The following is a 288,358-nucleotide window of genomic DNA, read 5'->3' on the forward strand; positions in this document are numbered from 1 at the left end:
TGGGGGGCTGCCCTCTTGCCAAGCCCTTTTCTGTGCCATCCCAGGCTTTGGGATGGTGAGTGGTCTGTATGATTCCACAGGCAATTCTCTGACAACGGAGAGGCTGTTTCATAATCTCCAAAGGTTGAAGACGTTCCAGGCAGGGAGATCAAAGCTGGCCTGCTTCAGAGGGCTTCAGAGAGGGACATTCCCAGACCTCTCCAGATGCAGGACGAGCTGCCACCTTCAGGCCAAGTGTGGATGACATGCCAGCATACTTGGCCACCAATTCGGTCCTTGTGGGAACTGACTCTCCCAAACCTGTGCCCACTAGTCAGGGGGCTTCTAGGGGCAAACCAGAGCCTATATCCTGACGACTGCCCCTGGGGCCTCACTCCTGGGCATGTGTGGATAAACCCTCTGTCCCCATCAAGGCACATCGCGGGCTGGGAGAACGCCAGCTGTTTGAGTTCCTCTGCATTTTCCTAACTTGCTTTGGGGCAAGTTGCCAGCTGCCAACGTTAGCAGCTGCCGCACAGTGTAGACATGTCAACTGGAAGCCTGTGGTCACTCCAGGGGTCCAGGCCACACTTGGCTGTCAGTAAACTGGATGAGGTCCAGCCACCCCCAGGCATGTGGATCTCCCAATGACTGGCCTTGGGCCACAGAGGTGGACAGACCTCTGCGTCGCAGTCTGCAACCCTACCCATCCTCCAGCCACTCATGCCCCGGACTCCCCCCTCCAAAAGCCCAGGCTCCTGATTGCGCGCGTGACGCTCTGCTCAGACTCTGGTAATATTGCCTGGAGAGTGGCTGTTTTGGGCTGAATTTCCCTGGATCAAGGGCGTGCCAGCATTGTCCCTGGAAGACAAGGTAGCCCGAGGCTGATTTGAGAAGTTGACAGAGTTTGTCTTTGATGTCGGTCACTTCCAAGCCACAAGCTCCTCAAGTCCTGGCTTTCCTGTAATCCCTGCCTGCAGTTTCGTCATGGGGCAAGGCTGCAGTCAAAGGGGAGAGCTGGGCCCCCACATCATGTCACTCTCCTGCGGGTCTGCCGTGGCGCCTGAACTGACCTTGTTGGAGGGCCATCTTTCTCAGGCCCCTTTGCAAGGGTGGCTGCCCCCAGGAGGGGGAGGCATCTCTGCCGGAGCTCAGTTTTGGGGGTCAGATCTGGGCTGCAGAACTTGGGTGCTGTGTGGCTGGGCAAAAGCTAACTGTCTCCTCAGGGTGGTCTCTGTGCCTTCTTTAACCATCACTATGTGAACTAGCGATGCTCCTGGACCCCTTTAGCAGAGGACGCTGCACACACTCAGCGTTCAGTAACCACTTGCTAAGTTATTACCCTTAAGCCCCTGTCACCCATGCTGCTTGCCCAGCAGGGCAGCGGGCTGGCTGTGAGGCTCTGCTGAAAGGCGGCTGAATTTATTTGGAGCTGGGGAGGAGGGAAGCCATTTGCCTCAGTTCAGGCTCCACTTGAAAAAGACAGCAACGAAGTCCAGAACTTCCCAGAGCAGAAGAGGTAAGTTCTCAAGAATCTTTCAGGAAGAAGGTGGAGAGGATAGGGCCAGACACCCAAACCAACATGCCTGTTTGACCGTTTTGTTTAAAGATGGCCCATCCTCAGGAAAAGTCCAGATTGTGGAAGTTTCCCTCCCACCTACCCTCTTCAGCTCTGGCCCTCCAGCCTGCCGCCCACTCACAGATCATCTCACAGCCTTGCTGTTAGCCAGGGACAACGGATTCTATAAGGCTTGGAACATGTGTCCTTCTATGTGCTGGGGGCGGGGGGCGGGGTGCGGTTGGGCAGAAAGTCATGTATTCAGGTTTCTCTGGAGGACCTAAGGGTTGGGAAGAATCGGGGTTGGGGAGTACAGAGCGTTCAGCCAACCTGCCACTGGAAGCGCCTTGGAATCCCACCACAGGCCACGTCTGCTGATGCAGAGGACAGTCACACACGAGATGTGTGTGACTAAAGGAACCAGCTGTTGCATGCAGAGTGCCTCACTCTTGGATCCTGGAAGTTCTGCCGATGGAAAGGAACTGGTCCCACCGAAGAGCCTGGTCTGCCACATGTCCATCGGGCTCTGAGGCCATGCTGCCTCCCTCAGGGCCACCTCCAGAGGGGGCAGGGAAGGTCCTTGTAAACAAGATGTGTGCGCTGGGTGGGCAGCCGCGGGGGCAAAGCCAGCTGCAGAGCTGGGCTCCTTTCTGCCCTGGGGTAGCCTCACAGGGAACCCGCAGCCCCTCCCCCAATTCGGCCTCCTGAGAACACAAATAAAGTCTTAGTAGAGGTGTGTTTGTGTGGCATCAGTGCTGCGGACATAAATAAGACGATTTCCCTGATACCTCAATGCCCCACATGCCATTTGACTTTCTAATTTACAATCACCATCAGTAATGAAAGAAGCTGCCCAGGACTCTGCTGAGGAGGTGAAAGGGCATGTCCCTCCCCAGTGGAGACCACCCAGCGCTGACAGGGGCCACTGCCCCCTTTGGCAGTCCAAGCACAATTCCCCTCCCATCAGTCATTTCTGGCCTTATCTTATCGATCCTTTAAATAGCAGGCAGTAACCATTTATTAGCAATTTTCCAGAGTCTCTGCCTCCTGGCTAGATATTTTTCCATCCAGAGAACCAAAGTAATATTTCTTCTAAACCTGGCAAGATACTAAAGATCCCATGATGCCCACAGAAGAGAAACAATTAAATGAGGACATTAATATTGTTTTCATTTTTTTTTCCTGCTTTTTTAAATTGTAAAAAAAATAATTTGGGGGGTCAAATCAAGTGAACAATTATTGGAGGGAAAAAACAAAGACTAAATGAAAGAACAAGTAATCTTTTATTTCAAAATACTCCCCTTATACAATCTGACTTTTAAAGTGAGGCCTCGGGGAGAAAGTGAGAGGGCCAAGGCTGCAGGCGCCTCTGGGTGGCAGAGGGGACCCGCAGCCTCCCCGGCAGGCTCTAAGGTCCTGCACATGTCACTCGGCATTTTGCTATCTCTGTTTTACCCAAGATAAAAACTAGGAGAAGAATCAGTCATTTCCCTATTTCATGAACCACGATTTCTTTCAGGACCAATCCTCAGTCCTGAAAATAAAGAGCTGGCAGGAGAAGGCCTGGGGGAGGGCTAACCACGTGACCACGCCCCACCCGGAACCCTACAATTAGTGAGAAATGAAAAACCCCGCCTCGTCCAAGGGGCCTAAGCAGCTCTTTTGGCTTCTTAATTATAGGTCTGAGCCAGGAGGCCCTTAGAGACTCAGCCAGGGCAGGCGCCCGGAGCTGTATAAATTCAAAGAGTTTATCCTGTTAATAGTCAAAAGGAACAGAGGCTGAGATAAGGCCAGGGATTAAGAAATCCCGAGAGCGGGAGAAACTCTGCAGGCTTTCTGACCAGTTGCAAAACTGCCTCCAATTTTGGATCCAGGAACGGCTGCTTTCCAAAGGAGGGAATCAAGTACCTGATCCAGGAAGGCCCTGCTCTGTTACCCTCTTGTCCTTTGCCTCAGGTCTACAGCTCCTGCAAAGAAATAGCCACACTGAGGGCTGCATGGCTGTTGGACCCATCTGCATCCTACTATTCCAAAGCTGATAAATAAACCAGTCACCCGGCTTTGTGGTTCTCTGGTTTAATCTGTACAATAATGGATGTTATTTTGCTCAGAGTGTAACAGAGGCCCAGAAAGGTTAAGTGACTTGTTCAAGGCCACAAGAGCTAGTAATGGTTTCAAATGCAGGTTCATCTGCTTCATTATTTTTATTATTGTTCTTGGGATTTTTGCATTATTTATTTATTGACTAGGCAGTATTTCATGTGATTCAAAATATATAAAAAGGAATGCAGTGAAAACACCCCATCTTCAACCTCATTCTTCAGTCTCCCAGCTCCCTCCTCAGACATTCTGTATCTTTTCACAGACAGCTGTATATACACAAATAATAGTCTCTTTTACTCCTTTTTGTATAAATAGGGCATACAATATACGTCATTCTGCTTTTCACTTTTTCTGCTTAGTATTTCTTGGAGATCGTTCCATTACAGTATGAAAGAGTTGCCTCATTCCTATTTATGACTTAATGGTACCTTGTTAAATCACATTTTAATCTCAATAGGCAAACACTTCACACTCCCCTGTTTTGTGCATCTATTTTTAAACTCCCATCTTCTAGCTAACTGAACTTTGTGCTTTGATCCCAGGTCTTCGGGTTCTGGAGTGAATTTCCCATACTGGGCAGTGAACTGGGTCTCCCTGGAGAATAACCCGTGATGGGGTGGTGGGCCCTGGGCTGATCTTGTGTGACTTGCTAACTGGCAACTCTCTGGCCAGCCTGTCCACAACCTACAGACCAACTTTCTGCAGTTCCAGCTACTCTGCCCACTTTCCCAATGTGATTAAGCATTTTCGGGATTAACGTGCCATCTTCAGAGCCCATGTTTTCAGAAGTTAAATGAGATTTGAGATCGTGTGCCATATGAGTTGAGGGAGAGGTTAGGAAATGCTGTAACTCTTGGTGTAACTCAGAGCCACATATTTGATGTTGTTACAGTAATAGGGATCAATATAAGAGAATTTTAAAGCTAGAGATAGCTCATCAGGTCATCTGGTCTTACCCTGGCATATTGCAAATGAAAAACAGAAAGCTCAGAGCAGTTAAGTGACTTCTTGGGAACACACAGCTTGACAGTTGTGGCAGAGGTGTCTGTGATGACTAGGAAAATGATTACATTTCCTGTCCTACTGCTAGGCATTTTGCCACCAGGCAGCTCATGTGGCTGAGGAAACAAATGCCTGACAGCCTCTGAATGTGAGCTCAAGGTGTTTGCAGTAATTTTACAAACAATTCCTGTAAGATATCATTACAGACCATCTAATGCTGGTAAGGACACTCTGCAATTTGAACAGATTCAGCTATTTGATAAAATGAATAGCACCATGGTTCTTAATGAATGCTAACATAATAGAAACATCAAGCAAAATAAACCAGTATGTGACTCTAGTGGGTGAGCCAAAACACATCTCTGACCTGACAACTATCTTCTCTGTACTAAAATTCTCATTTTGCATGTTTGTGTTCTCCACCATACTGGGAATGTCTCAAAGTCAGGGATGATGGCTTATTCCCTCAATAGCCCTAGTAACTAGCTTAACATCTGGTACATCATTTGTTCTCAACAAATATTTGTCAAGCTGAAGCTGGGAAGCATCTAAATGTAGCTCATTTTCTTCACAGAGTGCAATGTGGCATCCTTGGTAGAACATCTCATTAGATCATGTTCTTTCATTTTGGCATCCCTTTGGACGATGGTGCTCTTACACAGTTGTGTCATCTGCAGGTCATACATAACTCATGACCATGGCTGGAACACAATGGAACCCTCAGACGTGGCAGGCAATGAGGCTGAGAAGAGAGGCAGGAGAAGGCTGTGGAGGTCTTGAAAGTCATGAGAAGGAGTTTCCGTTGTAACCCACCACAATGGAGAGCAGATGTGCATTTTAGAAGGTTTATTCTACCTATCAAGGAACAGAAGAGAAAGTTCTGGAATCAATATATGTCTCATATGAAGCTCACATTTCAAATCAGTGGAGAAACTATGGATTGATCATTCACTAAATAATATTGGGCCAACTGATGGACCATTTGGATAAAAAACAATATTAGATCCTGTGGTAGGCAAGAGGGAATTTGTGCAGGGAATTAAGTTAAGGATCTTGTGATGGCAAGATTATCCTAGATTACACAGGTAGGCCCAATGTAGTCACAGTGTCCTAATAAGATTACACAGGTAGGCCCAGTGCAGTCACAGTGTCCTAATAAGATTACACAGGTAGGCCCAATATAGTCACAGTGTCCTCATAAGTGAAACAGGGAGGCAGGAGCATCAAATCAGAGAAGAAGATGCTGTGATGGAAGCAGAGGTTGGAGTGAATTGATTGCTGGCTTGGCAGATGGAAGGGGCCATGAGCCAAGGAATATGGGCAACCTCTAGAAGCTGGAAAAGCAAGTAAACAGATTCTCCGCTAAAAGCTACAGAAGAAACACAGCTGCACCAACTTTCATTTTAGCCAGTGGGTCTTAATTAAGACCCATTTTGAACTCATGACCTCCAGAACTATAAGATGATATATTCTTATTGTTTTAAGCTACTAAGTTTGTGGTTATTTTTTAAGCATCAATAGAACTCTATTACAGATCCCTAGTTCATAGTTCATAATTTAAAAAGTAAGTATTAGGTGATTAAATCCTTTAATGGGAATAACCCACCGTGGAGAGAGTTGCTGTAGAGTACATCATGGGAACACAGGCTCAGGCACAGCAGAAACTTTTAGCGAGTGACTGATTTATTACTTTACAGTACAATGGGTCCCGAAGAGCAGGAGAAGAGGTCCCGTAGTGGGAGGCCACTGCAAGGGTCAGTCAGTGGATGGCGGCTTGAACGCCCCACTTTGTGTAGGAAAGGAGAGACCCTGTGCTGTTTGGTGGTGAGTATTTGTACCCCCAGGTGGAGGGGGCCCTGCCACAGAGCGTTCCCACCCTGATAAGCAGCTGCAGCTGCTTTTTCTCAGTGTCTACAGAACACTGGAAGGCTTCAATATTGAAATAGCAGAATTGATCAATATCCATAATTGCAAAGGATATAACCTTGATGGTCCCAGAAAAAACAGACCTGGAGATAAAGTACCCTGCTACCAAAAGGAGAGACTTTTAGGGAAGAGACAGTACAACTAGACTCACATTGTTCATTCAACATGTGAAACTTGTTACCCCTAATAGGTTGTTCAAGAAAGATTATAGCATTTTTTTTAAGGAGTTAAAAGCTATTAAATGGGCCAAGTGAAAGCCTTGTCTGTGCCAAACCTTGCAGCCTCACAAAATACTTTCCCCCTACCTTGGCTTTCAAAAAGGATTCCTTGGCTGGATGGATCACGAGTCTGAAAATGAGCCTTGGATTTCCTATATTTCTGTGACTCATGAAATCTAAAATCAGTGCTGGAGGACAGAGATTGTTTGATGGCAGGAGAAAGAAAGGAAGCTGCCTCTGACCCTGGGATCGCACATTAATTTCAGCTGTGACTGCTCCTTGCCTGCCACCTCAAGGCAGAGCCCTAGAGACACTTGGAAGTTTAAGTCCAACCTCAGCTGCAGTTAGCAAGGTTCCTGTATCAGACCATTTAGGCCTGTTCTGGGGCTATTTATCTGGGATCATATACTCTCAAAGAGTCCAGCTCACTAACTGCTTGCTTTCAAAGTCATTAAGGAGCATTTGAGCTGAATCAGGTTAAAATTCCCAGCTGAATATAGCTTTTCTATTCTCTATTCTATTCACTTGAAGCCCAGGAAAGAAATCTTGCAGCAACTACTGAATTTTATCTGCTTGCATCCTCAACCCTCCACCTTAAGCTGCACCCCCTTAACCGGGCTTCCAGGCCTCAACCCAATGGGCTGTTTCCTCCGACTTCAAAGCACTGGCTTCCCTGGGATGCTCTCAGAACCATCACTGGTTCCACTTCAGGTCTCTGGGGGGGGGGGGGGGGGGGTGCTGCTGGGTCATCAGTTTCCTTATCCCAGTGATTTCTTCTGGCTGCTGTTCCCAGACATGCTCACTGCTAATCAGCAACTCTGCCTCCCTCTCTCTGAGCAAAAGGCTCCATCATCTCCTTCCTGAACAGGGTGGAGACCATCCTCAGTTTTCCTCCCATCTCCCTCAAAGAGCACCAACAACCTTCCTCTTGTCCTCACTCTCCTTTGCAAGGCTGACATGCTAAATCTTCTCCATTCTTCTAAAAACCAAAATCACTGCATCTCCATTGCTGTCTGCCTCTGTTTCCATCCCCAACATCACTGCTTAGTAACCCAGTTGACTTGTTCCTGCTCCTGCCTGTTCCTCTTCCTCTCCCTCTCCTGCACTTCACCCCTAGCCCACTGCAGGCTACTCCTGCCCACACGCATCTATTGCAATCCCTTGCCCAGGACATCCGTTGGCTCTTTCTCACCAAGGTCTCCAATCTGCCTCTTCTTCTCCATTCCCTTGACCACTTCCTTTCTTGAGGCCACCAGCTTTGTTTCTAGATGAGACAATCAGACATCCACCCTCTGTCTAGGTCTTCTTGTTCATGGGAAAACATCTTGCTTCAGTGGTTCTTGAGTCACAAGATTAAGTCTGCTCCCCCTTTCCATGAAGGGCTTCAAGGACATGGCTCTGGGGGCTTGCCGCCAGCACCTTATACCTCGTGCACAACCAGTTTTTTTGCAGCTCCCTCAAGATCTCCACACATTTGCACTTGCCACTTCCTTTGACTGGAATGCCTGACCACCCCCTCTCCCCTTTCCAGGGCTGAGACACACCCTCTGACTCATTGGAGTCAGCCAGCTCCGGAAGCTCGTTCCCGGAATTTCTATGAGCCTGAAGATGCAGCAACTTGAGCCTTTTGAGTCCAGGGAGGGCACAACAAGCCCAGGTCTGCAGTCTGCCTGGATGTCTCTCCTTTAGGCACCCCTTTGGCTAATTCTCAGCTCTCTATCTTCAAGCCTCACTCTGTCTCTAAGCCCACGCCTGCGTTCCTGGATGTTCATAGCATCGATGTTTCCTTCCAGACATTGAGCCAGGACTTTGTTTCCCTAGCCCTGTTCCCTATCAACCAGAGCCTCCAAGCTCGGCATGGTGCAGGCTGAAAGTTCTGGGTCATCGCAGATGCCTGTCCTTTCTCTCTCTCAAATTCTGTCAGTTCTCTCTCCCTAGCCTGAGCAAACAAATGGCCCTGTGTTTCGTCTTTCTACCCCACTATCTCCGATCTGATCTTGCCTCCAGCTCAGCACCCTGACCCTGGGCTCACCCCACGATGCTCACTGATGTGCTCACAGCTGATGTGCTCACAGCATTCACTGGATCCTGAGGGCCTGTCGGCTGATTGTAATACCTCCCAAATAGCAGACACTTATGCATCTTCACTATGAGCTTTGACAGGATTTTTCAGTGTCCCAGCCAAGTGATTATTTAAGTTCCTTTATAGTAAAACTTTTTTAAACTTAAAAACTATCATAAAAGGATCTTATCATTATTGCCACCAACAGCCATTGCCATGAAGAGAAAGTTACCTGAAGAACTAATTCATTTCTAGTATTTTTTCAACTTATGTACCGACTAAAATCAACTTACCCACCAACTTACCCTTTGGGAACCCTGGGCCAAATGATCGAGGCCAATCACCTCTGAGAGAGAGGACATGCCAGGCCCCTTTCCTCTGACTCCCGCCCCCACCACCATTCCCCTGGTGTTCCAGCCCACCCTCCACCTTTCCGAACCCTTCTCGCTGTCCACTGCCTCGGGGCTACTGCACATGTCCTGCCATCTGCTTGAAATCCCCCCTGCTATTCCATCAGTTTAAATTGGGTTCAGCCTTCAAGGCCAGGCTTCAGCACCACCTTCTCCATCAAGCCTTCCCCAAACCACTGTTTGAAATGCTTTCTCCCCGCCCAGGCATTTCAATACACCTCTCTTTATACTTGCAGCCTATCTTGCCTCTAATAAATTGTGAGCTCCTTAAAAATTAGTAAATGAGTTTCTATTAAGTTTTACGTCCCCCACTACCTGAAATAATTGCTGGCACTAATTAGATTCTCAATAAATGTCTATTGATTTGGATATGATTAAATTGAATTGAATCACATTGAATTGGATTGAATCAAATGATCCTTTCAAAACTGCAGGGAAAGAGGCCAAATGTGCTTTTCTACATGTTTGAACCTGTTTGCAATGTTGAAAATATTGGGTTATATCTGTGAAATAGATAAAGGAAAAGGAATAGGGAGAAGGGTAGCAAACAAGGCACTGGTCAAAAGACAAGTTGTAAAATATCGCTGGTGATATCTCTATGTATTGGTGTGTCTTTTTAAAAGATTATTATATTTGCAGATTTATAGGAGTAACAGTTTTAAAAACACTGTTTGATATATTTTGAAATTTCCACTACCTTCACTCAGTCATTAAACCAAAATTGTTATCAGTAATAACATTCGAAGCGATACCCTTCCCGAGGACATTTGCATTTCAGCAGGAATCTCTGAATTTTAAGATAAAAGGTCTTGTAGTCATATCATGGGCCTCAGCAAAGGGAAAGGGCAATTATGTGGAAGGATTTTGAGGCTTTCCTAATTCCCTGAAACTATATCAACTCATCCTCTTGAAATCTAGAGTTCTAGGATGGAGAGTCCCTCACAAGATGGAGAAGCATGCCAAATAATATTATGCCTGTCCTGGGTCATGAGTGCAGCGGTGGCTCCTTCATGCCATCTGCCCACTCCACTGCGGACCAGCCGTCACCGAATGCTCGTCATTTTCCCTTTGCAGGTGAGGTGTGAGTGCGGGGAGTGGCAGAGTGAGGGGAAAGAGGGGGTGAGAGAGACTCCCCTGTGTTTAAAACCACCCTGTTGCTTTATTTTCTAGAACTGATTTCTGAAAAATCTCTTTCTGAGGAAAATGCTAGAAGGAAATGTGTAGCTCCTTCTCTGAGTTATCCCCTCTGTTGAAATTTAATGACTCAGTCACTGCATAGGGGAAATAAAGAGATTGATTCATGGCGACGTGACCCCCTTGTCACTTGTGGTTCCTTTTTCCCTGTTCTATATTAAGACTCACAGCTACAGGCAGGGCACATTTTTGCACCCAAAGAAGGACCTAAGAGAAAACCTGTAAGTAAACTTTCAAAATAATCTTGTATCTGAAATTGCTTTTTTGAAATATCAGGTATTCGTAAATTAGAATGAACAGGTGAGGTAAGGTTACTTTAAGCCCCTCCTCCATCCCTAACCATCTACCTTTATGTAGAAACATCAGAAAGAAAGCCTTACTTTTTTCCATGTCACCTTGGGTTTCTGAGTACTTTAAGCTCAGGAAAGACCGCTGAGTGCATATTCTTTTCACGGAGCAGCTTGTGTCGACTTGTGCCATTTCCCAGCTTTGGAAGAGTTGATCTGCAGTGGCCGAGCCTCGTGGCAAGGGTGAGGTGTGAGGGCTCGCGGGGTCCTGCTGAAGCAAAGCTGCCCGCTGGGCGCCTCTCACAGGGCAGCACTGATGGGCCGAATTGCTCCCTAAATGCCGTTCTGCTCACCCGGTAGCTTTCATTAATCTTCCCTTTCTTGTGTGACGGCTGCTTTCACAGCGTCAGGCATTTGCTGGCCTTCCCAAGGCCCAAAGTTATGAGGAATTCATTCCACCTCGAACGGAGGCCCCGGCTCCTGCTTGAGCTCTTTTGGCAGGCTGAGAGAACACCATGTACAGAACCAAATTGTACTTTGCAAGAATTTATTTAGAAAAAGAAAAAGAAGAGGAGAAAAAAAAAAACGCTCCATTTTTCTTTTGTCCCACTTACAGGCGCAGGCCTTTGATACTCTGTCTCAGAAGTTACTGCAAAATGCCCATGTCAGAGCCAGCCTCAGCCACGCTGTGTCACCTTTTATTTCAGACTACTGGGCTAGCAGGCACCTTAGAACGTATCTAACCCACGGGAACTAGGGTCCCGAGGGGTAAAGGGACCTACCCACACTCACCTAGCTCATTTTGGGTAGAAGCAGGTTAAATCCCCTGCCTGCCATCTCTCCATTCTATTTCTTTTTCCTATTTCACTCAGCCTTTATCCAAATTTCCTTTAAAATAAGATTCAAATCGAGTCATAGGGACCACGAGCAAGGTGGTGAGTTCAGACCAGGTTTCCGCAGGGGATTAGCAGAGGGTTGGAGGAGCACAGAGATCTGGAGAGTCATCATTTGGGACTCTTTTTCCTCCAGCACATCTGCAGTGTCTACCTGGCCTGCACTCATAAGTCACTGGCCGCTGCTCGGGGGGGGCAGGAGCCACAGGGCTGGTCCCGCCTGAGGGGATCGCAGGATCTCAGACAAGCCAGGGGCACCCCCAGTCAGGAGGGGGAGCAAGAGGAAAGCCCCGAGGCCGTTGTCTCTAGTTATATCCCCAAAGAAGGCCACAATGATTCCTCCCTTCCTCCGTTAGCAGGGAGCCCGGGGGTTTCTGTCTGCCAGCTCTGGGGTGCCATCCGTGGTGCACATCTTCACCCCCACCCCCACCCCCACCCCCGGAAAGCTCCTGCAGTAGGCCATTCATGTGGAGGCTCTAATTGTGAAATTGTGATGTCCCCGCAACACTGGTTGTGGCTGCTGACGGAGCCTGGAGAGCTGACCCAAGCTCAAAGGACAGTGCTGGGGGCGAGCTGGTCTCCTTGACTCTCCCAAAGCAGGCTGAGCAGGGCTCCAGGTGGCACTGAGGGCTGGGAGCCCCTTGCCTGCCAAGCCAAGGCTCGCTAATGCACCCCCCCCCACCCTGGCCCCCGCCCGGGAAAACAACCCAGGCCACTGCGCCTGGCAGCCCCTGTTTGCTAGCAGGCTGGTGTCAACGCCTGGCTGCTCCTGTTTCCTATGGCAACAGCTCATCCCCGCAGGCAAGCAGGTAAGTCTGTGGTCAGACTGGACAGTGCCTCTCACGCAGGCCAGAGGCCCCTTGTCATCGTCCCAGTTCCTGGCTTTCTTCCCTCCCGCACAGTCTCACAAACACTGCTTTAAGCCCCATGAAAGAGAAGTGGGGCCCTAAGTGGCCTTTGCCAGCGGTCCCTGGCTACTGGCCAGGGGGTAGAGGGCGGGGATAGAGACAGGGAAGTGGCCGTTTTCTCGGCCTGTCGCCGCTGGATGGGCACACGGCAGGCGCTCTCTCCTGAGGACGCTGAGTCAGACAGCAAACGTTATTGATCACAGAGGCAAAATAAAGAGAAGTCGCAGGTTAGAGGGATCAGGTAAGCCTCTTAGAGCCTGCTGGAAGAAACGCTGGTGAGTGTGGGGAAGGACCCAGTCCAGCAAGCACAAAAGACGGGAGTTAGAGAGCTTGGGTAAAAATAAATATTCCCGCGGCGCAGAGAGCAATCCGTATGCATGAGACTGGGAAGTAGCTTACAGCACGCTGTTTTGTTTTGTTGGGTTTTTTTCTTTTCTGTTCCTTTTTCAGGAGATAAGGATTTACTCAATTTAACCGGAATTTATTAAACTTATATTGTTGGACATTTAGGTCCTTCCCACATTTTCTTAACAGTTTGCTTTTGTTACCAGTGTTGTCATAAACATTCTTCACATACAGAACTTTTTTTTTTTTTTTTTTTTTTTTTTTTTTTTTTTTTTAAAGACAGAGAGAAGGAAGGAAGGATAGAAGGAAGGAAGGAAGGAAGAAAGGGAAACATTTTTAAACATTTTCTTGTTTTATTGTATTCTGTTTCTCCGTTTTTGTTACATGGGCTGGGGCCGGGAATCGAACCGAGGTCCTCCGGCATAGCAGGCAAGCACTTTGCCCGCTGAGCCACCGCGGCCCACCCCAACATACAGAACTTTTTATAAATGTGTGTGGTGGTAACTCATGTGCTACATCCAATGTCCCACTTCAAGCACTTCCAAGGATACACTTGGGTGGAATAAACTGCCCCCGTTACAGCATGCTTTTAAAGTGTGCCCGGGAATCAAGAGTCCAAGATAATCCAGGGGAGCAAAGAAGAGGGAGGAGAAGGTACAAAGGGAGGCGGGACGGAGGGAAGGAGGCAGGGATGAAAGTATCACCCTAAGTCCGAGGATGCAAACTGACAACCCGTAGCCAACATCACCCAGTCAGAGTGTTTAAAAATAATTTGAGTCAACCTGTTTTAAAATCAGGAGATGTCACCTGCCAGAAAATCTAAACGTCTGGTTTCTCTCGAAAACATAAAAAAATCTGGCAACACTGGGCCTACATTCAGTCATAAAGAAAATCTTCTCGGGCTGGGTCACTGCTAGCCTGCAACCTAAAGCAGAGCGTGGGCTCTCCAGCCCCCCAGAGACCCTGTCACCCCACACCACCCCTAAGGAGCATCTGTACCTCCGTTTTTCTTTTTTGTATACTATATGGTGGGAATCACATTTTCTTCTCTTTCTGTGTGAGTATCCCGTTATTGCAGCACCATTTGTTGATTTTGGGTCGGGGGAGTGCATGGACCGGAAATCGGGCCCAGGTCCCCCGCCGCACCTCCTTTCTCCCTTCACTCCTCATGGTGTCTGTCTGGCCCCTTTGGACGTTTGAAATGCCGTCTGCTGCCCTCACTGTCCTGATTCCCCAGCACAGGTAAAGCACCCAATCATGACCTCAGCTCATCAGACAGGACGGAGGTGCCCAACAATGAACACACTTCGGCTCCCCCTGAGAGAGATCACCTCACTGGAAGGGAGAGCTCTGCGGTCTGGGCCTCACACCAGGGGTGAGCAGGTGAGGACCTAACACTGGCTGAAACAGTCTCTAAGTGAGACATGGGTGCTCACGGGTGGTGCACACAGCTGAGCAAAAGGGCTCTCCAGGAAAAGGCGGTCTGCAGCTGGCGCTGGAGCGTTCTCTTTACAGTAGTCGAGGGCCTGGAGGACCCCGGAGTCCACTGCTAACACAAGAAGGGCTTCCAAGAGCGTCACTGAAGCCATACTCCAGCATGCATGTATGACGGGTATCCTGGGGATACATTTCAACCAAATTTAGATCTGCCTTGAAGATCAGGTTAAAGTAGGGCTGAGAAGCTGCCTGGTTTTTACCCCCTCCTGACGCTCATCTAAAATAATATGGATGTAATAGTTCAGGTTTGCTGTGCAGATTAGAAATAATTGTGGTCAGGCACCAAGGAACAACTCGATAACTAGCATCGAGGATTATTTTGCTAAGTCTCAGAATGAGGCTATAGTTCATCCACTTCTTCAGTTCCGTACTTCGTGGTTTCTGAAGGTGCATTGTGCATGTGGGAAATTTGAACTCTACTTCTAGGAAACTTCGTAGGATTTTTAAATGGAGTTCAGGAAAAGTCGGAGGTGAGCTGTTGATGTGATGGACAATGTGTCCGAATGTTGGAGAACTGAGGCCTCGCGCCTTAGCTTTGCCTCCAGCTACCAGGATGACCCAGATGAGTCCAATTAGCCTCAGAACTTGAGTTTCTTCATCCGTATGAATCAGCTGGGTAGACATGAACGGTCTGGAGCTACCCTGTCCAATACACATATGCCAGGCACATGTGGCCATTTAAATTTCAATTAAATCAAAGCATCAGTTCCTACTTCAAGTGTTCGATAGCCACATGAGGTGAGTGACTGCCATGTCGGGCAGTGCAGATGCAGAGTGTTTCCATCAGTGCGGAAGGTTCTGGAACAGCTGAATTCCAGAGCTTGCTGCCTGCTCCCTGGCCCTCAGATCAGCAGCAACTGTACAACATGGGTACTTGCTAAAAATGCAGAATCTCAGGCTCTATCCTAGACCTCCAGACCCAAACTCTGTATTCTAACAAGATTCCCTTAGTGATTGCATACTAAAATTTAAGAAGCTCTTATCTATTCAATTCCTTCCAGCTTGTAAAAATAAAGTTTTTCAATCATCTGATAAAGTCTTTTGGAAAGAAACGAGCAGCCAACCTATCAAATCCTGATTTGCCTATAAGGAAAGAATTGGGGATATCTGAAGGAAGAACAGAATGGCTGCACCTCCCCAATAGAGCACATGGAAAGAAATCAGCAGACGTCTAAAGGAGAAGTGTATAGAATGGTGCTGGGAAGTGATACAATCCAGCTCCTCTCTCTAAGCCTCCCACCCACTTAGGGCATTCAATCTTCACCTAAAGGTCTTCAGAGAAGGAAAGTTCTCAGAACTCTGAGAAAGCCAAGAAATAAGAAGAAGCAGGTTGCATTTAATAAGCACCTCATTTCCAGGGAGACTTACGCTGTTTTTGTTCAAGTTCCCCCCATTAAACTTCACCAGAAAGGAGCTCAGGCAGGAAAAGTGAGGAACAGAGACTAGGGGGGGATCAAGGCCCCACTCCACACTGACGGCTCGGCCAGCCTTGAGCTCCAGCCCCTGGGCTTGTGGTCCAAAGCTCTGCTCTGTGGATTGAGCCATAAAACAGAAGAGAAAGCATTCAGTTCCCTCTCTGCAGAAATTTTTGGAGCCTTTTGTGACATGCTGTTTTCAGCACAAAAACAAAGAGGGTAATATTAGAGATGTTGCTTGTTAAGAAAACATGTGCCTATTACAGGCAAAATTGCAGTCATATATCTTATTTAATTGATATTAGATTTTATTGCAGAATGTTAAAATTTTAATGTGTGCATAAATCTGTTTCATACTTTCAGAGAAATGTCTGTGTTAAGAACACACTGTACAAGGATGAAGGCAAGAGGAGGAAAAATAGATTCAGAATATACATTATTAATTTTTCAGCAAACAAGCAAAATGGTGCCTCATAAAAGAAATTATAAAAAAATAAAACAGCTGAGATTTCTGATTTGTTTTAGAGAAAAATCTGCTGATTTGAGACATGCGCTCATAGGATCAACTGATGCAGGAAATAAAAAGAGCAGATAGTGAAAATGAGTCTTGTCATAGTCACTGGCGAAGGTGTGATATGCTGCCAGCTGAGACAGTGGGCCGAGAGGCCCGCCACACAACCCAGGGTCTGGTATCAGGGAAGAGTGCAGGAGTCCCAGGGGCCTCGTCCCAATCTGACCTGGCCACCGATTCTCTGTGATGATCCCTGACAAGTTTCCTTAAGTACTCTGAGCCTCAGCTTTACTGAGTAAAATGCAAAAGGCATCTTTTTCCAAGGCTTCAAGAGAGATGCTTTATGAAAAGTGATTAGAATATAATAGGCAATTAATACCTAATAGCCTATCGATTAGTCAAGCAGCATTTCCGGGTGAAGTCCAAAGCAATGGCAAAGAAAGCAGCGAATGAGGACGGGCCTGGGAGTAGAGGCAGGACCTCCTGACGTCCTCCCCACTGCCCACCTGCACACGGTTGAGTCTTTGGCTCCGGCTGACCATGCGATGAAGCAGGTGTGGCTCTGGGGTTGGCAGTGCTGGGGAAGGCCCAGGAGCACAGGACTTAGCAGTGATGGTTGTCTCTATCTTCCGTGGGGTCAGAGCAAGGTGGAGAAGGGGTTGTATATGTAGGCGCTGTTGACCTTCAAGCTGACCACCATCTCTGAAAGGGAGCGAGCGCGCAGGAGTAGAGAATGAAGCATGCCTACTTGCTGGTCCTCAAACATCAATGAGGCTGAATGGACCGTTCTAATGGTCTTTCCTCCCGATAGCGAGAAAAACAGCCTCTTATGCGGGATCTTGAATCTCTGCTCAGGCCAGTCCCGCATGGTCACAACCCGTCTTGACACTCAGGTTCTCCTCATTTCTTTTTCTGCCTTGAGCATTTCTTCTCAAATTGAGGCAGGAACTGCATGCCCTCCATATTACTCCTGGAGAAAGTGGCATGTGTTTATTCCTAACCTGGCTATTTCCCCACCTCATTTCCACCCTTCATTAGCCTCATTCAGCATGAACACAGAAAGAGAATCACTTCCTCATTTCTGGTTGCTCCATTCATGCCTCTGGCTGATATCTATATACCTCTCTCCCGCTATGAATGTAATACTGGTTCTAATATTATTAGGTTATTCCATAAAGCCAGCTCCCTCTCATTTGTTATGAGAAAGGAATACACTTACAAGTGTTTAAAAATTGATCAATGCCCTCATTAAAACCCTGTGGATGTGGGCACGTGGTAAATAATTCCCATTAGATATTTTTACGTCAGTCAAGAGAGAATAATCTCAGATTTGGTGGTTCATCACAGGCCTAGGTCTGCATGACTGACAGGACAGCAGCAGTCCCGTAGCACTTTCACTTTAACTACTCCAGATCTAGGAAAAAGGAAAAGATTATTAATTCTGCGACAAAAATCTTCTTATCTTCCTTGTAAGATTCTTAAGGGGGAACAGTGCTTGGAGGAGAGGGGCAGGAGAGTGAGGAAGCAATGTTTGCAGAGTACAGATATAATGGCCTCAGTTCAATTCCATGTTCGAATTTGGATGCCCTAGGTATGCTTTCTGGTCTGTAAAATTAGGGCACAAGAAAATAAATGGCTATCAAAGAGTGCTGTTACATAATGCAGCTCAATGAAATGTCAGTCTTATCAGCAGTCTAGAGTGCATTTCAACTATTAAGACCCATGAGATGTTATTGATTCCTTTATCACTTAACAATTGTTCCCTAACAAACCACTGCCAGACTCTGCAATTTAAAACAATAAGCATTTATGATAACTCACATATCTGTTAGCAAGTGGTGGCCTGGCTAGGGACTGGTTGGTCTAGGATGGTCTCTCTCACATGCCTGGCAATTTGCTGAGTGGATGGGTGGACTGTCATGTGCCTCTCATCATCCAGCAGGCTAATCTGGTATGGTGGGCTGAATAGTGTTCCCTCAAAGATGTCAATGCCCTCATCCCTGGAACCATGGTTAAAAGGGATTTAACAGACATGATTAAGATAATGATCTTAAAAGGGAAAGATTATTCTGGATTGTCCTGGTAGATCCAACGTAACCACAAGTTTCCTTATAAAAGAGAGGCAGGAACATCAGAGTTGTAGGGAGAAGATGTAAGGAGAGACACAAAGGTCATAGAAGAGAGAAAATGCAACATTGCAGGCTTTGCAGATGGAGAAAGGGGCCAAGGAATGTAGGCAGCCTCTAATAGCTGGAAAAGGCAAGGAAATGAATTCTCTCCTAAAACCTCCATAAGGAAAGCAGTTCTGCAAACCCACATAAAATTTCTGACCTCTAGAATTGTAAGAGAAGAAGATTGTGTTCCTTTAAGCTACTAAATTAGTGGCTACTTGTTACATCAGCAGTAGGAGACATCACAGTATGCCTGGACTTGTTAACACAGTAGAAATGGGTAGTAATGAGGTTCCAAGAGAGCAGGCAGAAGTGAGTCACAGGCTGAAAATTGGCACATTCTTGCTTCTGCCACTATCTGTTGACCAAAGAAGTCAAAAGGTCAGCCCAGATTCAAAAGATCAAGAAGTAAGCCCATCTCTGGATGGAATCTACTTATCTCACCTCTTGATGGGAGAAATTATAAAATTCACATGCCAAGGGATAGGGATACAAGGAGGGGTAAAGAATTTTGGCCACTTTTTTTGCAATGAGTCTACCATAGTGCCCTCTACAAAATAACAGAGGATATTCAAAAGCAATGTTTGATCTTGGTTTCTTTTTAATTTGCAGGGATAGAGGGAGTATGCGTGCCTGGACCTCAGGCTCTGATATCTTCCTAAATCTCTGGAGAATTTTTATGTCCCCAAGGAGCACAAGATGGATGCATTTCATCCAACATTTGGGAGTTTGCTGTTGGGTTGCTCTCATTTCAACGGGCCTCTTCTCTGTGGCTTTCTACTGGCTTTTGCCATCACCCATAGTGTTCACCACCTCCTGGATCATGATGTGTGCTCTGCTGTGTTGGTCCAAGCACGTGAGATGTTTTATTCTTCTCTTCTTTCTCTCTTGTGGCCTGCGTGAAGGCAGGAATGCTTTGATTGCGGCTGGCACGGGGATAGTGATCTTTGGACATGTCGACAATATCCTTCACAACTTTAAAGGTCTCCTAGACAGTATGACTTGCAACCTAAGGGCAAAGAGCTTTTCTATACATTTGCCGCTTTTGAAAAAGTACATTGAAGCAATTCAGTGGCTATATGGCCTTGCCTCTCAACTCCATCTATTCGATGACCTGGTTTCTTGGAACCAGACCCTGGCGGTCTCTCTTTTCAGCCCCAATGAAACCCTGGAGGCTCAGCTAAATGGCACCAAAGGTGAAATCCTGGGTGCAATGTACGAAATGATGGCCACAGCCCAGATGTGGTCTTCCCTGGGTCAGAAGCTACTCGCCATTGCAGGCCTTGTGATGGTCCTGCTCAGCACCGGCCTCTTTATGAAGCGATTTTTGGGCCCTGGTGGAAGGAAGTTTGAAAATATCTATATCACCAGACAATTTATTCGGTTTGATGAAAGGGAGAAGCATCAACAGAGGCCCTGTGTCCTCCCACTGAATAAGAAGGAAAGGAAGAAGTATGTCGTCATCCCATCTTTCTGGCTGACCCCTAAAGAAAGGAAAAACCTGGGGCTATTTTTCCTTCCTATCCTTACCCATCTCAGCATCTGGGTCCTGTTTGCAGCCATAGATTATCTGCTGTATCAGCTCATCTTCTCTGTGAGCAATCAATTCCAGAGTTTGCCAGGGCTTGAGGTTCACTTGAAACTGCACCCAGAGGTAGGTGCCCACAGGCTGCTTCTCACTGTGCATTGTGGTGATTTGCATCCCAAGGCAGGGGCTGTGACTTAGTCACCTTTGAATCTCCAGTGCTTGGCATGGTGTCTGCATATAGAAGGAGCCCGGTAAAAGGATGTTAAATGGAATTGAAGTAACGACATTAGAGTAGGACATTGATCTGAGATCCTTTGGTCACTGTATGAGATTCCTGTGGCTGCTGTAACAAGTTACCACAAACTGGGTGGAGAGCTTAACACAAAAGAAACCTACTCTTCTGAAGTCCTAGAGGCCAAAAGTCTGCAGGGCTGAAATGAAGGTGTCATCTGGGTCGCACTCCCTGCGGGGCCTCTTTTCCCCCCACCAGCTTCAGGTGGCTGCCCTCATTCCTTGGCTTGTGCCCACATCACTCCAGTCTCTGCATCCTCAGTGGCAGGACCAGCTCCTCTTCTCTCTGTGTGTGACTGTCCCTCTGCCTCTCTGTCTTAAAAGAACACCTGTGATGGCACCAACATATACCCAGAAAATCCAGGTTAATCTGCCCCCCATACCAAGATCCTTAACTTAATCACATCTGCAAAGAGCCTTTTTCTTCAAATAAGGCAACATTCACAGGATCTAGAGATTAGGGGATTATTTCAAGCCTACTCTAGTCACCAAATACTGAAATGTGGGCATAGGAGTCTCCAATGTTGAATACAAAGTTGATTTCCAAGCATGAAGGAGACCATGATGCATGGTCTGGTTTCCTCTCAACTTTGTACTTGTTGTACCGGTCAATCTTGAGTCAGATACCTACTCTAAATGAGACCTTATTTTCTGAGTCCTTAGTACACATAGCAAGGCTCCCATTGCATCAGCATAGTGTTTAAAGGAATGATCATTGAGAAAGGAGACTTAAGCTACCAAATAACAAGGCTGGCACTAGTCCCTGGTGACACCCATGGAAGAAAAAGTGTGTGTGTGTGTGTGTGTGTGTGTGTGTGTGTGTGTGAGTGTGCATGTGCGAGTGCGCGCGTGCGTGTGATTGAATGACGGCCGGGGAGTGTTCCAGCCACAGTTTGCTCTCTCTTTTCGGTTTTAAAATGAGAGCCCTACTTCTGCTAAAATGATATCCTGCTACACTTTGGAATTTTAAATAATTTAAGTCAATAGTTTTCAATCTTAAGTGTGTGTTAAGAATCTCCTGGGCTGGATACAGAATCCTAGGCTTCAATTTACAGATTTTTTGTTTTTAAGTGGGGAGTAGTTTTAGCTGGGGGTTAAGAGTGGGGGGTAAGAGGATTCGGGAATCAAACCCAGGTCTCCCGCATGGAGAGTGAGCATTCTACCGCTGAACCACCTGTGCACCCAGTTTAAGCATTTTTAATAAGCAATCGAAGTCATCCCAAAGCAGGTGGCTAAGGATCACACTTTGAGAAACACTGCATTGCGGGCCAGAAAGCAAGGACGTTCCACACAGGTGGTCCCCTACCTCGGCTGCACGACACCATCACTGTGGAGCTGAACAAGCAAATAAACAAACCCAGTGATTTGCTCGGGCCTCCAAGGATTCTGATTTAATAGGACTTAACAAGGGTAGGGGTATAGGGATTTTTAAAAGCTCCCCGACTAATTCTAGTCTGCAGCCAAGATCATCAACCACTGATGTAAACCCACCGCCCAAAGAATGGAGCCAGCGGTTTAACCTCTGAAGGCCACCGATGGATCTATGAATATGTCAATTGGCCAAGACAGTCTCTTGCTCTGAGCTGGTGGTGCCTTCTATGTCTGCAGGAATCTGGCTTTATCTCCTCGGTTCTCCTTCCTGCTCCTCTCTGTAGCAGGTGCCAAGAGAGAGGCCCATGAGCTTGGGTATCCCACACTTTATTTTTCCTTTTCCATTTTTCCCCGTGGAAATTTTGTGATTGCATTAACATTTTAGAGGCCCTGGATATTGATAGATGCTTTTTTTAAAAAACGTAGAGATAGTGAAGCTGAACCAGGAGGGTCTGTGCGTCTCTGTGGGAGATTCTGTGTCTGTCTGTGTGTCTGTCTGTATGATACCTGCATGCTGTGGGGGCCTGCGTCAGGGTCAGCAGGTGAAACAGTACCAGCTGTGCCCACGTTTCTAATTTTCCCTCCTCTTTATCAAGCAGCAATAAGTCGTGCTGGGGGGCTGGGGAAAGAGAGGGGAAACTGTAGAAATGGTACTTGTAAACCCTCCTTTGAAACCCTGCTGCGGGGGGTAGGGGGGTGGGGGCGTGGGGAGGCTCACTCGTTATCACTCAATGCCTGGAGTCCTCCTGCTGCCCCCACACCTTCCCGCCCTCCTTTTGGCTCAGCAGGTCGGGTCCCCAGGCTCCTGTCCCTCCTAATCCTGGGCTTCCTCTCAGAGTCGATTACTCTCAACACTGCATGCCCTGGCGACTTCAGTTCATTAGAAGACAACAGTGCTCTAGATATTTGGAGCGGGTTGGATAATGGAAGCAGTGCTTCCCAGGAAAACCAAACAAGAATCTCAAACATGCTCAACTTTGAGGGGTGGGGCAGCCAGTGAGAAGACCTCTCTCCTTCTTCTCATCCCCGCCCCCATACTTTCCTTTCTTGTCTCCCCATTTTGCTTCTCCTTCTCCTTTCTTTTCTTTTTGCTTCTCTCTCATTTATTTTTCTCTCAGCCAATCCTCATGCCGATTTTGTGAATTCTCACTGTTTTAGAAGGAACACTTTTTAAAAAGAGCAAGTTCTGCCTCCCTTAGAAAGTCCCAAAGCTTTCCAAAGACAATGTTCTGACAAGTTCATTGTTGGACCCTGATGGATGCCATGGTGGCTGCCATCAGGACCTGGGAACAGGGCACTGAGGGATGGCCATGCACGCACATGACGACAGCAGGGTGGGGGGCACTGGAGCAGGCGTGACTGTGGTGGGAGCTGTTCCCAAGTTCAACCCCTTCCACGTGACGGCCATGCCCGGCCCTTATCCCAGGATGCCCTAGGAGGCTTCTGGTCCTCTCCCTTGCTACAGATTTGCAAAGGAGAAGTCAAGTAGGAAGACAAGCATTGACTCAGGTTTTTGCCAATATTTCTCTCCCACTTTCACAGGATTTAAAATAAATATTTTTAATAAAGAAGAAAGATTGGAAATGTTCCAAGGTTAGCTAGCTGAATGGATGAGCACTGTAGGTAAAAATAACCGTAGTTGCCACTTATTGAGCACCTACTGTGTGCGTGGTGCTTGGCTGTATTAACGTTACAGGCATCTACAGGGACGCAGGGTAGCAGAGGGACGAGTGGGTAGGCTGAGGCATCCACTGTGTGCTTCCTTCCCACCTTCCAGGCTTACCAGCCATGTGACCAGCCGTGTGAGTGTAGCAAGTGAGACTCAGATTACTCATCTGGGTATTCAACATGAAGATTATACCTACATTATGGAATCGTTGTGAGGATTGAATAAAGTGCCTCATACGAAATGTTGCCAGGATGTAGCTGGGCTTCAGAAAGGTCCCATAAGCTGGCCAAGGTCACCCAGCTGTAATTATGATGGAGCAGTGATTCAAATCCAGGACTCACATTCAATTCGGTCTCAGCAAATTGTTCCCTGAAAAGAGGTAAACACACTTTAAAACGTCAGGGTACCGTTTAGTATCGTGTTCTGCATTTTGAAAAAATTAATTTGCCTTTCGCTTTACCCTCAACAAATCTCATGCAAAATTGTTGACTCAACCTTTATAAAACCCTGACTCCCAGCTGCAAAATCCCCGGGTAGACTCCTAGACTTAATGACTTCTTCCCAGACCGAACACCCGCTGCTTTCTTATTGCAGGATTTTTCATCACTGACTCAATCAATGTGTTTGTTTCTTCAATAGTATTAAATAGAGTGTATGCCTTTGCTCTGGGGACCTAAATCGCTCTATTTAATTGTGGGCAGGCTGTCTTTTTCATATGAGAAAATGAGAGGCAACACAAATGCTTTCCATGGCTTCGGCACAGCGCTGGTGAAATTACAGCTTTGCTTTGACACCTAGATAAAGGTCCCAGGTTAGTGGTTTCCAGATTCTTTGTAGTTGCTGGAGTAGATCCAACAGGCGCAGTGTTCTCTGGACGTGGTTGGGTTCTTCTGGAGAAGTCATTTACCTCTTCCCGGCCCCAGGGCTCTGCGGAGCTGGGGTGATAATAACTTACTAAGAACTCCAGTTCTAGAAGGTTAATGCTTCATCCCAAGCTGCTTAATTTACACTGGGAGTAGCTTATTCACGAGCAGGATCTGGCCCATTAATTCCTGTTTTACCAAATTAGAAAACAAATCCACCGAGAGAGTAAATGACTTTCCCAGGTCAGGAAAAAGAAAGAGCTGAATCAACACACACTTCTCTTTCTGGTATCTTGGCTGGGTGGCTCAATGTCATCCACTGCCCTCTGTGTCAGTCCTGCTGAGGACAACCAGTTTGTTCTCTTGCCTTCAAACAGGAAGGAATGCACCCCGCCTGAGCATGCAAGAGAGATGGGAAAATGCCTTATCTGAAAGACCTTCACAAGTAGGATGTCTAGTCTCTTAGCAAAGTGTGTTCTAGGGTAAACATGTCAACCTGAAAAAGGCTATCTTAACATTAAATAAAATAATACTACTCTAACCTCTAGAAGGTTGAGCTAGAAGACAATTTGGCACCTCAATAGCTTTGTGACCTTGTGATTTGCTGAGGGGTGTTTGTCAAGACTGGTTGCATATGACTAGCCCTTTAGGGGCTACATATCAAGACAATCACCTCCCTGAGTTGAGCTAAAGATCACCTTTCATTAGCTCCATGTGTCCTAACATGTAGAAGCAGATGTTCCATGAAAATGGGCTATATGGCCAAAACTTTTAGGAAAATCCTTGACCAAAGGTAAACAGATGTCTTTTCGGTGGGACTTCTCAGAGCCCGCAATAGTCTCTTGGGCATTGTGACTCTCCAAAGGGACGTAATGTGAACAAACTCATATGTTATCTTTCTCTCAAAGGAATCTATATTTCCACAAATCCATTTTGGAAAACACAGTATTAGACACAGAGAAGACTCAACCCATTGCCTTGGCTCTAATCATAGCACACAAAAGGAGTAGCAATAGCTCCTTTAGTCAAAGCTCCCTGAATATTTTAAGGTAAATGCTAAAAACCGCAGGGTAATACTGAGAAGGACAGGGACTGAAAACATATATGGCATGAGTTATTTTGTTGGTTCTTTTTAGGTACAAAGAACTCAAGACACAATCCATGATTCTGCCTTTAATATATGTCTGTTTGAACCAAACTGCATTCCAAAACCGAAGCTCCTCCTGTCTAAGACCTGGGTTCCTCTCAGTATTATTCTTGTGATATTAGTGGTGCTAGCACTCTTGTCCTCCACTCTGATGCAGCTTAAAATCCTGGTGTTGACGTCCTTTTACCCCAGCGTGGAGAGAGAGCGCATCCAATACCTACATGCAAAGCTACTGAAAAAAAGGTCAAAGCAGCCACTGGGAGAAGTCAAAAGTAAACTGAGGCTGTACTTTACAAAGGTAAGCCAAGGCAGGGTCCAACCCCTAATTAAGGAAATTTTGAGTTTGAAAGACAAATGGAAAGGGGATTTCAGAGCACACCCCAACCTTATGTCATAAAATTCCCCAGCAGTAGATGAGACGCTAGGAAGAAATTAACAAGTACATGGTTAGGGCTCTTGGCTTTGGGATTTTGAGTACTTGTGCAAAGGACTCTATTACATACCCTTTGAAATACTGGCTTCAACTGAGTGTGTTCACTTCTCGTAGAGAGGCTGCAGGGAAGACGCACACTATTGGTTATTAGAGCACATGCCCAATAAGATTATCTGTCCAGTTTAAGGATAAAGACAATAACAGAGAGGAAAATATACACTATAGCTTGGTAAACACCAAACAATTTGCTCATTCTCCAGTGTTAAAATATTTTTTAAAGGTGATGTCATGACACTCATACAAACATAAAATGAATGCCCATCAAATATTTTATTTAACTTATTGATTAACAAGGGAACAGTAAGAAATTAAAACCAATTCAAAGAAGAATATAAACACATACACATGCATATACAGGCCATTAGGAATGCCAAAATGAATTTGCTTAATAGATTAAAAAACTGGCTTCTATCACAGGGGCATGGGGGGGGTGATTATACTCCACTGAGCAAAACTCACTTTTGTGTCCTCAGACAGAATAATTTGGATGGCGGCCCTTGATTATAAACAACGGACAGAATAGGAAAATAACTAAAAGACAATGCAGGGATAAGATAATCCAGATGAATAAGAGGACTCTCAGTCATCTTTTTTTTTTTTTCTCACCGTTTTCAAAGCCTTCACAGTATTTCCCAACATTAGTAACCCCGTGATGAATAGTTTATGTTAGAGGCAGTTGAAAAGACTCTAATCCTTATTCATCTACCTTTTTGTCTCTTCAGATTCATTTCTGGCTTCCAGTCCTGAAAATGATTAGGAAAAAACAGAAGGACATTGTAAGTGAAAATGATCCATGAGAAACCCCAAGTAGCATCTCAGGTTCTCCACAGGTATGTTGGTGGTGGTCAAGATTTGAACTCAGCAATGGCGAACTATGTGGCATGGTCCTGCTAAGGGTTGGAATTTGCAGGGCCACCTTCCATCACCTGGGTATGCCTCCCAACTTTTTTTCTCTGTGAGGCCGCAGCGCTACAGGTCAATGGTTGTGTGGTCTGTCTTCCAAACAAGGCAGTTGATCTTGACCATGTCATGGTGTAACTAGGCTCTTGATAATGACTCTCAGCATAGAGTGATATTCAGAGAAAAAGAAAAAAATAGAAAAGACCCCCAGATTAGACATTATACGTGTGTAATGCCAGCAAAACATCTCTAAACTCTCTGTCCTTTCTCTCCCCTTCTGAACATATATATATATGTTCATTTCATAGCTATGAAATCATAGCTAGTCCCTTTTTCCACAACTTTCTCTTTTCTTCTCTCTGTCCCCTTGTTCAACACCAAGAACTCTTTCTAAAATCTATCTCTATCAGCTCCTAATTTCCTCTCATCGCCACCTCTGCTCCTTCTCCCTACTTTCCCTGATCAATTTTGTTTTTTCCTTTTCTAGCAGATCCCCAGGCCCAGTATTCCTGAAAGTGTGTTCCAGGGATCACACATATCAACGTGATAACAAACACTTATTAAAACTAATATTCTTAGGCCCCTTTTCCCCTTCCACTGCTGTCAAAATATATAGGAGGGAGAAAAACATTTTTGAATAATGATTTTATTATATCTCCAAAGTCATTGAAGAAGAGGCAAACATTTGAAAAAAAATTTTTTTAATTTTGTAACTATTCACTTTGAAATAATTTCAGACCTTCAAAAAGGCTGCAAAAATAGTACAGAGTTCCATTTACCCTTCGCCCATCATCCTCCAATATTAACGTTTTATCTAACCACAGTCCCGTTATCAAAACTAGGAAAGTCCCAACATAATACATATTGTGCAGAGTTAATCCAGTGTTCATTGATGGTCGCACTAGTATCCCTTTTCTGGTCCTAAATTCAATGCAGGATTCCCCATTGCATTTAGTTGCCATGTTAACTTAGGCTCCAATCAAGCTCAGTTCCACAGCCCACACCCGCCCATCCTTCATGGTCTCAACACTTTTGAAGAATACTGTCCAGTTATTTTGTGGTGTTTTCTCATGACTAAATTCAGATGTCGCATTTTTGGCAAGAATCCCAAGAAATGATGTTGTACCCTTCTGGTCACTCATACCAAGAGGCATTTGAGCTGCTGTTCTCCTTGCTGGCCAGGCCACCACTGGTTAAGGTGGTGTCAGATGGATTCTTCTGCAAGGTTGACTATTTTTCACTTTGTGATTAATAAGTGTCTTTTTTTCTTTTAATGAGTTGTGGGCTTACAGAATAAGCATACATAAAATTTGGGACTCCCATCTATCATTCTATTATAACACCTTGCATTGATGTGGTACATGTGTTACAGTTGATGAAAGCACACTTTGTAATTGCACTATGTCTGTGGTTTAACTGTGGATTCACTGTTTGTGTTGTGCAGTTCCATGAATTTGTTTAAAAAAAATTTTATCCTAGTAACATATATACAATCTAAAACCTCCCCTTTTAACCACATTCAAATATATAAATCAGTGCTGTTAATTATGTTCCCAAGTTTGTGGTACCACCTCCACCATCCTTCACCAAAGCCTTTCCTCATCTAAAATAGAAGCTCTGTACATTTTAAACCTTGACTCCTGTAATGGTCAGCTTCATGTGTCAACTTGTCCAGGTGGTGGTGCCCGTTGCCTGGTTGGGTAAGTGCTAGCCTGTCTGTTGCTATGAGGACATTTCATGGAATTAAATCATGATCACATCAGCTGCATCCACAGCTGATTGCATTTGTAATCAGCCAAGGGGAGTGTCTCCTGGAATGAGTGACACTTAGTCTAATCACTGGAAGGCTTTTAAGGAGGATTCAGAAGAGACAGTCTCTCTTCCTGCTTCAACCGGCAAGCTTCTCCTGTGGAGTTCATCCATACCCTTCTTTAGAGTCGTCAGCTTCATGGCCTGCCCTACGGATTTTGGCCTCTATGTTCCCATGGTTATGTGAGACACTTTTTAAATTTTATATCTACAGATATTTCCTGCTGATTCTGTTTCTATAAAGAACCCTAGCTAATACAAATCCCCATTCCCTTACCCCCTTCCCATCCCCTGGTAACCTATTTTCTAAATTTTGACTCTTGGAGGATTGCTTTGAGACTATGTAAATATCTTTTTTCTCATCATGTTTTTAATTCTAAGATTTTAAATGGGTGCCAATTTTAGCACCCATTTAGCACACATATTTAGCACCATGCCAAAAGTGATTTAGTGGTTTCCTATTTCCATATTTTCTACATTTATTAGTTGGAATTCTACTATAAGGAAAATCTGTCCCCAAAAAAGAAACTTTTTGTTTTTTGAAAGTGCAAACTTTGTTTCAGACACTGACATGGCAATTTACACAACAGATCTCATTCATGTTTCATACCACCGTGTAAAGTAGGTTTGATTATTTTCATTTTATAGGTCAGGAGACTTTAGGGAGAAAACAACAAACGGCAAGACAGGGACTGAACATTTATGCTGCCTTTGACTTCTTTTGAGCAATTCTAACCTACCCTTGCAGAGGATTTGCAGACACTTTCCTCTCTTGTCCCTGACACTTTGCCCGTGAAGGGGATGGGGCCAGCTCAGCAGTACTCAGCTGTTCTCAGAGTGCTCCAGGGGATTCAAAGATCTTGGAGCCTGAGAGGCAATTAGTCATACCAGTTGGTACTTTCAAAGAAGGGGACAGGGCATGGCCAGGGTCTCCTCCCAGTCAGGGTCTTGGCCTCAGCTTCCTTGCCACCTTTGTACCAAGCTCAGTGCTTGCCACCATATACCCTTATATCTAACTCTTTCAACAACTTTGCAAAACAGGTATTAGCCCTGTTTCACCGATATGAAAATGAAATTTAGAAAGACCAAATAAGTCAATAAAGCTTGATATTGCTAGTAAGTGACAGAACTTGAAAGCAGATTCATTGAAGTCCTCTGACTTTGTGTAAGTCAGTGAAGGATGAAGAACTGAACCTGCTCAGCCACTGGTTCCCATTCTCACCACAAGTCATAACTCCCCAGGAAGCTTTAAAAATCACTGGTGCCCAGCCTCACCCTAGAAACGCTGACTTAGTCCCTCTGGGGCAGGATTTGGCACTAGCGTTGTTTAAAGCTCTTCTGGTGACCCTACTAAGCTGCCAAGATTGAGAACCACCAATCCAGGGATTTTTTACAGGATTGCAGATCTTTCAATTCAGATCTTCAATAGCGAAATTTCTCTAACAAAAGGAAATGTGCCTGATTCAGCATTTCCCACTGTTCCTTTTAGACTCTCCATACAAAGTGTTCAGTAGGGAACATTACGTAGAAAATCCACATTATCCACTTTCCAACCTTGAAGATTCATAAAGCTTGTTGGCATCATTCAAAAAGTTTGAGAAATCTTATAATAAATTTCATTTAACTTTCTTACATCTACAATTCCCCCAACATACTACACCATGGAACAATTTCACCTGCAGTGACTAACTTCCTGTAGGACCAGTTCCATAGCAGTGCTCTGGTAAGTGCTAATAAAATTGGGATATAACTGATGAGAATTTCAGTCAAAAAAGGATTAAAGTAAGTGAAGATGCATTTGTAGTTTTGGCTTTTTAAACCATGCTGGTGATTTTATACTTTGTATATTCTAAATAAACAAATGCGTTTATTAATAAATTGGTACAATGTGTGAATTTGCATACTCATGTTGCATTTATTCCTCCAACAGAGGAGGTTTTTATCGCTCATTAAATAAGGCAAAGGATTTGTATTAATTACAGTAACAGGTCAGTGTTTGCTTGACCAAACAACTTGGCCAAAGAACTGGACACCTGTGCCAATTTGAAGCTATTATGCACCCCAGAAAAGGTATATCCTTTAATCTTCATTCAGTATTGCTGGGTGGAATCATTTTTATTGTTTCCATGAAGATGTGATCCACCCAATTGTGGTGGTAACTTTTGATTAAATAGTTTCCATGGACATGTGTCTGCACCCATTCAAGGCGGGGTTGCTAGTGGAACCCTTTAAGAGGGAACCTTTTTGGAAAAAGCTCAGAGCAACCAAAACAACCAGAACCAATGGAGTCCACAGAGCCAGAGACCTTTGGAGATGACAAAGGATAACGCCCCTGGGGGAGTCTCATGAAACAAGGAGCTGGGAGAGAAAGCTAGCAGATGTTGCCATGTGCCTTTCCAGATGACAAAGTATTTTAGACCCATCAGCCTTTCTTGAATCAAGGTATCTTGCCCTGGATGCCTCAGTTGAGACATTTTCATGGCCTTAGAACTGCAAACTTGCAACTTAATAAATTTCCTTTTTAAAAGCCATTCCATTTTTGGTATATAGCATTCTGGCAGCTTTTGCCAACTAAAACAACACCTAACCTGCCCAAGCAGACATATGCACTTAACCATCACTAAATCAGCTACTCAATTTTCAGAGGGACCTAGATGCTTTAGAGCTTCTAAATTCCACTAATTAGCTAATTTGCTCATCTATGTAACAATATCACCAACATCCACAGCAAACATTTGAATGTAGAAGATACTGGTGATGCTCAGTTGGCTTTGGTCCCTACCCTTAGGACACTTCCGGGGCAATCAGGGAGATGGATGCTTAGATAACACATAACAACTTGGGGAGGAGTTAAGCTCCCCCTGTCTCCTCTATTGTGATAGCTCTCTAGTCTCTTCTTTTTTCTCTCTTCTCTATTGCATAGAATTTTGAATAAAACATCTTCACCTGTTTAAAATAAAGCAAAACAAAACAATACATCGTAGTCTTTGGTAATCACCAATGGCATGGTGTCCTGTTACAAATGCTCAATCTGTCTTCTTCTCTAGAAGAAAGACACTAAAAGGATTTGCAAAGTGGTCTTAATTTCCTTGAGTTGAAAACTGACTTTCTGAAGCAGCATAATCTTCTTTCCAATGACTTTTAACTACTTCCAGGACTTCCAATGAGTGTCTTGCTGTCTTATATGTTAAGCCTGATTGTCCGGAGGCTGCAATGCTCTTCCCTGCTGGAAGGTCAGACTGGAAAAGCGATGCTGCCTCAAAAGGCAATTCTGATCTTGAAGTCAGCATGTAGACTTGTTTATCTGGGCTCACCTAACTTGGGGCATAAAACCCTTATTTAATTACAGTCTATCCACTTTAGAGTTAAACAAAGGGCTAGTTAAATTTCATGAGACATCTACTAAGAGGTGCTCTACTTACATTATAGAAGCAGAAAACTGCTGCCCAAAGTAATCTAATAGAACTTTCTTTTTCACCTCTGATTTTAATGGCTTATAAAAAGTATATTGCATGATAGCCTACGGCACTATTTCTCATCTCATATATCCCAATCTTGTGGCCCTATTTTTAATTGGGTCATTCAATGTCATCTGATGTCCTCCTTGACTCTGTATCTGGGTCAGTTGACTTTCTGATGACAATGAAACTTGTAAACACCTTCAAAGTAATAGATCTCTTTTATCATTCTACTTGGGCTGTTAAACACTGTCTCCCTTCTTAGATTTTATATCTGCTGCCTTTCCGTTAGGCCCTAATCAACCATAATTATAATATGAGCATGTTAGAGTCTTCATATATCATGTATTTATGTATTATAGCCTAAGGGAACAAGAACTAACCTTCTCTTTCAAAGTCAGTAATAGTGATCCCCTTCAAGTAACTAAGACTATTGAAGTCAATCACTTTATTTAAATTATGCTGTGGAAGAGAAAGGAATTGATTTAAAAAAATGAATGTGAATTGAGTGTAGTTATTTATCTATATTTAAAAGACTGTTATATTAGACTAAAATCATCCTTATACAGTGGGAAGGAAAGATTTAAATTAATGGGTAGCTGAAATTCCCAAATTTTTAAAGACACAAAAACCTTTTTTGGTTTTATTCTTTAGTGGATTTTTTTTGAAGGAGTGGAAAGGGTGATGAATAAGAGGGTACTGAGGACCAGAGCCTTTTTTCATCATCTAAATTCTGAGTGTCTATGAGCCTCACTTTCATAGTCAAAGGACAGAAGAAGAAACCAGAGTTAGATTTCTCATTTGAGGAATTTGTGCAAAAGCAAATGGAAAGAGAAAATGGCAATGACAGAAAAAAAGGCCCACTTAGCCACAGCAAGTGCAATGAAGGCAGGAAGTGTTTGCACTCTTTACTGGATGCTGAGGGAACACATGGCGAGTCTGGGCAGATCCACCTCTAATCTCATCTAGCAAAGACCACAACGTGTGGCGCAGGAAGTGGACAGGTTTAGAGGACATAAGGGAGGACCATGAAGGATTGAGACGAAGGTGGAACTTTGCCTCCACATTCTAGGGCAGTGGTTCCCAAAGCTGGCTGATGCTGAAAATGGTTTAAGAAAGTTCAACAATGCAACACTAACAGAGAACCCTGTTGTAATGATGGACAGCAGTCAATGGTGCAGTAATACAAATGTTCTTTCATGAATCGTGACAGGTACCACACTGATGGAAGTGTGGTATAAGGGATAAGGTATAGGTTGGTATAAGGGAACTCTGTATTTTTTGCCTAATTTTTAAGAAAACCTACAACTTCTCTAATTAAAAAATCATAGATTCCCAAACCCAATAAATCCAGTTTCCTCAATCATGCAAAATTCTAATTGTTTGCCAGGAAACATGTTTTTCTTATCTTCTGTAATCTGACTCACCTACTTGTGTAAATAAACACTCAAACAAAGCTAAAATTGATGGCATTGTGAATTAGATCATTTTAACCCTAAAGTCAACCATTTACCAAATGTGATTTGGTATCAAATATTACTTTTTCACCATTCATTAAATTAAACTATTTCAATTTAAGGACTGGGATATCCTTTTGTTTTTTTTTTTTCCTAATGGAAGGTAATGGGCTACAACAAGCATATAGTAGAATAGAAAGAAGAGAAATTTTTAGAATGGGAAATGTGGGATTCAAATCCTGGTTCTGCTAATTAGTGACATAAATTTAGGTGATGTAATTTTTACCTCTCTCTTAACCTCATTTTTCTGAGGTTATAAAATGTGGGTTAAAATATCAAATTTATAGCACCTTCTGAGAATTAAATGAGATGGCATATATAAAGAACACTTCCTAGCCCAAATTAGATAAATGTTAGTGCTTTCCTTTCGCTTTCTCCTTTCTCTTTTTCCTGTTCTATCCCACTTTCTTTCACTGTTGAAAATAGGGTCTGATACAAACTAGGAAGAACAAAAGAGAGAATGATCAGCACAACTTTTCTGTGAAGGATCAGATAGCAAATAATTGAGTCTTTGCAACTATGCAATCTCTTTTGCAAGTACTCAAGCCTGTCATTTTAATGCAAAAGCAGGCAAAGAAAATGTGTAGATATGTGAACCTGGCCTGGCTCCCTTAAAACTTTATTTGCATAAACAAACAATTTGGCCCATAGACTACAGCTTGCTGACCCTTGACGTACAAGAATACTTTTCTGAAACCTATGAGTTGATGCAGGAGGTGATGAAATAAGGACTCAATGTCAGAAAAAAAAAAGGACTCATATCCTTCTTTGCTCATAAGTAGCTGGATGACTTGGCAAAAGTCACTTCACCTCTCTGAACTCAATTTTCTCATCTGTATAGATAAAGGAGCTGGGCTGAAGAATCTCTGAGGAGGCTGCCACTGCTAAAAGCCTATGATTCTTTGGGAGACAGCAGTTTCCACAAGAGAACAACCAATGAACTGTATGTAACTGAAGATTCAGCATTTGATTTGTTTGTTCTTTCATGGTTGATCAATGAATCATAAAGAACAACAGAAGCTCTCTGGTCATAAGTATGATTTATTTGATGAAAAGGGAAAATATAACATTTGGTCAAAATAAATGTTATTTTCTCCACAGACACAAAGCAGCAATCAAAATAGTTATTACATTCTAAATGTCATATGTCATTTCACATAGTTTAAATTCAGGCTACAATGTTTGTCAGTAACTGAAGACTTGAAAATTGAAAGTCTTGTTTTTTCAAAGCAAGTACTGCTCGCACCCTAAACATGATATATTAATTAGGATGTGAAATAAATCAATCTGAGTTGCTTTTCCAAAAGGAAATGGTCGTGGAAGTTTTGTTTGTACTGAAACAATGGGGGAGGGGTGTGTTTTGAAAGTGGAAATGCTAATACACACAAGATAATGAATAATATGCTGTTTAAAAACATGATGTAATGAAAAAAAAGTGTTCAGTTGGAAACTCAAAGAATTTGATTCTGCTACCAATTAGCTTCGTCAAGGCTCTTCTTTCTTGATTCAATTCAGTCCTTTGTAGGAAACATTGTAACAGCTATTATTTATTGAGTCTCCACTCGCGACTCTACAGACTCTTCAGTGTATTATTTCCTTTAATCCTGACCCAAACCCCAGGAGGAAAGTTCTAATGCTATGGCTGTTTTGTAGATAAGGAAGTTGGGGCACAGAGGGGCTAAGTAATTTGTCCACAGTGTGTTCCAGAATCAAGATTTGAGCGGTTAGCTCAATGCTGCCTTCTAAAGAATGGCTTTTCAGTGTCATTTCCCAGCCCAGAGATCTAGTGAGTTAACCGCCTTCTACCAGACCTTTAAAGCCCTCCAATTGGATCCCAGCCCATCTCCCCACCTTATCCCACACTCTCTGCCTGAATCCTCCATTTGTCAAAAGCCTCTGCCCAACTGGCCTCTGAAGAGTCCCCGCCATTCCATTTCATGCCTCTGCCTTCCTGGCTGTCCCGTTCAATCCCTCATGTCCCCGTACCCAAACCCTGCCTCCTGAGGTCAGGCGCAGTGAGGAGCACGGCTGCAGAGTGGGGTCTTATCGCGGCTCTGTCACAAACTCTGCTTGGGAACTAGGAAATGCCTTTTAACCTCTCTGAGCCTCAGTTTCTCCAACTGAAAATCAACGGTGTTATACTCGATTAGACATTTTCAAAGCTTTTATTGATTATTGTTCCTTTAAGCCATGGGCCATTTTCTCTAAAGAACTCTTGGGAATACCAGTTAATAGCCCAGCAAAGGCAGAGGGGCCTGCTTAAAATAGAGGCTGACAGTGGAGCTGCAGCACACAGCAGGAAGACACCAGATGAGGGCAGCTCTGGGATTCTTTACATCTAAACGCAAATGAATTAAATTTCCTGTGACACCCTAACTTACAATAACTGCTCACTCCTCTGGATTCATAGCTCTTCATGTCGTGTAGTTCTTACAATACATTGCATATAGGAAATTAATTTATGTTGGCTTACTAACCAGAGTCTGTATTTCTTATGAACAGGAATTGTGTATTTTACTTCGTTTGCATCCACCACAGCCATAAGTATAGTCATAGACCCTTAAGAAATATGCAGCACAACAACTTCAATAAGTATACAACAGAAAATCTATAATAAATGCATGTAGAATGAGAAAATGAATGAATGACCTGGACTAGAAAATTTTTCTAAGACTAATACATACAGCACATGAAGAGAATAAGGTCGTCAAATGGCTTTATCGTTAACATATAATTTAAGTCTGCTCTGCAGTGAGCTCAACACACTCCTTATTATTTCTGGACATGAGGTTGCCTCAACTCCAACGTCATTAGTTCTCCTGTAATGTCAGGGTTCCTCAAACTTCAGTCATCCCTGCACAACCTCCTGAAGTTTATTTTATCGTATTGGCATAGATCAGGTCCTGATATGCATTTTTGCTTAAATGTTCTTTAAATCAATGCACTATTTTTATTTGAAGAAGTCCATTCTAAAAGAAAACCTTATAATGCCACTGTAAATGTAAAAACAGTGTTGTGCCAATTTGAATCAATTGTGTACCCTAGAGAAGCCAAGTTTTTAATCCCAATTCAATAGCATAGGTTGGAATCTTTTGATTAGATTATCTCCACAGAGATGTGACATGGCCAGTTGTGGATATTTACATTGATCACATGGCGATGTGCCTCCACCCACTCCAGGTGGGTCTTGCTTAGCTTACTAGAATCCTTTAAAGAAGGAAACATTTAGGTAAGAGAACCAGAAACGACAGAAGCCTCAGAGCTGACAGAAAGTTCACAGCAGAGCTGACACAGATGCGGGCACGTGGAGAACAGAGACACGGATATATGGAGATGCTTAGAAGCCGGCAGGCATGCCGTTAGAGGTTAAGCAAGCCAGAACCTGGAGAGAGCCAAGGGAAGCCAAGAGATGAAAACCAGCCCCGGAGAAGCACAATGAGGAACCCCCACAGGAACAGAGGCTGAAAGCAACGGAGCCCAGGAGCAAGGGACCAGCAGAGCCCAGCCATGTGACTACCCAGCTGACAGAGGTGTTCCTAACCCATCGGCCTTTCTTGAGTGAAGATAACCTCTTATTGGTGCCTTAATTTGGACACTTTCATTTCCTTAGAACTGTAAACTTGTAACTTATTAAATTCTTCTTTATAAAAGCCGTTCCTGTTCTGGTAGCTCACATTCTGGCAGCTAGCAAATTGCACAAGTATCATCTTCCATAAGTAGAAAGTCACTGATATATATATATATATATATGGAGGGGGCTTATATATATTTGTATACCCACATATGCACAGACCAGCATATACGCATGTATCATATACATATTATTTATTATACACACACTGTCCATATATCGATATATGCATACATATATAAAATACTATGTATATAGTATCTATCTTATAAACACATAAGATATACACACACATTTACATACATGCACATAGAAAACAAATATTATTAGCTTCTAACAAGATATTAGCCAGTCAAAGTCCATAGTCTACCTCCTCTTTCTCTGTGCAAAGCCTGCAGAACCCTTGCCCTGGGGTTATTCCAACAGAGGGGAGAGGGACTGGGCTGTTTATACCTAATCCCTGCCAGTACTGCTTGCAGGCTGCCACGGCTGCTGGGTGGCACTCCTTCCCTGGCATTCCTGCTGCAAGGGCAGAGTGGCTGTCCTTGGTTATGAAAAAAATGTTGCACAAAAAGATACAGCCACTGTGGCAGTTGAAAGTCTGGAGTGCACTCAAGTAACAAGGCCCAGGAGTCTGTGCTCGGGCCTGGCAGCCTCAGAAAATGAGAAGGGCTCCAAGGTCACAGATGACTCTAAAGACCTATCACTCTCATGACATGGTTCATGCTTACAAAGTACTAAGAACCCTTACTCTCATTCCGGATCCCTTTTCTCCAGTTAAATGCCTATTCCAGGGGAAGCTTCTATGGCTGGAACCAGGACACAGGGTTGTGCAAATCATGGCCCATATTTATAAACTGAGAAACTGTTTGCTGAAAAACCAGCATGATTCTCCGTGTCATCTACATAGGAAAATAGCATTCATTTTATTTTGAAGCACACAAATCCCAGGATCATTAATTCCACTTAAATGAATGAATGACTCCTCTTTGCATATCTGCAGCATCCAACCCGTGACACCCTGGACACCTTCCAGGAAGCTGTGGCCCAGAACACTATTTATAGGAATGCCTTGTGGGCAGTAGTCTTTAGAGGTTTTTCTTCTCGAATGTTCTTTAGGCTGCGTAGATGCCTATTATGCAATTCAGAGAAAGAAGCCTGGACAGGATTAGTCAGCAGCAAGCCCTCTGACGCAGCTTCTGTGATCTAGTTAAAAATAGGAAAGAGGATGCTTTGCATAAGTCGTCACCATTGTGTGGTACCAGAGAATCGACCACTTCTTTGGGTTCCTACATCCTGTTGCTTTATCCAAAAACAGACGAAAATTCCATCTTTGAATCTTTGGGCAAAACCTTTTACTTCTGTGACCCAGGCTTCCTGGTCCTTGTGGTCGGTGCTCCTTTGCTCATTCCCCTCCACCCCGGGTCCTTTATCATCTGCATCTGCCGGCAGCAGCCCAAGGTCTCTGCTTTTCTTTCCCTCTCCCAGGGGCTGCGAACTCAAGGGTCTGTGGGGGCCAGGCAGGTAATATAAATTAATTGCGCGGCCCAGGGGTACGGAGCAGAGGGACCGTGCATGCCCCGTCCAAAAATAGGATGGAGACCGCTCTTACTCAGCTTCTGACAGATGAACTGAGGTTTACAAAAGCAGCCGGAAGTCAAGATTGTTATGGGAACTCTCCAGTGTTTAAGTGTATTTTAATTTTCAAAAACAGAATAGAGACCAAACTTGCTTGCAGCCTCTGCCTGCCATGGAAACGTAATTGTCATCACAGACCTAAAGCATGTCAAGTTGAAAGCAGATTCAGCACTTGACAGCAGATTTGACAGGGCGATAGTTTGCATGCTCGATGCAATTTATTTGCTGGCTGAATTGCAAGCTGCCAACACAAACAATATGGAATAACCAAGGTCAAGGGCTCACCACACATGTAAATGTGGTAGATACCAGAGTCTCTAAAATCCATTGGCTCAAGGACCAGCAGAAGGCAGGCTAGTACCTTTAATGAGAGATTTGTGATTTGGGTCTGATGTGTCTCTATCAGTGGAAGTTCCCAGGCTGATAGCGGGGGGTGCTGGTTGAGGGGTGCAGTGAGAGTGGTGGCACACCTCGCACCACAGCATGGGCAGTGGAGCCGGGAGTGACCGGGTGACAGCCTGACTCCACAGATGCTCACTGGAGTGGCACCTGCACTGGCTTTTTAAAGCCTCAGAGGTCTGGTCACCAATATTTTTATAGAAGAATTGTCCCTCATGGCTGGCATGAAGCCAGCCCATTTCATCCTTGCTCAAACGTCTGATTATCTATCATGTGGTACAAAACACATTTTTATCAATTTGTTTGCTTTCTATTTGTTGTCAACATGCAGATAGTATTTGAGGAATTCAAGGTCATTCAGATCCTTTCAATACACATTTCCCCATCTACTCTCCCATGGGGACCATGTCTGTTGCCATGGCTATAAGCGGGATCCTAAGCAATCTACGTCCTTAGGACTAATGCCTCACGTGTGTTTCCATTCTTGGTTTCTAATTTGGAAAGAGTACAGGGTTATGATGGAAATAGTGGGTTCTGTTTGAGGGCCCTGCCATTGGCTAGTCAAGGAGCTTTGGTTGAGTAGCTTCACCTCTCAGGGCCTCAGTTTCCTCAGCTCTTAAATGTGCCACTCAGAGGTAATGGCCTCAGGAGCGCTGCCAGCTTCTAGTAGCCTGCGAGTCTGATAGATCCCATCTTCTCCCCCCTTTCTTCCCTCTCCTAGTCTCAAAGATCAATTTCCCACCACATGTAGTGATCTAAATATATCCTGATTTTTTTGGCTTAGGGGTCAGCTTTCATTTGTAACTGTGCTTCAACCCAATACCCAGAAAATTCTATCACTGCAGCATCCCTTAATCTCTTACTTGTCCTATTTGTCAGCTGCCACCATCATCTCCTTACCAAACCATTGCATTTGCTCCCATCCCAACTCCAGCTTTCCTATCACCAACCAACTCCAGAACGCTCTCTCCAAAAAAACCAAACAATTAAAAAAATAAAACAATTTTAAAAGCACTTTGTGTATAGCCTTTCCCTAGAAGAGAGTTTACAGTGACTCCCCATCATTTATCCATGCATCCCCAAATTGCCTGCTGCCCTTACCATTAATCAATTAATTCAGCCAATCATGCTTAAGTCACTAGCTGGCATGAAGGGAGAGTCAAAGATGATTGGCATGGTCAGCTGTGGCTCTCAAGTAGCTCCTCATCAGGACTTCAGGTATTCATACCCTAAGAATAAATATCTAGGTAGCGTTTCCAATATATAATGTGGTATGGACAGTGATGTTACCCTAAATACAGAAAGGGCACTCATCTAAGAAACAAATTGAGCAAATCCCTACTTATCCTCAGGGGAGTTCAACCTTGGAGGCAGGACAAAATTCCAGAATCAAACCTCTCTCTCGCGTTTATCTAGTTTTCCAGTTGGCAAACAACCAGTAAATTTCCCCTACGAGAATGACCCTACATGCACTGTACAGAACCAGCTCTATGGAAAAACCAACTTTATAGAAAATATCTTTTACAAGCCATTCATAATATAGCAGCACGGATAGAATGAAACTTACTTAGGTTCCAGTGCAGTTTAGTTTTAAATGTAAGCCCAAAGGATGCAGGAGTAATCAAAATTATATTTTTGATGCACATGCAGATGAAAGTTGCTTTAGGGGACTTGGATTTATACCTTTGCCACAGTAAATGGCCTGCAGTTTAGAGGCTGACTGAACGTTGGGGAAAGGTTTGAGACAGAAGACCTCAACAATGCCTTCCTTATAAGTGAGACACCAATCGTGGGAATCAATATGGCACTTCCTTATGGAAAGGCAAGGAAGGCGTCAGGTGAGAAACAGCCCCACTTTCAGGACCTAGAACAAGGTTACACCCACCTGCTGAGAGGGGTAAATGTGCCTCAGACAGTTCTGTGGCTAGGTGTGAAATTCCACCTTGAAAAGAGAAGATAAGAGGATGACCAATTGACAATCATGGGCCCCAGCTGATTGTTTTTTAGAAGTCTTACAATTTCACGGCTGAAAAGAGACCATGGTCAAGAACACACTTTCTGAGTGGAGAAGATGAATCCTATGACTGTGTCGGAGAGATATTCCCTCAATAGAGTAATGAAAACGTTTGGAGCTTTAAAAAACAGAACAGGCCCAGTCTAATAAAAATGAGACAGTGAAATACAATTAAATGCACATTGTGACTCTGGCTCCTACATTTGCTTAGAGGGGCTTCTGGTCTTCTTCAGGCTTGGGGTAGGGCCTGCTGTGGTCTGACTGTGGTGGTGTCCAGGAGGGGGTAGAGCCCACACATGAGAGGGAAAGTCTGAGAGCTGGACAGTACTTTTGGAACCAATTGCTTCTCCTGTAGACCCTGATCAAGGCTGGCTTACAATGTGCATGGAGGAAAAGGTGTTGAAAAGAGTCAATGAGAATGGCTGACAGGAGAAGTTGTTTCTCGGCATGGAAGTTGTGAAGAAATTTCATATTTCCAGTTAGAAATAATAATGACATAATGTACCTAAATACATTTGTAAAGTTAATTTCTGAGAAGACGGTGTTCCTTTAATTTAAGACATTCTGTATCAGGACATGATTAAACATGGCTGGGAACTGCTGTGATTAGAAATCTGAAGAGGGTACAGCAATGCCTAGCAACTAGAGGCAGGGTGAGTATGGGGTGATGTCAAAGCAGGTTGCCATGGAAACAAGCCACTAAGTGCAATGCAACCAAGCCGAGACAGCACACCACCTGAAGAGAGGGGAAGGAAACAAGAGACATGCTAGATGACCAGGAGTTCTCAGAAAGGACAGAAAGGGTAGAATTCACGTTGACTATATGGCACTAGAAAGAATGCCAAGGGCTGCCAAGAACCACCAAAAAGAGGAATGAAAGTTAGAGCTTGTTGGGTGTCTAGAGCTTGATCTTATTAATTTGTCATTCATCTGTTGGGCCAAGCCAACAAAACCTGATTGAGTTCTTTCTGGGGGACCAGGCACTGGGCTAGGCACTAAGGCTAGAGAGAGGATGAGAAGTGACTCCATGCATCCCCAATAGGGACGGTACAGTGAGTCACAAAAAATGTTCACGTCACAAGCTGTTACCCGTCTCTTTCACTCTGCACATGGGAAACGAAGCCTCCAGCTCCGTTCAGTGGGATTCAGCCCACCCACCCCTCTTGCCGCCACCGCCGCTGCTAACTTCTTGTTCAGTCCCCAGGCAGTTTTCCCATTTCTTGGCACCCTCATCTTGAAAGTGCTCTTCTGTTATTACTGTGATCTCACCAAGCTATTTTTAATCTCCCATGGCCTTTACAATCTCTCTCATGCTGCATCTTTTTTCACGGCAAATCAACTTTCCAGACTTACCAAATTTTAGAACATCACACTCATATTGTAATCATCTGGCACTCATGTTACACCCATTACACTCATCCTGCTTTATTGCTCTCATTAGGTTCTTTTACCGATGCAGTAAAGTAAGTAGGGCAGGCATTACCATCTCTATTCTGGGATCAAGAAACTGAGGTTCCAGGAGGCAAAGTAGCTTTCCCCAGGCCTCCCACTAAGGGTTGACAGTCACCGTAGGCCCCAGGCTCCTTGCCTACCTCCTGGTGCAGACTCTGGTGCTTGAAGCACTGCTTTGAGGCCTGAGTCTCGCCCGCACGATCTCCCACTCTTATTTTGAGAGTCCTTCCTCTTAGCATGAAGCCAGTGTCCTCAGAGAATTACAATAACAGAAGCACAGCTCATACCTTCTTTTTCTTATTAGACCCAGTGGCCGACGTGTAGATTCTAGGATCCTACAACTAAGATTCAGGAAGCTCCATTTGCCTTTTGTTGCCTACAACAAAATGAAACCAAGCAAAGCCACCACAACAGGAAAATACTCAGAGGCCTCCCTCCTTGCAGGAACTCCCTTGGAACCCAGCACTGTTTGTCTTGTGTCCTCCCTCCCCACCCCACCCCCGCAACTCCCAGGTTGCCTAGCGCTTTAGCATCCTCTTCTTGTAGTGTTTGTACTTAGAGCTCCCTGAGGGCTGTGTCCACCTCTCCCCAATGTGCTGCAAACCTCTGTCTCTCTCAGCAGAACTGGGCAGAGCCAGGGAGTATTGATTTGCAGAGGAGCGCCTATTCTCTCAGAAAGGGGAAAGCAAGCTGTCTTGTTACTAGAATTGCCAAGACAAAGAGAATTATTTATAATGAAACTGCCTGAAAGGTGTAAAGCGACCCAATGTATTGTAAACTGCCTAAGAAAACAGAAGTGGGGGTGGGGGGTGAGATACCTGACTCCCAACATGCCTGTCTGCTGTGAGAGAAGCCTAGAAAGTTCCTGGCCTTGGATCAGTAGAGAAGTGAGCAGAGGCCTGCTGTGCGCAATGCCCAGCGGAATTAGGGGGGCCTGTGAGCTCCCCAGGGACTGCACCCACAAAGGATGAGTCAGCCACAGGCCCAGGCAGGATATTGCTGGGTAATGAGCCGGTTAAGAACGAACACGGGGTATGTGGAAAGCTGCGTGGATTGGCTTACTTTCCCGCAGTCTCCTTCCAGGGACCTGCAGTAACTCAGGGAGATGGCACCAGCTACAAAATTTACAGGTGTCATTATTTGCCAACATTGCGCAGTCTTTCCAGCTCTGTACAGGCTGCTCTGTGCACACCATCTCATTTAATTCTCACAATAAACCTCTGGTGTTGCCACTACTGCCTCCATTTTCCATTGGAGAACCTGAGACTCAGCGTGGTTAAGTCTCTGGTCCAAGGTCTCCCATCTGGTGAACCTGTTTGACTGCAAAGCCTGTGCTTTCCAGCACTGTGAAAATGTCACTCTCCCTTACCTGGATCTGGCATTTTGTAGGTTTCCAATCAATTTCACAGACTTTTTCATATGTGTGCCTCATAACAACCTTGTGTGATAGACCAGGTAGAATGGATTATCACCTTCATTTGAGGAAATTAAAGCTCAGAGATGTTAGGTGACTTGCCTGAGGCCACACAGCTAGAAAGTAGTGGAGTTGGGCATAGAGCAAAGGCCTTTGGGCACTAACCCCAGGAGCCCATCCATGGCACAATTAACTCTGTGGTCATGTCTCACGACCATGAGCAGTGTCAGTTCGTGGAGGCCCTTTCAATGGGGTTTCAGAGACAGTAGGACAAAGTGTGCAGGGTCCAATACCTAGCACAGAGAGATGATACAGAGGCACTTGAATTAATGAATGAATGTGTTCTAGGAAAGTACTCAGTTATGATAGCCTCAGCCTACAGAACTGTTTCTATAACCAGTCTGTCCCTAACCATATTTTCACAGTGCCTATTGCTGAGTCCTAGCCTCCAGTCATAGCCAGAGTCATAGCTTCTGATTAGATCAGAGTCAGAGTCTAATCATGTCACAGCCCTTTTCTGATCATCTTAGTTTTTAAACCTGTGAAAACAGCTGAGGGGCAGTGCAGATAAGCTACTTAAAGCCTTCTCTTGTCATTAGGAGATATTTACTTTTCAACTCCCCTGTCTCCATCTTTCCCTCAAATTTTCCAACCACCTAAACTCCCAAATCTGTCACTTACATGAGTCAATTTATTTTATAATGGAGATGTGTACCTATTCTTTGCCTGGTAGCATGTTAGTTACTTGGGATGCAAAGATGAATAAGACATGGTCGCTGCCCTGGGAATGCACAGTCCATTGGGAGATGGACACTCGGTTGGGACAGTAATGGCATTGTGTAGCCATTGACTCTGTTTGCTCAGAACAAACCATTCAGAGGATCTATGAACATAAAGACTCTGAATGGGACCCTGCCACGGGATAGTAGAACTCCAAACTCTCCCCAAATAGTCATGGTTGATGGTTGTGTGCCACAGAAGCTCAGAGCACAGACTGGGAATGTCAAGAAAAGGAAATTTACAGCAGAAGTAAATTTGCTTTGGGGCTTGGCATAGACATAGAAAGAGGGAAGAAAGGTAACACAGTTTATTTACTGCCACTCCTTTCCCCCACTACGCCACACATATCATCTCTCCACACAAAAAACACAACAAAGTATAAGAGGACTCAACCTCGGAGAAAGGTTGATTCTATCCTTCAGAAGTCTCCAAATATTCTGTTGATTACACCAATTCTGTTTCATTATGATTCATTGTCGATGTGCATTTATCTCTCAAGCATTTACTGATCTCGTACTGTTTACCAGGTGCTGTGCTAAACCCTTGGGAACGGTGATGAATTGACCGTCATGGTGCTGGTTGCAATGATGGATAAAAAAGAAATCAAAAGATACGGCTCTTGGCAATAGGATATTCTATTGGAGGAGAGAACCCCAACATGTGGAAAATAATCACTGCTAAACAGGTACGAAGCGTCCTCCTGGGGGTGGGGCCACTATGACTGCAAGAGATATGAGAGTTGCAAGAGCTGGGGGAAGCTTTAGGAGGAAGAGCAGAATTGGAGAGGGGGGTAAAAACCGAGAAGGGTTTGCTGAAGATACAGAGGACTCTGACTGGTGCTATGTTCCCCTCTCTAGCACCCTGTCACTGCCACAGTACTTACCCATCATCCTGATTTGCTCACTTGTCTGGTCTTAGGTACCGTCTTGTAGCCATTCATTGTTATATCTCTAACACCTAGCTCAGTACCTGACACAGGGCACACAAATAATGTTTATTGAATTGATTAAGAAATGAGTACAGTGTCATTGAAGTCAAAGGAAATATTGAGTTCCAGCAAAAGAGAATTTAACAGTGTGGACCGATAGAGAGGGTGAGGAGGCTGCAACCCGCACAGTCACTGGATGTTGCATCTGATGGGCATCATGTGACAAGTCTTAGTCCAGCTGTTGTGGGTGGATCCAAGAATGCAAGGTTTTGAGTTGTGTGTGGCTAGTTAGGAGGTAAATACAAGCTATTCCTCAAAATGGAGTTGGGAAGGAAAGACAATTTGACTGTAGCTTGAGTCAAAAATAGGATCAAGGAATTCTTTTAGGATAAGAAAAAGTGTGAAGGTAGAAGGGAGGAGGTCACAAGTAATAGTAATTGCTAATGTTTACTGAATGCTTATCATATGCCTGTTGCTGTTCTAAATGCTTTCACTTCATTAGCCTCCTAAAAATCCAGTGTTGCATAGACAAAATACTATTAACATTTTAGACACATTTGAAGCACAGAGGTTAAGTGACTTGTTCAAGGTCACAAGGTTGGGGGGTCAGAAACTGGAGCAGATTGAATGGGGGAGAAGGTATAAGGAGAAGAGAGAAGCAGATGGGCATGGCTGCAGAGAAAATTTAACTGACTTAACCCCGATAGGGGTCTGGAGGTTCACTTATTACCTGAAGCTGGACTGTTAGTTTTGTGATCATTTTGTGATCATATTATGGAATATAACTTCTAATGTAAAAACAAGGCTCCTAAAAATAAAAAAAATAAAAAAAAACAAGGCTCCTGCTCACCTCATAGCTCAGCATGATCATCAAAGCTATGGGATCTGCCAAAGATTTAACTCAAAGGAGAGGAGAACATCACGTATCTAGAAAGTGGAGTTGAAAGGACCACAGGAGAAAGAATAAAATTGTCCTACACAAAGCCCAGTGCATTCATAAAAAGGTAATTTCATATTCTCAGAGCCTACTGTATGAGCTGGAGGAAAGTACAAGTCAGTGAACATTTGCCAAGAAATGAATGAATGATGCACTACGTATGTGAGGGTACAGGTACATCACAGGGAAATGTTAGATCCCATGTCAGGACCTCATGCCCACTACTTCCCGTTTTAGAAACATATTTAATGATTTACACCCATCTCATTTCAGAAAAGTTTTGAAGAAATGCTATCTCACTTCATCCTCACAACACTGGTTGGATACCAATATCATTATTATCTCTGTTTCTAACTCACAAAACAGAGGCTCACTCAGTAGCTCAGTTCATCAGATCATAATGAGGACATGGTGAATTGGAATCTTTTACATGGGTCATATTTTACAGGGGATAATACTGCAAACCAGTATTTTCTAGTCCAGAAGAATGAATCTTTGTTTCTCATTACTTCAGTGGGTTAGAAGTTTGCCCCATTTAAAAGCCACAGTTGAGTTGTTGACTTGTATGATTATCTATAGGGCCACTAGTTTCAGGTGACAGACCAGCCATGGGCTTTAGGAAATAAGTTCCAGATGATAATAATGAAAGCTGAATTTTACTGAGCACTTACTGTGTGCTGCCACTATGCTAAATGATTTATTTCAGCTATTTCACTCAATTCTGAGGTGGATGCTATGATGATCCTAATTTACACGTGTCTGTGCTCTCCATTTGGAGCAGACTCACACATTTATATCCTGGACCCAGTTTTCTCCTCTGGTATTCTGTCCAATATATTTAATGCCCTCCTCGATCTCTCCAGTTGGATAAATCTCAAAAGTATCTCAAATATAACACATCCAAATCCCAGCCTTTGAGCTGTCCCCCAAACTGGTCCTTTTTTTTGGTCTCACAATAGCAGCAGTACCCACTCAGTTTCAAAGGTCAGAATAGAGGGGTCTTCCTTGATGTGTTCTTCTCAATGGGTAAATCCATTCACAATTTCTTATCAAGTTAACCAACAAAATAACCCTTGGCATCAGTGGCTGAAAGAGTTCAAATAGAGTCAAGAGGTTACCGTGGAGGTCACTCTTACTCAGCTTCAGTTAGACATTGCTACCTATCACAGCAACCAAAACCATTCCAGCCAATTCTAAAGAACACCTAGGGCATTATATAAGATTCTACAAATGCTCCATAAACTAGGAGTAACTTTCCAGAAACCTACAACCTCCAGATGGGTCCCTAGACTAGATAAGTTTTGAAATGCAGAAGGGCCAGCCTCTCCAGAACATCAACTAGTTCCATCCCCCTATTCCATATTATCAACAGCCCTTTCAACATGAAAAAGTTAGAATGGGTATAGCCCAAATAACCCTGAAGAGTGGGAGAAAGATTAAAGGTGATGGTGGAGTTATACAGAGAAGGTAGGGTTTAACAAGTGAATATGATTGCTGAATCATTAAATTGATATTTCTTTTAGTCTCCAGTATCTTAGAGCAGCTAGAAGTAAAAACGTAAAATTATGGAAGTGTAACCCACACCAAACACTGAAATCTGTTCCACAACCAATTGTTATACTGTACTTTGAAATTTATTGCTTTTTTGTATATGTTATTTTTCACAAAAAAGAAAAATTCGGTTGTGATGATAAATGCACAGCTATATGATGATATGTGAACCATTGGTTGTACACTTTGGATAATATCAAGAAAAAAGAAAAAAATGTCCTTTGATTCTGCACTTTATTCCACCTTGACTACCACCACTGTTACCCTTGTCCAAATTATTGCCATCTCTGGCTTAAGATACCTGCGCTAGCCTCCTTTCTCATCTTAGGTTTCCATTCTGGTCTCCTCCAATCCATCCCTTGTGCTATAGCTCCGGAGCTCTCCACAAAAATGCACATCTGATTGGGTCACACCTCTACTTAAAACCCTTCAATGGCTTCCCGCCACTCTTAGGATGAAGAAAAACTGCCCAGCTTCCTACTTACCTCTCCAGCCATGCGCTCTCTCTCTCTCTCTCTCTCTCTCTCTCTCTGTCACAGTTTGGCCTTATTTCCTTTACTCATACTTAAGTTCTTGCAGCCCCCATAATGAGCTTCAGGGCATCTGCACGTGGGGCTCCCTGCAGGGAGGCTTTTCCTATTTCCCCAGCCAGGTTGTGTCCTACTCATTCTTCAGGTCTCAGCTCAGACAGAAACTTCTCCCGGAAGCCCTCCTTGATTGCCCCCCAAATGGTCAAATCCCTTCTTTCAGGTTCTCATTCTCTGTGATCCCTTTTTTGTACCGCATGTCAATGATAAGTTTAGGCTTGTTTGTGATGATTTGATCCAGGTCTGTTTTTCCACTGAGATGTAAAGATCGTGAGGGCCAGCATCATGTCTGCTTTTGTTCACAATTGTATCTCTGGTACCAACACCTGGCACATAATTAACACAATAAGTATTAGTTGCTCAGGGCATGGATTAGTAGTCAACAGAGCAGCCAGGACTGGAATCCACAGCAATACCGCCCCGGGCCTCCCTCTCTTCATCTCTAAGATGTGGGGCTAAAAGGCCTTTCTAACCTTAAATCTCTTTGATACTCTGATTTCCTTTCTGAATAAAGTTTAAGTCTGATCCATGTTTAAATATAATGAAGACTTCAGCAAAGCAGCTCTTACTCTGCCCCTGCCCTTGCACACAAATTTTCAGGCATAGATACCCTCAGTTTGTTTGGTTTCCGTGAAAACATTTCAAAACATTTAGCTTCTTGTAAGAAATTAGTTGCAGAAATGCTCTAATTCCAATTATTGTTCATGCCTCATTCCAGTAATTAACTCAAATAATATGTTTTATGAGACTGAAAGACTTCCCCTTAATTGGTACATGAGAAAATTTGAAAAGAAAACTCCAAGGCCTATTCTTGACTCAAGTGGTTTAGTAAATTACTGGGGCAAGCATTATGCTCATGGTTAATACACGTAACCCTTTCAAATCAGGGAACCAACAAAACTAAATAGAAAAATGTCAGTCAATCTATCGGTAAGGAACCTCTTTGCAGAAGGGTTTTATTTTCTCAGTTTTACTTTTAGTTTCTTAACTTTACCATTGAGCAACAATGAACATAAACTGTGACTTAGAGGAGATAAAGGTCTCTAAGATGGCGAGGCGGCATGGGTGGCTTCACCCTGACATGAGGTAGAACGATAAAGCAAGTCAAGCTTAAAGAAGTACTATGAGCTAACATTGGTTGAGGGCCTACTCAGTACTTATTCCTTATCTCATTTAATTCTGCCCCAAACCCTAAGAGGTAAGTACTATTGCTCCCTCAATTTAGAGATGAGTTGTGAGGCTGAGAGTTTAAGTAACTGGCCAACTTTAGATAACTGGTAAGTGACCAAGGTAAGTTTTGAACCCATGCAATTTGATTTAGAGCTCATGCTCTTGAGAACTTCTCTCTACAGCAGGGCTAATGAGGACATGGAGGCTTAGAGCAGAGCTATAACTGGCTCAAGCCACACAAGTAAATGGTGCAGAGCTAGACTGGCCCCAGGGAGAGGCCCAGGTGAGTAGGAGAGAGCCCAGCATGGCAGGACTAGATGGACACTTCTCCACCTGTAGTTCCCTGTTGGGCAGGAGAGCTAGCCACCGCCAGGCTGCCACTAATCCATGGCCCTTGTTCAGCTACAGAGTGACCCTGTCTTAAAGAAGCAGCCCACTCAGAGGCCACTGGCACCAAGTCACTCCCACCCATCATTTGCGCACCTGTGCTTCCCACCTATGTCCTTTCTTGACTTTGGAAAAACAAATCTGGATGTAATTCTCTTAAATAAAATGTATCAAAGGAAGAAAACTCAACTTTCAGACTGCCCCAAGAGAAACTTACTTACCTGAATTCTAGGTCTCCTAGAAGAAATCGAGTCTAATCCCATAATCACCAAAGATTTCAGAAAAACATGTATTATGCTCTTCTTGCTTTATTTAGTGGAAAAAATATCCAACAAGACTATAGAGATGACATACTTTCATCAGTGTTGTCTTGGGTGGTAGGGGAGAATTCTGTTTCCTGGAAAGACTTAATACTCCTTGGAAACCCCCTTCCAGGTCATCCTGTGGCAATATCTGGGGTCTTAGAAGTTATACTTAATGTACCTGTAGCTCAGGTCTCCACATGTGTGAAAAGGGGATGGCCACAGTCCCCACCTGTCAGTGGTGTTGGGAGGGTAACATGACCTAATACTTGTAGAGCACTTACAGCTTCAGTTGGTAATAGCCCTGAGCTGCTATTATTATTATTATTTTTAGCACTAATGATGTTCAGGCACTGTACATCATTCAGGAGTGGGATCTTTTGAAAGTCTTGACTAAGGAGCTACAGTAACGTGGTCAAATGGAGTCCAGAGGACAAGGGTTCAAATCCCAAGTCCTCCAAACCACAAGCTGAGTGAGTGCCTCTGGACAATTATTTAACCTCTCTCTGCCTTTGTTTTCACATCCGTTAATTGAGACTAATAGATGTGGCCTCTCTCTCTAAACCAACACAGCAAATAAACTCACTGCCCTCCCCCCATACGTGGGACATGACTCCCAGGGGTATAAATCTCCCTGGCAATGCGGCACTTGACTCCCAGGAATGAGCCTGGCCCTGGCATCATGGAACTGAGAATGCCTTCTTGACCAAAAGGAGGAAGATAAATGAAACAAAATAAAGTTTCAGTGGCTATGAGATTTCAAATAGAGTTAAGGGGCCATTCTGGAGGTTACTCTTATGCAAGCTTCAGCCAGAAATTGCAAATTGCCACAGTATGCCAAGCCCCAACCAACAGTACTCCTGAAAACCCTAAAGAATACCTTACACTCTATCTAAGACTATATAAATGTTTTACCTAGTAAGTTCATTTTTTCCCCCAGAAACTTAAGGCCTCTAGATTGTTCCTATGCCAGATAAGCCCTGAAACCCAGAGATACCAGGCTCTCCAAGAACATTACCCAGTTTCACACCTTTACCACATAAGGTCAACACCCCTTCCCAGCATGAAGAAGTTAAAATGGACATTGCCCAGAAGTCTCTCAACAGTGATAGCATGATTAAATGGAAGGGATGAGGTGGAACGGAGACATTTGGATTTAAACCAATGATGATGACCACTGACTCATTATATAGATATTTCTTTTTAGTTCCTGGTGTACTAAAATAGCTAGAAACAAATACTGGAATTTGTTGAGCTGTAATCAAGTAGCCCTGATCTCTGATGATACCTGTATAGCTATATAGAAAAAAAAGTTAGTTGTCTCTCTTTGCATGGATCTATTTCTGGATGTTTTATTCTATTCCGCTGATCTATGTATCTATCTCTGACAATACTACACTGTCTTAGTTAACTTATCTTTATTGTATGTCTTTAAATTGGGTAGAATACGATACTAGGGGTCAATAAGAGGGGGAATAAGGGGTATGGGATGTTCGGGGGTTTTCTTTTTTCTTTTTCTTTGTTTTTTCTGGAGTAATGCAAATGTTCTACAATTGCTCCTGGTGATGAATGCACAACCATGTGATAATACTGTGAACCACTGATTGTATGCTTTGGATGGATTGTATGGTGTATGAATATATCTCAATAAAATTACATTTAAAAAATGAGAATAATAGTATCCACGTCACACAGCTACAAGGGGAATTCAACAATAGAGTCTTACAGAGGTTAGCACTGGGTCTTGCTCCAAATAAGGATCTAATTAATGTTACTAAGAATCTATTGGGCACATCTATGGGTTTCATGAAAGAAAAAGCCAAAGGTCCTGTATGCCCATGGAAACTACATCTACTAGAAGGCAAAAACCAATGCTGAAAAAAGCCCTGTAAATGTTTCTGTACTCCCCCAGCTTTACTTCTTGGCCTAAAGACCCCCAGAACACCCCACCCACACCCCCACCATCCCCAGCCAGTCCCAGTGCACCCCCATGGCTGATGGCCCCTTGCCCGCTGACCTGAGCGCCAGCTGGTGCCACTTGCCTGGTGCTGACACTTGGCCTTTGCTGTACTGTTCCCCTTCCTAAAATGCACTTCTCTTGCCCCTCCCCTCTGCCAAGCAATGGATATCTTCATAAAACAAGATTTTAAATCATTTTCCTTCAGAAAGTCCTTCAAAACTCAGATGTGTTTTTCTCTAAATTCCCTCAACTATGAAATATTAAATTCCATTCAGCAAGGCGAGTAAATCTTTGTGCTGGCACTGTTTGGGGGTACAGGCTGTTAATTAAGAAGGTGTCCCGCCCTCAAAGAATTTATTATGCACATAATTTGCAAAATAAGTAGTGTATAGTTATTGTATTTCATTAGATTATTGTGTCCTGAGATACAACATGGGATAAATATATTGCAAAGCTGGCCATTTACTTACCCTTGTGACGCTTATGTCAGTAGCGGAGAAGCTTAGACTACCTATAGGCATGCCTAAGAGTTACTTTTGGAGGCCCTCTTTTGTTGCTCAGTTGTGGCTTCAGTCTCTCTAAGCCTAACTTTACAAGTGAAATCATTGCCCTGCCCCCACATGGGACATGACAGCCAGGGGTGAAAGTCTCCCTGGCAACATGGGTGATGACTCCCAGGGACGAATCCAGACCTGACACCATGGGATCAACAATTACATCCTGACCAAAAGGGGGAAAACAAGTGTAATTAATAAAGTTTCAGTGGCAGAGAAAGTTCAAATAGAGTCAAAAGGCTACTCTGGAGGTTGCTCTTATGCAAGCTTCAGGTAGACCTTGCTACCTATCATAACATGCCAACCCCCAACCAGGACCATTCCAGCCAAACCTAAAGAACACCTAGAGCAATATATAAGATTCCACAAGGGTTCCAGGCACTAGAGTAACTTTCCAGAACCCTACAACCTCCAGATGGGTCCCTGGTCCAGATAAGTCCTGAAACCTAGCCCAGCCTCTCCAGAACATCACATAGTCCCATCTCCCTACCCCATTTTAGTGACAGACCCTGCCAATATCAAAGATTTAGAATTGCTATAGCCTGAACAACCCCAAAGAGAGGTATGGAAAGATCAAAGGTGATGGTGGAATTATACATGGAAGATAGGACTTAACAAATGAATATGCATGCTGAATCATTTAATTGATATCTCTTTTAGCTGCCAGCATTTAAGAGCAGCTAGAAATAAAACCTAAAATTGTGAAATTGTAACCCATGTCAAAGTCTGAAATATGTTCTACAACTACTTTTGGTACTGTGCTTTGAAATTTATACTTTTTTGTATATATGTTGTTCACAAAAAAAAAAGAAAAAAGTTGATTGTGATGATAAAAAAGTATTTAAGCCTTCTAGCCTCCTATATTCTGGAGCAACTAGAAGGAAAAATATAAGAGGATCATATGGTAGCCCATAACAAACTCTGGGATCTGTCCTGTAACCACTTGTTGAAGAGTGCTTTGAAAATTACTGCTTTTTTTTATCTCTTTGCTTTGTATATATGTTATACTATACAATAAAAAACATTAAACACACACACACATAAGATCAATCTAACTGTACAATGAAAAGGAGCTCAGCCTCATTTAACACTCAGGGAAATGTAAATTTATGTTTTTGTAAACTTCACTAACATAGTATGGCTAGTTCTTAAGATAAATGCCATCTGACATCCGAATGCAACTAATGATTTGCTGTGGTCTTAATTTTGTTTAATGGATTGTTTTTCTTCTCCTCTTTCTCCTTTACCGTCCTCTTCCTCTTCTTATATTCCCAAGATTAATTCCTTCATCCTGCGAGGATTAATTGAGGTTGTCTCTGTGCCACTCACTGTGCAAGGCATTCGAGGGGCAGTGGCAGCCAACTAAGGGTATAGGTCAGTGTTCTGTAAATGTAGATGTTTAACAAATGACAGACTGGCTGCTCTTTTTAAAACCTGTTCACAGCTATTCTCCAAAAAGAGAGTGGGTTTGACAAAAACAAATGTAATTATTTTTAATGTATTTGTAACTTCCAAGGGCTTAACATTAGGGAAATGGGAAAGAAGGAGGAGAAAGGAGTAAAGCTGGTGTGGGGGGAGGGCAAGCAAGAAGAGGACAATTCTACCTATCATTTGGGGAAAGCTGGGGTTTTACTTTTGTCAACTCTACTAATTCTTTCAGCCACCCTGCAAGGGTTGTATTAATTATTCCCACTTCTGAGGCTCAGAAAGTTGAAGTATCTTGCTGAATTTCTTCAAATCCAGGTTTGGTGACTTTAAAGTGATAAACCCACAACCTTTCTCCTACAGGAAATTTGATGCCTCCTGGTACAATGGGCAGACAGAGGGAGAATAAAATATTGAGAGAAAAGGGTTGTAGTTGTAGCTGGCTTCACATTGATGCATTTGGGACCTACTAGACCAGCAGGTGTCACTTGAGAGCCAGACTCCACCCCTCTCCCATTTTTCACTCTGTGCCCCTGCAGACTGCTCACGTGGCACCAGGGCCCCTCTCCAGACACATTATATGGTCTCATCCAGTGCCCAGGCTCACCTCTGCTCTCTCGGTCTTGGCTTCCATGCATCTGTAGCTACCACAAGTGTGGTGAACTTCCCCACAGAAAGAGAACAGTCAAGACTTTTGTGGACTCTGGGTAGCAAATCATTCACTAATCCATCATATTGGTGCTAACGGTAATCATAGCTAGTGTTTGCTGACCATCAGTATGGGTTTTGTGATCCTTACCGCATTCTCATGTATTAGATACTATCATCAGCCCCATTTATTAAGAAACTGAGGCTTAGAAAGATCAATCTAACTGTACAATGAAAAGGAGCTCAGCCTCCTTTACACTCAGGGAAATGCAAATTTAAAAACTCCAATAAGATAACTTTAAAGCTACTTGATCAGCAAATTTAATAAATTGGGCAATAGGTAATGTGGGTGAGAATGTGGAGTTCATATTCTGCTATTGAACACATAATTTACCACTTTGTATAACAATTAGTTGGTACCTAAGAAAGGTGAGAAAGTGAACCCCTCAGGCTCTATCGGTTCCACTCTTTTACACTGAGGGGACTTATCCTAGACAAACTACCTAAAGAAACCTGTATAAAAATGCTGATAGTAGCGTATTGGTGATAGCAAGATAATGGAAGCAAGTTAAATGTAGGAGAATGGGTAAATAAATCGTGGTAGAGTCATACACCATAATACTATATGTAGCAATAAAATAAATAACTAGTGCTAGACCCATCAAAACGAGTAACTCCCAAATGTTTTGATTGCATAAAAGCAAGATACAAAACAATACAAACCATATAATATTTTAAACTATGTAATCACATGCAAAGCAATGCTATGTTTGTTTAGAGATATGTGCATACATACACAGGTATAAACCATGCACATGGGAAAGCAACACCAGTCTCAGGATACTGCTTACCTTGGCGGAAGAAGAGGGCAAGAACCGGGAGAGGATTTAGTTGAATTGGTCAATATGCATATAGGTGTCATTATATCAATTTTTATGCTTTTTGTATGTTTTAATAATCTCATAATATATCGCAATTTTAAAATTTTGCTCAAGGCTTCACCACTAGTAAGCAGAGGAGCCACGTTTAGAGCGGGCTCTTTGCTGCCTCCCAATACATAACGCTTCCCCCGAGGAAGGAGGCAATACAGGGTGAACGTTGAGTCTTTGTACAGACCTTGAAAGTGTCACTGTTTAGTGACAATGGATGCTAGTTTGCATACCAGAGGTAATCTTGAAAATATGGCATTAAAATTAATAGTTTGGATCATGTTTTCCCATTTAATTATATTAGTATTTAGAACCATGTTTCTATAAAACGTTTGCTGGAAAGCCTAATAAAGACAACAAAGGGATCCCTACATCCTTTTCAAATGACTTTGTTGATGCAGAATTCTATAGATATTTCATTCTCCTAAATGGATCTATCAAACAGATAATAAACCTGGACTCTCCATTTAAAGCACCCTTATACTAAGATATCCCCACAAAGTTCATCTCTAGTTTGTTGCGAGTTCTCACTAACTTCATCTCTATCAATTTATTTAAAATTCACAACATTCACTGAATGCCTACCAACCGCCAGACACTCTGCTAGATGCTGGAGAAATAAAGGTGAAAAAGTCAGGCCATGCCCTTAAAGAGCTTTCAGATTCCTGGAGGAGATGGACAAATAAGCAGGTAATTATGATGCATTGAGATGAGGCGGTGTGATGGGGGCCCTCCTAGAGAGGAGCCAGAAAAGGGCCCTAGTCCGGTTACCCTGGGTCTGGGAGTCTCTGAGAGAGGATGACTTTTACGCTGAATAAGAAAGGATGTTTGGAAATCGGCTGCTAGACAAGGAAGCAATTTAATTATTTCTTTTCCGAGGATTCTGTAGTCCGATTTTGGAGTTGGCATTTTCAAGCAAAGGGGAGGAGAAAAATAATAAAGTATTTTAAGGTATCTCATAGCTGAAAAAAAAAAAACCTGTGGTTTGACTGAACTAGAAGGTTCTTCTCCAGTACAGCTCACTGCCCTTTCTTCTGTGTGCATAAAGGAGTGGGTAAATAGGATTCTTACAACCTCTTATCAAGGTGCAAATACACCCCTGACCTAAGTGAATATATCAGGAGTAGATTAGATGTATCTGGAATGAGACCATAAATGCCCTGATTTTACAACATGTTTTTAAAGCCTCTCGACCTAGTTACTTAAGAGAAGAAATATAAGCTCAGCTTCTCTGCACTCACGGTAGGGTCACAGTACAGGGTGGGAAGGGCAGGGAGGAGGGGGAAGGAATCAATGCAGCATCTTTTAGTCCTGCTGATTCCATTAATTCCCTCAAATCCTGCATTTATCAGTGTGATTGGATAATTTGCCTCTGTTATTTTAACATTGAGTATCCAATTTGTCGGCTGTAAACCTGCATCTCCAGTTGCTGATGAAGCAGGTGCCGCATGAAAAATCAGGCTTCCGAATCAAAACCAAATCCCCACTCCTGATCCCGCTACTTAAAAGGAGAAACACATAATTCAGGGAAGAGGATATAAAATGAAGATCTGAATGTTTATTAATTACAATAGCATGTAAAATCACAGCCTTAAAAATTTTAAATCCATGGAACCATTTCTAATCAAACTTTATCCAAGAAAGCAATTTTTAAAAATTCAAAGTAAGAAATCTGGTACAAGCAAAGATGCTATTTTAAAAGTATCATCAATGAATTTTCATGCAGACTTTCCATCACAATAATATTCTTTTATATCCTCAGTGTTACACAGCAACAAAATCACAGCTAGAAAGACAGCTATTGCTTCTGAGGGAAAATGAAAGGGTCCTGCAGCGATTATTTTGTCAGAAAAGGATCAAGGGGAGTTGAAATCAGGCCTGTTTCTTGATGAGCTGGGAACATCGAGCAGTGATGGGAACAGCAGCATTCTTTCCTCTGATTTTACCTTTGAAGAGAATAAGAGGAACTCAGTGTAACATCTTCTCTCACAAAGAGATGTAGAGCGCCTCGCCCTCGAGAAATGCTATCATTGAGGTAAACACGCATCCCAGTCCTACAAATTCTGTTAGTAGCATTGAATAACGTTTCTCCCACTTGTGAATCTTCCTCTGAATTTTTAACACAGTATTCCTCAACTGGAAGAATAATTCCAGGTCTCTGCAAATGACCTACAGGCTGAAACGCTTGGCGTGGCTGAAGATTCAACACATCTGATCATGAAAAGGAACCCAGCGCAGGATGCAGGGGGCCTCGGAGCTGGTACTTAAGGACTCATTACCCAAATCTCTGCAGCCCCAAGGTTTAGGTGAGGAAGGTTAGGAATTCATAATGCGAAAATGTGCGGTACCTAGCTGAGCATTTATAACACTAGTCCTTTGTCAGATGGTCCATTTAGCTAATGCAAACTGTCTAGCCCCGTCCATCGTGTCAACTTCTTGTGTAAGTCTTTTGCAGATTGTTCCATGTGGGAACATTTGAAAATATATCACTTGTTTAAAAAAAATTTAGAGCATAGTGAATTTGCAAAACTGGCAAAATACGTAAAATTTCATGAAGTCCATGGAAGTGATGATAGAGAGATGTTTAAATCACAGCAAAGCTGCTGGCTGAGCTGGACCAGAAAGCAATTGAAAAAAGAAAGATATGAATGTCAAAGAACTAAGAAAAACAAGATAGAGCACTCAAATATTTTGGCAAATATGACCATCTCTACAATATTACTCCAAAGTTCAATATGAAATAAAGGACGCCAAATATTACCAAGTAATTTTTCTAAAAAATGATACCCAAAAAAAGCGAAGTCAGTTCATTTCTCATTCATTCTAAGTTCTAGCACATAGGTGCAATTACAATACAGAGGCTTTTTTTTCCAGATAAGTCCTAATCAAACACTTAATAAATCTTGACCAGGAAATTGTACTCCCTGCTTTAAGAAGTGCCATAAAGAGCATAATGTGTCTTTATGCTACCAGACAACTGCCTTTGCTCATACTTGATTTTCCATGGCTCTGTTAAATGTTTCCTAACATTTCAGAGAATGAATTTCAAACTAGCCCAAGGTCTCCTTCCTCAACCTGGAAGGTTCACCTACATTTTCTGTAGGGAGGTCTTTGGCTCAACTACCTTTCATTCTTAGACAACTCTGGTGCTTTCAACCGTGACTCTTCAAATGCTTATGAAGAAAGAGACATTAGTTTCAAATGTTGTTATGCAGGAATACTTTCTTTGCCTGCTGTCTCTTACCTGACAGTGCCCAGGCCAGGGATGGACCTAGTCCCTGGTCCCAGTGGTGAAGTCCTCTTTTGTCCCTCTGGATTTCGGTGTGATGACTTCTCCCTTATAGGGTGCACGCTCCACAGGAGTAGGTGTGCAAGTCTGAAACAGAACATTTCATTTTTCTCTTGAGGTTTATTGGCTTCTTGCACTCAAAGCTAAATACAGTTCCCGTTATGAATTGTGAGAGCAAAACAGATTCTTGTGAATTTATCAAGAGCCTCCTGTCCATGGCCCTTCCACAGAAATTCCTACAACCTTCTGGTGTCTACGTTGGCTCACTCTTCGTGTTAGTCTTTGATTGGGACCTCTGCCACATCCCCACACCCTTCCAAGTCCTATAATCATCTCTTACAGTCCTTTCAAGCATTCTACTTTTTCTTCAAGTTTCAACCCTAGACATCTGTATTTCCAGAGTACTTGGCTGTGTCTCTCCTAAGACTCTCAGAACATTTTGCTCCAGATTATAGCTATTGTGTGTGTTTTATTTTATTTCATTTTCCAAATTGCCTCTGTGGGTAACAGGCTTCCCACAGAATATCAATGCCCTAAACGTCCTTCTTCAATGACCAACTGCGCAGGGGAAATCACTGCCGTATTCAGCTAGAGGTAATTAAGAACTCAGGCCGAGTTTTAAAACTTGAACTTCATTGACAAAGGAATTCATGAGACGTCATTAAACTACACTCTGTAAACTTGCACACAAATTCACTGGCAAGTCAAAAGGCTGCAAACCACAGTCATTAGGAGTGTTGACTTGGGAACCAGACTACTTGGGCAAATTATTTAACACTCTGTGCTTCAGTTCCCTTATTGCAAACTGGGGATGAGGGCAGCACTTACTTTAAAAGGTGGCTGGGAGGATTAAATGTTGAGAGGAATAAATACAAGTAAGCGTTTAGAACGATCCCTAGCATATAAAAATCTCCTAATAAATACATATATAGATACCATAGAGATATATATATATATGCATACACACACAACAGCTAATAACAGATTATCGGATGTCTCATTTTGACCACCAAAACTAATACGTTGTAGTGATCGACAATGTGAGCCAGGTTTGAATTCTAGTTTTGCCATTTGCTAGTTGTAGGGAACGAGCACATTAGCCCCACCAATGTGACTTCCTCAGATTGGGGGGAATAAAACCTATCTCCCAGACCCATGAGATTTCCCAGATACAAAGAATTCCCTTCACTCATTCGCTAGATTTTTACTGAACACACATGGCCCCCGGTGATTTTCAGGCGCTGAGGATACAGCTATGAACAAGAGAGCGGCTGTCGCGGGAGCCGGGGAACCAGAAGCAGCGCCTGCAGGCACCAAGCCCTGGGGAACGGGAGGGGCTCTCCTCTCACCAGTCCAAGCCTCCATTCATTTTCTGTGCCTCGTTACCTGCTTTACTGGGCTTGAATTTGGGCTCATTTTCTAAAGAATCCTTTTCTTCTCCCCGGGTCCTGTCACCATCCCGAGGATCACTAACAGCGGGAGAGGAGCGCCAGCCCGCCGTTTCCGCCACCCAGCCCCGGACACTGTGAGAACCTGGATTCACCCAGCACCCCTCAAGTCCCGTGGTGTCCCCCTCCGTGACCACATCCTCCCACCCTTCTAGTCCACTCCCAGCTGTGCTTTCCAAGCCAGACTGCATGCTGTTTCCTTAAACCCAGGGTAACCACAACCATATAATTTATCATCCAAACCGGGACGTGTCAGAGAGTGAAATGGGTAAGTAGCGTAACAGGCAGGAACCAGGACTATCGCAGCTAATCAAGATTTATTTACACCCTTTTTCATTTTCCCACAGTCTAGAGGGTCTTGCCTTTCTTTCTTTCCCTTTTGGCTCAGCAAAACGGGGGCCTGTTTCAGATCAATCACCAGCCTTTTGTGCAGCTGAGAGCCCCTGAAAAATAAGGGGCAGATATTTGTGTTTTGTGTCACCCCACCTTCTTACTGCATGTCCCTCATCGGCTCCCACCCCCTCTCCCTCTTCCCACAACAGTTCCTTCGAACCTTTATTATTTGTGTTTTACAGCTGTTGTTTGGTCTATCCCGGACTCCTGTGGGGAACGGCTGACCACACCAGTGATTCAGGTGGGGCCCCAGCCTCCTCACTCGGGCTGGGCTTGCTCCACAAGCCGGTGGGCACTCAGGGGATCCCCTCTTCCAGCCCAGCAGCAGCTTCAGGAATAGCACATGACCCAAACCAGGTGAATCAGAGATCTTAGTATTTCTCTGCTGGAATCATCAGGAACACTCTTTCCTCTGGGGTAGCTGAGCTGGGAGGTTCGCACTTGGGCTGCTGGGAGCAATCATGCCCCTGAGCAGAAACCTACCAACAAATAGCACCCAGGACGCTGTTTGAGGCCTGGCAACCAGCCGAGCCGGAGGTCGGAGGGCCCCTGGACTTTATAGCTGCAGAGCCAATGAATGTCCTTTCGTGACTTCAGTTGGTTGGAGTTGAGCTTTGTGCATTCTCAAGGGATTTATCCCTGTCCCAAACCGTGCACTCTTAATCTTGACAGAAAATAGTCCTTCCTATTTCATTTCCTAGATCATAAAAGACAGTGGCTTCCCATCTCAGACCAATGAGCTTACTGCACCCTCCTTAAACTCCTTCTTTCCACCACAGTGGAAGGAAGAGCCTTTTCTCCCATGAGCTGGGGCACCACCCCCCCACCCCCCACAAACCTTCTCTTCCCACCTTTTCAGTCATCCAATTCCAACATCTACCCTAACTCCTCTCCAAATCCCCACAGCTTGCCTGTCTCACTCAGCAACGTTTTACTCATCCAGGTCAACCAAACCACCCTGAGTGCCCCAGACATCCCTGCAGGCTCGGTTCAACCTGCCCTACTCCTCTAGTGCCAGGGAACCTGGCTGTTCTCCCTGGCCCCAGCCTTCCCTTCTCTTCCAGGACCATTATCCACCAATCATCTTCTCTGCTTACATAAGCTTTCTCCTTGGCATAAAAACAAATTCTTAAAAAAAAAAATTCTTGTCTCTCTCTTTTTGAAAGAACTTCCACAAGTCTACTCTATGTACTCTTCTGAGTTCTTGCTGCTTTCTCCATTTTCCTTTCGGGCCAAGCTACTTGAAAGATTGTTTACATTCCTTATCTCCAATTCTTCACTTTTATCCACTTCTCAGTCTATTCCAATATAGCTTCTCCCACCCTTCAGGGCAGGATATTTTACTAAACTCACCCATGACCAACAAGTTGTCAAAATGAGCTCTTTTGGCACTTCTAGGTCTTCTCATAGGCAATTTCGGTGTTAACTGCTCCCACCATCTTGGCATCTCCTCTCCTGCCTGGTTTCTGTAACACCATGATCTCTTTGTTTCCTTTCTATTTCCTTCTTGGTCTCCTCTAAAGCTCTGCCATCACCAGCCTCTGCCCCCAGCCCATATGCATATGCAAATACATATACATAAATATACACACACTGGATGATATTCCACGGTTTAGTCTTCAGCAAACTCATTTCTCGTTCTACACACTCTTATTGATCAATCTTGCCTTTTCCAAATTTCAACAATGATCCCCAAGTCCAGGTTTCTTTCCTGAGCATGCCATCTATATATCCAGCTCCTCTTAGTCAAATTCACATAGATACACCAAAACTGCCTCCAATTATACTTCCATACTAGGCTCTGCTCACCTCCTTCCCCCAGTCAAATAAGCATTCCTCCTAACAAGGGCACAAGCTATAATTCTTCTGAGAACTCTTTTCAGTGAATGACAACAAAATGTACCTACTTGCCCAGGTCTAAAGCCTAGAAGTTATGTTAGCTGCCTTCTTCTTTTTCACATTTGCATCCCATGCTTCACCAATTGCTGATGATTCTATCTTCTAACTCATTCTTAAATCCATCCCTTCTTTCCATCAAAATGGTCATTTTTTACTACAGAAACTTATCATTCTGTACCAGGATTACTGCAAAAGTCTCTTTACTTGTATCTGCTGTCTCAGGCTCAGCTCCCCTTCAATCTGCCAGAACGGGAGCTTTCTAAAACTTGTTGAGGTCTCTTAAAGCCCCTGGGATAAGAACCAAATTTCTTTACATGTCACACAAGGACTTCACGGTTCCTGTCACTGTCACCAAATACCAAACAGCATGTTGGCTCTACGTCTTCACGCATAGTAAAATGCCCATTCTCCTTTTTTGGCAAAATACTTCTGACTTACCTTGTAAGACTCAGGCATCCATCACTCCAAGAATCTTCAACCCCCACTGCCACACCAACTCCGGTTTCTCCCTCTCCACCCTTCCTGTGAATTTAGCACTCAGGACACTGTTCTACTATTGTGCTTACCACATGTTCTGTAATTGTCTATTACTTTTCCATCTCCTATGGCAGACTGAGAGCCACTGTACCCCTCTGGTTCTCAATAACAAGTCCTTGATAAATATTTAATGAATTCCTATCAAGGCTGGAAGGGGAGGGCTCCCTTACTAAGCTTTATTTTCTCTTGTGATGGCTTGTCTTGGCCTGGACAACTTAGTTTCCCTCATATTCCATTTTTGTGCTTCACCTTTTATCTGTTTTCCAGGTTGCACCTCCTCCTTGGCTGGGAGCCTCCCGTAGGCAGGTCTTGGATCACCTGGTTTCTGAGGGCCCGTCTCTGGCTGCACCACTGGCTGGTGACACTGACATAAATAACACCCTTAGGCAGCACTCATTAGCCACTCTTGTTATACTATCACATGGCATATGTCTTTGACCTGACTGAGCAAACATGGCTGTCTCTAGGTCTAATCTGCATGCATATTTATCTAGTTATTTCTCTGCTTCTGAGACTCAGAGTGGGCAGGGACTGGTTTCCTGCTGGAATGGCCTTGGGAAGTTAACACTCTTACCCACACTGCCACTAGAAATAAACCATTCTTCTCCTCGGGGTCTTTTTCTGTCTCACAATGCAAAATCTTCCTATTTGACGGATAAGTTGTCAGGAACCAAAGACAACTTAAGTTCTCTTCTCAAACCTTCCAATACTTTTAACCTTTTAATATTTTCTTGTCCTTAGAGTTAGGTTACATAAGTTTTCTAAGTAGACCTAACCTACAACTCTTAGGAAAACCAGTCTTTTCCCTGGTCTCTAGTGACAATGGCAAATCGCCTTCTGGCAAGTGAAATTCCCAGCCCTAATATGGGCTTTGGCATCTGCTAAGACCAGTGTTCAGTGCTGGTAGGTTATCCTAATGATTGAGCCCCAAATAAAGTATGCTTCTTTCCCTGGTATCCCAGGAGAGTGTAGGGATAACATGGACTCCAACCCGATTCTCCCAACTAAACCCACACTTTATTCTTAGAGGACATTAATGTAGTATAGAGCCCACAGAAAGACCAGGATGAAAAAATCAGAGGGTTCTAGATTTAACAAAGTAAGTGTGTTTCTTTTCTTGCCTCTCAGACTCCATCTTCCCCTGGTCTTCTTATCTCATTGTATAACTTTCTCAGGCTACTTTGTTGAGAATGTTGGAGGCACCAGAGGTTTATTCTAAGTCCCCTTTCTTCTCTATCTCATGGTCTCCTTGGTGGACTTAGATTCATGGTTTCAAATACATCTATATGCTATAATTCCCAAATTTTAATCTCCAGCCTTAATCACCCCAGATTTCCAGACTCCTTTATCCAGGTGATTCCTTGTCTTAGAATTGGACAGCAAAGAGAACTAGAATTAAAGCACTATGACCGTGGTTAAAACAGAACTGGATTTTAAGTTCTTTGAGAGCAGGGACTGCTGTCTTATTTATACCTGTGCCCCCAGCACTAGAACAATGTCTAGTCCTCAACAAACATTGGTCAAATGAAGGGAGATTTCTTTACTGTGGGACTTCTTAGAACTTTTAATATGATATTGAGCAACAGAATCACCTGAGGGTAGCATCTTCTAAAATCATTTAACAGCTTTCTTAAGGAGCATCTCAAGAGATCTGTGTCCTAAGAAACACAACTTAGAAAGATTGACCTGAGTTGTGGCATCTTTTGTTCCTCCAGAGCAGGCTGGTCAAAATTGGATGATTGTACCAAGTCGATCTCTATCTTGACTGTATCACAATCAAATGAAATGGTCTGAGGGTAAAACTGTGAAAGACTGTGCTCTGTAATACAAGAAATATAGATGGCACCTTGCCTAACAAGATAAGGTTTGCTTTGGTAGGTAGAAGTTCAACTTGAGTTCATACTATTTAATGATGATTGTCTATTAAGTTAATGGAAAGATAAAAATGATAATTATATCACAATATACAGTACTGTGAATAAACATTAATTGCAATCATCATTATACCTGTGTAATTGCAGAAATGCCCTTTAGTTAACTGATCAGGAGAAAGAGGAAATTGCAGGTTGACAGAAAATTTAATAGTATTATCTGCAGAGAATGGAGTGCTGGGGTCCTAAGTTTTCTGAGACTAGCAAGAACCAAAAGAGAAAAATCCCTGGACCTCAAAGGAGTTATTGATACAATGCCACTTGCAGAGGCTAAGACACTAAAATACCACCAGAAAAGCAGAAATTCTAAACACCAACAGCAGTCACTGGTCCAACACCAAACAGTCCAAATGAATATGACACAAACTCCTTGAGAATGAAATCCATGTCTCGCTTGGTGAATTTGGAGGGCTCTCAATAAACATTGAACTGTGCAAACCAGGGGACTGTGAATCACCAGAACATGACATGTTCCCTGTGAGCTCTTTCTCAAGGAAACTGACTCAAAGCTAGGTCCTCTCATTTCAGGGCTGGCTCCTCCAGCAACTCTGCTGGTCTGAGAGTAACTGAACCCTATGTGTAAGAGGGAACAGTGGGGGGATGATACTTCTGAGGATGGAGGCTGCAAGGTGGCTATGTATGTGGATGGGATCTACACTTTGTGGTTAATAAACTTCAGTGAGAGAGGTTAAAGGGATTAGCTTTGAAGGTAGTCAAACTTGGGTTTGAGTTCTGACTCTGCCAATTAATAACTGTGTGACCTTCCTGAGCCTCATCTTCTTAATCTATAAAAGCTGTGGTAAGGATTAAGTAATGCCTAGCACATAACTGGTGATCAATAATATTTACTGGATGAACGTTGAATGAGTCAATAAGCACAAAAAGAGAACATTTAGAAAGTGCCCTGTAGGTAGTGGTTTGTTGGTAAATACTAACAGCTTGCTACCCTCCCCGTCCCCGCTCTGACCTCTATCTCAAAAGCCCTGGTATATATTGCCTATTTTTGTGGTGTAAACATAACTTCCATGGCTGATTCTATGCTACCAATGTGGCATCACCAAATATGGATCCGGGAAGAGATATGCACAAATATCTCTCACAAGCCAGCATGAGTCTGCCTCAGCAGAAGCATTAACAATCATATTATTATTGCTAATTATTGTCTTATTATTATTAGCAATCAACCTGTGAAAATTAGGATTATATGACAGTTGATGGTGCTTCTTCAATTATTTTCTCCAAGCTACCACATGAAAAAGACCTTGACAAACTGATTTCAGAAATGGAGAATACCCATTTTAGGGACCAAGAGCAGCCATGTGCTCAATTTTATCTTGTCTAAAGGGCAAAATATGCTTATAGTTGCAAAGATACAACCCTGTTCAGAAGCTCTGACAGTAGTATTCTGAAACTGTAATTATTCCATGAAGCTATTCCTGTTTCCCTATAAAATGCAATGTGAATCTCATTTTCCAGAATAGGTTGGGGTTGCTTACTATTGAAAAAAAAAAAAAAAGAAATGACTGAAAGAATGTCTGGACTTCCAAATGTTAGAGGAAATTATAACACTGTAAATACACAAAAAATTCTTGAAATAATAATCCATTTGAGCTTGAAAGGTGTATTTTTTAGTAAAAAAATTTATAGCATATAAATTGATTTGTGTTATTTTAGAAATGTCTTCAACACCTAAGTTTCTGTTGCCTCCCCTTCCCCATTTTTTTTTGGGGGGGTGCATGGTCCGGGAATCGAACCTGGGTCTCCCGCATGGAAGGGGGGTATTCTAACCACTGAACTACCTGTGCACCCTCCCCCTCCCCTTTTATTTCTCTTTCTTGAATTTCTCAACATTCTTTCTGTAGTGATTTTTATATAGAATTGAAATATATGCTTTATTATATTATATTTACTAAATAGTGTTGATGTTTCATCTTCTGATTTAAATTTTTTCCCTTAAGATCAGTTGTTTAAATTAAAAAAAAATAAATTAGCAACTCCTCAAAGCTGCCAAATTGAATAAAACTGTCTTTTCTTTCCTTTGAAATTCCTTCTGAAACAGGCTTAGCTGCATGGCATGATGCTGATCAGTTGTATTAAGTGATAAATCTTGGACAGGAATGAAACTCATGATTTGGGATGGGACAAGAGGCAATCTTCTAGGTTAATTTATTTAAACTTCATTATATGCACGTTGACTTTACAGTTTATTTATTTTTTTATCAAATGCCTACTATGTACAAAGTACTGAGCATAAATGGAATAAGATGCTGCCCTCAAGGAACTAATACCTTAGCTGGGAGACCAGCAAAGTTTGGGAGCCAGCAAACACGGATGTGTCTCTATAATCTGTGCTTTGGAAGTCCACAATAGGAAGTGATTAATCTTCTTGAGAACGATAACAGGTGAGCAGGAGAAATGGTATAGGTGACCTCCAAAAATTATCCTCACTCACAAAGATATCTGAGTGTTTTCAAGGAAAACCAAAGCCCATGTGCGTTCGGGGAGAACATTATGGAAAGAAAGGTAATTTCTTAGAGCAACATCAATCTTTCTGTACTCTAATAAATTCATGTGAGTTTAAAATGTAGAGTACTTCACAAGTCTTTTCCTTAATCTTATTTTTATTTAATGTTATCTTTCTTAAAATTAATGATATTTTTATTCTATAAATTACCTTTGCCTAGTTGGCAAAAAATGAAAAAAGTCTCTGGATAATCACCACATCTCACTTTATCCATTTTATTTGATGCTTTTTCCACATCAAAAAAAGTTTAACAGTGCATTTCATGATGATTTAACTTTCACAATCATTTCTTTCTCATCTGTCTCTCTATATAGAGGGCACATGATATACTGGAAATCAGAATGGCCTTATCGCAAATCTTAGCTCTTATGTTTACTTATTGCTTAGCCCAGGGAAAGTTATTTAATCTCACAGAGACTCACCTTCCCATTCTGTAAAATGGGGATGATAATATCTAACACATGACTTGCTGTGCAGATTAAATGAAATAATGAATATAAACCATACAGTAAAATCCTTGGTCAATGGTAAGTGCTCAGAACAACATATAATAACAATGATAATAGCAATTGGTATTACTGGCATTCTAATAACAATAATGCATTAGAATGCCTAACAACTTAATTTCAGAAGAAAATATTAAGAAACAAATTCACAAAATCGATAGTCAACACTTAAACTATGAAGTTACTATTATTTCTGCCAATGGAATGCAAAACAACAATTTGAAAATGAGAACTGATGACGTCAGTCATTTCATAACCTCTGCTTCCCAAAATACCTTCCCTACAAGAGGAAGACTCAGGCAAAGTAAATCACTTAGTCTATCAGTGGTTCTTTGTTGGTCTAGTGCCCCTGGTGGTGAACAACTGGAACTGACTGCTGGAAACCTTGGCTCCACTTCTAGGACCACATAATCTATCATCCAATTCTATTTAATTTATCTCCTTATGATTATTAAACTCACCCCTTCCTGTTCATCTCCTATATTAATACTATAGCCTTCCAAATGAACTAACTAGCTGTCATCGATGCCACCAATTTAGATGAATTTTTTTAGAGACTATTGTTTTCCAAACCTAGTACTGAGTAATTCATCACTCATTACTTCATTTAACTCAATCTTTATTATTTACAGTATATTTTATTTCTTAAGTACATGGTTGTTTTTGTTTGTTTGTTTGTTTTGTGTCAGATAATCAGTTTATTTTCTGGCCCTGCCATATAAGAGCTATATGACTTGGACAGGTTTCTTAATTTCTTGATGCTTCAGCTCCCTAATCTTTAAAATGGGGAAAATAATACTCCCTCCCTCACAGGGTTGTTGCACTGGCTGAGCCCTTAGGACCATGACTTGCATTCAGGAAATATTCAGTAAATATCAGTCTCACTATTATTTACTGCATAACTGCTCAGAAACACATATGACTCCACTGGGCACTACCTATGTGTCAACATCTACAAATTAACCCTAGCAAAATGAATTATCACCTAAATATAATCTATTTTGACTGAAACATAGTATGTAAATAACTGTAGCATTTCTAAGAATTTAAATCCTTCTAGAACATTTGTTTACTTAACCAAAGCTTTAGGAAGTGCTAAAATATGATGGATGAATCTTGTGCTAAGAACTCTGTAAAAAATTTTCAAAAGATATTAGAGGAGAAATCAAAGTGACTACCAGACTCAAATAAAATGATTCTAAAAAGCAACCAGAGAACTCTGGAAAAAGAGAAGTATATTTGAAAATGAAAAGGAAAGAGAGAAGCCTTAGAACATCCAAGAGCTGCAGACTCTAATATCCACATGGCCACATGACCAAACAAGTGATATAAATGAGTGAAGCCTGTTGGGTAAAACCAGAACGTACATCCTCTGGAGGGGCTCAGCTCTTCAGCTCTGGCCTATTTTTGCCATGTGGGATTGAGAGTATAGGGTTGCCTCCCCCACCCAAACAGAAAACAGAAATTCAGATTTTTAAACCTGAAATCTTCTGATATTTTAGTGTAAAAGATGAATTTTAAAAACCCTTTAACACTGGATGTGCTAAGCAAAACATTTTTGAGAACCCAAAATATATTAAGAACAAATACCTCTTTTATAATAAGTTATTATAAATAAGGACTCAGACTTTTATAATAGATTTGGTCACCTAAAGGGAAAAGTGCTGGGACAAATGGATAACCACAGGAAAAAGAATGAAGTTGGACCCCTACCTTACTCCATATACCAAAATTAAAACGGATCAATGATCTAAATATTAGAGCCAAAACTATTAGAAGAAAATACAGGGGTAAATCTTCATGACTTTGAATTTGGCAGTGAAATTCTTAGATTTGATACCAAAAGCACAAGCAACAAAAGAAAGAAATAGATAAACTGGACTTCATTAAAAAAAAAAAAAAATGTGCATCCAAGAACATTATGAAGAGAGAGAAAAAAACAACCTACAGAATGGGAGAAAGTATTTGCCGATCACATATCTAATAAGGGTGTAGTTCCAGAATATATATGTGTAAACTCTTACTTCTCAACAATTAAAAGGGCCTGCCTTCCGCAGCTGCTCCCAGCCAATGACTGAGCTTGCAGGGATACCAGGACAGAAAGAGTGGACTCGAAGGAGAAGCTTCCTTCCAATTTTTCTCCCTCTCTTCTTTACTGGGCACAGACTTGCATGGCACTCTGAGGGTTCTCCCAGCTATTCCCAGCTCCCACTTCATCTTATTTCACAGCTGTCTACCCTAATAAAAACGTTGCATCTTTATCCATCTTGGCGTCTACTTCTCAGAGACATAATTGTCAAAAAGCCTCCAAAGACCCTGAACAATGGGGAGGAAACTTCAACTTGGTTCATAATGAAATACAGAATCAACAACAGTCTGCAAGAGAAAATGTCTCCATCCAACAATGATTCTTCCTTTGAGAACGGGCGTTTGTAATCTTTCATTAATCCTGACCTCCCAGGAATGTGTTTGACAGAGGGTGATACAACAACAAAGCAGACATCCAGGACTGGGTGACAGTCCAGCCCGTAATCATCGCACACTACGGCACACTCACCTGGTCTCGCTGCTTGATTCGCTTGTAAATGTATTCGGCAAATGGTTTGCGAGGAATGAACTTCCCATCTCCTGCCATGACGTTGAAAACTCCAGCTTCATATACCACTTTGCCTCTCGAAATAGTCACAAGGGGCACCCCATGGCAAACCATGCCCTCAAAGATGTTGAAGTTCACAGCCTGATGATGAGTCTTTGCAGAAATAGTCCTGTGTTTGTAAAAACAAAAAAGCTCCAGATCATCACCACCTCCTCTGACAAATATAAAATACTGTAAGAAGAATGGCTTAGAAGAAAATTTAGCAACTCCATTAAGCCATAGCTTTATCACTGTAACAAGTGACTTTAAGAATAGAAACAGCATTAACATTTCATTACAAAGTAATTACATTTTCTAAGAAAAGAACTAATAGATAACTTTTAAAGGCAATTAGCAAGGTTAGGGTAGAAGGAAGGCATTGTCTCTCTCTCATGTTAGAATTTTAAAATTATTTTTATTTACTGTTTTTAAAGATCAACACAGTCTTTTTACATTTTTAATTATAAAACATTTCCAACACAGATGAGTCTAATGAACACATATTGACCTAATACCCAGCTCTACAGAATTCCAACTTTTTGCAGATACACTTAGGTTTCCTCTACAAACTCTCCAAAGCCCATTCCTGTCCCTCTCTTCCAGAGGTAGTTACCACCCTGAATCTGATAGTTGTTATTAAGTGTTTTCCCTTATCAGTAGCATAATAACCAAATAAGTTAGAATATAATCCCTTGGCATAGTCGGTGTCATGCCTCTGCATATTCATCACCACTCTCTGAAATTTATTAATGCTTTTCAATTTTGTACAATATGACTGGTGACTTCCAGGTAAATGGCTGGGTATTTGGAAATACTGGATGCTTCCTTTCCCTGCATCTCACTAAAAGAAAAGAAAAAATAAATATCCAAGTACAGGGAATATGAGTATAGTCTGGATTCTTGTAGAAGTTTTTAAAATTCCCCTCAGGAATGGATTAGAGAGAAGAACTCTACAAAAAACCTTATGACTGGTTCAAAGGAAGAGCAGCTAGAGGCTCCCTCAACCTTAATCTGGTGGGGGGGGGGTGGGGGGGGTGATGCTGGTAGGCTCACGAGGCCACCTCCAGCTGTTGAGTGCTGCAAGCCTAGAAATGGAGGAGCCAATGCCTGTTCCTTGGCTCCAGGCTCCTACACCCAACTGCCTAAGATTGATTTCTAATCTTAAATTACTCAGAGCAGAATTCTTAATTTTCAATGCCTACCCCTACCTGATCTACTCAAATTTGCTCCTCCTTTGGATTTCTTCATTTCAGTAAATGACACCACTATCTGACATCTGAAGTCTAAAACCTAGGAGTCAACTTGGATTTTTCTTCTCTCCTCACCCTTCCACACACCATCAAGGCTTGTTAGTTCTACCTCCAAAAAAATAACTCCTAAACTGGTCCAGTTCTATCATCTCCACTGCTCCCCCCGGAGTCCAGGCCACCATTGCCTCTTATGTGAACTAGCCCCACGCCTCCTAACCAGCCTCTGTTTCAACTCTTAACCTCCTACAATTCATTCTCCACAAAGCTGCTCACACAATCTTTTGAAAATAAGCATCAGATACTTTCCTGCTTAAAGTCTGCAATGGCTCCAGTCTGTTCCCCCCAAACTTAGGTAAATAACTGTAAAAAGCACAAATACAAATAATAACAATAAAAAAATCTGTCCCCTATAAGATATATCCATCATGTACAATTATCTTTGCTGAGATTCTTCTGTATATTAGGTAGACTTCATATTTTATTTAATCTTTACAACACCTCTTCAAAGCAGAAAGTATTTTCCTCAATTCACAGATAAATAAACTAAAAGTTAGAGAGCTTAAGCAACTTGTCAAAGCGTACATGACCAGTTTGATGAAACTAGAATTTATTTTATTTTTTAAATTAACATACAATAAAATGGCTTAATTTTTTTTAATTTTGTGAATTTTAGCACATGAACAGATTCGTGTTACCATCACCACAGTAAGGATAGAGAACAGCTCTATCATCTCCCCAAACTCTAATACTGTCCCCTTGTACTCACACCTTTTCCTACCCCTCACTTCTGTTCTCCATTACCAGTTCGTCTTTTTTAAAATGTCATCTAAATGCAATTATACAATATGGAGCCTTTTCAGACAGACTTCTTTCATTCAACACAACGTCTTTGAGATTCATCCAAGTTGTTGTGTGTATCAATAGTTTGTTCCTTTTTACTGTTGAGTTGTGTTCCATTGTGTGGATGTGTCATGGTGTGCTTATCCACTCCCAAAGTGAAAGGCATTGACAATGATGAATAGGGCTCTTATAAGCATGTGTGTACATGGTTTTGCATGAACATTTCTCTTGTGTAAACACCCAGAGTGGAATTGTTGCATCATATGGTCAGTGTGTGTTGCAAGGAAAAGAGCTTCCAGTGGCCTTAGGAACCAACTTACTGATAAAAAGAAAAGTTTAAAAGATGACTAAGTAGGAGGTAGGAACAAATGCAACAATCAGAATTTCAAAACTAAAGTGGACGATAGAGTATTGATCAAACTGTTAGTAATATTACTATAAGCATTTTCAAAAGGACACTAAGATAGAGTAAGCTATAATGGAATGAGCTATGAGTTAGTGATAAAAGATGCAAACTCAAAGAAAATACATCTAGAAAACAATATAGTGGGATTTCAGACTTTTAGTTAAAGTAAGTCTTCATGGCCATCACAGTCTCTGCCATAATATTTCCAATGTCAGGCTGCTACTTTCCTACACATCAGTTATATTGATGGTAAAAACTCCTGGGCTTGCACTGCAGGATGCTACATAAACATTCCTGTACTGATACATTTGTAAGGCTACAGGAGGAAAATAAAATGCACTAAAATCCATGCCGAAATAGTTACTGAAATATAAGAATAGGAGAGGGGAAAGGGGACATACTAAATCACAAAACTATTTTTACCAATAAAAGTTAACAGTTACTTAAGCTGTTAGGAAAATAACCTAATAGAAGAAATAAGCTCTATTCACAAAGATTGCCATTACGATATTGCCTAAACTATTGAAAAATTAAAGCATAACACTTTTCCAATGACCATCAATGGGATATTAGACATTAATGGAAAACTAGAATTATGACTACTCTGGAAAAGCAAAGAAAACAATAATGATGTAATATTAAATGGGAAAAGCAGGCTATAGGAAGTATGCACACCATGCCTACAAGTGAAATACATATGCATGTGGATAAAGACAAATGGAAATACCAAAAATAAAGTTTTTTGGTGAGTTAGAGAAAAGTGAATGTGAGGAATTTGAATTCTCTTAGTTCTTGTTAAGCCATTTCTGTAATCTAAATCGTGTTATTAAAATGAGGTTGACATAGCAAAATTATCAAATTTGATTTCTCAGCCTCTTGCCAAATGAAGGTCACAACCTTGACTTACTTGGCCTTCCGGTGCGCAAGAAAAAAGAGGACAATTAGGCAACATCAAAGTGATTCTTTACAATAAGACATTATGAAAAAGAGGTTAATTAATACAAAATGTAAATTTTAGGCATTATCACCAACAGCAAAAAGAATGTGCTTCCACTTTCACATTCAAAAGTGTCTGGCAGGGTGTCATTCCTCACCCCCCCCTTTTTTTTTTTAACTTCCAGCCAAAGCCCTAATTCTCCAACACTTTAGGAAGTTCACAGCTCTAAATCTTAGCACCCACAGTTCCCTTTGCCCAGAAGGCCCCCTCACTTCTGCTTCCCTCCGTTTTTAAGACTTGACTCAAGAACTCTCCACCCTGGAAGCAGATCTTGATGACCAGGAGAGAACTGAGCATCTTCCCTCTAGCTTAGCATTTTCTCCGTGCATTGTAATCAGCTCTCCACAAGTCCCTCTTTTCCCTGCTTGGAGCACTTTATGGCAGAGGCCGTGTTGCTTTGTTGCTATCACTCAGTAGGTGCTTAATAAATATTTATGAAGTGAACAAATAAAAGAATTGCACAATTTTCCTCCTGTACTGTCAGGAGGAAAATCATGCAATTTCCAGCCTCCACTGTCCTCTGGGACATACTGTGTTTTGGAAACAGTACATTGAACTAAATGGGATGTAAAGTTCCAAAGTTCTTTCTGGTACCTAACATTTCTGACAAGCTGTACAGGTTAAACACTTGTTCATCAATATGTACCAATACTTCACACGAATTATGAACCCTAATAAGTTTGCAGCTAAGCATTATTACTCTGTTTTGCAGATGAAGCTGAAATAGAGCTGTGTAAGAGCTTGCCCAAGAGACCCAAACCACTTCCACTTTTTGAAAATACTTTTTGAGATTATTTGCAACTCTTCCACAAGAAGGATGAAAAATATGTGCTACATTTTCAATGTTTTAATTAATCAACACTTTTAAATATAAACATGTAAGGCAATATCACTGTAAATTTATAAAATAATTGCAAATTTGTTTAAAATCTATTAACTCATAGTGCAGTATGAGAGATGTCCACTAATGAAACCCAAGTTCAAAACTGCTCCCTTGCTTTTCTAATGGACACCTGTCATCCCTTGAACACTCCTCCTCTGGGGGATTTTCCCCAAGGCAGAAGCCAAGAATGTACTTCCCCAGCCTCTTTTGCAGCTATGTAACTGAGAAATTAGGATTTAAGGGATAATTTTGATTACTGAAACATGATACAGATATTCTTTTTTGCTTTCTGGTATATTCGAGCAAACAGGGCCTGGCCTGCTAGACTTCCTGGAAAGTCTATGAGCTATCCAGTATCCTTGAATATATGCCTTTTCTGCATAGCAACTTAAAGTGAATTTCTCTTGGTTGCAGCTAAGAACTCTGCCTGATACATCTTTTTTTTTTTTTTTCTTTTTTTCCAGTGTCTCTCTGGAAGGTTTAGAAAAATATCCTTTTTTGATAATCTCACAGATATGAATTTGAATCCATTCTTGAGTGTGAAGCCTGAGCTCACATGTCCTCAGGCCTTGCCCCTAGGAGTGGCTCCTACCTGAGCTGAGTGGTCAGCATTGTCTCCTGACTTCCTGTCTAGAGCTGTGGCCACTACAGCACACTGTGTCTCAAAGGAGCCTCAGTCCTTCTAGGACTTTATGGAAAGACTCTCTCTGTGCTTTTATGTCACTGTAATAAAACATGGTCCAGGATTTTCTAAGTTGCCCAAAGGGGCTCCTCCTGATTCAGCCCACATCTGGGGGTAAAGACAAAAGTCATACCCATATAACCTTCCCTGCAGAGCTGGGGGGCTCATATCATCTGGGCAGTGCTGGGAGACTGTGCTGGAAGAAAATATGAACACACATGCCCAGGCTCCAACTGAAAAGGAGAACTGGCCAGTGGAATAACACATCATCACAATGTTCAGTGATACTGTGAAATAAAGTGGACCGAAGTATCGTGTATCTTTGCAGCACATTTCAGTTGTTAAGTGGTCCACACCCATGATTCCAACCCGAGAAATACAATGTTAGCAGTCATCATAGTCTGTCCCTTGGCATGCACTCTTCCTTCTTCTATTGTCAACTTCCTAACAGTCTCCCTTTTGGGAGATAATCTGGCAAGACTGTTAGGTACAATTGCCATCTGTTTCCTAACTAAGAAATGGGCAGTTAAATGCACACTCTTTCTGGGAATTTGAGTAGTTTGCTACAGGTTGTCTGGGACTTCCCTGGTCCTTGCCCTTCCAAAGCCTGGAATACTGACGGTTCTCTGAGTTCTCTGAGCTCCCCCATGGCTTTCTCAGGGAGTATACTTTGCTTACGTACACTGGAGTTGGTTATTATGGTTTGCAGCCTAAGACCCCAACTGATAAACACCATGTCCTTTGCAGAGTCAGTTACCTAATGAAAGAGCCCATGGATGTCTCTGAGGCAGAGTTCAAAATGCCTGTGACTCAAAAAGAACCTGGAAGATATTTTCAAGCAAATCTGTCTGCAGAACAGATGCTCACATGGGGCCATGCTCATATTCCATTTGTCAGTAAAACTGAAGAGCTGCGAGATTCATTATCTAATATTTTTCAGATATGGCAACATACAAATCAGCTCAGAAGACGAGCACTGATGAGAGATACTTGATCTCTACTGATTGGATGGCTAGGTTATTGGCCTGCCCTGGTGGTAACAGGAAGTCTATGGAAAGGATTAAAAAACCTTTCCACCCTTCCCTGAATCAGGCTGGAGTTCCTGGGCCATTGACTTTTCATTAGCAGATTTGCAAGAAGGCTGTTCTCCATGGTTACTCAGCCCCAGGGAAAAACTGCTGTTTGTCAAGCTCACTTTGAGCCTTTATCAAAGGAGTTCATCCCCCTGCAGGCAGGTGTTAAGGTGTCTTACTGAATCCCAATTACACACGTCTCCAAGGCTGCAGCCGACAGGGAGGCAGAAGCCCTGGGTATCACATTGAGCTATTTTCCAACTAGTCAATAACTTTGATACCACTCACGTCAGAGCTGCAGGAAAACATTCTGTCCCTCTGCAAATAGCTTTCTATCAAACAGCTGCGTGCTCCTGTAGATGAGAAAATCACCGAAGCAGAGTCTGCAGGAGACTGCATCCCTGCCCAGTCTTCATTCAGAGACAGTGCCATGGAGAGGGAGAGAATTTGTTAGAGCAACATGGGTCTCTCTCACCCCAGAGAAGTGACTGGGTTAAGTATTTTGGAATATTGTCTCTAACTCAGTCACTTTGTCCACGGCACAGATGGATTCTTACCAGGTTGCCATGTGAACCCGAAAAAATTAATAGAATTATGTCGGAGCTATTAGTGGCATCTTTAAAAATATATCTCATTTCTCTACATTGCGTTATAGGACACCTTATATATTCAACGTGAAAGGATAATAGGCCATGATTAAATCTTCCCAACAACCCTATGAGGTACGTACTATTATTATCCCCATGTAACAGATGAGTAAGATGAGGACTTTTACTAACTTTCCCCACGTCACACTGTTACTAAGTGCACACAACTGAGGTGAGAGAGGAAGCTGAGGCTTCTAGCTTCAGAGGCTAGCCCTTAACTTCTAGGCAATACCCCTGGAATGCTCTCTGGTAGCTCCCTGCAAAGCACTCAGTAAAGAAAACATTCTTTATCCACCAGAAAACAAAGGGCAAGCAGCTTCTTCCATTCTTCCTGAGGCTTCTTGGTTCTGTTTTCTGTTAAGCAGCAAGGATGTAGGATGCTATTTAAGAATTCCTTAAACCAGATTTGACTGGTCATTCGCAATGTGATCAAGATAGGGGTTGGTTTTTTTTTTTTTTTTTTTTTTTTGCTGTGTATTCCAACTGCCTGTTTCAAGCTACTTCTTCTGTCAATTTCTTGGACGTGACAAGTTATATAAATGGAAGCAGAGCCATCGCATCTCTGGAAATGCTAAATAGTGCTACTTCAAGTACATTGTCATTATTAAGCAAAGTTGCTGCTCACTGCACTCATCAATCTTCCACCCTCCGTCCAGGCTTTTACCATCGCCTCCAACAGAAGACAAAATGGGAATTGCTTCAGCCACATTATTAAATCTGAATTGGACGATAACTTGGAACTCTATTGGTGCTCGATGGATGACAAAACATTTAATGCAGGTTCATAAAAATGCTGCCTAAACATTGCCTTAGAAGAACAAACCGGTCAGGTAACCTTGCTATTTGTCCTTGGAGCTGTGTAATACAGATCCTGGCATGCAGACCATGGCTAGATAAGTTGAATTTAGACACTAGAAAGATGATCTTGGCAGTAAGTGCCATGTCTTTTACCCCCTGCCTCATGCATTACTGAGCAAATAGAAATCATTTAATATACATATTTATTTTCCTGAAAAAAGTTATTGGCAAATTTCTAGATTATTACTTAACATAAATATTGTATGTTCCATATACCAGTGTTCTGAAAGTGGAGAACTAAAAATAATTTAGTGTCTTGAAGGAACAGAAACTGAACGTGAATCAGCAAAAGCTAGCATGATACTGGGATGTATGTTCCCTGAATATTAAGCAGATATCTGCTTATACAAGGTATGATTATTAGCTTTCGGAAGGTTAGGCTTTGGGCCTGACATAATGGTAAGAGTCAGAAATAAGTTTCCCAGACTTTTTGTGGACTGGGTCTTATTTTTTTATTTTTTTGTCACCCTTCCTGGGGAGCCTTGCCCTGGGCTAGATGACATTACTCAACAAACTTTTTACCTATGGGTACAACTTGGGCAGAAAAATGATGTCAGTTGTTTAAATGGAATACAGTAGGTAAAACCCATACAGCTTCTTCCCAGAAATTTCAGAATAGGATAGATGCACGTTGTTATGTTCAGTTTAATTCCACACTTTAGGAAGCAAAAGAAATGAGTGGAATACGAAGAGAGGACAGTAGGACTTTCAACTAAAGGAATGGAAAACAGAAATTGTATAACAGAAATATCTTGCGGGGGGGACTTCGAAACAGTACTCTTTCTTTGAAAGGAAAAAGATGACCTATTTTCCCCCCATCCCTACTGAGGGAATAAAAAGGGTTTGTAAGCACAAACTCTGCAGACGAAATGGAGTTTGACACTGGAAAATCAATTCTTGACAACTAAGGAGTGAAGTATGTTAGTGAGAGAGGGAAGACAAGTCTGTGGCCAGGTCAGACAACTGTGAAACCCGTAATCCTAGAGAAATAGGTGAAATCCACAAAAATGGATGGCAGGGACCCCTTCAGAAGTCAGAGAAAACGTCTGGCTCTGCAGACCTAAGAGACAAAGCTTGGTCTCCAGCATTCCTGAGAAGATGACAAGGCAAACACAACACTGTACAGTTCTAGTCTCAAGTCACTGAAAATGGCTTTCAGAAACCCCCAAATCATCAAAAACACTTTCTTATAATAATGAGTATCTATAGCCTGCTTGCTCTGTGAGAGGGCAGTCTTAGATATTAAAAAGATTATCTCTCTGGAAGATGGCGGCTTAGTAAGACGCGCGGATCTTAGTTTCTTCTCCAGGACACCTACTAGGGGAGTAGAAACGATACAGAAAGCGCCCAAAGCCACAACAGAGATAAAAAAAGACAGCGTACCCCATCCTGGAATGGCTGGCTGGCTGAGAGAAGCAGCTCGGGTGAGATCGCCGAGGCGCGCGGGCCTTACCGGGCGGGGTGGCAAGCGGCCGGAGTTACTCCCTTCCCCCTTCCCGGGCCAGCTGGGAGAATTGGAGAGGCGGTCCCCTGAAACCAAGGCGGCTGGCACCCACACCACGCGCAGCCCCCGGACCAACTGAGAGAATTGGATCGGAAACCCCCAGGCCGCGGAGAACGGTGACGGGTGGGGGAGGCCCCTTCCAAACCCGTGACTCCCGGGGAACGTGCACTCTCTCGGGCGGGCCGCTGCCGCTGGCGCCCTCCCGCCACGCTTGTTGCCCAGGGCCAACTAGGAAATTCGGACGGGCTCTTTCCCTGGCTGCGGCGACCAGCAACCCTCCCTGCGTTCGGACCCCGGGCCGGCTCAAGCCGCTTCGGCTAGCGAACCCCCAGGACGGCGAGAGTTTTCCAAAGTTTAAGGTCCCACAGCACCTTTTACTGGTGGGACCCACAGACAAACGTGTGCCACGAGCGCCACCTACTGGGCAGGATAAGAAAAACAGAACCCAGAGATTTCACAGAAAAATCTTCCAAACTTTTGGATCCAATACCCAGGGAAATCTGTCTAAATGCGCAGACGCCAACAGAAGATAACGGATCACGCTCAAATAATTGAAAATATGGCCCAGTCAAAGGAACAAACCAATAGTTCAAATGAGATACAGGAGCTGAGACAACTAATGCTAAATATACGAACAGAAATGGAAAACCTCTTCAAAAACGAAATCGATAAATTGAGGGAGGACATGAAGAAGACATGGGCTGAACATAAAGAAGAAATAGAAAAACTGAAAAAGCAAATCACAGAACTTATGGAAGTGAAGGACAAAGTAGAAAAGATAGAAAAAACAATGGATACCTACAATGATAGATTCAAAGAGACAGAAGATAGAATTAGTGATTTGGAGGATGGAACATCTGAATTCCAAAAAGAAACAGAAACTATCGGGAAAAGAATGGAAAAATATGAACAGGGTATCAGGGAACTCAAGGACAATATGAACCGCACAAATATACGTGTTGTGGGTGTCCCAGAAGGAGAAGAGAAGGGAAAAGGAGGAGAAAAACTAATGGAAGAAATTTTCACTGAAAATTTCCCAACTCTTATGAAAGACCTAAAATTACAGATCCAAGAAGTGCAGCGCACCCCAAAGAGATTAGACCCAAATAGGCGTTCTCCAAGACACTTACTAGTTAGAATGTCAGAGGTCAAAGAGAAAGAGAGGATCTTGAAAGCAGCAAGAGAAAAACAATCCATCACATACAAGGGAAACCCAATAAGACTATGTGTAGATTTCTCAGCAGAAACCATGGAGGCTAGAAGACAGTGGGATGATATATTTAAATTACTAAAAGAGAAAAACTGCCAACCAAGACTCCTATATCCAGCAAAATTGTCCTTCAAAAATGAGGGAGAAATTAAAACATTCTCAGACAAAAAGTCACTGAGAGAATTTGTGACCAAGAGACCAGCTCTGCAAGAAATACTAAAGGGAGCACTAGAGTCAGAACCAAAAAGACAGAAGAGAGAGGTATGGAGAAGAGTGTAGAAAGAAGGAAAGTCAGATATGATATATATATAATACAAAAGGCAAAATGGCAGAGGAAAATATTATCCAAACAGTAATAACACTAAATGTTAATGGACTGAATTCCCCAATCAAAAGACATAGATTGGCAGAATGGATTAAAAAACAGGATCCTGTGGAGAGCCGCCTCCCGGGTCAGGCCTAGTGGACGCGCTGCAGCCTGCTCTAGAGTTCCCCCCGCCCATCGAGTGAGCCAGGATGGCGCCCGCATCCTGTTTCCGCGTATGACGTACGCGCCCACCAACCCTATCTTCCAATCACCTCTGTATACGTGGCACTAACCTATTGGGTTTGGGCACAGTATATAAGAGGTTACCCGGACAGGGTGGGTGGAGACGACCCACAGGGAGCCGTACCTGACGGCCGCACAGAGGTTGTCTCCCCGCGGGGTGCTTAGGCCCGCGTGGAACCTGTAACAGAGAATGCAAGCTTAACTCCAGTAAAGGTCTGTGCTCACAACCGTTGCGTGCCTCGAACCCGTGTTTATCACTCGAGTCGGTTTGCCTGCGCCTGTCTCTTTCTCCCCTCCTGTTCCCTTCGCCGGCCGGGGATCAGAAGCCGAACGAGACGGCTGCAGACAAGTGGTGGCCCGTACGGGGACTCCTCCTCTCTCGACACCTCTTCTGCAAGGAGAGCCGTACTGTCTCTTCTTGAACTGAGAAGGACGTGCATCCTGAGCTCGCAGCGGACTTCCCGCGCCTGATCACCGCGAGAAGGTGAGTACTTCTTATTACGTGAGAGTTAAGGCCCGCGGGCTTTCAGGTAGCCCCGGGGACTCGGAAGAGCTCTCCGAGTGATTAAAGTACAGTGCCGACTGCAAGCATGGGGCAGTCAGGAAGTTCACCCTTGTTACCTCCCTTAAAAACCCTTTTGAAGCAGCGGGGCATCTCGGTTAGGAAGAGTTCCCTCCTGCGGTTCTTAGACGATGTTGCTGCTTTTGCACCTTGGTTCGCCCACTCCGGGAGCCTTAGTCTGCCTTCTTGGTTAAAACTTGGTAATGACATAGAACGGGCGCGCCGGACGGGCCTTTGTATGGACCCGATCCTGGTCCCTATCTGGGAAACCGTCCGTGCTTGCCCTGAGGCAGAGTCTACTTCAGGCCTCAGTCCGTCTTCCGCCCTGCTGCAGGCACGGCACGCGCTCCAAGAAACTCAGTCAGTTTCGTCTGCGGACGGCTCCCGTAAAGGCAAGCCGCCAGAGTCAAGCGATAGTTCAGACAGCTCTGACTCAGAGTCAGATGGTGATGAGACCGAGGGTGCAGACGCGCCTCCGCTGATCGATTGGGGGAGGCCCCCTGTCTCACCCACGCAGCCTTCCGCCCCGCCAGCGCCTGCTGCAGGGGCGCGGCGGCTTCCGGTGAATGGTTTTGGTGATCTCGCCAAAAACCCTCACCACGGGCTCCCTCTGGTGGCCGAATCAGGTAATTACAGTGGCTGCTCTCCAACTTCTAAGCGCTTGTTAAAAGGAATGGGATATGTCCCCGGCAAAGGCTTAGGAGCCTCATTGCACGGGCGCGCAAGGCCTATACAAGCTGTCTCCAATTCTGACAGACGAGGCCTGGGTTTTTCCTAGGGGCCACTGAGGGGAGACTCCCACCCACACCTATAAAACTAAAGTGGAAGACCAGTACCCCGGTGTGGGTGCCTCAGTGGCCCTTACCAAAAGAAAAGCTGTCAGCATTGCATACTCTAGTGTCTATACAGCTAAAAGAGAGCCATATCATTCCCTCCACATCGCCTTGGAACACACCCGTATTTGTCATAAAGAAAAAATCAGGCAGATGGAGATTGTTACATGATTTAAGAGCCGTTAATAATTGCATGGAGTCCTTAGGACCTGTTCAGATGGGGTTGCCCCTTCTCTCAGCTCTGCCAGAGCATTGGTCTATTTTCATCTTAGACATCAAAGACTTACTAAAGAAACAGAAAGGGGGAATAGGTCACGGCCTGTCCCCAAAGGCTCAACTGTCCATAGCCTTATTTACATATAATTTTTTAAATGAAAATTCACTAGGAATGACACCTGCCCTTCAACACACCACTCCGAGTCCTCCACATAGAGGTCTAGTTCGTTGGAAGGATGTCCTGTCGGGGCAATGGCAAGGCCCTGACCCAGTGCTCAGCTGGGCCAGAGGCTCTGTTTGTGTTTTTCCCCAGGAGCCAGGACGTCAACCAGTGTGGGTTCCGGAAAGACTGGTGAGAACCGTGACATCGCCCGAGGAGGCCACGGAGCTGTTGCCCAAAAAACCAACAAGCCTTCAACCTGAACCATCAGATCAGGCCTCCAACTCTGCTGATGACGGCGGCGACTGACGAGATGGCAACGAAAACGCCGGTCACCCTTCGATTGTTTAGAAGGGGGACCAGTTTTAATACCCCCCGCTCTCCCAACAGGTGGAATCAGACCTTAAAGTGCTTGGGAAGATCAAGTTAACCCCCGTTGCCTTCGACCTTTCCAAACTGGGCGAGACTGTACAAAGTCTGTGGAACCGAGTCACCTCATGGTTCTCTTGGCCCAATTTGACTACTTGGATTCTCGTAGCGGTGGGACTATTAGTGGGATTAGTCACTGTTAAATGCTTGTTAGAACGCTTGTTCCAGACACAGCAGCAATTGCGTGTTACTACCATGTTGGCTATGTCACTCGCCCCTGGTGCTCCTGACAACGACCGCCCTGCTGCCCAGTCCCCCATTTCACCGTATGACCCATCCCGGCCACTCAGGGCGGGACGCTCGAAAGCAAAAGCTGCAGCGAAGCCCATGGCTGTGTCCCGGGTATAAAAGGCGGCACCAGATGTCATAATTTTGGTCTAAAGGATGATCTCTAAGGCAGAGTCACGGTCCTGGCCAGACTAGACTCCGGCCATTGCACAGAGACATCTAGTGACACCCTCGACTCTGGTTGCCGCTCTCCTGAGCCCCGCTTAGCCCAGTTGCGAGGCGAAGCACTGCAGGGAGAGTCACGTTGTTTCCAGTTCACGGGCTCTCCGGTCTCTATATGAGGAGGCATTCTGGTTGGTGCCTAGCAAGCCTAGTCCAGACTCCCCAAAGCACCAAAACAAGTAGTGGGCTAATCAAGCTCACGGGAGCTCACTCATCAATGGAGACACTGGGTCTAAGAAAGGGTCTACGGACCAAAAATAATAAAAAAGGGGGAGATGTGGAGAGCCGCCTCCCGGGTCAGGCCTAGTGGACGCGCTGCAGCCTGCTCTAGAGTTCCCCCCGCCCATCGAGTGAGCCAGGATGGCACCCGCATCCTGTTTCCGCGTATGACGTACGCGCCCACCAACCCTATCTTCCAATCACCTCTGTATACGTGGCACTAACCTATTGGGTTTGGGCACAGTATATAAGAGGTTACCCGGACAGGGTGGGTGGAGACGACCCACAGGGAGCCGTACCTGACGGCCGCACAGAGGTTGTCTCCCCGCGGGGTGCTTAGGCCCGCGTGGAACCTGTAACAGAGAATGCAAGCTTAACTCCAGTAAAGGTCTGTGCTCACAACCGTTGCGTGCCTCGAACCCGTGTTTATCACTCGAGTCGGTTTGCCTGCGCCTGTCTCTTTCTCCCCTCCTGTTCCCTTCGCCGGCCGGGGATCAGAAGCCGAACGAGACGGCTGCGGACAGGATCCTTCTATATGCTGTCTACAGGAAACACATCTTAGACCCAAAGATAAACATAGGTTGAAAGTGAAAGGTTGGGAAAAGATATTTCATGCAAATAACAACCAGAAAATAGCAGGAGTGGCTATACTAATATCCAACAAGTTAGACTTCAAATGTAAAACAGTTAAAAGAGACAAAGAAGGACACTATATACTAATAAAAGGAACAATTAAACAAGAAGACATAACAATCATAAATATTTATGCACCGAACCAGAATGCCCCAAAATACGTGAGGAATACACTGCAAACACTGAAAAGGGAAATAGACACAAATACCATAATAGTTGGAGACTTCAATTCCCCACTCTCATCAATGGACAGAACATCTAGACAGAGGATCAATAAAGAAATAGAGAATCTGAATATTACCATAAATGAGCTAGACTTAATAGACATTTATAGGACATTACATCCCACAACAGCAGGATACACCTTTTTCTCAAGTGCTCATGGATCATTCTCAAAGATAGACCATATGCTGGGTCACAAAGCAAGTCTTAACAAATTTAAAAAGATTGAAATCATACACAACACATTCTCGGATCATAAAGGAATGAAGTTGGAAATCAATAATGGGCAGAATGCCAGAAAATTCACAAATACCTGGAGGCTCAACAACACACTCTTAAACGAGTGGGTCAAAGAAGAAATTGCAAGAGAAATTAGTAAATACCTCGAGGCAAATGAAAATGAAAACACAACATATCAAAACTTATGGGATGCAGCAAAGGCAGTGCTAAGAGGGAAATTTATTGCCCTAAATGCCTATATCAGAAAAGAAGAAAAGGCAAAAATGCAGGAATTAACTGTTCAATTGGAAGAACTGGAGAAAGAACAGCAAACTAATCCCAAAGCAAGCAAAAGGAAAGAAATAACAAAGATTAGAGCACAAATAAATGAAATTGAAAACATGAAAACAATAGAGAAAATCAATAAGGCCAGAAGTTGGTTCTATGAGAAAATCAATAAGATTGATGGGCCCTTAGCAAGATTGAAAAAAGAAGAAGAGAGAGGATGCAAATAAATAAGATCAGAAATGGAAGAGGAGACATAACTACTGACCTCACAGAAATAAAGGAGGTAATAACAGGATACTATGAACAACTTTACGCTAATAAATACAACAATTTAGAGGAAATGGACGGGTTCCTGGAAAGACATGAACAACCAACTTTGACTCAAGAAGACATAGATGAGCTCAACAAACCAATCACAAGTAAAGAAATTGAATTAGTCATTCAAAAGCTTCCTAAAAAGAAAAGTCCAGGACCAGATGGCTTCACATGTGAATTCTACCAAACGTTCCAGAAAGAATTAGTACCAATTCTCTTCAAACTCTTCAAAAAAATCGAAGTGGAGGGAAAACTACCTAATTCATTCTATGAAGCCAACATCACCCTCATACCAAAACCAGGCAAAGATATTACAAAAAAAGAAAACTACAGACCAATCTCTCTAATGAATACAGATGCAAAAATCCTCAATAAAATTCTAGCAAATCGTATCCAACAACACATTAAAAGAATTATACATCATGACCAAGTAGGATTCATCCCAGGTATGCAAGGATGGTTCAACATAAGAAAATCAATTAATGTAATACACCATATCAACAAATCAAAGCAGAAAAATCACATGATCATCTCAATTGATGCAGAGAAGGCATTTGACAAGATTCAACATCCTTTCCTGTTGAAAACACTTCAAAAGATAGGAATACAAGGGAACTTCCTTAAAATGATAGAGGGAATATATGAAAAACCCACAGCTAATATCATCCTCAATGGGGAAAAATTGAAAACTTTCCCCCTAAGATCAGGAACAAGACAAGGATGTCCACTATCACCACTATTATTCAACATTGTGTTGGAGGTTCTAGCCAGAGCAATTAGACAAGAAAAAGAAATACAAGGCATCAAAATTGGAAAGGAAGAAGTAAAACTATCACTGTTTGCAGACGATATGATACTATACGTCGAAAACCCGGAAAAATCCACAACAAAACTACTAGAGCTAATAAATGAGTACAGCAAAGTAGCAGGTTACAAGATCAACATTCAAAAATCTGTAGCATTTCTATACACTAGTAATGAACAAGCAGAGGGGGAAATCAAGAAACGAATCCCATTTACAATTGCAACTAAAAGAATAAAATACCTAGGAATAAATTTAACTAAAGAGACAAAAAACCTATATAAAGAAAACTACAAAAAACTGCTAAAAGAAATCACAGAAGACCTAAATAGATGGAAGGGCATACCATGTTCATGGATTGGAAGACTAAATATAGTTAAGATGTCAATCCTACCTAAATTGATTTACAGATTCAATGCAATACCAATCAAAATCCCAACAACTTATTTTTCAGAAATAGAAAAACCAATAAGCAAATTTATCTGGAAGGGCAGGGTGCCCCGAATTGCTAAAAACATCTTGAGGAAAAAAAACGAAGCTGGAGGTCTCGCGCTGCCTGACTTTAAGGCATATTATGAAGCCACAGTGGTCAAAACAGCATGGTATTGGCATAAAGATAGATATATCGACCAATGGAATCGAATAGAGTGCTCAGATATAGACCCTCTCATCTATGGACATTTGATTTTTGATAAGGCAGTCAAGCCAACTCACCTGGGACAGAGCAGTCTCTTCAATAAATGGTGCCTAGAGAACTGGATATCCATATGCAAAAGAATGAAAGAAGACCCATCTCTCACACCCTATACAAAAGTTAACTCAAAATGGATCAAAAATCTAAACATTAGGTCTAAGACCATAAAACAGTTAGAGGAAAATGTTGGGAGATATCTTATGGATCTTACAACTGGAGGCGGTTTTATGGACCTTAAACCTAAAGCAAGAGCACTGAAGAAGGAAATAAATAAATGGGAACTCCTCAAAATTAAACACTTTTGTGCATCAAAGAACTTCATCAAGAAAGTAGAAAGACAGCCTTCACAATGGGAGACAATATTTGGAAATGATATATCAGATAAAGGTCTAGTATCCAGAATTTATAAAGAGATTGTTCATCTCAACAACAAAAAGACAGCCAACCCAATTACAAAATGGGAAAAAGACTTGAACAGACACCTCTCAGAAGAGGAAATACGGATGGCCAAGAGGCACATGAAGAGATGCTCAATGTCCCTGGCCATTAGAGAAATGCAAATCAAAACCACAATGAGATATCATCTCACACCCACCAGAATGGCCATTATCAACAAAACAGAAAATGACAAGTGCTGGACAGGATGCGGAGAAAGAGGCACACTTATCCACTGTTGGTGGGAATGTCAAAGGGTGCAACCACTGTGGAAGGCAGTTTGGCGGTTCCTCAAAAAGCTGAATATAGAATTGCCATACGACCCAGCAATACCATTGCTAGGTATCTACTCAAAGGACTTAAGGGCAAAGACACAAATGGACATTTGCACACCAATGTTTATAGCAGCATTATTTACAATTGCAAAGAGATGGAAACAGCCAAAATCTCCATCAACAGAAGAGTGGCTAAACAAACTGTGGTATATACATACGATGGAATATTATGCAGCTTTAAGACAAGATAAACTTATGAACCATGTAATAACATGGATGGACCTAGAGAATATTATGCTGAGTGAATCCAGCCAAAAACTAAAGGACAAATACTGTATGGTCCCACTGATGTGAACGGACATTCGAGAATAAACTTGAAATATGTCATTGGTAACAGAGTTCAGCAGGAGTTAGAAACAGGGTAAGACAATGGGTAATTGAAGCTGAAGGGATACAGACTGTGCAACAGGACTAGATACAAAAACTCAAAAATGGACAGCACAATAATACCTAATTGTAAAGTAATCATGTTAAAACACTGAATGAAGCTGCATCTGAGCTATAGGTTTTTGTCTTGTTTTGTTTTGTTTTGTTTTGATTTTACTATCATTACTTTTATTTTTTTCTCTATATTAACATTCGATATCTTTTTCGGTTATGTTGCTAGTTCTTCTAAACCCATGCAAATGTACTAAGAAATGATGATCATGCATCTATGTGATGATGTTAAGAATTAATGATTGCATATGTAGAATGGTATGATCTCTAAATGTCGGGTTAATTTCTTTTTTCCGTTAATTAAAAAAAAAAAAAAAAGAGAAGGGATAATTGGAGCTGAAGGGATACAGACTGTACAATGGGACTGGATATAAAAACTCAGAAATGGACAGCACAATACTACCCAATTGTAATGCAATTATGTTAAAACACTGAATGAAGCTGCATGTGAGGTATAGGTTTTTTGTTTTTGTTTTTTTTTCTTTCTATTATTGTTTTAATTCTTATTCTGTTGTCTTTTTATTTCTTTTTCTAAATCGATGCAAATGTACTAAGAAATGATGAATATGCAACTATGTGATGTTATTAAGAATTACTGATTGTACATGTAGATTGGAATGATTTCTAATTGTTTTGTTAATTCTTTTTTTAATTAATAAAAAAAAAAAAGATTATCTCATTCAATCCTCAAACTAAGCCCTTAATATTATTTTTATGCTTAGCCTTATTTTATGGATGAGAAAACAGGATGAAGGAGGTTAAGTTGCTTGGGACAAAGCTGGCACCTAGCAGAGGTATATCTTGAACTCAGGTCTGCCCTGTGAGGTCAAAGCTCTCCCTTTAATGATGAAAAGCAGTTCATATTAAAGACAATGCAGGATCTACTCACTCTTTGGAGGCAGCCTGAGACAATCAGGCAAAGTGATGCTTATATATTTCTGCCATGGCTAAGAAGTTGACTGCTGAAACTTAAAATCATCAGTTTTTAAGAGACGCAGCCATTTATGATCCAAGCATCCAAACAGAATTGCTTTAGAATCTTCTAAACTTGAATGGCATTCCATCATGAATAATATGGTAATCTTCAAATCACAACTGATTCAGTTCCAAAGACTGGGCTGTGGGAAATACAGACCAAGAAATGCCAAAGCTGCCAAAGCCTACTGAGGCCATCAAGGTGCAAGGACTTCCTCGGTGACTTGGTGTGAAATGGAGACCCAGGATGTCCATCAGAGCAACTGTTCTTGGATGTTCAGAGAGAGAAGACTCTAATCTCCAAAAGTCTACATCAGGAGTTGGCAAAATATGACCTACAGGCCAAATTCGGCCTGCAGCCCACTGTTGTAAATGAAGTTTTATTGGAACACAGCTACACCCATTCATTTATATATCGCCTGCATTTATTTTGGTTACTACAATGTTAAAATTGAATAGTGGCGGCAGAGATCCTATGGTCCTCCAGGCCTAAAATATTTACTTTCTGGCCCCTTACAAAAAGAGTTTGCTGACCCCTGCTTTAAATGCCTCCAATGGGGAATAAACAAGGCTCTTGAGAGAGTACTTGGAAAACTCAAAACCTTGGCATGGAAGAGGCAAGAGAAGATGGGAGGAAAAAAGAGAAAAGGAGAAAGAAAAATGGGAAGTGTAAAGAAAAGCAAGAAAATAATAAAAAGAACACAAAGGAGAAGCAAGGAAGGTGACCAAAGAGTTCTGAAGGGCAGAGGAACCCAGTAATTGTCCCATTAAGCTCCAGGGACTATCAATGTCCTTTAAGTCTTTTATAGTCCAGGTACTTTCATGTACGTTGTCTCATTTAATCTTCCAATAATCCATATTACCTGTATTTAACAGAGTAGGAAAGAAGAAAGTCAAATGACTTTCCCTGAGTTATCCAGTGAGAGGTAGAGTCAGAAATGAGATGCGGGCAGGCTGCCCGCACCCTGACCTCCTCCCACCACAGTCCAGCGGCCATCACCATGCTCAAAGGTTGAAGGCATTTCATTACTTGTTGTTAAAAAGATTACCAGAACACTTGGAAGTTTAATGGTAATTATCTGCTTTCCATCTGGATGAGAACGCAGTGACAGCTAATCATCTATTTCAGCCATGGTGCAGTCTAGCATTTCATCAACCCTCCAAAAATAGAGCAGTTTGGAGACTGTTTCAGAGCTAGAAGCACAGCTCCTGAGTCCCAATTCGCAATGAAGTTGTAGAACTCAAGTTTGATCCAACCCAAAAGGCACCTGCTTCTAGGAAGCTGGGTTCCCCTTGGGGGGTCACGGAGGCATGGGGGCTAATGTAGTCATGGTGAACATCACCTCCACGTGGAGTCAGGAACAGGCTCAGAATCCAAGAAGGTGATGGTAGGATGCTGCAGAAATGCAAACCATGAAGCTGACTCAGCTTCACCACAAAGCACGCTTAAGGCAAACTCACCCATAATGGAGGCAGGGAAAGGAAACGACACCAAAGGAGGCCCAACAAGCTATTCTGCCATAGACATCTCAAATCCACTGACTTGAACAAATGGGGTAGGGGTGAGGGGTAATAACAGTCAACATTCATAGGGTGCTTCAAGTACCGGGCACTGGGGCAAAAAATTCACTTCTATTAACCCAGTGACTCTACACACAGCAGCCTTTGCAATGGTTTTATAATCATCCACATTTGACACATGAGGAAATCGAGGTAAAGAAAGGTTAAATAACTCATCCCAGTGCCAGTGAATGGAGGTACCATACTGCAGACCCCAGCGGGTTGGCTCTAGGGACCAAGTCTTAACCTCTCTGCTATATGTGCTGTAAGTGCCCCCTTCCTTCCCTGCCCTTTTGGGAGGCAGTATACTTTGCCCCTGCTAGTTGTGCTATTTGGGGTAAATGACTTAACCTCTCTGGACCTCAGTCTCTTTACCTTCAAAACAGATACCCACATTGATAATAGGAGCTACATCTGGGGGGTGAAGGGGAGGAGCCATTTAGGAGCTCCCTCTCATTGTCACTCATCTGCTGGCTCACCCCCTTGGTGTGAGGTAGTAGCTGGGACGGCCAGAGCTGCAGCTGCTCCACCTTCCCCTGGATCCTCCGTCAGCTGGTCGGACTCCTGAGCCAGGGGCATGTGCTTAGCCCCATGACCAAAGGCTGGTTTCTACACACACCCACACCACCAAGGGCAGGGGGACAAGAGCTGACATGGGTTTCACTCCCTTCTTGTATAGGTCCTCCCTGGAGGGCTTCCAGCTTGTCCCTGATCTTCACTTACACCATCTTCCCTTCCCAACTGGCTGTCCGGTAGACTTCAAGTTCCAGCGTCAGGTATCAGACGTGAAGACCACTAATGGACTTACAGAGATTGCTTAACCAGTTCTCACAATTGTGGAAGGTCAAACAGATAAATGTAAATAGATGGGTGGATAGGTAGATAGATAGATAGATTAGATATAGGATATAATCTCCTAATGGATGGATAGATAGATAGATAGATAGATAGATAGGACATAACTTCCTAATGGTTCTACTTCTATATATCTCCTAGGGGTTCTAATTCGCTGGTTGCACCTTGACTGATATACCCCGGTAGGTGCCTCTGGGACAGTTTCTTGCAGGGATCTGTCTTTTCTCATTCTTTTGCTGCCCCAAAGCGTTCACCCTTGATATTTGCACTCGTTTTTCTTTTATTTACTAATAGCCCTTCAGCGACTGGAAGCCTCGGCCAAGAGCATCTATAACGGCAATGAATAATAATATTCAGCTGCCTCTTCTTTTACTGCATGCTCATTTGTGGAGCCCCATATTAGGAGTTTGTCATCCATTATTTTATTTAATCCTCACTATAACCCTATGGAGGCAGGGCATTTCATACCTATTTTACAATGAAGAAACTGAAGCTCAGGAAGCTGAGTAACTCACCTAAGGTCATTAATTAGAGTCTCTGTGACTCAAAACACTATCTGCTTAGCTACTGTATACTGCCTCTTACTATAAGTGAGCCATCCAGAGTACAAGTCTGGAGCTAACTGCATATTTGCATGAAATTCTTACGCCATCTTCTTTCAGAAACACAAAGGCACCTTAAAAGGAAAGCATAATGCACGGTAAGGTAACTAGGAATAAAAACAGAGTATACAAGCATGAGAAATGAAGATGGTACCAGGCACCTATAGTTAGTTGAATTTAAGTCTGTGCAGAAGATTACACTCAGCGGCATACATCTCTGTCCAAAACAGCCTCTCCACCCTCCACCAAAAGATAAAAAACAGGCAATCAAATAACAAATCAACACTAGGGCATGCTGACATGTTTTCTTTCAGGTGGTGAGCGCAAAGTATCTTCATAGGTGCCAGAAAACAATACATGGCGCATGGGAAGAATGACAGATTTGCCATATATTGGCTCTTTTTCATATTGTTGAAAGCCATGTTTTGGTCATTAAACTCTTCTCGTCTCTGGGTTTCACTTAAATAAATGGAATAAATTTACCAATTAGGCTTACAATGTTACCAAAGAAAGATAGATGCTAAGGAACAAGGTTCATAAATCCAGAAGTTTAAGCTGGCTATTTCACAGCTCTGGATGATCAGCCATATAAAATTCTATTCGCTTCTGGCTTGAGGCAAAAAAAAAGAAAAAGAAAAAGAAATGTAGAAGTCACCTTGGTGGAACAATACAGAAAATCCCTGTCCATTGGTAGGTTTGTCATATACTCATTCATTTAACAGGGTGACTGATCACCTACCCTACACCAGGCATTGCGCCAGACTCTGGGGATGCAGCCGTGAACAAAAAAGATCACAATTCCTGCCCCCATGGAGCTCTCACTGTAGCCGTGCCCATTTCTGAGTTGGCAAGGACCTCTCCATTGTAAAGGTTATTCTAATATCTCTTAAGGAACAAAGATCTGACACTAATAGTACCAACCTCCAGGGGTTGCTGGAGGAAATAATATCTTCATTGATAATAACAAGCAGACAGTGGTTTGCAGTTTACATAGAACACTGCCACATAGCTCTAACATTTATTCCTCAAAAGAACCTTGGGGAGTTTGTAGGAAATATGACAGATCATTTTAATTCTAATAAAGATACAAATAATGTTATGTCACCAAAAGAAAAATGAACAGCAGGAATAGATATTTATTAGGAAAAAAATAAACAGTACCTAATAAACATGAGAAAATGTTCAACCTTCTTAGTGCTCAGAGCTATGCAATTTATAGCTGTAAGGTGACAATTTTTACCTGTAAAAGTGGCAAAAATCAAAGAAAAATAAAGATTGTCTGCCAAGGTGATGAGGAAAGCATTTGGCGGTAAACCGCTCTCTGTATGCATTCAGAGGGCCTTTAATAATTATACCCCTCAATACAGTAATTCTGCTTTTAGAAACCCATCCAATGGAAATAATCAGAAATTTCATTTTAAAATAGCAAAACAGTTTAAAACTGCAAAAGTTACCCATGTCTATGAAACCAAGAGGAAGGACCTAAAGCACAAAAATTATCTAAAACCTTCCCCTGATACTGCTGCTACAAGCTGTCAGGCAGATTGCCTTTGAATCATAGGATTCTAGAGATATTGGAATATCATAAAGTGCTTAACAGCCTGTGCAATATAACATCTACAGGGCATTCAACTAAACTTGCAGTTGCAATTGTGTCTCACTGACACAGCAACTTCAAGCTAAGTGTGCAGAAGAAGATATGTGCAAAACGGGTGTAACTAAGATTGACTAAATAAACTGGAATTCTAGACTCTAAAGCATGCATCATTTACTTTGATATCCCTCTGCTAGTTTGCAAATTTCTAATGTCCTTTCATTTTATAGATGGTCATGATAATCATGTTAACATTCCTTAAAGTCTTACTCTATGCCATGCCCCATGGTGAAGATACTATTTCCTCCAGCAATCCCTGGAGGTTGGTACTTTTAGGTGATCTTGACTGATCATCTATCCTACACCAGGCATTGCTCCAGACACTGGGGCTGTAGCCATGAACAAAAAGACTACAATTCCTGCCCCCCTGGAGCTCTCACTGTAGCCGTGCCCATTTCTGAGTTGGCAAGGACCTCTCCATTGTAAAGGTTATTATAATATCTCTTAAGGAACAAAGATTTGACACTAATAGTACCAACCTCATTTTACTACATTTTACTCAGAAGGACACAACCTCAGAGAGGTGAGTGACTTGCCCGAGATCCCACAGCTAGAATTGGCATGTTTGGGATTTGAATTTGAATATCCAGTCCAGTTCTAAATGCCACATACCTTAATACTGGGCCACACACATTTTTAAAACTTTACGTTATAGTTATTTCCATTATTTGAGGTGTTTCTTATCTGCCCAATTAGATCCTAAGTTCCTTTAGGGTAAGAAACTTTTCACCCAACTTGGAGGACAAGTCATTCCATTCAGTTGTCACTCAATAAATGCTTGGGTCTTAAATGAACACAGCTACAGTTGTTTTTAAGTCCCTTGCAATTCTTCTACCTCACTCCACTTCCAATCTTTCATTAAATCCATTCCTTTTTAAAAAAAATATTTTGATCCCATAACCTTGCCTGACTCCTTATCCTCTCAAGTCGGACTCCACCAAAAACCTCCTGACCATTCTCCCCAACTCCAATCCATCCTACATGCTCATCACCCTAAAATACTGTTTAATAAGCTTTTCCCAGCTGATAAACCCAGACAGAAGATCAAAACCTTCAGGGTGACTGGGTGTAGGTAGAGCTCCCAGACTCGTCACCTTTGTTTAGAAGCATCCTCATAGGGTCACAAAGAGTCCTGCTTTAGACTTAGAGTGAGGGTTTCCATAATACAAGATTGTAGTGCTAAAACTGGGAAAGTTTCAGGCAAATCAGTATGAGTTGTTTACCCTGCATCCTCCTTCTAATCTTCAACTCCTCTTCTATTTAATGCTACATTATACACATAATACCATTTTTGACCTGTATTGTGTAAAGGTTTTGGACACACAGATTCAGATTAACTCAAGTCTTTACGGGAAGACTTTCAATAACTCCTGCTGCCTAATAAAAAATCCACCATACCTAATCTAATATTCAAACCTTTTGGCATTCTAGTTAGGACTAATCTTAAACTGCTTGCCAATCTGACCCTGCAATCCAACCTTTCCAGTTTCTTTATTGCCCCACAACCATGTCTTTCCCATTTTCCCTCATCTATCCATGAATTCTCCCATCCAGCGCTTCACAGTCCCTGTCCACTTGCTCACAGCCTACCATCCTTTAAGGATCAGATGAGTTCAGAGCCAACAACCTTTCTCAGACCCAACTCATCTTCTGTGAAGTCTTCCCAGAGGATTTCAACTCCAGACAACTATTTGGACTGCTCCTTTGTCAATCCCAGGACGTGTCCCCTACACCTCTTGTACTCATGTATTGAACTGTTGTTTTTCTCTCCTAGAGTTATTTATCTTTTCCCATGTGTGGTTCCTATCTGTCCTGCCAGAATGTCACCACAGCCCTAAGCAATTTCCTACACATTTCTTATATATAACGAACAGGCAAAAATTATTTATGCCATCTTCCTTTTTCTGCCACACAAGGCATTCAGCAATCTTTACCCACAGATAAATGTTCCAATATTTTTTTCTTGTGAGTAATTTGCCTTCTCATTAGCCTGCCTCCAGAATCCTAGCTTTCCTTAAATGACTGTAAAGAGAACAGAATTGCAAGTGAAGTGTGCACATCCCCCGGCCCTGCCACCGGTGATAAGAAGAGGGCAGAGTCAGGGTGGGAAGAAAAAGACAGGAAGAAAACACAAGAGGAATCTAAAGAAATCACCTTTAAGAAGTTTTTGAAGAAGCAGAGAGCATTCCCAAAATAGAAAATGATGGGGAGGCAAAGTAGGGGCAAAAGAGCTTTGCAGGAAATAAAAAAAACGAGAAAGAAATGACGCCATCTATAAGAGAATGTAGCCTGAAAACTCATGCACATCAAATCCCCAGTGCCAGTGCCAAGCACTGAGCAGCGGCCCGTTTGGCCCACTCCAGCACGAGGCTCAGGGGGCTCTGTGCAGACGGCCGGCCTCAAGTGCACACTGGCTGTCTGGGGAGGCCCTTCATTGCCCAGGCAGCATGCAGTCCCAATCACGGGATTGAAGACAGGCACAGAAAATTTCCATCAGGCAACATAATCTCAGCATAAAAAACAATATCGATCCATTTGCCTCCTGGCCAAACAGAAATCAAGTTAGACAAAGGAAATTAGGCAATAGGTTTAATGTGACTCCAGCTGCAGCTGCAAAATAAAGCTAATGTTCCCTGACTCTCCTTCCCAAGCTCTCTCTGGTTTGCACAGGCCGCTCTTCTGGCAGGGAGCCACGTAAGAGCCCAGCCACCCCCTGGTATCCAAAGGAGACCTGCTGCCAGCAGGGTGTGCTCAGCAGTACACTGTAGAGAGCTGGTGAATTTGCAGGGACCCCCCCCCCACACACACACACACACTGGCCAAGTGCACACGTGTAACCGAGAACAGGGTGTGCAATCTATTGCCCTGGAACCCAATGAGGGGATGCTGACCTTGGATTCATGGGCAGCACATTTGGCCCCCTCAGCTCTCTGCTCCCCAGGAACCCACTGCTCGATCCAAAGCTTAAACTCAGGTGCCCAATGTAAGTCCAACTAGCTCCCTACAGGGTCCAAAGAGAAAGTTCTCTTTGTCCAGGGAGGTGGGGAACATATTAAAGGGCAGAGAAGATACTGGCAGTTTCATAGTTTTTGAAACTGTGTGAACATTAATAAAAAACAACAATAAAAAGAATTTTGTAAAATCATTGCATTAAGAATGACTAATTCACAAAGATTATCACTGAACACAAAAAGCTGGTATAGACTATCACTGATACATCAGAAGTAAAAACAGATTTATTTTCTCAAACATAAAAATCTAAAGGTCATAATTGCTTCTTGGGTTCTATAAGTTGTGTACATACAGCACACACTCTTTAGTCTCTCCTTATATGTGATGATTCAGGAAATCAAGGGCCAAAATGTCATGTCTGTGCAAAATAATGGGTTATAACCAGAGGCCCGATTAACAGGGAAGATTTACAGGTCTATGTACATGTGTCTTGGGTGGGTAGATAAGTAGGTGCCAAAACTCTGTATTTCAAAGAGCAATGTGTGGGCAGAACAACAAAATAAGGTATAGACCTAGGTCTAGGGATGAAGCGTTGGCTGTCATCTCAAAGGAGAGGGGTCCCGAGGCTAAACTGCTCACTTCCTCCCTACCCTGCAGCTCTCTTTCAGCAGATCTGGCCAGAGAACTTTGAGAGTGGCAGGCTCACTCTGGGAGTAAGAGCCACTTGGAATATAAGGATCACAATTCAAAAAACAATAAATCTGCTGCACCTCTAGCCACCCTGCCTTGGCCACACTGGGCAGACACTGGGACAATGTCTCCCTCAGCACAGTCTCTGGCCCATGGCAGAGGCCCAATATATGGTTTTTAATTACTGAGTAAATGAATGTGGGACAAGAAAAAATGCAATAGAGACAAATGAAAAGTTGCGCATATAATTACAAAAACCAAGCAATTTTATATATTTCTATTGGGAAAAATTTCACAACAATTCATGTAAAACAAATTAGGGACTAGGTGGATGCCATACATAGAGAAACTCTCACACATGTAAACAAAGATATGTACAGAGTTTGAAATAATGAAAAATTGGAAACAGCCTAAATGTCCACAACGAAAGAATGCAGAGTAAATTATGGTATATTCGTAAAACAGAATATAACAGTGGAAATAAATGAAACAAATCTATACATTTCAACATTCTAGGTCCCTGAAATATTAATATTAAGAAAGTTATACTATATTACATATAGTACAATGCAATTCTATATAGCTGGGGAATGCACTACAAATAGAAAGAAATGCATGGGTGTAATAAGCACCAAATCCAGGCTAGTGGCTGTGGGAAGGGAAGGAGAGGGGCTGGGAAGAAGTCTTTATCATGCTTTATTTCTTAAATTGGGAGATGACTACATGTGTTAACTGCATTACTCTTCGTACCTTTTGTTTATATTAAATATTGAATTTTTTAAGGTATGGAAATGTTACTTGACTCAAGGGGACTTAAGAGTGTGATAAAGAAAAACAATCATTTACTGCCATCTTCGTCATTTAACACACACATCAAAGAAGAGAAGACCAAAAAAAAAAAAAAGAGAGAAGACCCAATACAAGTTTTTAAATTACGGATTGAATGAATGTGACACAGTATTAGAACCTCAAGCAGTTGCTCACACTTCATTGTTTTTTGATCTACCAAAAGGTCAATTTCATAAGGTACATCTTAAAACGTAATAGAGAAATGCAAAGTTCTACATTTAATTGTATAACAAATCAGCCTCACATGTTGCTGCACTTATGATATTCCAGGAAGAACTATATCCAGTTCTGTGACTCACATATAGTGGGATTTGGACAAGCATGTGTTAAGAAAAGGTGAGCATAGGGTATTCAGGGCTCTGGAATTCTGCTAATCAAGGACCTGACCTAAGGAAAGATTGAGGGATCTGGCAATACTCACCCTGGTAATAAGAAGGCTTATTAAGAGGTCAAAATTTTTCTTCAAATGTGTGTTTATGAGTTAAGAAATGAGTGGAAGGACTGTCATATGAGAAAGCAGGTGTATTCTGCATAGCTCCAAGGGCCAAACATGTTAAGAGCTGCAAGAGGGTCATTTTTAATTAAGCCAAAGGAAGAAAAGCCTAACACTACAACCATCCTAGAACGGACTGGACTATTTGCTTAGGTAGTAAGTTCCCTAAAACTAGTAGTAATCAAACAGGGGTATACAGAACTCTGTTTGGGAGAGTTAATTGGACTTTATGCATTCCAAAATCTTATCCAACTCCGACTATAAACCAAGTCTCAAATTTGAATGTGCATCAGAGTCACCTGGAGGGCATGCTGAACTACAGACTGCTGGGTGCCATCCCCAGTTTCTGATGCAGCTGGTCTGAAAAGGGGTTGGAGAATTTGCATTTCTAACCAATTGCAGACGACACTGATGGTGGTGGTCCAGGGACCACACTTAGAGACGCTTTGCTCTGATAAAAGGCATATATGCTTAAAATAAGGTTTCTGGTGTTTTATTTAGGCCACTAAAAAGACTGCCCTTCCCTGAATTGGTCACTGCCTCCCGTATATGCTTTCAATGCGATCTTCTTCCAAAGGGAAGGACCTCCTTTTTCTTGATGCTTTTTCCAAAGGCCTTTGTAGGAAGTCATGGTTCTGCTGTGCATTAAAGTATAAGGATGCTGGGATTCCTTTCAGGTACTGATATTAACTTTCCTTTGATCCATATTCACTCTGTTCCTCTGTTACCTCATGCCCAAGAGCCCATGTTTTTAAGATAACTGGCCAGAATCAGGGTGCACCTGAGAGTGAAACACAGAGCTGTCTGATCTATACAAGGATCCAACCTGGCTTAAGTCCCGTTGATGGCAGGGTCTGGTGATGTCAACTGGCCACTGATTCCAAAAGCCATCTTTGTGAAGCCCTGCTTTGGGGAAGGAAAATGGAGAAGCAACAGAACATTTTTATTTTTTAACTCAGAGGGAAAATTTGTAAAACCTGGATTTCACAGTTCCAGGAGCACATAGACAAAGCCCAACCAAATTTTTTAAATCACATATTTGTTCACCAGTCCAAGGTTAAAAGTAACTGGCTTATTTATTCAACGCATAATTATTGAGCTCTTACATGTACCTGGCGCTGTGCTGAAACCTAGGCATGCAGCTGTGAATAAGACAGGCAAATGCCAAAGACCAAATAATATATATGTCAGGTACTGATAAGTACTAAGAAGAAAAATATAGCTAGTGCTTAGTGGGAAAGGCCATTGCCTTTCATATAACAACCTCCCACCCTGGTGCTTACCTTCTGTTCAATTCCTAATGCTTAAAATAAACTGTGCCTACTTCTGGCAAAGGCAAATGATCAATGATTGAATGGGTCGCTGTGATCCATCCCTAAGCTGCTTTTTTTTATAATTTGAAAAAAAATAGCAGCTATTAGTAGTAAAGTTCCCAGAAATCATTTCTAGCTCACTTGAAAGGTACAGTTGCATAAGAACATGTTCAAATAAATAACCAGGAATAAACAGTGGTTAAAATTTATCCATTTGTCATCAGCAAAGCTAGCCTTTTTCATGCACCGTGGAAACTTTTTTTAAAAAGCGAATGTCTTCTGAAGGCCACAAAAAATGAATCTTGGGTGGTTTGTTTGAACAGTTTTGCTGCAAATAATTTTTAAATGGTGCCGGCTACGGGGTCATTTAAGAGTTCTGATTTAATCTGGTTATCCTAACCAAAAGAATCCATCCAATCTTCTCAGTTTTCATTATTCTTGGTCAAAACTACAGGTGTTCAACAAACGTGGAAATGGAATTTTTAAATGAAAATATAATTCGTTCTAGAACCTTTTGGTTTCATTTGAATATGTCATTAGTGCTAGGACTTCTGAACCACAGCTACAGCTAATGACAGCTCTCGCTCATTCAAGAAATAGAACACCTACTGCTACTAACTGACCACCGACAGCACGCTAAGCACTGTTGAGCATTAATTATGCACCAAGCATTTTATGTATATTTATCTTTAAACTCACAATGATACGACCAAATAAATGTCATAATCCTCACTGTACAAATAAAGAAACTGAAATCCACAAAAATTAAGTAATATTCCCAAGGTCACACCCACCTGATAAGTGGCAAAATGGGAATTAAATCCGGAGGTCTTCCTCTTTACACAATGGTACTGCTCCCTCCTCCAGGAATAGCCTGGACAGTTGGATTTTTGTGTGGATGAGCAAAAGATACTGATTTCTCAAGATATTTTGCTATCATCTGCCAGAATCTGGCTATAGTTACTACACAAATCTCTGATAACCCCCATGTGAAAAGGCCCCTCTGAAGCTGTGCAAAAGTGCTACCTGAGTAATCTTGATGAGTGGCCTTGAAGCCATGGGACCTCCACGAGCATAAGCAAGTCAACACATAGAAAAATCATGGCTTAACCTAACCTTCCTTTCCACCCAGGCCCCTGCAACACCTCCCCAACACCTCCTCCCACACAGTGGGCCCTGGGGTGGTGATGGGTTTGGAGACTGAAGAGGAGTTAGTTACAAAGACTCTTAGAAGCAGGCATTGAAGGCAGAGGCTTCAGGTTGACCAACTTTTCAAAGCAGAATCACAGGCTGTTGTGCATATATGCATATGTGTGCACTTGCGAGTAGGTGTAAGTGTGTGTGTATCACATGCTTCTTTTGAGGAGGAGGAAGACTGCAGTGTACAGATTGGTCAAGTGATACACAGTGTGTAGCTCCAAGGGAAAATGCCTTAGTAGCTTCTATGAAACGATGACTTAGTCTAAATTATAATGTAACTATAATAAGATGCCATTATCACTATTCACCAAAGGACATCTTACTCATTTCTTCCTTTTCCCCCATGCTTTATGATCCTCACTTTCCAAGGATGAAACAGTTCTTCTCCTCTTGCTTTATTTCACACAAAAGGAGGTCCCTACTAGAATCCACAGGGGCACATGCATAAACTGCAAGTCATTACTCTTCACTGAATATAAAACTAAATTCATTCTATCTTCAATCAATAAGAAAGAGAAGGAAATTAAACAGGGAAGAAGGCACAAGGCCTTCAAGAATGGTACATTCAAGGTCAAAGCCTGACATATTTGAGATTAAAAATATATGAAATAAATAACCGAGCAAAACATGCCTGCCCTGCAGAATGCACGCCAGCTAAAAGTCCTCATGACATGTTCCAGGGCACACCACGTTTGAGCTGTATGTTTGTGTGCCTGAGCATCTGTGAGATGTCCTGTAGCTCATAAATACTGAAAGGGAACGGTTACCATAGTAACTAAGTGCTATTTAATGAATACTGAAGAACTGAAGTTCATAGGATAGTCTGAAATAGCCAGAACATGAGTTATTGCTGCTGCTATGGGCTGACAAGTAACCAACACGCCATTCTCTAATAATAAGATTTTTAATGACTTGCCAGATTTCACACATCTCTGCCTTGACCACAGTCTTCGTGGCTAAATTCATGAAAGGACCCTGCACAACATATGAAAATCATACTGCTGATTTCACACCCTGACTTTCAGTGCCAACATATTCTACACAAATGGATCAAACATTTAGATAGGAAATGTGTCCTTAAACTTAAAGCTTTGACTCACGTAGTGACGCATTAGGACATGCAGCTCTGTCATAAGCTATAGACACTGACTAGCTCAGTGAGCCATCAGGCTGAATACAGCAGACGCTCTTTACTTCTGGAAAAGGTGAATACCCCACATGCACCAAATGCAGTTTGTTTTTATTGTGCAGTGGCACAGAAGAGTCACTGCAGTTGATTTTTGCAGGGATTTTTTTACAGGCTAGTAACGTAGGCAATCTTTCACCAAGATGTTCAAACCTTCCCTACAGACTCCCACTCCCAATTCTCTCTCACCATCCATCATCATATGCTGAATTCCTCACCCTGGAATCATCAGACTCTTTTTCAGTGGTGCCGCTTTTCTTTCTCCCACTCTCCCTCGGGAACTTTCATGCAGTCCCTTTATTAAGGTTAGAGATTGTGTTGCAAGCACACTTGCTTCTACATGCCATTAATAAGTAACAAGAATAAAAACAGATCAAAAACATTTATGTACCACGAAATGGAAGCAAATGCATCTGTTTCCAGAGGCTGGCTTGCTCTTGCATAACCAGCGGCTCCAATGGCCTGGTTGGAGGCACCAAGTGCAGTGTGGGCTGTGGGCGCCCCCTTCAGGATCCGGAGTGAAATGTGTGCGCTCTTATTTGAGACAGCAACTTGTCAGCTGGGCAATTGTGTTGGTTAAAACCCTTTAAGGAGATTTCATAGGAAATTTGGGTCAGCTGTTAATGATGTGGTCAGAAAGAAAGGGTGGCCATCTCAAGTCTGCAGCCAATATTAAAATTGGATAAGTAAAATAAAAGGTTGTTTGTTTGCAAGGAAAAAAAATCTATTACTATACATTTACCCATTTGATAAAATATATAGCATCTTGTTTCTGCCTCTCATGTGATTTTCTTAGCGCATTCTGACTTAGACTGTGATTATTTGACTTTACACCTTTCCTCCTCTCCCTAGATTGTCTGCTTCCCTTTACAGGCAGAGCCTGGCCCTTGTATGACCTTGAACCTAGAGTCTGGTTCACAGAGCTGCTCCTATACCGAGTGGATACAGGAATGAAGGAGCACATGAAGCCAACTCTCTTTTAGGTTTCTTTCTTCTAAGAGCTCTGCTTAACAAACTAATTTCTCCCCAAATTAAAAATTGAGGGGATCGGCGAGGATATAGAGAAATTGGAACCCTTGAGCATTTCCAGTGGGAATGTAAAATGGTTTGACCCCTACAGAAAACAGTTTGTGGTTCCTCAAAAAGTCAAACACAGAGTTATCATCTGACCCAGTAATTCCACTCTTAGGTATATACACAAAGAATTAAAACAGATACTCAAATAAATACATGGGCGTGCATGTTAATAGCAGCACTATTCTCAAAAGCCAAAGGGTGGAAATAACCCATATGTCCATCTACAGATAAAAACAGATAAAAACTTGTGGTAATATATACTAGGAATATTATTCAGTCATAAAAAGTAAGGAAGTACTAATGCACACTACAAAGTTAAATCTCTAAAACAATATACTAAGTGAAATAAGCCAGACACAAAAGGTCATATATTTTATGACCTCGTTTTTATAAAATATCCAGAATAGGTAAATCCATAAGGACAGACAGTAGATTAGTGGTTGCCAGGAGCTGGCAGGAAGGGACAATAGGAGGCAACTGCTTAATGCATATGGGGTTTCTTTCTGGAGTGATAAAAATATTTGGGAACTAGATAGAGATAGTGGCTGCATATCATTGTGAATGTGCTAAATTCCACTGAACCACTCACTTTAAAATGGTTGATTTTATGTTATGTGAATTTTCACCTCAATAAAAAAAAAATGAAGGGGACATTTAAGGTAAATAAGACCTTCTACACAGTTCTCCCTCATCTTCCTGGAAAATCCTTTTGACTTAAATTCATCTATATTCCTTCATTCTTTCGACAATCATTTATTGATCACCTAGAATAAATTAAAAACATGAAGTGAGAAAATGCTATTCTTTTTGCAGTGATTTCCTCTCATCACCACCACTGCTGAATAAAATCGTTCTAATTTTCTTAGATTCATGCTATTTCTTAGCTGCATCAATCTTTCACGTGGCATGGAAGGCTACCTCCTTCACATTCACACATTCAACCACATTTATGGTGTTTCAACTCTGCGCTGAAGTGGATTATGCCCCAGGGATACAGACTCAATTAAAACATGACACTAAAGCCAGGCTCCCCATGAGCATATGCTGCACATCGTGATTTCCTAACAAGAAGTACACTATGGAAAGGGGGGCAAAACCTTATTTTTTTTACCTGCCAAACAAACATTGCCTCGGCCGGTGTTCAAGGTCAACATTCACAGTGATATGCTATACTGGCAGCAGATGCCCTTGTTAGGGTTGAAGAGAACGGCACTTCGCCTCTGTGGTCATGCTCCCCAAACCCATGACGCCAGACTGATAATGACAAAAACATCCAACAAATCCCAATAGAGGGACAGTCTATAAAATACCTGACCAGTATTCCTCAAAACTATCAAGGTCATCAAGAACAAGGCAAGCCTGAGAAACAACCAAAAGAGCCTAAGGAGACATGACAAATATCATGTGATATCTGGGGTCTTGGAACAGAAAAGGACTTTAGATAAAAGTAAGGAAATCTGAATGAAGCATGGATTTTGGTTAATAGCAATGTAGCAGTATTGGTTGATTAATTGTGACAAATGTACCATACAAATGTAAGATAGCAATCCTGGAAAATGGGTATGGGGCAGATAGAATTCTCTGTGCTATGTTTGCAGCTTTCTTGTAAATCTAAAAATATTTTAATATATAACATTTTTTATTTTAAAAAAAGGAAGTAGACCTCATGGATGTTGATGAGCGAGAAAGACAAGTGAATAAAAAGATTGCGGTACAGTATTGAAAGTGGGGTGCACGGATTCACTAGAACCCAGACTACAGGATGGGAAGAGGCAGACCGTCGTGGCAATTTTGAAAGGCAGTGAAAGTTACGGATGATGTCGCGACAGCTAGAAAAAGCTAAAAATGCTTTTGCACATAAGAAAGGTCCTACCTGAGGTCATCAGCATACATTTTGATCAGGAACAGCCAGCCCAGAGAAGCAACTTTCTCCTAACAACCAGCCCAAAGAAGAGATTAGGCTGGTGCTATGAACAACCCAGATAAGGAAACAACAAACAGTTTCTGGAACTCTCTCTCTTTTGATATGTACTACAATAAGGATGGTTGCTCTTTTTCAAACATTCCTCAAGATTCATTATTCTGTGAAGCCTCCTCCTCAACCTTCTCTCCTGGTTCCCACATTCTGCAATGAATTTGAAAGAAATGAATAATGATAGTGAAAAAAAAAAAGTCTGATGATGGCTTAGAGAGAATTATTTTTTAAAGTTCTCCAGTTTTTTTAAAAGAGTCTGAGGGTCAGAGGAACTGAACCCTATGGTTCATTGCCTCCCGGGTCACCAGAGTCAAAATAGCTGAGATACAAACTAGTACAAATGAAAAGGCGCTGCGGATCATGACACCAGCCAAAGTGGATAAATACAAAATTAGCATAATAATACATATCTTGCCCATATGCAGCACTTAAGTTTACAAAGCATTTTCACACATATTATCTTGTGATATTCTAACAAAAACTTTGGGTGGCAGGCAGACAATTATTAATAATCTCATTTTACATATGAGAGAAGGATAATCAGAGACCTTAGATGCCGGCCTTTGTCCCCCACCCTAGAAACTACACATTCAGTCTCTTGAGCTTGTGCTTGTTTTCATTATGCCTACAGCCCAGATGTAAACGACAAGCAGGAAAAGACTGAGAAGACTGAGTGATAATAATCAAATGCCAAACATTTACCTTTATCCCAAAAGAATCATGAAAATTCAACTATTCAATTATCTGTTATCACTACTGTGTAAAGTGAAGGACAGGTATTATATAAGAAATACTAAAGAGGGCGGGCCGCGGTGGCTCAGCGGGCAAAGTGCTTGCCTGCTATGCCGGAGGACCTCGGTTCGATTCCCGGCCCCAGCCCATGTAACAAAAAAAAACAAAATACAATAAAAACAAGAAAATGTTTAAAGATGTTTTCCTTCCTTCCTTCCTTCTCTCTGTCTTTCCTTTAAAAAAAAAAAAAAAAAAAGAAATACTAAAGAACTGATGAGAGAAAGAGAAAGACACTTGAAAGTCTAAAAGCTTTTTAGTTTGACCTTAAGTTATTTTTCGACTAGAAATGAGGGAAATTAAGCAGGGAATACACAGATCTTCAAAAACAAAACTATACATCTGGATCATTACGTGCTATTCTGAAATAACAGAACAGCAAAGGAAGGACAAAAACTTGTGAGAAGTAAAGTGGTCTAAATTTATATAGTCTAAAAGCATGACTCAAACAGACATAATCATTGCCTATAAATATCCCCCAAGCAACAATACGTGGTAAATAAAGTAAGTGAATTGCACAACCTTAGGTTCAGGTCATTTCTCTTTGTCCAGCTGATGGACAGCGCTTTAGACCTGAGGTGATGCCTCCTTCAGAAAGCAAAACAGCCAAGGAGACTCTTAAGGCTGAGCAATGCTAGAGATGCCCAGGGATAGGGTCAAAAAGAAAAATCACAAGGCATGGTCTCCCGAGGCTGTCCACATTATTAGGAATTAGACGGGATAACCACATCACTCATGTATTTTCATCTCTCCTTCACCTTTCCTAATAAATAATAAAGAATTAAGCTCAAATACAAAGAAGCTATCCATTACAGACCCACCTAATTGGAAGGATGCTAAAGTGGAACGTGAACAGTCAAGTATAACATGAAAGGTTCTGTTTTGATTTTCAGGAGATAGCCCAGTACCAAATGTCAAGAAAAGTACATGAGATTGCAAAGTCACCAGATCAGGGTTTTCTTATCAAACCTGTCACTTAAACTGTTAAGTTTTAATCTTCTCATTGCCATAAGGTGATCACGTTTCTCTTGTCTCTTAAATCACATTTTAGATACCAAAGCATTTTTTTTAGAACAACTAAGAACTGTACAAATGCAAATAATTACTAAATATCCTTATTATGATTTTCACAGAGGCTATGCTTCAAAAAAAAATCTTTTTTCACAAATATTTTTTCCATGATAGTTTTCTCCCTTTTGAAAAGGTTTTCTGAGCAGGTCTTATTATCTCCTTAAGCCACAAGTCATTTCAAAAGATCTATCTGGTCGCAGCAAAGCACTTGAAGCAGTCAAAATTGTTTGAATTACAGCAGAAAGAACCCCAGGCAGGCCCCTCTGGGTTTATGGTAGCTCTCTGTAGATTGATATTAAAATATCACAAGCCCTCTAAACACAGCATGCTCAATTCATCCACGGAGCCGTCCAAATCCAAGCAATTTTTTCCACTGCTTTCCCAAATACAATTTTTTTAGCCTAGCAGTGAAGCTGCCCACATGTAGTTCCAGGTGTCAGCATTTTGTATGCAAGAAGGGAAAAGAAAAGAAAAGGAGAACAGCCCTAGATCATTTAACAATCAGGTATTTAGTCCTTTAATGGGTAACCGTTTCTTGTTAGCACAATAACAGAGACCCTGAATTGTGCCTAATTGGCATCATAGGACATTTATGTTGATAAGATGTTCAGATACATTGAAATACTCCACTAAAGGCTTCCTGCCATGACCAAGCCTGCCAACTATGTGAGCTGGTACCAGGTTTGTGACAGTGAGTGCCTAGAGGAGAGTGTCAGCCACAAACAGACAAGAAGTTTTTAAGGGAATACCTGGGGCTTGTTTCTAGGCTTGCAGAGCACGTGCTTCTGGAATGTCTTCTTTTACCAGGGTGAGCCCAGGTGCAACTTCAACTGAAACAGGGTCTTTGTGATAATATCATCCTCAGGAAAATATAGCCTTTTGTTTATGACAATGAAAGCTTGTAAACCTTCAATAAATGCCTGTACAATGAAGGCAGACAGCCATCTTGTATTCCTGTCTACACAAACACACACACAGATTTGTTAAGGTATGTGGGATTTCTCCATCACACCTGCAATGGTTATGGAAAACACAGATCAGGACGTGGTGTGGCCCATGCAAAGATCCTACACGGAGAAGTTAGCGGAGCTTCAGTTTCTATTGAATGCTTTCCTGAGTCGGTGGAATTTGCCAAGCCTCCAATATTAACATAGAATTATGGAAACTGGAAACAAAAAGCTCGAGTCTACTGGGAATGTAGGCTCACGATGAACTCAACTGGAAAATGTGGCTAACTAAAAGTGACATCCTTTGTGCTGGAATTTTTCTCTCTGAAAGCTTTAGAAAGGCTATAATTAATTCAAGTTTTCAATTCAGCCTTTTTCAAACTAGGCCTTTTATTTTCTTCATTGCTCAGTGCCTTTCCTCCATATGAACTCCAGCATTTGCCAAGCACTGAAGTGGTAAATTCACGTTACTTTTCTATACATACCAATTTCCAGGGAATGGCAAGCAACACAACTTTTGCACCCTGTGTGCCAAGAAAAACATATTTGTACATAAAAACCTTTATCTTGTGCAATAGGCTCAAAATATCTGAACACTGCTAAATAAATCACCTAATAAGAAATGGCTGGACTAAGGCCAGCGCATAACCTCTTTGAAATTTAGTGCTTTTTCTCCATGTTGAAGTCAAGGAATATAAGAACTTAGACATACCTTGTAGCTTTTGGGTCCCAAATCACAATGTCAGCATCTGAACCTACAGCTATTCTTCCTTTTCTTGGATAGATATTAAAGATTTTAGCTGCATTTGTGCTGGTCACTGCCACAAATCGGTTTTCATCCATTATACCACTATGCTGTAAAACAATTCATGGGAGAAAACACATGTGTTGAAATGGTCAAATAATTTAAAATCTCCTATCAATGAAAGTACAAGACTCACATTGCAGCTACTTTCTCACATTGTGCAGCTGAACATACCAGTGGATGCTGATAAATCTTAAACAATCATAATGCTGATGGTGATGAGATGCAGTAACATATGCGAGCCTGAAGGTGACATTCCAGAAGACTCTCAGCTTGAAAACACACCCCATCCTTCCCAGAACCACATGAGATTGCTAGATGACGGGTCACTGTTGTCGACTGTACTTTCAGTTCTTATTTAAATTTTATCACCACAACCATAAGTGAACCATCATAATGATTCGGAAAATAACATGGCTCCCTATATAGTGTTTTTCTTATTTTTTTGACTTTAATTTTACTTATTCTGTTCTCAAGGCTGAATAGTTGCCGCATCTCGATAGGTTAGGTTAGAAAGAAATTACAGCACTCTGAAATAGTCTACAGGAGATAATAGGTACCCATTTTTTTTTTTTTTTTTTTTTTTTTTTTTTTTTTTTTAAAGGAAAGACAGAGAGAAGGAAGGAAGGATAGAAGGAAGAAAGGGAAACATTTTTAAACATTTTCTTGTTTTATTGTATTCTGTTTCTCCGTTTTTGTTACATGGGCTGGGGCCGGGAATCGAACCGAGGTCCTCCGGCATAGCAGGCAAGCACTTTGCCCGCTGAGCCACCGCGGCCCGCCCGGTACCCATTTTTTAACTCTCATTTAAGTGAAAACAAAATATAGGATAAACATCCAGAACTACATATTTAATTTTTAACATTTCAGTTATGGCACTAATTCCTTTGTGCATGTTTCTGTGTGGTTTTGGTGTTCTCATAATCTGAAATTCCATTTTTTTATAAGAAGCTACTGATACTATTTTGTTATTTGGCCTTCTAGGACTTACCTAATGTCTTACTACCTTGGGGGGGTTGTGCAAATTGTAACACAATTCATTAACATGATTTAGTGTTTTTTATTTAATGATAACATTGTATAGGTCTTATTAAATCAGTATTTATGGTTTACCATGTCTTTTTCATTGCTGTTTTAAATTTCAAACTTGACACTATTATTTTAAATGAATTCAGACAATTCAAATATTCAAATTTATTGGATAAATAATTACTATTTATCATAGAGGTAGCTGCATTCTCTATCATAAATGGACGCAACCATTGACCTCGTGCAGTCCTCCGTGACTGTGCTTCTGGACGGTAGCTGGCAAGATGTGCAATTACTGAATTGTAAGTTATGTGCATTTTAAAGTTTGATTGATAATACCAAATTTCTTTCCAGAGCCACCATATCAGTTTCCACACCCAACACTTGATATTTTCTGATTTAAAATTTTTAAGTTATCTCATTGTTTCACTTTTTATTTCCTTTATAGCTCAAGCTGAGCACTCTCTCATGGATTTACTGGCAATGGGGATTCCTTGATTTCTTTTTAAAAGTGCAGTCGTTTCATTGTACAAGTTAAAGAAACCTTTGGGGGGACAGCAATCTTTGCTATGTACATTGGACATATTTTCTTATCTATGATTTAAATTTAATTTATGGCATGCCTTATTGTTTTGAATTTTTAAATTTCATATAAGCACAATTTATTAATATTTTTAATAAGATTTTTGCTTTTTACCTCTTATTACAAAGTCATGTTTACTCTAAAATCATATATATCTATAAATGTCTATATATAGATATATATACACACACATACATATCTATAGATGCACTTAACAGTTTTTCATCTAGCTGGGTATCACTTTTCCATATGCCATATATTGAATAAATGTTACATTAATTTTTGGTTATTTATTCAGATTTACCTTTTTCCTTTCTAACTCTTTTCTCAAATGTGTCTAACCTAATGTTTAACATAAATTTAAGTCTCACTTTTCAGTTATACAGTTTTTAACCTATATATTATTTTTAAATAGTCAACCACCTGAAAGCCATTTATATATTTGGGAATTGCAACAGACTATGCAAATCTGCTGTAATAAAGATACTTATTTTAATAACTCAAGTTCAAAGAGAAAGGTTGAACTGTTCTCAAGCACTCCAAGCAAAGAGAACAGAAATGGAAAGAGACAGGGTGGAGGGAGAGGGACGTGAGGATGAATTAGCAGAACACAGGGCTGTAAAGATGTTTTGAAGATCTTCATATGTAAATTAATTGGTCAAATAACCTGTAAGAAATGGAGGAAATTAAAGGGTTTTATAGAGGGAAAGAGCCTGCACAGAACTTCTGAGGCCTGAAATCTGACTGATGCTCCACCTAGGGGAGGATTTCTGGTGGATGGGTGAGAAAGGTGTGGAAATGGGGACCTCGGGTCTAACCAGGCAGGTCTCCACTGCTGATTTCATCCCTACACATGTCCACTGTATGGGCAGGTTAACACACACATATTTAGCAATTTGCTTCTTTTCCATCTTCAGGGAGAAACTTTTTAAATCATGGGAATTAAAAAAATCTCTTTTTCTACATTTTGGATTAGTATTTATATGACCTCATACAGCAGTTTTTTAAAAGATACCCATGGGTTCTTAAAAGGGACACCTAAAAAGATTTCATAGAAAGGAGGTATGAGTACAACGACATTCTTCATGTATTTTCTATCATTTGGGGAATTTTACCCCAGTTTCACATGAGGCTTTGCAATTCAAGAACATGAAAAATCAAGCAGAAACGGACTATTAAACTTAGATTTTTTTAGAACAATCGTCTTTTTGCCAATCAAAGTTTGCTCCCAAGCTCTCGGCAAAGTGCTCTAAGTTAAACATAGAAGAAAATTACTTTTTTGCTGGTCCTATCCTGGAGTGGGGCAGGGGAATGGGATAGGATGGTTGGGGAGACTAAATTCTTAGCCTGGAAAAAAATTCAAAATCTCCTCTATAAAGGTTGTGCCACTCTGGCCACAAAATGGGCCAGATCCTGGCTGAAGATTTAGGCAAATGGGCTGGACCCTGGGACGCTCACCACGCCTTTCTCCCAAATCACTGACATCCGGTCCTCAACGCCATTCACGCCATTGGGAATCTTAGTAAAATCATCCTTCCCAAGAGCTTTCTGGCAGGTGCTGAAAGTGCAGTTGTCAGTCCCTGTCGTGGTCAGATCGTCACTGTGAAGAGGAAAACAAACACAGGCATGATGGAGATGAGTAAATAAAATATGTTAGGAGAAAACGACTGTAACCCTTCCTAATATCCCGACCCCTTGCTCAAGTGAAAGCCAGAAAAATGTGCATTGAGTAGCTTTTACAAGTACATAACTCATCCTGCTCTCATTTTTTTTTTTTTTTTTTTTTTTTTTTTAAAGAGAGAGGAAGGAAGAGAAGGAAAGACAGAGAGAAGGAAGGAAGGATGGAAGGAAGGAAGAAAGGGAAACATCTTTAAACATTTTCTTGTTTTATTGTATTTTGTTTGTTTGTTTGTTTTTTACATGGGCTGGGGCCGGGAATCGAACCGAGGTCCTCCGGCATGGCAGGCAAGCACTTTGCCCGCTGAGCCACCGCGGCCCACCCCCTGCTCTCATTTTTATTCAGGGATTTGTTTTCTTTCCCTTGCTAAAAAAGTACTTTTAGAGAATACTCTTTGAAGAAGCACAATGCAGGACCATGAGTTAGAAAACCCAGGTTCGAGGCCCAGTTTCATCACTTACTGATGCGATGATTATAAGCTTGTATGAGACTCAGTTTCTCATCTATAAATTGACAGTTATACCTACTTGGTAAGGATAATTTCAAGTTCACTAGCAATAACATCTGTGAAAAATCCTAGTGAGCAGAATACTATACGCAGATATCACCATGGCAATCCATGTGAAAGGAGGGCAGGTGCTCCAGGGCAGCCCCCTGGCCAATGGCAACGTTGTGATGGACAGAGATGCGAGATTGGCTGAAGATGCCACTGGCACAAGGGACAGGAATCCCACCTTGACTAGTAAATAATCTCATGAACGTAGACGCGTGAAGAAGGAAGCTGAAAGGAGGGGGCAAGCCAACGCTTGCCCAGTCAGTGGCTAACATCAGTCTTGTATCTATGCGTGTGAGGAGCATCAAGGGTAGCTATGAATAGTGTAATTCTCAAGAAAAAAAAAACTGTTATAACCTCCTAGAAAGGAATATTGTTTCCGATCTGGCATATCTGGTTCCCAGGTTATATCAGTACAGAAAAAAATTCAAGAATATTCTGATAAAAAAAATTAGGCATAATGAAGAGCCCTCACTCTGAGATAGAAAAGATAGAAGGAAAAAAAGATAGAAAAGAGAAGGAAAAAAATCAGAGAAGAGTAAAAGTTCGGTAAAAACCATCTGATTTCTCTGTGTTCTGGAGAGGTTCTGACAACATATCATAACATAATTAAGCCAATGTTTATTGGTCTCCAGGTAAGTGACTCCCCAGGTCTATCAGATCAAATAGAACAGAATACTGAGAGGTCAGTTAAGTCCAGATGGTAGGACAAGATCTTTTTCACTCAAACCTGAGACTCATAAACCACCTTATTTTGGCAAAACACCTCACAATCATCTGCAAAATGATTACTTAGCCAATAGATTCATGAGGAAATTGGGCGTGGAAGGATCTGGTCGCAGGGGTGGACCCATGACATGGTGGGCTGCATGGTGCCATTCCTTATTCCAGTAGTGAGTGCCGTCTGTGCCCAGACTGGCCGCGATGGGTTCTCCGTAGACCACCTTCCCTGGAAAGTTCAAAGGAAGCATTCAGCACCTTAATGTGTTCTTAAGAGAATCATCTGGCAAAGATATAAATATTCTTCTATATCCTAGCAGAGGAAAACATGAATCCCAAACCATAATCTACTCTTATGAACTGGATCTAAAAATGATGACTAATGTTTATTGAGCATTTATTATGTTTCAGTCAAATGTGTACTCAGTGTAGTGGTAGATTATACTATCCACTCCACTGATATCAGGCTTGGCTGCACAGCTTCCTTTGGCTAATTAAAGATGAAACGAAGTGATATGTGCCCTTCCAAGCAGAAGCTGTAAGAACCAACATGAGGTTCTGCCATGAACACCCTCATTTGGAGACCAACATACCCCACGCAGGGACTGCTCCTTCAGTTTTGCCCCAGAATGAGGAGGGTACAACCCACAATGGACATGCACGTGAATGAGAAATAAACCTCTGTAGTTGTAAGCCAACCATAATTTAGATTATTTTGTTACTGCAGCATAACCTAGCGAAAGCTGGTAGATATATGTGCCATTCAGCTCGAACCTTCTCAAAAATCTTATCAGGTAAATGCTATTATTATCATCCCAATTAAAAGATGAAGATTTTTTAAAAAGCATTAAAAAAAGATGAAGATAAATGTAATGGGGATAAGTAACTTCCCTACAGTTACATTATATAAACTCCTTTTAGATAGAGCAGAGGAAGTGGGATTTGAATGCAGACATTTTGACTCCAGTTGTCCTAACCTCTATGCTGTACTAGCTTGATGACAGATGGGTATTAATATAGGTCATATGGAGTTCAACCACGGCATCTCTCTGTTGCAAACAGATTGATAATCTTTTCACACCCTTAAAAAAAACCCTCCTCAAAAACTTACATTCAATAAAAGAACTTGCAGATAATAAAATTGTAGCCAGAAATGCGTATTTTAAAAATCATGCAAATGAAACCATCAAAAGCACACAATGTTAGAAAAGTTAATAGTGCATAGCAAATCTGAATTTAAAATCAGACTCCTATCTCTGATTAGCATTTGTCAGAATAATAGATTCACTTGCATCAACCTGATCATAGCCAAGCAATCATAAAAGAGAACGCGCAGAATAGAGATACTGGCATGTCAAATTAGTTCACTCTGGCTAATCAAATGCCAAATTGTAGTTAAAATCCTGATATATAACTGAAATTAACTGATTTCCTACGGGAGTACTGGAAGTGGATGGCCACCAGCTGCCTGAGGCTTAATAAGTCAGAGTGTAGCAGCCTATTATCTTACAGATCATTTTCCCCACAAACTAGCCTAGGAATTGAAGCTTTCTGAAGCCTAAGAAACTTGACTTCTTAAGTAGCCATGTATCAAAATAGTAAAAGCTATTCCCCAGAGACTGCGGAGCAATGATGAAGATCCTTCACTCTGCTGATGCACATACAAGGTGAGTTCTGTGCCCCTCTTGTTCCTTAAATGTCCTGTTCCCACAAAAGGGGAAATACCATTAGCATCAGTCTCTGGCATGTAGAATAAGCAGCAATCATTTTTAACGCAAACTAAAAGGTAATTTACTATCTACTGTAAAGACAACAGGATGGACATAATATTTTATTTGCAGGTACAAAAAAAACTTTTCATCCCAAGAGAATTTCTTTCAGATGCTGGACAACGACAAACTCAGAACAATCATTGTTCGAGTTCCCACTCAGGATGTTCCCTGCTGCTTCATCACAGAGGAACTCTCCTTATCATGCGTTCTATTCAATCACTTGCCCCATCCAGGTGATATAGGAAAATGGTTCCAAAAGTTCTACAATTTTAATAGCTCTTGGGAAAACTTCAAAGTGTCAGCCTCTACCAGGAGATTGCCAAGTCTGTTTTGAAACTAGATGACAGGTAATTTCCTCAGAAGGGTTTAGCACCTTTAAAAAGATCCTTTAAAAGACGATAGGTTTGTCTAAAACTTAAATTTTCTGTAGCACATCATCTAACTCAACCTGTTTGGACAGCTCATTTAAACAATTCAAACGCGTGCAGCCCAGAATGGGAATAAGCATTCGTAATTCTATATAGTTTAATGTCATACCCAGAAACATTCCAGAGTATGCTGAGCAGATAATTGAGAACTATTGGCAAAGTCCCTGGAGGAATGGGAGAAAAATTATGGAACTATCAAGGTTTACGACTAGGGAAACCTCTGCTACTGTCTCAAACATTAGGGATTCCCAAGTCAATAGGCCAAGCTCTTGATCTTGAAGCTTGCTCTCATGACACATATTTCTGTAGTGGGGAAGTAAGTCTACCTATAGCTATGCCTAGGAGTTACTTCCAGGAAACCTCTTTTGTTGCTCAGATATGGTCTCTCTCTCTCTCTCAAAGCCCAACTCTGCAGGTAAAATCATTACCTTCCTCACTACGTAGGACTTAACATCCAGGGATGTAAGTCTCCCTGGCAATGTGGGATATGACTCCCAGGGACAAGCCTGGCCCTAGTACTGTGGAATTGACAATGGCTTCCTTGCCAAAAGGGGGGAAATAAATGTAACAAAATAAGGTATCAGTGGCTGAGAGAGTTCAAATAGAGTCAAGAGGCTGTTCTGGAAGCTACTCTTAATGCTAGCTTCAGCTAGATATTGTTAATTGCCAGCGTCTGCCAAAACCATTCCTAACAACCCTAAAAAACACCTAGGGCTTTACTTAGATTCTACAAAATTTTCACACTCTAAGATTACTCTGTGGAAACCTACAACCTTCAGATGAATTCCTGGGCCAGATAAGTCCTGAAATCCAGAGGGGCCAGCCTCTCCAAGAATATCAATTAATTCCATCCCCCATCCATACTATCATCACCCCTTTCTAACATTATAAAGTTAGAAGGGGTATAGCCCAAATACCCCTAAAGACTGGGCGAAGGATCAAAGGAGAAGGAGGAGTTATAACAGAGAAGATAGGATTTAACAAATGAGTATGACTACTGAGTCATTATACTGATATTTCTCTCAGTCTCCAGTTACCCTGAAGCAGCTAGAAGGAAAAACCTAAAATTGTGGAACTGTAACCCATATGAAACTCTGAAGTCTGACAATGTACTTTGAAATTTATTGCTCTTTTTGTATATATGTTATATTTCACAATAAAAAATGTTAAAAAAATAAAAGATGACAGGCCACTTACTTTTGTATAGACAAGTTATTTGTTAACTAGGCTATTTTCAACTTTCTTCCCATTAAGCTTATGTAAATATCAAAAACTAAAAAATTTAAAAATTTTAAAAGTAACAAATTCCTAATACTCCTCCCCCTTCATGATAATTTCAAGACATGTTCAAAGAACCAAATGGTATGCAAGAGAGAAAACGGGAAAGGTAAATAGGGGGCCTTGAAAATCCATAGATAATCAAACTGGATAATTCAGCCTACTTGTGGGTTCTGCTAGATATGGTCTAAAAATAAAGTATAAAAATAGCTAACATACGAATAGCACTCTACAGTTTGTGAAGCTCTCACATGATTTCATTTGACCTTCATGGCAACCCGCCCCACCCCCCATGCTGGTTTGACAGATGAAAAAACCAACACTCAAAGAGACTAATTTGCCCAAGACACACCAATAGTAAGTGTTACAGCCAGAATGAGAATCCCAGTATTCTGATACCATATCACATGCATTATATCATCAGGAAAAGTGTCATTCTTTTCACTTTCTTGGTAAAAAGCATGGATTTTTTAAATGTTTGAATCAACCAAAGCTATCTGTGGATGTGGCTGAGCAATTTTCCAATTCCACTTACTGATTTCATTTACTACACTTAGCAATAAAAGTGCTCTATCTGTTCAGAGTCTGGTGCTCTGCTGATTATACTTGCAACCAGATGGTTTCAACGACTTTTGGGAGACAGATACATCTTCATCATTAATCTCCTCCCAGTGTCTCAGCAAGTTTCACGTTACGTTGTAACCCTGACTACCCATATACCTTCTCTCCTTCTTCCTCATGCTTTGGCTTAATCCCCCCACCCCCCCACCCTCAGTGGAGGGGGAGGGGGGCAGATTTTCTACACTTATGATGCAATCTCAGATTTTTGCCTTCTAAGAGATTGTAAAGATTTCCAAATAATGCTGCATGTAAAGCTGATCTAGCCTCCCCCACCTGCCCTAATCAGACACCATACTTATTAGATGAAGGTGATGAAGCAGATGTTAACACCTCGACTAAGTTTGGAAGCAGCACTTAATCAAGTCAGGACATCTATTAGAGAAGGCTGAAAGATGCAGAGAAGCTGCCGTAAGTGCCCAGGGAAGAGGCACTGGCCACAAAATAAAGACAAACATGCTTATGAAACAATTTTTTCCCTGTTAATAGGATGTGCTGGTTTGAAATGATGTATGTACCCTAGAAAAGCCATGTTTTAATCAAAATCCCATTTCGTAAAGGCAGAATAATCGCTATTCAATAATGTACGTAATTAGATCATCTCCCTGGAGATGTAACCAAACCAAGAGTGGTTGTTAAACTGGATTAAGTGGAGGTGTGTCTCCATCCATTCAGGTGGGTCTTGTTTAGTTTCTGGAGTCCAATAAAAGAGGAAACATTTTGGAGAAAGAAGGAGATTCAGAGCAGCGCAGAACGACATAGCCACGAGAAGCAGAGTCCACCAGTCAACAACCTTTGAGATGAAGAAGGAACATGCCTCCTGGAGAGCTTCATGAAACAGGAAGCTAGAAGAAGAAGCTAGAAGATGACGCTGTGCTCGCCATGTGCACTTCCAGATGAGAGAGGAACCCTGACCGTGTTCACCATGTGCTTTTTTAGATGAGAAACTGACTGTGTTCACCATGTACCCTTCCATTTGAGGAAGAAACCCTGAACTTCATTGGCCTTCTTGAACCAAGGTATCTTTCCCTGGATATCTTTGATTGGACATTACTATAGACCTGTTGTAACTGGAACATTTTCTCAGCCTTAGAACTGTAAACTAGCAACTTATTAAATCTCCCTTTTTAAAAGCCATTCTGTTTCTGGTATATTGCATTCTGGCAGCTAGCAAACTAGAACATAGGATATTGAGCACAACCTTTTTGGACTCTGTTTCAATTCAGAATATTACATTTACAGGGGAAGAAAATAACTGAGAAGGAAAATACATAGAGGCATCATGTTAAAGAGGACCTCACAGATTTAGGTTCAAATCCTGATGTTGTGGCTTTCTAGCTGGAGACCTTGAGTAAAGATGAGCTATCATTCTTAGTCTCTGTTTTCTCATCTGTGAAATGGGAGCCCCAAATCCTTCTCATGAGGCAATTTTGTGAAAGTCAAATGAATTAATATATGTGAAAGTGCCTGGCATCTTCCTGGAGCCCTGGAGTCACTTCATAAATGTTAGTTTCTTTATAGTTACACAATTCTAGTTTTAGAAATTTTTAAATGGCCAGTTTTCAAGTGTTTACTTACATTTGGGTGCCAAGTAAATCACCTAGCTCTAAATTTAAAGGACAGTGGGGTGTGCAGATGTTTGTGTGCAAGGAAGAAAAAAGAGCCTGAAGTACAGATCCACCCTTACTCAGCCCACACATACTGCTGCCGTCAGCACTGCTTTTTTTTTTTTTTTTTGCAATGGCAGGCACTGGGAATTGAACCTGGGTCTCCAGCATGGCAGGTAAGAACTCTGCCTGCTGAGCCACCGTGGCCCACCAGTACTGCTTCTTGAGCATACAATTCAGTATACTGTGTACAGGAGATTCGGTTTGCTCTTGTTTGGCCCTAGCAAACAGAGGTCACCAGGACCATGTGAGGAGAGAGCAGCAACTGTGTGGACCTTTCTCCCCTTCTTTTAAAACACAAGGATAGATATATGGGGATGAGAGTTGAAATACAATAGAAAATTGGAAATCCAAAGCCTTTCTGTAAGAGAAATTCACATTTTACAGCAATAAGCCTGGAAAGTAAAGCTTCCTACGAAAAGGAAAGACAAAACCAAATCAAGCAAACAAATGAAAACATGACCACATGCAGCCCAGTTCACGTGAGCTCTTTGAGAACTAAAATCATCATAATCATCTTTGCATATCCAATGCCTACAGCACAGTGTCTAGCATACTTTTGGTGTTCAATAACTTGGTTTCTTAAGTGAAAAGTATAAAGCATAAAGAAAACATTTTATTAATAAGTTCAAATGAGAGTAATGTTTATCCCCTAAAGACAGGAACAGGGATATAAAATTATAGTTAAACTTTATTAAGACAAACTGAGATAAGCTATACTGAAAATTTAAAAATGCATTGAAAATTGAGAAGCAACTTAGATAGATACCAAGTAGAATATCAAGTAAGTCACTGAGATAAATCACCATATTTTTAAGCAAAGTAAAGCACCAGAACAATAGCAAACCCATGTGCATGCAAGTTCTGATGGGGCCTCACCTCTTTCTGGGGAACAAGGTTTCTGAAAGTGGGTGCTGCTGCCACAGATGCTCCCATACCTTCAACTGAGGCTCATCAGTGTCCATGACTCACTTAAACATTTGCAAAGCTCACAGCTAACGTCTCATGCAGAGCAAGAGCCGACTGAGGAAACAGACCTATACAGTGGGAGTAATCCATGGCAGCTCCCTACACTAACCAAGTAAACTGTCCAGTCAAAAACAAGGACAGCCAAGGATCATCTGACATTTGAGGGGGAAAAAAAAGCACAAAAAGAAAGACCAAGAGCTTTTAAAAATAAAAAAATGGACTCAGAAAGAAACAAAGATAATTCAGGAAACAAGAGATAATTTTAAAAAAAGAACTTCAATAGTATTCTCAGAAAGATCAAGAAGAAACTGCATGCATTTAAAAAAAAAAAAAAAAAGAGCAACCATGGAAAAAAAGGACAGCCAGAAAACAAGAAAATTTTCTTGGAAATAAAAATATGATTATGAAAACAAAAGTTCATTAGATGGGCAGATGAAGTAAAGTAAAAAAAAAAAAAAAAAAAAAAAAGAAAAAGGTTTCCTAAAATGTAGAGCAAAACTTCAAAGTTTAAAACAAAAGTGATAATAGTTAAAGGACATGAAGGAGTAATCTAAGAGGTCTGATGGAAGTTCTAGAAGAAGCAACTAGAAAGTAAATTTGGAGGAAATAAAGAAGAAAATTCTCAGAATCAATGATGAGTCTTCAGATTGAAACTGGCCTCTGAGCATCAACGTGAATTTTAAAAAGGCCTACTGCAAGACATAATTTTAATGAAATTCTCGACTACTAAAATGAAGAAAAATTGAAAAAACCTTTCAGATGGTAAAAGAAGTTACTGAAAAAAAGAAAAGATTATAACATCTGGTACCAGAAGAGAATGAAATGGTGCCTTCAAAATTCAAAAGGGAGTAATTCTGAACCTAGAATTCTAAGCCCATTCAAATCAACAAAGGAGTTTGAGGACAAGACATCAGAAAATCTACCTTCTGCATATGTTTTCTTAAAAAAGTTACCTGAGATTCTTCAAGTCATTCAAGGAAAGAGAAGATATGGGAATTAAGAGATAGTATTTCCAACCTAGAAGCACAGTGAAGAGAAAGCCTGTGATGGCATCTGTACAGCAGGCTTGGAAAGCAAAAATCAAGAAGGAAATAGAAGGTTCTCCTCCCAAATAAATCTCAGTAAAAAGAACTGACTCCGTGTAATAGAACGTATGATAAAGAAGCTAGAAACTCTTCATGAGTGATAAAGAAGGTGTATGTTTCTTTCCTCAATCTATTTTTAAAAAGAGCTTCTTGAATGAACTCCAGGAAAAATTAAAAAATCGTCCAAGGCCATAACAGTCCAAATATCAAGCGAACTAAAATAAGGCATGCTTTTGAATTCTATTAGAGTGTAAGTTAAAACCCACTTGGCCTCAACACTTGTAACTTGCTTCTCCAAGAGTTAAGCTGAACGCCACTAAATGCACTCCAAGTTGGTGACAGAACTTTCTCCAAGGTTCTATTCTCACTAATTACCTCTACAGAGTTTAATTTTCACACAATCCTAATATTGTAACTATTTTAAATTTTAGACTAACCCATACACAAAGCATGGAACACTTGATTATAGTTAGAAAGTCAGCTGTAATGCTGTAAACCCTATCTGTGTAAAGATGATAATATATTGATAGAAGAGAGAGGAGGCAAAAAGGGAGAGGTGCGGGGTTTCTGATTTCCTTATTCAACCTAGCAGGGAGGGAATCAAGAGATACCCCAAAAAGTAATAGCCAAGAAATATAAATTTAAGTATATTATTTGAGTGATAATTATTACTAATAAAACTCAGGAGTATGAGAATTAAGACATATAACCAAAATTGTTTCTTTGTCATAGTCGGGAGTCAACTGAAACTGTCTAAAACTATTAATTGCTATTTATAAGCTTTTACTTTAGAATTTTGGAGGTAACCTCCAAAATACCAAGGACAGATATGGTTAAAAAGTGTTAGCTCCAAGGAGAGGGCCAAAGGGGGGTGGAAGGTATTTACTTCCCATTTAATATATTCCTGGCATGTGTTATTCTTTTAATAATGACTTTATAAATAGCAAATGATGATAATATTTTAACAATAATTTTAAGTGTAAGGCCAAAACCTAAAATCAATTAAATATAAACTTGATATCCAAGTTTCCTCAACTCTGTTAACTAATTTCTCCTTGAACAGAGTGGAAAGCAAGAAAAAATGTTTGGAATTTGGAGTCAGATGGGCTTGGGTTTGAATTCTAAGTTCAGCACTTATTAGTGAAGTGATCTTGGACATAATTTTATCAATATTTCCTAAGCTTCCGTTTCATCTGTCACAAAACAGAGATAAAATTTAGGTTAAAGCAAGTGTTATGATAATTTAAAGAGATGATGCATATTAAAACACATTAATGAGATAATATACAGTAAAACTTGAAATGACATAAGATACATAAAAATACTAGTATGAGCCAAGCACATATTAAGCATTCAACAAACAATGTCAGTTGTTATAATCACAACCCCTTCCATTGCTGTCTTCTGGGTAAATAGTCGGCAAATTCAACAAGAAAATCAAATTTAATATTATTGTATATCTAGGCTACTGCACTAGAGATGATCAGTAATGGGATATGTATGTACCTCCAGGAGCAGTGCTTCTCAAACTTTAACATGCATATGAGTCATCTGGGGTTCAAGTTAGAAGTGTACATTGTGATTCAGGGGTCTGGGATGAAGTCCAAGGCTCTGACTTTCTAACAAGCTCCCAGGTGATGCAAAGCTGCGTTCTAGGGACAAGACCCTAGATGACAGATTGAGCTGGGAAACTCAATATTATGAGCCTGTAAGGCTGAACTATTTCTTATTTCAACAAGACAATAAATCCGCATTGCTGTATTTTATATTCAGAACTTAAGTGAGCTAATAAGTAAACACAGTCAGGGCAGATGAATCTTCCTTGAAGGGTGAGTGTGCGGTCCTCCAACCCATGTCCCTATACAGTCCCCAGGGATATGCCCTGGGGTTCACTGAGGAAGGCACTATGTGAGCAGTTTGTGTCTAAGACCAGCCTCAACCCCCCTGCCCCCTTTGGGTTCCTACTTGGACATATGCAAAGGCATCACTGGGGAGAGATCTGAAAGTCTCTCAAGCTAATTTATCCCGGAGCTCTACTGCTTCTTTTACAATCGGGCATTAGGGTATTTTCACAAGTACTATTGCAATAAATGTGACTCAACCAGAACACCTGGGGTGACATTTAAATATTTCATGCTTGCAATCGCTTTGTAAAGGAATTCAGCAATAGCCCCCCAAATTACATATGCATTTACCTTTTGAGCCAGCAATCCCACTTCTAGCAGTCTACCCTGAAAATGCCCTCCTAGTGAAGACAGAATAATCGTTTGAAGATGGCCACACCCTAATTTTGGAACCTGTGAACGTTACCTTACGTGGCAGGGGAGAGTACACAGATTTAAGGAGCTTCAAATGGAGGAGATTATGCTGGATTTCTCAGGTGGATCCAGTGTAATCACTTGAGTTCTTAACAGTGGAAGAAGGAGGTAGAAGAGGTCAGAGGAATGCAATGTGACAAAGACTTGACTCACCATTGCTGGCTTAGATGATGGAGGAAGGGGGCACTTGCCAAGGAATGTGGGTGGCTGGAAAAGGCAAAGAAATGGGTTCTCTCCTAGAGCTTCCAGAAAGGAATACAGTTCTGCTGACACCTTGATTTTAGCGTGATGAGACCTGTGTTGGACTCCTAACCTACAGAACCGTAAACTCATAAATTTGTGTTGTTTTAAGCCACTAAATCTGTATTTGTTACAGCAAAGATAGAGAACGAAAACACTAGCTACAAATGTGAAACAGCATATGCACAAGGCTATCGCTGCAACTTTATTTGCAATAGCTAAAGATCGAAAACAAGCCAAATGTCCAAAAGAAGGGATCCAGGTGAATAAACACAATGGCATAATCACTCAGCACCTGTGAAAAAGTATGAGGAAGATCCCCATAACTAAAATAACGGACCAACCTTTAGGGTACATTTTCAAGTGAAAAAAAAAAAGCAAGACAAAGAACGCTGTAATAGTATGCCACCTTTTGTGTCAGAAAGAGGGGGGCATTAGAATATGCAAATATTCTTATTTTGCAATGAGAAAACATGTAAAGGTAGGCCAGAAATAAATTAATAAAAATGGTGATTTATGGAGTGTGGCATGAAGGAGCTAGAATAGGAAATAACACTTCTCTGAGAATGTATTTTTTTATTTATGATTTTTACTTGGTACTGTATAAATGGCTTACATATTCAAGAAATAAAATAAAATTTAAAATAATTTTAAATGAAATTAAAATGTCTATACTTAATTTTAATACCCTTTCTTCCTATACCCTATATTCTAAAACCTTCCCTAGGCTTTTCCTTGTCTCCTACTGGAATTCTATCCCAGTGTAAAACAAGCATTTGAGGTGAAGAAACTGCTTCCTGACAGTCCTGTCAAAAGCAGAGCTTGTTGAAGGTTTAAGATTGACCATTTTTGCTGATTTTACTGTTTTTAAATCATATTCTAACATTATGGATTTGATTGACAGGACATAGGACACAATAGAGTTGCAAAGCAAGTAATCATAGAAAACCGATTCCATAGAGTTGGCAATGGCGCCACCTGATGGGAAAAACATAACACTGTAACTTTGAATTGTGGGGTTATTAAAAAGAACTTTTCTTTTTCATACTGAAGTTTTATTATATGTGCGGTGGAAAGTCTTCAAAAATGGTTGGTAGAAAGATCTTACTATCCCTTGTGTGAAATTGAGCTTACACTTAACACAAGATGCTGGTCGATTAAATTTTTCAAAATTCATCTGGCTTGCCCAAAATCCTCACTTAACCTCCCACGCAGTAAGAAGCAATTTTGACAGTACTTTAGTCTCAGTTATAGACATGTCAAATTTATTTAGTTAGTTAGTTAGTTTGGGTGCATGGTCTGGGAATCGAACTCAGGTCTCCCACATAAAAGGCAGGCATTCTAACCACAGAGCAATCTGTGCATCTGCAAATTTACTATTGTAGTTTTTATAACATACATTATAAAAGTACAGTCAGTTTCAGTTAAACAAACAAAAACAGCGGGATGTTGAGATGATTTAAACACTATTTTAGAATATCTGAGAGTTCTGAAAGGATGAGAAGAGTGATGGACAGGTTCTAGTGTCAACTTGGCGAGGTGACAGCGCCTAGCTGTCTGGTCAGGCAAGGACTGGTATTTCATGGTTGGCTGATGATCCAGAAGGCAGGTATATTAAATTATCAGTTAGTTGACTGCAGCTGTGGCTGATTACGTCAATTAAGGGCACACCTTCTGCAAAGGAGATAATCTAATCACTTGTATTTGATCTGATCAGTTGAAGACTTTTATAAGGAAGAAGAGAGAATTTCACTGCTTCTCAATCCTCTCCTTTGGAGTTCATTGAGACCCTTCATCACAGTTGCCAGCTTCACAGCATGCCCCATGGATTTTGGACTCTTTCATTCCCACAATTGTGTGACACACCTTTATAAATCTCATATATACAGATATTTCCAGTTGCTTCTTTTTCTCTAGATAACCCTGACTAATACAAGAAAATAGAAGCTACTAGCCTATCCTAGCAATGCCTAACATCATTGAATGAAATGCACCGTATTTGTTTTCATCCTTTCTTTACCACTACTGGAAAATGAATGAAATTATTTATCTGACCACTTCTTATCAAAAACAGGAAATTTTCGCTTTCCTTTCAGATAATGTCTGGGCTGGTCTGAAACTGTCATGTACCCCAGAAAAGCCATGCTCTTTAATATTCTTTCAAAATATTGCTGGGTGGTATCTCTTTGATTGTTTCCATGGAAATGTGACCCACCCAGTTGTGGGTGGTAATTTGATTAGACGGTTTTTATGGAGATGTGTCTCCACCCATTCCAGGTGGGGTCGCTTACTGGAGCTCTCTAAGAGGGAACCATTTTGGAAAATGTTTTAGAGCCCACACAGCCAGAGACCTCTGTAAATGAGGAGGGAAAGCACCCCCACCCCCACCCCGGGGAGCTTCATATAACGAGAAGCCAGGAAAGAAAGCCAGCAGATGACGCCATGTGCCTTCCCAGCTGAAAGGAAACCCGGGCCCTCATCAAACCTTTCTTTGGAGTTAAGGTATCTTTCTCTGGATGCCTTAGTTTAGACCATTTCACTGCCTTAGAACTGTAGACTTGCAACTTAATAAATTCCCTTTTTAAATCCATTCCTTTTCTGGTATATTGCATTCCAGAAGCTGAACAAACTAAAACAATGTCTATTTACATACTACACTGAACTAGAGAACTGAGGCTTTACTTAGGCAACTTGAGGTAAAAATAACTTTGGATGAAATTTTAAAAATAGTCTCCAGACCATTCCATTATTATGGAATAATAGTAATTATGCTTCCATTATTCCCACACCTGTGCTACTATCAGACAAACTAATTCAATTTAAAAATTACCTGCTGAGCACCTAGTAGGAGCTCACGGTACACGGATATGGGGGTGGGGAGTGGTATCTAGAGAGCATTGCACTTAACCATCTGATTAAAAAGCTGGGTGCTAGTGCTGTTAAGGTGGCCAAAGGAAATAGTTTCAGGTTTCAAGGATGGAGAAGTGACGTCACGGATGAGAGGCAGCCACGAGGCTAGACAAAAAGAGCCATAAGTAGACATGCATCAAAAAGAAAGAAAACGGGAAGAATGCTAATAAAAAGGGAGGAGGAATCGTGGCAATGGATGAGCAGCTTTTTCAGGAGCAAAAGCTTATGAGAGACTTGACCTTGTTTTGTAGAAGTGATGTTAGAGTCGGGAAGGTACCTTGTCTCCTCGCGTCCCCAATGACCTGCGCCGCCGACTTGCTCATTACATGCACCACGTAGAGCGGGACGCCCGCGGCGCTGGCGATGGTGATGGCTCGCAGCGTGGCCTCGGCCTCCACGGCTTCCGGGCGGCACATCTCGTGGCCCTCGGGGCCTGTGATCCCCAAAGCCAGCATCTTCTTGGCGCCCTAAAACAGTAACAGGGACGCGTGCGCATGCAAGGAAGGCCGTAGGACAAACTCCAGTATTTTCTTGGAAATTAACCGCACCGCCCATGATTTCAGATGGGGAAGGTTTACGTGTGCGTGTGTGTGTGTGTGTGTGTGTGTGTGTGTGTGCAAATGGTGTGTGTCCCGTATATAGATGCGATAAAAATCATTTTAGTACTCTAATGGTATATGTTAATTTTTCATAGGCATTTTTCACAATTAAATTATTTTGATGGGAAAGCTGAAAAAGATAGGAGGCTAATTCTAATCATATTGTTTGAAAAACAGTGTGCATATTAAGACGTATTATTGGTACAGAGCAGAAAATGAAACGAAATATTGGCCTCCGCTATTAGATCCTTGTTGAATTTGAAGTAATACACAGAGTGGTAAAATGACTTGCCTGGTGTCACATAGCTAGAAAGTGGAGGAGGTAAATTTAAACCCTGGTCTGTTTGAGTTTAAAGCTCATGCTTTCTTCTTATCATCCCACTCTGCCTCCTGGCCACTGGGCCTCGATCTCACTGACTGAGCCTTGGAGAGAAAAAAATCAGCTAACATAAAGGGTAAGAGACAGCTCTTTAAATCATGCAGATGGTGTGTCTTGTGCATTAATAATGAACTGATGTGTGTAATAAACAGCATCTAGATTCTTCCAGAGCATATTTTAATACCCAGCTTCTATAAAGAGCAAGACTTTAAATAGCTGCCTAATACACTGCTTGTATCTTCAGATTACACTAATGTTGACCACACTTTGGCATTCTGAATCAGCTGCCTGAGCTATTAAAAAATTTTAAATGCTGTGGGACATAGAGAAAAGTGTGCTTTTATAATAAAACATGTTTGATATCTCAAAGCTGGTTTGAAAGGGGAAAATCTTCATACAAATGCATATACAACCTGAATGAAACTAAGCAGTGACCTTGTGGAGGGCCAGGAGCAATCAGTCAGGCCCAGGCAGGGAGGGTCCCCACACTAGTGGGGCGGAATGTCCCTGAGAGTTAAACAACAAGCAATGCTAAGAAACTGTGGGAATGGGATAGGTTTTGGCAACGGCTCAACGGCTAACAGCATTTTTCTGCTTCTGTGAACCGCTTGCTTGCTAGCAACTGCAAAAAACCCACAGCATGATTTTAGCCTTTATAAGCACACCTTGAAAACCTCTGGGGGCTGCTCTCTGAATCCTCTTTCTTGGAGGTTTCTGAGGCAGTTGTCAGCTGGCTAATAAAGCCTCCAAATTGGCTTGCAGTTTTAAATTGTGTGGTCTCGCTTTCGGTGCGCCCCACAACAACCTGAGCACAACAAAATATGTCCAAGTCACATGCGTTTACCTAGTTAAAGACAATCATCCTTCATCTAAAGTTATGGGCATTTTCATTTCTGTGGAAGGTTTGGAATGCAAAACCTTACCTCTGCAATTAAGTCTCCATTTTCTGCATGGACCAGAGCAATTGCTCCAATTTCCTTGCACCGAGAAAAGGCTGCATACAGCTCAACATCCCCCACCATGTACAGGCCTTTATAGGCCATGAACATCTTGAAAGAGTTAACCCCTTTATCTTGGGCAAGAATTTTCATTTCTTCTTTAACCTAAAAGGGAACAACAACAACAGAATATTATGTCTTAATGTACGTGATAATTTCAACCTTCTCCAAAACGGTGCATCAGGCAGAGACCTAACTAAAATCAACAGTTTAATTCCTGATAAATGTAATGAGGGACTTGCCCTTTTCCCCAGGTTATAACCCATTTCATTTGACAAATTACTGTTGCTGTGATAGTTTTAAATCACGAAAGAATGAACAGTTTGACCCCAACGTATTTCATTTGTTGACTTGGGTGTACAATTCTCAGCCCCTATCTCCCAGTTTGAGGATATTATTCCAGAAAATGAAGACTAAGCCATTGGGCAGCAACAGAAGCAATCATGGGTCTGGAAGGTATCAAAGCTAATGCGAAGTAAGGTTTTATGCTCACATTTGAAACCCACAGGGGAATTCTTAGAGAGGGGAAAGTAAAAGATGTAGGTTAACCAGCCTTGCCTGCAAAAGCTCAGAATAAGTGTTTAGCTGCGGAGTCAGGGTCGGACCATAAGTTTCAAGGGCTTTAAGGGTTATGTACGGTTAAATTCAAGAGGAACTCGAGTAATTGCCCTTTCAGATCCAATTCAAGTCTCAGTAAGGACTAAAATTCCAGTGTTTGATTTTTCCAAGAAAAAGTTTCATTTGAATCTGTGGATTTGAGATTATTCTACAGATTTACCCACTCTTTGAGCATTTGCAGAAATTAAGACATGGAAGAATGTAATTATTTATATGAAAACAATAATCTATCTATAATATCATTTTTTAATTCTAACACTTGCATTTAGGTATAATTGACGGGCAATAAACTGCACCTATTTAAAGTGAACAGTTAAAGTTTTGATATATCTATATACCCATGAAACCATCATCAAAGCAAAATAATAAACAAATCCATCACCTTGTCTATTTTATTTTACCCTTCTGGTTACAGAAAACAATCAGGCAGCCACAACATGGACTTTCTCCATATGGATGCAGACAAAAAGGGATAAAAGCAGAGAGCTGTTTTATATGTTTAGGAATTTTGTCATTGTTAGCATGGATATTACACTGTGCTCCAGCACCTGTGACTTCTGAGTATTTACTGGAGATGCTGCAGTCGAGAGAAAGTGTACTTTAAAAATTATATTTAAAGCATTTATCATTCACCAATTAAGTATTAGGAATGGCTCTTGTACATCAAGGGTTTATCCTCTCGTCTTGACATATTTTTTAACTTTAGTGTTTTTCATTGGTAATCTTTTCAGAGGATTCAAAAGTCAAAAGAATATGCAAATAATAGGGGAACAAAGGTTAAAATAAATTGGGTAGGTGGAAATACTAATGGTCAATGAGAGGGAGAGGTGAGAGGTATGGTATATATGAGTTTTTCCTTTCTTCTTTTTTACTTCTTTTTCTGGAGTGATGCAAATGTTCAAAAAAACGATCATGGCAATGAATATACAACTATGTGGTGATTTTTTCAATTGTGAGCCATTGATTATATACCACGTATGGAATATTTGTATGTTAAGAATATTTGTGTGTCTGAATGTTTTTTTATTAATAAGTTTTTTTTAATATGCAAAGAAAAGTCTCTCCTCCACCCCTGTTCTCCGGGAGGCAACGTGTCCCTTGCATTTTGACAATTCCAGTTAGTTGGCTCTGGTATAGCGCAAGGACTATGGGACTCAGCGGAACCGTTTGAACCCCGGGCAGTTTACCTGGTCACTCCACCACGTCACAGCCACGTGCAGGCTGTAGTCGCAGCAGACTTTGGGATCAGCCCAGCCCCTCCAGGTCTCGAAGGCCTCAAGGAGAGAGCCGCCTTTATGAGGAACAGCAAAATCGATGATCATGGTGGTGCCTCCAGCCAGCGCGGCCTGAAAGCACAAGAGGGGTCAACAAGAGCCATCAGTTTTCCAATCAAGTCATTTATCACGTTGAACAGTGTGCATTTGCAAGCACCTTGGCAAGCTTGATGGGTGCAGGAAATTGCACAAAGATGCTGCCTGTTTAAAAGACCCAGAGGGACACAAATAGAATTTCCATAAATTAAAGTTGGAAGTATTAAAACTGCTAGAATTGCTTCTGCACAAAGAATGGCGTGCCAGATGAAATGAAAGGCCTTTTACCCTGAGAATGCAGAGCGGTGGCTGTAAAGAAAAACCAAAAGTGAAAAATGGAGACGATTAAGAAATTTTTCTACTATATTTGTTATTGGAAAATCTCATTTAATTAGGACCAATCTTGATGAATCATATCTTCAACTACCCTGCAAACCAGGCAGAATACTGGGAGAATGATTCCTGCCTCTCCCTCATCTTCCACAAAATTAATTAATTAAGGGAAGACTAAGGAGTTACCTTAATTAATCTTCCCTTAATATACATCTTAATTTGCCACTGCTGTAGTGTTAGTTCAGACCCTTCTCATCTCTCAGCTTGACTACCGTAAGTCTTGGCTGATAGGTATGCCTTCAGTTTGGCCCCAGCCCCACCAATCCAAACTCCTCACTGCAACAAGAGGGATCTTTTCCAAAGCCCAAATGTGACTGCTTGACTAGTACTTCTCACTGCCTTTGGAATAAATTTAGTATTGGTAACTTGGTCTATAAAGCCCTGCATGATCTGCCTCAACTCTCAAATGGCATATCATATTGGCATATCTCAAGAGACATAACTCCCTTAGCATATTGTAACATTACTTACGACTAATGTAAAAACTAAGTGGCCAAATCAAGAGTCTTTGGCAAACTATTTCAATTGGCTTTCAATGAAAACTATAAGTTGGTTAATACACTTATAGTTGTCTTATACAAATGACATAGGTGAACAAAACCAGCGTAGGCCAAGAGTTGTGATAGCACAGCAGTTAAGAGCAGGGAAGTTGGGAAACATAACTCATCTGATACTTATCAGCTGTGGTCCTCTGGGCAGTTTGATTCCTCACCTGCAAAGTGAGAATAAGTGTGTGTAAACCACAGGGTTGTTGGGAGGATTTAATGGAGAATTTGGATATGAAGTGCTTAGATTCAGTTAAGTGCTTGATAAGCTTCAGCTATATGCCCAGGATGCATCTTGTGCCTTTACACTTCACTTTTCATGCTTCGTGTCTTCTCACCATTGAACACGTAGTCATGTTACAACACAGAAGGAGACAGTGTGCCCTGATTCCATCCCTGCCACCCTCTCCCTCAGCCCCCTGGCACACCGACTGTTCCTATATCTCACCTGGCAGACTAGCTCTATTCGACCTCCTTCTTTTTTGCTTCAATAGATTTTTGTCCTTATGTCACTTGGCTCCACCCCAATTCTTTTTGCTCTCAAAAATTTTCTTTTTGTACAGGATCCTGTACTTTTCTCCACATTGCCTCATTCAGGATGAAACAATACATATTTACATTTCTTAAGAAATCCCTACTGGTGCAATAACAATGCTAGAAAAAAATTCCATAGACTGTACTTTTATTTGAATGCAAAATAATCTTCCCACCTTCTTCCTTCTGAAAGTGTCTTCCCAATGCTACACAGACGCCCTGTGAAGATGAAGGGAATTTTTCTAATAGAAAGTGCTGTTAATTGAAGTCTTAAGAGAAAGAACTTTTCTAATATCTATTGAACTAGAAATTTGAAGCTTAAATAACTATTCTTTCTGTTCTTTCCATATTAAAAGTCTACCACATGCAGGATGTGGATAAATCAGAACTCTCATACACTGTTGATGGGAATGTAAAATGAGATGAAGTCACTTTAGAAAACAGTTTGACAATTCCTCAAAAAGTTAAACATAGAGTTCCTATGTGACCCAGCCATTCCACTTCTAGGCATACATCCAAGAGAAATGAAAACATGTCCACAAAAAAAACTTGAACACAAATGTTCCAAGCAGCATTCTTCATAATAACCAAAAGTGGAAACAACCTAAATGTCCATCAACTGATAAACGGATAAATAAAATGTGGTATATCATGCAGCAGAATATTATTTGGCCATTAAAAGGAATGAAGTGATGATACGTGCAACGTCATGGATGGATCTCGAAAGCATTAAGCTAAGTGAAAGAAGCCAGTCACAAAAGACCACATATTATATGATTCTATTTACATGAAATGTCTAGAATAGGCAAATCTCTATAAGCGAGAAGTAGATGAGTAATTGTCAGGACCTGGGGTTTAAGGTAAAAGTGGAGGGTGACAACCAATGGGTATAGGGTTACTTTCTGGAGTGATGAAAATGTTATAAAATCGATGGTAGTGGCGGGTGCACAACTGTGTTTAAATTCTAAAAAAAAAAATTGAATGGCACATTTTCAATGGGTGAAACTGTATCTGTGAATTGTATCTCAAAAAAAAGCTTTCACAGAAAAAAATGTCTACCACATGCATGCTATTCTATGGCATGAGGGGTGGAAGGCGGAAAAATATACTAGACAAAGATTCGACCCTCAGGTTGTTTATAGTCTAAAGAAGGAGACAGAAAAATGAATAAATAACTATGATAAAATAATTAGATGTAACAGCAGATAGAATGTATACTTCTATAACAAAAGGAAATTTAGAAATCACTAATGAGAGGTTAAAAATTGCTAAACTCTCTAAAAGAGCTATAGATAAAAGACTCCTGGGAATCCCAAGGAGTGAAAGATCAGCTCAGAGATCAGAGTAAGCTGGAGTTAAAATTAGAATTGGGACACACATGTAGAAGTTGCCAATGATAATAATAATTATATCTAACTATTAGTGAGTAGTTCTTGCGTGCCAGGGACTATTCTGATGATCAGTATGTCTTCTCTGTTTCAATCACCACAGCAGTTCTGCAGTAGGCACTGTTGTCCCATTTTATAGTTGAGGAAATTGAGCACAGACGCAGAAAATAACTTGCTCAAAATCACACAGCTATCAAATCACAAAGGCAGTATTGGAGCCCGGCCATCAGGTTCCATAGCCTGGACATCTGGGAAAAGGGACCAGCAAGGGGGTCAGGGGGAGAAACTCTGAGGAAGTAGGGCCCCAGGGAAAGAGCCCACAGTTCAACAGCAGAAGGTAAAGGCAGAATTAAGAGTACCGGGAGGATATAAAGCCATGCTTCCCTGAGGAAGAAGAAGGGCAAACGTCTATAGGAGCCAAGGGAGTCAGACAAACCAAGAATTAGACGCGGATGCTGAAAGAATGGCCGATAAAGGGCCAGAGATGGCGTGTAGAGCCGGCATCTAGAGGGAACATGAGTTTGAGATGCTGGGGCAACGTGGTTAGCTTCATGGGATTTGCAGACAGGAAGAAATGCAGACTTTATGCTAAAGAGAAAGGGGAGGAAAAAGATGTGGCATCACCTGGTTGAGGATGCCAGAGGGGTCCTGAGGGGGCCAACGTGACCAAGGAAAGAGAAGAGAGACATGATAATATGAGCCACCATAGCATGCACCAGGACATACCAACACTTGGCGCAAAAGCAAAACAATCCTGAGTCAATATCAAAGGGTTTCACAGCTATTTCTGGGCAGCAAGTGCATAGGTTGCTTTCATTCATCTCTAGATTTATTTCCAATACTTGTAAAATTTTCTACATCAAAAGCATAATGTTTATAAGAAAAATAAGCATGCTACATATATAGATATATACATAAGCATATATATGACATATAAATTAAGCAGGGGGGTGATGGTCTCCCTAGACTGAAGTGGTCAAAGGGCCACTTTTCCAAAACGACATTAGATTTAAATTCCTAGGGCTGCTGCCTGAAGGCTCTGTAAGAAGGATTTATCACAAATCTCCATCTTCTAATTACCTAGGAGCTGGGAAGGGAAAGGAGAAGTGCAGACTTATCTTTTCTTCTATTCTTCTTGCTCTATTTTTCCTTCCCACTCTCCCCACCCTCAACCCTGGAGACGAATTTAGAGAAATTGTAGTACCGGGAGGATAGATACCCCGGGCCTGCGGGGGCAAAATGGATGAAAAACTGATATCTTTTTCAAACCACTGGGGCCTCAGCCACTGACCACAGGGATCTCCGCTGAGCCCTGCTGAACAGGGACCAAGCACGGGCTGCCCCTGCAGCCCACCCTCTCCTGGAGCCTCTTTCTCCCACCTATTTCTTCTAGACATCTGGTCAGCCAGAGAGCCACGTGGCTGCGGAAAGTTATTTCAGATTCCCCTGATGTTATTTCAAGTTTTGAAACCTTCCACTCTTTCCACGGGATCCAGCGAGCCACGACTGGAAACTGCAGATCTGTGATCTGGATTGGTGTACGACTCCCCAAGGTGTGAATGAAGGAGACTTCCCCCACCCCCACCGGGAGGCATCTGCCTTTCAAAAGAGGAGTTTGTAATAAGGACCAGGCCTGTGTTCAGCACTTTATACACATTAGCTCATCTAATCCTTGCTACAGCCCTGGAAAGTAGATATTATCTGATTTTACAGTAAGGGACACCAAGGCTCAGAGATGTTGAAGTGACATTCCAAGGTCACGCAGCTGGTAAATGGAGGAGGATGTAAATGTGAGCAGCAGGTCTTCCCATCATCCTACTGTGGGCCTCATCCTACCCCATTAAAGCCAGTTCACCTTACCCGATCTTCCCTTTAGCATGATCTGATTTCCAGCCAGTTACCACACCGCTGGGTCAATCATGATTTTGAGAAACACACGGGTTGGTAAAGAGAATCAAGCATTTCTGAAACACGAAACCATACAAAAGAAAATAAGAAAGACCCCTATGGAATTATGAATTCTAAATCCAGGAATAAAACATGATTTTAAGCTCACATGAAGTACATTTCATTATGATAACTGTTATCGACATTGTGTATCCCTAAAAGAGAGTTACAAAGAAGGGCCCTATTCCAGGGCTTCTTTGCTTTCACACACCCATCATCCATGGGCTAGTGATACTGAACAGACAACTCAGGGTTCTCTGCTGGATGCAGCCAATCCACGACACCAGAGTTTCAAGGAGAGAGAAAGCTGACTGCTACCTGCAAAGCAGGAGATCAGATTTCCCCTGGCCCAGACCGTCTCCCTGAGTCTAAGGAGCTCAGGGCTTTTAGGGATTCACACAAGGGGAGATGGACTCCTTACCATTGCAATACCAAGAATAAACAGGGCTGAGACTAAGCTAGAATGACTTTTACAATAGTAGGTTTAAACACAGGTGAGACTAGTCGAGTGTCAGTAATTTCAGTTTTAACCTCTGGCTCTTCTGCAGTAAAGAAAAAAAAACATCAGTAATCATGATCATTTGTTCATTTTTACCTTCGTGGTTACAATAGTTGTTCTATTTCCAGAAAACCAGCAAATCAGAGCATTCCATTCTTGGACAAGTTTAGACAATTGCACTATTTATTTGCTTGTAATATTAGATGCTTTTAGATTCACTTTAGAAATGCTCTACAGGATTTTTACCTAACATCTGAACAATGAAGCAGGTTACGAGAAGGAGAACCAGTAGAGGGTGAAATTTTCTTTCATTTCCCTTATAAACCTAACTGTTTATTTTGTTTTTACTCCTGGTTGAGTTCTTTACACTTTTGTCAGTTAGCCAAAGTGCATTTACCTTTTCTAATCTTGGCTCATAAATCAACTCTTTCAGCTCCTAATTTCTTTGGCTGTCCTCCCATGAAAACATTCCAATTTATCTAAAATCTTCTTTTGAGGGGACTGGGAGCATTGCTATCTCAGGTGCAAATGTGATGAAACATAAATTGAGATAAACTCTAACCAACAGTGGGTTACAATATTACATAACACAAGGTTTTATGTAAGAATGTATTAGGTTAAAAAAAAAGAGAATGTATTAGGTTGTAAATCATTATTGAAACCAACCCATGCATGAATTTTCATTTCTAAACTCATCCTGGAACAAGTGACTTTGTTCCTCTGAAATCCTGCTAAGCCCAAGGAAAACAAAAAAGAAACCCAACAGTATATTTGAACCTTAAGGAGAAAAACATTTGGCTGAATTTTCAGCTTCCTCATAGTCAATGACACTTATGAAAACCAAGCTTCATGATCCCAATTTTTATTCTAAATCCTGAAGCAGATTCAGCTTTGTAAAGAGGTCCTCTGCCTTGACCTCCCCACACTTTCCCCCTTGCTCCCCAACTTCAAGATAGTGATCACACCATTATCTGTTCAGCTGTGCCAAGCAGAGATTAGAGAGTCACCTTTGACCCCCACTACTCCTCTTCCCTGACGCCTCAAATTCAATCCATCAGCAAATCTCCCGAGGCCACCATCTACATCCTCCATGAGTCTCACCACTTCCTGCTCCTTCACCTCCACCACCCAGTGCTGTCTTCATGGTCTCCTAAATGGACTAGTGCAATAGCCTTTTCACTCTCACATTGTCTCCAATCAGGCTTGCCTCTTCCAGTCTTCCAGTGACTTCCTTTTGCTTTTAGGATGAAGGAAGAACAATGATGATACTGCCCCGAAGGCCCAGCATGACGTTAACCATGGCTGTCTCCTCAGCTTCATATTGAGCCACTCCCCCTACCCCTGCCCCAACTCATTCATCCCACTCCAGTGACACTGTCCCTCTCTCTGGTCTGAGAATTCTGGGTTCCTTTCCACCTCAGAGAGAGACCTCCACCCACGTGCCTTCAGATCCCTGCTTGATTCCTCCATCTAGTCCAGTGGTTGTTAACCCTGGCTATACATTAGAATCATCTGGGGAACTTTACCTGACCCCCCAGCTATTCTGGTTTATTTGATGTTGTCTGCATCTCTATATGCCCCTATTACAATGCATATGAATCTTTGGTCAATGTTTAAGGAAGAAAGTCAGGGAGGAGCCAATGAATGTTCCCCTAAATTATAGGAAATGGAACAATTATGATGATTTGCTGTTCTAGTAGAAACAATTGTCAGCCCCGGCCATGTGGTTCCATAGATTCTTAGATGAGAATGTTATATGAAATGTAGACTCTGGGCATAATTGAAGCTGAACGTTCAGCTTTGTTCAAAGCCCACTGCCTAATCAATGTTAAGTAGGACTTTTAAAAGATAAGTAAGTCTATTTCTTGATTTAAACAAAATGGTTCAATCTAATTTTTAGGATCTTTTCTTTTGTGTGTGGACAACAGATCTTTACTGCTCAGGAACTCATGAATATCTTTATAGCAGACAATTTCTCTGGTAGACGCAATGAAGTTTAAATAAAAAATTTAAGTGTCTTCCCTCAATATTATTTGGCACGAGAGCTCAAGCAATGTTCAAGCAACTCTCAAGCAATGTGGAGGTGCAGATGCTGGGCAGGTGAGTAGGTTCACTTATCAGCCCAGTAACTTGCTCAGAAAAACAGCCTGGTGGTGCAAGCCATAATGACTGGTGACTTGGCAAAGTGAAAAAAAAACAGATGTCATTGTGTCATTGACTCCCAGGTTCACTCAAAAATCATCCCAATCACAAATATCAAACCTACATGGCCAAATTTCTACTGCAGAAAATTTATCATTAAAGCCCAGATAAATTATTACTAAATCCATTTTTCTCCAGTCTGTCTGCCATTAAGAACAAGGATCATGCTTTTCATATCTGTAACCCTCTACTCCACCCACCCTGGGCACCAGCAACATGCCTGGCACTTAGTGGGTTTCCAAGAAATATTTGTTGAGTGGATTAATGGACCTAAACATCAACTTGAAAAACTTTTAGTTTGGGGTTAATCGGTGTTAGATTGCAGCATCATGAAAACCTTTATTTCTAGATTTCCTGTTAGACACTGAAAACTTAGAGCGGTTGAAGGAGAAAATAAACACGTTATAGTAATGAAAAATGTGACTACTCAAAAGTGAAAACTGAAAGTTCTAGATTCTGTAAAGTTCAAAGAAAGGATTCCAAACACACAATACTCTAAATAGCGCCATATCCCTATTTTATATCAAATGACTTCAAATTAATTTATTAGATGGTTTGTTTCCTTCCTCTGATCAGTCAAAAGGTATACTTGGTAATCAGCAAGTAGCCATTCATGAAAATCGTAGAATTACAAACCCTTTTTCTATTTTTTCTATTAAATTGGCAGAGATTTCGTAAAAAGTCAATATCCACTGTTGGCTAGGACGTAGTGAAATGGGTATGATGATACATTGATGGTGGGAGCATAAATGAGAGAACAATCTGAATGAATGCATGAAACTCCTGTACAATGTGTCAAATACTCATTGGCCCAGTATTTTCACTGTAGGGGTTGATTCCTAAAGCAATCATCAAGAATATGCACATGACTTATACACAAAGACGGCTGTCATAACATTATTTACATATTAGCCCCAAACTGGAAACCACGGAAATGTCCAGCAATGAGATGATGACAGCAGAGCTGTTGACAGTGAGGGGACTGGATGATGAAACATGATGGGTCTGGCCCTTGGAGGGGAGGATTGTTAGATTTGGAACATGCTGTGTTTGAGATCCTTGTGGGCCCTCCGGGTTGTGATATTTGCACACAGGCAGAAAGGAAGGCCTGATGCTTAAGAGATGCCAAGGCTAAAGAGAAAGATCTTGGCCTCCACTTCAGAGGAATTAATGGGTCCACAAAAATCACATTTACCAACAGTATTACAGAACATCATGAAATGTTTAACAGAGAAAGCTAACTGGATTGTGAACAGTAGGCACAACTTGGCAGCAGAAAAATATGTTTGACTATGCCAGAAAAAAAGAGAGAGAAAGAAGGAAAAACCTGAAAGGATCCCAAAATGTTAACAAAATTCTAGGTGATTTAAATATTATTTTTCTTTATATATTTCTATATTTGCCTTGGAAAAAAGCAGCTTATTCATTCAGTTTATATTTATTGAGTGAATATAATGCTCTAGCATTTTGCTGAGGGCCGGATGATGAATACATAGTTTTCATAATTTTCTGAAATATATTTTTAATTGAAGTTGTTCTTGTAACCAATTCCTCATTTTATGAATAATGAAATGATGACAGTTAGGAGAGAGGAGGTGACTTGCCCAAGGTCACACAGTAGACCAGGGAGCTGGAACAACTCACAAGGTCCAGACCAGGGCTCTGGCAAGTAACAAAAAGGAGATTTGGTTTGCAACCAAGTTTTCTGAAACATGTCTCTTCCCCAAGGTGAGGCAGCTCTATAAATACAACCGCAGATGTGTGCTTGGTCACATGCCTCACACAGCCCTACTGCAAGTAATCACCTCGATGGCATTTTACCAGAGAGTTCCGAAGCAAAGTGTAATTTCTTCTCTTTATAATTTGTCCTATACAAAAAAAAGAGAGTGTGTGCTGCATATACTCTCTTTTTTTTTAAGTTGATCCCCTGCCAGCTACTGATGCTATGATGCTTTTAATGAGTCAGCCATTCCAACCTACATATATGTCTGAATATAAATATATTTATATATATATTTATTTATTTGGAAACTTGCTCAGCTCTTGTGATTCACTTTCTTATTACAGGATGTAATGAAAGCGAAGTCATAATTTCTTCAGGTTTACCTAATTTGCAATATTCATTTGAATAATAAAACCTATTGCATTTCCTCGTGGATACTGAATTATTATCTAGTATAGATCAACCAAATGAAATATGATTTCTTTAAAGAAATTATATCCATTAGTTACATCAGAGAAAAAGCTTTTACCTGTAATTAAGCAAATCAATTATAGGCTTTAAAGCAGCCTCTGAGTTGAATTATTAGATTTACAAAATATGTAACATTTGGTTGGTCCTATATTTCCTTTTTAAAATTGGGCCCATCACAAACTAGTGATCAATAACTAGAATACCACAAGCGGTATCCCTTCTATTTGCCATATATTTTAAATGGTCAGTCTGGTGGATACAGAAAGCAAACAACTATTGGTCTAATGTCTGGGAGCCCAACTCCTGAAAGCATGATATATCATTTTTACTTTTATAGCTTTCTGTATTTAAGGTACCTAATTTCTGTATCTTATGAGATGCTATGGCTATAAGGCTTGTACAAATGCCTCCCAAAGCTGATCCCTGCACATCAATAAATGTGTATTTATTTTGAATACCTCAAGTACCTCCAGCATTGGGAATGGGAAAGCCTACTGCATTTCTTAAGAATGCTGCTCCTCTATTTTTGAGAAATGCCATTTCATATTAGCATGCAACCTACATGGCTTTCTCATCTGTCACTCCTGCCATATATCTGAACATTAGATGTTTTTTTCAGTAGTCACTTCGGAAAGACATAGAGCCTAGAGGTAAGTGCTCTCTCTGGCAGGAGAGGTCTCAGACAACCCAGGCTTGGGAAAGCCTCCTACCGGCTGTGTAATCCGAGGGTCCAGGCTTATGGTTTCCTTTCAATTCAAGAAGTAGACAATGGTACCTGGGATTGTTGGACGACAAGGCACAATTTAGTACAATGCCTGGATATAGCAAGTTCTTGATGAAATAAATGTTACATATCATTATTAATAAGAAAACCTTTTTCAAGCTTAATATATAATAAAACCAACATGTACAAAAGGTTTTTGTTCCAACTTCCCCAAGCCAGGGACCCACCAACATTGCCTTGGGTATTATTGTGAGGACTCTAAAAAAGAGCATAAAATAACCCCAGAATGCCCTCCTTCCAGAACTCAGGCCAAGAGATGTCAATGCACATGTTTATCTAGGTTGACGTATCTTATTCCCTTTCATGAAAGGTTTGGTGGGGAGAGGGGCAAGGCCAGTTATCTGCTGGAATCTGAACAAAGACAACCAATTCCAAAATATACTTGTGCAACTCAGCCCCTTTACAAGTAGTTCAATATTCAACATGAATTTGGTGCTTGGTAAATCATTGACTTTAATATCTTTGACCCTGTTGTTTTCTGCTCAAGGCACTAAACTCATGAAGAACAAAGCTGTTTTTGCTTAGTTTTGAAAGTCTTTGAGCACCATAAAATATTAGATGCTAGCTAAGTCCTTTCAGATAACAGACTACAGTATGCTATAAGGACAAGCCGTCTCAGTATGGAATTGTAAATCCCTCCATACAACGAATCCCAGAACGGTCAAGGACTAGATAGAACAAGTGAGACCCTCCCAAGGCCTTGGGGCATGGGCTATAAATCTTGAGAAAGGAAGAGAATGTCTTTTGCCCACTACTTTCCAAGCACTTGCTCTGGGTTGCTTCATCTGGAACCCTGATGAGAGAAGGAGAAATGAAAGCCACTGCTGAGCTGTAAGGGGGGAAAATAGTGCTAGAAGAACTGGCATCAAAGCATTTTATTAATGATGAGTCTGTACTAGCAGAAGGAGCTTTTACTATATGTGAAAACAAAGTTTACAAAATTTTATATATAAGTACACACACAAATTCACACATATTTACACAATATGAGCTTGAGTACATAAAATAAAGTATAAAGGCAATGCATGAAAATAGTGGTTGCCATGGAGAGGGTTTAGGGGTAATATTTTCTTCTTTCTGCTTTCCTATTGTTTGTTCCAAATGTCTATAACAATGGTATATCACTTTGATATCAGATTTTTATTTAAAATGTAAAAACAAATTCATTAAAGTTTAGCATATTTCACTTTTTAGCCAAAAAGGAAAATGAGTATCCAAAGCAAATTTTGTCAATTTTCAAAATAGATAATGATCTGTCCTACAAAAAACTATGCTCATTGATCTACTGACAAAGATTGATAATTAACCAGGAATTAACTAGTAACTAGGAAGAAGCTTTCCAAATATTGGTGTGTGCAGCCTTACTCAGACCCACCTCTATGAGTCAACTCTCTTTTTCTGTTAAGTATTCTGCCAATCACAGAAAATTGCGAATATGGGGTGTGGAAGGGTGTAAATAGAGTAAAACAGACTATCAGTAGGCTAGGCAAAGAAACTATCCTCAAGACTGCTTTAAAAGACTGCAGAGCCTATGCTTGAACTAAAAAGCCCCCCCCCCCCCCCCCCCCCCCCCATTTCATACATCAATGTCCTCTGGAAAATCTCCTGGATTGCTCTGGGCAAAAGCCTTGATTTTAGGAAAGTCAACGCCCTTTCACTTCAGAAAGAGCCTCTATCTCTCAGTTCAGCCCCAAAACACAAGACTCCGGAGGGCATGGATTAGGCTTTGCCGAGATGCTCAGAGCAGAATTTTAACTTTGTGATGTTTCTGTAAAACTGCCATATTCAACTCCTGATGTTGTCTGCAGGATTTTTGGGCGGTGGGGGTGGAAGTGAGGGTGGGGGGGCTTCCCTATATACCTTTCATTGATCCCAAGTTTTGAGGCCTCTGTGCCCATTGAAACCCAAACCCCGTCTTGCCAGGGGATTGGTCTTCGGCGACGTCCGTAGGAATTGCATAGAAGGGTAAGTGACAAAGACCAACGATATTTCTGCCCTCAAGAGCTCAGAGCCAGCGGTGACATATATTTCAGGGGATTTATAATCTGACCACCCGGAAACTGGTGCTCCGACCAGCCTCCCCAGTAAAAAGTGCAGTGTTCAATCGGCAAGAATCGGAGTCCCTCGCTGATACGTCCTTGGGGCAAACCAGTTCCTAAAGAGCTGGACTGCGGTTGCCCTGGAGCAAGTGTGGACACTGGGAGACTATTTCTGGTAGATTCTTTCAGGACCTGAGGGAGGCGGGCAAAGAGGATGCAGTGGGCTTTCCAGCCCATACGGCCCTAACTCAGATACTTTTCACCTGCCACCACACACTGGTAACCTTGAGTCAAGGCATTAGCTACTCGGTGGACAGGTTTTTCACTTGGTTTGGGTTGGGGGTGGAAGATGAGAGAAGTTGGCTGGGAGTGCAGACCTAAGAAATCGATTCTATAGATTTTATGGAAGACTTGTGGAACTGCCTCGCTTCTCAGAACTCGAACGAAATTGGAGGATTCTTGGGGTATGGGTTGGAAAGAAAGGAAGGTAAGGGAATAGGTTGCATTAAAACTTGTCAATTTCCCTAAATCCAGGAGCAGTGGGCGGCTGGCTGAGCCAAGGCTGGGCTGCCGCGACCGAAAAGGGGTGCCTGGAAGGAGGGAGCTCAACTGGGAGAGCGAGAACCCCAGCCCCACAGTCGCTCGCGGGCCGCGCCCCCCGCCCCCCCCAGTCCCCGCGCACTGCGCCAGCGCGACGTGTCGGTCCCTAGGTGCGGGGCGGGGTACCTTGGTGCCTTGGTGGAAGTCGTCGATGGACTGCGTGCCCATGAAGGGGAACTGCAGGTGCGTGTGCGTGTCGATGCCCCCGGGCAGGACGAGCTTGCCGGCGGCGTCGAGGACCCGCAGCCCCGCGGGCGCGCCCCCGGGTGGCAGCAGGTCGCGCCCGAGCGCCCGCACCACGCCGTCCTCCACCAGCACGTCGGCCACCTGAGAGAAGTCGTCGTTGACCACGCGACCCCCTCGGATCAGGAGCCGCGACGGCGCAGCCATGGCGAGGGGCGCGGGGCTCCGGGCCGGCGGTCTCAGGGGCTGTGTTGAGCCAGCCGGGGTCGCGCTGCTTGAGGGTCCGCGCGGACAGTCCCGGTGTCGGGCACGCTACCAACGACCGTCAGGTCTGCAGTGGCGCGGCCTGGGCCGGGTTTTTGACCTGGCCGCGGGAGGCCGGCTCCACCCCCGGGGAGGGCAGGGCTGCAGTCTAAAGGGCGGGCGGCCCCGCAGAGGAGCCCCCTTCTTTCCCAAAGCTCTGTCACCCTCGATCCTACGCCATTGGAAGGGAAAGCGCTTGAAATTTTAAAAGTGAAGGATATTTCTTTTCCGAAAGAGAAAGCGTTTTGGGGAAAGAATCCACCTCATCTCTTCCCTCAGTGAGGGGTTTAACTGCGTGAGGAACAAAGCATCAGACACAGTGTGTGCAAGTTCAGAGTAAAATATTAAATCTGTTTGAAACTAAAACGACTTGCTTTCAACTGTTCTCCAGGTTTTAATGATTTAACAGGTACCACCAAGTTTTTCCTTGGAAAAAGGAACTAAAACTCTCAGGTCTAGGATTTTGGTCCCAGCTTTTCCACAGAACGAGGTTAAAGGTCATCAGCTAAATTTTTTTATCCTCTTGGCACCTCAGTTATCTCATAATATAAAACTGACAAAACTCTTGTTCTTACTTTCCCTCCATATTTGCTTTGAGAAATAACTATAAAGATGGATGTGAATGCAAATGAACACATGCGGCGTGCTACACAAATTTACCTAACAAATACGAGCTACGTAAGGACTGGCTGGGGTGAGCATTACATGGGGTAAGTGAAAATAAGCAACATCCCCTCCACGAGAAACCAGTGGTGACACACATATTTCAATATATATATATATATATATATTTAATTTTAATTCCATCTTTGAGAGAGGGTGAAGATATGGGTTTAGAGGAAAGAGTTTATTTCTGGCTTAGCTATGGAGGATTCACTAAGAGCTATTTTAACCAGGATATAGAGAATATGAATATCTAGATATGAGGGGGTTGGTGGGTTGAAGCTGTATGGACCCCAGAAAGACCTGTTCTTAAATTTAATCCATTCCTGTGGTTGTGGACCCACTGTAAGTAGGAATTTTGAGGAGGCTACTTCAGTTAAGGTATGACCCACCTAATTCAGGATGGTTCTTAATTCTATTACTGGAGTCCTTTATAACTGGAGTGAACACAGAGAGAGAAAAAGCCACAGAAGCTGAAATCAAGGAGATCTGGAGGAGAAGGGAGCGACCAGCAGATGCTGCCATATGGCTTGCCGTGTGGCAGAGGAGCCAAGGGTCACCAGTAGCAGGGCTTAGGGAAGAAAGCAGCACCTTGATGATGCCTTGATTTGGACATTTTTTCAGCGGCAAACTGTAAGCTAATAAATTCCTATTGTTTAAGCCAACCCACTTCACAGGATCTGCTTTCAGCAGCCTAGAAAACTGAAATAAGGGGTGAGAAGAAGAAATAGTGTTATAGGTAGAGGTGATGAGGTGGGAGTTGATGCAAATTTAGGAGTCTGAACTCCATTTGGTTAAGCTAGAAAGGATAGGGTCAGGCTGAACTATGGATATATCTTTATTTACAGGCTAAGAAGAGGAGAGACAGCAAGAGTGGACAGAAAAAAAGATACAAGAGCACTGAGTGATGCAACAGGGATGCAGAATTCTAAGTAAGGCAAGACAAGCAGGAGAGTTGGTGAGTATAAGAGATATTTGTTGTTCCAGCATATATTCTATTCCTTGTTCTGGTTAACAGTAGCTCGAGTTTCTTTGGAGAGAAATTCCAATCTCCCCATCCTACCCCCACTCCGCCGCCACCACCACCACCTTCGCAGTGTACTTACCTTAGTGAAACTGATGCCACCTAAGGCTCCTGGACTGAGCTTCTCACCTAGGCTGTCTATCACAGCAGGGCTCAGTGATGGGCACATGCCTCCAGCAAATGTCACGTGAGAGCAGATCCCAAGGCCTTTGTTAGGTTCACCAGCCAAGAAGCTTGTTCTTTCTTGCTGTACTTGAATCTAGGGGGAGTTCAACAAGAGGCTTCTGGGAGCATCTAGACAATGCAAGGAAATAGCCTTTCTGTGAACAGAGACAACACAGAGGGGACCAGGGAAGAAAGAAGAGAGATGCTGGGTTCTCACAATGTTATTTGAGCACCTGAACCCAACCATGCCTTTCATTTTTTGTTTACTCTGGTTTTCTTTGGATCTTCTGTCACTTTCAACAGTCAACTAACAGACTGAGAAGATATTTGGGTTTGGAGACTAGGTGGTCACATGTGACCTGGGAGATAGCAATTTCAATAGTGGAATGCAAGATATTATTATTGCCAAATGTCTCTGAGTCTCAGATTACACAAACCTCAAAATGATTAAAAATTAGAAAGCATCAATAATTTAGCATTCTATAGACTTGGCGGTCAAAGCAGAAAAATTGTGCAATTTGACATAAAGTCCTTTATGTGAAAGTTGAAGGAGTAATCACAGATATAATGAAACTGAGAAGCTGTACAAGTAAGCATCAGCTTAGGAAAATAGGATTGGATATCAGTGCGTTGTGTCATCTTTTCTAAAACTGTCTAGACTCATCATTTCAAAGACTTCTTTATCTTAGATACTTTGTATCACGAAATGCCCTGTAATACAAAACGACTCCCACATTTAAATTTAACTCAAAGTTTTATCAGAAAAGGGAGTGTGTCGGAATGTCACTGAAGCAGGAGGAAATGACTTATTGAACTGTACGACAGCAATGAGAGGAGAGGAAATTAAGTTTAAGGGATGCTGGCTTACAAAAAGGGTTTCCAGCCACCTTTACTAGTCATCATTCCTCCGTAGCAGTTTGCATGATGGGAGGTTCAGTTCTTTTCACTGCCGAGAAAGTTTGCCTTCACTATACCCTCATCTTCCCTTTTTTTTCCCCATCCCATTCAGTCACCTCCTTACTCAGACACTCAGTGCCCTCAGTTAGCACTAAACTAGTATTATTGAGGCACAATGTTGGCAATGCAAGGAAGTGGGGAAGTAGGGCACCTGCTGCTTTGCAGTCTTCTTGCTGGGGAAGGTATAGGTTGGATTATACCTTGCTCAGAAGGTATAGGTCTGAGAAGGCATTACTCCTCAGATGAGTATTTGCATTTTAAAGGAGGATTAAAAAGATTGTTGACACTTAACCCCCAAGAACCCATTTGCTTTTGAGTTTAGGTAAGAGCAATTTGTCAGGAAGACCTTCCCCTGTCCTGACTGATGGACTTAAAAGGCCAGAAAGATCAGAGGATCAAGCGGGCTACTTTCTTCACTAAGTGGTTTGGTTTTTATTGAAAGGAGTCCAGCAGCCAGAATTTACGTGACTTTGAGCGAGTCCCTTCCGCTCAGGGCTCAGTCTCCTCAGCTGAAAAACAAGGAGTTAAGTTGAGACCCACCCTTGCTCATTACAGTTATGTGAATCTGTGAACAAGAACAAGAAGCCCATCCAGAGAGTCCTAAAATTAAACTCTTGGGTCATGATGAGTGGATTGTTGACCAAGCAGACTTTCTAGATTCAGGACTGTTTTATTTCTGGTCCCTAATTGGGTAAGGTGCTGAATGCAAAATCTGCAGTCAACCGAGGGCTAGTTCTTGGTAGGACTAGTTTTATAGAGCTTGGCTGATCAACAGGGTCAACATTTTTTTATGACTGCTGAGCAGTAACGTGCATGATAGGCAGGAAAGGTCACCCCTGATTTTATAGGGACAGAGAGAGAGTGCTAACTCATTGCACAGCTCCAGAGGGCACTGAAACTGTTCCTGGACAGAAGTACAAATAGTTGACCTGAATAACAATAACAGCAACAGTAGTTAAAAATTTATTGAGCATTTATGTCAAGTGAGTAACTGAGCCAAATTCCTTACCTATATTATTTACTTAATCCTCACAAGTTTTAGAGCTAAATACTATTTTCCCCTTGAACAGATGAGTCTTTTGAGGTTAACTGATTTGACCAAGATCACATGGGAGTAAATATTGGAGCCAAGTCTTTCATTCCTAAACCTTGGATTTACCCATTATGTAAACTGGGTTCATATCCTGGCTATACCTGGGTCTCAGGTCATATAAATGGAGAAATGATTATTTTGAAATGAAATCCCAGGTTCCTGACACTTTTGGCCTCTATCTCTTCTGATACGCTGCCTCAAAGCTGGTTCATACAGTCATCTAAATATCGTGGAGCCATTGTTTGATTTTGTTCAGGTGACTAATATGAGTGCTAAAGAAAAACAAAAAGCATTGTAAAGAAGTCTTTCCTATAACAAAATTACTGGGATTAGATTCAAAACACCAACAATGACCTAAGGTAGCAAAACTTTCAGCACATGCTACTGTGTAACTCCAAGAAATGCAAGCACATACTTTTAAAATAGTTTTTATCTCCTATACAGTCTGGTATTATGTGTTTTGTTTAGTTTGTGGTGTTGTTCACTTATTCTTTTGTTTTTAAAAGAGATTCTGATGCTGAACTGGCTATTTCAAGCATATCCTGGATAAGTTTGCACTAACAGTGTGGATTAATTTCTGATGGTTGCTGTAAACAAATCACTACAGATTTGGTGGCTTGAAAGAACACAAATTTGTTTTCTTAGTTATAGAGTGCAGGAGTCTGAAATTAGTTTCAGTGGGCTAATGCTAAGGTGTTAGCAGGGCTAACACCTTCTGGAAGCTCTGAGGGGAGAATCCTATTCCTTGCCCAACTCCTGGCAGCTGCTGGTCCTCCTTGGCTTGTGGCCACTGACCTCCATTGTGTCTTCTGATCACATCCCCTTCTCTTTTTTGGTGTCAAATCTCCCTCCCCTTCCCTCTTATAAGAACACGTGTTCTTATCCATCCCGATAATCCAGGATAATCTTCCCATCTCAGTATCTTTAACTTCATCACATCTGCAAAGTCCCTTTTGCCATCTAAGGGAACATTTAAAAGTTCAGAGTAGGACCGGGATCTCCTACGAGGCCATAATTCAGCCTCCTGCACTGCCTATCGTTGTCCCTCTTAGGTGGCTGAACAGAACATCACTGCCTTCTTAAGTGATGGGAGAGGAAAACCTCACTCAGCCTGCAGGGTCTTCTGGCCACTCTGCCAGGAGCAGTAACTTGTGTTTACAGAAATCCTCCTGCTCTTTTAATTCATTCATACTATATCATGATTTCCAAGTTGCTTTGAGCTTTCATAACAAAATATATTCCGGCAACATAATACTGTTTGGGAAAATTATGAAAGTGCCCCCTTGATGAGAAGGAGTCTAATAAAGTGGTTTTAAGCTTGCACTTTGCAGCAAAACAGTCCTGGATTTGAGTTCTGGCTTCATCACCTGTTATCTACAGTTTCTTTGATAAGTTTCTTAACCTTTCATTCTAAAGCTCTGTTTCCCCCTCATGATGGTAATCAACACGTAGGGTGTCTGTAACTTTAAATGAGATAACTCATTTAAAGCCTGTGGCACTGTACTTGTGAGTTTTTATTATTAGGAAAGCCAACTGTTGATTTCCATATTCTAATAACTTTTTTCTCATTAAATTGTACCTTTTAACAAGAGCTACAAGTTTGTGAAATACTTCCACTAATTTTGAGAAGAATCTTTTAAGGCGCAAGAGCAAATATCTGAACAAAATATTACTTGGATTTTTGCTACATAGACCAAAGAAGATTTGAATATTATATTTTATGTATTTTTATTTTTAAATGAAAATATAGCAAAATGCATAGTCAAATTCACTTTTTATGCATACAGGTCTATGAAATCTGACAAACACAGCCATGTAAGCCTCCCCCCTGCCCCCAATCAGGAAAGGACACTTCCATCACCCCAAAAACTTTCCTCATGCCCTTTTGCTGTAAATCCCTTTTCAACGCTGGATCCTGGCACCCACTGATCTCCTGTTATTTGTATTTTTTTTTGTTTTTAAATGACACATTTAACTTTAAGCTTGGATACAAAGTAAGCTGCAGGAGAGTTTACCTACTTTGGTTCTGAAAGTCAGCTGCCAAGTGGCAGCACTGTTCCTGTCCTCTATGTCTAGGAGATAAAACAAAAGCTTTTGAGGCTGTCAGGGTCTAAAGTAAAAAAGACTGACTCAGAGGCAGGCCTTAGTGGATTTATTCTACTTTTTCAAGAATTCAGGCAGCTAGAACCACAGCCAGGGCTGTAGCAAGGGTGTAGGGTGTGTTTGCTGGGCCTTTGCAACACTTTTAAATTGACGTGCCAGGTTGATGCTAAGGCTCTGATAACAGAGATGTTGGAGGAATCAGTGTAAAAGCAAGAGCAGGAGACCCAGACAGAGGGTGAAGTGTAGCCCTATTTACCCATCTCAGATCACTCCCTCTCAAGTTAGAACCTTAGAGCCTTGCACTACCGCACTATGCCAGCTAACTTTACCAAATAGAAGGTGACTGAGGCAAACATCTCCCATCTTTGTAGAAAATATTGTTCACTTCCAATTACTCTTTCACTGTAAGAGATACTCCTTTTGAACCAGACCTGGTAAACGGTGAAAATGTCGTAGGTCAAGGATAAAATACTTCACTATCCATCTGTTAAATAATCGTGTGCTTAAGGGCACTAATCTGAGAACTGGTATCATACTCATCTTTGTATTTAAAAATTTATCACAAAGCACGGTGGAGCAAAATTGAGTAAGAGTTCAATTTTGTTTTCGTTTTCACCCCGTCGACTTTACAGGACCATGCTCTTTGACAGGCCTTTAATGTTTGGTCCATGAGTCTCTTTTAGATTTCTTAAGAGCCTCAAACTCAGCTTTGGTCTCATTTCCTTTTTTTGTTTTTTGAACTCTTTTTTTAATTGTATGATCCTACTCATATGAAATGTCCAGAATAGGCAAATCCATAAAGACAGAAAGTGGATTAATGGTTTCCAAGGGATGGAGGGAGGAGGGAATTGAGAGTTATTGTTAACATAAGGGCTCCTTTCTGGGGTGATGGAAATGTTCTGAACAAGCCTCGTTTACTTTTAAATACGCACTTTATCTTGAAGGAAGTTCATGTGAGTGTTAGGAAAAGCAAATATTAACTATTGTGTTGCAAAATACACAATTGTAGTGCTGAAATAAACCACTAGATGGTATCTTGAACAGATCAAGATGGTTTGTGCAGCAATTTGCCATCAAAAAATAAAAAGTCCATCTCCTCACCATGTATGTCTTTTTTTCATTACTCACCTACCCATACACTGGATAAAGGGGTGTCATCACAAGGTTTTGAACTCACACAGTCACACGATAAAAACTATATAGTTATGCAATCATTATAAAGATCACAGCTACTGGATTACAGTTCACCAATTTCAAGTATTTCTTTCTGGCTATTCTAATATACTAGAAACTAAAAAATATCTAATTAACGAATCAGTGGTCAAAATCATTTGTTAAATCCTAACTTCTCAGTTACAGCTCCTCCCTCTCATTTGATCATTCTCTCAATCTTCAGGGATATTTAGGAAATGACCATTCTTTGTGCTGAGGAAGAATGCTGACATTATGGGGTAGAGGAACGCAACTGGTAGATGGACCTGGAGAGACCTGTACCACTGGGTTTCAGGGTTTATCTGGCATCGGAGCCATCTGGAGACTTGAAGTTTCTGAAAAAATAAACTTAGTAGGTAAATTTTTTATAGAGTCTTAGATAGACCCCAGGGTATTCTTTAGGGTTTTCAGGAATACTGTTGGTTGGGGCCTGGCATACTACTGCCATTTGCAATATCTGGCTGAAGCTTGCATGAGAGAAACCTCTAGAATAACTTCTTGACTCTATTTGAAATCTCTCAGCCACTGAAATTTTATTTTGTTTCATTTCTCTTCCCTGTTTTGGTCAAGAAGGCATTGCTGACCTCATGACTTTAGGGGCCAGCCTTATCCCCAGGTGTCATGTCCCACATTGCCAGGGAAATTTACACCCCTATTGTAAAGGTCTTGATTGTAAGCTCTTACAGCAGTCACATCTATTCTGGAGTTGTAACTGTTATTTCTAAATTCTGAGATGCAATTTGTGTATAACCTGGTCATTCCCTGGAACTTCAGGTATTTGTGTGAGACCTGAGGCTCTGAGTGAGAGCTCTGAGGCTATGAAAGTCAGCATTACCCTATACTTTTAAAAAAGTTGAAAAGTTGATCAGACTTTGATTAGATATATGAATGAAGCTGATCTGGATGGAATGAAAGTAAATCAGAATACGAGGTCTCATGGCCAGGTTCATGTGTCAACTTGGCCAAGTGGCGATACCTGTTTGTCTGGTCGGGCAAGTGCTGGCCTGTCTGTTGAGATGAGGACATTTCATAGAATTAAATCATGAGCATGTCAGCTGCATCCACAGCTGATTCCATTTGTAATCAGCTAAAGGTGAGTGTCTTCTGCAATGAGTGATGCTTAATCTAATCACTGGAAGCCTTTTAAGGAGGATTCAGAAGAGACAAGCTCTCTTCCTGCTTCGGCTGGTGAGCCTCTCCTGTGGAGTTCGTCCAGACCCTCCATCAGAATTGTCAGCTTCACAGCCTGCCCTATGGATTTTGGACTCCGCGTTCCTGCAGTCACGAGAGCCACTTTTATAAATTTTGTATTTGTGAGTGTTCCCTGTTGATTTTGTTTCTCTAGAGAACCCTAACACACAGGGTAAAGAATGATATGGTGTATAATTTAAAACTTCAACTGCTGTGTGAGACCAAAGGAAGAGATGTTTATTTGTGCAAAATTTATATTTTTGGTAGCACATTATCTAATTTAACTTATATGATCAGTTTATTTGAACACCATAAGTACAAGGAATCTTGAATAGGGAGTGAGATCTTGTTGGTTTGTACAAGTTAGTGTGATGCACCAATACATCCCAGAGTAATTTGGGCAGAGAATAAAAAAGGATTTGCAAAGTCCCTTTGAGGGACTGGGGAGAAAGGAGGAAATATTAAACATCCCCACCTGGGGAATTCCCAATATTCTCACAAGCATTGGTGATAACCAATTTAACAGGCTGAGCCCTTGATCTTGGGGTTTGCCCCTATGAAAATTATTCCTGCAAAGGAGAAGCTAAGTCTATTTATAATTATCCCTAAAAATCATCCCGAGAACCTCTTTTGTTGCTTGGATGTGGGCTCTCTCTAAGCCAACTCAGCAGGTGAATTCACTGCCCTCCCCGCTATATGGAACATGACTCCAGGGGTGTAAATCTCACTGGCAACATGGGACCTGACTCCTGAGGATGAGCAGAACCCAGTATCAAAGGATTGAAAAGACATCTTGACCAAAAGTGGGAAGAGAGAAATGAAACAAAATAAAGTTTCAGTGGTTGAGAGATTTCAAATAGAGTCAAGAGGTTAATCTGGAGGTTATTCTTATATATTATTATAAATATCCCTGTTTAGAGTGCATTAAAATAACTAGGAGGAAATACCTGAAACTGTTGAACTGTATTCCAGTAGTCTTGTTTCTTGAAGATGATTGGCATCTATATGGCTTTTATAATATGACTGTGTGATTGTGAAACCTTGTGGCTGATGCTCCCTTTATCCAGGGTATTAACAGATGAGTAAAAAATTAAGGACAAAAATAAATAAATAGTGGGGGGGCTAGGGGGTAAAAAAATGGGTAGATTGCAACACTAGTGGTCAATGAGAGGGAGGGGTAAGGGGTATGTGATGTATTTTGTTTCATTTCTCTTTATGTCTTTTTCTAGAATAATGCAAATATTCTAAAAATGATCATGATGAATACACAACTATGTGATATTGTGAACCATTAATTGTATACTTTGGATGGACTGTATGGTGCATGAAGATAGTTCAATAAAATATTTTAAAAAGAAGCAAAAACCAAAATTAAAAACTGCAATTTAGTATTACTTATGCATCTGGTACTGCGCTGTGGTAGATTAAAAATGGCTACAGATTCTTTACTATTGCTAATATTGAGTGGAGTCTGTTTCTCTTCCTATTGAATCTGAATTGGTTTAGTGACTGTATTGACTATTACAATATAGAAGAGGCATGCTTGAACTTCTGAGAGTAGGTCATAAGCAGCCTTGCAGCTTCTGCCCCAGTCTCGGAGCACTCATTCTTGGATCCTAGCTTCCATGCTATAAAGAAGCATGAGAAACCCCATGGAGAGGCCCATATAGTTAGGATCCAAGGCTCTTGGCTGGTGGCCCTGATGGATCTCCCAGCCAGGACTGACTTGCCAGCCAGCCATGCAGGTGGACTTTGGGGACTATATCTTCCAGCCCCAGCTGATGCCAAAAGGAGTAGGGATGAGCCAAGTCCACCGAGCTGTGCCTGAATGATCAATTTGTGAGCAAACTGCATAATGGTGATTGTTTTAAGAAGCGTTGGGGGGTGGTTTTTTATGCAGCAATAACCAGGACATGTGCTAAGCCCTTGATCTTTGTTACCTTAATTTATTCCTCACAATAATCTTATGAGGTAGCTATTATTATACTTATTTTAAGATGGGGAAGCTGAAGCTTAGCAAGTTTACAGTGGAGTTTGCTTAACAGGTCTTCAACTTCAATTTGAAGGTGGATATTCCTTCAAATTGATGGTGTGACTTCACTTTGTTGTCCACCTCACTCACAAGACAACAGTTGAGTCAAACACGACTAAGGTTAACTCTGTCCTTAATGGCTCTATGCCCTTGAGTAAATAGTTTCATAGAACTCTGAAGATTCCAAAGATAAATATAAAGGACCCGGCAGATGACAGGCACTCAACAATTGTAAATATCCTTATTATTTGCTTTGAACATTTTTTCCTGCAGTAACAAAGCAGCTGGTAGCTAAGGGTTTTGGACATGGTCTTTGATGTCACAAGCATGGTACATACACTCACATTTAGGAGCAAATATGTATTAAAAAATGCCAGGAATGACTTTTTAAGAAAAACCCTGTAACATCACATAATGGTACACCATGTATACAGGGCTTGAGTTTACTTGAGTGCATATATAACTTAGAGGTATATAATAAATACAGGTTTCTTTGGCGTATATTCCTGATTAATCAGCCGTCACTCTCTCATTTTTAAAAGTCCCTTCTGGCTCTAACATTCTGTGCATTTCTTTACCTCTTTATACCACCTTTACTGCTAATTTTCTTAGAATAAAATGCAGTCACCTTTCAATTCATATCAATATCACCACATGCATTTTAGAATTTGTATGCTATTACTGATCAGAAGTTCAGATTTTCTGAGAAAATAACTCTCTCTGCTGCCTGCATCTATCAATTTTTAAACAGGGACCAACCTGAGTGAAACAGGTCGCATCAAGTTGCTGACTTCTCCCTTGGAGTTCAGGGGAGCGGTCTGAGCAGCCTGAATGGGTAAAGCACTGTGAACAGCACTGAGTCACAGCAGGTACCCAATAAATACCTAATGAACTGAATGTACTCCTTCATCTCTTACTCTCACATTTTCAGCCTAATAGTTGATGATGGGGATAGTGGTAGTATATATAAGCTAAAGGCTCAACAGCTTTTAGAGGGACCCCCCCCACCCCCTTCATTCTGTGCTTATGTGCTGAGTCCTAGCATATGACATGAGCTAAGAAGGGGCTGCTGGCCCTAAAGAACCTTTCTGATAAGCCTCTTTTGTTTTCATTCTCTCATACAAATATGGGAGGTCTGACTGATAAACCGTTAAGACAAAGTACTTACTTCATAGAAGATTTAAATAACATGAGAGAAATATAAAATCTATTTAAAACATACCCTGAAAAAAGACTACATCTTTCTTAAGTGCTCCTGGAATCTTTTAAAAATTGAGAAAAGACAATAAGCTTTCCAAAGTGGACTTCATACATGTAACACCTCTGATCTCCATTCATTAAAACAAAAGTTAATGAGAATTAGAAAACAAGGTATCGCCCACACTAAAATTTCCCTTATCTGAAGAATTAAAATGCAAAGAAAAAAAAGTAACAAACAAACCTTTTATAAATTGCTTGCTTGGGACAAAGAGAAAATGAAAACTGAAAGGGCAGCACATCTAGAAAATAATAGTAATGACACAACAGCTTAAGCAGTGCTCAGCATTAGGCCCACCCACACCTTAAAGTCTGATGTAATTAAGACTGAGAATAAATGAATCAACTACCCCACTCAAAGAACAACTTAAATTTAAGGAGAGCAAAAAGGAGGGAATTTATTAGAGTGGTTATTAACTAGAATTTTTCTAGAAAGCAGAAAAATTATACAATAGACATCCAAAGACACCAAAAATTATACAGACACACAAAAGGCTCACTGTTATTTATCTTAATCAAGAAAATAAGGGAGCATAATAAAAAAACAAACAAATAAATAAAGTCATAATAGGGAGGAAAGAAGCAGAAGAGATAACTGCTCAAATCTAGGTGGAAAGAAAACCTGGAGGAAATGGATGACTTCTGATCTCAGTTAAGATACAAACCTACCTGGACCAGTTCCCACAGAAGACATGAACAGAGTTGCCCAAACTTCCTTTCATCATACCCTGATAATTTCACTGAAATTTTAAGGAACAGATTACTCCAATGTTGAACAAAGAAAAAGGAGAAAAGTTTCCAGATTCTTTTTAGGTCACATGTTTAAAATTGATAATAAAACTCCTCAGTGATAGTGGAGAAAAAAAAAAAAGAAAACTACAGACTATTTTCACTAGTGAATACAGATGCAAATATCCTGAATAAAGCATGAAACACAATCTAGCAATAAATTAAAAGAATACACCATGACCAGGTAGAGTTTATTTCAGGAATGCAAAGATGGTTAGAAATTACAAAATATATTAATATAATTCATCATATTAAAATATATAAGGAGAAAAATCATATGATCATCTCCCTAGATGTGGGAAAGGCATGTAATAAAATTCATCATGCATTTTTGATGAAAATGTTTAGAAAAATAGGGATCAATGAACACTTCCTTAACATGAATGTATCTATCTGAACCCAGTTCACTATCACCACTGTTATTTAACATTATTCTAGAATAACTAGACAATGCAATTAAATAACATAAAAAGAGGTATGCAAACTGGAATGAAAGTTATCATTGTCTGCAGAAGACATGATTGTTAAGCTTGTTTAAATAGTAACTAAAACACTATTTCAAATGAAGAACATGGATTCAGGTGGTTGGATACAAAGTTAACATAATTAAATCATTAGCTTTAATATACACTAAAATCAGGTTAAATTATAAAACAGAAGGACTTCATTAATAATTGGTCATGAAAAAAACAAAATTCCCTAAGAAAAACTTTTACAAAATGTATATCTCTGTAAAGTAAAAGTTAAAACACTTCTGAAGGAAACAGTAAAAGGTGAACAAATTAGGGGTACCAAGATTTAGATAAAAAGCTTCAACATGATCAGTTTCCTAAGTATCTATGTACTTTAAACTGTCCAAAAAAATGGCTATTGTGGAACTCAACAAGTTGATTATAAAGTTCAAGTGGAAAAATAAGCAAGAATATGTGAAACAGATTTTAAAGCTACATTTATTAAAACAGTGAAGAACTGGTTTAAAAACAGAAAAGGCAGATCAGTTGAAGAGAACAGAATTTAGGATCTAGAAACATACTAAATAATATGGGAATTTACTATCTGATAAAAGTGCCATTTCAAATTATTTATTTAATAAATAGTTTTGGAAAAAGTAGGTGCCGGTCTGGGAAAAATAATGGAAGAGCCCTAAAATCAAGATAGACAATGATTTAAATGTGAAACAATAACAAAAGTACTCTTTACTTTTAATACTTGTAGTCTAATTAGATGCCACTTTTTCCCTTGAAAAACAGTACAGAAAAGTATGTGTAGTATACTACAATTTTCACTGCCAAAAAATATGGCATTTATATATGTGGATACATTTAAGTACGTATATGGTATCTCTGGAGGGATATACAAAAATTGGTATTGGTTTTTGTCTCCTCGAAAGGGAACTAAAAAGATGACAGTCAGGGCCAGGAGGCAGACATAACTTTTAATCAGGAGGATAAATGACTTAATAAAAAAATAATTTAAAACACATGCCAGAAAACTGAAAAAACAACAACCCTATACATGATAGTACATTATTAATAGGATCTAAATGATGAACTTGGTAGCCTGAATTCTGTTAGTAGAATATTTGAAAACAATATAAAGAGGGAACTGAGTTACTGCATCTTACAAGATACATCAACTAAAAGGAAGTTTTCTCAAAGGCAAAATAATATTCAGGTCCTCAGGGATTCTTACACTCAAGCACTTGGATAAGCTACCGCTTTATATAAAATAATTTAGGGAGAATATCCTTTCCCCCTTTAATTTTTTCTAGACATATTACATATTTTATGGATTGCATTTGTATATACACCAAAATTCACAAAAACCAAGAGCAACTTGGATTTAAAAAGTACCTCAAGGCAATAAAAAAAATCATTTTAATTTTTGATACATACTAAAACATTTTAGTCAGTTCTTCCTGACAGCATAACATGACAAATACACAAGACCTCAAACATGCTTTAAAATGACATTCAGCAAAGTATTTAAAATTTAATAAATAGCAATAATCACACAAGTACATTTTTTCATACTCAATCATTAAGCTACTAAGACAGACAGCTAAAGAATAAATAAACAGGAATTGACAATTAAAAAAATATGCAGGATTTTCCAATTCACTCTACTTAAAAAAGGGGGGGGGTGAATTCTTAATTTGTTCTTCTTCAACATGTAGCATGATCCCCCCCACAATGAATAAAATACATTGAAAAAAAATCACTTCTTAAAATAATGCAATCTTTAAATACAACAAATAAATATGAAACCAGCAATGCAATTTCAAATTATAACACAAATGCACCTCCTTGCCAAAACAAAGAAAGCAATGGAAAAATATAGTCATTGTGGTAGCAAGTAACAGCATTTAAAGTAAACTCACTAAACTCAGCTGAGACCTTGATAAGATTGTAGTGCAAATCCCTAGGGTCCAATACAAGCATAACCCTATATCAGGGGAAGACATTACCAGGTGGAGCTTAGCTTGTACAGTTTTTGTACATGTTTTATAAAGTTCAAGATTTAATGCATAGAATATTTTCATCCACTTAATTCCACTTAAAAGACATGAAAAAAGAAATGACTTGGGATTTTACTATTTGGTTTGTACCACATTAGAGTATTAAAGTCAAGATTAGAAAATCTATAAAAGTTTTGTTTTTGCCATTAATTTAACTCTCTAAATTTCACATCACTGTATGTTAAACATAAGAGAAAAATGTTTAGAGGAATTATTTTTCTCCCTCTGACAAGTTCATATTATGAGGAAATCCAATATTATTTAGACAAATTTTATACAAATAAAAACACAGGCAGTCATAAGGATTTTTTTCTTGTACATTAACAACTTAACATCTAGTAGATTAAGTTCCAAGATGTGTTGGCAAAAGCATAAAGGGATCAATTAAAAGAAGATATTATTTGTACAAATAAACCTAAAACATAAGATAGATAAACTGAGTCAAATGAGTTTCAGCAGCCATATTTCTACTGTGAACTACAGTACCAGGATAAAAATAATTAGAAACAAATGGAAGAACATTATTGAACAATATGAATACATAATGCATTTGTAAATGCTAAAATAGTAAACTCTACAAGTTCAAAATTACAAGAAATATTTAATTCAATCATGCAGGCTAACACAGAATAAGAAATCACCCTGCATCTTGTTCTTTTTTTTTTTAAACTAAAACTAGTTTTAATTGTAAAGTTACAAAACAATGAATAGATATTGCTCCAACTTGTATACAATCTCCCTTATTTGAGTCGTACCTAGCAAAGTAACAAAGCCTCATCATCACTTGTCTCATTTTTTAGTGTTGCTTCTAAGCAAGTATCCGGTATCTGGGCAGTGTGGACAATACCACAGCGCTCACAGGGGCCATCGCGATTACTGGACCGTACTCCAGGGTTTGTTGTACTAAATGGTTGTCTAAAGCCTTGTCCTTGATCTGAGGCAAGATCAAGAAGAGGTCTGGAACAGTCATTCCCATCAAAGTCTGAAGCTGCATCAGAAATTGGAATTAGCATTTCAACATCATCATCTTCTTCTCTTCCATTTACCCCATTATCAAGCTGTCTCAAAGGACTCTGGTTCTGATTTACAGAGCTCGATCGCCCTAAGGTAAAGCGCACCCAGCGAAGCCCCTGAGTCATACGACTTAGCGCACTTGTGAGTTGGTGGCGTGCTGGACTCACACCTGGGGGCTCTGCACCGGGCACCTCCCTTCCGTTATCTGTACTCCCCCCTCGGGTATTCTGGACGGAGGAACTGCCACATGCTCCTACTGTTGCTTCTACTGCTGTTGTGGGAGGGACTTTTTGGGGCAAAGGAGCTGCCACTCCACCAGATGCTCCTGCCGAATCTCTTCTCTCATTTTCTGTGTCTGTGTCATCAGACTCCATGGAAAACAAAGTTCTGTGAGAATTATTTCTTTCAGGTTCTCTGCTGGTACTCTGACTAGGGACAACCTCATCTCCATCTGCTGAGACCAAAGCCAATGACCCTGAATGACGTGATCTTGCAAAATTAAAAATACGATTCCAAATGCTGCTGGATCTGCCTGCCATAGGAAGCCTGATTGAAGTAAATCCAAGCTGAGATCGTACAGCTAGCCTCAGGTTTTCCAAAACCGAAGCCTACAAAATAAGCAAAGATCATAAGGTGGCTAATAGCAAGGTTTTAAGATGGAATTAACAAGTTCTATTACTCATTATTAAGGTCGAGAGAGGACAAATTGAAGTCTCTCATCTATAAAGGTTCACTCCACTACAGAATCTAATTTGTAACCTGTTTTCTTGATACTTCATTTTATATATGCAACTTTAAAATAGTATATTAATGTAAATTATAATAGCTATTTTGTTTTAGAACCTTCACTTTTTTCCCCCTAGTAAGCCAATCCTAAAGAACATCAAAACTGGAAAATAAAATAACTGATACTTCTATAGCTAGAAAAGTGAAAGGATCTCCACCATAATTCCCTAAAGGAGGTGAAAACCAAGCCCTTTCTGTTGCTGTTTTTTAAAAAACACAGAATAAACTGACTTGATTTACAAGGCTGAAAATGATTCTTGAAACTATTCCTAAACATTTGAAAACTTTATTTCACAGATTTGTTCTCAAGGATTTGCTGAATGAGTGTATACTGAGGATTTATCTATAGTGTCACAAATAAAGGAATTAACAGATTTATAAATTGGCACAGGAAAAAAACAAGACAAAAAACAAAAATTCCAAAGAATAGCGCTACACAATGGTATCAGAGACATTTGGATTCCATCTCAATCTTAAAGATGACATTTTATTTTCTATAGTTTAATGTTAAAACATAAACATAAACCATTCTTTGAAAAATGGTGATCTTTAATTAGCATATTTGGGGATAATTAGCTTACCCAACTGAAAGAAAAGCCTATTCTTTATTCTAGATGAAATGAGTTTATGGGTTATTTTTATAACCTATAGTACTGATATACACAATCTTTCAGCGCCATCTAGTGGTTATTCAGCTAGTGTAACAGAATTCAAACTACTGTTTTTATCAATCTGAAATTTAGTATTTAAAATACAGTAGTTCCAGGAAACAATAGTGAATTGATATTATCCACACCAAAAAATGATCCAGCTTCCCCCTGTCAATCCTAATGCCTCTGACTTCTCCCCTCACAGATAAAAAGAAGGGAAGAGAAAAAGGAAGATGTGATAGCATTTGTTATCCATCCCTCTTCATGACACATACTGCATTTTTCTGTGATTTCCACGTAGGCCTTCTGAACACAACCCCCAGAATATAACTCATGGGAAGCTAAGAAGCTACTATTGGGTATATTTCATAGTTAGGGTTTAGGTTAGGGATAGCTAAGAAGCCACTATCTGGAATATTTCATAGTCTAACCTTAATAAAGCAAAAATTGTCGGTAAGAAATTTAGGTAAAAGCACACATGGATTTGCTACCCAAACGAGAAAGATTATTTACCAATTAAATAGTACTTAATAATATTTATATATATACAGTTTTAAGTGGCTCAAGTCCTTAGCGAACTTCTCCTTAGGTTGACCCTCTGTGATGTTCAGCATCTGAGCTCTAGGGCTGCAGGGGAGCCCCACGCTGTTCCGGCGAACAGTGAACTACAGGCTCCGTCACTGTCACTACCATAACGACTGCAGCACACTTAACGCTGACTTTAACGGGACACTCTCTCAGGGTGAGATGAAGTTCTCTACTTAGTTCAAAATCTGTTTCATTAAAAGACTGCCAATTTAACATTAGAGTCTAAAAGAAGATGAACATTTCAGAAATACTTGTATATACTTCTTCAGCTTTATGAAGTAGAAAGCATTCCCGTTTTGAGTGAGGTGGTAAATCAGAAGACTAGTATTTCTTTATATTGATAGAGAAAGTTGATACCAAAAATCTCAAACTCCAAAGTTTAATCTCATTAACTGAATAAAATCTTTTTACCATTATAAACTTATTTTACTTTAAAACTCAGTTGAAGTAGAATTCTCTCACAAGAGTAAATAATCCTAGAGAACAGGGCAGTCTCAGGGCTTAGAGGCGATGGATGTGAGTGGGCAGATGGAATGGAGAGGAATGAACCACAGTCTGAATTCCTACCTCAAGAGATATCTTCCCTATAGCAGGGCCAACAATATAAAAGAATTACAATTTAGGTTTTTCCTATTTTGTACACAAACACCCAACCAGCAGAACTTTTAAACTGTTACTTAGCAAATTATACCCAGAGAAACTTTTTTAAGGTGCAAATTCTAACAAAGATTTTCTAAAATACTAAGGTAAGTCTTTAGGACAGACTATAATAGAAATTTCATTTACCATGAAGAAAATGATCTTCAGTTTTGAAAAAGAATTAAATCACTGGCAAAAGAATGTTTATCAAGTTTTCTTACCTCTAATACCAGAAGCAATTTTTATAAATATTTCTGGATGAATTTACATTTAACTTTATTTCCATATGCCTAAAATAAACCCTGACACACTGTAGGCATTTAAAAAGATTTAAAAAAACAAAAACAAAAAAACAATTGCTGAGAAATTTTTAAAAATCCCAAAATATTAATATTCAATCTCAGACATTCTTCTCAATTTTCAGTTCAAGTTGAAAACGTTACTTATGAATTTTAATGCACTAACTATCCTGAACTATAAAGTGCCTAAGAATCAAAATAGAGGTAGTAAAGAATGAATGATACATTTCTGCATTTTGTAATTTGTTAAAATACAATGACAAAGTATTATAATTCCAGGTCTTCTGTATATTTAATACTTACCTTGATTACAAAAATTCTGACATAGTTATAGTTAAGTGTCCTTGCTTTACCAATATATAGGTATAGATTTCATTTTAGGAAGTTCTGACACAGAAATTGTAAACTGCAATATACCTGATTAGGTGAACAGACAGGAAAATCTTCAACTGGTGGAATTAAACCCTGAGCAATCAATTGTCCATAAGAGGGAGGTGCTTCTCTTCTTAACAATTCTGCTTCCACTCTTGACAACTGTGTTTCAAATGATCTTTGAGAGCAGAAAACGATTTAATAAAAAGGGTTAAAAAAAAAAGCAAGCAAAACAACATTTAAACAATTATCAATAATTAGAATGACCTGAATCTTAGTATATTTGGTCATTTTTAAAGTTCAGCTATTCGGCCAACATGCATTCAATATCTACATTATCCCTACACTGGGAATACAAAGATGAAGCAATCCGTCCTCATGGGCCCTGGATCACTCAGTATGAACAAATTGGAAATCCCTCTAAAATGTAAAGGAAGAAATAAAAATATTAGATCTTTAAGCTCCTAAGTGCACAAGGGGTTTCAGGTGAGGGTATTTAAAAGCTCTTTAAAGACACTTTAATCATCATGTCCAGTGCATTTATTTTTTTCAGATAAGGAACAGCTAGTTCTTGAGCTCAAGACCTCTGATTCTTCATTGTGCTTTATGCTGCAATGTGGTAAAAGGTGTTCTTGGTCATTTATACTTTCCCAAAGAAGAGATGCAGCAATGATTACTCTAACACTGTCATATTTGTGTGCATCTACATTTTAGCTGTATGGTATGTAAAGTTCCTGGTTAAGTTATTACTGGTAACTCTTCTGGGGCTGAAGGTCACAGCCGCCGAGAGGACCTTTCTGCCATCAGCTTCTCCCAGATCCAACTCACCCTATACACACTGAAGACTACTCTCCTTGAAGGTCAGCTCTGGTAGTGAGACTCTGTTTCTCAAAAAACCCTTTAACAGTTAACTTTAACACTTTACACTTTTAACACTTCTTACTGAACCGAGAACCCTAAGTGTGGCTCTCGCGGAGCTTTATAACAGGACACTAGCCTTGTGCCCCAGACCTTCCACCTGTTAGGTAAAAATCTACAACTGAGATCTATAGCTGGCAAAACTCCTATAAAACAGTTTACCTGAAAAGAGGAACTGGTAAATACAGATTGGCTTCTCATCTCATGTAGTTAGTTGTAATGTGTCCTTTGGAGTGTTGGGCTTTTTTGCACTAATGTTATAAACCATAAAAAATATTTGTCCATTTCTAAACTAATACAGAATGTAAACAGACTGCTAATCACACTAAAGTACTTGTAAATACTTTAGCCATGTTTGAACTATATGGAACATAACTGCTATATTTTTGTGTTGATACTGACCTTCGTTCAAACATCCTCAGAGAATAAAGTTTACAAGTGCATCCCAAAGCAATGACGAGTAATAGGCCACAGATGAGGCTCCCTATGACAGCTGCAGTGATGACTCTGGTAGGCACAATTACGGGGCAATTCTCTTCATCACTGCCATCACCGCAGTCATCTTGTGAATCACACACCCAGCTTTCAAAAACACAACGATTGTTTTTACAGTGGAAGTTTCCTGGCTGGCAGAAAAAGCAGTTTTTTTCATCTGAGCCATTTGGGCAATGATTCTGGTAGTTGCAGCGATCAGAACGAGGATAACAGACACCGTTTCGGGAACAAGGAAATTCTTCCTTCTGGCACATGGTGCAGTTGACTTCATCCCTTCCATTTGGGCAATGCCAGTAGCCATCGCAACGCTGCTGCTCAGTGTAACAACCCCAGTTACCACCGCAGGGTATCTCCCATGGCAAACAGAAGCCATCTACTTGGTAGGTAGCATTAAATCCCCTTGCAGCATTTACTTTATCAGCACAAAAATGTACCCTTATCTGTCCAGAAGAAGAAACAACTGTAAGAGGTGCGTGAGAATCAAAAGCAGTTAACACACGTAAAAGCTTGTGTGGATTCTCCTCTAATCCATCATATATTTTGACATAATCACCATAACCAGTACCATCAAGTTTAAAGTCAGTGAAGCGTAAAATGACTTTACGATGATCACCAGTGTCTATTAACCAGGTACAATTGCTTCCGGGAGGATAAAAGTCTGGGTAATTGGGAGAATTAAAAGTACCATAAAAATATTTTAACCACTGCCCACATGTTGGCACATCACAGTCTATCTCATCTCCTAGGTCGAGGCAGTCAATGTTTCCATCACATTTTAAAGATTCAGGAAGGCAAGTGTAAACTTTGGTAAACCGAGATAGACACTGGAACTGGTTGTAAGCACAGGGTTGAAAAGAAGCAGCTGTTGCTGGATTAGCTTCTTTGGCACAGATCTCTTCATCAGAACTATCTCCGCATTCGTCCATGTTATTACATCTCCAGGCTTCTGGTATACACTTTCCATTACCACAACGAAACTGATCACAAGCACAGTTTTGTTCCTCAGATTTCCCTGGGGAGGGGGGAATGTAATAGGGAGGAGGGAGGTGGGCGGAAAGGAGAAAAAACACTCTTTAAAAGATAAAAAAAATACAAGTGATAATTTCATAAACTCTGATTTACTCCCAAGTGACAGGGCATTAAAAAATTGTTTTAAAAAACAGGTTGAGTTCTAATGTCAAATTAGCACTGGCATACCAATTACTCAGAAATTCAACCAATTAAACACTCATTTGTTCCATGGAGAACTCTGCATTTTGATCCAAATAAAGAAATGACTAATTCTTTTTTAGCAGAGAGCTATTTTACTACAGGACATGTAAAATTCATGAGCCTCTACAATATACTGCCTAAGAATTTAAAATAAAATACTGTATAAATATCATTTTAAAAATATTAAATGTTTAGATGAAGAAAAATTCACTCACAATAATCACTCGATGAATCATTTTTCCATATTTTTCTCATCCTTTTCTATCACTATAAACATACACAATATTTTCCTATGTAAATTACAGTAATTTTGCAAGCCCATTAAATTCAAACTTTTGCTAAGATTACCTCAAGTTGAACTTTATACTGTTTTATAACAGATCATATACTCATAAACAATATTTGCAGTTTATATTTTCTATTATTTTAAGACAACTGAAAAATATCACAAGAATCTAAGCTAAATGTACAAATTTATTCTTCAAAACAAAACGGAGAGGAGGAAAGAAAAATTTGAAGTTTTTGTAGAATTCTAATTCTCTTCGTATACCATCCTAAATATATTAACAATAATAAAGTAGGGAAAGAAAATAAGAGACCCTAGAGTCCCTAAATTTTGATAATGGTGGGCTAAAACTTACTCTCTACAAACAACATATTGATAGGTAAATAAATATTTACCTATTTATCAGAAACTAAATAAATATTACAAAGACATATTCTTAAGAAAAAAGATTAAAAAGCAGTTAATGTTTGCTGAAGAAGAACATTTAATTTCAGGAGATATAAAATAATTTTCAGTAAAAAACATTTAATTCTAGGGTGGGCCATGATGGCTCAGCAGGCAGAGTTCTCACCTGCCAAGCCAGAGACCAGGGTTTGATTCCTGGTGCCTGCCCAAGTTAAAAAAAAAACACAAAACCTTTTAACTCTAGTGCTCTAACTTATTCACACTTGTATCATCTGATCACTCATTTTGAATAGTTTAAGAATAATGAAAGAAGTTTTTATTCTTTTGAGACAATAAACTATGAAGGTGAAATTGGGTATGTCTTTTCAATAATCACTCAAACAAAAATATATTCTGAAATCTTTTTCAGGATATGGGTAAGCACTTGAGATAGAAACAGTTATTTTAAAAACAAACATATTTAAGTTTATAAAATTGATCATTTAATTAGGATTATACAAAACACCCCTTGAGACCCAGATTTGAGGAATACATCTTCTATCTCAGACTAGCCCAAAGTGATTGAGCAGTAAATACTAGAGATAGATAGATAGACAGATAGATAGATAGATAGACTTCTGTTCAGTATCTTTTTCTTATTTAAAAACATACCTGAAAAATACGCTAATCTGAAACCCTTTCTAGAAATGCTGCCATCTGAATGGAACCTGATCCAGACGTGGTCTTGTGAAGAGATGTACGGCGGTGGAACTGTGGAACCACAGGCTCTATAACTCTCAATATTCTTGTATGTTTCGATTGTCAGCCAGTCCAAACTGCATCTTCTGGACCCTTGGATATCAAAATCCTGAAAACTACAAATAAAAAGTCAGAAAGACTATTAAGAAAAGTAATTTTTGAAAAAAAAATCCCATAATATAATGTAACTGAAGACATCATTATAAGTTTTCATACATTCATTGATTCTTCTGGGTTTTCTATTGATCATACAACCATATGATTAGGAAATAATACTGCTTCGTTGCGTATGTATATATCTACATCTATATCTATGTATATCTTTCCCAGATTCCAGAATACTTCTTTTTCTTAGACTCACATACAATGCTCAAAAAACCAGTGATGGTAGGCACCTTTTTAGTTCTTCTCTGGTGTATGTGTGTGTTTAGGAAAGACTACAATTAATGCGAACTTCTAAATTGTTCTACATATGAACCAGTAAAATCATCCTGTAATCTGATGAAGTACACCCACAGATATTCAGCCTTCTTTTAGACTAGATTGATTCATCTACCTGCTTAATTTAGTTTATAAGCTTGTATTTTCAGGAGGACAAATGACACAAATCTGAGCACAGTAAAAAAATTTTAAAATGAACATTTTTCAGTGAAAAGTCCCTCAATTTGGGAATACATTAAATCTTACGGTTCATAAAATATGGACATGAGTAAAAGGCAAAAAAATAAAAGCACATACAAAATTAACCATTGCTTATGAAAAAGGAGAAACCAAAATGTGATTTTCCTGATCTGAACAAGTATCACCAAAAAGTGAAGATGTGATTTTATCTCCTTGCCTCTACCTTAAATAAGTGATAATGAAGTCTAACTCAGAATTATATGGGGAGACTTCCTTTTTCAAAATTTTCAAAATTCTGAATAATTTTATTTAAAAAGTAGATAATTGATTGTTTCCAGTTTTTCACTATAATGAACAATGCTTTGAAGTATCTTTATACATGTATCTCCATTCTACCACTGAATGCAATCCACTAGCTTTTTCTTATCAGCACTTCCAAAGCTTATCTTTTTCTATTCCCCTTTTTAGATATCCTGCATTAGTTTTATTTTAGGTATGTTTTTATAAGCCCTTTATAATAGGATCATATAAAACAATCAACCAATAAACCAAACCAGTTAATCTCTTAAAGGATAGATGAATTAATCCATGTGTTTTTAATTTAATAATCTTTCTTTTATTTGGGAGAAAGTGGAATGCATTTCTTATTTTTCCTCCTTTCCTGTCTTCTTTTATTTTAATAAAGTTCTTGTTTTAAGATTTTTTTTTCTGTCCTAGTTGCTCAAGGTTGTTATTTCTATTTCTTCTGTAGTTATTTTTTGATGTTTAAATTCAAATATTGTAACACTTCTTTTTAAACAAAGTGCAAAGTAAAGGAATCATTATTTTTATTAGCCTCTCAAAAAAAAATTACAACTTTACTTACATGAACCTCACTGAAATTTAGCATTTCCTTTGATTATGAATATAAACAAACCCTATGAGTATTTACAGTACACCACTGTCACTAACAAAAATCACAGATATTTTCATACTATATTTCAACTGCTACAGATATCTGAGAATGTTGTTTACACTCATACCTACTTTGAAACTACAGTAGTTATTAGACCCATGACTTGATCTTGTCAATGTGTTGATAAATAAGCTTATATTACTATATTAAAAATATTGAAAAATACTTGATAGCTGTATTTCAGTAGCTATCAGGTATTTTTCAATATTTGTAATGCTACATGAATTTAAAATTCATGAATTTAAAAACATTATTGGGGGAAAGGGGCCATCGGTTTCACTAGATTACCAAAAATGTTCATGGTATAAATAAGGTGAAGGAAGAACCTCTAAAATAAAATTTATATTGTCTGGGGTAAATTTGTGTTCCAAATTGATTTTACTGGCTGTTTTTCTTAGCATTAGATGTTTTTCATACATTCTGGAATTTGGGTTGTAGGATTATTTGGGGGAAAGGTTTCTGGTTTTCTCTCTTCTCCTTTCCCTCTCGCCCTCTATGTTCCCCATCATGCCAGTGTGGCAGCTGGCTCCACCTAAAGTTGTTTTGAAACAGTAGTTCAGAGGACTGCAGATCCCGTTAGAGCCAGTAGGTGGCGAACTTGTTAGGGTGTATCCTCCCATCGCACTAAGGCCTCAGTCCCATGTTAGGTCAGGCAGAAGTTCATCTCCTTGGCTTCAAAGAGGAAGCTGTGATCCAATCCTCTATTTCCTATTCATAAGGTGGCCTTTGTTGATTTTGGCGGGTTTCAAGGGAGAGGAGTAAAGTAAAAGCACTTTTTCGTTACCACCTTTAACTAGTGGAGTGCTCTCAGTAATAGTTTAGAACTTAAAATTTTAGGCTTACTCTTTTATCTAGATATTTAAAAACCAAGTATCTAATTCCATTTTACTACAGATTTAAATATTTTAAATGCAGGAATGAATTTTTGTTTTCATTTTACCAAACTGCTTTAAAATATCTATCTAGTCTAAATAACCTCATACTTTTTCTTTTAATAGTGAATGAATTTAAAATTTCCTTATACTGACTCATTTTTGTATGCTAAAAGAATCACCTCACAGGATATGATTCTTTTGAATAAATTACTGATTTTAGATCCATATCCACACATGAAACTTACCTGACTTTGTGTACGTGTCACCTTTTCCTAATTATGGTATCATCATGGTAATGGCACTATTCAAGAACAAGGGCAATTACTAGATTCACCTCCTCATCCTTATTAGGCCATGCTAAGTCCACATTTATGAGCACTTTGCAGAATTTAAGAAATCTCTCTTTAGATATAGGGCTCAGCTATAATTTTGTTTTGCCTTTCTGTATTGCTCTTGGTTTTTAGTGTATAGTCAGGTTGTGAAATCTCAAGGATCCACTGCGTGATGAGAAGCAAATGGCAGTACTCCATGAAAAAACAACCTCCTCTGTACTGACAAGAATTTCCATGTTTTATGCAACTTAGCTGATTGGCTGCAAGTTTAATTTTGGGGTTGGATATTTTAGGGTAAAAGATAAAAATCTCCATAAATTCTACTTTCATGTTAAAAAAAGAAATCAATTCTCAGAATCCTTATAGTAAAAATGTTATGTTATTTTGAAACACATTTATACTTGGTCATATTACAAGTAATAGAAAATATGCCTACTTCAGATGTCAATACTGGCAGTGTTTCAGAAGGATAACCTTAATGGTGCACCTTACCAGTCAACCAGGCAAGAGAATCACACTCACAGTGAAGTGGGGCAGGGTCTATATAAGATCAACTCCAGGGGTTCCAGAAGATGCGGCCTGAGGCAGAGGGCACTAAAGGTAAAACAAGCCATATGGCCCCTCCTTATGCCACAGAAAAAAGGGGATAGACTATAGTTAGGTTTGTCAAGAGAGACTGGTTCTCTTATTAGTTAATGGATATAAAAAAAGAAGATGGGGAAAAGATGCAAAAGTAGATTAAGTTAACAAGACTCCTCTTTAAAAATATAAAATGAAGGCATTTGGGTCCAATCTGTAAAACCCCTTCTAAATGTAAAATTTCATGATTTTTACCCATAAAAATGTCACACATGAAAAGAATATCAAAGGTGGCTTTGTACCATAGCAGAATGCTCTCTCTGCAATGGAAATGACCTTCTTATTTGTGTTATAGCTACAACTGCAGTTCTTTGTTTAAGTACACTATGTGTGTTCCTTCAGGCAAGCAAATATTCTTTTCCATTGGCCTTGATGTGATTTCCTTAAGCAAGCAATATGTTGTTCTGCTGAATTTCTTCTTGATACCTATTTCCCACACCATTTTTCTATGCAACCAATTCACTAAGCGTTTTTAAAATTAGTCTTAATCTTTCATACTCATATTTATTCTTAAAATCTTAAACTTATGGTCATTTCTCCTAGGAATCCCTTTCACTTGTATTCTCAACAAATTTCTTTTGTTTGAAAGTTATAAAAAAAAGAGCAAGATTTTTCTTCTAGATTTAGGATCTATCCATTATTAGTTCATTTCAAGTTTTATATATATAGACATAGATACATGTGTATACATATACAAACATATGTGTGGAGGCACACACATAGATGTCTGTAATAACTCAACTCATTTAGTTAGATGACTCTACTAGTGATATTGAGAAAATGGACTACATCCCCAAAGAGGTTAGTGAGTTTCGTTTCTATTTGTCTCATGATCAAAGAGTTATCTAATAAGCTATTTTGCAAATGTGTACCTTTTGTTAAAAGGTGGCCAGGAAGAAAGTAGATCGCTTGATGCAAACCCACTACTACTATTAGGGCAAAACACATGCTCTACTAATAGCAGGTAAAGGACGGGTCACTATTCTTATCCCTAGGGTGAACAAAAGTTATTAACTTGCTATATTTTCTGAGAAGCTTCCTTTTATATTACTGTGTGTCAAGTAATGAAATGTTGAACTTATATTTTACAATAAAATATAATAATACAGAAAGGTATGAGAATTACCTTATGGTAATGATTTCACCTGGGTTTGCCTTTATGAACCAGCTACAGTTGACTTTGGTAGGATATTCAGAAGGCCAGCCTGGGCTGGTGATTACCCCACTTGGTGCTCGAATTTGTTCTGGAGTCTCTCCACAAGCTGGAAGATAGCCAAAACAATCTTAGCTAATTATTATAACTTAAAACCCTGCATTAAGTAAATCAATGTTTTTTTTAAAAAACTTCAAACATCAAATACACAATAAAATGTGGTGTTGTCAACCTTAAAAAGCTTCTATTATTCTAATATTTTCCTCCCTTTTAGACAGTCTTTTTTCCTAATTAAGTTCACATTATGGACAGGCACAGATTTCTATTTGGATAGCTTAATAATTTAAAGAGTCGGGACTGCTAGCTTTAGCCATGGAGATTGAGTGATTGACCAATCTGTCTGTCTGTCCATCTACAAATACCATCTTTGAAATTTATTCTCTTTATTATATTATGAACTACCCACAGTTAAATATTTACTGAAGTAGTGTATGTAGATCCTTAAGTGCCATGCTGCTTTGAGGGCACCTAAAATGAGAGAAAATTACAGGAATAGTCTTCAGAACAAAATAATTGAGGGAAGGCATATATAAACATAATAGTAAAATGCTGAATTGTAACTTTTGTTATTAAGTTATTGGATGATTGAAGAGACAAAACATTTTGAAATTACTGTAAAGTAGCCATCTAACTTATTTTATTAATACTATCAAACTGTACTACTAGCAGGCCAGACATGATTTCCTGAATTACTTAAAAAATAAAGGATTAAAAAATTCAATGATTAAAATATACTATGTAAAATGCAGTACATGTAACATAGTCAACATCTTACCTATCCAGAATTCAGGAGATAATCTGACAGTGCATTCTTCCCCAAATAAAGAAGGAAAAATCACTGGGCTACCAAAAATATGTAAAAAATATAACCTTTCAGAAGAACTAATTAGCGATCCTAGAATTTCTAATTAATACAATTTCAACAAATTGGATTATTTGATTTTTTAAAAGTCATAGTAAATAAGAAGCAGCAAAGTAGAAGTGGTGACAGTAGCTGTCAGTAGGTACACAGACAATTATCAGAAAAGTGACACAAACAATTTTCAGAGAAATAATAAAAAGAATATACTGAACCCAAAAGGCACAGAAGCTTAGAATACATAGACTATTACCCATCTTCCAAAATATAAAACTGGTGCATTATATAGTAATGATTAGTAAGTTAATTTTCATACCTATTTAAAAGGGCTGTTGAGTGAATAAATGAATCAGTATAAAAATGATATCTAGTATAAAACATGGTCTGAATGAATACCCATGCCTTTTCAGTTTTGCTGTTAAAGATCCAATTTGTTGACAGCTATATATCCTTGTTACAATTATAACTTGGAAAGATGACCTCTTTTTTCCCCCTTTTTAACAGGCTATATTCTGTCCAATTCAGGTTAAAAATACTAGAAAGCATACTATGTAATTTAGGAAAACCTTATCTACAATAATCTAAATAAAGCAAGCTATACTGCTTGACGAGGCAATTCTTATTTCTATAGAACAACCCATTCCCTGAAGAAAACATGCAATCAAGGTTTTACAGTCTAGTCTACTGCAGAAAAAAAATATTCATACCTATAATGACTCTACCCTGGAATTAGGGTACATTAGCAAAATGATCTTGTTTTAATCACTACTAAAACATGAATATTCATGGTACAGAACACAAGGATATATATCAAGGGCCTAGCATGCACCTCATTGCCCATGCATATTTAAAGCTTTCAATTTTTTCAGTTATTAAATTCACTAAGTAAATTTCCCTCACCAAATGCAAATATTAGTAAGTGATACTAGAGAAAGATTAAATTTATCCAAATGTAATTCTATTTTTAAGAGTATATTAACGATAAAGCACCAGAGTTTTGTTTCCACTTTGCTCTAATGAGTTAACATCATAAGAATTTAATGAAAAAGATAACTTAAATCATTTATAAAACGACCATTTTTTCCTTCATTATCTCTTGCTGAAGTTTTCTGAAGCAGTATAATAAAAGAATTAAGTTCATGAAGATATAAACAAACACAAAGTAGCAAAACAATCATCACCATTCCCCCAGAATGTATAAAATTGTTTATTTTCATTAAAAGATTTACCTACCTTAAAGAGAATAATACAATTTTTAGTTTATATTTAAATTAGAATTGTGATGCTGTACTGGTATATAAATACTCAGATACTAACTAGCTCATTTAGCAGCAGTAGGATACAGCCAAAAATTAGGGGGCAAGGTGGAGAGCAATTTCTGACAAAGCAGAAAATTGTTAGCTTTTATTTCAAACAGACAGACTAACTAGAGGAAAAAACTAGAAAGAAGTGTATTAGGTTTTTGTTTTATTAAGTTTTAAAATTCTTTTTCCAAATCCTTCAGAAACCCATAGGTGGTGCTCTTAGACTAAAAACTAAAGTTAAATTCTGATTTGGATGTTCAACGCAACTGCCCAAAGATAAGGCACACCATACACAAATAAGAATGGTTAAAATTCTGTGTTCTACATTTCTAATTCAGTAAGTAATTTGGTAGTATTATTATAAAATATGAATTGGTTATGAATACATACATTGACTCAATTTAGTATATCTGCAACATGACTGAATTTAGCATTTTGTTCTACATCCAACCAATGGCTTTTGTTTTTGCTTTTAATTACATGGTTACAGAAAAATCATGCAGAAAGGAGAGTTCCCATATCTTTCCTCTTACACTTTTCCTTATTTTAACATTTTGTATAAGTGTGATACTTCCATTACAACTGATGAAACAATATTATTAAGATTATGTCCTTAACTTTAGCCCACTATTTATGTTAGGGTTCACTCTGTGTTGTACAGTCCTATGGGTTTGTGTGTATAGATGTATGGTAACATATACATAACCTGAAATTTTCCTTTTTTTCAATCCCTTTTCAAATATACAATTTAGTAGTGTTAATTACATTCACAAAGTTGTGCCTCCATCACCACCATCCACTGTCAAAACTTTATCATCACCCCTCCCATTCCTCAACCCTACCTTGCCCTGTTACCTGTACTCTAGAGTTCCTGACCTATGAATTTGCATATTCTGCTTATTTCATATAGGTGAGATCATACAGTATTTGTCCTTCTGTATCTGGCTTATTTCATTCAACATGAAGTCTTCCAGGTTCATCCACGTTGTGGCATGCATCAGGATTTCATTCCTTTTTATGGATGAATAAAGTTCCATATAAACATGGAATATATATACACACACCACATTTTATTTATGCATTCATTGCTTGATGGACACTTGATTGCTTCCATCTTTTGGCAATTGTGAATAATGCCACTATGAACACAGGTATACAAATATCTGTTTGAGTATCTGTTTCCAATTCTTTTCGGTATTTACCTAGAAGTGAGACTGTGGGGCCTTATGGTAATTCTATACTCAACTTTCTGAGGAACCATCAAACTGTTTTCTACAACAGCTGCAACATTTTATATTTCTACCAACAATGAATGAGTATACCTATTTCTCCACAAGCTAACACTTACTATTTTGCTTTTTTAATAGAAGTCATTCTAGTGGGTGTGAGCTGGTAACTCATTATGTGCTTTATTTGCATTTCCCTAATGACTAATGATGTTAAGCCCTTTTTCATGTACCTTTTGGCTATTTGTGTATCTTCTTTGGACAAACATCTATTCAAATCTGCAGACCATTTTTAATTGTGCTGTTGTTGAGTTGTAGGACTTATTCATATATTCTGGATAGCACATCCTTTTCATGTGTATGTTTTCCAAATATTGTTTCCCATTTTGTAAATTGTCTTTTTACTTTCTTGATAAGTAAGGTCCATGATGCACAAAAATTTTTAATTTTAATTACGTCCCACTTTTTTTTTTTTTTGCATGAGTAGGCACCAGAAATCGAACCTGGGTCTCAAGCATGACAGGCAAGAACTCTGCCTGCTGAGCCACGATGGCCCGCCCTATTTGTTTTCCTTTTGTTGTTCATGTTTTTGGTATAAAGTTTAAGAAATCACTGCCTCACACAAGTCCTGAAGCTGTTTCTTCATGTTTTCTTCTAGGAATTTTATGGTTTTAGTTCTTGTATTTAGGTCTTTGATCAATTTTGAGTTAATTTTTATGTATGGTGTGAGGTAAGGGCCCATCCTCATTCTTTTGCATAGGGATATCCAGTTCTCCCAGCACCATTTTTTGTAGAGAATCTTCTTTCCTCACTGAGTAGATTTGGTACCCTTTTCTTAATAAAGATCACTTGGCCAAAAGTCAGCCAATGGCTTTTTTTTTAATTGTGAAATATAACACATGTACCAAAAAGCAATAAATTTCAAAGTACACTGTAACTAGTAGTTATAGAACAGATTTCAGAGTTTGGTATGGGTTAAAAAAAAGCCTCTGGCTGTGCCTTGGAGTTACTTCCAAAGGACCTCTTTTGTTGCTCAGATGGGGCCTTTCTCTCTCTTTAAGCCCAACTCTGCAAGTTAAACAATTTTAGGTTTTTCCTTCTAGCTGCCCCAAGACACCAAAGACTAAAAGAAATATTGATATAACGAGTCATACTCATTTGTTAAATTCTATCTTGTTATATGTTCTCCTTCTCCTTTGATCTTTCTCCCAATCTTTAGGGGTATTTGAGCCATGTCCATTCTAACCTTTTTCATGTTGAAAAGGGCTGTTGATAATATGGGATGGGAGATGGAACTAGTTGATGTTCTGGAAAGGCTGGTCCCTCTGGATTTCAGGATTTATCGGGCCTAGGAACCTATCTGGAGGTTATAGATTTCTGGAAACTTATCTTAGTGCATGGAACATTTGTAGAATCTCAGATAGCGCCCTTGGTGTTCTTCAGGGTTGGCAGGAATAATTTTGGTTGGGATTTGGTAAACCATGTTAAGTAGCAATATCTAACTGAAGCTTGCATAAGAGAAGCATCCAGAATATCCTCTTGATTATTTTAACTCTCTCAGTCACTAGTTACAATCTTTTCCCCCATTTGGTTAGGCAGGCATTGTCATTCCCACAGTGCCAGGGCCAAGCTCATTCCTGGGATTCACATTACTTTTTGCCAGGGAGACTTTCACCCCTGGATGCCATGTTCCATGTAGGGGGGAGGGATATGTTTTACTTGCAAAGTTGGGCTTTAAGAGAGATAAAGGTCACATCTGAGCAACAAAAGAGGTTCTCTGGAAGTAAGTCTCAGGCACAGTCAATGGTTTTTTATCAACGTATTTTTGTGCATACAATACACTGCACATACAGGTAAATATACCTTAGTAGAACCACATCTTATTTCCTTCTATATGTGAGAAAGAATAAATTCAAATGCTGAAAGAATAAGATTACCATTACAAACCATTTGAAAACTTTTTTTCCTCTCTTTGGATTAAGTTTGCCTATACACACTGGTAGATTTGGAATAAAAAAAACCTTGACAATATCTTCCACTTACAGGCTTTGCCATAGTGCAAACAACTAAACCTTTTTGGGACTTGAAGTCTTCATTTTTAAATAAGGGGCTGCTATGTAAATATTTCCAAGGTCTACTTCAGCCCCAAATCATTCACCTCTTTCTCTTATCATCATGATTGAGTTCCACTATATTTCTGATAAATCATCAAGATGCAGCAATGGACATCCCAAGCTCAAATTCAATACGATTAGAACTTAATTTGTAAGTTTGTTCCTCCAAACCTCTTTTTTCTATATTCTGAATCTTCACTGCCTTAGATATTTGGTTGAAGGAATAGTCATGTCACCAAGTTTAGGTACAAAGGGAATTTAAGATACTATATGCAATCACAAGTACTTTAAAGGACAGAAAACAAAACAACAACAACAACAACAAAAAACAAATGTAAAGCCAGGCCTCATAGGCCCCAGAACTGGAAATTCAAAAATCAGAAATTGGGGCTGCCTCACTATCTCTTGGGGAATCAAGATATTTTATATCATATATAACTTGCCCCAGTGTTCTAGCTGACTTCCTCCGAGTCATTGTTTTCATTATTTTGTGCATTATAATGACTTTCCAATCCCAACTCATCATAATACATTATCTCAAATACTACCACCCAATGTAATTTCATTTTTCCCTAGTTTATTATATTATACTACCATTATTCATTACATATTATGCCTTCTGACACAAAAGATTTGAGGCAGCTTATTATTATGATCAATTTGATAATACTTAAGCCTCCATTTCCTCCCTTGTAAAATGCGGATTAAACCACTACAGAGTTCATAGAGTAATGGAAAAATTAAATAACATCATTTTGGTAAAGCATTTAGCACACTGTTTGGATTACAGTAAACTGTCAATAAATAATATCACATTACATGCCAAGTGACTGGTTGGTAGTTATTTCCTGGAATGCTGACTTGAGATGGCCATGAAGCCTGTGTTCAGGTGAACTGGGAAAGAGGACAATGATTATTTAATATATGCTGGGCACTACTAGGCTCTGGAAAGAACAAGCTGTTATGCCATGTTTAACTGGTTATCTGCCATGGATAGAAGCCAGGGTAAAGATGGGGTTGGAAAACACAATTATAAAACTTTGCTTTAGGAAATCAATCTTCCTGTTTAAAACCAAAACTGTTTATATGGTTCTGCTGGTTTGTATCTTACCTTTCTAGATTTTTTACTATACCAGCAAACAAAACATACCAAATCTAACCTTCCTTTACCTACATTCATTCTACCCCTACCTTTTGTTAATTCTTCAATAAGAACTAGCTCATATATGATTGGCAAATAGAGAAATCTTGTCAGTATAATGTGAAGTTGTATACTATTTTATTCCCAGCAGGTTAATGATATGAATCAACCAGAGGTAGGAGCTTTCAGTTTGAAAAAATATATAAAAATCTTACAGAAGCATCCTCCTTTACTGTAAGAAGCTGTTGCTTGACTGGCTTAAGGAATACTTGGCTTTCCACTATGTGAAGCTATCTTGGGAAGCAGTAAGCATAGATGAAGATGTGAAGTCATTTCTCTGCTATGAAAAAGAAAAAACAAAACAAAACAGAAAACGCTACTTTGAATGATGAAGTATAATTCCAAATTCTATTTTTAGTTTTGATTAACTTGGTCTCTGTGAGAAGCAAATATGTTTAATGAAGAAGCATGAACTCCAGGATACAGAGCTGCAAAGGATGGCCTGATTCTAGGAACAAATATGAGTAGATATTTGACTGTGCTAATATTCACAGTGATATTTTGTTAGGGCTATACTTACAAAGTTACATAAGTTTCAAGTGATCTGTGCCAACCCTCCTTTCCTCAGAAGTTCTGTTATTTTAGTGTGTGATTTTGCAGAATGTGAGGTTTTCCAGAAACACATATGTAGTGTTATGGAACAAATGACTGTCTTTGCTCATTTTGTTTCTTTAGCACATCTCTTAACTACCAGTATCAATTTTTTGTACTTGAGAGTATTTTTCATTACTAGTACTACTTATCGTGTAATACAAACATCTCCAAGAAACATATCTTTTTAATTTACTTTGGTCAGCATCTTCAGATAAAAGCATTCATGTATGATGATATATATCTCTATATTTTTACATATTTCCTATGACTTTAGAAATAGAAAACTCCAATTAAATAAATTCTTAATGTTCATTCAAAGAAAGCAGATTTCAACTAGGACAGTATCTTCTTCAGAGAAGTATACAGTGAGTAGTTACCTGACTAACCTCCCAAAAGCCTATTTAATTCATAGTGAATCTAATGTGTAAAGATATCTGGAATGAAAAATAACAGACAACAGTATTATTACAAGGGTGGTACTAATCTACACTAAAAGACTAAACTAAATACATACAGATTTTAATTTATGATATATACTGTCTGTGCTGGTTCAAAAATATTATGCACCCCAGAAAAACTATGTTTTAATCCTGTTTCAATCTTGTGGGGCAGTCATTTCTTTTAATCCTCATTCAGTATTGTAGGGCAGAAACTTTATTAGATTATCTCCACAGAGATGTGATGTGTCCAACTGTGGACATGACCTTTGATTAGCTGGAGATGTGACTCCTCCACCCATTAGTTAACTGGAACCTTTTAAGAGCAAACATTTTAGAGAGAATCAGAAATGAAAGAAACCTCAGCGCCAACAGAGACAGAGCTGACAGAAACTTCAGAGCAGAGCTGACACAGATGCCAACACCTGGAGAACAGAGAAACAGACGTTTAGAGATGCTTGGAGCCCAGAAGACGTTGCCATGAGATGAGCCAGAACCTGGAGAGAGCCAAGGGAAGCCAAGAGATAGAAGCCAGCCCTGAAAGAAGCAAAATGAGGAACCCCTACAGGAACAAAGGCTGAAAGCAAAGGAGCCTAGGAACAAGGGACCAACATGCTTTCCTAGCTGACAGAGGTATTCCAGATGCATTGGTCTTTCTTGAATTAAGGTATCTTTACCTGGATGCCTTAGTTTGGGCATTTTCATAGGCTTAAACTGTAAACTTGTAACTTATTAAATTCCCTTTATAACATTAAAGTCGTTCCAATTTTGGTATACTGCATTCCAGCAGCTTACTAACTAAAAACACTATTAACTAAGAAAGGGAGGTTGAACTGAAGAATAAATAGTATTTATTTATTTCTGATGGTGTTCTTTTTTAGATTCATTTCCTGGTGTCAAATATAAAGATCTCACTGTGCAGTTTAAAAAACAGAGTGCAAAAGTCACAGAAATATGCAAGAGTCCTTCATGTTTATCCTAGTATCATTTCAGTTATCTCACAGAAAACACCAAACTGTGGTTTAAAAACTACATGAATGTGCCATACTTACTATCTTTAAAGCAATTATTTTAAAAATAGGAAGATTAAAAACATCTCTCCTTAGAAAATATACAGAAGAGAGGAGGATGACTCCAAAATAATGTTAGATAAACTGCCCATCGATTTGAGATTCCATGGTCTTAGAGCCTGAAAAATAAAACAGACTAGCAAGAAAATATATGATTGGAGCTGCACTATTTGTAAAAGAAAAAGGTGCAGTTTCTTGTTTCACAGAAGAACTGATTTCTTTTCAAAACTGACAAGGATTGACACTTTGCAACTAAAAGTAAAGACTAAAAGTGACATGAAATTTTTGTGCCTTTGGGTTTTAATAAATCACAAAACTGAAATGCAAGTAAAACTCAACTATGTTCTCTAACCACTTAACTACATAGGCACATACAAAGGATACAAAAAAAGTAATGAGAATTCATGCTTTCACGGAAATTATAGTTTTGTAAAACTGTTTTGTTTATTAATATCTAAGTAGCTATTATGCAGAACATATAAGATAATATGATAATAAATGATATAACGCATATTTAATGTAACTTTAAACAAAGTGCCGTATATATATGTATTACTAAACAGAAACTAAGGTCTACAAAAAAGAATCTGTGTTATGTAAGTATAGAACAGGAGGGTTATACTTGACTATAAAGAACAATTTCTTTCACAGAACAGAAGTAAACAGAGCCAGAGTAAAGAGCACATTCCCAACTAGAACAACTAGACAATCAGAACAATTAAAACAATCCCAGTTAGGGCAATTTAATTCCAGAGAAGCTAATCAAGCCAAGGTAGGCCACTATGAAAGGAACTGATGTAATGCACATATTTTGTAAAGATTATTTTGCAGTGCTATAACCTGTGGGAAGGGGAAAAAAGTGAGGCAAAGAGAACAGTTAAAGAGAAAATACAAAAGCTCCTTACTTATAAAATTTTACTTTATGAATGCTTCAATACAGAAGAAAAACATGTTCACTCTGTTCATAAGCAAAGCTATTTCATTTTTCAGAGTACAGAGTGTTTTATAAACATTAATACATTATGGCTGATAAATACAAAAGCAATTTCAAGTGTTGAGAATGCTAGTAAGAAGAGTTTGATTTCAATGGAAGTAAATGTACTTTTTATGTTTGAAACACCATCTCCAAAATAGAAAATTAGTAAGCAAATGATGACTGTTGAATGGCTTTATGGAATGAGAAAGTAGAAATGATTCTGAAGGTTAACAAGTGAATCATGCAATACATGGAAAAATAGTGGGCCTATGCCAGCAATAAAAGGTATTTAGACATGGAAAAATTAAAATAAGTACTTAGATGATTAGCATGAAAATCAGATACCTACTGGCCCAAAGTTAAAGAAGGGTAGGAATTTGAAAGCTTAAGGGCTATGTATGATTAACAGTGCTGAGGATGAGATTTCTGTTACCAGACAGAAGTTTGAGGCTCATGAGTTCAAGATCTATGAACACCATCAAAGCAAGAGTGTGTTCGTTCAGGCCTGAATATCCCATGGTTGATGACAATGTAATAAAACAGCTAACATTTATTGAACTCTTACATGTGCCAGGAACTTTCTTTTCACATGTCTTCTCTAATTTAATTTTACTAACATTATCCTTTTTAAAAGAGAAATTAAGTAACTTTTTTAGGGTCACAAAGCTAGTAAGGGTCACAGCTAGGACTGGCAACAGGCAATGGGCTTCAGAAACTGCACTCTTAACCACAAAGGCATAGTACTGCCCATTAGGCGCTCCCTAAGACACTTGGGCTAATAATCAGGGGGTCGAGAAAAGGTGCCTCAAAAGAATTTCAACCAAGACAAAAATGATATATTTTGAAACAAACAAAAAAATTTTCAGAAACAAACCAAAAAATGTTCAGTTGGTCCCTTATTAACATGGAGAGAATCATAGTAACACAGAGAAAAGAGAGTATGCTTGGTTTTAAAGCTTCAAAACTGTTCCCTAGAAATCTATCTAGGCATTGCAAGGAAGGCCTAAACTGCTTTTTACTCTCTTTAGAATTAAAAAAAAAACAAAAAGAAAGAAAGAAAGAATAAGATTTTCTAAAGAGCATTCTAGAACTTATCTTTACTAGCAAAAAAGATATACATTTAGTTAATTATGAGTAAGATGATTAGGGCATGAAGTAGAATAGCAGCAATAAGAGGATCAAGCGAAGGCTGCAGGAAACATTTCAAAGAAAAAGGAACTGGGAAGGAGAGAAACAGAAGGCTGGTAATAAGAAATGAAAATGGTAGTATTCTCAAAGATGGTTAAGACTGGAAGGATAGTTGGTTTAGAAAGGAAGCCTGTTAAATGTGAAGTAAGTATTAAAGGCCACTGTCAAAACAGGGCAAGCGTCCAACTGAGTGTCAGGATCTGCAAGATGAATGATGTTGGAGGACTAGAGCAGTCAGGTCCTTGGCGTGGCTAAGTCCTGAAACCCACACAGTAAACTCGAATCCCATGGCTAGGAAGAAACTGCTTCAGTTTGAAAGTCTTCTTGAGGCTTGTTGCCGAGAGTCAATGTCCTGATTTCTTTGATGCTTTGTTGCCTAAACTCCTTGAATGGGTTTTCTGACCACCTGGTATCTGAGCTGAGCTCTGTCATAATGGAAATGTTGGAACATTTTGGCTAAGTAGAGCTACAAGGAGGCAGAGATTAGTCATGAGTATTTCCTCAGAATTACTCCAAATGTCATCAGAAAACAACTTCTCCTTTTAAGAAAAAAATTACTAGCACTCTAATAGCAATTACTGGTCCAAGAGAGTTAAGTTCTAATTATTTAAAAGTTCTACAAACTTACAAATAGAAAAAGTTATAATAATCTATCACTTCCACTCAGGTCTCTCATTACTCATTCAAACATTTACCAGAAATCATATCTTTCTGGCAAGCAAGAAATTCTACATCCAAGTTTTATAATTTACATGACTATTCCCTTGCATTAAGTCTGGATACTTAAGAATGAATGTAGATATACATTTATTCCCACTATTCTAAGTGATGATCTTTAAGGATCAAAATATCTTATTTGAGCAACAGCTTTAATCAAGGTGGATAATTTCTTGGTTTCTTGAAGGCCACTAATGTACAGAATGAAAATAGTCAAGGATTACATGGCCAGTAAAAAGAGTCAGAAGAGCCAAAATATGGATAAATAGATAAAAAGGAAAAACAAAGAAAAAATTACACAGTTTTTCTAATTCCAATAGGATCACAGACAAAATGAATAAAGGTAGGGAAAGCAAAGAAACTGAATCTACCTTTAAAAACAGACTATCGCACCAACTTTGCCTTGAAATGTCTAAGCAGTAAAGATAATTTTGAGTTTTTCTAACAAGGTATAAGATGAAATGAATCAGAAAAATTCATCCTTTTTTATCCTTTGCATAAAGATAAAAGGTTTTTTTCCCTGTAGGGATATAAAACGTATTGATATGGTATCTAAAATTCTCTAACTTTAAGCACTACAGAAGATTAAAATGCCAAAGAAGCCACAACTTCTATTCCTGAATGGGAAAAGTTAATTTTTTGAAGATTACTGTCACTTTTGTTAGAAGTGCAAAAGGAGGTAAGGCAGAAATCAGCACTTGTATCGCTTTGACCTGGTCTTCAGTGTTCTCACAATGTTCTTCTGGGAGTGTCCCAGGCTCTCAGCATCTTTTCTCTTTTACAAACTCAGAAATAAACATATCCCGAGTGTGTTACATGAGAACAGTAAAGAGCTACCATCTGCTTTGTTTTGGATAGTGCATTTCTATTACTGCAGTTTAAGATCAAATCATTCCCTTAAGTCCAGTTTACTCACCTGCTAAGTGACATGCTTTTGCACAATAGCTGCAGAGTACATCCAATTTAAATTAATGCCCTGGCAAAATCATGATTAACATGCTACCAAACTTTGAAGAATTAGTCTCAAAGTGGAAAGGAATTAGTTCAAAATTAGAGTAGAAAAGAAAATATTATATGCTTAAATAGAACTTATTTTTATACCTATACTGGAACTCACCCATTACTTGAATAAATGCACACATCCCACTGAGCTTCACTTCTACCACTTGAACATATTTCTGTCACACCACAACCTGCTCTATCAATGATCGATGACTCTAGTATCCATATATACTATTTTAATGCTAAGTTTATTATTGTTTTAATAATTATATGGTATCTAAAATATAAAGGACAATCTTGCTATAAATATATAAATTGTTTAACAAATGCTGATAATATATAAATTGTTATGATTATACAATATAGAAATGTTTCCTATTAAATATATTATTGTATAATAGAATATAAATAAAATTATATAGTATATAATATCACATATATAATTACAATATAGCATAAAAGTTATAATACCACCATTACTTTCCTTTCTGAAACTTAATGGAAGTGCTCTACTCTAAAAGCTCAAAAGTCTTTAAAAATCAAAAGTAACAGAAGCCTTTAAAAATTAATAGTAACTTACACTAACATATGTGTTCTTTTTTCTAAAACGGATTCTATTTTATATTCCCCACTCACTTTATTCATTTGAAGAAGTTTTTTGGGTTCACATTAAATTTTATTTTTATATTCTAAAATCCAAGAAACCCTAATGGATTCATTATCAACTAAAATATTCTGAGTTTTCTTTTCCTTTCTTCATTTGAAATATGGATAAAAGACACTAAATAACACTGGTCAAAGAACTGGTAAAATCCTTTTTAATAAGTTTAAAGAGAGGTCCAGGCCTCTGACTTTGATTGAATAATTGTAAAATAATATTAAAACCACAGGAAAAGTACAAAGGACCATTTTTTTTCTCTATGCATGCAACTCCCTTTTTTTTGTATGCTGTGTGGTGGGGATCACATTTCATTATTTTTCCACATGAATATCCCATTATCACAGCACCATTTGTTGAATTTTTTTTCCATGTAATTTATTTTTTGGGGGGTGGGGTGGGGGCAGGCACCAGAAATTGAACCCAGGTCTCCGGCATGGCAGGTGAGAATTCTATCTGCTGAGCCACCGTCGTATCGCCTTACGTACCTTTTTATGTTAAAAATGATTAATTCCTGTTAAATGATTAAAATAAGCTTTATTTTCTTTCAGACTCTTTACTTGGAAGATGTGAAAATTCTAGGATAATAAAAGGCTTATCAGATGAGAAGTTTTTCAAGGAAAACTTTTAAACTATCCCATATTCTTGAAAAGAACATTTAAATACCACGTCATAGTACTCAGGCCTAAAATTGTTGTTAAAAACAAGCCATTTTCCTACCGTAGTGTTCTATACTAATGTAAAATGTTAAATAATCTAAAAGCAAATTAACTGCAATTTAGAAAATAAGTTCTAATTAAAGAGGCCAAACCTAAATTATTAGTTTTAAAAGGCTTATAGGATCAGCAGAATGCTCTGCCTCCAGTACTACAAAAGGAACTATAAAATGAAAATACACAAAAAGAAATGGTAATGATTTTGATAAATAAAAATTGTGACACAATAAAGAGTAATGCTTAATGAACTACTTGAAATTTGTTTTATATACTCTGCTAATTCAGTTAATAGGTAAAAGGATTAACAAAGGATCTTTTTAAGTAGATATTCTCTTTTTTCTCAGCAATGTTAGGTTTGCCATGACAAAAGATTTCGGGTCAAATGTAGAACAGACTCAAGATTGAACTACCCTCAGACAGAGCTTTCAGCTATTGTTACAAGGCAGGAATATTTTGAAGCTGTATCGCTGGTGAGTTGGGAATAGCTTGTCAATAAATCTCAAATAAAAAAATTTTCTACCTGAGAAAAAAAGCAAGTCCCAACAGCAACCAGAAAAATCTGTTTAAAAAATTTCAGGCTACTTTTGATTAACTACAAAGGAGAATCATTCTAATTTCTCATTCTTTGCTATGTTACAACTGCAAGCCGTAAGTCAAAAAAAGTAGCACACTGTTACATTTCTGAACAGTTTGGTGAAAATAAAAGGTTGGAGCTTTAATATAAGCATGCCAAGAAAAAAGGTTAGAAAAAAAAGATCATACCCTATATAAGTGCTCTCATGCATTACAGATAGTTGTGTAAACTGGCACAACCCTTTTAAAAAACAGTTTGTCAAAAGGTTTCCAGAATCATTAATTATTCATTACCTTTGATATAGTAATTTCATATCTAGCAATCTATACTGAGAAAATAGTAGCTATACACACATACACACACATACATACACACACAAACACACACACACATATATATCCCCTGCAGCCCTATCCAGACCAGGAAACACCCACTGAAAACAACCCAGAGATATGTTTAATATTACTATATAATCATTTGATGGAAGTTTTATAAGCATTAAAATAATGTTATGAAGACTAAGGAAAAAATAAAATGAATTCTATAAAATCTTAGACAAAAAAGGCAAGAGATAAAATTTAGTTATATTTCAATTGCATAAAATTATTTTTAAGGTATACATAGAAAAAGGACAAATGAGATAAAACACTACCATTAATTACACTAGGAAGGTATAGGTAATGAGTTATCTTCTTAATTTTTTTTTCAATTTATATATATGCTTGTATAATGAATAGAATTTGTAAGAATGAACAAAAAAACTTGATTTGGAAATAATCAAGATTAAGGAGGGCATGATCAAATTATTTTTAGAATTACCTGACTCAAATCAATATCACTGATTATACAATAAAATTCAGTTTAAATACATTTAAAAATTCAAATATATTTGTTTAAAATATATTTATTCAAAATGTGCAAAAGGCCTTGTTATAAATTAACCTGACCTAAAAATTATTTCACTGCAGGTAGCAGATGAGCAGTAATTTAGCCCTTAAAAAATTCAGATATTTAAAAAAGAACATTAGACATTTTTAAATAAAGAATATTAAAATAGCCCTCCTACTTTCTTATATATACAATTAAATTAGTTGGCAGTTTCTAGGATATAATTTCATAATGATTTTCACATATTATTAGGCTTACAAAAATGCCATTTAATCTTTTCTCCTTTCTCTATTTTTACATGAAACGAATTTAACACTCTGAACCATGACAAGTTCTAAATATAAGGTAAAAGTATTTAGAATAAGATTTTATCCAATTAACTCTTTCCTGTTATATAATCACCAGATTCTTAATGAGGATAAAAATGTTTTACTGTCATAACTTCTCTTTAAAAAAACAATTATACTAAACTTTAGTGTATGGTTTAACTCAGGGTTTACTATTTATGTTATGCAGTTCCATGGATTTTTCTTTAAATTTTTATTCTAGTGTCATAGTATAACCTAAAAATTTCCCCTTTAATCAAATTCAAATTCATAATTCAGAGCTGTTAATGGATATATACTTTTTGATAATTTAACTAAGCTTTCTTATAACAATATCTGTAGCATACGAACCAGCAAAAGGGCAGAGAGCTTCTCTCTCTCCGCAAGAATTTGAGGAAGAGAAAGATGAAAATGATAGAATATCAGAAATAGAAACAAATTATTCCAAGCACAAGAACAAAACCATATTATCAGAATATAACAGAAATTAATAATTTCCATTAAAATGTATATGAATAAACAAAACTAAGTACTTAAATATTATTTCTAATTATTAAAATAACAAAAACTAATATTAAATAATTTACTATTCACTAGACATACCTAGGCCTTTTATCTAATTATCTAATTTAATATGCGCACTCTCTGCCATAGGATTCCTGACATTAACATCACAATACAGATGCACTGTACACAAGTTTACTGCCTCCTTAAAGGGGTAAGTTTCTTGAGACAAGGATATTTTACTTAGTCTCACCCTTCTTGACATAAGGTCCATACCAGGTGCTTAATACATGCTAAATGAACTGAATTCATTATATAGAGGATAACCGTACATTCGGCTTTGTTCAAGACAGTCCTGGTTTTCATCTGTGGTGCCAGCAAAATTAAAAACAGTGTACCCTTTCCTTTTTAAAGCATGCTGATGTGGACAATAAATTGCATGGTAATCCTAACTGTTGCAAGTTAACACTCATGCTAAAATCGTCAGTAAATTTATAAAATGCAAAGAATGACTGGATTAGGGCACTGAGCACTTTCAAGTGGAGTGGCAGAGGTGAAAGGAAAGGGTGCGGAGCAGATACACATAGCACCACAGACCTGACCATCCCTGTTGCTCGCTGGTCTCCAGAGAAAGCAGGTACTACAGTAGAGGTTCTTGCAAAGGTTAGTTCCCCATTTAGACCAGCACTGAGGGGGCCAAATTTCAACTAGGGATACAAGAAATTTAGAAGATATACACTATACCAAATATTACATCTCCTCTAGCTCCAAAGAAAAGCTGTGATGAATCTGTGTACCCAAAGACATCTTTTGAAGTAGCATCTATTTATTTTTTATAATGGTATAACTGGAATAGATTTTATATATTATTCTCATTCCACAGGAGAAAGACTTTATAAGACCAACCTTTTAAGAAAAACAATAAGCCATTATTAAGCCTTAACTGGCCTCTGAAATTAAGCATTTTATTGATAAATAAATTTATTTAAAGCACTTAGTTCTAAATAAATGTCTGGGATTCATTTTTTAACTGATGGATTTTTTTTTCAAATACTACTTACGAGGCTCAACAATCTAAAGGCTCAACAAGAGCCTAGTAGTGTAATTTCATGCAAACAGATAAACATAAGAACTTAATCTTGATGAGCTGAAGCAAAACTTAGAATTTAATACCACATCTGTATAAATTTCTGTAACTTCTCACACTCGGTATTAAATTGCATAACTTAGTGACCAATATTTTACAAATAGCCAATGCATACATACCTAACGAAAGAATTCCAAAGTACAAGAAAGGCCAATTGGATTTTAACATAAGAGAATACAAAAAGTCTACTGATGAGGTTTCAGATTCCACATTGCAGCTAACTTTTAAGAAACTACCACTTGTGGAATCTAGGTGTACCATCAGAGAAGAATATTTACAATTATCTGAAAAGGTTATTAAAACAGTTCTCACTTTTCCAATTACATATCTGTGTAAGACTGGACAGTCTTTATCTATGTCAACCCAAATAAGGTTGTAAAAGACTGAAGGCAGAACTAGATAAGAGTATCTGGCTATCTTCTTTTAAGCTAAATATTTAAGACTTTGAAAAATTATAAGATAATAACATTCTTCTTATTAATGTTTTCTTGGAAATACACTTTCAAAAAATTGTTATTCATGTTAACATGTGAAAGGTTTATTATTACTATTTCCAAATTACTTAATAAATCTTTAAATAATTTCTTGGTTTTAATTCCTAATAGTAAATCGCAGTAGAGACAAACCACATAAGCAAATACTCTCTGACATCCTGAAGAATTCTGAAAGCATAAAAAGGGTCCTGAGATCAAACATTTTGAAAACCATGAATGAGGCAATAACCATTTGGTTGCATAAATTAAATTATGTTTGTAAGGACTCTTTTTACTTCATAGTCACAATGTGGAGACATAATCATAATTCTCGTTATTCAAAATAAGAAGAAAAACGAAGAAAATTCAGTTCATAATCTTATTTTTATTTGACATATATAATTACACATCATTTGAAAACATATAAACATGGTGAAACACACTGAAAGATTTAATGCTGGCCACAGAGGTACTTGCTTTTCATTTTCAGGAAATTAGGCTTGGTGATGTATTTGACTTAGCGCATATTAACTCTTTGACTATTTGTTAAGCCTATCAATTTCTAAATACAAAGTCAGACACAAAACAAAGAATAAACTTTCAGATTTGTGTCATGTGAGAAAAATAACCAACCAAACAAATTACAAGATGGCACAAAGGACTCAATCAGTGGAGAAATATTACCAAATACATTAAGTGCAATTAAAAAAAATTTTTTTGTAATAACATATATACAACAGAACATTTCCCATTTTAACCATCTTCAAAAGGTAAGTGCAACTTTTTTTAACTACTCAAAACTTACCAGGATTATAGGAAAATAATAAGATAACAGCAAGAAACACCATTTCAGTGAATGAAAAAAATAAATTTTTTTTGTTCTCCTAATAACTGTACTTGACTCAGCAAAAATGGTTACAGCTGTGGAGGTCACATAAGAATGAAAATTTTCATAGTTATGGCTCTTTAAATAATTAAGTAATAATTAAGTTAAAAAAGTTTAGATGAGTGGAAAATGCACTCTAAATTTCATGGACATAAATATGTTAGGTTGCTTTTCAATAGTAAATAAACTGTACATCCAAATAAATAGTTTTTTGTAGACAGAACTTTAATCTAAAAATCAAGCAAAACGCTTAACTTCTAGGCTCTAATGAATGCTAGGAAACAGCATTCCAAATTACAATTTAATAAACTGCATTTCATATAACTTTGTATAGAAGAAAAATACTAATTCAACTTGAGCTGACTTTTCTCTTGTTTCAATGTTTGCATGAAAAAATAATTATGCAGTCTATTTGGAAAAGTATAATCAATCCAAGGGCATGCATGTATCAATTTTATCTTAGGAGAATTTCTCCATGTTCCAGTTGCTTCATTCCTTATTACGTGCTGCAAAAAGCAGTAATAATTTTTATAGCCAAATATCACTTCATAAGATACCAGGTGGCTTTCAATATTTACCATATAAGTCATGCATGAAATTTAAACATTACAAAAAATGACTTACCAGTTGACACTCCTGAAATATGCACATTTTCAGAATGTTCTGCAAGAGCACCATTTCCTAAAATTAAACATAATGGATAAACTAATTTCCAAGAGAAAATTTTATAAATTTTTTTCAAATCCTCCCTTTAAAAGAGAAACTACATAAAACTATTTTTATTATTCAGGAGCTAAATTAAAGTCTCATACACTATTTGAAACAATCCGAAGTCCCAAATCATAACAGAGTGGGGAAAACAAAATATTTTAGAAATCACAACAATGTAGTGCAACACATAAAGGTCAAATCCTATATATTTCTTTCTGGTGTTCCTCAGACCTATATTCTGAGTAACACCAGAAAGAATTTTCTATCAAGTTAATAATCAAAAGGAAACACAGTACTATTTCTAGAAAGGAAGGAACCATATGCTTTTTTGTGTTTGTGAACCATATATGCTTTAAAAAAATAATAGTGTTCCTCTAAAGCCTGTCTAATCAGCCCTGCATGTTTAGCAAGGGATGCACATTGTACTTAAAACAAAAACAAAAACCAAATAAAAGAAAACAAACCTCTCGCATTGTCTATTAAATCTTTCAATCTTTTCTCACCAACAACTCAAATATTCCTAACAGCAGGGACAGAATTATAACTGACTTTGGCAGCCCCTGATTTTCTTTACTTCTTAGCACAAAGTTGGGCACACGGCATTCAAATAACTTACTAAAATATGTATCATCTAATAAAATAAAAGTACTTTTAAAAAAAAGACTCCAATTTAAAATATTGAGAATATTTACTCTCTCAAATTAATGTGAATAGAACCATCAGGCATTTTTCTTTTGCAACACTTCAAAATATAGTATTATTACTGAAGAATAAAATGTGATAAAACATTTTTAGTCAACTATAGCTATATCCTTCAAAATAAAAAAGAAATGTTTCCTTCCATTAATCAATAACTACTATTATATATGATATATATATATAATTAATAAGTTAAGGATTAAGAAAACTCTAGCATTACATTTTACATAATGTTATATATATTAAATTGAAGCTGCTAGAAGGCTCCCTGCCTATTTCTTTACCACACAAAACTTATAAATAGAAAAGACACACACTGATTCAATAAAGCAACTAAAAAAGTTTGCCAAACATCAGCATAAATTGTCTAAACCCTTGCTACTCATAAATATATCAACAGAACTGGCATCACGGAGAACTTGTTAGAAAGGCAGAATCTCGGCCCCCACCACCAGATTAATATAGCAGAATTTCTATCTTAAGAAGAGTCTCTCCCTGCCATTTATACGCACATTAAGGTTTGAGAAGCACTGGTTTAAATTGCTATATCTAACCTTATATACAATTATAAATTACTGTTACATAATTTGATTCTAATGTGTCCAATATTCTTAAGTATATTAAATTATGCTCAGGAGTTTCAATGTTAGATATATTTTAAATATTAAAAAATTGCAATTTAATAAGTAAAGATAGGTAGAAGGAAAAAGATGTATAATGGAGTATTTTAAGAGCATGGATTCCGAACTAGATGGCCAGAATTCTAATCCCAGCTCTACTACTTATCTGCTTTGCGATTTGAGGCAAATCATGTAAACTCTCTATGCTTCAATTTCCTCATCTCTAAAACGGAGATAATCATAGCTACTTCATAGGTTTGACTGCATGAATAAATGAGCTTGGTGGAATTTTTACAGTAGCAAAAAGAAAAGCAACAATAAAAACAAAACCTCTACTTTTACTTACCAATTTTTTAGAAAAATTTCCTTGCCCAGTTTAATGATAACTCAACCATAACGCTTTGGAGATCACCCAAATCAGAAGTGAAGTAACTGATTTTAACTCCCATGGTCAGCATGTTGCACCTCTTAATTACTTAATGGACCTAGGCACTGACCATCAATGCTAACTTCGGGGGGGAAAAAAAGAGATAACAAAGCACGTGCCCTTTCATGGAAAAACACACAAAAAGAAACGAATCTGATCAAGGAGCATTGTCCAACAGAACTTTCTACAATGATGGATATATTTGAAAATAGTACTGATATGGTTGCCATTAACCACTGAATTTTTGATGTATTTAATGGAAAATTAACAATAATTCCTGAAATATGATGATGGTATGGTACTTAGGAATATGAAAAAAATATATCCTTATCTTTTAGAGAGAGGCATTCTAAAATATTTATGGTTGAAATTATATGCCTAGGACTTCCTTCAAAATAACACAGGGGAGGAGGAATTTAATAGGGTTATGAATGGAATTTAAAAGGGTTATAAATGGGGCAGGATTGGCTCTGGGTTAATGGCTGTTGGAGCTAAGTGTTAGGTACGTGGGGCTCCATTATATTATTCTATCTACTTTCCTAGTATTCAAAATTCTCCATAATAAAAAGTTTAAAAAGAAACAAACTATATGACACAGGAAATGCTCTGCAAGAGACCCAAAACATGTAGGCTTCTTCAGACCAAGTTTTTAAATTTTATGCATCTTTTTATTCCCTCAGTAACCTAACCTAGTCTAACATCTTATATATTACATTACACAAAATAAAACCATTCCAATAATATATTGTAGTTTTAAATTTCTTTAGTTTTATATTTTTACAATAACATAGCATTTTAAGGAAACTTAAAGATAAATCATATTACTAAGCTGTGCGAAGGTAAGAAAAGAGAGAGAGCTCCAAACCCAGGTCCTACCTAGTCCTCAAGTCTGACATATGATAGCCATCATCTTTTTTATAAAGAGGTATGTGCAAAGAACAAAGCCAGGCAACTACATATTTCTTTTTTACAACCAATAAGGCTTCTGACCCCAAACTCCACTATAGTCTGCTGGAAGGCAGGCTTAAATAGTAGTGGCTGATGTTGCCTGAGGCAGGCCTAAAATCTAGAACCAAAGATACGTGGTCACTTCGTAATTTCTCAAATTTACAAGTCTTGGACCTCTGTTTCTGAGAATTCTAAAGTGGAGAAAAGGCCAGACTTGGGAAAAGCACACTAAAAAGGGGCAAACTAGCCAGTGTATTGGGCACAATCGGCCAAGTTCCCTCTTTCCAGTTTACTCAGGGGAAGAGTCTCTAAAAGTGAGCACACAGATTCTCATACTAAAGAATAGCAAGAGAGAGAAGATCCATGTTCCTATCACTGGGTCCTGGTGAATGACCTTGACTTTCATGAATTTACTTCAATATTATTCTAGCTTGGAAAGACAGAGAGAATATCTTCAAATCCCTAGACAAGCAGTCTAAAATCTTTTCCAAAGCTTAATTTTTCTCTACAACATACCCACCAAATGGTAACATCTTGTACCTAGTTGTGGAAGTGATACAAATATCACTGTTTTTTTTTCAATTTAACCCATTTCATCTTCAATATCTGTTTAAAAAATATTACTGTAGAAAATTCTAAGGGAACTACCAGGAATTGTTTCTTCCAAGACTTGGGTTCATACTTGAAAGATCTAGACACTCCACCATACAGTAATTCTTCAACTATTTTAAGAAAACTTTCATTTTCCCCTTCCACACACGAAGTTATATCTTGTCCAGAACACTCATTTTCTTCATTCCTCACAATGTGCTTTTACATTCACTTCGCCATCGTGCAGTTTTGTGCATGTTCTTTTGAAAGTTTGGCATCTAGCATTCATGTGCTCTACCCAGGCTGAGTTCTTATAAGTATGTAGTAGAGGACGTCTATTATCATATATATATATATATATATATGTTCAGTACTTCCCTTAATGCAGTCTCAAATTGCCGACTGCATTGCTCAATCATGCCAAACATATTATGGATTAAAACCCTTAAATTTCTTCAATACATTCTGCTACAAAGCCATGTTTCCTCTATTCTGTCCTTTTTTGGGGGGGGAACATGTCTGGGGGTGAAAGATGCTTAAGGGTAGGAACTTAAACTATTTTAAATTTGTTTTACTTTGTAAATTTTTCCCTTGTTCTGGGCTTAAAGGATGTGTTTTTGGATTCCGATTCTGTCATTTGGCATAGCTGCTATCCTGATTAGGGTCATGTCAATTTCCAACTGAATGATTCTATCTTTATATATTTTTGTAATTTGCTGATTTTAAAATACTGACTAGAGCCAACGATGAAGGTCTAGAAACTCTTTTCCAGACTGATACAATCATTATTAACTTAATCTTAACTTTGCTAGAATCCAGGCCAAATTTTTCTAAATTATACAAAAAGTTTAATGAGACAACTTGTCAGACCCCTTGCAATAATTCCTATGCATATGTATTATATTTCTTTGGGTATGAATCTGTAAAAGAAATGCCGTTTCTCTGACATTGCTCTCATCATGTCTATATGACTTGCAGATTTGTTTCCTCTTTCTGGTATTCACAAACCCCATCTTTTATTCTCCATTTTAAATCTTCCCTAGGATCATTGCAACTAATTGTTGGTTTGTAGCATTTTTGGCACCTCCATCCCCATTTTGGAAAATCAAAATTTCATTTGCCTGTTTCTAGTCATCTGACCCTTCATTGTCTGATTCCCTGGAAGCAATTTAGTATTTAATTCAGAATTCTTAAAGTTCAGAATACCTACATGAACTCCTATAATCTTTGCATCTGTGTCCCTCAAGAAGTTTTTTAGAAATGTTTATTCTCTTTTCAGTTTAAAAAAGTATATTTGGTAGAGAGGACCAATGTCTATTGGTATTACACCATCTGTCCAAGCAATAGCCCTATATAACTTTGTCATTCCTGTTCTACAAAATAAAAAATGTTTGAAACACTATTTTGCTATTCTTAGTATTTTTGTTAATCTCAATCCTGAGCTTTCTCTATTATTAGTTATGTTTGTACTTTGTCTTTGATTATATGTTCTTTCTATCTTAGAAACTTGATCTTAATTAGTCTGAAGACATTGAAAACCACATAATTTCTTTTTCTTTCATTCCTTTTTAGGACTGTCTTATTTTAATAATCAGAACTTATTATTAATAACCTGCCTCAATTGTCTTTCTTTCCAAATTTTCATGTTGTGAAGGCATATTAATTTTTTCTAAATTATCGCTGAATCTATAGGCCTCAAACTCTGATTATGCCTCATTTCATCTACTTTAGTTCTCATAGTATGGTTACTTCTTTCTGCCTTGTCAAAAGTAAGTACAAAGTAGCACTTTTCCAAGGATGATTGGATCAAGATGTTTGTGAATCCCCTGAAACTGCAGGGTGAATTCATTCTTCTGAGAGAAGGTTCTATAGGGTCTAACAAATGTCTAACAAATGATTCCTATAATGAAATGTTTCATGTAAAAAAAAAAAAAAATTAAGAAATCCCTAGGAGAAAGATTTTATTTTCCTGTCTGTTTAATTATTGGTATTCTAAAAAATATTGTTTCTGATGCTGACCAAACTGAAACCTACCTGCCATTTAAAATAGTAATATAACATTTTTAATAGAAAGATACATTCTAATTTTCAAATCACATTTTAAACAGGTATTTCGGAGTTCAATCTTCTTATATGTTTAGACTTCCTATAATATTATGTTAGTAAGATTTTATGTTTGCCACATCTTTGAAATAAGAGTATGATGACAATGAACTAGTACTCAAAATACAAATGCTAAACAAGCATTAGCGGCCAGCAGAGAATGAATCACACCCTTTAAGAATATTTAAGATATTTATGAATCCTACTGCTGGGTATCTCAGTGACGGTAGTCAAGCAGATGGGAATAATATTTTTTTTTTCTAAAATTACTTTAGATCATTGATGTAAGAGCTCAAAAAGAAAGGGACCCTGAAGATAATAAGAGTCAGAGGTTCATAACCTGACTCTGGGGTTCCACTAAAGTACTATGAAGGCTTGGAAGGATTTAGAATTCAAAAGAAAACAGCAGAAACTAAACATATATATATATATTTTCAATAACGGCTTTGAGATATAGTTCATATACCAAAAAACTCACCTTTTTAAAGTGCACATACCAGTGGTTTTTAATTTATTCACAAAGCTACTGTTCTAATATGCTAGCTGCCAGAATGCAATATACCAGGAACAGAATAACTTTTAAAAAGGGAAATTTAATAAGTTGCTAGTTAACAGTTCTAAGGCTGAGAAAATGTCCCAATTACAACAAGTCTATAGAAATGTCCAATCAAAGGCATCCAGGGGAAGATACCTTGGTTCAACAAGGACAATGAAGTTCAGAGTTTCTCTCTCAAGTGAGAAGGCACATGGTGAACACAGAGTTTCTCTCTCAAGTGAGAAGGCACATGGTGAGCATGGCGTCATCTGTTAGCTTCTTCTCCTGGCTTCCTGTTTCATGAAGCTCCCCGTGAGGCATTTTTCCTTCTTCATCTCCAAAGGTCACTAGCTCGTGGACTCTCTGCTTTGTGGTGCTGCAGCATTCTCTGCTCTCTCCGAATCTCCCTCACTCTCCAAAATGTTTCCTCTTTTATAGGACTCCAGAAATATATCAAGATCCACCCAAATGGGTAGAGACATGTCATCACCTAATCCAGCTTAACAACCACTCTTGATTAAATCACATCTCTAGGGAGATGATCTGATTACAGGTTCAAACATACAGTATTAAATAGGAATTATACTGCCTTTATGAAATGGGATTTAGATTAAAACATGGCTTTTCTAGGGGACATACATCCTTTCAAACCAGCACAGCTACGTAAACATCATCACTATCTAAGTCCAGGGCATTTTCATCAGCCCTAAAAGAACAACTGTACCCATTATTAACATTCCCTATTCACCTTTCCCTTATTCCCTGGCAATCACTAATCTAGAGTTTCTCTATGGCTTTGACTATTCTGGATATTTCATAGCAATGAAATCATACAATATGTGGCCTTTTGTGTCGGGCTTCTTTCTCCTAGCATAATGTTTTCAAATTTCATCCATGTTGTTGCATGAATTAGTATTTCATTCCTTTTTATGACCAAATAATATTACACGGTATGGCTATGCCAGACTTAGCTTAACTATTCATCAGTTAAAAGACATTTGGGGGCGGGCCGCGGTGGCTCAGCGGGCAAGAGTGCTTGCCTGCCGTGCCGGAGGACCCCGGTTCGATTCCCGGCCCCAGCCCATGTAAAAAACAAACAAACAAACAAAATATAATAAAACAAGAAAATGTTTAAAAATGTTTCACTTCCTTCCTTCCATCTTTCCTTCTTTCTCTGTCTTTCCTTCCCTTCCTCCCTCTTTCTTTAAAAAAAAAAAAAAAAAGACATTTGGGCTATTTTTTCTTAGTCTATAAGGAATAATGCTACTATGAACATATGTATACAAGGTTTTGTGTGGACATATGTTTTCAATTCTCTTGGGTATAAACCTGGGATTGGAACTGCTGGGTTGTACGGTAACCCTGTTCAACTTTTTGAGAAACTGCCAAACTGTTTTCCAAATGGCTGTACCCCTTTACATTTCCCCCAGCAATGTGGGAGGTTTACAATTTTCCCACATCCTCACCAACGTGTAATTGTGTCTGGCTTTTTCAGTTCTAGCTATCCTACTGGGTATGCAGTAGTATCTCATTGTGGTTTTGATTTACATTTTGCTAATGACTAATGATGTTAAGTATTTTTTTTCAAATGCTTTTTGGCCATTTGTGTATATTCTTTAGAAAAATCTCATCCAATCCTTTGTCCATTTATCAATTGGGTTATTTGTCTCTTTATTGTGGAATTGTAAGAATTCTTTATATATTCTGGGTAAAGCTCCTTATCAGATACATGATTTATAAATATTTTTTCCCATTTTGTGGGTTGTCTTTTCATTTTATTGATGATTTAAAGTTTAAGGATTTTAAAGCACAAGTGTTTTAAATTCTGATGAGGTCCAATTATCTGTTTTTTCTTTGTTGCTTATGTTGTGGTGTCATTTCTAAGGGTCTATTTCCTAACCCAAGTTTATGAAGATTTACTTCTACGTTTCCTTCTAAAAATTCGATAGTTTTAGCTCTTAGATTTAGGACTCTGATCCATTTTGAGTTAATTTTCTTTATGGTATGAAATAGGGGTTAAATTTATTCTTTTGCATGTGGCTATCCAACTAAGTCAGTCCCATTTGTTGAAAAGACTATTCATTCCCAATTAAATTATCCTGGCACCCTTGTCAAAAATCAATTGACCATAAATGTGTTACTTCTGGATTTCAATTCTATTCTATTCTATGCTTATTCTTATGCCAGTTAACACACTTTCATCATTACTGCATCTTTGTAGTATGTTCTGAAATTGGAAACCGTGAATCCTTCAACTTTGTTCTTCTTTTACAAGATTGTTTTGGCTATTCGGAACCCTTGGATTTCCTTAGTAATTTCAGGATCAATTTGCCAATTTCTATAAAGACAGGTACGATTTTGATTATGTTGACTCTATAGATTAATCTGGGGATTACAGCCATCTTTACATTAATTCTTCTGATTTATGAACATGTGATGTCTTTTCGTTTATATATATGTATTGGTCATCTTTAACTTCTTTCAGTAACATTTTGTAGTTTTCAAAGTATAAGTTTTGCTCTTCTTTTGCTGAAATTATTTCTAAGTATTCTACTTTCGTGATGCTATTGTAAATAGAAGTGTTTTTTTCATTTTCAAACTGTTCTTACTAATGTATAGGAATATAATTGTTCTTGTCTTCTGCAACCTTGCTGAACTTATTAGCTCTGAGAATTTGTATGTGTATTCCTTAGGATTTTCTATATACAAGATCATGCTGTCTGTGAATACAAATAGTTTTACTTCTTTTCTAATCTAGATGTCTTTTCATTTTCTTGACTAATGTCTCTGTTTAGAACTTCCAACACAATGTTCGATATGAAGTGGACATCCTTGACTTATTTCTGATCTTAGAAAGAAAAATTTTAGTATTTTACATTAAGTATGATGATGGCGATGGATTTTTCAAAGATATCCTTTATCAGGTTGAAGAAGTTTCCTTTTATTTCTAGTGTGTTGAGTGCTTTTTGTTCTGTTTCGTTTTAAATCATGAAAGGATATTGGATTTTGTCAGGTGCCTTTTTCTTTGTCTATTAAGATGATCTTCTGGTTATTATTCTTTATTCTATAATATGGCTTATTACAATGGTTTATTTTTGAATACTAACCTCATATGCCTATGACAAATCCCACTTTGTTAAAGTTTATAATTCTTTTCATACATTGCTGGATTTGGTTTGTAATATTTTGTTGAGGATTTTTGTGTCTATAATCTTAAAGAACATTAGTTTGTAGTTTATTTTTCTTAAAATAGCTTTGGTTTTGATACCAGAGCAATACTGGCCTCAGAGAATAAATTGGGAAGAGTTTACTAAGGATGAACATATAACTTTAATAGCAGCCTCTATTTGAGTGCCTACTATGGGACAGTCACTAAAATGAGTACTGTTAGTTACATGTTTTATTCTCATTTAGGGAAATACCAGGTATACTGCTTTTGGATCTAATTTTTTCTTTTGATTTATTTAAACTGTTCATTACTGAACTGTAGGTGATTAGCTTGCTGATTACATTATTAAAAATTCTGGAAAGTAACTATTGGCCTGCTTTCCTAGAATTATATACCAGCCACAGTATCCAAATTGATAATTTAGTACATGGTCAACTTAGTGCAGAGAAAAGTGTACTGGATAAAGGCTGTTTCCTTATTTTTTTTCCCAAAAATGTGGGGGCTGTGACTTAAGGTGCTACTGGTGTTAGGACAGTAAGAAAAGCCTGTGATAAAATTGTTAGGAGCCTCTGATGTCAATTATTTTATTCATAGTTAATGAAATTGAAGTAGAGAAGGGAAAGGCTGTTCCTTTTTAAAAATCATGTTTGTTAAAGTATAATTTCCATACAAATATATATCAATTTTAAGTGTACAGTCTGATGAGTTCTAACAAATCACTACAGTTCTGCAACCACACTATAATCAAGATACAGAATACCTGTATCACCCCCAAAAAATCTTAGGCCTCTTTGCAGTCATTTCCCACATAACACTCAAAATGACAGATATCCACTAATCAGATATGCACTTAGCATATGATATGCATTGTGCTGACCCTGTGATATATATACATATTAATCATCCTTCTAAAGTGATAAGAATGGATGCCATTTTTCCCCTGTTATGAATAAGGAAATTGATCCAAATAACTCACCAAAGATTTTTAAGTTATTAAGTTGTAAGGAAAGATTCAAACTCAAATCTACCTAATCCCAACATTAAAGTTTGAGAGCTTTCAGCTAAAAACACTGAATTTCTTGGGTTCCCATGAAGAGTTTTAAATATCTGGCTTCAGCTATCACTGCATGGGCACCTACTGGTTGAAGTCTTTTATAAAAACTATAAAACACCCCTACTACCTTCTACTGTCATTAAGACACAGATATCAGGCCCCCTTCATTCATTTGTGTTACCTTTCTGGATGCTGTCAGCATTTGAGTCTGTGATCCCTGGGTCTTTTTTCTTTTCTTTTTTTAAATAAAGCAAACAAAGCAGCCAAGTTAGGTATGCAGAAGAAGGTGTGGAAGGATACATATTAAACTGTTATTATCATTTCTTCTGAGGAAAGGAAGGAGGAGCTTTTATTCCTAATACATTTCTAAACGTTTTACTTGTTAAGAGTATACATTACTTTTGTAACTTTACTGATGTGGATTGAATGTATGTATTGAATGCTACCTTCTGAAAAAAGTTAAAACATAAAATTCCATAGCTATACAGTTTCAAGTTTTTCTCACTATTATTGAAAAAAAATGGTGCAAGAACTATTATTTAATATAAATACTAAAACATTTATTACTCCCTTTGGTAGCAACAGGTCACTTTAAAAAATGCTCTTATACAAGAGTCAATAATGAGAAGACCACAGCTTACACACATTCCTAAACTTGATGACATGACTAACAGCACCATGATGTTGATGCACAGACTAAAGAAAACAAAGGATACGATATTGGCTTTGTAATAACAATAAAGATAAACTATTTTTAATGTAACTGGTTGTAGGAAAATGGTCTTTTAAAGGTAGAATTACAACAAAAGGAGAATTTAAAAATCAATAACCATCTAAATTTTTAAAGTACACTTTTAACATTTTAAAGAAATTACTAAATTTTTAAAATCACAGCTGTTAAAATTTGTAGATTTAAGTTTTCCTTGACATTAACCTTGTGCTTTCTCTTTTTTTGCATCTAATATTCATACTACTGTTTTTTCCTACCTTTATTAGGTAAGAAGATCAGAGCATAGGTGCCTTGTTTCTACTTCTAGCAATATTTATGACCAGAGAACATGAAACTACAAATGGTAAGTATTTCTTTGAGAAAGAAGAATGTTCTCAAGTTCATGAGAGGCTCTACCATGGGAACCAGAATTTATAGGGTAAGCCTCTGGACCCTTACACCATTCATTACCTTTCTCTTTCCTCTTTTCTGGTTCCTCTGTCTCCTCTTAAAAATATATTTAAGTCTTTCCTAACCATAAAACAAAACTTGTCAGTGCAGCTCCCTCTTTTCACTTTATCTTGCTGTTTCCTCTTCTCAGCCAAATTTTTTGAAAAAGAAATCTGCACTCACTAATAGAGCTTCCCTACTATTACTTGCCTCTGAACTCTCTTTAGTCTATCTAGTTTATATCCTCAGGTAGCAAAAGTTACCAATGACCTACCTATTAAATACTTTATCCTCAAAAACATCAACTCTGAATCCAGTTTTCCAATGACAGTTGGAGAAAATCATACTACTATGAAGAATAGTGTTATGGTTTCAATTCATCTGGATACTCAATGCTGGATTATAATCTTTTAATAAAGCCTCATTCAGTTCTCTCTATAATTCCCTTGAAAACTATATTAAGCCTTTCATTATTCTCTTTAAGCCTTCAACCAACTTCCTCACAAATACAGAGTAAATTATCTTCCTTGCCAACCATTCAGGGACCTTTGGCATATCATCCTCTTCCTTTCTAGAAACTCTTCTCAGCATATATTTTTAAAGGCTCAAGTCCTCCACATTGATAGCTCTCAAGTGTTTACCTCTAATCCAAACCATTTTTCTGAGGTGCAAATGTTTGACTCCCAGCATTCACTTAGCACTTACCCTGTGCCAGACACTGTAGCTGTTACTTTTCATACATTACTATTAAACCTTACAGAATCCCTGTAAAATAGATTCTAAACGCATTTTACAGTCAGAGAAACTGAGGCTCAAAGAGGTAAGTGGCACTGCTAGGATTTAGGCAGATTTATCTAGTTCAAAGCCTACATTTTTGAAATAATAACAGTTAACATGAGCACGTGCTGTGTGCCAGATGTTGGTCAAAACACTTTTCATGCAGTTTTAAGTCTCATAATTATCCTATGAAGGAGTTGCTATTGTATTTCCACCTTAAAAACTGTCTTCTAACTTTGTATTGTGCAATTGACTTAACATTACCAAAGTATATAAAATTCACGGTGCCCAAACCTGAACATTTTTTAACCCCCTTAATTCTGTGTTCCTTACCTTAGTGAATGAAGTCATCTCCCAGGTGTCCAAGTAAAGATCTGAAAGTAACTCCACATTTCTTTCTTAATATTTCCTACTTCCCCTCATGCACTCATATTAAGTTCTCTTGATCACTTCTTTCAGAACTGGCTTCTACTTCCTCACTTCATATCACTGTTTTTTCCTGCCGTGCTGTACTGAATATTATCAGCTCCACAAGGACAGAAGCTTAGAAAAGTGTCTGGTTCATAGACATTCGATGACATTTTGCTGAATATGAATAAATGAATTAGCTTGGAAACTGGTCTTTCTTTTCAGTCTTGCAGTTCTCTGATCCATTCTTCACACTGCTACTAGAGATCTTTTTTAAAGGCACATCTGATATCAACCTTCAGCAAATAACACTTAACATGCATAAAAGGTTCTAAGACCCACCATAATCTTGCTCTTCCCTATTTATTCACCCCTGGTTCTTCTACTCCTTTTCTACCTCTGACTTATACATTTATATTTTGATTTCAACATTTTTGAACTACATACACTTTCCTAAATTCTGATATTCTTGAGCATGATACTCTCTTGGTCTAAATAATCCACTGCATTACTACCAGTTACCTGTCTAACTCTTTGGACCAAGCTTAGAAAATGCACCTCTACCCATTTCAGGTAGGGTTCAGTGTTCTCCTTAACGCACTCCTTAAGTATATCATACTAGTATTGAATTATGAACATATTATTACCACAGTCCTTATCATCTGGTTGTGAATTGTTCATTTACTTGTCTGTCTCCCACACTAAATTTTGAGTGCCTTAAAGGCAAAAAAGGCCTTTTCCCTGTTCTCTTTCTTTCTATTCTTTTTCACTTTCTTTCTCCCTGCCTTCCTATTCCCCAGAAACTACCCCAGTTTCTGACACAGAGTAAGGAGAACTCAGTAATTGCCAGATTTTGAATTTAAGCACGTATAACTGGTTTCAGGTTACAATTTGTTGGGAGGATAAAAGGAGAGAAGAAAGAGTATACAGAAATATACAGAGGTAAATAGGAATAGATATATTCTTTCATTAAGTGAATGAAATGAGAAAGCCACAGGGAGAAAGAAGTTTCAGTTACTATTGCTCACTTGAACTAGAGGCTTTAGAGAGGTATTTCTTATCAATTTACCTACACTTTCACAGAGACTTAAAGTGGTATCTTGCAGTTTATTCTGACAATTTGACATTCTCCTATAGAAATAGCATCTCTGAACTTGAGAAAGCCCCATTCCACATTGCTTAAAAAATACATATCCAATGTAAATATATCTATCCCTGGTAGGCATGTTTCCTCCAGTGAAAAAGAGAAAACATATTTAACTACCTAGTACGCATCTCTTGTTATACTATATACTTTCACAGATTTTCATTTACTCATCACCAGAACAAATATTTGAGACAGGTATTAGTTCCAGTTTGCAAATGAAGAAAGTAAAGCTTAGAAAAAGTAAATAACTTACTCGTGGCAATTAAGATGAACTAAATATCAAACCCAGGATATCCTCGTATATGGAATACCAGGGTCTCCTGCCACCAAAGCAGAAGCTGTAGATCCATTCTTGATAGATGCCCCTCTGTTAATAATCATGTCTAGATATAATGTTGCAGGAGAAAACCCAGGGCATGCTTATAGTGTCAAGGAGTCCAAAGCATGAGGGAATTTTTAAAAGATGGGTTGGTAATATTGCCAAAAGAAGACCTTAAAATCTAATATAGAAAAATCTTAATATAGAGAGTATATGATGGCATGATGGTAGAGTAAAAAATTTAGGAACCTTGCTTCGCTATCAGAGTCTCCTACTTTGCTACTTTTTCCTCTTTCTTTGTGAAGTTGTTAAAGTAAACTTCACATATCATTTCACCTCTATACACTTCAATATGTACCTGTAAAAATATGGTCATTCTCTTACATAACTACAATGCCATTAAAATACTATATTGGATTGTGACTATTTAAAAATATCTTAATAGAAATGCACAATTTGGGTAATCAAAGTATTGGGGAAGAAGGTATTCTTGATGATACTGCAAAAAAAAAAATCTAAAGTTTACTATACAATACTCTACAATTCCATTTATATGATGTTCTCAAGAACACAAAACTAGCAGTAAACAGAGTGGTTACAAGGGATTATAGGTGAGGAAAGGATCTAACTACAAAGGTATAGAATAGCTTTCTTAGGTGATGGAAATGTTCTATATCCCGAATCTTGATGGCAGCTTGATAAATTTTGATGAATTCTTATATGTGTTGACAGCCACAGAACTGCACATTAAAAAAGTCAACTTTACTATAATTTTAAAATTAAATAGAAAAATATAAACAAACTAAGCAATCACCTTAAAGGCTAAAAGAACAATAAAATGAGGTAAAAAGAAAAAGGATTCAATTAAAAGAAGAAATTAATAAAATAGAAAACAAGGAAACCATAGACCATAAAACTAAGAACTGGTTCTCTAAGAAAACCTGAAATATAGAAACCCATGATGAGTCTGATCAAGAAAGGGAGAAGTAATGAGACATACAAATATTAGGGGTGACAATGTGATATAATCACAGATATAGAAAATATTTTGGAAGTTAATAGTTGTAATTTTAAAGCAAATTTGAAAATACAGATGAAACATGTTCTAAGAAAATTTAAAGCAAAATTAGCAAAACTGATTCAAAGAGGTAGAAAATCTGAATAGATAATAATCATAGAGAAACTGAAAAGATTATTAGAGAAGTATTCCCTCAAAGGCACCATGCCCACATAGTTTTAGGGTCAAGTTCTAACAAACCTTTAAGAAATGCAATTTTTATTATTTTAAATTTTATTTTAGCTAGCTCCCTACTTAGATTAAGGAATGTAAGAAAGCATAAATAAAATTTAAAAAAAAGAACAAAAGGCAGGGATAAATCATGAATCCTAATTCTAATCCTCTCTAACCCAGGCACACAGGTCAATCAGATCACACATTCTGGCTCTTATTGCAACGTTCTACAGAAAAGAATTAATGAGGAGCTGAATCCTATTTAAATTTAATTTATGCAATTTTATCCATACTCATTCATATTTCTCATATGGCACCAAAACACAAGCAAGCATTTTCTCTAGTACTCAAAGAAACTTCTGTACCAATGCTGGAGAGAACACTGGATGTTTTGTATTTAGTGAAAGTATGCTATTCAGCACTGTATATACAAAACACGGATATTGTACTTGGAGTTGATATAAGGGATATTTTAAAGAACAGTACAACATTCTACTCTTACTTGTTGATTTTAGAACCTAAGCCAATAGTAGGTTCCTTCTTAATCCCCTACCCTTTGTGCCAGGGCATATACTCTTATGTACAAGTAATCATGTTAGTACATGGCTATGTCATGGCTTGGATGGCACTGAGACCACACGTTTGGTTAATTCTATGGCTGCTATCTTCTGAACAAATTAAGTGTGGTCTTAAAGTGTCATCTCCGCAAACTGGATTGTTTCAATACAATAGTATTACCCTTTGACTGGAATTCAATCCTCATTTAGCATCTCCATTTTACTCACCACAGTTCCTGTTTTCAGGCTGTCCCACTTCTCATTATCTATCTTATTGGCTTGGTTAGTCTAAAACCCATTCACAAGAAGGGGTCTACTTCCTGTCAGCTTATCTCTATTATCTTGCTTAATGAAACAAAGTTTAACACACTAAGAATGAAAATATTTCTCCATATCTGCCCTTAGTACAAAACTGTTACATTTGCTTTCCTAACAGATTATCTACATTCCTAAACAAACACTTACTCTCCTTTCTTAATCTTAAAAGGCAAAATAATCATAACTGGAACACTAAAATTTTCTACATTATTCTTGACTGCTGAAATTAACAACAACAAAAAAAGATTATGTACATGTACAAGACCAGAAAAACAGGTATGAAAGTCAGGCAGGAGGCAGAGGAAGGCTGTTTACAGAAGGGAGAAAGAAGGAAAAAGGGGTGGATCAAGGAAGGACTGACTATAGATTGATGTCATAAATGTAAAACAAGGTCTAAAATAATTAGTAAATGTATTATAATAGGTTAAAAGATAATATGTCATTAACAATTTGGTACAGTCTATTCTACCAATGCAAAAGTGGTTCAATATTTGGAATCATATGAATGTAATCTAACTTCATTCATGGATAGATGAATTCATTTATTCAAAAAGTACTGTCTGGCATTATACTAGGTGTGGTAGTTAGATTCAGTTGTCAACTTGGACAGGTGAAGGCACCTAGTTCTGTTGCTGTGGACATGAGCCAATGGTACATGAACCTCATCTGTTGCTAATTACATCTGCAGTCAGCCAGGAGGTGTGCCTGCTGCAATGAATGACGTCTGACTTAACTGGCCAGTGCTTAAATGAGAGAGCACAATGTAGCACAGCCCAAGCAGCTCAGCATACCTCATCTCAGCACTCGCAGTGCAGCCCAGGCCTTTGGAGATACAGAAAGAAGCCACACTAGGGAAAATTGTTGGAACCCAGAGGCCTAGAGAGAAGGCCAGCAGAGACCATCCTGTGCCTTCCCACATAAGAAAGAACCTCAGTGGAAAGTTAGCTGCCTTTCCTCTGAAGAACTAACAAAATAAATACTTTTATTAAAAGCCAATCCATCTCTGGTGTGTTGCATTCCAGCAGCTAGCAAACTAGAACAGATTTCGTACCAGAGAGTGGGGTGCTGCTGCAGTTTGCAAATATCAGATATGTTGGAATGGTTTTTTGGATGGCTAAGGGGAAAATTTTGGAGGAATTGCGAAGAGAATGATGGAGAAGTCCTGGAGTGCTTGAAGAGACTGTTGGTGTAAACGGAACCACTGCCAATCTGGACAAAGGGGGACACAAAGGGACAAATTGGAGTTTGCAGAGTGAGAACCATGGAAGCTTGGGTCTGAAGCCAAGAAACCTTGGCCAGGAGAGTGGACCCACCCACATACATGGAGAGGGTGAGTTTTGCCCGAAGGGTGAGGATAAGTCTCCCACCTTCTTGCAGTGGAAGAGTCACGCAGCCTCAGACCTTGGAGAAGGCAGAGCACGCTCCCTGGGGGACTGGGGAGAGCCTGGCTACCACCACATGGAGGGGTTGAGTGTGTGCTCCGAAAATGGCAGAGAGCCCAGGGGTGGCCCTGATGCCTGGAGAGAGTGGAGCCGAGAAAAAGGTGGTCTCCTCGATGTTCCCCGAGGTTGATTTGGAAAGAGGCGGGCCACTGCACAGGCCTTTGGAAAAGGTGGGACTGCCACTTTCTAAAGCTGAAGGATTAATGACTTTCAAACTTTGAAATCCAACGGTGTTTGCCCTGCAGGTTTTTCTTCGATTTTTTCCCTATAGAAATGAAAACCTATCCTGTGAATATCCTCCTTTGCATATTGACACCAGACAACTTGTTTTGAGATTCATAGGTCCACAGCCAGAAGAGAATTTTTTGCACCTTAATATTGTTTAAGGTGATGCGAGTAGTTGCCAAGTTGACAAGGGGTGGACATGTGGTAGTTAGATTCAGTTAATGCCTTCAGTGAAGGCACCTAGTTCTGTTGCTGTGGACATGAGTCAATGGTATGTGAACCTCATCTGTTGCTAATTACATCTGCAGTCGGCTAGGAGGCGTGCCTGCTGCAATGAATGACGTCTGACTTAACTGGCTGGTGCTTAAATGAGAGAGCACAACGTAGCACAGCCGAAGCAGCTCGGCATTCCTCATCTCAGCACTTGCAGCTCAGCCCAGGCCTTTGGAGATGCAGAAAGAAGTCACCCTGGGGAAAACTGGTGGAACCCAGAGGCCTGGAGAGAAGGCCAGCAGAGACCATCCTGTGCCTTCCCACATAAGAAAGAACCTCAGTGGAAAGTTAGCTGCCTTTCCTCTGAAGAACTAACAAAATAAATCCCCTTTAATTAAAAGCCAATCCATCTCTGGTGTGTTTCATTCCTGAAGCTAGCAAACAAGATCACTAGGTATATTTCACTAGTGGATAAATACCTTATCCATGCTCATTTTGGAAATGAAAAAATTATCTGATAAAATGAAAACCCTATTCTCAAAAACTCATTAAAATAGAAATTTAAGGAATATCTCCAGCTTGATTAAGAAACATCTAGCAAATAATATCACATTTAAAATTTTTAAAAAAGAAAAAAAAAGGATGGAAAAAGAAAAAGGGGGTGAGGAACAAATAAACTAAATTAAAAAAAATTAACAGATTATAAAATATAAACCTTATTTGGATCCTGATCCAAACAAACTTTAAAAAATCACTTTTAAAGTACAATCATGGCAGGATGCATGGGTGGTTCAGTGGTAGAATGCTTGCCTTCCATACTGGAGATGTGGGTTCGATTCCCAGACTATGTACCAAAAACAAACAAACAAAAAAATACAACCATGGCAAATGAACACTGGCTTGACCTTTATGATAATTAAGGAATTATTTTTTTAAAGTGTGAGAATGATATTGGCCTTAATTTTTTTTAAGACCTCACATTTTAGAGATACACACTAAAATAATAATAAAATACAATAGATTAGATACTGTGATTTGCTTCAAAACCATTTGGGTTTAGGGAGTGGGTGGAGTTACAAATAAGACTGGCCATATAATTATCATGGTTGAAGTGGGTATTAGATGTATCAGGTTAAGCACACCAATTTGTCAACCTTTGAATATGCTTGAAATTCTCCAAAATACAAAGTTTTAAAATAGTTTTTCATTATAGGACACAAAGAAAAAAACAAAACATAAACATAAAAACAAAAAAACAAACACTATAGAGTATAAATTATCAGAAGTTTTCTACAAAAATACCATTTCTCAACAATGTTCCATTTTTAAAAATTATTACTTAATATTTACTTGAAAGATACAAAAAAATGCACAAACTAAAAGCTACCCCTCCATAAGTTATCTACCCCACCCCCCCACACATACACATCTGTGTAAACCACCACTTAGATCAAGATTCTTACCAGCCGGAAGCCACTTGAATATCCATCTAAATCACTGTTTCCTCCACAGCGGTAGCTACCATCCTGACTTCTAACTCCTAACACAGAATATAAACATACAGTACTTCTAATTCTGTGTCTGACTTTTCCTCAACATGTGACATTAATCCATGCTAAATGTAGTGGTAGTTTGTTCTTTTGCATCATTGTATTGCAAGAGATGCTGAAACAGAGACTACTAGGAATCCCCAAGACCCTTTTTAACAAAGTTAAAATTCATTGATCTGGTTCCAGATTCCATGTTGCAACTAAACTTTAAGAAACTCCACTTGTTGAGTTCTGGTATAATATCAAAGAAGAACATCCACATTTGGCTGAAAAGGCTATTAAAATACTTTACTCTTTACAATGACATATCCATGTGAAGTTGAATTTTCTTCACACACATTGCATCAGACCAACTGCAGAAGCAGACATGCATAGTCAACTGTCTTCTATTAAGCCAAATACTATAGTAATTTGCAAAAATGTAAGGTAATTACATTCTTCTCACTGTATTTTTCCTGTTTGGGGAAACAGTCAATTGTCATTTTCCATATTTTTATTTAACATACTACTTTTGGTAGCATGCAATAGGTTTCTTATTGTCCTTTTAAATGAATTAACATTTTTAACAATTTCTCACACATATCTTCCATATAAAAAGTGCTCTTTGTATACCTCAACTGTGGAGTCCTGAAACCCAAAAGTTTGAGAACTGCATTGTACAATATTCTCTTATATTAACATACAATAATTTATTCATCTGTTCTATTGCTAATGGACATATAGATAGTTTTTAGTCTGGGGTTATAACAAAGAAAGATGCAATGAATATTCTTGCATGTGTCTTTTGGCACAAAGTATGTACCCAATTCTGTTGAGCTTACCTAATAAACTAGAATTGCTGGGCCACAGGGCATATCGTAGGTTCAACTTTAACAGACAATGAGTTTTCCAAAGTCATAATTGAACATTTGAAATGTGGTTAGTCTGAATTGAGATGTACTGTAGGTATAAAACGTACACTGGACTTTGAAGACTTAGTATGAAAAGAAATATGCAGAATATCTTAATAATTATTTTCTACTGATTACATGTTGAAATATTTTAATTTATTGAGTTAAATATTTTATTAAAATTAGCTTCACTTGTTTCTTTTTCTTTCTAAATGTGTAACTAGAAAATATAAAATCACATATATGGCTTATATTTGGGGCTCACATTATGTTGGACCGTGCTGCTCCAGGAGTAAAACATGCCAATATCAATACTGCATTTAAGAACTAAGATGCTTGGAGAAGAGGACCTAGTTTTGAGGAAGCTGGAAAGATTTCCCAGAGGAGGTAACATCTAAAGGAAAGCAGAAGGACAAACAGGAGTTGGCCCAGTAAAAGAAAGTGAGGTATGAAAAAAGAGAATAAAGCCTGGCAGAAGGAACAGTGTAAGCAAAGGTCAGGAGACAAGAAACAAATTCAAAATAGGAGGAACACGGTTCCTGGAGGAATAGGGTTGGGAAAGGAGTGACAAAAGAGATGAGGTTAGGAAAATTGGCCAGATCATGAAATGCTTAATGAGTTATATTTATATCTTAATGAGAATAAGGAACCACTGTTGGGTTTTGAGCAAGAAAGCTCCACAATTAGATCCACATTTGAGAAAACTGACAGGCTGCTGCTCTGTGGATTACAGATTGGATCAGGATAAGACTACAGCCAAGACTAGTTGGTGGCTATTACAATCACGTAGATAAAAACGATGTGCCCCCACACAGAGAGAACAACAACAGAGAGATGTGAACGTTATGCAAATCACTTCTCTTGAAGCTTCAATTTCTTCTAATAATCATATCTACACCACAGAGTTATTTTGAGGACTAAAGGCATTTTTGGTAAAGGTGTTCTAAATTCTAACTGTGAGTATAAGGTTTAACATAGTAGAACAGCCAATAACAAGTTCAAGAAATTGGACTCTATTTCAGAATATAGCAGATACAAATACTCATATTTTCTCTAATTTACTAACTTAAAGCCTAAAAGATGCTATGACCATTCATGAAGTTAAGTCAGATAATAAAAGGCTTACTTTCCTCATTAAATGAGGAATGCTAAATTCCAACTACTAAATATCCTACTGTGCTACATTTAACCCAAATACTGTATAAGATTAGCACCATTTCTCATTTCTCAAAAAACTGAAATGTAAATAAATTAAAGGTAAATATCAAGTTGTTCCCACTCACTCTAAAGAACATGGAGTACAACAATTTCACTTCTCCAAACAGTAGCAGGGCAATGAATTTTAAAACATTTGAGAGGAACAGTAGAAAATTTATCTGTCAGCTTCATTTGCTTTGATGTTTCAGAACCTACTAAAGTTGTATCTCCCGGAAATAAACAACACAATCCAGAAAAAAAAAAAAAGATAAAGGTCACTTTATTTTTTCCAAATATGTTCTGAAATCCACAAATTTACCAATACATTCTTGACTCTTGAAATGATATGAAACAATCTTTATTATTTACTATAAAGCACTTAGACAAAAAGTTACTTGGAATCTAGCTTCTGTCCCATCCTTTGTTTCTTGCCTGAGATACCCTTAAGGCATGGTAGAGAGTTATGTTTTTTACCTATTTAACTGACAAAAATGACTGCCCTTAGATCTAAGTTCTCTACACAATCCTTAAAACTCTCCCCTTATAATTTCTCTTCATCCTGTTTTGTCATTTGTTGTACAACTATTCACCAAAATACGCCTACTTGGATTGAGTGTCCTTAGCTTTCTCTTTTCAATATTAAGAGCAACTTAACTTCATAAGGATCCAAATTGTTCTGCTGAAGTACAGAAAGAGAAATCACCTTCAACCTCTCCTCCTCCTCTTCACTCTCACCTCTTATTACAGAGAAAATAAAACAATCAAATATAATCTTTACCTTTGCACCCTAGAACCTACAGACTTAAGTACATTTGCACCACTACTTTCCTACTTTCCTCCTGTGACAAAAAGGGAAGAACCTCTTTTTTTCCTATCATAGAGCAATGTACACTCTTCTATTTCTGCGTCTGTTACCTTGGTCCAAACCCCTGTGACTCTCATCTTGATTACAGCCCAAACCTCCCACCTGGCCATCCCACCTCTATGCTTGCCTACTTAACACTTTTCCACATAGTAGCAAAAGTGACTGTTTCAAAACACATTAAAATACATAAAAAATCACACTATGTCACATAAACCATTACATAGTTATGCTTAAAACCCAAACTCTTCATCATGGTGTACAAAGACTTGTGTCCCTGCCTATCATTCTAACCTCCCCTTGTCACTCTTCCTTACGGCCACTATGCTGTAGCTACAATGGTCTTAGTCCTTCACCTACAGCACATCTGCCCTTTCCTCATTCTGGGCCTTCCCCACCTTGTTACTCCAATCGACTGCAAGATCTATTTTTGGTCTTGTAAATGCTCCCTTATCAAAGACACCTTCCTCTAAGTACTCTGTGTTATTCACTATCCTGCCCCTTACTTGTTTCCTTCACAGTACTCATTACAACTGGTTCACTAGACCACAAGCACCATGAGGGCAGAAACTATATATAGAATGTTGTGCCTAACACAGTGCCAGATATAAGAAAGTGTTCAACAAATATTTATTCAATATTTATTAAATGTATGAATAAGTAGAGAGACAAACAGGATTAGGCTGCAATCCCGACTCTCCTCCCTAGCTGTTTGATCTTAGGAAAGTTACAACTTCTCTGAACTTCAATGTTGTCTTCTATAAAAAAAGGGATAAATACCTTAAAAGCTGCAAGAGACCTAATACAGATAAACTAGCAATGAACAAAGATAAAGCACTGTACCCGTAACTTGTTAATAATGTTCATTTCCTTCCCTTCTTTCTATAGCTTAGAATGTGAGAATTCCCTAACTTTCAGTATTGAGACTGCAAAAAAAATAAGATATTGAAGGCTGTATCTACTTAAAAAAAGAGACCCTGATGACACGCATCTGAACAGATAGACTGATAACTTGTATTTGCAGGAACTAATCCAGTATCTTAGAAAGTGGAAATAACTAGTACCCATTAACCCCTAATTGAGTGGGGAGGTGGGGGTAATGGCCAGGAAAGTAGGTGAAAGAGGAGGGAAGGGAACTTAGAAATGACAGATAATCAAATGAACTTTAATTTCTTAGTTTAGAACAACCTTTATCCACCTACAAAAACTGGCAGCAGGAGCAGGATTAATACTCATCCCCAAATTCTGAAATCACAATATCTTTTATTTGCTTAAACTGTATAAATCTCACCTATATTTAATACACTTACTCCATTTTATCTAACCTTCATTCTTTAAAATGCAATATCACTGATAAAATGTTTAAAAACAGTATCACCTCAGATCAGAGTCATAAAAAGGTTTTGCTGTCCCCCTAATTTTTTAACCACATAAGCACATTTTTTTCCACCCAAACATTTCTTTAATTGTTGCTCACTTTCAGCCTAACATCTCTTATACTTTCTTCAAAGAAGAGTTTACTTTCTAGGACTCTTAAAGTCATTTACCACATACACATCGTTCAAATCTCCTACACGATCTTCCCAGAATAAAGCAAGCCCTATAAAAGTGGCCATTTAATACTTTCTACCTGATAACCACCTACAATTGTGTGAAACGTGCTGCCTATCTTCATATTCTCCCTAAGATATGGATACAATTTAGATTCGTTTTAAACTCAAGAAAAGAGTTCATGTTAAGCAACTACTTCAGCTTTACTCAATAGATTTTATGTAATCAAGCTTGCCTTTTTTTTAGAAGTAATTGGAATCTGGTTTAGTTTTTTTGTTTTTCTCATGTTTCAGCTATTTCTAAAACCTTCCTAAAATTGGAACTTCAAGTCTGTCCTTAAGCGGGAAATTTATAAAATACCATAGCGTTCCATCAAACTTATGGGGAAAGATTCATCCATTAAATATAAAATCCAAGAGTAAAAAGAATCTTTTATACTACCACAACATCTAGAACAGTGCTGTGTACAGCAAGGACCTTTGAGTATAATAAGCTAAACTGGTAGTTTGAATTATATCACATTTCAGTATATGCCAGAAAGAGTTCTTACTGCTTGCTACCAAACACTCTGGTAGCAAGTAACTAAAAACTAGCCATCTGTACGTAACTCTTTAAAGATATTGTAAAATGATACACAAACACTACAAACATTCTAAATTACATTTGAAGATTTCATCTAGGGAAGTGTTTTTCAGACTAAGAACTGCCATTCATTAACGGGTCCACAATTTATTTAATGGGTCTAGATGAACATAGGAAGAAAGGAAAGGTGGGAGGTAAAGGGGGAGGGAGAATAAATAGAATAGAAAATATCAGAGTACATCACAGAAAGTAAGTGTATTATTTTATGAGCTTTGTTTGGTTCTGCATGTATACACAGGGAGCTACGTAAAACGCATTTTAAAGGTGGGTTTGAGTAAAAAAATAAGTTAGAAAACACCGACCTGGGAGAAGCAGAAAATAAATGGTCATAAAGCAACAGAACTGCTACAATTACCAAATTATGGTACTGGGAAGTGAGCAAAACTAACAGCTTCTATTGACTAGAAAATGGAGGTTTTAGAAACCTCTATACATTTGGAGAAGCCAAATATACCGATATAGAAGATGAAGGAGGACCTTCTCTTACAGCAGGCCTAAGAATCTCACTGCAGCCCATATTAAAGTACTTATCCCTTCAAACTTCCAAAGAAAGTTTGTTCTCCTAAATATTAGGCATATTCAACACAGGAGATACAGGAGTTCCTGAAAAATAATTTATTGGTTTTTGAACAACTTCTTCTAAAAACATTAACTGTATTATAATTCACAACTAAGAGTTTCACAGAAGACTGTAATTCAGAAAAATAACATGTCCACCTAAAACGGTCACGTGAAGAGAACAAACACCAAAATAATCACAGATTTTTTAAACAGGAGGCACAACTTGGAGCCATTTAACACTGCAGTTAATAGCTAAGAAAGAGTCATTGTGTAGAGTCAGTAGTAGAATTGCCTAAATACTGGCTAATCAACCTGCTTTTCTTCACTAGGTTTATGCTAAATTACTCTATTCAGTTGTTTTAGAGAGCACTCTATTTGAAGCCAATTAAAAAAAATCTTTTTTAACTGTAAAACACAATTTCATAAATAACAGCTAAAATCTGTTCTAAGAGACTCAAGGTGATGGCTATTTCCCACAACTTCTGCATATTCAAATCACCAACCCCACTATTTGTCATGGAAGCATTTCGCCCCTCCCCCTATATTATACATTATAGCTTTTTTCTCTAATATGAACCCAACTATGGCTGGAGAAATTGAAAAGGAGAAAAAAGGCAGCTATGAAGAGAATTTCCGTAGTTGCAGGGAGAAAGTTCTCTTTAATCCCTGCTGGTGTAGTTAAATGTTCTGCCTGGCTCACTACCTCCTTTTTTCTTACACTTTGACAACTTGCTGTGGATTGAAAAATCCCTTGGAATAATCACTTGCTAGTTTTATAATTTGGTCCTACACTGCTGGAAAAAGGAGTTTGAGTCTCTGCCTACTAACAATTATTCACTGAACACAAATTTCAAAAAGACAAACCTGTGATAAGCACCCACCAGAAAGTCATTTTGTGTACAAGTACAAAAAAATGCGTGGACACTAATTATACGGTTTGCAGTCTCTAATCCCTACAGGCAAGAGCCTTTTGGTTCAAACACTAATGACATAGGTTTTAATGAAAGAAGAGCTAAAGGAACTCCTTTATTTATCCATTCTGATCATACATCACAGGAATTCAATTCTGTGAGTAGAGGGCAAAGCTGGACATACTACTAATCACCCTAGATTAAAGACGCCTCCCCTTTCTTCTCTCTCCTGGGCCATTACACCAAACCTAGACCTCAGCTACGCTCACATTCAGGCTAGAAGAAACAGCATAACAGTTTATTGATCTCTGATGTAGACCCAAACCCACAAGCCATCAGACAAGTAGGGATCACTGCCACTTGATGAAAACTAACAATCAAAAGTCATGCACTGGGTTTTCTGGTCACAAATAAGCACATTATTGCCAATTTCCACATCAAATGTGAACCCAAACAGAACAAAACAAAACAAAAACCCATCCCAAATTAGTAAGGGAGTAATACATCCCAAATTAAACAGTAAGGGAGCAATACATCCCAAATTAAACAGAAAAGACAATTTCTTGATTGTCAGCAAATGCCAAATTAAGTTCATTACATCCTTCATTTAGTTTAATATCTGAGGCTTAAGAAGTTACCAATACATTTAGTTTCACATAAAAACGCTTTCAAGAGATATTTGCTCATGAATTACATTTGACAGACCCTCCTCCCACTACTGTAAAAGTCAAACTTTTTGGGCAAATAACAGATTTTTATAAGTAAGTTTTATACCAAAGAATGGTAACTTCTAATTATTTTATCCTGGAGAAATCAAAACATCACTCCAAAAACTAAAGAGTAACCACATTCTCTGAAACAACAATTAATGTGCTTAACTGATTAACGCATAAAGGTGAAGTCAAATGGATTTCCAGTCTCTTTGGCAATGTTCTTTCCAATTAATTCGATTTAGCTCTTGTTCTGAGCCCCATGTAATATAAAACTTAGTCCTAAACATAGTCTTCAGCCGTGTCTTAACCTCAAATGAATATATCTAACCCATTCTCTAGACTGGGGAACAAAAAAACAACAGTGAGTGAAATGACAGCTTAATGAGGAGTCAGGTCAGGCATCGACGCCCTAAGAGGTAGAGATTGAGGTGGGGCTGAAAACTATTTTCTGGCCTTCTACCGCCTGCTGCTTCTGGGGAATGAACAGGACCCTGCACGCCCGGGATCAACAGAACCTCTGCCCCCGAGGATGAGGGAAGGGAAGAAAGCAGCAGGATCCTTTTACAGGGAGAAAGAAAGAGGGCAGGTAATTTCACTGGGGAAAGAACTTCCTGAACCCGGAAGGGGGTGGTGGTGGCAGGGCGGTCCTGGCAGCCGCGGGGGCGACCGCCCCCTCTTTTTCCCATATGCACACATTTTCGCGTGTGTGGACTGCGCCAGGGGCCACGAATGGGGGGCTGGACGCTGGGCTGGGACGCCGGAGCCCGAGTCGGGAAGTCCGCCGGCCTCCCCCTCTCTTCACCAGGGCTTCCCCTGCCCGGGACCCCAAGCTCTTCTCTAACACCCCGATGATCTGGAAGTACGCGACTAGACGAAAGCATCTTTAAGAACAGACAAAACCCCCTCCTCCGCACCCACCCCTCGCCTGGTCTTTGTCCCGACGGCGGCCGGGGTCTCTCCCCGGGTTCCCCGGGGAACCCTGGTCCTGGAGGCCTCGGAGCCCGGGGTCACTCCAGCTTTGTGCGGTCAGCCGGGCGCGGGGATGCGCACACTTACCGTACACCCCGGAGAGGAAAAGCAAGATCAACGCAGCCCTCCGCCGCGGAGACTCTTTTGTGCTCCAGCGACGGGCCATATCCACCGCAGATGGAGGGACCGAGGAGGAGGAGATAGAGGAGGAGGAGCTGGGGCCAGACGCCGCCGCCGCCGCCGCCGAGCCCCCGGCAGCTCCCTGCGCTCTCCGCGGCGGCGGGAGGGGGAGGGATGGGGCTGTCGCCGCCCGAGCGCGCAACCTCCCTCTCCTCAGTCCTCTCTCTGCCGCTCGCCAGCTCTCACCACCCGCAGCGCGAGAGCGCCACACGGGGCGACCCTCCCGGGGTCACCAGCAGACAGCGCACGCACTGGCGCGAAACCGGAGGGCGGCGAACGCGGGAGTCCGGCCTCGCGCGGCACAGACTAGCCGGCGCTACCAGACGCCAGACAGCGCGAGCCGGGACCCGCGTTCATCCGTTCGATCGGCAATCCTCTGGCCCTCCTGCCTTGGTTCCCGCCCCGCGCTCAGCTCAACTTTCGAAGTCTTGGGCCACTCTCTCCGTGCCTGTAGCCTGAGAAGCAAGGCAGTGCCAATCGATAAGCGAGCCGGCGAACGTTGGCCGCTGGATTTCACTGGGCTGGGAGCGGGGGCGGACTGCGGAGGTCCACCGCAATCTCGGGCCTCGGCACTGGCTGTGCGGGTGGGGTGGGAGCGCAATGAGAGGTTGAGGATGGCTGCGTGGAGGGGAAGAATGGATGGTCGGAGGCTGAGAACTTGGGAGTTCCTTCCCCTATCCTCCCACTTGCCTCCGCTTATTGTCGACAGGGACTCGGGATGGGGGTGGGCACCGGTTAGTGCGTTGTGCTGGCGGGCCGGGGAGCCGGGTCTGGCCTCCCACGTTCATAGTGCCCTAGAAGAGTCTGGCACGACTGGAGTGCGGAGCTCAGGCAGTGTAGCGTGGAAGCCGTGGGTGGCCGTTTGACATCACGCGGTGGGTTGAAGCTGGGCCGGGAAGCTCGATTGGAGCGGACTTTGAGGGGCGAGAAGTGGAAGCGCGATTCACGCAACACTCCTAATTTCCCTAACTCTCTTCCCACGCTCCCAAGTGTAAGGCCTTCCTTCCCTTAGATCCCCGGAGCACTTTCCAAATACGTCTGTAGTGGCACAGGCACGTCAGACCTTCCGCCTAGTAGTTTTAAAGTATTTGACTACTGTTCTTATCTCTCCTCCTAGATTTATCGTTGGCCTTTAGCTTTTGGTTGAAGACCTACAATACACTGTGCTATTCTACTGACATAGGTTATCTCTTTTAATCCCCAACAGCTTTGAATGGTAAGTGTTATTGGCCCATTTTAAAGGTTAAAATTACCCAAAATAATTGTCGCCAGTAAATGGAAGAGGCTAGATTGAAACAGTTTTTCTCATTCCACATTCAGGACAGTTTCCCCTTTACCACAGTATACTCTAAGGTAATGCTTAGCGCATAGTCTAGTAAACGTTAAATTCTAAAACATTATTTGGGGGGGGTAACATTACAGACTTACCCCATATCCTCTACCAATTGGTCTTCTTCAAAGCTTTTTGTTTTTTTCCAGGAAATTATATTCCAAAAGATAAAAAATTATTAAGAAATATTACAAAATGCAGCAATTAACAAACCTTGTATCATCTGGCAAAATATTACCAGAACTCCAAAAATGTTTTCCACTCAGTGGAGGAAAAGGAGCAATCTGCAGTTTTGTCTTTCCGTTTTAAGAGTCTAGACTCCACTTGCTTGTTTCTTGAGATCTCTTTCTGTAAATTGCACTGCTACAAACAGCTGTGCTTAGGGCAGGCCGCAGGCAAAATGAAGTGCAGAAAGACTGTGGACTGCATCTTCTCCTATCCACTTTTTACAGCTTTCAAGAAACCCTGTCCACAAGTCAAGAGACTATACCCTCATCAGCCCCTTGACTATCCGTGCATCAGACCCCCTCCCACCTCTATACTTGCTCATCCACCTAGACCTGTCTTCTAGACTAATCAGAATCTCAAAATTTTTGGTCTCAGGGTTCTTTTAAAATTTAGTGAGGGGCGGGCAACGCTGGCGCAGTGGCAGAGTTCTTGCATGTCATGCAGGAGACCCGGGTTCGATTTGTGGACCCTAACCATGCCCCCCCCCCAAAAAAAACTTAGTGAGGACTCCAAAGAGCTTTTATTGATGTGGCTCATATCTGTATTTACCATTTAGACATTAAAACAAAAGTTTAAATTTATTTAAAATTAAAATCATATGTTAATATGAATATTTTATGAAAATGACGATATTATGAAAACTTTAGTGAGAGGAGTTGCATGGTTTTCCATTGTTACAAATCTTGATAATGTCTGGCTTACTAGAAGAAAATCCAGACTCACAGATAATTGGAAAAGGGAGGACCGCATGCACCCCTCCACCCCCCCAAAAAAGTCTCAGCACCCATTAGGGTCCTCAGATAACACTTGAGAATTGTTGATCTAGGTGTCTATCTTAACTCCTTCAAAACCTAAATACTTTGTTTCTCACTGGAAAGGATCTAATAAGTATCCATTCTAAGGTATTAGTAGCTGAACATTTCAATGTTCACATCCCAAAGATATTTTTGTTTTCTGAGAATATTTTTATTTAAGCAAAATAATCTAATGCTAATAAAATTAATTATATTAGATGGCAGCTAATTATCTATTAGACATAAAATCAATAATAAATTATTTCTAATAGAATTAATTCTAATAGACATTGGAAAGCAAAAATGGCACAGAATAGGCACTCAATATTAGTTACCCATTTTTATTTCTAATCTAGCTGGCACTCAATATTAGTTACCCATTTTTATTTCTAATCTAGCTGGCTACCAAGTTGTCCTGCCTCTGGGTTGATATATCACATGATTCATATATGAGAAAATACTTTGAAGTCTATTAAATCTATGGATATGGAGTGGCTAGAATTAGTAACAGCCCCACTACAGTTGAACTGCTGATTTTGCTTGGCCAGGATTCTGATTTCCACCCTATAAAATATGTAGGTCTTCTGAGACCTACAGGTTCTTAATCCTAGCTCCTGGATCCATAGACAGGCTTCAGAGGGTCTCATTAGCCTTCTGAAACTGTGTGAAAATGTTGTGGTTATGTGCTTATGTAAGGAGAAGAGTCATTATTTCCTTCAGGTTCTTGAAGGACTGTGTCAACCATTTCATTTAAAAGGTTAACAATTAAGTGAAGCAACCATGTGAGCTGTTTCTTAATCCTTTTCCAAGTGGTTCTCAGACTTCTTAAGTACATGCAGTTGGGAGTGGTAAAGTACGTGGATTGCATCTTTTTTCCTTGAAATATTTTGAAAAGGGTCATGATCCACCACTTTATGGAGATATACCCTTAAACAGCCCTTTTGTTTTGATCTTAAACTTCTCTTTTGTCCTTTTGGTCATCACACATGTAATGGTTTAACTCTTAATCCTGTCTTCAATAAAAATCCATTCATTCACACTGTAGACCCTGCCATTTAGTTGCATCTGAGAATCTCATCAACACTGTGAGGTTAGACTAGGAATTTAAGTCTACTGCTCTTCGCATCATCTTTTATTGGAGAAGAAAATTGAGGAGAGTGGTTTATTTGCTTGACATAAACTTAGATAGTGAGAAACCTTTTATTTCCCGCACTCCCCACCAAGAAGAACTTTGTTTAAAAAAGAAACAAAAGTGATAAACACATATGAGCAACTAAGAGGGGAAAACTTTTTTTAAAAAGATCACAATTAAATAAATGATATTTTTACAAGCAAATTGTAATTCTCATTGGAGTTGAATAATATAGGATAGCAAATGAGCTTTATCAGTCTAGACAACTTGTATACCAGTTCCCTCGCACGTTTATTGGTTTATTATTTATTATGTCCCGTGCTCTGGCACCATACCCAGCATTTTACCATATAATCACAAATTCAATCCTGGTTCTAAAACTCAACTTCTAATTGTAAAATAGAGGTCTTGGGTGGCTGGAGGTTTTAGCACCAGGGTGGGGCATCATCTGCAACCTTGAGCGTCCGGCAACCCATTAGGACATCCCCAACCACACCCAGGACCAACCTTTCCCAGGGCTGCTGTGGCTGGAGAACCTCAGTCACAAAAAGCTGATTATGAACTGAGAGCAGCAGTGGTAAACCAGAAAGAACTTCTAGTGACACTGAACAAATCACAGGGAACCCAGAAGATCTGACGGTGTTTTCAGTGCTGCCAGAGCTGAACCAGTCCCTGGGGCTTGGGGAGCAGGAGCTCCAGATTGTTCAAGCACCTGGAAAAGAGAGCTCTGGACTTGTACTCCTCTCCGGTTGTCCCCAGACTGCAGCCCGCCTCCAAAAGTTCTTTGCCTAACTCATGGAAAGCCCAAAGACCCACAACCACCTATTGTGCCATCACTGATGGTATCCTAGCTACTTCCGAGGGAAGGTTTGAACAGCTCTGAAACTAGAACACATTGACAGGGTTGATCTTGTAGTTCCAGTGAAGCCCTGGAAGGTGTTAAAGAGGACCCTCAGCTACTTCTGCACAGTAGCCACTGGCTGTGCCCTGGTCCACCTGCAACCACTCAGTGTTCCCCAGGCAAGTGCAGGTGCACATGGTCCTACTGCTTTGCCCTATGCTCAAGGACTATACATTCTCTGCCCGTGAGCACTGTTCAGGGCCAGCACTTTCTGCTGCCAGCTGAGAGCACCAAGTCCCAGAAACAGATTCTGGGTGAAGTCTTCCTCAGATTCCTCCACCTGACCCCTTCCCAAGCTGCCCAGCTGCCCCTTTACCTCTACCTGCATTGAGTCCTCTTCCCAGGCACCAGGCCTAGGGATGCCCCATCGACTTTCTGGCACCCCCTTATTTCTCCAGGACCTTATAGTGCCTGAGGCTCCACCAACAATAGTCATCTCTTGTTCTTGGTGCCCACTGGAAAGCTGTAGGGGCCAGGGGAGAGGAGGCCTGAAGTCAGACACAAGGAAATTAAGGTCAGAGCTCAGTATTCAGTAAGGCCACAGTTAAAGATTCTGGGCTTTGTAGTCAGACAAACCTCAGGTCAAATCCTGGCTAGGTGACTTGCTGTGTGATGCTGGGCAAGTGAGTACACCAGTCTGGACTTGAGATGATAAAAGCACCTACTTACCTCATGGTGTTATTTTGAGAATATGGTGAAAAACATTTATCATGGACCCTGCTTTCTGCTGAGTTGAATATGTGGTCTTTTTACTTGGCTGTTTCTGTCCCATCCTACTTAGGAGGAGAATGGCTAGATTTTTTACTTTAAAAAAACTGAAATATTTCAAACACCCAGAAAAGCATATCAAATACATTGTGGATTAAAGAATAATTATAAAGTGATACCCATACAGACACCACTCAGGGAAAGAAATAGAAGCATCCCTCTCCTTCCTTGTGGTGCAGTAACTCTCAACCCTGGCCCTACATTAGAATCTCCTTCTACCCCCTCAAGAAGCTTAAAAAAATTCCCATGCCTCCCCATGATTCTTTACTCCTAAAATTTCTGGTTTAATTGGTCTGGGGTGGAGACCTTGGCATTGATCTTGTTAAAAACTCCCCAACTACTTCTAATATTCAGTTTATGTTGAAAACTACTGCCTTGACTTGGGAAAATTATTTCCTTGCTTTTTAAAGTTTTACCACATACATATGCATCATGTTCATTTTCAAATTTTCATAAATGGAACCATGCTGCATAATTTTGTGATTTGCTTTTGTTCCATATTGTGAAATATATCCATAGTGTATCACATATAGTTTGAATTCCAGGGTTTGAATGCACTACAGTTTATCCATTCTGTTAATGGACAATTTGGGTTATTTGGCTGTTACCATGATGCTGCTAGGAACCTGCTTGTTTGTGTTTCCTTGTTCACTTTAGGCAACAATTTCTGCATCAGAGTGCATGTATCTCCAACTTGACTAGTGTATTGTTTCCTAGCTATAGCACATTACCATAAACCTGGTGGCTAAAGTTGCCAGAAGGCAATATACCAGAAACAGAATGCCTTTTAAAAACAGAATTTATTATATTACAAATTTACAGTTCTAAGGCTATGAAAATGTTCAGATTAAGGCACTAACAAGAGGTTACCTGCACTCAAGAAAGGCTGATACTATCTAGAACACCTCTCTCTGCTGGGAAGGCATGTGGCTGGCATCAGCTGGTCCTTGCTCCTAAGTTCCGTGGCTTATAGCTTCTGATGCCGGTGTTTTCCTCTCTAAACATCTGTGGCCTGTTACTTAGTTTTTCTGGGACACAACTCTGGGTTCTGGCTGGCTTAGCATCTCACAGGAAGGCACATGGCAAAATCTGTCCAGCTCTGCCTGTGTCTAGGCATCTACTCTCTCTGTCAGCACCTAAATATCTCCAAACATCCATGTCTCTGTCAGCTCTGAAACAACTGTTCTCCAAGCACCTGCATCTGAGGTTTCTCCAAAATGTTTCCCCTTTTAAAGGCTCAAGTAAACTAATCAATACCCATCTTGAATGGGTGCAGTCACATCTCCATCTAATCAAAACGTCACACTCACAATTGGGCATGCCACATCTCCATGGAGATAATCTAATCAGAAGTTCCCACCCTACAATATTGAATCAAGATTAAAAGAAAAGGCTTCTCCACAAGATTGGATCAGGAATAAGACCTGGCTTTTCTGGGGTACATAATAGTTTCAAACTGGCACAGTGGCCAACCCTGAGAAGGAACCTAACTTCTATGTCCTATAAAATGCATTAGATTATTTACATGCCTTAAATGAGATAATTGCTAAAATATGTTGAGTACCTATAGCATGCTGTGTTTTTAGTCCTCAGAGCAACCCTATGCTGTAAATAGTATTATCTCCATTTTTCAAATGAACAACCTGAAGCTCAGAAAGTTTCAGTAATTTTCCCAAGGACACCTAGATAGTAATTGGTCAGCATTTAAACTCAGGTAGTCTGACACTCAATGCAGAGAGTCACTCCACCATGTTGTATTAAAGCACTTAATAGGATGTCAGACAATAATAACACTCAATAATGGGCAGCTACTGTATGTAAAAACATAAATCACATAAGCAAAACCTTATTCTCTAACATCATACAATTTAAAAAAAGATGTAATTGTTAGATTACTAAAAAAATAGATATAGCTATTTTTTGTTTGTGTTTCTGAAAGTTGATCATCAAAAACATATTAACTAACCATATTTGAGGATACCCCCTTGCATTCTATTTAATTTAAATATACTTAGCCTCTCTGAGGTGATTTCTTTTTAAAAAGAAAGGTCATTTTTTTAAAGTTTTTAATTCTGTGAATTTTGGAAAACATCAAGAGAGTATCAGTTAGATGAAGTGTAAGTCTGACTTTTTGCTGCTTGTACTTTGTGTGTGTGACCCTGGAGTCATTATTTTTAGTTTTCTTTGAAGATCAGAGAACACTAGGTTGCTTATTTCCCTAATCTTCAGAAAAGATCTATGACAGGTTTTTCTGATCCCAACGAATGTATCAAATTATATGAAACAGCTCAGTTATCACGCCATGAAAACAGAGGTCATTTCTACTAAAGAATAGATTACTCCAACTTCATCATGAAAAGGATATTCTCCTTGGAAATTCCCAGGCGGGTTTGCATTTTGAATGCATACCAGCTGTGATGGGAAAGAACAGTATTATCCTTTCGATTCCCATAGTCCATTGCCTGACTCACACATGTGGGGAAGTGAAAGAAATTGTGTCAAAAAGCATTTCAATATAAAAATGTTATTTTCATACTCAATGAAGTGAATTAATAATTGAAAGAAAAGTGAAAATTTCAGGATATTATGCTGGCTAGTTCTAGTCACCAGGGCACTTAATAACTCTATGCACCTCAACTTTTTTACCCATGTTATTATTACCTCTGCTTAGGTACAGACACTCTTGAGATGCTAACCCCAATTTACAAATACTCATGCCTACGCAATTTCATAAAACACATTTAGTCCTTTAAATGCATGATTTAAAGGCTGTTAATGGCAGTTATCTGGAAGAGAACTGACTAGAAGGTTAGGTTAGTCTACTCTGGAGGTTGCTTCAGCTGGCCAGTGAATGGGGAGAAAAGGGCACAGTCCATCCCAAAGGAGCCGTGCTGACTGCGCTCTTTCTGGATTAGATTCCCAACAGCTCTAACCTTCAATACTCCAGGGACGAACATATATTGGAATGAGGTTCCTCAGGACATTTTGTCCTTTTTTTTCCCATTGCTTCACACAGGCAGAAGCAGAAAAACTAGGCTACCTCCCATGTACACTTATTCTTCCCCCATGCCTTTCCCCTCTTCCTTCTCACTGGATGATGCCTTTCAAGTGTTGTTCCCCCTTACCAGAAGAGTTAATTGATTCCCTCAAGAGCCTCCTTCTAAAATGGGCTCAGATATGTTCTGACAAGCTTCTTCATAGACATTCCTTACTAACTCAGAAAAAAAATGTGTAGTTATGTGAAACGTGGGCCTCTCTCTGAAGATGGAAGAACTATTCTGAATTCACTAATCCCATCTATGGTCTATGGACTGGTGCATTTGCTGATCTGCAAGGCAGAGTCAGAATGTTCTGATTCTCCCACCCTCATTGATGGAGGGTGAGAAAGAAAGGGAGAAGGAGAGAATGCGCCAGTTTTGTGTCTTTTTCCTTCCCAGCATCTACAAGAGGACTTGTCACAGAACAGATGTTCATCAAACATTTGTTGAGTGGAATGATGAAGGGGTTCAAGAATGAATTAGACCCTTGGGGGAAATGAGAGGTGAAACTTTGTTGGGGTAATATAGAGGGAAGAGAGGATAGGTGCTTGCCTTCATGTAAGTGATATGCATCCCCAGATGGCTGGCAATGAAGGCTGCTTCCCTTGGAACCCAAGCACAAATGGCGTGAACCTTGTCTTTTAGGATGAGCCAACAAACACTTTAGGAAGAGTCTACATATTCTTGTGTGCTGATTTTCAAGATATTGTTTAACAGCTGCGTTTTTTAAAAATTATCCTATTATTGAAGTTAGAATTTTAACAATTTTATTGTCAATGTTTAATATTTCCACTATATTATAGCTTTTTATGGCTTTGGCTGGCCTTATAGAATCTATAAATTGGGTATTGCTTATTTTATTTTATTTTTGACATGTGCAGGCACTGAGAATCGAGCCCGGGTCTCCTGCATGGCAGACGCAAAGTCTACCACTGAGCAACCCTTGCGCTGCTGGGCACAACTTATTTTTGTTGACTGTTGTAATGAATAAGATCTTTGTTCTTGAATCCCACAGACACCCTTAGAAATGAATAATTTTCAAAAAAAATTTTCAGAAAGCTGTGAACTGATACCTTGTCTCAAATGTACAGAGAAATTCTGATTCTACTGTATTAACTTAAGCTATTCCATAGTATGACTCTAAGACATTATGTAATCAATGCCCAGCATGAAGTCAAGATCAGAGGGCAGAGAGGGGAACCCAGATGGCAAGACCTTTCCAGTATGAATTTAAGACTTGTTCAATGAATTATGAATTTCTGGGTCATCATTCTCTCCCATATTAAAATGTAGGTACAAAGAGCACTTTCCAACTCCAACTGTAAATTATTTTTATTATTTAAAACTTGCTATTATCAACATATCTTCTTTCCATCAATGTGTGGTTGCTAAAGATGATTTGTTCAGCAAAAACACAATTCACTAAAACATTAACTAGAATATTGTTGAGATTTTAATAATTCACTTCATATGTTTTAATACTTGAAACATGCTAGGCATTGCAGACAATGTAGAGGTTGACATTATCTGACTCAGTCATTTAACTTGGGTGGTTCTTTTCTGTCAGGCTAGTAATCGCAGATACAAAAGAAGCTTATAATCTAGTGGAGAAACAGATAATGCCCAAAAATATAAGCAACGGATATTTACTAAGCACCTACTCTGATAGTCATTGACCCAGGAGCTGGGGATGCTTATTGAAAACACATGGTAACTACCATAGTTTAAGATACACTGGAACTTCAGGAAAGAAGCACAGAAGAAAAGCACTTGATTTGAGAATCAAGGGATGAATAGAAGACTGCCAGTAAAGAAAGAGGTAATGGGAAAACACTCCAGGCAAAGGAACATCAAGCAAAGATAGGAGAGGAAAGTAGGGTGCATTCTGGGAAGGTAAGGCAATTTGATACTGCAGATTCCAAAGTGTGTGTGTGTGTGTGTGCATGTGTGTGTGTTGGGGGGTAGGCGTGGATATCAGACATATAATCAGAATATACATCGTAAAGGATCTTAAATAACATGCAACTGAGTTTAGATTTTTCCAGTAAAATGCAGGATATGGTAAGCCTTGAAAGAATTTTGAGCAGTGGGGTCATACTCCATCTGTGGCAGAGGCTGGAATGGGTCTTTGAAGAAATTTGGAGACCAGCCAGTAGGATGTTATAGTAGTATGGAAATGAGGTAGACTGATGAGTGCCTAGTGGCAGAAGGAAGGAAGACAATACCAAAAATAAATAATTGTTTAGAAAGTAGAATCTGTGACCCCCAGATCTCTAGTTTGAGCAACTGGATAGTAGAACCATTCCAAATGATAGAGAGTTTGGGAAAGGGAGTAAAATGGGGAGAAGAAGACAGAAAGAATGAAGAATATAACTTTAAGCCAACAGATACAGATAGAGAAGTTCAGCAGGCAATTGAATGTACTTGGAGGATAATATCTAATGTCTTGGAGGAGTAAAATGGGCTAAAGATAGAAAAGTATCAATATGGATAAGACCAATTTAGAAGAGGATAAATTTTCCATCAGATAATATGAAAAGAAGAGCATGGAGCCAAGAATAGCACGAGTATTTCAGGGGATAGAAATGGGAGTAGAAAAAGCATCAGTATAAGAGAAGGGTAAAAAGGAATATGTCAATGGGTAGGAAGAGATACAGAAAAGCCTGATATCAGAAACCAAGTGAAAAGAATTTTAAGAAGAAAAGAGAGGTAAAGAGTGCAGCCCCCAAAAGAGATCAAGTAATAAAAGGTCATGGTGTGAAGAGGAACTAAAAGAATTGGCTACAAAAAAATCTAATATACTTATCTGAAGGCTTCTACAAAAATCTGTTTGGTCTTGAATTTAGATCAAAGTTGAATTCTTGACATTCTATATATTCTTTTCTTATTTCATCAGGCCTTTTCACAACCTGTTATGCCACAGCATTATCCACTTCAAATGTAAACTTATAACTTTGGCATGGACCCTAGACAACATCAAAGTACATAGAATTTAACTTCTGCACCCAATAGTTCCTTTTTTATTTCCCTTCTCCCCACCCCTAGCCTTGATTACATTCTCTTCCTCTGAGTTCGGACTTTATAAATGAATCTGCCTTGAAGCCTAATATGGGTTCTTTCCTAGGAGTATTTAAGTGGATGTTTCAGGGTGGAATTTCAGCATGTGGGATAGATATTTTGGGTCAGGAAAGCTTTCTCAATACTCACCTAAGGACCTCTAGCATAAGGCAATCCCTGATGGAGGTAGAAGATATGGTGGAACAAGAATGCCTAATTTTCCTCCTAGAACCATATTAAACCTTTAGAATGTTTAAAGGTCACAAACATTTATTATATCAGTAATGTTCTTTCTGGAAATTATATTTTTGGCTGATAGTATTTCAGTGTACTTAGTTGCTAACATAATAGCCAAAGAACACATATCCTTTATCTTGTTTAATGCCAATTACTCTGTCACTATTTTGCTTGGAGCTATTGGAATAACTTCAAATGTGGTTTGGGACAGGCAATTCAACTCTACAGAGGCCATATATATCTGTGTCCACAGAATCAGCTGTTTCCTGCTGACTATTTCTAAGCAATATTAATGACTGACATCTTTACAGCCAAGTAGCTTGATCCTGCTTTTAATTTAACTCAGACGTGTAGGAAAGGGAAACAAGTTCATTAATCATTTTGTAAAATTCAGTTTTATGGGTGTGGTACAGATACATGTTTCCTAAAACAGTCTTGCTGAAGTTCTCTGGCTGGGGGAAAAAAACAACAAAAACAGGGAGTGAAAAATTTTCCGTTGTCTTGAATTTCATTTCTAAAAGATAAATGACAAGAGGATTTGTCCATTCTGATATGCAATGGAAAAGTATATTAACTTTTGTTCACTCCATCCTTTAAAATGTGTTATGCTTTCACGGATATATTTGAGGCTCGTAAATTAGTTATGCTTTTAACTCTCTATTTACATTTTTGCCTTAGAGAACAAGCTTCCAAATAAATGCATTGTGTAAAAATAGTCTTTTACCAAAAGGGAGGAAGTAGTGGATGAACCCAAAAATATTCTAACCAGCAAATGCCCAGTATCAGAGGCATGTATAAGTCCTGGCCAGAAAACTCAGTAACAAACCACAGTCACTGGAGGAGCCAGAAGCAGATCAGTAATGCTTTCCTTGTAAGTTCAATTTGTGTAGTGGAAGGAATGCAGAAGGGAGCTCTTTAACACATCCTCTAATGGTCTGACTAGAATATATTGGGTGAAATATAAGCATTACTCCAAAGGAAGGATGAAACATTAACCTTCAGAAGGGAAAACTGGACATAAAACGGTAGGGATAGAAAAAAATCTACTCAGAAGCTGGTATGGTTTTATTTTCTCTGAGGTGCTGTGAAGGACCATTAAATAGAAGGAGCATTTATAGAATCATAAGACTGTAGAGCAGAAAGGGTCATCTCTTGTCCAATCTTCTGATTTTACAGATGAGAAAACCCAGACCTATTCATACAGGGGTAATAATACCCTGTGAATTCAGGTGAATTCTGCTGGGGGACAGGCATTCTGAGAGAAATGGGGACCTAGAGCTACACCTACACATCCGGTAGAGAGGGGGCAGGAAAGGAAAACTGGCTCCCAGAAAGAGAACCCAGTCTCACTGGAAGAGCCTGGAACTGAAGGACATAGCAATAGCGAAAAGGCAACACACTGAAAAAGCAGCTTCAGCTGGAAGGGCTGAGGTAGCAGGAGTATCACAATAGATGGAGAGCACATAGCTGTTTCCTGGGAAGCTGGCCAGCTAGGACTTGAAAAACCAGACAGGTAACAGGCCCTGAGCAGATAGCTGGGTCAATCATTATTCATTTTCAATCAGAGGCAAGGGTTAAGTCCCTGGAAAGAAGGGAAGTCTAACTAGAACAACATAGGCTCCAATCCCAGAAAGGCTGGAATACTAGCTGGGTTGAAAATCTGTAATCAGCATGGGAATAGACTGGATGTGCAAGATGGATATTGCAGCTCTAGAACAAGAGAGATTCCTAAAACCAGGGAACAGGGTTAGAGGTAACAGAAGCAAAATAAGACATTTGGTGTGTTTCAAGACGCTAGGCTAGAACTCCCTGAATTCCTCTGAAGGGAAGGATTGTTCCAAAAAAACTCCAGAAAGCGGAGATTCAGCATTCCAACTATGAGGAGGAGTGAAAATACATTTCAAGTCCAGTGAAAATACATTTAATCACTTCTAACATCTTCGACCCAACTTTGTTTAAAATACTTTTGTGAATTATCAGCCTAATTTTCACAGTTTCTAGATGATTCTAATCTAGGGATTTAACCTTACAAATTCTCAAATATAACTTAAATTTGCAACATAGGTATGGGGAAGTAGAAGAAAATTTTGCCCTTTTCTTGCTCACAAATACTGATTGTGCTCATGCATAAATTTATAGAACTTGTGGCTCTTGCTTTTGTTTCCAACAAAGAAAGAAAAGCAAAGAACAATGAAAACGTAATTGGGATATCATACAAAATTTCAGATGAGTGGGATAATCTGCATTGGTTGGGAATTAATACTATTTAGTTCAGCATTTACTGAGACCCTACCATGCGAAGGAGCTTTGAATTGAAGATTAATGTGGCCTATTCTCATACTGAAAATCAGTCAATGCAGAAAAATCTTTCTTCAATATCAAGTAGCTTGGACTGGTCATGTCAGTAGCATTTGGACGATTTTTAAATCGTTACCAAGAAAACAGCATATCGCAGTACCTTGTACTTCAGTTTTCCATGCCAAGACTTGATTGATTCATCCAAATTTGAGCTGCAATAAATCTTGCATTTGCTGAATCTCTGCCATTTTTCCTTTCAGGAGCTCTTAAAGCCAAGTTTTAGTAGAGGTGTGAAAATATCAGCAAGACCATGGCAAATACTTAAATATGAGAATATGAAGGGCACTTTGATGAGCATCTTAGATAATGATGAATTAACAATTACCAAGCATTGACAGGAAAGAAATAGTGCCAGGTTGAGCGATTGATTTATTGTTTTGTCTTGAATCATAAAGTATTTAATTAAACCAGAAAATTTTTTTCAAATCATTTTCATTCATCTTTTGATTTTTAGAAAGTTGAACACAACTGGAAATTCAGGACTCTAATTTAGATTACTGATTTTGCAAATGAGGTAGGAAAGTTAAATGACTTTGAGTAGTGTTTCATTTTAAATTAGCAGCCAGAGTGAATTTTCTTAAACATGTCATATTGTGCCACACCTAATAAAAAATGTCCAAAGACTTCCCAACTTAGTTTTAGACAAACCTCAAGTTCTTTCAGGTTATAGAAGGTCCTTCTTGATCTGCATCTTCTTCCTATGCTCCACGATTGCCATTGTCTTTCTGGATTACTCTACTCCAACCAGACCCATCATACATCTTGATGTTTTGTTTTTTGTTTTTTTTTTCTTTTGCATGGGCAGGCACCGGGAATCAAGCCCAAGTCTCTGGCATGGCAGGCAAGAATTCTGCCTGCTGAGCCACCGTGGCCTGCCCCATCTTGATGTTTCTTGAACAGACTATTAACTTTCTTATTTCAGGGTTCCAATAACTCCTCCTCAGGACAGATATGAACACTGCTACCAATGTCTTGAGTCTATAACTCAGAAAAATACATTCAAGCAGAAGAGGGGTATGTAATTGGTATAATCTTGAAGGGAGACAATTAAGTAGTTGAAGTGGCAGAAGCATATTCAAAATCAGGGAAGACTATCAACAGATTTTGAAGACCCCAATTTGTAGGAAAACTGAGCAGGGAATCTTAATTCTTTCATCACAAGGAAAGTGGAGAGCAAAGCTTGGTAGGACCATTTATTCAGCACCTACAATTATCAATTGTTTCAGGCTCTGGGGATAAAGCAATGGACAAAGAGGGCAGAAATCCTTGTTCTTATGAACATAGATTTTAGTAGGAGAAAACAGAATACAACAAATAAGTAAATATGGTATGTGAGGTCATAGTAAATGCTATGAAGAAGAAAAAATTAACAGAGAGAAAAGACAAGAAGGGATAGAAAATCTGGGGGGAGGTTCAACTTTTTATAATGAAGACCCTACTGAAAAGGTGACATTTATTGAAAATAGGTGAGTGAGTGAGCCATGTGTCTATCTGAGGGCAGAGCAACGAGAGCTGGAATTTAAAAATTGTGAGTCATGAAACTGAATGAAATCAAGTAGGAATTGATTTCATAACAATTCTAAATCCAAAAATCTCATCAAAATCAGTTAAGGGTGCCGTCCAACCTGGGGCAAAATTCCTCTTTGCGGACCTGTGAAACCTAGAAACCAAGTTACTGGTTTCAAAATACAGTGGCGGAACAGACACTGAATAGACAGTCCCATCCCAGAAGAGAGAAATTGAAGGGCAAACAGTGGTCACAGGTCCTAAGCAAGTCCGAAATCCAGCAAGGCAAACCGCGTTGGATCTCAAGCTCTGAAAGCCACCTGTGGTTTGAAGCTCGTCCTCTAGGCCCGCTGAAGCGGCAGCCCCCGCCTTCAAAGCGCGGATGCCTCAGCCCGGCTCTCCCTGAGCCCGGGCCTCGACCCACCCTCGCGGAGCCCCGGCGTAGCACTCTCGCTCCGATTGAAAACTGGCTGTAGGCCTCACCTGTGCAAGCGTGGAGGCGGCGGCTGAACGCTCCCTAGCACCTGGGCCTAGACGTCCCCCTCCCTGAGCGTGGGGTTGGCGGTCTCCCCTTCCAGCCCGGGGGGAAACCGCGCCCCTCCGTGCGCCTGGATGGAAGGCCCGCCCTATCCACACGCTGCCGCCGCCTGCCCTTTCCACCTGCGGGGCCTCGCCCCTGGTCTGAGGACATCTTTTTGGTACGGATCTCTGTTTCCAAGGTTCTGCCTTTGAAGTCATTCTTAAGTCAAAGAAAAAAAAATGCATCGGACAGTTTTAAACAGGCAAGGATGAATTTATACACAGATTGTTATAGCAGGGGAGAGAGAGAGTCGAACTCAACTTGCTCAAAGTTACACTTTTTAAGGGCTGGGAGTAGGTTGCAGGGAAAGTGCTGGAAGATACTACGGGGGTGGGGGGGTTGACGGCTGGGTTGGAAGAGTGATTTACTGAGGGTGCAGTTAGGATGCTTTGGAGATGGGCGAGAGATTTACTGAGGTTTGTAATGTTTTCGTTTGTGGTAATGAGGTCACCTGGAGTCTATAAGGGTGGGAGAGAGGAGACGGGAGATAAGAAATTGCCTAGTGAGGAGGCTCTCAGGTGCCTGGAGAGCATAAGGGCTGGGGTGAGAGGCGGTGGGGAGAGGGTAGTCTGGGGTGAGACTGATGTTTGGTATAGTTAGGATCTGCAGGGGTTTTTTTTTCTTTCCTTTTTACCCCGTGCAGTCCAAGTTGTGTTTCTCTGCATTCCCACAGCTGCAAAATTAGTTTCAAGATAGTCAACGGGGAGGGGTAGGGGAGTAAGTGAGGACGGGAATCCGAGGGGAGGGATGTGAGAGGAGTAACGCTGGCAGCTTGGTCAAGAGGAAGAAAAACAGCATTTATCACTTCCTTCAGCTCACCCCTTCCTTGTCCCTTTCAGTCCGAGATGGCTGTGCTTCTGTTCATACACATTTCACAAAACCCTTGTTAGCTTTGTGTGTAGTTCAGTGGGCAGTCCAAACCATCAGAAAAAAGGACTTTCTATAGATCCCTCCAGAATAATTGCATTTCCGGTCCTGACATCTTTTAAGATGTCTGACTGGATCCATGTTTAGCCATACCCTCTTTAGCAAAAGATTGTCTAGTTAACCTCCCTCTTGGAGCCCTGATACCTGGGGCCTCACAAAATGCTTAAGAGGTCCCTGATAAAACCTCTTCCATCCTGATGCTCAGAGGACACTGTCTGGATAGGCTGAGAATTTTTCAAATCATCCATTTCTTTTGTCCTTAAAAGTTTAATTCTCAGTTTGTCCTTTTCCTTTCTCCTCCTCTTCCTAACTGTGGTGTCTTGAGTTATGTACCCCAAATTTAGACGTGTTATTGGTATTAATCTGCATTCCTGTGAGTGTGATCCCATAATAAATACGACTTTTTGAAGATCTTATTTTTTAGTTAAGATGTGGCCAACTGAATCAGAATGGGTCTTGATCCTATTATTGGAGGACTTATGGAGAAAGCCCCAGGGCAGAGCTGGGAGCCAAAGCTGGAAATTGGAAGTCAGAGGAACACAGGAGAGAACAGAGAGGACATTGCTATGTGATGGGAACGCCAAGGAATCTAAGGATTGCCGGTTAGGCAGAATGCTACTGGGGGAAAGCAAGCCTTCTAGCTTCTGAAACAATGAGCCAATTAATTCTTGTTGTCTGGTATTTATCTCAGCAGCCAGGAAACTAAAACAGGGTGGAACCTGTAGATAAGTGGAGGGGCTTGCCTTAGATAGGAGTACACTAGGAGTAAGACAGAGTGTATGGACCCATGGCAGATAGATGCATAGATTGGAGGACATTCACTTCTGGTTTCTTCTATTTTCTTGGTGAAATAGGAAGCAAAACCATCAGATGGGGGAAGTTTGAGTAGAGTAATTAGGTAATTTTCAAGATTTATGGTTTCAGGACACCCAACAATCTTAAAAAATATTGAGATCCCTAAAGAGCTTTTATGTGGATTTTATCTAACAATATTTAGTGTATTAAAATGATCATTAATACATTTGTAAAATATTTATTACTTTAAAATAATATACAGATTACATGTTAACATAAATAATATTTTTAATGAAAACTAACTATAAAAAATTAGTGGCATTGTTTCATATTTTTGTAAATGTCTTTAATATCTGGTTTAATATAAGATAGTTGGAGTCATATATCAGTTTCTGCTTTTAATCTTGTGTGGTGTGTTGTTTTGGTTGAAGTACTTGGAGAAAATCAAGCCTCATACATATGTGAGTTGGAAAATGGAGTATTTTTATAGCAGTTTAAGGTAATTGTTGATTGTCTTTTTTTATACTGTACCAAGTGTTTTAGTTTGTATGCTGTTGGATGTGATATACCAGAAACAGAATGGCCTTTAAAAGGAGGAATTTATTAAGTTTCAAGTTTACAGTTCTAAGGCCATGAAAATGTCTAAATTAAGGCATTCAGGGAAAGGTATCTTGATTCAAGAAAGGCCCGTAGGTCCAGAACACTTGTCAGTTGGGAAGGTACGTGGTGACATCTGATAGCTTTCTCTTCTAGCTTGTAATTTCATAAGGATTCTCTGGGGGTTTTCTCCTTCTACATCTCCAAAGATCTCTGGCTGTATGGGTCTCTCAGCTCTGTAGCTTTTCCAAAATGGTTCACTCTTAAAGGAGTCCAGTAAGCAACCCCACCTTGAATGGAAGCAATCAAAAAGATCCCACCAAGCAATACTGAATGAATAGTAAAGGACATGGCTTTTCTGGAGTACATAATATCTTCAAACCTGCACATTCTACCCTTTGGACCCCCAAAATACATGTTCTTCTCAAATACAAAATATATTTAGCCTGTCACAATATCACAAAGCCTTAAGCCATTTAAGTAAAAGCATAATACAATACAAAGTCAGAAATGCAAAATCTCAACAAAGTCAGCTATAGGCATGGTCTGTCTAAGGCAAAATTCTGTGGCTCTGAACCTGTAAAACTCAGAACAAGTTATCTGCTGCCAAAGGAGGGACAGGCATAGGATACATGTTTCCATTTCCATAGGGAAAAATTGGAAGGAACATGGGGGTCACTGGACCCAAATAGCTATGGAAACCTGTAGGGCAAATTCCATTAGATTTCAAAGTCTGAGGTCATTTATCCTTAGGACTTTAGAAAGTGGCAGTCCTACCTTTTTCAAGGGCCTGTGCAGCGGCCTGACTCTCTATAAATGCAACCTTGGAGGCATTAGGGATACCACCTTTTTCTCATCTCCACCTTCTCCAAACATCAGGGCTGCACCTAGGCTCTCTACTATCTCTGGGGCACATGCTTTACCCCTCCAGAACAATGGGGTGGCAGCCATGCTCTCCCCAATCCCCAAGTAGTGTGCGCCACCCTCTCTGAGGTCTGGGGCACTGAAACTCTTGTCCTCTACCTTCCAGGCAAACTCACCCTCTCCAAGTGCATGGATTGGTCCATTCTCCTGGTCCGAGGTTTCTTGGCTGCAGACCTTAGCTTCTATGGTTCTGCCTTTGAAGTTATTTTTTCTTCAATTTGTCCTTTTCTATCCATTTTAGTCCAGACTTGCAGACTTGCAGAACAGAAAATCTGTTCTGTTTATACAGATCCCACAGCACTCTTGTTGGTTTTCTATGTAGTATGCAGGGATCATAATCATCAGGCAATAGGACTTTCCAGAAAACCTTCCTGGATAACTCCATCTCCAATCCTGGAGTTTTCTGAAATGACTGACTGGTTCCATGTTTGGTCAAATCCTCACGTGGGGCCCTATTCTCTGGGGGTCCCCCTTTCTGGAAGCCCAGAATTTTCCAGACCATCAGTTTCTGGTTTCTTTGTACCCAAGAGTTCAGTCCTGAAATGATCTATTTTCTGCTGTGTTTCACTATGAACTGCAAGGATAATCCAGCCTGCACTTTCCACATTTAATTTGGAAATATCTTCTGCTAAATATCCAAGTTCATGGCTTTTAAAATCTGCCTTCCATCTCTGGGGGTGACTCTTAGGCCTAGTTTTAAGTAAGCATAGCTTATCCTTTGAAGGAATAAGTTTCATAGAGGTGAACCCGAAGATTGAGGCTTAGCCTATTGATTTGGTTGTTCCCACTGCTTCCTAGAATATTGGAAACTTTCCAAATGGGGAAGTTAAATATTTCCTCTTTTCTCCCCAGTCCCTCAAGGGACCTTGCAAATTCTTCTTTATTCACTGCCCAAATTACTGTGGGATATATCAGGGCATGACACTAACCTGGAAAACCAACAAAATCTCATGCCCTATCAAGATTCCATGTGCCTATGGTATTCAACTAAACTGATGTACAAGTTAAATTAGGTAATGCACTACCCAAAATAAAAATTTTGCACCCAATGAGCAACTCTCCTTTTGGTCTCACACAGAAGTTGAAGTTTAAAAATATGGATAATATCATCCTTTATCCTGTATTCTGATCTACCTTAGTCCTATCCAGATCAGCTTCCTTCATATCTTTAGTCGAAGTCCGATTCCTTTTTTCAGCTTTATAAACAGTTCCTTTATGGGGTACTGCTGACTTTCATAGCTTCAGAGCTCTAACTGTGAGTCTCAGGTGTCACGTAAATACCCAAAGTTTCTGGGAACGATCAGGTTATATAAAACAGCTCAATAGCTAAGAATTTAGAAATTAAAGTTACAGCTCCTGAATATATGTGACTGCTGTAAGAGCTTACAGTCTAGAATCCTTTACGATAGACCCCAAACTGCTAACCCATGCTCTCAACTTTAGTTCACCAAGTTCTTATACTATAGTTAGTCCATATAATTGAAGCATGATATTTGTCTTTTTGTTCCTGACATTTCATTTCAACATACAGTCCCTAATTTTCATGCACCTAGTTGCAAACCTCACAACTTCATTCCTTCCTGAGGCTGCTCGTTAGTCCACTGTATGTGTACACCATAGTTCCCCCTTTCATTCCTCAGTCATGCCCTTAGGCCACCTCCATTCATTGTGAATCCTGATTCACACTGTCACCGTAAACACCAGTGTGTACATGTCCATTCCTATCCCCAAACTCAGTTCCTCCAGGTAAATACTAAGCAATGGGGTTTCACGATCATATGGCAACTCCACCCCTGGTCTCCTATGGAACGACCACACTGCCTTCCAAGTGACTGCACCTCTGTTTCTCTACTGACAATGAATAGGTACATCCTTTTTCCACATTTTCTCTAGCACTTGTTTCTCTCTGTTTATTTTTAAAGTTTTATTTGCACATCATGCAAACCAATTAAAATGTACAGACATGCCTTTGCCACCATAATCTATGTGATGACATTCCTTTTCTTCCACAAAAAATCCATACCCCTCCTCCATGTCTGATGACATTTAGTTTTGGCATAATGCCTTTGTTACATTCAGTGGAAGTATATTACAATGTTACTGTTGACTATAGAACCTAGCTTGCATTGATTGTACTTTTTCCTGTACGCCATCCATTTTCAACACCCTGCAATGTTGACATGCGTTTGTTCTCCCTCATGCAAAATGTTTGTTTTTTAGATGGGCAGGCACTGGGAATTGAACCCAGGTCTCCGGCATGGCAGACGAGAATTCTGCCATTGAGCCACTGTGGCCCACCCCCAAAAAGTTTTTTTTATTTGTACATTTAATCACCATCGTTATCCACTCTATGCATTCCTAAATCATACCATCTCAGTCTTTATCCTCTATCTTTCCTTCTGGTTTCATATGTACCCCCAGCCTCTCTCTATCGTACAGCTTCATTCTGTGTACTTATATTATTGTGCTACAATTAGGCAGTATTTTGCTATCCATTTCTGAATTTTTGCAGTCAGTCCTGTTGCACAGTCTGTATTCCTTCAGCACCAGTTGCCCAATCTCTACCCTCTTTCTATCTCCTGATAACCTATGTTCTTAACTTCAATTCTCAAAGTTCACTCATTAATGTTAGTTCATATTATTGAGACCATACAATATTTGTTCTTTTGTTTCTGGCTAGTTTCACTCAGCATAATGTCCCCAAGTCTCATCCCCATTGTTACATGATTATGACTTTATTCTGTCTTACAGCTGTTTAATATTCTATCATATGTATATACGGTAGCTTGTTTAGTCACTCAACTATTGATAGACATATGGGCTATTTCCATCTCTTGCCAATTGTAAATAATGCTTCTATAATTGGTTTGCAAATGTCCGTTTGTGTCCTTGCCCTCAGGTCCTCTGAATATATATTTAGTAATGGGATTGCTAGTTCATATGGCAATTCTATACTTAACTTCCTGAGAAATTGCCAAACTGCGTTCCAGAGCAGTTGGACCATTTTACATTCCCACCAACAGTGGATAAGTGTACCTTTTTCTCCACATCTTCTTCAGCACTTGTCGTTTTTTGTGTTTTTTTTTTTTTTTGATGTTGGTCATTCTAGAGGGTGTCAGATAATATCTCATTGTGGTTTTGATTTGCATTTCCCTAATAGCCAGTGAAGTTGAGCATCTTTTCATGTGCCTTTTAGTCATTTGTATTTCTTCTTCTGAGAATTGTCTGTTCGTGTCTTTTGCCCATTTTTAAATTGGGTTGTTTGTCTTTTTGTTGTTGAGGTGGAGAATCTCTTTATATATTCTGGATACTAAACCCTTATCTGATATGTGGTTTCCAAATATTGTCTCCCATTGTGTAGGCTGTCTTTTTACTTTCTGGATGAAGTTCTTTGATGCGCAAAAGTGTTTAATTTTGAGGCGTTCTCATTTATCTATTTCTTTTTTCAATGCTCATGCTTTGGGGGTAAGTCCTAGGAAACCACCTCCTATTACAAGATTTATAAGATATTTACCTACATTTTCTTTGAAAAGTTTTATGGTCTTAGCTCTAATGTTTAGGTCTTTGATCAATTTTGAGTTAATTTTTGTACAGGGTGTGAGATATGGATTCTCTTTCATTCTTTTGCATAAGATATCCAGTTGTCCAAGTACCATATATTAAAGAGGCTGCTCTATACCAGGTGGGTTGGCTTGACTGCTTTATCAAAGATCAATTGTCCATAGATGACAGGGTCTATTTCTGAACAATCTATTTGATTCGTTCCACCCAGCAATACTGAATGAGGATTAAAGGACATGACTTTTCTGGGGGACATAATAGTTTCAAACTGGCACACCAAGTCTCTGAAAGTGCAGTTTGTTAAGGAGATTTTTAATGTGGAATCTGAAGCTATATCAGCAAACTTTTTATACTCTGTTATCTTAAGATCCAATTGGTTTATCTTACTATTTGCACTTTGAATAGATCTTTTACCTATGCATGATTTGGTAATATCAGGCATTGGTTATTTGGAAAATATTGGTTCACAAACATATATAGATTTTGTTGCCACATTTCATTACATGATACCAAAAAGATTATATTCATTAATTCCCCAATGATTTCATCAGAGTAAGCTTGGGGAGCTGTTAAACTCTAATCACAAATTCAAGTTTTCCAAACTTAGAATTTTTGCTTAGAAGCTTAGACTATTTGCTTAGAGTTTTATCAGCAACAAATATAATAAACGGTTTTCTTGTAGTGGCAGGCTCATTTTGTTCATTTTTGGGGAAATATCTGCCCCATAACTAAGCCTGACTTGCCATAGTTTTTAAATTAAAAATTGTGACCCATGAAAAAAAGTGGCTAGTTCAGCTCATAACTCAAACAATCTCATCAGTGCTTTTCTTTGAAGCAAATATACCCCATTATGCAGCATAAATGCTTTAGGTGTGCTTTCCATTTCATCATGTGGAATACAGAAAAGATATTTACTCAAGAGTCAAGATTTAATAAAGATTAACAATATTTATTGCTTCATTAAGGACATTCTTAAGTGAAACTGTTTTGTATTTTCTTTATTTGCAAGTTTGTAGCAATTACTGTTAGTTTGCTTCCACTGACTTGATTCATGCTAAGGGGCCAGCCGTTTTACTTACCATTGCTTTTGTACCATCACTGCAAAGGTCAACCGATTAAAAAAGGCAAATAATATCTTAATATTATGATGAAAATAAATTTGACCTTGTGGACCCCGTAAGAGGGTTTTAGTGACCACTATGGTCTGCTAGAGAAAAGAGGAGAAATGAGGTGTAGTTGTCTATGTGAATGAAACAGTGAACAAACCAGGCAGCATTAATGGCCTGCTTCTGAGTAGTACTCATGTATTTAAAGTAAGACTCTTGGCCATGCTGTGTATTTTCTCCTGGTCATATTCAGCCACTCGGTTGCAGCTTAGAAAAGGAGAATAAAGAATTGTAAGGAGCCAAGGAATTGAGGACATAGCCAATGATGTGATTATAATGATAGACTATTAAATCTAAACTGCATTCAAAGAAAAGTAAGAACTTGAAGGAGTTGAGAGACAGTGAAGATTTGACAAGATCAGATGATTATAGGTCCCACTGTGGTTGAAGAATTTTTGGAGTTGGGTCCTAAATTGAGATCTGGAAAAAGAGGAGGTAGTGAGAGAATGAGATGCTTAAAACAGAAATTATGAAGGGGTATCAGTTATTGGTAATGACAAGGTCTGAGCCTATACATGGCTTAGCTTCCCCATTACAAAATTATCTGCCCAACATACTCTGGAATGTATCAGCATATTACATTAAGCTATACAGAATTACAAGATCTCATTCTTAATTCTAGGCTCGTATTTAGGTTGTTTAAATGAACTGGCTAGACAGGTTAAGTTAAATTGTGTGCTACAGAAAATTTAAGTTTTGGAAAAAATAAACACATCTTCCTTTATTCTCATCCAGTAGGTGAAGTTCTAAAATACAGACAGGATCCTATTTTACCCTGCATTCTGATTTACCTTAGTCCCAACTAGATCAGCTTCCTTCTTATCACTAATTGAAGTCTGACCTCTTTTTCAACTTCCTTTAAAGTTTCTGTATGGAGCAATGCTGCCTTTCATAGGCACAGAACTCCAATTCTGAGTCTTAGGTGTCACATAGAAACCCAGAGTTCCAAGGAAATACCAGATTATACACATAGAACACAATATCTCAGAATTAAGAAATAAGACTTAAAGCTCAGGCATAAGTGTGATTGCTGTAAGAGCTTACAATTTAGGCTCTAATTTTCTTATAAGTGTTTTCAAAAAGAAACCATATAATCTTTGTCCTTTTGTTTCTGGCTTATTTTGCTCAACATAATGTCTTCAAATTTCATGCATCTCATTGTCATTAACTTTTATTAGCTCTGGACATTAGATATGTTTGTTATATCTATAGAGAGGATCACCCATTGACTAAGTCTGATTTTCTTAGAATGAAATCTGTGTCTAACTTAAGAGTTGCTATTTGGCAAACCTACCAAGCAGAAGATTGTAGCTATGAGTGTGTTGTCCTTTCTCTTCATTTTGTGAATTTTGTTGACATAATAATTACAGTATTTTATTATGGTCATATATTTGTTCTCATTCACTGTTTTATTTTTCAGATCCTTTATAATACCTTCTTATTTTTCCTGGAAAGACTTGAGATAGGGGCTTACCTCTATCCCATACCTCTGATTTCTGCTAACAAGTACCATTTGACTAGATACTATTTTTGCAAGCTATGTTTGCATAATATTTATAACTAACATTTCTTGAACACCTACTCTAATCTCTATGCATGCTATTTTACAGTTGGGATAACTAAGTCTCAGAGAGGTGAAATAACTTATGTAACATGTCACAACCGATAAGTAGCAGAACATGATTTTGAACCCAAATCTTCTGGACCCTGAGGCCCTAGCTCTTTCTACTACTTTATCCTGCATACCCTGGCTCTTTTTTTCTTATTATCTTCAACAATAACAAGAACTGATCTTTTTTAACACTTACTATGTACTTTACACTATTTTATACGTTCAGCATACATGATCTCATTTAATCTGCAGTCAGCCTTATAAGGCTTATACTCACTTTTTAAGAGAGGAAATTAAAGCTCAGAGAGGTTAAGTCATGTACCAAAATCAGATAACTGATCACTGGTGGATGTGGCATAAGTAAAGAAGATGTCATTATGAATCCCATTTTATAGATGAAAAAAGAGATTCAGAGAGAATCTCTGCTCATATGACAGATGTCAAAATTGAATCTTGAAGGTCTTCTGTTTCCAAATTTCATGTTTTAAAAGCAATATGAAAACTTTTTTTTAAAAAGTGGTTTTTCTAATGCCTCTTGAAACTATAAGAGCTGTGTAACAAGCAAAGAGCTTCTAAGCATTTACTATTTATGAGTTAAAATGAAGTGAATCCAAGAAAGAGATGCAGAGGAAGCACATTACGAACACTAAAGAACCATTTTATACCATGAGAGATAACTGTGGACCATTGAGAAACAGCAATAAAAGACTATCCAACCAAGCATGCAGAAATCAGAAATTGGATTGCTCTTTGGAAACAAATGTCACTAGCAATTGTACAGATATTTTTAAATCTACGCAATACAGATAACCTTTAAGGCTATATCTCTCTTATTCTCTTTTCTCCATGTTTAATAGCCACATCACTTTGGTCAGTTTTATTCACAGTTGTAATGCAAGCAAATCATGACTTAATTAATATAAGGCTATAAAGTTGTAACTCCCAATTTAAGAGCTTAAAAGAGTACATTTCTAAGTTCCAAATTCTTTCTAGCTCCTTTCTTATTTTTGCATAACATTTATTGTTAAGGAGACCTAACAATAAATAATTATCATTTAGGCAGAACATGAGCTCAGGCCTGATTATCTACATAATAGGTAGCCAAGATCCATATCTACAGTAGCCAAGATCCATCCTGTCAGAAACTCTGCACTCATTCACACACATATGGCACAAAGGAACAGCAACAAAGAAGTTTATGGTTTTATGGGAAATCAGATTTCAAATTAAGATCTCTCCAAACAATAAAGAAAAGGGGATTATCAGTCTGGTAAAATATTAATGCATTTACCCATCTGATGAAATCTGTGCTGCTAAATTTATTTTATCACTTCTATGACTCTATATGCCATGAAGTGTATTGCAGAATTGCTGATCCTTCACTTTCTATGTGAAAACAAATTTGAAATTCAAAATACAAACATGATAAACATGAACAAAGTCCCTCTTGTTGATCTCTTCTAAGCTTCTTTGAAATGTATGTGTGTGTCTTTGTGTAAAAAAAGCAACATTTTAAAGGCTTTTTGTTTCTTTCTATACTTCTTGTGATAGGATCTTTATTTGTAGTAAGATTATTCAATCCTATAAATGTATCTTTTTGTTTTAATGAATATGCTAATATATTTTAGGGGTGATTATTTTGTATACATTTATAGGAAACAACTACTGTGTCAGCAAGTTAGTAGGAAAGGTATTGGGACTGATTCATTCTGGGCATTTAATAATTGGAGATAACAATAATAAACCTCTAAAGAGATATCATATCCCAAATCTTCAGAGTGTGAGGAGGACCAGTGTTGGAATTGTAAGAGTTAAAGTTCAAGTGGAAGAAGAGATACCTGTTAAGCATACTAAGGAGGTGTGTCCAGAGAGCACCAGGAGCTAATTATCAAAACAAAGCATAACTGAGTCTCCATGGAATGAGGTCTGTTCTAATTTGCTAGCTGTGGTAATGCGATATAGCAGAAACGGAATAGCTTTTAAAAGGGGGGATTTATTACGTTACAAGTTTACGATTCTATGTCCATGAACATGCCCCAATTAAAGCAAGTCTGTAAAAATGTCCAAATAAAGGCACCAACAAGAGGTTACCTTCACTCAAGAAAGGCCAATGAAGTTCAGTGTTTCTCTCTCAACTGGAAAGGCACATGGTGAACATGACGACATCTGCTAGCTTTCTTTCCAGGCTTCTTGTTTGATGAAGCTCCTCTGGGGGTGTTTTCCTGCTTCATCTCCAAAAGTCTTTGGCTGCTTGGGCTCTGTGAATCTCATGGCTCTCTCATTGTTCTCTGGGGCTCTCTCCAAAAATGCTTCCTCTTTTAAAGGGTTCCAGTAAACTAATCAGATCCCACCTGGAATGGTAGAGTCACATCTCCATCTAATCAAAAGTTAATACCCACAATTTGGTGCGCCACTTCTCCATGGAGATAATCTAATTAAAATTTCCAACCTACAGTACTGAATAGGGAAAATAAACAGCTGCCTCCACGAGATGAAATCAGGATTAAAACATGACTTTTCTAGGGTACATAATCCTTTCAAACCAAGACAAGGACCATATTTTAATTTTCTTAATATATATATATTTTTGGAGTGGATAAATAGGAAATTTATTAGGTGCACATGTAAGAGGACATACAGGCACTCTCGCCATGACAAAGGTGAGAAAGGTGAGAGGCCGTTTTTCTTTAATTTAATTTTGAGGACTATATTTTTTAATCACAGTAGAATATATACCAGTGGAAAGGTGAGACCAACCGATACTTGTCTGCACAGAGAAAGACCCACAGTGGAATTCCCTAGGAAAAAGTTGTAATAATAAACCATCAACATCTTTTAAAAATTCTTAAGAAAGGTGAGCATAATGAAGCTCCTGGGTTTGAAGAGGACATAAGGCTTACTTAGATGATGAAATGTTGATCAATTAAGATAACTCCCAGGGAAATAAGTGACAGTTGACCTTTGGAGGGTTAAGTGAAAGCTAATAATGGTAGAGCAGTAACCATATCCTATGTACAGGTATTCAGCAAGGTACTTTCATATCCTTTAGCTCTTTTCCTCACCTGCACCCTTGAAGGCTCATGGTGTCTTCCCCGTAAGCACAGGCACTTGAGTCAGACAGTGGGCTTCCTGTTGTGGGTCCACCACTCCCGTTCTCGGGTGCTAGGCAAAGTCTTGAAATATCTGCCTCTGACTCTGATGTGTCTGTACTCTTCCATCTCCTACTTCTGAAGTTCTATCCATCAGATTCCCCCTTGGAGCAGATCATCTTTTATTGCAAGGTGCCAGATCTGAGACCAAGGTGTGGCTCTTTGAAACTCTTCGTTTCTGACTTGTGGTACTGGGGCCTCCAGTTCTGATTCTGTTCTTATTATTCCTGTTAAATTTCAGTGAATCCTGCCTAACATAGGCATTGTCTCCCTTTTGTGGAAGGATGCCCAACAATTGACAATACCTGCTGTGGTCCACATCCTCTGGAAATAACTCTGATAAAGAACCAAAAGTCAGAGTAAAAAATGGGTCAAATCCAGATGATAGAACTAGGCTCAGGAAGGAAGAGAAAGTTGTATAAGACAAGGTCAGGACTGTTGGGTGACATCTTCATAGGACCCCGGCTTGGCTCCAGAACAAGGATGCCTTTTAAAGCACAGAGTACAGACTTCCAGGAAGATGGCTGTCTAGAGCAGCTTGAGATTAGGCCTGCTCCATGGAAAAGTTAGAGAAGGGACAGGAATGCGACTGAGGCAACAATTTGGGAGTGCACAATGCAGACAGATATAGCCCTGCCTAATGACCAAAATAAAACACCAGAGGAGACAGACATTGGAACAACTAATCAAAGATGTTCATACAACCCTACTTAATAAAATAAGCAGGATAGCAAACGACATAAAGGAAATCAAGAAGACAGTGGAAGACCACAAAGAGGAATTTAAAAGAATAAATAGAAAAATAGCAGAAATCACAGACATTGAAGGGTTCTGTTGACCAAATAAAAAACATACTAGAGGTACACAAAACCAGATTTGAAGAGACAGAAGAAAGAATAAGTGATATAGAGGACAGAATAATGGACTTTGAAGACTCAAAATAGCAAATGGCAAAAAAAAGATGGAAAAAATTTGATGGGAACTTAGGGAAATGATAGACAACTAAGTGCACATATATAAGAATCACTGGTGTCCCAGAAGGAGAAGAGAGTAAAGGGCTAGGAAGAGTAGTTGAGGCTATAAGGGGGAAACTTCCCAACCCTCATAAAGGACATAAATATACAAGTCAGAGAAACCCAAAGAACTCCAAGCTGAATAAATCCAAATAGGCCTTTACCAAGACACATACAAATCAGTCTGTCAAATGTTGAAGAGAAGCAGAAAATCCTGAAAGTGACAAGAGAAAAATAATCTACTGCGTATGAGGGAAATCAAATTAGACTTGAGTTTAGACTACTCAACTAGCACCCTCGAGGCAAGAAGGCAGTGGTATGATATATTCAAGATGTTGAAAGAGAAAATTCCAGCCAAGAATTCTATACCCAGCCAAATTGTCCTTTAAAATTGAGGGAGAGATTAGAGCTTTCACAGACAAAGAAGTCCTAAAAGAATTTGTCAAGAAGAGACCAGCCCTAGAAGAAATACTAAAGGGAGTTCTGCCAGCTAAAGCACAGAGTATAGATGTCCAGTTGTGCAGCTCTTGCTTTGTGTCCTCTGCACTACCATGCATCAGCAGCACGGAGATGGTCCAGGGCCCACAGGTATGTAATTGTAGCCTGAGAAAATGCCTAGATATCAGCAAGGCACAGTTTTCTACAGGGGCTGCTGTTGATAGAAAGGTCTTTCTAGACTATATAGCAAATCTCTAGGCAATCATGAACACCCATGCTTTCTATCTGCCTTGGAAAATATTCTTCAATGAGCATTAGCTATTTCGTTATTCTCATCATTAGAATCATGGTTTAAGGGCAGAATCAAATTTTGAGGTAGAGATGAGTGGTTGTATTACTTAGGGTTCTCTAGAGAAACAGAATCAACAGGGAACACTCGCAAATATAATATTTATAAAAGTGTCTCACATGATTGTGGGAATGCAGAGTCCAAAATCTGCAGGGCAGGCTGTGAAGCCAATGATTCTGATGGAGGATCTGGATAAACGCCACAGGAGAGGCTCACCAGCCAAGATAGGAAGAGCCTGTCTCTTCTGAATCCTCCTTAAAAGGCTTCCAGTGATCAGATTAAGCATTACTCATTACAGAAGACACTCCCCCCTCACAATTAGACCAGAAAAAGAAATACAAGGCATCAGAATTGGAAAGGAAGAAGTAAAACTCTCACTGTTTGCAGATGATATGATACTATATGTCAAAAACCCTGAAAAATCCACAGCGAAACTACTAGAGCTAATAAGTGAGTACAGCAAAGTGGCAGGTTACAAGATCAACACTCAAAAATCTGTAGTGTTTCTATACACTAGTAATGAACAATCTGAGGGGGAAATCAAGAAATGAATTCCATTTACAATTGCAACCAAAAGAATAAAATATTTAGGAATAAATTTAACTAAAGAGACAAAAGACCTATATAAAGAAAACTATAAGAAATTGTTAAAAGAAATCACAGGAGACCTAAATAGATGGAAGGGCATACCATGTTCATGGATTGGAAGACTAAAAATAGTTAAGATGTCAATTCTACCTAAATTGATTTACAGATTCAATGCAATACCAATCAAAATCCCAACAACTTACTTTTCAGAAATAGAAAAACCAATAAGCAAATTTATCTGGAATGGCAGGGTGCCCCGAATTGCTAAAAGTATCTTGAGGAAAAAAAACGAAACTGGAGGTCTCACACTGCCTGACTTTAAGGCATATTATGAAGCTACAGTGGTCAAAACAGCATGGTACTGGCATAAAGATAGATATATTGACCAATGGAATCTAATAGAGTGTTCGGATATAGAACCTCTCATCTATGGACAATTGATCTTTGATAAGGCAGTCAAGCCAACTCACCTGGGACAGAACAGTCTCTTCAATAAATGGTACCTAGAGAACTGGATATCCATATGCAAAAGAATGAAAGAGGACCCGTATCTCACAACCTATACAAAAGTTAACTCAAAATGGATCAAAGATCTAAACATTAGGTCTAAGACCATAAAACAGTTAGAGGAAAATGTAGGGAAATATCTTATAAATCTTGTAATAGGAGGCGGTTTTATAGACCTTACCCCCAAAGCATGAGCATTGAAAAAAGAAATAGATAAATGGGAACGCCTCAAAATTAAACACTTTTGCACATCAAAGAACTGCATCCAGAAAGTAAAAAGACAGCCTACACAATGGGACACAATATTTGGAAATGACATATCAGATAAAGATCTAGTATCCAGAATTTATAAAGAGATTCTTCAACTCAACAACAAGAAGACAGCCAATCCAATTACAAAATGGGAAAAAGACTTGAACTGACACTTCTCAGAAGAGGAAATATAAAAGGCTAAAAGGCACATGAAGAGATGTTCAACCTCCCTGGCCATTAGAGAAATGAAAATCAAAACCACAATGAGATATCATCTCACACCCACCAGAATGGCCATTATCAACAAAACAGAAAATGACAAGTGCTGGAGATGATATGGAGAAAGAGGCACACTTATCCACTGTTGGTGGGAATGTCAAATGGTGCAACCACTGTGGAAGGCAGTTTGGCGGTTCCTCGAAAAGCTGAATATAGAATTGCCATATGACCTGGCAATACCATTGCTAGGTATCTACTCAAAGGACATAAGGGCAAAGACACAAACAGACATTTGCACACCAATGTTTATAGCAGCATTATTTACAATTGCAAAGAGATGGAAACAGCCAAAATGTCCATCAACAGATGAGTGGCTAAACAAACTGTGGTATATACATACGATGGAATATTATGCAGCTTTAAGACAGAATAAACTTATGAAGTATGTAATAACATGGATGGACCTAGAGAACATTATGCTGAGTGAGACTAGCCAAAACCTAAAGGACAAATACCGTATGGTTTCACTGATATGAACTGACATTAGTGAATAAACTTGGAATATTTCCTTGGTAACCGAGACCATCAGGAGATAGAATTAGGGTAAGATATTGGGTAGTTGGAGCTGAAGGGATACAGACTGTGCAACAGGACTGAATACAAAAACTCAGAAATGGACAGCACAATACTACCTAACTGTAATACAATTATGTTAAAACACTGAATGAAGCTGCATGTGAGAATGACAGAGGGAGGAGGGCTGGGGGCATAAATGAAAAAAAAAAAAAAGAAGACACTCCCCTTTGGCTGATTACAAATGTAATCAGCTGTGGATGTAGCCGACACAGTAATGATTTAATTCTATGAAATGTCCTCATCGAAACAGACAGGCCAGCACTTGCCCAACCAGACAAACAGGTACCACCACTTGGCCCCGTTAACACATGAACCTAACCGTGGCAGTGGTGGTGTAGTAAATTGTTAAAGTTTTGTTTTACTGTTTGTAGATAGGAGAAACTGTGTTTAATCATGGTGTTTTCATTCTTTTGACAATATAAGGACTGTTCATTCACCTAGCAAACTTAAATTGTCAACTGTGTGCTATGCATTGTATTTGGAAATGGGAGTAGATAGACAAATAAGGATCAGTTCCTGATATCAAGGAACCTAAAATAGAGTAAAGGAAATCGAAAATATAGTAGAATTATTTTTAAGTGCAATGAAGTATAGGCATAATAGATGTCCATATGGAATGCAATGGGAGTATAAGGATGAGTCATCAATTTTATGGTGTGGGGAGAGTTAAGAATTCTCCACAGTTATTGAAATTTGCCTGAAAAGTGAGTAAATGCTCTGTGAATAAGGATGAAGAAAATCCAGGCCAAGGAATATGGGTGAGAAGACACAAAGTATAAGGCAGTGGGTCATAGGAAAGTAACTGTAGTTTTGAAAACAAAAATTAGACTTAACATGGAGGATAGATAAAAGGGATGCTAGATTGGAGGCAGAAAGAGCCTTAGAATACCATTTGTATTGGATTGAGTAGGACAGTAGCTGCAGGTTGGAAGGAAGGAAACATGTAGGAAAAATGATTGTGAAAAGGTAAAATCAACAGCACTTGGTTGAAGGTTGGGATGAAGAACAGGATGTCTCTAGGATGATTCCCAAACTTCTGATTTTGATGATTGGGGAGGTGGTAGGGCCATTCGCTAAGGTGGGGTCATTTGAGAGAGGAGCAAATATAAGGTATGGATTAGAGATGGTTTTGACACGTCTGTGAGTAATATAGGCAGTGAAGTTTGTATTTCTGGGTCACAGGAGAGAGGTCTGATGTAGAGGCATGCATTTGGTGTTACTGGTATGTAGGTGGGAGTAGAGTCAACAAGGATGATGAGATCACATAGGAGAATGTTATTATTGGAAAGAAATAGAGAAGTAATTCCTAGGAATTAGCAACCTTAAAGGGCAGGGGAGGAAAGTGATCAGGCCAATAAACTAAGAATGGGAGGCAAGGTTATTAGCATGGGACTCAGAAGAGTTAATTCCTGTTAACCAAAGGAAGAATTGTTCCAAGAAGAGAGATGCCAGTATGATCAGGTGAGGTCCAGATTGTGTATCCTAATCTGGGAGGTCCAGATTATGTATCCTAATCTGGGAGGTCCAGATTATGAAAAGGAGATCAGAGGGTTAAGATGTCAAAGTTGACATTTGCCAGAGCTGTGTCAGGGGAGTGGTAAGAGCAGAATCTTGATGTAGTTCACTGAAGAGCCAATAAGGAAAGAAAGATTTTTCTTTGGAGGAACCTGCTAAATTGAGGCAGAGATCATTAGAGGGGATTTAAGAGCCAAGGAGCCTGTATTTTGAAACAGGATGAACTTGAGTTTGTGTACACTCTGAGAAGGAACCCGCAGGAGAAAGAGGAAATTACCTTTGCAGCAAGGTACCAGACGATCTGGGAAGAAATGCTGTCAGGAATGCAGATGGTGAGGTTAGCACAAAACCAGAAGGACACGTGTTTCTTTGAGACTTGGGGGAAATTGGTGAGGTTATAATCTCAGTTCTTTGGAGCATCCTTCATAAAAGCATTCTATTCCATATTTTCCTTATTGCTTTATTAGGATATACTTAATCATTTGAACGTTTTCTTCAGATTTTTGTTCTTCCTCTGATATTTAATCAAACAGTGTTGCTTGTTTATTAGTTATGTTTTCATGTGTTTGATTTTTTTGAAGGCACAATCTTCCTGGCACAAACATTGCAAAATAAGGGTTATTAAATCCACAAGAGCTGAAAAATCCTGATTGCCTGGCTTAATTACCAGTTTTAATTCTTTCAGTGGTGTGAGTGTTGGTGTCACAAGCCAAATCTTAAATGTCTGCTTACCGAAGTTCTTCTGTTGCAGTGTTTATGAACTACAAAAACTGAAGATACTTTCTTTACGTTTGTTCTGAATATACTTTGAAGATTCCCTGAAAATCAAACCCATAGTATTTGGTCACTTACTGTCTGTCTTTTTTTCTCTCTCCCTTCCTACCTTCTTTTCTTCCTTCCTTCCTCCCTCCCTCCCTCCCTTTACTTCCTTCTTTCCTTCCAGAGATATTTTACTGGGTGAACCATGTGTCAGGCCCTGTGCTTGTGCTGAGGGCACACTAATGAATGATCAGTCATGGTTCCTGTCTTTGTGTACCTTACATTTTAATAGAGAAAATGAAGAATAAATAAGTAAACAGAAAGAAAATGAGCAAAATAATGATAATTTGTGTTATAAAGTGCCATAAAAGAAGTAAAGGTGGTTCTGTAATAGAGAATGGGGGATGTGTGATGGGGAGGGCTACTTTAGATAAGGTGGCTAGGGAATACTTCTTTAAGGAAATGACATTGCTATCCAAACAGAAGATGAGGAAGCAGCCATACAAAATATTAAAGAGAGAGTTTTCTTAAAAGAGAGAACCAAGTTTAGCAGGGTCTAGGAATTATAGCAGGGCAGTGTGGCTGCAGCCCAAGGACCAGGGGCCAGATGGGTTTAAAGAAGAGGATGGGTCAGGTTGTGCAGCTCCTAGTGATGTTTGGGTTTTATTCTAAATGACCTCGGAAGTAAAAAGTTTTATATAGGGAGTTACATGATTCCATCTATATTTTTCAAAAGAGTACTTTGTTTGAAAATGGATTGGAGAGGAATACATTAGAAGCAGAGTGATCAGAAGTAGAATGAAATTAGTCCAGGTTAGAGATGATGGAGGCTTAGATTAGGGGCTGGTGGCAGTAGTGATAAATAGGGAGAAGTAGAGGGCATTGAAAATATATTTTGTAGGTAGAACTGACTAATGGATTACATACAGAAGGGGTGTAGATGTAGGTAAGGAAAGGATTGAGTTTGTACATTTCTGGCTTGAGTGTTGGGTGCCACTTCCTCTGATGGGGGAACATTGTGGAAAGAACAGGTTTGGAAGTTGGTAAAGGGGAAGAAACAAAAGGTCTGTTTTGAAATTCTTAAATCTGAGATGCCTATCAGAAATTCAAATCAAAATACTAAGGAAGCAGTTGGATGTGTAAGTCTGGGGCCCAGATCTGTTAATAATACATTTTGATGGCATAAAAAAAAATAGGTGGTATTTAAAGGCATAGGAATGACTGGAGAAGAGTGTAAAGGAGAAGAGGAGCTCTGAAACTGACCTTTGAAGAGGTTAAGTGTTGGAGAAGGAAGAGCAAAGGTGACTGAAAAGAAGTGAGATAGAAGAAAATAAAGCCAAAGTCATAAAAGAAACTATTTCAAGAAGAGGAAGTATCTATCTGAGTGCAAAGTAGAAAGAGGTTCCATAGGAATTGGTTTATAATATCTCCTGATAACAAATTGAGTTGTCTGATCATTCTGTGGAACATGTAGGCATACCTTGGAGATACTGCAGGTTAGGTTCCAGACCACCGCAGATAAGTGAATATCTCAATAAAGTGAGTCACACAAATTTTTTTGGTTCCCAGTGCATATACAAGTTATATTTATACTATGCCATAGGATACTAAGTGTGCAATACTAAGTTTAAAAATTCAGTATACATGCCTTAACTAAAATGTGACACAGAGACATCAAGTGAGCACATGCTTTTGGAAAAATGGCACTGATAGACTTTCTTGACATAGGGTGGCCATAAACCTTCAATTTGTAAAAAAATTGCAGTATCTGTGAAACCCAGTAAAGGATGTATACCTGTTTATATTAGAATAAGAATTTTCAAGTAAATGGGAGCAGAATGAAAAATGAGTGTGGCGAAATTCAGAGGAAGATAATTATGGTGAATTGAATTGTGTATCACAGTTTGGACATGTTCCAGGCTGGCTCACATTTTGGTGAGTGTGGAGCCATTGTAAATAAGATCTCTTCAAGATGTTAAGGTTTGGCTCAACTGTATCAGTTTAGGCTTTAATCTGGATTACTGGAGTCCTTTATAAGCAGAATGAAAGTCAGATGAAGAGAAACCACAGGAAGCAGCCAGAAGTTGGAGGTAACAGAACCTGGAAGAGAAAGGAGAAGACTCTGCCATGTGTACTGCCATGTGATAGGAAAGCCATGGAGCAAGGATCACCAGCAGCCAGCCCCAAAACACCACAGTCTTCTGGGAAAAAGCAGTGCCTCTCTGATGCCTCGATTCTGGACTTCTCCTAGCCTCAGAATGATGAGCCAATACATTCCTGTCATTTAAGCCAGTCCACTGTATGGTATTTGTTTTAGTAGCTAGGAAACAAAAACAGTATCAAAATCCGTACCTCTAGCCCTTGTCTTACTCTTGAGCACTAGACACATACTTCTACCTAGATCTCCTGCCTGAATGGCCCAGGATCAACTCAAATTCCACATAGCCTAACCTGGAAAACTCACATCTTAGTCCTCTAACCTGCTCTTCTGCAGCTCTCATCCTGTTGTGTTGTTGTGGCAAGAGATGCTGTATTAGTTAGGGTTCTCTAGAGAAACAGAATCAACAGGGAACACTTGCAAATATAAAATTTATGAAAGTGTCTCACGTGACCGTAGGAACGCAGAGTCCAAAATCCACAGGGCGGGGTGCGAAGCCGATGACTCCAATGGATGGCCTGGATGAACTCCACAGGAGAGGCTCACCAGCCAAAGCAGGAATGCAACCTGTCTCCTCTGAGTCCTCCTTAAAAGGCTTCCCATGATTGGATTTAGCATCACTAATTGCAGAAGACACTCCCCTTTGGCTGATTACAAATGGAATCAGCTGTGGGTGTAGCTGACGTGATCATGACCTAATCCTATGAAACGTCCTCATTGCAACAGACAGGCCAGCGCTTGCCCAATCAGATGAACAGGTACCACAACTTGGCCAAGTTGACACCTGTCCCTAACCATGACAGTCCACCCCTTGTCAACTTGGCACACATATATATATATATATATATATATATATATATATATATATATATATCACCTTAGACCATACTTAATTTCCAAATGAAAACAAATAAGCACACATTTTTTCTTTTACCTGACAATACTCAACTGTCCTGCATATAACTGGAAACACATTAAATCTCTCCAGAATAGCGTGCAAATCCTTGGGCAACATTCATTCTTAAACTTGATATCTTACAACTTAAATAGTATAACACAAACAAAACAGCATTACAGTCCTCGTTTCTGTAACTGATCACGTGGTCGAAGTTCATATTTATCACTACCTTCTTCCACTACCCATTCCATGTTCCCTTTCCCCTCAGCAAGCACTTCAGCTGGCCGTGGTTCTTTGCCTGGTGGGGTGACCCAAACCTTCATTCCTGAAGTCTCAGAGCCATTAGTGGTCCTGCCTGATTGTGTTGTTGCAGTTTTCCATTGATTTTAATCACAGGGCATGGTAGTACTAATAGACGCCCCAGGGGATCTCCTATATTCCAAGAAAACTCTTCTTTACCTCCATTATGTAGTTGCAGTCCTACTTCCTTCTGATAGTCAGGGTCAATTACCCCAGACAATAATGTAATCCCCTTCTTGGTGTGTTGATCCAGAGGCATAAGTAGCCCAAAGTGGCCAGGTGGCAATCTTAACTTCCAGTTCAGTGGTATCACTGTTGTTTCTCCTGGAGAAAGCACACCCTGTTTTGGAACTAAAACCTGTAGACCAGCAGAACTCAGGGTAGCAGGGACAGGAAGCAAAAATTTTCCTAGTGGATCACTAGGAGTAATAGTGAGTGGCACCACACCCATTTCCACCCCTTGGTTCCTGGACCCATGGATCCTGGCTATGGGAGAAACAGCACCATACAGCGGACACTGATTCAGAGCATACACAGCTTCCTGGAGAACATTACCCCAGCCTTTCAAGTTTTTGCCACCTAGTTGGCACCGTAATTGAGTTTTCAAAAGGCCATTCCACCGTTCTATCAATCCAGCTGCTTCTGGATGATGGGGAACATGGTAAGACCAGAGAATTCCATGAGCATGTGCCCATTCCCGCACTTCATTTGCTGTGAAGTGTGTTCCTTGATCCGAAGCAATGCTATGTGGAATACTATGACGATGGATAAGGCATTCTGTAAGCCCACGGATAGTAGTTTTGGCAGAAGCATTGCGAGCAGGGAAAGCAAACCCATATCCAGAGTATGTGTCTATTCCAGTTAGAACAAATCGCTGCCCCTTCCATGAAGGGAGTGGTCCAATGTAATCAACCTGCCACCATGTAGCTGGCTGGTCACCTTGGGGAATGGTGCCATATCGGGGGCTGAGTGTGGGTCTCTGCTGCTGGCAGATTGGGCACTCAGCAGTGGCTGTAGCCAGGTCAGCCTTGGTGAGTGGAAGTCCATGTTGCTGAGCCCATGCATAACCTCCATCCCTACCACTATGACCACTTTGCTCATGAGCCCATTGGGCAATAACAGGAGTTGCTGAGGAAGGAGGCTGACTGGTATCCATAGAACGGGTCATCTTATCCACTTGATTATTAAATCTTCCTCTGCTGAAGTCACCCTCTGGTGTGCATTTACATGGGACACAAATATCTTCATGTTTTTAGCCCACTCAGAAAGGTCTATCCACATACTTCTTCCCCAGACCTCTTTGTCACCAATTTTCCAATTATGGTCTTTCCAAGTCCCTGACCATCCAGCCAAACCATTAGCAACAGCCCATGAGTCAGTATACAAATGCACCTCTGGCCAGTTTTCCTTCCAAGCAAAATGAACAACCAGGTGCACTGCTCGAAGTTCTGCCCACTGGGAGGATTTCCCCTCACCACTGTCCTTCAAGGACACCCCAGAAAGGGGTTGTAATGCTGCAGCTGTCCACTTTCGGGTGGTACCTGCATATCGTGCTGAACCATCTGTAAACCAGGCCCGAGTTTTCTCTTCCTCAGTCAATTCACTGTAAGGAACTCCCCAAGAGGCCATAGCTCTGGTCTGGGAAAGAGAAGGTAATGTGGCAGCAGGAGTGGAAACCATGGGCATTTGGGCCACTTCTTCATGTAACTTACTTGTGCCTTCAGGACCTGCTCTGGCTCTATCTCGTATATACCATTTCCACTTTACAGTAGAGTGCTGCTGTGCACGCCCAACTTTATGGCTTGGTGGGTCAGACAACACCCAACTCATGATAGGCAACTCAGGTCTCATGGTAACTTGGTGGCCCATGGTTAAGCGTTCAGTCTCTACTAAGGCCCAGTAGCAAACCAAAAGCTGTTTCTCAAAAGGAGAGTAGTTATCTGCAGCAGATGGTAAGGCTTTGCTCCAAAATCCTAAGGGTCTGCGTTGTGATTCTCCTATTGGGGCCTGCCAAAGGCTCCAGACAGCATCTCTATTTGCCACTGACACTTCCAGCACCATTGGATCTGCTGGATCATATGGCCCAAGTGGCAGAGCAGCTTGCACAGCAGCCTGGACCTGTCGCAGAGCCTCCTCTTGTTCAGGTCCCCACTCAAAATTAGCAGCTTTTCTGGTCACTCGGTAAATGGGCCGGAGTAGCACACCCAAATGAGGAATATGTTGTCGCCAAAATCCAAAAATACCAACTAAGCGTTGTGCCTCTTTTTTGGTTGTGGGAGGGGCCAGATGCAGCAATTTATCCTTCACCTTAGAAGGGATATCTCGACATGCCCCACACCACTGGACACCTAGAAATTTTACTGAGGTGGAAGGCCCCTGTATTTTCGTTGGATTTATCTCCCACCCTCTGACACGCAAATGCCTTACCAGTAAATCTAGAGTAGTTGCTACTTCTTGCTCACTAGGTCCAATCAACATGATATCATCAATATAATGGACCAGTGTGATGTCTTGTGGGAGGGAGAAACAATCAAGGTCTCTGCGAACAAGATTATGACATAGGGCTGGAGAGTTGATATACCCCTGAGGTAGGACAGTGAAAGTATATTGCTGACCTTGCCAGCTGAAAGCACACTGTTTCTGGTGGTCCTTACTAATAGCTATTGAGAAAAAAGCATTTGCCAGATCAATAGCTGCATACCAGGTACCAGGGGATGTATTGATTTGCTCAAGCAATGATACTACATCTGGAAGAGCAGCTGCAATTGGAGTTACCACCTGGTTGCGTTTACGATAATCCACTGTCATTCTCCAAGACCCATCTGTTTTCTGCACAGGCCAAATAGGAGAGTTGAACGGGGATGTGGTGGGAATCACCACCCCTGCATCTTTCAAGTCCTTAAGAGTGGCAGTAATCTCTGCAATCCCTCCAGGAATACGGTATTGCTTTTGATTTACTATTTTGCTTGGTAGGGGCAGTTCTAGTGGCTTCCACTTGGCCTTTCCCACCATAATAGCCCTCACTGCACGAGTTAGAGAACCAACGTGGGGATTCTGCCAGTTGCTCAGTATGTCTATGCCAATTATACATTCCGGAACTGGGGAAATAACTGCAGGATGGGTCCGGGGGCCCACTGGACCCACTGTGAGACGGACCTGAGCTAAAACTCCATTGATCACCTGGCCTCCATAAGCCCCCACTCTGACTGGTGGTCCAGAGTGACGTTTTGGGTCCCCTGGAATTAATGTCACTTCTGAACCAGTGTCTAATAATCCCCGAAATATCTGATCATTTCCTTTCCCCCAATGCACAGTTACCCTGGTAAAAGGCTGTCGGTCTCCTTGGGGAAGACTTAGAGGAAGGTTAACAGTATAAATTTGTGGCAGTGTAACAGGTTTCTCCCCCATAGGGACCTGGCCTCCCCTTCATTCAAGGGGCTCAGGGTCTGTTAACTGTTTCAAGTCTGGAAATTGGTTAAGGGGCCGTGACTCTGTGTTTTTGTAATTCAGGTTAGACTTCTGTTCCCTTGACCTAGAACTCTTGTTTATACAGCTCCAACAAGAATTTAGTAGACTGCCCTTCTATTGTATTTCTAGGCACCCCATGATTTACTAGCCAATGCCACAAATCTCTGCGTGTCATACAATTTTGATGCCTCCTTTGAGTTTGTTGTCTATTATAATACCCACGTCTACCCTGTCTTTGGTGATTAAGTGCTGCCACCTGGCTTCTGCCAACTCGGGATCCTGTCATCCCCATTGTGTTTAAGGATTCCAGCTCAGTGACAGCAGTTCCTACAGTAATATCTGACCTACAGAGAAGTGCAACCACAGAGCTCTTGAGGGATGATGGTGCTAGTCTCACAAACTTATTTCTCACTGTTCTGGTAAAAGGTGCATCCTCTGGACATTCCTGGGGTGTAAGAGCAGGCTTTGCATAATAAATCCACTCTAACATCCCAATCTCTCTAAGCCTCTGGATCCCCTCATCTACATTATACCAGGGCAGTTCTGGCATTTCAACCTCAGGTAATGTTGGCCACCTTTTGATCCATGTTTCAACCAACCACCCAAACAAGCTGTTAACACCTTTTCTAACTGCTCTAGCTATAACATTGAATGCAGAATCTCTGCTTAGTGGGCCCATATCAATAAATTCAGCCTGATCCAGCCTTATATTCCTCCCACCATTATCCCACACTCTTAAAATCCATTGCCACACATATTCCCCTGATTTCTGTCTATATAAATTGGAAAACTCACACAGTTCTTTTGGAGTATAACGTACCTCCTCATGTGTGATACTTTGTACCTCACCTTTAGGGGCCTGTTGGGACTTTAGTCTAGTTATAGGTCTAGAAGAAATGAGGGGTGGTGGGGGTGGGTCATGAAAAGAATTAGAGATATCTTCCAAGCCATTTGCTTCAGGGCTTTCATTTGCAGTTTCATCTGGTGAAACAGGATTAATAACTGTAGGGCTAATCCCTTCAGGAGGAGGTTGGGTGGCCAATTCCTCAAGGCAGGCTGGAGGTGGGGCGGCTGTGTCCTCAGGGCAGACTATTACAGGGTTATCTAAAGAAGGCTCAGCATGGTCTAGGGTTTCAACCCCACCCCCAACATCATTATCAATCCATATGTCACCATCCCATTTTTCAGGGTCCCACTCCTTTCCAATCAATGCCCTCACTTTAACAGCAGACACCATGCAAGACTGAGATTTCAGTTTACGTTGTAAAGTTGCCTAACAATAAGATTCTGAGTCTGATTTTCAGAGATCTCAAGTCTACGGCTACAGGAAATAAAATTTTCCTTCAGGATACTCATAGAAACCTCAACATCTTTCAGACGGCACTTAAGCTTCTTGTTTGAAGCCTTAAGCCCATCTCTTTCACCCTTTAATGTAGACAGTGTATCTAACAACAACCAACCAACATCTCTATAACTCTTATTTCTACAAAACTCTGTAAAGGTGTCAAAAACATTATCTCCCAGAGTCTGTCTTCGTACAAGCGAAGCATTAGGAGAATCGAATGATGATATTTTGACTATCTCCTTTGCCAACTCAGTCCATGGATTGGGAGTGTCATTCTGATTATGGGAATCAGAGTCCTTAGTGTCTCTGAGCCCAGTCAGAGTAGAAAACCATTCATAAAAACCCATTTTTAAGATTCTGTTCCTTAAGAACCACTCCTAGTACCAAGATGTATTAGTTAGGGTTCTCTAGAGAAACAGAATCAACAGGGAACACTTGCAAATATAAAATTTATGAAAGTGTCTCACGTGACCGTAGGAACGCAGAGTCCAAAATCCACAGGGCGGGGTGCGAAGCCGATGACTCCAATGGATGGCCTGGATGAACTCTACAGGAGAGGCTCACCAGCCAAAGCAGGAATGCAACCTGTCTCCTCTGAGTCCTCCTTAAAAGGCTTCCCATGATTGGATTTAGCATCACTAATTGCAGAAGACACTCCCCTTTGGCTGATTACAAATGGAATCAGCTGTGGGTGTAGCTGACGTGATCATGACCTAATCCTATGAAATGTCCTCATTGCAACAGACAGGCCAGCGCTTGCCCAATCAGATGAACAGGTACCACAACTTGGCCAAGTTGACACCTGTCCCTAACCATGACAGATGCCAGTTGTTATTTCAAAGTAATGAAATAGGGTTGAGGGGAGGGATAGCTGCGGTTTCTACTCTGCTTTACCATCAAGATAAAAACTTTTGCTAACCTCATCTGAAGGAAGTGAGCTGTTATCTTAGGATTTCATGGTAGTTGTTTGTTTACTTCCCTTACTATATAGCCGAGCTTCTTAATGTCAGGGTCAGTGTTTTATTAATTTTCATATTCCCAGCACTTAGCTAATAGAAGACACACAATAGGTGTGGAATAAATAACATTTTAACCGCATAACTAAGGATTAGCATTTTTCATGCATAGCAAGAAGAAAACGGAGATGCCAAGTAGATCACCTAATTCTAATAAGCAGTGGTGTATAGTTATATTTTGAAGGATATAGCAGGATGTTTAGTAAGATGTAGGAGCGGTTCCCCACAGTAGTCAAAGTTCACTGCTGACTTGGTTTTGTTGATGTGAGTATGTTTCTTAGGTGGGGCTCAAGACTCAAGTTCAGCTCAGCGTTTTGGACACCTGAAGAGGAGTCCTGTAAAAGACTCTAGGTCAGGTCAGCTTACTATAAGAGCTGTCCTTTTAATCATGTATCTTAAAGTCTTTTAAAAACAAATATTTCTTTGACATGGGTGGGGGGTGGTGGGGTGGAGGCAATGCTAACAATAATTTTGTTCACTAAAGAAGATTGACTAAATTCTTGGACTTGGGCTGTTTTTCAATTGACAAAATGAAAAACTACATAGTGCAGACACCAAATAAATGGAAAAGTGAGATTTTTTTTGAGTTTTTTTTTTTATTTTGAGTTATTCTTTAGCAATACTAATAGCTGTTTTTTATAATCACTTATCCTAGAGCTGTCACTAAAACTTCTATTGTGGAGAAAACTGTACGGTAAATATGTTTGTTTGTTTTTTGGTAAATATGTTTTTAAAGGATATAAAATTGTTTTTAAGCAACTTTGCAAAGTTACTGTGGTTAAAATGCAAAAAATGTAGCATCAAAGGGGTTGGTAGGGATGAGACTTCTCAAGTTTGAAAACAAAATTTCAAAATTCAGTATTTAAAATTGTACAGTACTGCTACAATAAGAGACACGATACATAGAGCAGAAACAGATATCATTGTATATGAGAATTTAATATATAAGCAAAGAAGCATTACAAACCAGTGGAGAAAAAATGATTATTCAATAAATTGTTACAGCAATTGACATCATTGCCTTGTGAAAACAATAAATTTAGTCCTTCACCCTGCAGCATACACAAAAGTCAATTTCAGGCAGATAAAAGAATTAAATACAAAGCCATAAATAATCTAAAAGAATATAGAATTTATTCTTTATTGGCTTCTAGAGGAGGCAGGCTTTACTAAGCTTAGAGACAAAAGAAAAATATACCATGTAAAAGAGCAACAGCTTTTGTGTATAGATAAAAGTTTTGCACATCTCATTTAAAAAAACAAAAGCCTAATTCCAACCTAAATAAACTGGCAAACAATAGAGTAAGATAAAACATTTGTAACAAGTTTAAAAAACAAAAGTTTAACATCTAAAAACAAAAAAAAACTTCACAAGCATGTGAAAGAAAGAAACTGATAAGCAAATATGGCTAAATGTTATCCTCATTAGCAACAAAGGAATGTAAATTAAAATAAGATTGAAATATTGCTTTTGCAAATCTAAATATGCACATTAAAATTAATGAAAATAATGAGGAAGAGGATATAGTGTTTAGACACTCTATTACATTATTGGTGTTTGTGTAAATTGTTCTTTGAAATCAATTTAGTTATCCTCATCAAGCCTAAAATATGTTCATATATTTTGACCCAGAAATCCGCTTCTAGGATTCTATCCAAATGACATAACGCTAAAAACAAAAGCAAAAATGATCCTTATGAAAAAGATGTCTATCAGTGCTTCTATTAGTTTTCCATGGCTACTGTAGCAAATGACCACAAACTGGGCAGCTTTAAATAACAGAAATGTATTCTCTCATAGTCCTGGAGGCCAGAAGTCTGAAATCAGTGTCACTGAATTAAAGTCAAGATGTCAGTAGAGCTGTGTTCCTTCAGAGGCTCTAGGAGAGAATCCATTCCTTGACTTGTCCAGTTCCTGGTGGCTGCAGCATTCTGTGGCTTGTGACTTCAGTGATCACATTGCCTTCTTTTGTCTGTGGTTAAATCTCCCTCTGCCTCACTCTTTTGTTGTTTTATTTATACCTATATATCAATAAATCCCCAAATATATTAGACTAATTGCCTCTAAATTACATTTTGTGCTTCACTCTTCTAAGGACACTTGTGATAGCATTCAGAGTCCACCTGGATAATCCAAGACAAGCTCCCTATCTCAAAATCCTTAACTTAATCACACCTGTGGAATCTATTTTGTTATTTAATTTAACGGGTTACAGGGATTAGGACCTGGATTTTGGTGGGGCATTTTCCAGCCTACCGCAGTGTTGGTCCATTAATCCCCACACAAATTTGTGCTAGAGGCTGTACTAGGTGCTGGAGATGCAGCAGTACCTGCTCTTAAGGAACTTATAGTTTGGTGGAAAAAACAGATTGTAAACCAACAGTTGTAGTTCACATTGGTGAGAAACCAGGGGTATAAAGGGGACCTGGTTTTGAGGGTATCAGAGGAGGGAGGCAGTAACATGCAATTTGTAACTTGAAAGATAAGTGGCAATTGGTTAAGGAGTAAACTGGGAAGGAAGGCTACCATGCTAGACTTTTGTTTCTCAGTATACACAATGATCTCTTTTATTTTTGGATTGTTGTTCATCTTTGGGCCTTTACTTGTGCTGTTACCATTTCAAGGAACACCCAGGTAACTGCTTCTTATCCTTCAGATTTTAGTCTGCAGAGAGATGTCACTCTGTTGGGAAGCTTCTCCTAGGTCCTTTGTGCGCCCACAGCATTCTCTTTTCTTGTCACAACATGTATACCTGATTCTAACTCCCTGTTTATTTGTACATATTCTCCACTAATTTGTTAGTTATCTGGGATCATGATGTATGTCTGACTTGGTCACTATTGCAGTCCTCCCTTCGAGTACCTGGCACATAGTTGATGCCAGAAAATATTTGTTGAGTGAGTGAGTGTGTAAATGCAGGAAGCTGGTGGATAATTTCCAATTAAGCAGCATTTACTTGCCAAATCCTTCCTTTTGCATTGAACTTCTTTGAAACATGCAGCTTATCAAGGTAGACTAAGCACTAGATTTGCCATCAGACAGTTTCAAGGTTTACTTTTCCGTTCCTAGTCTTGTGGCTGTGTTTCACCTAACATCCCTTGGCTTCATTTGTTGTTATTTTGTTTTGATTTTTTGTCTGTAAAATTCAGGGGGTGAATTAAAGCATCCCTGAGATCTCTTTTTGACCTGCAGGTCTATGAATTTTGGCATACTGCAGTCAAATTATTCCTTGTTAATATGTTTCTCTCTGCTTAGAATGCCTTTCCTCTTGCCTCCCTTGGAAAACTCATAACAACCCTTGAAGGCATGGCTCAGATATCTGCTGCTCCCACTTACCCCCCTGAGGATGATAGGACTCTTCACTCTTCTCTGTCTTCCCAGAACACTTTCCAAACCTCACTATTGTAGTGTGTGTACTACATTGTATCATAGACGCCTGTGTGCTTCCATTCTACTCCCCCACCGACCCTTTTGCCCTCAATTAGAATGGCAGTTCCATGAAACAGGTAGGATGGCTTTATGATTTAAATCTCTTTGGCTCTGCACCTGAGTGCAGTTCCAACACCGAATAACATATGCCCATGTTACATATGAGCATTTTAGAATATGGAGTAGGAAGAAGAGAAGAGTGATGATCGTATCACAGCAAGTCAGTAGCAACTGGGTCCCAGCTGTGCACTACCAATCTTACAATATACAGGACTGCTTTGCATAAGTTCAGTCCAAATGGTTACTCTGTTTAAATGTAATTTTCAATATAATATAAGCAATAAGTGGACTTGGCTGGGTTTGCAGAGCATATCTTACCTCTTAGTAGGAAGTAACAGGCATTAACTTTTTTTGAGCTACCTGGAACCATTTAGTGATTTACTTTCATTAAATTGCTTAAATAGAACCTTAGTGGCCTAGAAAGTTAGCACATCTGCTTAAAAGTAAGCAATTTACTCTCCTTTCAGTTATTGGATTAGTCTTTAATGGCCTCTTTAAATCTTGATGGCTTCCTCAGAATGTGGAATGGTGTAGGCTTTCATGGTGCTCTGAGCATTTCAAATCAAATCGACTTGTATTTACTGAACTCGGTGCAAAGCATGGTGCTTAGCTGTGAGGCATACCAGGATGAATAAGCCGTAGTTACTGTCATCAAGGAGGCTACCATCAAAATGGTTACAGAAGACAGTTGTATGATAGTTAAATAATAATACAGATTTAAATAACAATTTGAGAGACTAGTTGAAAAGGTTTCATGAGGCAGTGAGTGATTAATTGGTGGATTAAGTGTTCAGACCACATATAGTAGGCATTCCAGAGAGGAAGACTAGACCCCTTTAGGTTATATCAGGCTTTATGAAGAAGTATGTATTTGAGTCAGGTCTTCAAGAAATGTTTGGGAAGGGAGAAGGAATTTGCCTTTTCTGGGGCATGAGTGGGAATGACCTGCCACTTGCAGGGAGGGAGAGGGGAAGAGGGGACAGGATACCCTAGTAGGAAGTAGTAAGGGGGTAGGTCGAGCACCAGGATGAGAACCAGGGCAAACTGGGAGGGAGTTCAGTCTGTGGCACAACATCTTGAGGGAAACTTCTAGCCAAGAGCGTGTCATGTGGTCTGGGCAGGAAGTCAGTATCAAGAGATCCATCACAAAGGAGAACAAAATCAAAACACTGATGGCACACGGTTAATGGATAAAGACAGCAAAGATGACAATTAAACAGTGATGGTGGTAGCAGTAATTGATAGGTACTTTTGTATTTCATTTCATGTATTTATTATTTTAATCTTCACTAACTTTTAGATTAGGTACTATTATAATTACCATTTTACAGATGAGGATACTGAGACATCAGCCCACAAGTAGATAATACCTAGTAGAAGGAAATTCTATCCAGAAATAGTGACAAAAAACAGGGCAAAAAACCCTCAAAAAACTGTTGGCAAACTTCCATTTCTACAAGGATCTGAAAATTAGGCAGATCGTTAGGAGAAGGGTTAATACACAAGGGCCATTAAGTGAGTCTGAATTATCCATCCCTATGTATCAACCAACCCATGAACTTAAGCTGGAACCACTCACAGCTGTTTGTGCCCTTTGGCCTGGAATTGCCTAGTACTTTCTTACTCGGACTCTATTTCTGCCTGCTCTATCCGTTTGGCTCTGGGATCTCTGCCTTGATTCCATTCTGCATCTTCTACATTGATCTCTGGACTTGCTCTCCCAAGACTTGAAACTTGGGGTCTTCAATGGACCTTGACTTGCCTATTGTCTTGATTTGGGCCTGCTGGTCTATCTCAAGCAGAAAGCTCTAGTTTCTACTCCAGCCCCAGAACCCAGTCTTTTGGGGCTCAACTGAGCTGTCCCCCAATATCCCACATAGCCCAACCCTAGGACTGCTCCCTCACTATTCCTCTAAGTGGGGAGAGTATGGTGGGTGGGTTACACATGAACAGAACTTGGTCCGTATTTGGAGCCAGTGAGTTTGACTGGAGCAGAGGGTTCTTCCACAGAACAAAGGAAGCAAAGCCCCGCACAGTCCATTGCAGTCATGATAGGGAGGGACTTTTGTCTTGGAATACTTAAAATGCATCATTTCTAGAAATGATGTTTATTGTGAAAATAATTATAAAACTAATACAGCTATGTATCTTAAATGCTCCAACTCTGAGCTGTGCCTTCAAAGTGAAAGTCATACATGAGAGCTGTTTTAGGTAGATCCTTTCCAGTTGAAAGTAATATATACAACCTCAGGATATCTTAGATTAGTATTCCTTAACAGGTGATTAACTGGAATTCGGGCTCAGATATATAAAATGAGGAATCCTAGGTCATTCCCCAGATCGATTCAATCAGTTCTTTTGGGATTGTATGTAGTAGATTTTTCATTCACATCTTGGGTGATTATAACATGAATCTAATTTTTAATAAAAAGAGGTCACACAACCAGGTCTCATAGAAGACTATAAGAACTCTTGTGATTCAGTGTGATTCTAGTGGTATTTTTATCTCTTTAGTGATATTGTTATTTATCTTATTATCCCACCATTATAATGGGCCAGCTTTTCTTTTCTCAGTTGTAATCTCTTTGGCACTTTTAACTACTACTCATTTTTCTCTACTTTCCTATTTGCTATGTTATAGATTCTACTGTTTTGTGGTTTATTCTTCTTGCCTTTTCTCTGGATTTCTGTCCACTTCTGTCCTTCCTCCCTACTGATGACTTTGTCATTGCCCAGGCAGCAGATGCTACAAAAGGTTATCAGGGTATTAGTAGGTCTCTGCATAAAATAATGCTCAAAGTTCTTATTTGTCTTTGTTTTCTATCTTCATGAATAACTTTAATATTTACAGAATTATAGAATAAATAATTTTCTACATTTATATTTATATTTTTAATTATGAAGATACATAGTTAAAATCACCTGTTCTGTCATTTTCTATCATGTTTCCAAAGGTTTAACCGCCATTTCCCCCTATGTTTCCCTAATGTTACCAATTTAAATTCTGCAAGGGAGAAAACCTGATTTCTTCACTGGTCATTTTCCAAGTAGAATAGCTCTAGGGGGTGGAGGTCTCATGCCATTTCACAGGCCACTGGAGAGCTTTGGGTCAGGCATGGTTTGATTACCTGTGGCCGGTGTGGTGGGTTATGTGGTCAGTGCTCCTCTAGAAGGAAACTGAGACCAGGCAAAAACTTAGAATGTAAAATATCCCTTTCCAATATGTGTCCACATTAGTATTTCATGATTTGGGGCTTTGGGGAGGCCTGTTGTGAATATATAGTTTCATTCACCATTGCTGGCCTGGAGTGTTTGTTTTCATTTTTGGATGTTTCTGAACACATAAGGAGCTCAGAGCCTCCAGCTCACTGGGTCTGTGACCCTATGGCCTTATGGTAGGAATGCAAAGATAGGGCTGAGTATATTCCAAGGATCACACACTCTACTTCTCTACTCCAGAGAGGGCTGGATGCACAATAAAGGTTCATGGACCTGTATTTCAAGGGCTAGCTTAAAACAAGAAAATAAAGTCGGTGAAGGGATTCCATAAATAGATATATAAATCACAGGCCTGTAGCTTCTTCAGACCAGAGAATCAATTCCATGCTGGTTTTCTTGGGAAACCATGCATTATTATTCTTAGCAGGCATGTCAATTGATTATTATGTACTATACTTAAAAAAAGCAAGAAACCTTGATATATAGGCAGCTTTTTTCTCACAGTGTATATGAAATGTTGATGCTCACAGTGCTCATGAGGCAGGAAAGATTACTCAACACATGTCATGATGCTCACATTAGGAAAATCTAGATTATTATTTTTCTGAATAGTAGCTGTTAAACATATTACATGGATCATGAAACTCCTATTTGAAAAGTATTGCTTCTTCCAAAGAGATTCAAAGTTTATATTCTGCAAAGTCTTCTCTGCTGGCATTATTGTGAATATTTACTTTATATAGTCATTTCCTAACTATTCACTCAACAGCTATTTATTGGGAATCTCTTATGTTCTGGACATTATCCTAGTTATGGGCAAGACAGAGTCCCTGCTTTCATGGGGTTTACCTTTGATTAAGAGGGAGAGCAGAAACCAATGAAAGAAGATTTCAGACAGTGGGAAGTGCCTTGAAGAAAATAAAACAGAGTAATGGGCTAAAGATTAAAGTGATAGATGGCTGCTTTAACTAGGATGGGAGTAAAAGACCCTCAAAGGAGATAAAATCTGAGCTCAGAATTGAATGAAGAGAAAGAGAGAACAATAAAACAATCTGAGGGAACAATATTCCAAGCAGGAGGAATAGTAAGTGCAACAGTGCAGCTGGTAAGTAGTAACTAAAGGGCAGAGTGATAGCAGATTTATACATTAAGGCCCAATTTCTACATTATATCAGAGTAGCTACTTGGAGACAGTCACATTTTCCTTCCTTTTCCTAACCTGACTACTATGGAATACCCTGAGCTTACTGCTTCTCTTTTCTTCACCCTGCGATCAAGTCTGCTTTGTTCTAGGTATTTGGGTACTGTCAAGAGGTATGGCCAAAACCCAACTGCAGCTTCTGTATTATCAGTAGAGCTTGAGTCTGAATCTGTTTCTAAAATACAGGAATTCCCATGAAGGTCCTTCATGTACCTAAACACAAACAATAGTTCCCACATGCACTTAGGTCTTTGCTACTGGGGCTATGTGTAAAAAGAGAAATTTAGGGGAGGAGTATGAGTTGCAGGAACAGTTTATGTTTTTCATAGTTGCAAACAGAAAATCCTTTTCTGTTCCAATCTTCATCCCCAAACAGAAACCTCAAGAAAATTTATATTTTTAAGACTCTTTTGTTTGCAAGAGGAAGAAAACCCTACTAAAGTGGCATAAACAGTAAGTAAATAAATAGATAGATAACAACTCATTGACTTGGAGATGTAGGCACAGCTTGATACAGACCTTCAAATTATGTCACCAGGACTTAGCCTTCCTCCATCTTTTGCCTTTCATCCCCACTATGTTGGCCTAATTATGAGGCTCCTCTGGTGGTAAGACTGCTGCCCAAAGCCCCAAGTCCATATCAAGTCCTGTAAGAAAGAGAGGATGTATTACCAGGAACCTTTCCCAGGACCCAAAATCCACTCTGAGTTGGCCCCCTTGAATTGTATGTCCTTTCCCAAACCATTGTAGCTGATGGAATAGAATTACACTGATTGCACTAGGAGAAGTCATATATACTATTTCTGGAACAGGATGGATTCTCACCTGAAATAAATGGACTGTGAGTGGTTTAACAAAGGAAATATATAGTATTATTATCAATAGGAAGGCTAATTAATTATGGGAGGTAAAAAAAAAAACAAACCCAAAATATACATCTCAGTACTCTCCTTAGAAATGAATGCAAGACACCTGTTATGATTCTGCAGTCGGTTCTGCTATGGATTAGAGAAGGACAGAAATTGTCATTGGAAATGTACATCAAGGATATTATTAGTTAAAGAGTCTTTTGAGGGCTGGCAGGGGAAATTCCCACTGTTAAAACATTGTTTTTATGAGAAAATTAATTATGAATTCCAAGCAATCGATTTATAATTTAATATTTAAAACACAAATTGTCAATAATAAAATACTAACAAACTTAATATATCTATTCATAAAGAGAATACTGCACCAAGATCAAGTTGGGCTTATCCCAGGAATGCAAGATTGGTTTAACATTAGAAAATCAGCCAATACTATTTTCACATTTAACAAATTATGGAGGAAAATGATATGAGCATCTCAACTTGTCAATGTTCATTCATTACTATAAAGATTCTGAATGGTTAGGAACAGAAGAGAAGTATCTGATAAAGGGTTTCTAAAACAAACACCATGCTTAATGGTTAACTGGTAAAAAACTTTTCCTTTGATATCAAGACTAAGACAAGGGTTTCTGCTTTACTACTTCTAGTCCACATTGCACTGGAGGTCTTAACTAGTGCAGTAAGTCAAGGAAAATAACCAAAACAGTGTAATATTGGAAGGGAAGAAATAAATGTTTTTACACAAATGACATGCTTGTGAAGGAAGAAAATATCAAAGAATCCACAATATAAAAAGTTAGAAATAATACTTCTGGCAAATTTGCCAGATGGAAGGTCAACACACAAAAATTGATTATCTTTCTATGTACAAAGAGGTAGAATGTGAAAAAATTTAGAAACATATTATTTGGCAGCATCAAAATATTAAATACCCAGAAATAAATACAGCTTCTGTGCAGAAAACCATAAAATGACTGAGATAAATTAAAGAATTAAATCAATGGAGCATATATCATTTCACAACTTAGAAGACTTACTACTGTAAAGTTTTCAGTTATCCCCAAGTTAATCTGTAGCTGTAATGCAATACTAAATAATCTTAACATGTTTTTCCCCCGTGCAACATGACAAGCTGATTCTGAAATTTATGTGGAAATGCAAATGGCCAAGAATAGCCAGGATAATATTGAAAGGAACAAAGAGGATGGGCGTGCATTCCTGAATACTGAGACTTATTATAAAGCTATGGTAATTAAAACATTGGCTATTGGTGCAAGGATAGACAAATAGACTAATAGAATAGAACAAAGAGATCAGAAATATACCCATGCACACTTGATTCATCATAAAAGGGGAATTGCAGTGGAAGTAATCTTCTCAGTAAATGATCCTGGACAACTGGATATTCATTTTTTTAAAAAAAATTGAAACAATGAACCTATCCTTTAACTCACACCAAACACACAAATCATTTCCAGATGGGTACCTCTAAAAGTGAAAAGCAAAAATGTAAATGCCTAGGAAGCTGACATAGGAAATTATCTCTATGATCTAAATATAGAAAAAAAATGTTAAATGGTACAAAAAGTACTATGACAAAGGAAAACATTTCTAATTGGACTCCCTTAAAATTAAGAATTTTTGTTTATTAAAAGATGTATTAAGAAAAAAAAAGAGAACAAATTAAAAAAAAAAACAAGAAAAAGATGTATTAAGAGCATGTAAAGGCCTGCCACACAGAGGAAGAGGATGCTTATTATACATAGAACTTACAATAGACACATATCCAGAATGTAGACAGAATACAAATCAATAAAGAAAATCAAATAATATAAAAAAATGCATTAGAAAAATAAGAGACTTGAACATGCACTTAAAAAAAAGAACATATGCAAATGATCAGTAAACATATGAAAATTGTTCTGTATCATTAGTACTAATTAAAGCCACAGGAAAATACTACTACATACCCCCCAGAAAAACTAAAATTCAAAAGACTGTCAATAGGAAGTATTATAGAGTATGCACAGCAATGGGAACAAGTAATTAATGCTGGTGAGAGTGTGCATTAACACAACACTGGTATAATCTCTTGAAAGTTGAGGGTGTGTAAGCCCTATGACCCAGGAATTCATCTCCCAGGTGTATAGACAACAGAAATGCTAGCATGTGTGTGACAAGAATGATGTATAAGATTTTCCTGTTCTCTTAGCTAATTAGTAATGATGTTCACATTTGTGCTAACATCACAAATAGCACATCACAGTCTGAGGGTTTGCATTTGGGATGTGCTGTACAGCATTCCTGACTGCTATTGATTTACTGAAAATTTTATGATTCCAAACACATACAGTATTTCACAGAATTTAATAATTTCATAGAAACTGGAAGCAATCTAAATATCCATCAACAATAGAATGTGTCAGTAAATTGTATTTCATACAATGAAATACTTTCTGACAATGAAAATGAATGAATTAGCTCTACATGCTCACATTGGATGAATCTCACAAACACAATGCTAAATGAACGAAGGCAAACACAAAAGAACATTTACACAAAGTTCATAAAAGGAGGCAAAGCTAAACTCTAGGGTTAGGGCAGGTAGGCCTAGGTGATAAATTTAAAGACAATCAGGGAGTTGATTACTAGATAAGACAGAATATTAGTCATCTCTGGAGACAAGGGGGTGTAGTGTTTGTGAGGGGATAGGTGGGAGGCTTCTGGGGTTTTTAGAGTGTCTTTTAAACTGTGGAATAACTTACTTGTCCCAACATGGTCTATTGACATGTGTGGTACTTATATGGGCATTCCCTTTGTGATAATTCATTGAATTTTGCCTTTTTCTTATAGCATATAGCATATTTGTTATATTTCGCAAAAAGAAAAATTTCATAAAATTGCAGTTCACTTATAATTTGAGTACTACTTGTACAGTAGAAGGGAAACAAAACCAAAGTTCATTCTTCAAAATAAATAAAATAGAAACACATGATGAAGACATTTTTTAAATTATTGAGATTTTGTTATGCGTATAATGTTTAAATTATTAAATGCAAATGATTTTTATCTGCAATATTTTATTGCTGTTTACCTGAGAAATGCTGATGTATGAATTTTTCTTACCTTTTCAACTATATCAGAAAGCATTCTGGCTATTAGATTAACAAAAAGAACGGAGAATAATATTTTATATGATACCCTTTATACCAGGAGGGCCTGAAGGTATTTTACAGAGTAAATATCGGTAGCAGGATAATCTTGAGCAAATTCTACAGCTGTTATGTATTTAAAACTCAATGCAAATCAAATAAGGATATGTTGGCCAGAATGTAAGGCTTTGTTATTATTATTATTATTAATATTTATTTCCAAGGAAATAAATTGTCCAATATTACTAGGAACGCATGTATAGCAAAATTCCATGCAGAAATAACAAAGGTCAACAATCATAACAAAGATTTGCAGTCTACTTATCTACTTGGTAGTGATTGCATTTGTGCTAATATTTCAGTGCTCGATCCTAAGCATGGGGAGTTGGGATGTGTTGTACAATGTTGCTGACAGCTGTTGATTTGCTGAATAACTTAACGCTCCATCCTATCAACTATTAGACATGGAACTGCCAGAGTGCACATCAATCTCATCACGAAGGAAAACCTCACATGTTTTATTTCTTTGTTCTGCTATAAAATCTCTCATTTCTTTTTTCTCTAAATGTGTGTTTGTGTGGGTATATGCATCAATTGTTCACAAAAATAATGTCTTATATCTATTACCTAGAGTTTACCAAATCATTTAATGGCCCTCGGTCATGCTTGGTCTTTTTCCTGCACCTCAAACAATTCAGCAGGTGTTCAAAACCTTCAGTTGCTTGAAGCCTTAATATTATTTCTCCAGCAGCTCTTCAGAGTTTATTCTCTACCTCTTATAAAATAAGACTCAGAAAAGACAGGAGAAAGGTCTAAATATCTGATCCTTTAAGGGATTTTCTTCATTTATGTAAAACCATTTTGCGTATTGTCTGGCCAGGCCAGCTCTGCCATTACCTAAAACTACCCATCTCAGCTATTTAGTGGAAAACTAAACTTTGGCGTTAGATAATTCTGGGTTTGGATTCTAACCTATCATATGCCAGCCATATGATCTTAAGCAAATTATGTAATATCTCTGAACATCTGTTCTCCACATATTTAAAGACACACACACGGTACGTGCCTTTCACGTTGTTGTAACGATTAAAAGAGATAATATATCTAAAGAACCTAGCATAGTGTTTGCCAAGTGAGCACTCAGAATATTAGTTTCTTTTTCTTTATGAAACCATTCAATTTTCTGACACCTCCAGTTCCTCACTCCCCCAAACTTATTTTTCATCCTCATCTTGACTACTGATTCCTTGAGCAACTCTAATATTTGCAATCTTATACAGCCTTCAAACTACTTAGATTCTAGATTTCATGCTCTCCTTATCCAAACTGATGGCTAGCATCACAAACTCCATTGTCTTCATGACTTGCCATTGCATCATCCTTGCAAATTCAACTCTGGATCAACAAAGCATCCAACTTTCTTTGCTCACACCCTGAGGATATATGGCAAGGTTGCCAATTTTGTAGAACCATGTTACTTTCCAGCATAAACTTAATTTCCGACTTTAGCTGGTTCTTCAATAATTCTTGGCAGTCTTTTTATACATCCTTAGTAAGTCTCTTCCCCACAGTGGCTGATCCCAACCTGACTCCTCTCCCCAAGCTCATAACCCCATTCTCTCCACTGTGACACTTAGTGGAAGACTTCCTCTTAGTTCATGAGAAAATTAGAACATCAGGAATGAACTTCTTCAAACTTCTCTAAAACCACTGGATGTCCTTATACCTTTACCTATGCTTGCTTATTCTCTCACTTCTTATATCCGTTAGGAAATATCCTTGCTCCTAGTGGTAAATATTACTAGTACTCATCAATGTCCAGTTCTTTTTTCTTTCCTGAGCTTTTGGGAGAGTACTCTTCACAGCCCTCTTGCTGTGTGTCTGCTTTTTTAAAATTTTAAACCTTTTATTGTAGTAGCAAATATATAGCTCAAAATTTCCCATTCTCACCACATTCAAGTGTACAATTCAATAGTGTTAATTATATTCACAAAATATTGTGCTGCCATCAACGATATCTATTACCCCTACACTTTCATCACCTTAAACTGAAACCACTCACCCATTAAGTAGTAACTCCCTTTTCCATCCCTATCCTGACCACCCACTGACTACTGGCAACGTATAAACCACTATCTGCATATGACCATGCTTTGTTGTTGTTTGTGTAGATTTTATACTAGAAGCTCAGTTTGATACTCTCCAATACAGTTCTTAAGGAAGATAAGATCATTTCCATATAGCTACCATTACTTTCAAATGACAGAAAAAATTGCATTTTAGTAAAATTGGATGAACTTTTTATGTGTGAGATATCAATTCTTTTTCCACCAGATGGAATTACTCCAATTCATGCAATAAATGATTATTACATTTTTGAAAGTTATCCTAATTTTTCCAGTTGGGACTTTATGCCCATTTTAAGTCATGGCATCAGTATGTTCTTGAGTTCACCTCACCCTCCCCTGGGAAGCAGTGATACATAGGGTTTCTCTGAGACACAAGTAGAGCTCTGTTTACCAAAATATCATCTCTTTCCTTTCATGTCAGTGCAAAGGTCCCCAGGAAATATTCAGTTTCAGAAGTGGCCCTAGATAGGAATAGGCAAATGTACTGCCTCACAGATTACATAGGACTCCAATAGTGACCTAAAAGAGGAAGGCAAGAAGGACATTTTGATTTTTCTTGACAGAAAGTTGGCAGAAATCAGAATCACCAAATTCTTATAACTAGAGATTACAGGGGTAAAACAGAAGAGTTTTGTTTATGACAGGGATGCCCCTCACTGTAGGCCTTGTGAATGGTAACAGAACCATCTGAGAATTAGTACCATCAATATTTCACTTATTTTACGAAGAGTTTTAATACAAATTCTTAGAACTTATAATAGAACATTGAAATAATCTAATAAAGTCACCTTGAGACTAAGGAATTTGAATTTGAATATCTTATTCTATTCTAGTTAAACATCTTTGATCTCTAATCTTTAAGAATATTAAAGTTTATGGTGATATAATGAAGAGTAGTCAAACAGCAAAAATAAAACATCAATTTAAAAATAAACAAGGCTACCTTGAGGAGAGTATGTTGTGTGAAATGTTGAGGAGAGTGTGTTGAGTAAAATAAACCTGAAACAAAAAAACAAATATTATTAAGCCTCACTAATATGTACTATCTATAATGAGCAAACTCTGAAAATTGAATCTGAGAGCACAAATTTATCACAGGAAAGCTTATTGTAAAGATGTGATTGTAACCATCACATCTGAGTTGAGATGGTTATTTCTAAATTCTGAGAAGCTGAGCTACTCGTGTATTACCTGATCATTCCCTGATACTTTGGGTATCTGTGTAACACTTACAACTCAGAGTTAGAGTTCTACAGTTGTTAAATTCAGCATTACCCCATATCGCAGCTGTTAAAAAAGCTGGAAAAAAGATCAGACTTCAACTAGAAATATGAATGAAGCTGATCTAGATAGGATTAAGGCAAATCAGACTAAAGGGTAAAGAATGATATTGAATGTATTCTAAAACTCCAAGTTCTGTGAGAGACCAAAGGAAGAAATGTTTATTTGGTGCAACCTTTATATTTTTTGTAGCACACTATCTAATTTAACTTGTATAGTCAGTTTATTCAAACACCATAATTACATGGAAACATGGATAGGGAGTGAGATCTGTTTGGTTTGTACAGGTTAGTGTGATGCCCTGATACATCCCAGAGTATTCTGGGCAGATAGTAAAAAGTATTAGCAAGTCTCCTTGAGGGATTGGAGGAAAATGTGAAAATATTTAACTTCCTCACCTGAGGAAGACCTGATATTCTTACAAGTACTGGGGACTACCAATTTAATAGGTCAAGCCTTCAATCTTGGCGGTTACCCTTATGAAATTTATTTCTGAAAAGGAAAAGCTAAGACTAGTTATAAATAATGCCCAAGGGTAACTCTCAGAGAACCTCTTTTGTTGCTCACCTGTGGCCTCTCTCTCTAAGCCAACTCCACAGGTAAACTCACTGCCTACCCCCTTCCTCCCATCAGGGACTTAAACTGGCAAGGTGGGACAGAACTCCCGCAGATGAGGCTGGCCCTAGCACCATGGGGTTGAAAAGCCTTCTTGACCAACTATCTTTGGACCAAAAAATGTAAACTGAAAGTGTCCTTTAACCATTACTCAACAAGGTGGCTAAAAATAGTGTGCCTGCAAGACTGCCTTTTCTAATTCTGCTCATTTCACCAGGAAGCTATTAGGAGAAGATGGCTATACTCTCAAAGATCATCCCTCCTAACTGCAATGTACAGATCAATATTTGCTTTATTACCAGGATTATTCTAACAGAGTCCTTTTGGATTGCCATTTAACATTGATATTGAATTCTGATGTCCCTTGGATGGGTGGATGATGGTAGAGGTATTACAAAACTCCTGAAATAAAAGCTGTTTAGAAAGCTTCACATCTTCAGCTTTCCTTGTCAGCGTGCATGTCCCTTTAAGATGTTGCTAGCAGAGGTAGATCCAATGTTTCAGTTCTGCCATTCCCTGCATTAATTTAGTGTAACAAAGTCTACATTGTCTGCAAAATCTACAAACAGGTGACTCCATGTTACCCAAAGTACAAGTGTAATGTAATTCTTCCAACACTAAGGAAAATAGTTGCTATGCACAGCAAGATCAGTAAAATCCAGGAACCACCTCCAACTTCATCTTGATCTAAGTTATCGTCTATTTCTTAGAAGCTCACTCTTCACTTAGATGGTTTCTGTTACACTTCACCAGGATAATTTCCCACACTATCATTACTCTCCTTTAGTATAGAGACTAAGCCTTCAGCAGGAACCACTTCTGCAGTCTATTGTCTTTATTGCAAGATCATCAAGAGAAAGACAGCTATCGTCAGAGAGTAGATTCTCCTGTAGACTACAGGATGCTTCATCAGGAGAAAGATCTTGAAGGAGATGAGAGGTCTTCTCTTGGTTATCCTCATAAGAAAGGGAATCTTCAGTGTCTTTTAAGCATCCTTCCAAAAGGTTGTTCAAATAATCTTGTTTCTTTACTGAAGAAACAGTTTCTTTACTTTATTCATCCTGTCTTCCCTTTCCTCTGGGGTCATACTCACCTCTGGTAGAACTGCACTTAGGTCAGGTATTTTATTATCCTCACAGAGTGCATGCGTAGGACCATCTGAGTCAATGTGACCCTGTGGTGATTTTCCATCATTGCCTGTGAGATCAGGTTGTGTAGCTCATTTAATTCATTGTTCTCAAGTTGGTCTGTGGACAATGTCTCAGCCAGAAACAGGAATTGGAGTTTCTCTCTTTCAGTCTAGCAATATTTACCCTCAAAAATCAACACAGGAGGTACATGGCCATGGCCTGGGAAAGTCAATGGTTCTATCATTGACTTGCTGGAAAGAAACACACTAGGATTCTCAGAAGTGCCTTCACGTTTGGTCACATCCTTGCAAGCCTCTGTTTCAGCCAGCTGCAAGTGGTTGTCATCCTCAGAAATATTCTCGGAAGAGTCTGGCCTAGTCATGTTCTCAGCTGTCTCTGGGGACTGGGCCTGGAGCTCCAGTGAGACTTCAGTCCTACAGAGAGGCTCCTCTGTGTGCTGGTTCCCAGCATTTACTAGAAGGCTCAGGGACTGTGTCTGCTGGTTGATCTGATTATCATGGGCACTGCTCTCCTGATTTCTTCTTTTTATTGGCTTTTTAAAATTTAGTTCCTTGTCGAGATAGACCTCAGCCTGTGATTCTTTGGCTGTAGCTCCCCTTTCTTTTGGAATGTTCAAACACTAATAATTGCATAAAGCATTTCCTTCCCAGGGAGTTTTTTATAGCTGCTATCTTCTGTTTGGATAAAAGAGGGCCTTGATGTGTTGTGCAAAATTTAGTAAGCCATTCAGAATCTTCACCATTAAATCCTTTTCTGAATTCCTTAGAGTTGTAACTGTATGTGGTTGTGCACACTTCCATTTTGTTTCCCACTGTTCTTTTTAAAATATTTTTTAATTATGAAATATAACATATATACAAAGAAAAGAAAGGAAAAAGAATAATTTTCAAGGTACATTTTAAGCAGTTACAGACCAGATTTCAAAGTTTTTTTATGGGTTATCATTCCACTGTTTCAGATTTTTCCTTCTAGCTGCTCCAAAACACTGGAGGCTAAAATAAATATCAATATAGTGATTCATCATTCATACTCATTGTTAAACCCTATTCTTTTTGTTATAACTCCTCCTTCCCCAAATCTATAGGGATCTCTGAGCAATGCCCATTCCAACTTTTTCATATTGGTAAGGGGTGTTAGCAATAAGGGATAGGAGGCTGTAATTAGTTGATAATCTTGGAGAGGCTGGTGCCTCTGGATTTCAGGATTTGCTGGACTAGAAACCCTCTGGAGGTTGTAGGTTTCAGGAAAATAAACTTGGTGCATGATACTTTCATAGAGTCTCGGTTAGAACCCTAGGTGTTCCTAAGAGTTAATAGTAATGATGTTGTTTGGGGTTTGGAGCCATAGGAACATAGGTGTTCTTAAAAGTTAATAGTAGTGATGTTGGTTGGGGTTTGGCAAACCATAGGAATAAGCAATGTCAAGCTGAAGTTTGCCCAAGAGTAGCCTCCAAAAAGCCTCTCGACTCTACTGAACTATCTTAGTCACTAATGCCCCATTTGGTCAGGAAGGAACTTTCGATCTCACTGTGTCAGGACCAGACTCATCCCTGGGAGTCATGTCCCACATTGTCAGGGACTTTCACCCCTGTATGTCATGTCCGACATATGGGTGAGGTATTTCCCAATGTTCTTGAATGGCAGAAGGATTTGCAAGCAATTGCTCATGATATTATTGCTCAAGCTGAATGAATGTTATTGCTTTCTCTTAGTCCTCCTCCTAGAAATAGGACTCTACTATCTGACTAAGGAAAAGGGGAAATGCTCTAGAATGCAACTGCTCAACTTCATTGCATGTAAGAGAGAACAGAGGTTGCAGAACTAGCTTTGGAGCTTCAGGTTGATTATTAGCATTTACCTCAGCAACCTCTTCATCACCAACTGCATACAAGGCTACACTTACTATCTTTTCTTGCATTAAAGATGTAGTATCCCTTGAAGAAAGTCTTGATGATATCTTCTTAGCAGTGCCTTTTTTGCTTCTTGAACTTATTTTTTCTAGTTATTGTTTGTCCTATCCCAGGAAGCCCTGTCCATCTTTGGGGGCTTCACAAGAAGTGTTTTCATTTGGAACTACCTTGCAGCTTGATGTGCTGCTTTCATTATGGTTGAGACTGTCCTGTTCCAACACCTCAGGTTTTTTCATGCACTGTTAGTGGGGGCTAAACATGCATGCCCATCCCCATAAAGTTTATTTTCATTTTCATCTGATACAGAAGGTACGTGTGTTAGTATACTTTTCATACTGTCACCAGAATGAGACCATCTTGTTCTAACTGCAGGCTATTTGTAGGAATGCCATTCATTAAAGCATCCTTTGGTGAAACCTTCAAGTTTCACTAAAGTCCTTCCATGTCTGGGAATTGGAGGCAAAAGGAGGGCTACTGCTGGATGCTGGGTTTGTTTCTAGCCTCACTTACTAACATGGCCACCAACGAATTGTCACAGAGCTTGTTCAGGTCTCTCGCTGTTCTTGTGGAAGAGACACTCCTTGCTTCCTGCCCCCTGCATATGACTATTTTTGAATAATGGAAAGCAATGGGAGTGGCACTAGCCATTTCTGATAGAGGGGCAATGAAAACTGTTTAATTCTGCAGTCTCTTTATCTTCTCCTTAAAGTGACTAGCAAGTGTGGATGGCAAAGTATAGTCGGCCTGGGTTCCTGAAAGAGAGTATATGTAGTGAAGCCTTGAGAAATAACTCAATATTACGTTAAGCTTCTGTGATTTGGGGATTGTTTGTGGCTACAGAATAATAAGTAATACTCCTCTGTCTACTGAAGCATCACACTTCAATTTTGCTTCTCTTGTATCTTCCATCTCATCCTTAACCTCTGTCCTCTTTCCCTGTCTTGAATTTCCCATGCTTAAGGTTCTTTCCTTGACTCTACTTCCTCCTGAAACCTTTATCCAACCTCTCTTTTCTCCATCATTCACCAACTTATGGAAGAACAGTCTTCTTTTTCTCATTTACTGCTTAACTTTCAACATATTGATATCTGGCTTTCACTTCAACTTACTATTGATATGTTCTCCAAAAGAGAGCATTCTAATTGTCTACTGCAATGATCTTTTTATATGTTGCAGCCTTCTTGCCCTAGCTACTAAACTACGAAGGTTGACACTTTTGGGATAAGCCATTTACTCTCAAAATTCATCCCTTAACTGCCAAGATACCACTCTCCTTAAATTCTTCCTATCCAAAGATTTCTTCCCAGTTTCTCCTTCTGGCTCTTTTTATTTTTTTCTATTCACCTCTTAATTTTAGTGATCTCAGAAGTTTCGTTTTTGTATATTTCCTGTGCTTGCCTTCCTTTGCCAATCTCATCCACAATAATGACTTACATATCAATAGTCCCAACTTAGACCTCTCACATCAGTCTCACTTTCTACTCTTTATTGGATTTTTATTATCTAGATGTTCCTCAGATGCCTCCAACTCAACATTTCTATAGCAATTATCTCCTTTCCTTAAGCTGGCCCCTCCTTTTCTCCTATTTTGAATATTTACATCACTTTCCACAGAATTGCTCAAACTAAAGATCTCAAAGTAATTTTCAAAGTCTTCCTGTGCTTTTCTCTCACTGCATATATATTCTTTCCCAAAAAGTTACTTAAATTTCTCAACTACTTTCATTCTCACTATTACTACTGTAGTTCAAGAGTTTGTAAAATATCATGTAGAAAATGTTTTAAAAAAATCATGTAGAGACAATCTTCTATCCCCAAGCCTCTGTTCTTTAATTCACCCTATAGGTACCTGACTTAGTTAAAAATATTTTATAATAAGGTTTCCTTATTATCATTCCCTTGAATTAAAAAGAACACCCTCAGCCTCCCATTGCTTCCAGAATAAAGTCCACAATCTTTAATTTGGCATTCAGAGCTCTTCAAGGGCAGAATATATATATGCATTCCGAATTACTTTGATTATATGAACATATAACTTTATGTTAACTGTGGACTGAATTGAAGCATAGATTTTCCTGTGTATGTTTTATTATAGGGTGAGGTGGTGAGGTCGAACCTTTATTGCAAAAGAACGTACTGCCCCATGGAATTGAAGGTTGCTAAGATAAGGGTGAGCTAAATTGCATAAGGAAGGCAGGAATCCCCTAGGTTAGAGGAGATTGAGATTCTGAATTTCCCCCAAGAGTAAAAGTTTTAAACACCCTTTAAGTTGGCTTGGTGGTCTTGATAAAGGCCTGTGACAAGGTAGGCATAAAGATTTCAGTGATAAAATTATGAGGTAAAATTACTGTGAAAAGTAGAAACACTTAAGACCAGAAGGTTGGCTTGGGTAGCAAATTAAGTAATTAAAATGATTTTTCTGGGGTCTGTGAGGCAATAGACACCAGAATTATCTATATCTACATCCAGTGGACAGATATGGGTCATGGACCGGTAGCTGAGTGACTGATTCTAAGAACTGCAATGCAGTGAGCCCAGGCCAGGGAAGGGTCTTGTCTAACTCCAAGAAGAATGAGTACGCCGGGATGTAGTCTCCACCATGGTGGCAGTTTGGCTGAGCTCTCTCACTTGGGTTGGACCAGCAGGGTGTATGTTTTCTTTTCCTTCCTGGGCATACTGGATGTAGCTCTCCACATGATGGGTGCTAAAGCATTATACTATGTTCTAGAGAACCCAGCCTTCATTACCAGTGGGATTCTACCTTCCTCAAGGGAGTGTCTGAGTTCTGGCTTCAATATGATTTTTGTTTATTTGTTGTTTATTTATTTATTTATGTTTTATTTTTTATTTTTGAGGTAGGGTGGTGAGTTGACTTAAAGCAGGGACACTGGCTTCAATATGATTTAAGAGTGGATAAGTTGGATCTTTACATTCCAGAAACCAGTCTGGGGCTTTTTGAACCTTTCAGAAAAAGGGGATCCAGGAAGAGGAAGAAAGACTGAACTCTTTCTAACCTGTAAATGATGGGGTTCCAGTGTTGCATGGGGCATCACTGGGGGGCTGTCATTTGCACCTAAAACTATGAAATGGGGTGCCATCTTTATATTAGGTAGTATTGTCATTTCTCAGTTTGCATTTTAAATTAGCTTTATTTAAAATGTTACAAATTTAACCATAGTACATAGAACCTTGAGTAGGGCATGAAATTTTATAGGTTTGTCCAGAGTGATACCCTGATAAATTCCAGAGTGATTTGGACAGTGAATAAAAAAGTATTTGCAAAGTCCCCTTGAGGGAATGAGGAGAAAGGAGGAAAAGTCAGCTTCCCAAAGTGGAGAATTCTAGATATTCTCACAAGCAGTGGGGACAACCAAAGCAATAGGCTAAGCCGCCAGTCTTGGGCTTTGTTCATATGAAACTTAACCCGGCAAAAAATAGGCTAAGCCTAGTTAAAATTAGGCCTAAGAGTCACCCCCAAGAGAACCTCCTTTGTTGCTCAGATGTGGCTCCTCTCTCTCAGCCAACAGGACAAGCAAACTCACTGCCCTCCCCCTCTCTACGTGGGACAAAACTCCCAGGGGTGTAGACCTTCCTGGCAACGTGGGACAGAAATCCTAGAATGAGCTGGAACTCAGCATCAAGGAATTGAGAAAACCTTCTCAACCAAAAGGAGGAAGAGTGAAATCAGACAAAATAAAGTGTCAATGACTGAGAGATTCCAAACAGAGTCGAGAGGTTATCC

The 288,358-nt window shown here is 39.5% G+C and overlaps 3 protein-coding genes, 3 long non-coding RNA genes and 2 pseudogenes across 10 annotated transcripts; 4 read left to right on the forward strand and 4 right to left on the reverse strand.

Moving 5' to 3' along the window:
* Positions 1 to 10,648: 10,648 nt before the first annotated feature.
* Positions 10,649 to 16,419, forward strand: LOC143686425 (uncharacterized). Its single transcript, XR_013177132.1, has 3 exons — positions 10,649 to 10,673; positions 14,123 to 14,268; positions 16,161 to 16,419. It is a non-coding gene; the product is annotated as an uncharacterized LOC143686425 (long non-coding RNA).
* Positions 16,420 to 19,097: 2,678 nt separating this feature from the next.
* Positions 19,098 to 34,811, forward strand: DCSTAMP (dendrocyte expressed seven transmembrane protein). The gene is made up of 4 exons (XM_077167448.1): positions 19,098 to 20,133; positions 25,338 to 25,646; positions 26,564 to 26,671; positions 34,367 to 34,811. The coding sequence occupies exons 1-3, from the start codon at positions 19,105 to 19,107 to the stop codon at positions 26,636 to 26,638; spliced, it is 1,413 nt and encodes a 470-aa protein (XP_077023563.1). The 5' UTR covers positions 19,098 to 19,104; the 3' UTR covers positions 26,639 to 26,671; positions 34,367 to 34,811.
* LOC143688940 (uncharacterized) lies at positions 26,093 to 37,277 on the reverse strand. Its single transcript, XR_013178393.1, has 2 exons — positions 26,768 to 37,277; positions 26,093 to 26,584 (listed from the first exon to the last, which is right to left on the reverse strand). It is a non-coding gene; the product is annotated as an uncharacterized LOC143688940 (long non-coding RNA).
* Positions 37,278 to 57,769: 20,492 nt separating this feature from the next.
* DPYS (dihydropyrimidinase) lies at positions 57,770 to 145,941 on the reverse strand. The gene is made up of 10 exons (XM_077167454.1): positions 145,540 to 145,941; positions 132,166 to 132,324; positions 130,286 to 130,465; positions 128,662 to 128,851; positions 115,172 to 115,328; positions 113,607 to 113,748; positions 110,444 to 110,586; positions 71,316 to 71,523; positions 59,476 to 59,607; positions 57,770 to 58,177 (listed from the first exon to the last, which is right to left on the reverse strand). The coding sequence occupies exons 1-9, from the start codon at positions 145,801 to 145,803 to the stop codon at positions 59,503 to 59,505; spliced, it is 1,548 nt and encodes a 515-aa protein (XP_077023569.1). The 5' UTR covers positions 145,804 to 145,941; the 3' UTR covers positions 57,770 to 58,177; positions 59,476 to 59,502.
* On the forward strand, positions 144,783 to 162,940 carry LOC143688943 (uncharacterized). Of its 2 annotated transcripts, none has more exons than XR_013178395.1 (4): positions 144,783 to 145,300; positions 146,498 to 146,609; positions 147,411 to 147,520; positions 157,091 to 157,112. It is a non-coding gene; the product is annotated as an uncharacterized LOC143688943 (long non-coding RNA). The 2 variants fall into 2 exon arrangements; XR_013178394.1 differs by lacking the exon at positions 157,091 to 157,112 and adding an exon at positions 161,704 to 162,940 and having other exon boundaries at positions 144,787 to 145,300.
* LRP12 (LDL receptor related protein 12) lies at positions 160,248 to 221,825 on the reverse strand. Of its 4 annotated transcripts, XM_077167450.1 has the most exons (8): positions 221,249 to 221,328; positions 203,839 to 206,178; positions 193,425 to 193,481; positions 173,854 to 173,989; positions 169,219 to 169,421; positions 166,572 to 167,676; positions 165,297 to 165,429; positions 160,248 to 162,525 (listed from the first exon to the last, which is right to left on the reverse strand). In XM_077167450.1, the coding sequence occupies exons 2-8, from the start codon at positions 203,957 to 203,959 to the stop codon at positions 161,659 to 161,661; spliced, it is 2,622 nt and encodes an 873-aa protein (XP_077023565.1). In that variant the 5' UTR covers positions 203,960 to 206,178; positions 221,249 to 221,328; the 3' UTR covers positions 160,248 to 161,658. The 4 variants fall into 4 exon arrangements, with proteins under 4 accessions (XP_077023565.1, XP_077023566.1, XP_077023564.1 ...); XM_077167451.1 differs by lacking the exons at positions 203,839 to 206,178; positions 221,249 to 221,328 and adding an exon at positions 221,387 to 221,825; XM_077167449.1 differs by lacking the exon at positions 221,249 to 221,328 and having other exon boundaries at positions 203,839 to 208,248.
* Positions 221,826 to 224,664: 2,839 nt separating this feature from the next.
* LOC143686859 (mitochondrial mRNA pseudouridine synthase RPUSD3 pseudogene) lies at positions 224,665 to 226,938 on the forward strand (annotated as a pseudogene).
* Positions 226,939 to 282,033: 55,095 nt separating this feature from the next.
* LOC143686860 (consortin pseudogene) overlaps positions 282,034 to 288,358 on the reverse strand; it is a 10,085-nt pseudogene continuing 3,760 nt past the window's right edge.

Source organism: Tamandua tetradactyla, chromosome 6 (assembly GCF_023851605.1).
Source record: "Tamandua tetradactyla isolate mTamTet1 chromosome 6, mTamTet1.pri, whole genome shotgun sequence".
NCBI lineage: Eukaryota > Metazoa > Chordata > Mammalia > Pilosa > Myrmecophagidae > Tamandua > Tamandua tetradactyla.

Coding starts and splice junctions, on each gene's coding strand:
- DCSTAMP (XM_077167448.1), top strand. CDS start 19,105: ATGCGTGCCTGGACCTCAGGCTCTGATATCTTCCTAAATCTCTGGAGA. Junction 20,134..25,337: donor ACTTGAAACTGCACCCAGAG/GTAGGTGCCCAC, acceptor GGTTCTTTTTAG/GTACAAAGAACTCAAGACAC. Junction 25,647..26,563: donor TGAGGCTGTACTTTACAAAG/GTAAGCCAAGGC, acceptor TTGTCTCTTCAG/ATTCATTTCTGGCTTCCAGT.
- DPYS (XM_077167454.1), bottom strand. CDS start 145,803: ATGGCTGCGCCGTCGCGGCTCCTGATCCGAGGGGGTCGCGTGGTCAAC. Junction 132,325..145,539: donor ACTTCCACCAAGGCACCAAG/GTACCCCGCCCC, acceptor TTGTGCTTTCAG/GCCGCGCTGGCTGGAGGCAC. Junction 128,852..130,285: donor ATGGAGACTTAATTGCAGAG/GTAAGGTTTTGC, acceptor TTACTGTTTTAG/GGCGCCAAGAAGATGCTGGC.
- LRP12 (XM_077167450.1), bottom strand. CDS start 203,959: ATGTATCCTTCCACACCTTCTTCTGCATACCTAACTTGGCTGCTTTGT. Junction 165,430..166,571: donor CTGAGGATGTTTGAACGAAG/GTCAGTATCAAC, acceptor CTGCTCTCAAAG/ATCATTTGAAACACAGTTGT. Junction 162,526..165,296: donor CTGTCTGTTCACCTAATCAG/GTATATTGCAGT, acceptor CTTATTTTGTAG/GCTTCGGTTTTGGAAAACCT.